Raw genomic sequence first — 256310 nt, 5'->3', positions numbered from 1 at the left:
GGCGAAAAGCTTACAAATCAAACTGCGGAATGGAGAGGGTATCTACGTGTTGGTGAGTGCCACGTGAGTGTGCGTTTGGTAGAGCTAGATTTGATCGCGCTGAATAGGCGATTCAGCGGTTCGGGTTTTATCGGTTTGAAGGGCGTCAGGCACGGTCAGGGGGAGATCCTGATTGATGAGGAATTCTGTGAGAGTGATCTAGTTGTTAAAAACAAGGTGATTCAATGCGAGATGTAACTGAGATGGGTTCGCCGCACTTGTTGTTTTAAAAGTAGGGCAGAGAAAGAGATGAAGATAAGAAATACCGAAAGGGGTACATCAGAGAAATGTGAAATTTTGCAAAGAAATCGGTATAAGATAGTGTTCACTGTACGTATGGTGGAAACCAAGATGTGTATGATATGTAGTGGATAATTACTTATAATTGATTAGATTTTATTTTACTATGAACGAAGAACAATAGAAACGTGAAAGCATATAGTTATTGAAAGGTTAGTTGCTGTTTCAATTTACATGGAATTTCTTCGAAAACATTAACATATTTCATGCGGCTTTTCAAAGTATTATTTTGTTCTCAACAAATTAGGGATAATAAATTAACCGTTGAACCCGATGTTCACAACATTTCTGGAACATTATCTGTAAGGTGAGGCACAAATATCCCAAATGGAGAATAATTTTGTACAATACGTTGTTCGCCTGTTCTACACAAATCAGCGTGATGCTGAAGGAATTCAAAGATAAGTCCTAAAACAATTGATGGAGGATACCCTCGAGGGAATTTCTAAAGAAATACCTTGACAAATTTTTGAAATAATCCCTGAAGGACTTTTTGAATCCTCAAACACCCCTGGAAAAACTCCCTGAGGAATCCTAGAGGATCTCTTGAAGAAATCCATGGATAAGGTTTTGAAGGAATTTTTTGGAGAAAAAATATCTCTGGATATATTCCGGATAGAATCGCAAACGAATTTCTGAAGGAATTCCTTCGCTGGGGATGCAGGAATTCATGGATCGATTCCTGAATAATTCCGTGGTTGAACTCACTAAGGATCTCTGGGAAACTGGGGAAAAAAATTCTGGATGACTTTTTTGAGATTTCCCTGCTTCATGTATGCATAGCTGTATTATTATCTTAGAGATCTCCAATATAAATTGCTGGAGTAATGCCTTTAGAATCTTTGAAGTTACTCAAAAAGTCTTCAGGAGTTTTGGAGGCATCCATGAAGAGTTCTTGGGTGCATCCCTGCAAAGATGATGGAAGCATTTTTGAAATTTTTCATGGAACCTCTGAATACTGTTACGAATATATCCCAAGAAGAGCCGGGGCCCGTGGCGTAGTTGGTCATACGTACGCTTCATATGCGGATGGTCATGGGTTTGATGTCAATTGAAATCGCTTACGTAGTACCCTAGTGCACAATGGAGCTGTAATTAGGTTAAGTGGTTAAGAAATAAAAAAAAAATCCCAAGAAGAATTTCTGAAGGAATCACAAGAGGAATTCCTAGTAATCCCTGGAAGAATCTCTGGAGAAATCTCGGCAGGAATTCCTGGAGGAGTCCTGGAAGAATCTCAGATGCAATCCATGGAAGAATACCTGGAGACATTTCTGGACAAATTCCCTGCGGAAACCTTGGAGGAACCCATGGAAGAATTCCTGGAGGAATCCTTGGATGAATTGCTAGGGAAATACGTGGAGAAATTCTCGGATGAATCTCCGGAAGAATTTCTAGATAAAGCCGTGATGTAATTCCAAGAAGAATCCCTGGAGAAATTCATCGAGGAAGCTCTGAATGAATTCCTAGAGAAGTCCCTGTATGTTTCCTGCAGAAATCCCCAGAGTAATTCCTGGAGGCATCCATGGAGGAATTTTCGGAGAAATCCCTCGAGAAATTCTTGGAGGAATTCCTGAAGGAATGCTTGGAGGAGTTTTCGGAGGCATTATTTGAAGAATCTACCAGGAGGAATTCCTAGAGAAACCTTTGAAAGAATTTCTGGAGAAATTATTTAATGAATTTCTGGAAAAATTCTTGAAGAAGCTCCTAGTGCAATTTCTAGACCAATTCCTGAATGAATCCCTGGAAGAATTTGTCGATGAAATCCTGGAGAAATTACACTAGTTTACAAAATAAAACGAAAGTCGTGAACTTCCGTCAAAGACCAAAATTTTTGAAGCATAATTTAGCGCTGATTTCAAAACCGTGCTTCAAAAAATTTAAAGTAGAACAGTTTTTGAGTATTAGCTCAATATCGAGTTTTACAACTTTTTAAAATATGGAATTTAATAAAATTCAAAAATCTTTCGTTTTGTTCAACCAAGAATATAATACAATTCGATCATCTGAATGCAGGTTTTGCGTCAGGCTGATGAAATTCAAGATATTGGCGAGTTTTGGGGATGATCTCCTTAAATTTTAGCAAATTTTCCAAAAATATATGAAGAAATGTATTTTTTTAAATAGGAAAAAAACAATTTAAAAATTCTTTCTCAACGTTTATTTGACATATCATATGTAGGCGAGTTACAGTAAAAAATTCAGCTCAATCGGAGCATTGATTACGGAGAATGAGATGTGTGAAGTGAGCGACTTTGCTTAAAAATAGAACAAAAATCGATTTCAAATCATCAACCTTGTATGGAAAGTCGAAAAAATTTCCGCTCTACTGTAATTTTTTTCCTTCGCGTTTCCGAACTCAGGGCATGATTCTACACCAAAAACGATCATCAGCTTACCGAGTTCAAAAATGCTGTAAACTAGTGTTATTGGACGCATCCGTGGAGGAATCTCTAGAAAATTTCTTGGATGAATCCCCGAAGAAATTTCTGAAGAAATCCGTGGTAAAACTCCCACAGGAGAAATTTCTGGAATAATTGCTCGAGGAATCTCTTGAAGAATTCCTAGATAAATCCCTGGAAGTACTCCAGCAGAAATTCCTGGAGAAATTCCTGAACTAATTTCTGGAAGAATTCCTGGAGGAATATCTGAAGACATCCCTGGAGAAATCCCTGAGGAATCCTTGGAGGAGTCCCTGGAGCAATCCCTGGAAGAATTATATGAGGAATCTCCGAAGGAATTCCAGGTGGAATCTCTAGAAGAATTCTTAGAGGAATCACTGGACCTAAGCAACATGTTCCTGGAAAAGCTTTGACTGAGAATTGAATAAATCCGGCGGTGATATCCGTGCGACTGATGAGAATCTGGCCAGGGTTGGTATTATGTATGAACAGCACAATTTGTCTCGTCATTTCTTCCGAGGATCGTCTCCCAAGATTTCTCCTCTAATTTCTTCCGGTTTTTTACTCATGATTCTATCTGGGATTCCTTTGAGAATTCTTCTCTTTAGGGATCAGGAATCCACTCCGAGATTCATTCACAGATTCCTTCCGGTATACTCTAAGGGTTTCTCCCGGGATTGCTTCAGTGGTACTTCTCGAGATATCTTTTAGGGATTCTTCCCGGGATTCTTCCCGGGATTCTGACACGGATTCTCCTTCATGGATTTCTCCAGGATTCTTTCAGGGTTTTGTTTTCGAATTCCTGTTAATCCCAGGATATTTTTCAAGAATTCCATCCGAGATTCCTTCCATGGTTCTATCATCGATTCCTTCCAGGATTTCTTTAGGGATTTCTCCTGGATTTCCTTTTAAGATTCTTTCAGTGACACCATCCAAGATTCCTTCAATAATGCCTCCCGAGATTCCTTTGGGTATTTCTTTCGAGATTCTTTCAGGATGTTTACCTGGAATTCATTCAAAAATTCATCACAGAATTACATCAGGGGTATTTTGGAGTCTCCTGGGATTTCTCCTGGGATCCATCTTAAGATTCTCCCCGATACATTGACTTCTCATGAGTTTCCTTCAGGAAATTTCCATCAGGATGCCCTTCAGAGATTCTTATCGCAATTCTTCCATTGATTCATCCTCAGATTTTTTTTTTGTGATTTCTTCTGGTGATTCTTCAATTTCTTACGGGAATTCTTCTAGAATTCCTCCTGGTCTTTCTCCCAGGATTCCTTCAACAATTCCCTTCGCGTTTCCTTTAGGATTTCCTCTAGGATTTTTTGTGTGATTCTTTCAATCTACCCTGTTGTGATTCTTCGTTTACCGTTTTTTTTGGGATTTCTTCTGGGATTTTTTTGGGACTCCCCCAGATATTCCTCAAAGTATCCTATAATTCCTCCAGGATTCTTCCTGAAATGCTATTTGAGATTCTTTCAGGGATTCCCTCCGGGATTCCTTTTGGGGCTCCTTCATCGATTCCTCCCGTGAGCTCATTCGGTATTTCTCCTAAAATTCCATTTTCCCATTCTTGCGAGTAATATTCCAAAGAAGGCAAAATGCAGTCTTTATTAAAGTGTCATTATAGATCAAATAAATGGTCGCAGTGGTATCATGTCCCCAACACAGGAAAAAAAAGTGTCATTACACTATGGTCCGTGGGCCGTATTTAAAAAATTAATAACACCTAAATTATTAGTTTCAGCTATATGCTGTGTTCGGGAAAGTTTCTTCATATTTTTTTAACATTTTTTTCATTAATGTGCAATTCGGGTGGTCCAAATTGTTCTCAAGATCAAAATGTCAACTTTTTGATGTTACCATATAGAGCAACAGAGTGTTCTACAAAGTTGAAAAACACTTGCAGGAGGAGTTTTCGGGGTCTTCTGAGCCTCACACACCGGGTCTTAGGCGGAGATATGCTAAAAGCTGTATATGTATTTGTTAGCAATATGTATCATTAATTGTCAATAAACTTACATTAGTCACCCTATTCTCCATGAAATGTTCTGTTCATCAAATCCTTCCAATGTTGCGGGAGTCCCTATGAACTATAATAATTGCGAGCTAGATATTCAATGCCAAGATTCTAGTACTTCATAGTTCCTCACGTATTGACGAACCTCAACCATCGTCATCTAACGGCAATCAGTGTTGCCAGTCGCCTTACACCGCACGATCTAAAACACCGCAACAACACTTAAGTCTGCGATAACTGACACTGAGGAAGATTACAAGTGGTAGTCGAAATACGCGTATCTGTCAAAGGATAAGCAATTAGAGCGGAATTAAAAGGCACGAAACTGATTACACTCATTCGAAGAGGGTATTCTGCTTAGAGGGTTCGAAAAGTATAAAAAGAGTCCAGAACAAAGTATTCCGAAAAAATCAACCAATCAGAACATGTCGGAAGGTAACCGTTTCTTCTAGGAACTAAAATCGCTTAGAAGAAATCCCGAGCAGAAGGGAATAACAACAGCATAAGAAAATGTGTTATTTTGGCAAAATAACTGAGTTATAAAATAAGTTATTTTCATGTTATTAACATAACAAATTATGTTATAAACTTGGCTGTCATAAGCGGCAAAATAACAAAAATCATAACAAAAAATTGTTCTTGGAAGACCAATTCAATAACATGTTTTGTTAGTTCGATAACAACATAATAACAATGAATTGGGGAAATATTTCAATAACAAATGTTGTTATTTTAAAGTTATTGATAACAATCCGAAAGCAAAATTAGTTATGATATCGAACTAATAACAAAGTTAATAATAATGCTAGGGACTTTTACCATTTGGGCAGATGTACCTATTTTTGACACTTGCCGCTGTAACTAAATCAATTTTATACCTAATTGGCACACGTTGAGTTACGTACAGTATCTAACCCTCAACAAAAATTCAAACCAATTGGTTTTAAATTGACTTAGTTATAGCATCAAGTTCCCAAAATAGGTACACCTGCACAAATGGTTCAAGGCCCTATATGAATAACAAAACAAGCGTTTAGAGCACATAAAAAATCATTGCTAGTTATTATATAAAATCAATTGAAAATTACACAACGAAAAATACAAGATGAAAAAATTTTTAATAATGTAAGATGTACAAAGCATGGCTTGCTCACAAAATCATCAAGTAAGACAACATCCTGATGTCCAATATATCGAATTTACAAGGAATAGCTACGAATATACGTAAATAAATACTAAAAAAGGATCATAAAATAGGTCATCGAAGTGTTTATAAAATAATAAACCAAAAAGGAACTAATTAGATCATACACACGGTATGCTGTAATCAAAATCTCGAATGATGTAGTTTCAATTTCCAAACTTGTTATTGTTGTGCTATTGTTTACTAAATATTTATACTCTCTCAATAGTATAATAATTACTGAATTTGTTCCATAACAAAAAATATGATTAACATATTATTCTATGGGTGTACATCAATAGCTTGATCATAACAAAATAAGATTGTCAAACAAAACATGTTATGAAAAACTAATGCCTTGATAAGTTAATAACAACAAAACAAGATATAAAAACAAATTATGTGATTTGATAGTTATTAGTTTGATATTCCCCTCTGCTCGGGATATGTTTCAGCGATTGTGACACTTCGAGAAAGTTGTTTGTTTTGACAAAATTAACAACTCTTTCATAGACGTCGTAATTCCATGGAGTGCTGTTTTCGGGTTATTATAAGAAAAGCAATATTTATATAGCACTATTTAAGAGACCATCTTTCTATAAGGTCATGGTCAAAAGTTGGACGATGGCCCAACCTTTAACTAATATTATTACAACAGAGCAAATATCAAAAACACCAAAATATGCCTCTTCAAATGTTTGACAGTATGTTTGTGGTGTCAGGCCATTCGGCCGAAGGTCATTAGGCCGAATGGTCATTGTGTCCTCTTCTTGCCGTTACGTCCCCAATGAGACAAAGCCTGCTTCTCAGCTTAGTGTTCTATGAACACTTCCACAGTTATAAACTGAGAGTTTCTTCTGCAAATGACCATTTTGAATGTGTGTATCGTGTGACAGGCACGAAGATACTTTATTGATGCTGAATCTACTGATATTTTACCCATGAAATATAGGCTGTTCTTTCTAGTGTCATTGCTAAAATAGTTTTTGGCGCTGAAACTGCTGATCAATTCATAAATTTTTCCTTCTTTAAAACATAGGCTATTCTTTCTAGTTTCATTGTTAAACTAGTTTCTGGAAAAAAAATGGTTGGACAAGGTAAAAACAACGGCTAAGTTTCAATTCGTCCTGATGACCATTCGGCCTAATGACCCAGCATCTTATAATTTGAAAATAACACCATTTTTCAGTTTTTATATTTTTCTTCGATTTTCAATGTTCAAAAGAAATTTCTGCCCGAAAGTTATTATATGACACATCTGCGTCAGAAAGTTCTATTTATTGGACGCAGTAGTTATAACTCCCCAACAAAAAAAAAAACAATAAATATTGAAAAAAAAAAAATCCAAAAAATCGTGTAATTTTCTTATTCCTCCTCTTCTTGGCGTAACGTCCTCACTGGGACAAAGCCTGCTTCTCAGCTTAGTGTTCTATGAGCACTTCCACAGTTATTAACTGAGAGCTTCCTCTGCCAATGACCATTTTGCATGTGTATATCGTGTGGCAGGCACGAAGATACTCTATGCCCAAGGAAGTCAAGGAAATTTCCTTTACGAAAAGATCCTGGACCGACCGGGAATCGAACCCGTCACCCTCAGTATGGTCATGCTGAATACCCGTGCGTTTACCGCCTCGGCTATATGGGCCCTTAATTTTTTCTTATTATAATATCTCACTAAGCGCAAAAAATCGTAACCTGAAATTTTCAGTCAATACATACACATCAATACTAGACAAACATACTGTCACACATTTGGAGAGGTATATTTTTGTGTTTTTAATATTTGATTTGTTGTAATTGTAGGAAATTCAAAATGTGATGATAAAATAATGAGTAGATGATTTGCTTCGGTGTTCCGAGACATGTGCTCGCTGTTAGGGGCAACGAGAAGAAACGGTCATAGTAGTCGGGAACCATCTAGGAAGGAGAATTTGGCTGAGACGTGGTGATGTGAAGACGCTGTTTCAGAGCGCAAGTAATTGAAGAATTAGACTTTCTGTTGATCATCTGATCGTGGTTTATTGAATCCAAGATTGAATCTTACTTTGTATTCGAGCTAGACCCTACAACCTGGCGACAAAGTTGGAGCTAGCTGAAAAGTGATGAAAAATGAAAAAAAAAATCAGAAAAAAACGTGCCTGGGCTGGGAGTTGAAGAAGTTGCTTAAATGCGTTATAATAACTGAAAAGGTTCAGTAAACCCCGGACCGGGAGGGTACACTTGGAGGAAATGCTTAAATGCGGTTACCGAACTGAAGGAATTAAGTTAATCCCGGACCGGGAGGGTCCACTATGTGAGAAAATGATCAAATGCGATACCATAACTGATAGAGGCAGTGCACCCCGGACCGGGGGGGTTCACTAAAATTTAAAAAAATTGCATGTTGGTAGCGCCTGGGCTGGGAGAGTTCACTTACTTGAGGGCTGAAAGAAAACGAACCGGGAGGATCCGCTGATTTGGTGCTTGTTGGCAGAGCCTAAATTGTTTACTTTAAATAGTTGTTGTATTGAATTTTGTTGAATTTGAAGCATGATTGTCCAGAACTGTTAGAGTTAAAAGAAAAAAAAATATAATTGAAGAAAACTTTTGTTTGCAAAAGTGTCTTGTTTTGAAAATTGAAGTGGTAAAGTATGTTGCCTAGGATCACCAGGGTGCTAGGACGCCATCTTTAAGAATCCAACATGTTGTATGTAAACATTTGTGTATCCACAAAGGATTCCATTGTGGATACACGATAGATGTTGGCTCCTGTCAGATGCACTAGGTAGGATTAGGGCTGCCACATACGTGCCTAGGATACACCATTGTACTAGGGTATCGCGCCACTTGGGCGGTGGCTTCTATATTCGTCTGTTTCCCACTATAACTCAGTCAATTTTGAACCAATTGACTTGAAATGTTGTACACGGGTAGATACTATACCTATCTCACCGCATTCCAAAAAATGTGCCAATTGGTTCAAATTTAACTGAGTTATAGCGGAAAACAGACGAAAATAGAAGCCATCGCCCAAGTGGCGCGATTCTCTACGTGCCTACTGTGATGGAATTCAAAGCTCAAATTTAAATGTGATCTAATGCGCTGTAGGTATAGAGGCTTGCAGCAAAAACCTAACCTCGTCGAATTCTCATTTGATTTTTAAACATTGCCCTCAATTTTTTTTGAGGGCAAGGATGGCTTTATGGACCGACGACGAAGGAAAGAAAGAGAAGGAGACAATGTTGACGTCACTGTGCAAGCGCTCATTTATGAGTGATTCTGGAATATGCAGACTATTATTGGTTGGTAATATTAAGTTAGTCAGCATTCGTGGGTTGTTGCTCGCGATTCGCGCAAATGGGAAAGATATGAATTTTAATTTTAATTATTATAGCATCCAAGGGCTATATGCAATCTTCACATTTTCACAACATATGGATTCCAGAATGAGCTGAAACAATCATCCATATCAGCCAGCTTACAGAAAAGTGGTAAGATGACAGAGCTGAACATTCTACCGTAGAGTTCTGCTTACAATAGCTTAAACATCGGAGGCTGGACTGAAGTATTACAATTTCATTCGAAAAAAAAACTGTATGTAGCAGTGAAAAAAAAGAAAAGCAATTCGAGGAACACTGTGATTAAAACGAAAGTGGAAATGGAATGATTAACACCCAAAAGGCCAAGGTCATTTTCGCAACAAATTTTCAACTTGAAAAATTCATAACTCTGTTGATTTTTATCCAATCCTAATGAAAATTTGAGACAATATCCAGTTTTTATTCTAGTTTTGATAAAATGGGACAGGAAGTCTAAAACCCGGATGGTTCCGGAGTTATTCCGGATTCCCGTGGGGTACCAACGTTATGGCATTTGGGGTATTTCTATCAGAACTATTTTTTTCTCTATGGAACAACTTTAAAACATTGGCAATAATTGAAACTTTATCGAAGCTGATTGTTTTAGTACAGTTTCTGAACACCTGGAGTCCTTCCGGATGTTTCTGGATCCCCTGGAACGCCTCCGGGGGAACCGGTGCCAGGGGACATTTTCATTTTTACTCCAAAACATACCGTGCGACAGCTCATTCTTCATGATTTTCCGTCAGTAGGATAATTTTAGCTGTAAAAATGGGCATTGACCGTTTTGGCTACTTCGGGAACTTCCGGGGTGCCCTGGCGGAACCTGTAGTAGAGGACACTTGTATTTTTACTCCAAAATATACCGTTAGGCAGCTCGTTCTTCATGATTTTCCGTCAGTAGGATTATTTTAACTGTAAAAATGGTCATTGACCGTTTTGGCCACTTCGGGAACATCCGGGGTGCCCTGGCGGAACCTGTAAAAAGGATACTTCCACACTTATTCCAGAACATACTGTGTGGCAGCTCAATCTTCATGATCTTCCAAGAACAGGATTCCTATAGCTATGATAATTGTCAATCATAATTATGGCCATTTCCTTCATTTGTGGGGTTCCCTAGTGGTGACTGTAGTAAAAGACCTTGCACTTTGCCTCCACAATGGACAACTTAGAGGGGGGAGGGGGTTTGAGAAATGTCCATGCTTGTCCATGGGGAGGGGGGTAGGGGTCTGCCAAATGTCCACGTGGGCAGCAATCATTCAAGAAATAAAAAGGATTCATCAACGAAAGATATTTTGCTGTATTATTGACTTGATTTTCCTTTAAAACAGTTCCCTATTAGATTTTTTTAAAAACTTTTCTTGTTTTAGTTGGCAACGGCTATTACAAAAATGAAGTCACATACCAATTTTTATTTACGGTAGCAAAATTTATTGGAAAATTATCAGAATTACGAATTACCTACTTAAAATACTAAGCAAAATTTTGGAGTTTCAAAAATGTAGATCTTAGCAGTGTTTTTATTTGAGCTTTTGTTAATATTAGAATGAATTCTTCGACGCTTCATACCAATTTTAAAAAGTACTTCGAAGGTTTATAATATATATTTATATTATATAAAAAGATGGATATAGTTATTTATGTAACTAGTTGCAAAAAGTTGATTTTTTCAGCACGAGTCGTACATTTATCCAACGAGGCTTGCCGAGTTGGATAAATACGAAGAGTGCTGAAAAAATCGAGTTTTGCAACGAGTTCCATACAAAATTTCATGCAATGATTTTTTTCATAGTGCAACTCATTTGAGTTGCATAATATTCATAATGCAACTCAAATCAGTGAAAAGTCCACGCTTGTCCACGGGGAGGGGGGAGGTGGCCAAAAACCACGATTTTTCTGTCCACGTGGTATATGGACGGCCCCTAATGTCCTAGACCATAATGTCCTAAGAATTTATGGCGCATTTTTCCGTGAAATAACTGTAATAACAAACAAAAAAAAATTGGAACCTTATAAATGCATATTTTATTTTCCGTACGTGCCCCACGTTTGGGAACTAAGATACGAAAAACAAAATGGAACATTACAAATGCACAAAACACAAACATGCAACACGTAACATAAATTGTGCCCAGTTATCCAAATAGATAACTAAGTCCGAACCCAGGATGCCGAGGTTTCATGTTTATTCTTGGTCCATCAGTCAATCCTGTAATCGTATTTCTTCTGACGGATTGCCTTTTGTTTGCAGCGTTACTTGCTTACATAGCTTGTTTTGGTCTAGGAATTTCTAATCCTAAGGGGGCATCCTGATTTGGGCAACAACACAAGACCGTCTACAATTTGATGTCCGTGTTAGGGGACGGCTTGCGTGTTTTGTGCTGGTTCGCTCCTGAAATGTTTGGAGCGCTACAAATGCACATTAAAATTTAGGGGCAAATGAACAAATCACAGTACAAAACAGAAAATTAACTGACAAAATGTTCACAACTATTTACAAACGTAACACACTCCATGCAACAATCGAAGAATTTTCCAAGAATTGCATTGTCCAAATCATGGAAAATCCTTAAAACTACTTTACATACGTCACAACTAATTTACAAACGTAACAATGCAGCTACGTCATAAGGTCCAAGGAGAGAAGGTACATAGGAGTTTATGACACATCAAATCTTTTGGACGTTATTTCTTATAAAAATCTGCCATGGGAACCGACACATTATTGCCCGCATGTTATGGTCAGGCTCCGATTTTTCTATGGCTATAGAAATTCTCAAGGACCATTCCATGACCAGCCGCTGGATGCCAGAACAGAGCATCCTCTTGACAAAAATCCTAAGGAAAGAGTTGCCACACTGTATGTTCTGGAGTAAAAGTGTCCTCTAATACAAGTTCCGCCAGGGCACCCCGGATGTTCAGAAAGTTGCCAAAACGGCCAATGACCATTTTTACAGCTAACATAATCCTACTGATGGAAAATCATGAATAATGAGCTGCATCACGACATGTTTTGGAATAAATATGTAATCGTCCTCTACTACAGGTTCTGCCAGGGCACTCCGGACGTTCTGGGAGTGACCACGATAGTCGATGATCATTTTCATAGCTACAAGAATCCTATTGACGAATAAACATGAAGAATGAACTGCCACACGGTATATTATGGAGAAAAAGTTCAGGTGTCCTCTACTACAGGTTCCGCCAGGGCATCTTGTACGTTCCAGAAGTGGCCACGATGATCAATGATTATTTTCATAGCCTAAATTAAGCCTTTTGGCGAATAAACATGAATGAATTGCCGCTTAGTCCCAGTGGACGTTACGCCAAGAAAAGGACAGGAGAGGAATGAAAATCGCACATGACAGATAAAAATTATGATATTTACACGTCGTGTAAACTTCATTTTAGTCATGTAAACTTATTGTTTTGATGGTTTACATGACATATCATGTAAATTTGTGTTATATGTTATGTAAACACTCAGAGTCATGCTGATTTACAATGGAAGTTTACATGACATTTTATGACTTTTACATGATATGTCATGTAAACTTCTGTGATATCCCACGCTCCAATCATGTGCATCATATGTCACAGAATTTTACACTCTTTTTTCGATCTGTGTGTATAGAAAAGATGTGATATTTCGAAATAAAAAACAATAGGTCTTATGTAATTATATCATCATTATTATATTCGATCGTTTGCATTTCTGTTTGCTTTTATCTAGTTTAACTACATTAAATAACGCTAAACGTAAAATAACCATTATCTCGTTACATCTTATACGAAACTAAATATAATAAGTGTGTGTTTATTTTCTCTCATCGTTAATTCATCATAGATACAAATCTGATCACGAGTTGTCTCAATTATCGATTAGCACTAAAAGTTCATTTTTATCTAAAAAACGGACAAACAATCACATCTTCAAAAAGCATTCCTCTTCAAGCTACAAAACTCATTCATTCAATCGCCACTTCTCGAAGCGCCAAACAGATTTCACAATTAAAACTTTTTTTTTAAACCCATCGCATCGTTTTTCGTGTACCAATGACGGGATTTGTTTCGTTCCGGTTCCTACGCCGGCCGTAGGTATGCACAGGATTAAATAGCCTAGCCTAGAGAAGGGGGATTTTCATTCGCTAAAAGGAAAGAATCAAGCGAACAGCTCTTTTGACATTTGGAATATTGGTTGATTGTACACTTGGTAGTAAATTAAGTGCACACTCCATGTGGGTAGCAACTTGCAGACACATAAATTGATGATTTCGCTATGGTAGCAGGGGATGTTATACATTTTCTTCTTCTAATAAAATGGTTTTTCATTTCCTACTTTCTCCGCTCGATCGACGATTTTTTGTATAACATCAGTTTACCTATATCGAAACGTAGCAACGATCACACACACAAAGATATTGAAAGTTGATTGGGAGTAAATATCGGATTTCGAAATTCGTACTACACTTGTGATCAAACGTTACCATTTTGGATATTGTTTCCATTTGCTTCGTCGTACTGAGATTTTCTATCTTTGTTGGTTACAGTTCAACTAGTGTGTGTGGGTCTACCAGGAGTTATAAGTTATATATTATCAGTTTATTATAAGTTGTTTTTTTACTGTGTTCTTCTTTTTTTTGTTTCTTTTAATGTTTGAATACTTCGACAAATCTGGCTTTACCAGTACATTACAGAGTGTTTGCATTACAGTGTCGTGTTTGCTGTATTGTGTGTGTTTACTAGCCAACTACTACTCGTAATTCGAATCACTTTTTAAATATCACAATTCAGTTAACATTTATATCTTGCATTCATCTCTCTGTTATATGGGTTTAAGTGTGTTGTTTATCATTATCTAAGGTTTTTTGTTTATTGTTTTCGAAATTTGAAACTGACTTCAATTCAGAACGCTGTTGATTAGTAGGTTTCGTTTGTTGCTGAGCAGGTTGACAAATGAATATTAGTTTTGGATCAGAATTTGCATTATAAAGAAATTAAAAATTGTTTTCAGCATAGTATATTCAACAGATATTGGTAATGAAGGACGATATTCATTGAGATGTGTACGGAATATTTAACTTTTTGAGCAACAAGTTTGTATCATGAAATATCGAGCTTGTTAGGCTGTCTGAGATTGTCAAAATTGAGACTACGTAGTTTATGGACAGCGCCTACTACAAATTTAATTTTGAATTCTTGTCTTTTCAAAGGGGGTGTTTTAATTCATATTTGTCAAAATAACGGGTCTTCCAAAACTTTCTTAATGAATCCGCCAGTTTTTTTTGGTTATTTTTTTTTTAAATAATTATTTTATTTACACTCCTTTCCTCTACCAGACGAAGAACAGTAGGACAAAAGGTGAGATAAATATTTGTAACGACCCTAGTCTAGTCTAGTCTACACATACACAGCCATCTCTTGGAAGAATCCTGGAAAATGATAAAATCGACTACTTTTATCATTTTTCTTGTCATTATCAACCAAGCATTGAAGCGGCCAGGCCTACTGTGCAGCGTCATTGATTACATTTGTAATTAAACATGGAAGGGCGACATCTCGTCTGCCAGCCCAGTCGACACACGACCGCATATGATGTTGAATAGGATGCTAATGCTAAAGTGGAGGCGATATGCGTACACTTAAGAAGATACATCAGAGAGTACAAATATGGCTGCCACAATGGCCGACTTGGACCCCTACTCACGTTTTCAAGAGCACCAATCTCAAAAATTTGTAAACAAATGCAATCGATTTGGAAAAGCTGCCTCTTTTTGCAAGTGAGCATAGCCAGGATAAACATGTGCGGCTTGGTTCAATGCTTCGTTCGTCAGATTTGTGCCTCTAAAGTTTGTATGCAAAATTGCAATGGGATTTCTTGATGTTTCACCTTAACACGTGGAAAACTGGAAGCAGGTACGCACATGGCCTCCACTTTAGCATCCAACTTTAGCAACATCAAATGCGACTTCGTGTTAACTGGGTAGTATGTAGTATGAATTCGAAGAAAAAAAACGTTCGGAGTGACGTTGCTAAGAAAGTTAATGTCACTCCGTAGAAGCACTTCCTCCTGGGATGAGATAAATATTTGTAACGACCCTGTACAAAAATCTCACTGCATATTATCTGTAATGTTTTCTTCATAAGTTCGTGAAGCATGTTATGAGCAATTCAATACACACATATACACCAATAAACATGGACAGATTCAATCGAATCGTGTTGTTATTCCAGGAATGATCTCACAAAGAATCTGTCAAAATTATTTGCAATTCATTCAAGATCTTATAAAAATGCAATTAGAAGTATGTAGAAAATTATGTAGAGAATTATTTCACCAAAGAATACACCAAACTACCCTGAATTAGATACCTAGACAAGAAAATTTAAAGGTTGAAAAGTGCTGTCATAAAAAAATCAGAAATGGTTACTCAAGGTTTCCAAATTTCAGCGCCCTGCTGGAAATCTTTTTACGAATTTTCCAAGAATTTTTCTTAAAATTCCAAGAAAGCTCTCCAGGATTACCTTCAGAAACAAAGCCAGAAATTCTTTAAGGATTTATCAAAAAGATTCTGAAATGTTTACAGAAAGAAGATTATCGCAGGATTTCTTAGAATGACTCTTCAGCAAGATTTCCTCCAACTCTCCTTGTGCATTACCCATACTACGTCAGCGAGCTGTTCCCAGCGTTAGGAAGGTTAAATATTCTTCTAAGTATCCCTTCAAAATACAGTCATGTCCATGGATTTCTTTGAAAATTTCAGGAGTTTTCCTTGGCACTTCTTCAGGAGGATCTCAACAAATTTTTCAAAAAATCAAACTTGAAATTTGTCCATGCAATTCCTCAGAAATTTCCACCGAAATTCCTCCAAGAATTTATTAAGGGATTATATAGAAAATTCCTGCAACTTTGTATTCCTTTCAGTTTTTTTTTCAAAAATTTCTGTAATATTTCTGTAATAATTCCAGTAATATTGCCAGATTTTTTTCAAGCAGTTTTTCTTTGGGATTTCTTTGAAATTTCTTCTAAAAATCCCTCAAAGATTCGAAAATTTCTTTGACAAATACCTTCAGGACTTTCCTTTAGAAAATTCACAAATTCCCAGAAACATTTTTAATACATTGCTTGTCATACTTTTCAAAACCCCCTCCCCCCTCTAAGCGTGACGTACTTTATGGATGCCCCCGTATTACAGCATTTGTTCAGGGATTTTCTCGGGCATTTATTTGGAAATTCTTCTAGAAAATTCTCAAGATATTTTTCGGGAAGTTTCTTCAATAGTTCCTTCAATAGTTCCTTCAGGTATTCATACAGACATTTTTTTTTTTTGAATTTATTCAGGGATACTTTCAGATTTTTTCGAGCATTCACTCTACAATTCATGTAGAAATTACGCCAGAATTTTTGAAGAAATGCTTTTACGATAACCTGCAGAGGGTTCTCCAGCTCTTTTAGGAATTAGTAAAAAAAAAAACAAAAATTCATTCAATTTTCAGTGGTTCTCTAATGAATTCCTCCAGGATTTTTGTTTATTGTTTCTGCAGGATTTCCTTCAGAAATTTCTCCAGATAGTAGATAGGGGATTTTTGTGTACAAATCCCTTTAGAAATTGCATGAGATTTTTTTTCTAAGAATTCCTCCAGGAGTTCTTCAAGAAACCCTTCAGAAAATCTTCCAGGGATCCCTCAGAAGTTTACTGAAGGATTTCTTCAAGACTTCCACCGGTACTTTTGTCTGCGGTTTCTTCAGAAATGCCCCACCGGATTTTTTGCAGCAAAACATTCAGAAGTTTTTAAAGCATTTTTTTCTTTGAATTACTTGTAGTGTTCTTTCATACGTCTCTCATGATTGATTTGTGAGAATTAAGGGGGTATCGTAAAACTTCTCTTCAGGTATTCTCCTAGGTATTATCTTAGGCTAGAGATAACTTCAGAAATTGCTTCAGGATTTCCTCCCTCCTAAACATTTTCAAAAATTCCATTTAGGAATTCCCAAAGGTATCTGCAGGAGCTTTTAAGAATTTGTTTTTGAGAAAATCCTCCAGGAGTTTCTTAGAAATCCCTTCAGAAATTCCTTAATTTTTTCAGTAGTTTTTTTGCAATTCATGGAAGAACTGTTGAAAACTCCGTGGAGGAATATCTGAATAAATGCTGAAGGAATCTGTTCAGAAATCTCAGGGAATATTAATGATGGCACAAGCAATTTCAAAAAAAAAAATCCTCGTAGGAATTTCTGCAGAAAAGTACCGAAGGAATTCCTAAAAGAACTCTTGAAGAAGCCTTGGGAAGAATTTTTCGAATTACTGTAAGTTTTGTGAAGATTTTTTTTAGAAAAGTTGTTGAAAAAATATATGAAAGAACTTTTAAAGAAACTCCTTGCTGAAATTCCTGAATAATTTCTTGAAATTCTGATGAATACTCTGGTATTTCAGAAGGAAATTCTAAATACTGTTTTTACTTAGCTCAATATTATTTTACATAAATTATTATTTCAGTTTTGTTCCTCCAGGTTTTCCTCCAAAAATTTTTCCAGGGATTCACCCGGGATTTTTTTTTTGTGTTTCTTCCAGAAACAACTCCAGGGATTATTTAGAAAATTCCACCAAGGATTTCTCCAGGAACTCTTTTAGGAATTCATTCAGGAATTCCTCTTGGAAATCCTTCAGGAACTCTTCCAGGAATTTATCCAGTACTTCCTCCAGGAACTGTTCAGGGATTCCGTTTAGAATGACTCTTGGAAATGCTTCAAGGATTCCACCTAGGGTTTCTTCAGGAGCTGCCACGGAGATTCTTCAAGGAGTTCGTCCACGAACTCTTCTTAGGATTCCTTCAGGATTTCTCCAAGAATTCCATCTGCAATTTCTTCAGGAATCATTCCTGGGATTTCTCCAGGAATTCCTTAAAAGAGTTCTCCACGAATTTCTTCAGGGATTCCTCCAGGAGTTTCTCTAGTGATAACCTCAAGAGATTCCTCCAAAAAATCCGCCAGTAATTTCTCTCGGCCTTTCTATAGACATTTCTCTAAGATATCCTCCAGGAAACCCTCCAAGAATAGCTACAGGATTTTTTTCAGCGATTCCTCCATGCATTTCTTCAGGACTTCCTCTAGGCATTCCGCCAGAGATTTCTCAAGCAGATGCTTCAGGGATTCCTCCAAGAATTTCACCAGGAATTCCCCTAAAAATTCCTACAGGCTTCCTCCAAGGATTTTTCCAGAGACTCCTGCAGGACTTCTTCCAAATATTTTTCCAGGGCTTCAGGGATTCCTCCAAGAAGTCCACCAGGAACTCTCCTAGGCTTTCTTCCAGGAATTCCTCCTTGGATTCTTGAAGAGTTTTCTCCAGGAATTCTTTCATCAAATCCTCCAGGAATTCTTCCAGATTTACCTTCAGGAATTCTCCAGCAGTTCATCCAGGAGTTTCTCCTGGGATTGCTTCAGGAATTCATCCTGGGATTCATCCAGGATTTCATCCAGGAATTTCTCCAAGGTCTCCTTAAGGAATTTCTTCAGACATTATCCCAGGAATTTTTTCATGGATTCCTCCAGGAATTTCACCAGGAATTATTCTGCGCATTCCTTCATAAATTCTGTCAGCAATTCATCCAGGAATTTCTCTAGGAAATCCTTCAGGGATTCCTTCAGAAACTATTCCAGGATTTTCTCTAGGAATACCTCATGGAATTTTTCCTGGAGATTCCTCTAGGAATTCTTTCAGATTTTCCTTTAGGAATTGCTGCAGAGATTCCTCCAGGAATTCTACCAGGAACTCCTCTAAGAATTCCTCCATGAACTTCTTCAGGGATTTTTCCAGGGATTTCTTCATGAATTTCTCCATGAATTTCCCCAGGGATTTCATCTGAAATTATAACGAAGGTTTCTCCAGGAATTCCTCCAGAAACTCCTCTATAAATTTCTCACGGGCAGGGCCCATATAGCCGAGGCGGTAAACGCACGGGTATTCAGCATGACCATGCTGAGGGTGACGGGTTCGATTCCCGGTCGGTCCAGGATCTTTTCGTAAAGGAAATTTCCTTGACTTCCTTGGGCATAGAGTATCTTTGTGCCTGCCACACGATATACACATGCAAAATGGTCATTGGCAGAGGAAGCTCTCAGTTAAAAACTGTGGAAGTGCTCATTGAACACTAAGCTGAGAAGCAGGCTTTGTCCCAGTGAGGACGTTACGCCAAGAAGAGAGAGAGAGGGATTGTTTTTCAGAAATTCCTCCCTGAGTTCCTCTAGAGATTTCTCCAGGAATTCATACAGTAATTGTTTCAAGAATTTCTCTAGAGATGCCACTAGGATTTTTTTTCAGGGATTCCTACAGCAATTCCCACAGGAATAACTCCATGAATCCCTCTAGGCATTCCTCCAGGATTTTATCCAGGGTTTTCTCCAGGAATTGCTTCTGGACATCCTTCAGAATTAATGTCAGAAATTTCTCCAGGAATATCTCCTGGAAATCCTCTTAAGGATTTTTTCAGGGATTCCTCCTGGCATTTCTCCACGAATTTCTCCAGGGATTTTTCCAGGGATTCATCCAGGAAATCCTTCGAAGATTTCTCCAGGAAATCATGCAAAAATTCCTCAGAAGATTCTTCCAGGAAATCCTCCAGGGATTTCTTCAGAAATTCTTCCAGAAAATTTTCCAGGAATTCCTCCAGAAATTCCCTAGAGTTTTCTCCAGAAATTCCTCCAGGTATTCCCACAGGAACACATGTAGGAATTCCTCCCGGCATTGCTCCAGGAATTTATCCAGGAATTTCTCTAGGAATTGCTCCAGGGATTCCTCCAAGAAATCCTTCGAAGATTCCTCCAGGAAACCCTCCAGAAATTCTTCCAAGGATTCTTCCAAGAAATCCTCCTGGAACTTCTCAAGGATTTTTTTCAGAAATTTCCCCAGGAATGTCTCCTGGAAATCCTCCCAAGGATTTTTTTTAGGGATTCCTCCTGGCATTACTCCAAAAACTTCTTCAGGGATTTTTCCTCCAGGAAATCCTTCGAAGATTTCTCCAGAAAATCATGCAGAAATTCCTCCAAAGAATCTTCCTAGAAATGCTCTAGGGATTTCTTCAGAATTTCTTCCAGGAAATTCTCCAGGAATTCCTCCAGAAATATCTGAAGATATTTTTTTCCAAAATAGACAAATAATAGAAATAGATATAAAAATCTCTCCGAATTCCTCTAGAGATTCCTCTACAAATTCATCCAGTAATTATTTCAAGAATTTCTCTAGAATTTTCTCCAGGAAATCCTTTAAGGGTTCCACCAGCAATAAATAAATCTATGAATTCCTCCAAGTTTTCCTACAGGCTTTCCTCCAGGAATTACTCTGAGAACTCCTCCAGGGATTCCTCCAGGAATTACACCAAGAATTTCTTCAGGAATTGCTCCTGAACATTCTTCAGAAATTGTAGCAGCAATTCCTCCAGGAATTTCTCCAGGAAATCCTCAACTAATTTTTCCTGGAAATCCTCTAGGGATTTCTTCAGAAATTCTTCCAGGCAATTCCCCTGGAATACCTTCAGGAATTTTTCAGGGATTCCTCCAGGCATTTCTCCAAGAATTTCTCCAGAGATCCATTCACTGATTGCTCCAGGGATTTCTCCACGAATTTCTCCAGGGATTTTCCCAGGAATTTCTACAGGAAATCCTTCGAAGATTCCTCCAGGAAATCCTGGAGAAATTCATCCAAAGATTCTTCCAGGAATGCCTTCAGGATTTTTTTAGGCATTTCTCCAGATATTCCTCCGGGAATTGCTTCAGAGATTTCTCCAGGTTTTTTTTCACAAATTTCTCTAAGGATTCCCCCCAGCGATGCAGGAATTAATTCAAGGTTTCCTCCAGGAATTTCTCTCGAGAATCCTCTAGAAATTATTCCGGGAATTTTCTCATGGGATTTTTTCAGAAATAGAAAAACAATTAAAATAGAAATAAAAATTCATCAGAATTCCTTTAGAGATTACTCCAGAAATTCATCCAGTAATTCATTCAAGAATTTCTTTCAGGAGTTTCTCTAGGTATTCCCACAGGAATACATCTAGGAATTCCTCCAGGAATACCTCCAGGAATTACCCCAGGCATTTCTTTAGGAATTCCTCCAGGAATGTTCCCTGGAAATACTCTTGGACATTCTTCAGAGATTATGTTAGAAATTCCTCCGGGAAATCCTCTTTCAGGGAATTCTCCAGGAAATCCTCCAGATATTCCTCCAGGAATTGCTCTAGGGATTCCCCGAGGGATTCCTCCACAGATTCCTCCAAGAAATCTTTCGAAGATTCCTCCAGGAAATCGTCCAGAAATTCTACCAAGGATTATTCCAAGAAATCCTCCTGGAACTTCTCAAGGATTTTTTTCAGAAATTTCTTCAGGAATTCCTCCCAGAATTCTCACGGAGATTTCTTCAGGAACTCTCCAGAATTTCTTCCAGGAATTGCTCCAAGAACTCATCCAGGAATTACACCACGAACTTGTTCAGAAGTTCTTCCAGGATTCTCTCTAAAGATTTTTCTAGGAATTGCTTTCAGGGGTTCCTCCAAGAATCCCTTCAAGGATACCTTCAGAAATTTTTCAAAGATTTCCTCTAGGAATTCCTCAAGAGATTTCCTCAGAAAATTTTCTAGAGATTTCTTCCAGAATTCCTCCAGAAATTTTTCCAGAAATTTATCAAGGATTTCTTCTAGGAATTCCTCAAGAGATTTCTTCAAAAAATTCTCTAGGGACTCCTCCCAGAATTTATCCAGGTATACTTTCAGAAATTCCTCCAGGGATTGCTTCGGGAATTTCTGAAGTGATTATTTCAGAATTCCTCTTAGTTTCTCTTCAAAAATTCATGCAGGAGTTTCATTAGAAATTTCAGAAATCCTTCAATAAAGATTACTTTCTCCAGGATTACCTGATATTTTTTTAATTATTTTAAGAATTTCTGGAGGATTATTCCAGCGAATAGTATTGGAAGATAATATAAAAATAACACATACATAAACAAAGAACTTATCCAGAGGCTCTTCAGGAACTCTCCAGCAGTTTCCTCAGAAGTTTACTCCGGAATTCCATTTTCTTACAATAAGCGAAAAAACGCACGAGTTAATAAAAATCCAAAATCTTCCTGAAATTGGCCATCGCTACACCACGTTAATTTGTGTAGAACAGGCGAGTTTTTTCCCAACGTATCGTACAAAATACAACAGCTAACTGCTGAAGGGTGAAATAATGCAATTAGGATATAATTTTTTTTTTCTCTATCTGTATTTACGAGATTTTTAGCCCTAGGCTAGTTCATCTCGGGACCCACGCTTTTATTTCCCTTCCGAAAGAAGAACTCGCATTTTGCGTGTTTGTCGGGAGTGGGATTCGATCCCAGGTCCTCGGAGTGATAGTCAAGTGCTCTAACCATCACACCAGGTCCGCTCCACAAGGATATAATGTTATTATATTTAATTTCATCGTGTTGCGTTTAATTATAAATGAGGGGGTCATAAGCAAAGGGGTGTACTGCCCGAGCAGAGTCTAACAACAAAATGATAGCAAATCGAAAACTCGATTTGTATTCAGCAGCAAATTGATATCACATTTTGATATCAGTCTGTCTTGACTAAATTTGATTTCAAATTTAGATTTCGTTTTGCTGTAATAGTAAGAAATCAAAGCTTGTTTTTCTCAGAGATGGCGCCACCACATTAAAAGTAAAATCATTTTTCTTGTATGAACAAATCGCTGGCTTGCACTTGTTCCGCATCGCAACGATTTGTACCCTGGGGCAAAAAGTTGCAAATTAGAAACAAAATCGTTATACCTATGCGTTTCTTCCGGATTCATTACAGTAACAGAGAATTTATTACGCCACCATACAAATTTCAAGCTGTTTACTTCTTTTTTTCTGACTGGCATTTTTCACCCTTGCTGCGCATGATGTTTCTGAGTGGATAGGTGCAGGCGGCGACGCTGTATATGTGAAAAACACGTGGAACACTAGCGCCATCTACGAATCCGTAGCGGAACTATCGCTCATGATTTACACTGTTATCACGTTTACCGCATTTATCAGAAAAGCGCCTCTATCGACACTTTAGCAAAAAGGCAGCTGCTTGCTTACTATTCCAAACTATTATAAAAAATAAGTTTTTAAGTTATTTTTAAATTTTAAGATCATATCATTAGTGTAATTATCTTATGGCATTCAGAATTTCATATCAATCGAAAAACCCCTATATTTAACGATTTTTCCATTTTTTCGTACTGATAGCAAAAAACAGTTATCAATTTGCTATCACTGATAGCAGAAATTGTTTTAACTTGATGTTACGGGAACATTTTTCTGTTCTCATTTTTGATGTTTTAACCGTTAAAACGACCAAAACGATAACAACCTGAGTTATCATAATTTGCAATATCACAACATCAAAATTTGTTTTCAATTTGCTGTCAGACTTTACTCGGGTGCCGTGAATCGCATATCTGTCCCATTTGTATAGGAAATCCAGCAAAGATGGGACTGATATGCGATTCACGGCAGTGTAAGTGACCAAAACCTACTTTCGAGTAAATGAGGCCTAAAGTTTTTCGTCAAATTTTCATCCCATACAAAATGTATGGAGTTTCAAAATCATCCCAAATTTCGCCGATTTATTGTAATTTTTCTAATCATCGTAGAAACTAACTTAAAAAGTTCCTAAAAGCTTGAAAACTGAAGAATTTGTCGATATACTCAGCTCAAAATCGACAAAAAGGTCACTTACACCCCTTTGCATCTGGACCCCTCAAATAGTAGAAGGTGAAAATTTGATAAGGGCGCCTGCCCCCCCCCCCCCCCCTCTTCCTGTCCGAAAAGCTGGCTACGCCCATGTTTGTAGGGATTTCTAAAGAAATCCCTGGAGGAAGTCTCAACATCACAGAATTTGTTTATTGTCAAAAGGCCATAAAGCAAATCTGCATGAGATCTCCCCAATTGAGAGAATGCAAGAAGATGAAATCGAATTCTGAAACAGAATCGAGTTGGATTGTCCTTAGGACAGATAGAGGCTTGGACATCACAACTTCAAAGGTTCGATGCGACACAGTGTGAAACAAAAAAAAAATATACAAATGAAATGTTTGTCTTAAAATACATTACATTTTACCAAGTCAGACTACGTAACAAAAGCATGACTACCCAGGTAACCAATAAGCATTTGAATAAGCCGTATTTCTGTTTTATATCTGCAGTTGACCTGCTTACTGCCGTATGATAGCAGTTCGACTGCTAAACTGCTCTCTATTAGCAATTGAAATGCTACTTAAAATCTGACATCAGTTATGTAGCATTTCAGATGCACGGTTTGTTTTGATCAACTAGCAGTATAATTGCTACATTATTGCTATAAAACTGCTAGGTGGGATGAGTGATGCTAAACCCACAACACATTTTCACTTTTTAATTTACGTGCCCCGGCTGTAGATGCCATTATCATTCACTTGTCCTGTCATTTATAGAGTAGCAACTGAAAAAACATGCTTTGGCAAATATATTTCATGGTTTTGGCTATTTGCAATTATCAGCACATGCCGGGAACATCTCATATCTGACGAAGCCACTGGCCGATGTAATGTTCAAGCTTTAAATTGATCAAAAACCCAACGCACATTATTTAACCATCTATAGCTTACATCGTAGCGCGATTCAGCACTGTCGTCAACCCGAGGATCGAGAGATCAAATCCCAATTTCACCGCAATCAGCCAAAAAACAACAACAACATTTCAAAGTGTGCCCCCAAGCCTCAACAGTTGCACAGGAGAGTGAGGATAAAAATAGAAGAGAAAGGGAAGCCGTAAAATGGGCAGGGGGAAATATTTTGTTTTTATTTTTGACAATCTGGGGGATAGGAAAATTAAGCATTTAATCAGCCGTATATTGGGCCAAAACCTGCATTTAAGTAGCACGTATGGCGCATATACGGCAAATTAGCATTTAATGACCTGCTGTAAAGGCGTATATAGTGCAGAATTAATGCCATTTTAACTGCTTATTGGTTACCTGGGTAATGTTAATCAAATCCACATTGTTTGTACTTCATCTCCAAACGACGTTCTACATTTTCAACAGCATTATTATCGTCAGGAAGTCATAAAGTGAAATGAATAGAAGTTCAAAGAAAAAAAACTTATTTCTACAATCAGTGTGTGTGAGTTGGGCAGAACCCCCGCCTTATCGTTGAGTCGGCAGTGCAGTCGCTGCGTCGTCATAGTCCACCTCGGTTTCCTCGAGTTTGGCAGCACCACTGCAGATGCGACACTTGCAGCACACGATACAGGGTGCCGCCAGGAGCAGCAGCGGCGAGGCCACCAACAACAAAATTCCAAACCCGGCAAAGATCCCGATAACCTGCGCCCGGTGCCACACCACGGAAGCCCGCGAGTGACCGAGCTTGTTCTTGCAGGGACCCTTGTCGTAGTGTCGTAGCAAAAAGTCGTCCTAAAATAAGGAAGAAACAGATTAGCTTAACAGGATTACAGTCAGATCCAGAACCGGACTCACGTCTAAACTAGCCAAACAGTACCAGCAGAAGACGTGCTTGCACCGTTTGCACATCATCTGCGCACAGCCTTCGTCCTTCTCGATGGGCACGGCGCACATCGGACAGCACTTGATGAGATCATTGTCGAAGGGAATGCCGAGGGCGTCCGTTTGGCCGTCGGCCGCCAGCCGGCGGGTGTTCTCCTCGCAGGACATCGTTGGGTGCCACTGAAATGATTCAGAAAATTGAATTAGCTAATCTCACGGTGTGATGGTTGTTGAACACTTACGGCCTTCTTGCAACCGGAGCAGAAGTCCTCCCGGCAGGTCGGACAGTGCACTGCGCAGGGCGATGGCAGACCCGACGAGGATGTCGGCAGCTGCAATATTCTATCGGAAGACGCGTTACTGTTCGGTTGTTGGTGGGCGTGGTTCGGTTGCTGCGTCGTCGCCGCATGGTTCTGCCCGCCGACTTGGCAGATCGTTTCGCAGCCCGCCCGCGGGCACCAGGTGCGGAACTTATCCAGTTCTACTTCTGCAAGGATGGAAAGAGAAAGAAAAATGAGATTTTAGAGATGTATTGGAGTCATTAAGTTAAAAAATGCCCTTATCAGTCTCACTTCCTATGTCATGCGGCAAAGATATCGATAATATATTAACCCTTTCCTTCCCACGACTTTGAACGACTATATCTATGCCAAAAAAGCGTTTCCGAAAAAAGTGGTAGAACAAAAGTTATTGCAAACTGGTTAAATTTTTCGAAATCAATGAAAAAAATTTTGGTTCTATATCAACAGGTTTTTGATTGTTTATCAATAGTTCAACTATTGAAACAAGTAGTCAGTAGATGGGTTAACCTTATGAGGTTATAACCATATTCTAAAAATTATTGCGCCATATTTATCTAATTTCGGTTGTCCGGAGTTCGTCGAAAATCGATGGTGCTCTAGAGCAACCATGGGAAGTAGAGGGTTAATCAAGACCGAAGCTTTTCCACAGCTTTATTGAGCTTGATCGATCGCCCGAGGTAGATGATACTCCAGTATCGCCAGATCAAATGTACCCACACAAGGAATCAATAAGGTAGCTGATTTGGGACTAACAGGCATCTTCAGTGGATGAGTGTTGGTAAATCTTATATTTTTAGACGACAATGGTGCCTGCCACGTCAGGTTATAGGCCAATGTAGGGAAGAGTAGGAAAGTGAAGGTCGCAATCTCTTGCCCACTTCAGGCCGTTAAGTCCTCTGCGTCTGCACGAGGTCTTGAGGATGTCGGAACGTTGTTGGAAAATGGTTATTTTTGACAAAGGGTTCTCGCATTGGTGGGTGGATACTGTGAAGATGATGCAGCACAGTTCGCTTGGTTGCATAACTTGTAGGCGTTATACGATAGATTGTTAATGTGCTGTGGAAGTTTGAAGAAAGGAAAACGGGTTTTTTAATCTAGTTCTAGCAATGGCTATGAACATAAGAATATACATAAGATGTATATGAAAAAAACCCAGATTAATCCACCTAGTGGTGATCTCGTGGCCTTTCTCGTCGACGTTAGCCAAAATGATCCTGAATCCTGAAACACTTTATATATAAAAGCAACAATTTTAACCCTAAAAGGGATACCTTCATGGCCTCAGTTTCGTCACCTCGCTGAGTGTGTTCCATAAAAGACAAGCTCTGAAAGGCGCCTGGGGTCCAGTGGACCCCAGGTATCCCTTTTAGGGTTAACAAAGCCATCATCGATTTTCGAAACTAATTGATGATACATATTCCGATGTTATGTGCAACCAGGGTTCCTGATTTCCACTTTTCATCTTCTTCCACACTCGAATACAGTCAGCAGCGAACGGTTGTCGCTTTAGTTTGTGTGTTTGCTTGTCAGCGACGACAGCAAACACCGGCGAACGGTGGGAAGCCATACAAGGAATTTAAACATTCGTCCACATTCGCATCGCAAGCGATGGAGAGGCGATGCGATTCGTGAGTGATATTGCGTGTACGAATATTTGAAGTTTTCAAAAAATGTTTATTATTTTCTTAGCTAATCTAGCATTTCAACAACAATACACTAAAAACGTATGCATTACATGCAGAAATTCTTTTCTAGTTATGATAATAGCCACTTCGATCGCTCACCAGCATTCGTCACCATTCGCCATTCATTCATTCGCTTGCGATCCAAACTTCAACGATCGGCCACGAATATCCATGTCAACCAGCTTGCGCATCGCTTTCCACTGGTGATGGGGTTGCGTGTTTGATCACGACTATACGTTTGCTGCATCTTTCTCGATTCGCTTCAGCAAAGAGGAGTGAATATGAATGGAGTGAGGCGAATTTACCGATCCTTGTGTGCAACAGCAAAACAGAGCTGAAAAATACCAGACCTCTCAGTTGACTGCTTGACCACCTTAATCCTAGTCGTGTATTGAGGTCATTATGACCCCATTTCATTCAGCTAATGCATGAAGAAGGTTAACTTTATTCACAATCACAGATCACTTTGTGATCTTCGGCAGTGTTTATTTGAGCACACTTTAGGCTAAATTTAAGGTGAAGGTTGCTAGAGATCATAACAATAAGCCTGTTTCTCACTCAAATCACCCTCTTAACCACCCACTCAAACAAAACAAACTACACGGCGCACAGTGCATTCTAACTTGGTCAAAGAAACAAACAAAAATTTGCAAACTAAACCATACTAAGTTAGTAGTCGATTGTTTTTGCACTCATTTGAGTTTTTCAGCTTACCGGCGAAACTTATTTTTAAAATACATTTGAAAACTTAATTTAATTTCATGTTTTGTCCAGTATTTCCCATATTTATCCCATTGTGCGTCGTTTTATTTACATTTTTTGACAACTCTCACCTCTCTGCTCTCCACTTTTCGTCTCTCTAACCGTAGAAAAGTACCGTAGTGTGGCGTAGAATTGATTAGTGCTATTACACTTCATTAACAGCGAAAAATTGTCCTGTTACATATTGTTATCACAAAGGCAATATGATTTTCAGAAAAGCTGCCATGAATGGCAGAGAAATAGCCTTGCTCGATGGCAAACGTGAACAGCGAGTTGTTCAATTTTATCATGCGTTGTATAATAACACTCAGTTCAACGGTAGGCTTATTCGTTCGCGCAAGCCGAAATTGAAATTAAATCGGTTTTTTCACCACGAATGCGAAAATCGCGTAGTTTTTTGGCGATTAATGGTTGACGAGGCGAAAGAGGGAAATATTTCCAACAGTCCATCAACTTTTCCCAGTGCTCGGATAATTTTGAAGGCAAACTGGAGTGATTTTAAAAAAGTGACCGGTGCTCGAGGCGAAGAAAAAAGTGCAGTGAGTGCTACATTTTGGCACGAAATCAATGAAATATTGTGAAAAGTTATTAGAGGTATCTCTGTACGGGCGTGAAACATAGTTTCCTACTACAAGTAGCAATCTTAGTGTATTTTAAGCAGGTAAGCTAGTTTAATTTGAAGAATTTGTTCGCGTACTTCTGTGTCAGTTGATCATTGCGGTGAGGGGAGGGAGGAGTAAGGGGGCAAGTGACTGCCATACTGGCTGCCATTTTGGAGCTCCTGCAACTATGTCCTTAATTATCGTTGGTAACACGATTCATGTAAAATTTGACCTTTCTAAGAGAAAAATTCAGAAAATGTAAATTGTGAGCAGTAATTTTAGAAGCATAAGGAGATTGAAGGTTGAAAAACTGTATAAGGTGTTGATGCGATTAAATTATGTTTTGCCTTTCTCGTGCATCAAGGTGTACCGAAAGGCTATATGTTCACTCCAAAAACGAAAATTTGATAGAGCCTCCGGAAGGGTTAAGTCTTATATACCAATCGATTCAGCTCGACGAATTAAGGTGATGTCTGTGTGTGTATGTATGTTTGTGTGTGTGTGTGTGTGTGTGTGTGTGTGTGTGTGTGTGTGTGTGTGTGTGTGTGTGTGTGTGTGTGTGTGTGTGTGTGTGTGTGTGTGTGTGTGTGTGTGTGTGTGTGTGTGTGTGTGTGTGTGTGTGTGTGTGTGTGTGTGTGTGTGTGTGTGTGTGTGTGTGTGTGTGTGTGTGTGTGTGTGTGTGTGTGTGTGTGTGTGTGTGTGTGTGTGTGTGTGTGTGTGTGTGTGTGTGTGTGTGTGTGTGTGTGTGTGTGTGTGTGTGTGTGTGTGTGTGTGTGTGTGTGTGTGTGTGTGTGTGTGTGTGTGTGTGTGTGTGTGTGTGTGTGTGTGTGTATGTGTGTATGTGTACAAAAAACTCACATCACTTTTTGGCAGTGAACCTCAACCGATTTTAATGACCGACGGTTCATTCGGCGCGGAATCTGGTCCCATTGTTTCCTATTGAAAATGGTTCAGATCGGTTCAGCCGTTCCGGAGTTCTGGCCATTTAGGTGTTCCGGACCGGTACCCCAGGAAGGGGCCAGATTTGAAAACGCTACAAACCCATCCATGCGGCACATCAAACTACGGCATTTTCGATAACTTGATGAATGGTAAGCAGAAAAATAGTCTCAGACCATGTCTGAACCGGTAGTGTCCCGGAACCGGTTCCAGGTATCCTGCCGGAAGTGGCCAAACACAAAAGTGAACTAAACCCATGCATGCGCCATATCAAACCACGGCGTTTTCGATAACGCGATGAACAGTAAGCAGGAAAACTTTCTCAGACCATGTTGGAACCGGTAGTGTTCCGGAACCGGTTCCAAATGTCCCGCCGGAGGTGGCCAAGTATAATAGTTAACCAAACCCATGCATGCGACATATCAAATAGTGGCTTTTTTGATATCCTGATGTACAGTAAGCAGGATAATATTCTCAGACCATATCTGAACCGGCTATGTTCCGGAACCGGTTCCGGGTGTCTTGTTGGAAGTGGCCAATATAAAATCGAACTAAAACCATGCATGCGACATATCAAACCGCAGCTTTTTCGGTAACCTGATAAACAGTAAGCAGGAAAGCATTCTCAGATCATATCGGAACAGGTTCTAGATGTCCCGCCGGAGGTAGCAAAGTATAAAAGTTAACCAAGCCCATCCATGCGACATATCAAATAGTGACTTTTTTGTTATCCTGATGAACAGTAAGCAGGGAAATATTTTCAGAACATATCTGAATCGGTAGTGATTCGGAACCGGTTCCGGATGTCCCGCCGGAAATGGCCAAATATAAAAGTGACCGAAACCCATGCAAGCGACATATCAAATCGCGGATTTTTGGGTATTTTGATTTACGGTTGTGATTTTAGTTTTGTTCAGATTGTATGATTTGTTTTTGAACACAAATGTGGTAGTACGTATTGATAGCTTGTTCATTTTACGATTGTTGGCTTCCGATGTTCACTGCGGTTGATCACCAAACGGATCAGGTGTCGGAGAGCACAAAATTTGAACTTTCGGAAGTAGCAGCTGTACGAGGAGCCGCTGCGGGTGTGAGTAACACCACAATATCGGATCATTCGTATTTATAATGTATTACACTGTGACATTTGAACATTTTTAAATTCAACAAATTAAAACGTGTCGTATTAAAGAGTGATGAAAACGCGGGGTTTGGCAGTACATCAAATAGCAGCTTTTGTGATAATTTCTTCTTTTTTATGGCTTGACGTTCACATTGGAACTTGGCCTGTCTCTCTTCAACTTAGTGTTCTTTAGAGCACTTCCACAGTTATTAATTGAAGGGGTTTCTTTGCCTGCTATTGCATGAATTTGTATATTGTGAGGCAAGTACAATAATACACTATGCTTAGAAAGTCCAGAAAATTTTCCCGACCGGAACGGGAATCGAACCCGCCGTTTCCGGATTGGCGATCCATAGCCTTAACCACTAGGCCCACTGGAGACCTTTTTTTGATAACACGATGATCGATTAGTAAGAACATAGCTTTAGACCATATTTTAGATAACCGGTAGTGTCCCGAAACCAGTTCTGGGTGTCCCACTGGAAGTGGTCAAATGTAAAAGTAATCTGTACCCATGCATAAGATAAATCAAATCGTGTTTTTTAGGTAACCTAATGAACGTTAGCAAAGAAATAGTCTCAGACTATATTTGGTAGACCCGGTGGTGCTCCGGAACCTGTTTCAGTACCGCATCGAAAGTAACCAAATGTTCCATGCGACACATCACATCACGCCTTTTTAGTAACCTGAGGAACGGTTAACTAGAAAATAGGCACATACCACATCAGAGACTACCGATAGGGTTTCACAACCAGTGTTTGGTGCGTCGCCGGAACTACGAAAGTAAATAAAATCAATGCAAGCGATGAATATGTGTAAGAGAACAAAATCTTGACAAATTAAACCCACATACAAACAAACGTCTCACTATACTCACTACGTTCTTGTTTTCAATGGTCAATCAAATATAACCTAGAATGTGCAGAAAAAACTTTATCGAAGACCGCAAAGTGAACTGTGATTGTGTAAAAATTATATCACAGACAAGCAGACGTATCACTTGGGACAAATTCCGATAAAAATCATCGTCACGAAAACATAATCGCCCAATGCTAATCAGGCTGTGTTACGCAAACCACTCAGTAGGTGGCGGTAGTGAGCAAACGTCAAACAGAAGCAAAAACGATGCGAGCGCCGTGACCGAGCGATTTGCGAACTACAAAATATTTAAACTAACCGTTAAAAAGGGTGACGATGAGAAGTGAGTAGAGTGAGACGTCTGTTTGTCTGTGATTATATCTTAGCTTGTTAGTATCGTGTTGATATTGATCAGCAGGTGTTAATGAAGGTGCTCAAGCAGTCAACTGAGAAATCTGATATTTTTCAGCTCTGCTTATACGTTGAACATAACGTCGGACTATGTGCCATCAATAGGTTTTAAGTCATTTCAATGATGGCTTTGATAAAATGCTTACTATTCTTAAAAAATATCAGGATTCAGGAACACTTTGACTTACGTCGACGGAAAGGTCGTGAGAACATATACGACGAGAAAGGCACTATCACCACTAGGTGGATTAATTTAGGTTTTTTTATAAAACGTTGATCCATCCTACTATGCATTTACACCGCAGGAATCTAAAATGGTGTGATTTGAAGAGATCCCCAAGTAACACACTTATCACAGGAGAGTCACGGCGGCGCAGGTTTTTGTTACGCAGAAGTCACTGTGACTTATTTCTAGCTAGTAAATGTTTGTTTGTTGGATGTAAGTCACAGTGACTTCTGCGCAACAAAAACTTGCGCCGCGGTGACTCTTCTGTGACAAGTGTGTTAATATTTGGGTCGCTTTGGTCACAATTTTGTTCTCTTGCGTATATGAAGACTTTGTCCATTTCTTCACTTATAATCTTACCGAACGTTTACATAATATCAAAAAAAAAGCCACAAGCGATAAATCACTTTGACATTTATTTTGTTCACTTTTATAATTCCGCTATTTGATGTGCAGCTTGCATGGGTTTTGTTAAATTTTACGCTTGGCCACTTCCGGCGGGACACCGGGAACCGATTCCGGTTGTCTCAAATGTGGTCTGAGGCTAGGTTTTTGTCAACTGTTCATCGGGTTACCTGAAAAGCCGAAAATTCTTGCTAACCGTTCGGCAAATTTTTGAAAGCCGCGATTTTCTTTATCGCATCGCATTATGGTTCACTTTTATTAAATCACTTCCGATGGAACACCCGCAACCGATTCCGAAATATTATTAGAAGTTCTAGATGTAGCCTGAGACTATTTTCTTGTTGACCGTTTATCAGATTATCAAAAACGCCGCTATGGTTTAGTACCCTTCTATATTTTACCACTTCCTACGCGTTACTCGTCTTGTCACCAGTTTTGGAACACTACCGGTTCTTCCAAATATGGTCTGAGATTATTTGTTGATTAACCGCCCAAGTAACACACTTGTCACAGAAGAGTCACGGCGGCGCAGGTTTCTGTTGCGCAGAAGTCACTGTGACTTACTTCTAGCAAGTAAGTGTTTATTTGTTAGAAGTAAGTCACAGTGACTTCTGCGCAACTAAAATCTGCGCCGCCGTGACTCTTCGGTGACAAGTGTGTTACTTGGGCGTTTATCTTGTTACTGAATAAGTCATTGATATGTATTGGTTCTCTTTGACTTCCGGCCCGGAACCGGTTGCGGAGTCTCTTAAATAGTCTGAGCCTATTTGCTTGCTAAAGTTTATTAGGTTATCAAAAAAGCCATGGGTTTGGTTCAATTTTATATTTAGCCGCTTTCGGAGGGAAACCCGGAACTAGTTTCGGCACTACTGACAGTCCATATGTAGTCTTAGCCAACTTCCTCAATAACCTCAAGTTGTCGAAAAAGCCGTGATTTGATGTGCCGCATGCAAAAGTTTTGTCAACTTTTATATACTGCCACTTCCGGCGGAACACCCGGAACCGGTTCCGAAACATTACCGGTTCAGATATGGTCTGAGACTGTTTTCTTGCTAACTGTTCATCAGGTTATTCAAAATGCCGCAGTTTGATATGTCGCATGTATGTGTTTGTTACATTTTTATGTATGGCCCCTTCCAAGGGTACTGGTCCGGAACACGAAAATGGCCATAACTTCGGAACGGCTGGACCGATTCGAATCATTTTCAATAGGAAACAATGGGACCAGATTCCGCGTCGAATGAACCGTCGGTCATTAAAATCGGTTGAGGTTTACTGCCAAAAAGTGATGTGAGTTTTTTTGTACACATACACACATACACACACACATACACACACAGACATCACCTCAATTCATCGAGCTGAGTTGATTGGTATATGTGACTTGATCCTCCGGGCCTTCTATCAAAAAGTCATTTTTGGAGTGAACATATAGCCTTTCCAGTACACTCAGTGTACGAGAAAGGCAAAACATTAATGTCTATGATGTAGGGTAATGCGCCAATTGTTGAACGGTTAGTACTGGCATTTTTGTTTTCGTTTGTTTTTCCGTGCATAATTCCACTTAAGTTGAAAAATATCCAGTGAACGTCAAGATCCACTCATTATACTTCACATTTAATTTGTATTCTCTTAAATTCTATTTTAGAAGAGAAACAGAAAATAGAACATTTGTATGGGAAGTCTGTAATCCAAATGTTGAACGCTTCCATAAGCTAGCTCATCCTAATGTTGGACGATTCTCGCCTCGCCAATTGTTGAACGGTTCAAGCTTTGCTCGTAATTGATGACGTATAATCCGACATTAACCTATCATTGACCTGTTTTTATTTTGGCCACCAAACCCAACATAGACCCAACAGTTATCCGATGTGAGCCCAACAGTGGTCCAACATTTGATAAAATTTGATTCGACTTTGACCCGACATCCGATAATTTTTCACTCTGGTGGAATTTTTCCGGTTTTTCCGTGTTTTGTGCCCAGTTTGTCATTTGAGTGACAATTTATTGTGTTTGTCATTCATTGAGAGAGCTTCCATGAATTACGTCACGCAAAAATTGTCCATTTTATACCCCCTCCCCCTATGTCACACTTGTTGTATGAGCCCTCTGAATTTGTTGTATGGGTCGTCACACTTTGGTGGACCCCCCCTTTACTCCCCCCCTCGAAACGTCACGCTTAGATTTATGGACGTTCCCAAGGATTCACTTCCCATTTGAACAAAGCTCTAGTGGACTGAAATCGTTTTAAACATAACTAAATGCAAAAAATGGCTGGAAAGATTTGACTACAAGCGAAAACGACTGAAGAAAAAACGCATTTGAAAGCCCCTGAAACACACATGGAAATCCATGGGACCCACTCAACCCCCTGGAACGACCCTGAAATCCTGTGAAACCCGTGAATCGCTCCTGAACTCCCCTGGAGCGCCATGAAATACTCCTGGGGCCGCCTTATCATTCAGAATTCCTCTGGAACGCGCTTGAAATCCATTGAAACCCCTTGAAACCTTCCTGAAGCCCTCTGGAACACCCCTGGAACATTTCTGGAACGCCTTTGAGACCCCATGAAATGCATGGTTAGGTAAATTAAAAAAAAATCTGGCAGTCATGCCAACATCATAGGTTATGCCAGTGTTCAACAATTGGATCCTAGGTGCATAATGATAGTGTGACAAGAAAAATATTTTTTTCAATTGAAATTACAATGAAAATGTGATTATAAACAATGTTAAAATGTTAAGAACATCTTTTCAGTTCTTGTAACTATGGTGTCACTTTGATATTTGTGGTCGATTTGCCAGCAAAGCTTATTTCGTAACAGCAATTTCTTAAAATTTTCGTGTTATCAGCGGTACAAAATTTTCAATCGAAATTTTTGACGTAAAATATGTATAATTTTCTAACTTTATTGGAGCAATATCATGACACACATGTATACGCATCTACGTCATACGTTTGCGTTGATGGAAAATTAATTAAGTTAAATTTATAATAACATTTTTAGAAACTGTTCAAGATTTGGGTAGCGTTCAACAATTGGCGAATTACCCTAGCTCCACAAAAAAGTCTTCAATGTAGGTCCTCAACATCCGGAAACTGTCTCAAGTTTTTCAACACAACTTCAAACAATCGTTATATTCTGATCCGTATAGATACAATACAAATCCGAAAGTGAAAGGCAGGGCCGTACATTTTCAATTTCAATTCAAATTTTCAGATGAAAAACAAGAACAAAAAAAACAACAAAAAAACAAGAAAAAACAAGATGCCGTCGTCGTTGCCTAGTAAGACTGTCATCACAGAACAGATGTGTATCTTCGAACAAATTTGAAGTTTCGAGGTGGAAGTCGTAAAATTTTCACTTGGAGAACTAGATTGGAATGAATTTCCTTGGAGAAATAAATAATCATCAAAGCATGCCTCGCTCCCGTCCTATGCTCGCTGTACAAAAAAGCTTGCTTTCCACCACCAGGTTCGCTAGTGTCCAGCAATCAAACGAGCGGCTGTTTTCGTGATGAAGATTCACCCCCGTGCTGTCATCGTCACCGATGAACAGACGGTGCTGCGTCGTCGCAGATGCCACTTTGTTTAGGGAAGATTCAAATATTACGTCCATCGTTTTTCGGGATTTCTAGACCCCCCCTCCCCCCTCTGTCACGCAATTTTCCTATACTCAATACACGTACTGTCACACTTTTCTATACCCCACCCCCCTCCCTCCCCCAAATGTTGGACGTAATTTTTGAACGTTCCCTTAGTACACACATGCTCACGCACACCCGCTCGACATCAAATGAATTTCTCTGTTATAACTCAATTAATGAGTGTAACAGCCGGCTAATATGTTCAATGCTAATGTGTGCTATGCATATTTTTCTGAATTGGTCCATTACCCATAAAAAAATTGAGCAAACATACATTTTAGGCAATTTGAACATTTCAATTGAAACCCCGTCGGTGTGAAAATGACCCGCTACCCATCGTTGCGTCGAAGAAAGCGGCAAGAAGGACAGTGATGAAGCGATGCGCTTGGATGTTGTTTTGAATATAGGCCTTAACGGCGCCGCAGTGCTGCCGCCTGGCGGGAGTCGTATAACAAACGTGAGAAAAAACGAGACAAAACTCGTTTGTTTATACTTCTTCACGCACACGATGACAGATACCTACAAATGGAATTTCTCATTAGTGCCATTTACACTTATCAATAAATTGATTCAACCAAGAAGTTCAATTCTTCCTTCAACTTCATCAAGAAACACAAATTGATAGAAATATTGCTAAATGTATTGCTTGCATTTTTATTGCGAAGAAGATGGATGATAATGTTGAATCTTGATATAAATACTGACCAACCTGCAAAAGCGAGATTGAGGTTGGTGTTTATATCTTCAATAATTTCCCCTCCGAAAGATTGATCCAACCACCGCTATCATCCAGTTTGACCAAACCATCAAGATCATCCAAGTCCGTCAAACTTTCCCCTTGAGTTGTTTTATTCGATCAATCCAGCAGGGTAAAAGAGTCAGCAGATTGAGCGAAGACCATCCCATCAGTGAGGAAGAGATAGCAATTCACCAACATTCAGCGCGTGGTTCACGGCGTTGATGGTGGCCAGCTCAATTGAATTTTATGGAATGCTTTGAAAGCAAATTTTTAGAAATAAAGTGTCACGTTTTTGCATTGTAAATAAAATAAAGACTTGATAATTAGAAAAGTGCAAATTTCTATATTTCACTTGCTTATTCAATTCCATTAATGATTATGAAAAAAAAATAATGTTTTGATAATTCTGGTTATTTACCACGCCATATTCGATTTTTTGTAAGCATTCATAAACTCTTATTTATTGAACCCAATCTCTCGGATGAGTATGATGAATTGGTAAATAGTGGATCTATTTATTAATTCATCATGCTATTTTTCCTAATGTCTTGAGATGGTTAATGTTTTTTTTAATTTCTAACACAAGTTATGAAATTCTACCGGTGAACCAAAATATTTCATACAAAATGGAGCTTAAACAATAAGTATGAACAGTTAGGATCGAACTTCAACATGTAAATTTGGAAATCACTCTAAGGGGCTTTTCCCTCTTACAAAATTTAAAGTTAAAAATAAATAAATAATTAAATAATAGTTAGGTTCGAACAAGTTTTGATTTTTGCTAATGTCATAGTCATGGTAAATATGTGAAGCAGTAGAGGTTTGGAAAACAAAGGCTGATATGAGGTTATTGCCATATTGATTTGGTTGTTTCGGCTATAATTGAAAATGTTTGCTTTATCCGTTATTAACAGGTTTATCTATAGCTAGATTGATTACTGAACGATGATTAAATTATATGCCTTGAGAGTGACTTTGAGTATTATTGGCAGTGTTTCTCTCTTTGCCATAAGAGTTTTTTGTCGTCCAAATAGCTTGAAACTTAGTTGTAAACAGTTTGATTGGCAAAAATGTGACGCCAACTTTCAGTTTATCAGACTTTAGATAACACCCCATGACGAAGAGAACAAAGCTGTCGAAAATATACTGAGTTTTGTAGCATTTTATACTAAAGGCACTAGAAAATCGCATATGCGTTAGTGGAAATTAAAGATGTGATATAAAACATGATGAACCAATGTTAAATATTAAACATTATTCCTAAATAATCTAATGAAAATTTACGATGCGCAACATGTGCTTGAAAATGTTTATTTGGCAGCGCTTTCTTGTTTCCTTTATTCCACCATTCCATCAAGTATTTCTTTCTCAAGGATTATTGATGAAATCACGAGGATCAAACCAAGTATCAATCCAATATCTTTCACGAGAGATAGATCAAGCCGAGGCTCGAGCAGAGAGAAAATCTCCCGGCAGTATGAGAGAAGTTAATGCATAAAGAGAAAAAAAAAACAAGTGTCCGTGCATGCTTATCATACGTGCACAGCTAGCAAAGCAAAGCCTTTAGGCTGTGACCATAGTGGGTAAGGTGAGATGCGATCGGATGCGATAAGTTATGAGATGAGAAGAGGGATGTTTGATAGGCCATAGTGCATGAGGTTTTCAATGAGGGTGCGCATGTTGTTTTCACATCCTTTTTCGCCTATTTCATGCGCATCAACGACTCGCGTGATTTGATCGATGAAGTCGCTTGTATGTTGGAGCGCTTCTTTGGATGTGGGTAGTGAAATGATCGTTTCATCTATAAGAGCGGAAAGATAAAATGCACCCGCTTTTTGTTTTGCGCGGGTCGTTTTTTTTTGCTATAACTCAGTAGTTTTGATCCTGTTGCAATAGCAAAAACCGACCAGTTCAGAAAAAAATCTGGTGTAACTGTACAAGATTGAGATTATTGAATTAATTATTTGTGAAAAGAATGTATATTGTATCCGTGTGAGCGATGTCCTTATGTATACACATATTTTTACTTTCCGGACTGGGCTATCTGAGTGTTGATTCCAATTTAAACTGTTATACTGATTTTCGGCATTACAACATTACTTGATTGTGCTGACCTCGGCAAAAAGAAACAAAAATTCGGCAAGTATGTATTATTGAAGGGTAGGGGTAGGCGGGGCATAATGAGCAGCTTAAGCATTTTGCCACCAAATCCAGTAAATTAAGTGCAACCAATGTGTAATTTTAACGTTCAATCCTCATTTGAACCTTAACTGACAAAAGCTAATCGTTGAAATTCCGAATAAAGTTATAAATGTTGTAGAATTTTATGTTTTTAAAAACGTATAAAATCGCGAGTTGCGTTTTGGGGGTGGGGCATAATGAGCACCCTAGGTGGGGCAGGATGATCAATATCAGTTTTGTACAGAATCAAATGCTAATTGACTATTCTTGTCAATGATAAAGCATACCGGCAACAATCAATGAGAATTTGAAGGGATTACGGGGTTTAATTTGTAGGGAACTGTGGGGTTCCAATGAGTCTTCTATTGAGGAATTTTTAAACGGTGATAATATACAGATACTGAGATTTTAAAGCTAATAAATTGAAAGTTACAGACAAAACCTTACTATATGCATCAAAACAGAGAAAACCAAAATTAAAATTTGTTTGTTGAAGATGTTTACCATTTTCATTATTTTTTCACTAGTTGCTCATTCTGCCCCACCCTACTACCAACTCTTTGAAGCATATTTTTCAACAAAATAATTATACAAATAGTTCAAAAGTGTTACAAATACATTTCATTGGCCTAGGGAATATCAAGAAAATCGATAGATGCCCACTAAGTTGTGATTTCGATACCCAAAACCTTATTTTAGGTCACCTGATTCTTATAATATTTTCCCAGTATATGGCCACTTTACGCATTTTGATTAATTTTTCAAGGTAAATGGATTTTTTGACTAATATTTTGTTGTCAACTCATTGGATTTTAGATAATAAGGCTACAATCAAGCAAATTGTTTTGTTAAATTGAAGACTTACAGTGAAAATACAAGGTGCTCATTATGCCCCACCTGCTCATTATGCCCCGCCTACCCCTATAGTTTTTTTTATTACAAAATTTTCGGCAATATCTACGAGAAAAGATGTCTAATAAATACACAATATTCATCATATATTATAGGTAAAAGAGTACCAATCGAAATCGATGTCACACTTTTTTCGTTAAGGGATCTAGTTTTGCCTGACATAGAAAAAAGCAGAACCATTCAATCAGAATCCTTTTAGCAATTAAGTTGAATACCATAAAACCTTAAACTTTCTAACTTGTACATGGATAACATGCACTGAACAAACGGCCATATCAAACATTGTTGATTTAAATCCCGAATAGAGAAAATAAAATGTTTTCTTATACACATATAATAACAAAATTATACTGTAAAAAACTTTAACGATTTGATGGAATACTATTTTATATTCAATGAAATATGTTATTTTACATGGCGATCGATAGACAGTATGATAAATTTTTATTACGTCTGGTCCATCAAAATTCAAGTCATGTGAAAAAGCATTGAGTTATGTTTAAAAACAACAACTTATTAACGCATTTTATATTACCTACTAGCATTCCCAAAACATTAAATCCGCATTCCTTTACATACACAACGAGCGCAATCATAAAATCTATACCCGACAAGCGTTTTCTTGCGTTCTCTTGCGTTCACATGCGTCGAAGCAGCTCCATCGCATCTTCGCACTCATCGCAGCTCATCTTCTATGTACGGTTCATGCGTTTTGCATATAGTTTCCACAGAGTGTGCTTCGACGCTTATCCGATCTCTTTTCTCTTTGCATCGCACCTTACCCACTATGTGCTCAACGTTATGGAATCAATGCGTCGTCGGTGGGTGTGCGGTTGATTTTCAGTCCTACCGATCCCAATGCCCAATGTATACAATGCATTTCTGTCACATTTTTATTTATGTTTTTAATGAATTTTCTATTCACATTAATTCTTCTAAGCTTTACCATTTTTACATATGTAATCAAACATTTTACATATTTTTTTATTACGAAAAGTTTTTGGACAGCCCATGGGATGGGACTCGAAACACCATCAGTGCCGTCTTGCTGAATTGGGTTCTTTAGGGGTATTCCGATTTTATCATAATCTGATTCTCCGCCCAAAAATTTGCCGAAATCCAAAATTTCATAATTTTTGGAGTCCGGGAACTATTTTTAAAATGCATTTAAAGTTTGTATGGGGAAATTTTTTTATTCGGGTCGAACTGTCACTTTATCGATTGAACTGTCATTCTATCCACGAAAATTAAAACTGTTTTGTTAATTTAACCATCAAAACAAAGGTATTGGAATCCAATAAAATCACGTTATACTCAGAAAAATGAGCTCTTTCGATTAGGCTATAGAAAATAGCAATATTTCCTTCACTAAACAACCCAATTACCTTTATATTTCGACATTACACAAAATTACTACAGAAGGGTGTTCTTTGTCAGAAGGGGGTATTTCTAATTTATAGGCAACGCAGCTAAGCATGTTACCACCCTAATGTGCAAATTATTAATTAACTGGTGTTGGAAACCGCCAGTGCACCAGTAATTTTTAGCAAAGTTCGGTGGGACACCAACCGAGTTATAAGATTACACAAAAAATGTTGTGAACTGTTTATTGCTGACTGCACCCCAAGTTGGACTGACACAATAGTGTGCACACACCTTCAAAGTGTGATTGCAGCGCAGGGATACGTCGGATCGAATTGAGGTCTTCGGTGCACTTATTCCTTGTAAATGGAGGAATAAGTGCACCGAAGACGTCGAGACGATCCGAGGCAAATGTGCACTTTTATCACACTTTTTAGGCGTACCAAAAAAGTGTGATAGTCCAATTTGAGATGTAGTCTGCAATATTATCACTAATGCATTGTAATCGTTGGGTTCATTACATTTACCTCTGCATAAACTTATATAAACTTTGCATAAATTTACTACATTACTTCTGCATAAATTGTTTTTTTTTGTTCGATGATTTATTACATCTGAATTCAGTTTTTTTGTATAATATATTTAGCTATTGAAATTTATTTAAATTTAAATTGAAATTTTATATTTAAAAAAATACGGCAACACGGCAGAATGCACTGCAATGATGACGCTCTCGTTCACGCGCTGCTGCATTGAAAGAATGATAGGTTGATCTGGAGGGAAAATATTGAACCAATCAATTGATCCATGGAACAACCTTCGAGAGGATTGATGTAACAATTTTGAAGGTGGGGAAATATTGTAGAGAAAATTGAAGAAAAATGCGCTATGGAGGGGAAATATTGCTGTGTGGTTGATCAAACGGAAGATAGGGGAAAAGTTGAATGATTGATGTCAATCTATTTTTGAACAATATTATACATTCAATGTTTCCATAAAACGGCCAACTATCAATATATGCACCGTGTGACTGGCGCTATTGGAGTGAGTGCATTTGGGCTGCCGTCAGTGCCAATTTCCTTCGTCAGCGTCCCTACGATGCTGATAGGTGCTCGCTTTCAGCGTCATGTTTTGGTTTCGACGATGTAGGCCCCTGGTGAAAGGATGATTCAAAAAGAATAGAAAAATGACTGTCTGCAAAAATGGGCTTACAACAGAAATGTCTACCTCCTGTTTTTCTCTTACGTTTCCACTCTAGTTTGATCTAATTCAAAAGTATTAAGTCTATGAGACCAGTGCCTGGGTTCGATTTTAGCTCGGTCCAAAATGCATGATATCAAAAGAGGGAAAAGTGTACCATGTAAGGGTATGCGGTATGGGATTTTTTCAAAGCGATACGAAACGAAACGGTATCTGAATTTTTTGATGCAATGCGGTACGAAACGAAACGAAATTCAAAAATGTTTCGTGAGATCGATACGAAATCAGAATTCACTCGGTATTTTTCGAAACGAAACGAAATTTCCGTAAAAATTCCGCGGAATTTTGCAGTTACATAAAATTTGTGCAAATTTGCATTTTTTTCCTACCGGTGGCGTGAATTATGTTCCCCTAGACTTCATTTGCCACAGTTGGGTGTTGGACCATTTGGACAGGGGGACCAGTATACTTGAAATTTTGTACGTGACTACATAATGTACACATCACTGCAATCACTGCATACGAACAGTCAATTGGTGCAAAGTTGACTGTGTTAGCGCGCAACGTGTCCTTACTAGTCCTCCTTCCCTTATCCCAGATACTGTTTTTAACCATTTTCAACCAAATATTGAAATTTTGAACAATTAGATGAATAATCTAACAAGATTGCTCCAACGACCTAATAAATACGTTGCATCATTGCGATGATGTTATAAAATGCTCTAACTACAAACGAGTCAACATCTTCAAATGTGGAGCGGACCTGGTGTGGTGGTTAGAACACTTGACTGTCACGCCGAGGACCTGGGATCGAATCCCACTCTCGACAATACTCGCAAAATGTGGGTTCTATGGGGAGAAGTATTGTACATATTGATTTATTTTAGATCGAAGTCGATATGTGAAATCAAATATACCCAACAAAAGTTCGCCGAAGTAAAAACTTCGGCATTCTAATTGAAGCATCGCCGACACAGGCAATTCTTATGCGTCAGCGATCCCAAAATTAGAACGCCGACGCCGAACTTCACCAAAGTTTTGACTTCCGTAGTTCAAACTTTCTCTCGCATGATCAATAAAACGTGGGTCCCGAGATGAATTAGCCTAGGGTTGAAAATCTCGTTAATACAGACAAAAAAAACCGTCTTCAAACCAAACGGTTCCTCTACTAGAGGTGTAGTTCAAAGAAATCAATTGCTTCTTTAAGTGAAATTAAGAAAAACCGCTGCGTTTCTCTTAATGTTCAAATATCCAATGTTTAGTAGTTCAGACACCGATAGTTCTATATAGCACCCCAAACGAATAACGGTTAGTTTATCCCCTGAAGGAGACTCTAATACGAGAAATGTTGGGAAAATCTAAAATTTCCGTTTCAATTCTCCAAACATGTACCATCGGAATCGAAAGCTCCATACGATGCTCTAATGCCGATTTTTCATCGTCATTTTGAAGCAAATCATAAGAAACATAAACTAGACGTTTACCATCAAGCTCTGTGGATAGCGTAACTTCTAAAGAATGCTTATAATCTAAAATCTTCAAAAAAGTTGATAGATGCTTGAATTTATCAGAAAATCCCAGTACAACCAGTGTCCCGCATAGAAATTTACAATTCGTGCTATCACTCATATCATAAGACGTCCATTCGTAGAATGATTATTACAAAACTAGTAATCGTTTTATGATTCAATGATAGGAATTGAAAAATTGACATTATTCAATATTATGTGGGTATCATACCATTTATGATAACGATACAATCAATCATACATGAATCATTTCTAATAATATCGTTCTGATAAGTTTTCGAGTTTTGTGGACCTTTTTTAGTAAAAGCAATGCAATGGCATAGAATTACTATAGCATGCGTTACTGTTTTGTCATCAGTGATAAAATCACACACCTATAAGCTCGTCTTTAGGTACTTCCGAGCATCAAAAACAACACTGCAGTGAATGCACTATTTTGTTCATGCGACTGCAAGGAAAATTTTGCCACCAAAATCTGCCACACTAAAAAACTGTTTTCATGCCAGCAGCTGCCGTTCCCTAGCTTTGCAAACACTTGAAAGTTTTGTGAAAGCAGGTGATAGCTTACCTTTACCGACTACAATAGCATCATAGCTTGCTGAAGTGGATTATTTTAAATGTTCCTTTTCACGCAGAATTCTTGCATCACAGCTCCCCCGAAGCTGATGATTTTCACTAATTGCTATTTCCTCGGCTATTTCACTTTCACATCACCGAGTTCCAACCTACCGCGATCACCGATTCAATTTGGCGTACTGCGTAAATACCGCGAAAAGAGTTAGCAAAGGTCGTCTTACACGGTTCGATTCCCGGACAAAACAATAAAAAACGCCGGAGATGTAAACAACGATTCACACATTCGTAGAAATAATTGACAGTGTCCGAGAAGTGCCCACAGGGGTGTGCTTTTTTTTCTATCGTTAAAACAGATTTGGTGAAATATTTCCGTTTTGTTTTTATTATTCACCGAATCATAAAGTTGATGATAAAGTGATTATAAGATGAACGATCGCGTGAAATTTTTGTTCGAGAAATTTGGCGTTTTTTAATGGTAACGATACTTAACAACCCATTCGGTCTATCATTGATATTCTCAAAATGATAACTGCTATCACCAATATGATATGTTGTATCATCGATTTATAATCCTGTTTATGATAACATGAATAATGGGAAAATCATACACTGTACAATTGATGTATGATACCGTTTTATTCGGGTTGTTTTCGAAATTTTTTAGACATTCCGCGGAATTCCGTTTAATTTCGTCAAATAATCTTTTTTGAAGGCGAAATTTTTAGAATTTGACGAAACGAAACGAAATTCAAAATCATAAATTTCGCCTAGTTCAGGCCAAACATGTCTAAAGGTCCTATCTGCAGAAGAGATGCTCTCTTTGGTTTCCCTCTCTTTCGTTAATATCTCAGCCGTTTATTTGTATTCTGCTTATCTCCTTGCATTGAACGATGATCAAAACAATCGTCTTTTGATTTGTGTTGCAAAAATAGTTGGAAAGCGTACCATTACTTTGCAATAATTGCAAGAGAAAATGAACAAAGAGAGCCTCTCAAATGCAGATAGGACCTATTGAAATGTTTGGCCTGAGTTGAATTCCGCGGAATTTCGTTTCGAGGTGTATTTGGCGAAACATTTCGGTATACCGCATACCTTTAGTACCATGGAGCTTTAGGAGATGTGTCAACATTACACGAAGATCCGTCAAACCAACAACCAACAATGTTTTACAGTTGCAGATTTAACCTCTCCGTTTAGCGTCAGGGCGCCGGGCGTCAGTTCGATATAGTAGAATCAGTGAATCAAAATTCAACCATCGCGCAACAATAACGACAATGTCGTAACCTAAATTTGTTGCGACATTCTACCCAATGCGACATAGGTATGTCCCAACTTGATGGGCTGTTCATAAGCCACGTAGACTTTTTGGGAAGAGGGGGGGGGGTCTGACCAAAGTCTACGCTCCATACAAATTTCAATTTTTTTGTATGGACAAAAGTCTACGAGGGGGGAGGGGGGGGGGGGTCTGAGATGGCCAAATTTTGGTCTACGTGGTTTATGAACAGCCCCTGAACAGAAGAGGACAAAGATCGTACACCACGAGTTTAGAGATTTTTGAGGCTTGCATTGTGATTTTCGAGCGGTAACTTCGAGTCGGTAAACACTGCAACGCTGCTGAGACGTATCATCAAAAAAGTTCGATTTAGGATTGGTAATAATTGATTATTCACGAGTTGAAAAGTACGCAACAAATTCAGCTTCCGTTTTGTCTGCAACAAAAATTTTCGAGATCATGTCATTATCTGTTACCAGTTGGGATAAAGAGTAATCGCCGCGTCTTCTTTGTTGCTTGTTTTGTGCCTCTTTTGTCTGACAATTCTCTTCACTGAGTAGAATAGAATAGGTACATTCAGGCGCTGCAGTAAGTATAAGTGCACCTCGAAATTATACGATTTTCCAAAATTTCAGAAGGGAGAGGGTCCAAACTTCAGATTTATAAGTTTGTAGTCGGAAGCAATCACAAAAGGTGAAATTTAGAGCTGGGCAGAACAGAAGTTGATTTTTTGTTAGACCGTGTTATTAAATGAATCTTAGAAGAGTTCCATAGAAATCCTTAAACAATACTAATGGAGTCCATGGAAGAATTCCTGAAAGAATCTCGGGAAAAACCCATGAAGGAAATCCGCGAAGAATCAATAAATAAAACCGAGAGTGCTCAATAAAGCATTTCTACGAGTGGTTATCGAATGAATTTCGAAAAGAATCCGCACGAATGCCATAGGAATCCCTGGAAACATTATGTAAAATCCCTGATGGAATCCTAGCAGATATTATTCAAGGAATCTTGGAGTAATCTCTGGAAGAATATCGAATGGAGTCCTTTTGAAAATACTGGAGGAACCCCTGACAACCCCTGGAGATATCTGTGAAAGAATTCTGAAGGAATCCTTGGTGTAATCCAAGAAGAAATTCCCGAAGCAATAAGCTAACTAATCCCAGGAGAAACCCCTGAGGGAGCTGCGAAAGGAATTCCTGAAAAAAAAAAACTGTCAGGAGTCGTGGGTAGAGATGATGAAGTATTAAAATCAGAGTAAAAAAAAGATATGGCAATGAAGGATTAGGCTAGGAACTAGGAGGAGGACGAGATCTGTAGTGTGATAACAAAAATTGAACGTAGTTAAAGATTATTGGATTTGTTGGGTTCTTGTTCAGTTTTGTACGCAATATCTTTTGAGCTTTCCAAAGCTGTTCGAAGGCTTCTCTCTGCCCCTCCCCTCGATAGTCGCATCCAACAAATCCCTGAAAGAATCCCGGAAGCAAATACCAAGAGAAGCCCCTGAGAGAATCCTGGAGGAATACCTGGAAGAAAACCCTGAAAGAATTCCGGGAGAAATCTAGGAAGCAATCTTGAGAGGAAATGAAGGGATTCTAAAAGGAGTCGTGGAAGGGAAACCCTAAATGGAACCGGGGAGGAATTGCCAGGGACTCCTAAAAAAAATGTGAGGTCTATTCGATAATTTCCCTCACAATTTTTTTGAGGGGTTCTTTCACAAAATCTCCCATAAATTCAACTTATAATTTCTGCGGAAATATCTCCAGATTTTTCTTCAGCGATGTCTTACAAATTCATGTAATATATCGTCACATCGTTATATTTGAATACATGGTCATAATATGAGGAACAAGTATACCTCTCAGAACAGCAGTAATTAATAACATTCCATTATTGTACAGAGTTGGTCGTTCAAATAATTCTCCACGAGCAACGGACCCGCACAAAGAAAAATAATAATTATAGCCTTTTTCACGCTTGGCTTCAAACATAACGGCACCATTATCGCCATCATCAATGGTTAACATTTCAAAAGGGGAAGTGTTGCATAAAAATTCAATTAAAAATCCCTCCTCCGCCACTGTCACTACATGCATATTCCAGATTCCCATTTCTACAGAATGATGTTTCACCACAGGCATGAAAATAAATCAGAATCACGTTGGGGTCTGCGACATCCTTCTCGGTATCGTAACGCTGGATGTTATGAACCGTTTGGCAGGCTTGTCCGCACTCAGCGCATGAAAATTCTGCTCTTTTGATTTACACTACCAAAACCATCGTATCAATGCAATCTTCCTACCTTATCTGATAGAAGGATGTTGAAATATCCTAAATGTCATTTGGAACTGTCAAAAAATTGCACCGCAGTGCCACACTGTGCGCGCAAAGAGAATTTCACCCGGGTGAATTCACCCCAGTGATTTTCTCTTTGCACGCTCAGCGCGGCACTGCGGTGCGATTTTTTGACAGTTTGAAATGACATTTTGGATATTCAAACATCCTTCTATCAAGTAAGATAGAAAGATTACATAAATACAATGGTTTTGGTGGTGTAAATCATAAGAGCAGAATTTTCATGCGCTCAGTGCGGACAAGCCTGCCGTTTGGAACTGGTTGATGAGGAAGGGACAAAGGAGGCAACAAGCACATTGGAAAGTATCATGCCACAAGTTTTCCAAAAAAATCTTTCTGGAAATTACCTAAAGAAATTAAAAAGTGGAAGTAGCACGTTAGCAAACACTGGAATGTTTGGATATGAAAATGGTGCATACTGAAACGCTGTCCCCAACCAACGAAAAAGGATGCAGCGTCAATGAAAAAGTGTTACGAATAGCAAACCTCGTCTGTCGTTTGCTACCGGAGTCGTCCTGAAACCACACACCATGGTGTGGTTCGCTGCCTCCAAGATCGAAGACCTCTAATTATGAAAAAAGAACCGTTGATGATGACGATAATGACGTGATGACGGCGATGGTTATGGTCGTCGTGGGTACGTTATGTGGCGTGTGCTTGAAATGCAAGTTCAAAGCTAAAGAACTTTATAGCTGAGGCGAACTTTCAGCAGAAGAGTTCATAATTGATGATTGCGTTGGTACGTAATTAGGTAATAAATACTAGGTAGGTGAAAGACATCTACCTAGTTGTGACGTACTTAAAGTGCAGTTACCAAGATAAACCCTTTTGTCGTTTCTTGGAACCGATCCAAGCAGATGGGAATAAAATGCAAACTTTGAAAGGACCTACTCAAGGTTGCTCTCAAGTTGTTACCGACAGACCGTTACGGTGACCTTTCGCCATGAATTAAACGCTGAAATATATTATTGGCGCGTGTCCCATTTTTTCCAGGAGGGTCCATCCATCCACGTTGCTTATGTAAATAGGCGCGCAAAAGACGATCCGCTTATATTTTATTCATACCGCCTGACCAAGTAGGGATGGCGTGACTAACAAGGAAAAACAAGAGGAAGAACAGTGGACAAACAGGAGCGCTTGTCTTCCCATTTGTGGGACATGTGCCGGTTGGTGTTGGTATATCATTAAGCTTTTCCCTCTGGGGAAACAGTCATTTGCTTCCGTGGATGGGACACGATGTTGAAATGAGACACTGTTTTTCAATTTAGACAGGATGGTTGAAAAAGAAGTCCTATTTTTCGAAACGAAGTCTAAACGTTACCCAGAACTCACGATGAGGAAAATATTCGAAAAGTCATAAACAGACGAGGATTCCACATAACGAATTGGTAAAAAGCGATGGCACTCAGCAAGCCTGTCCTATACATGTCTAGATTCAAATTCCCTTTGTGGTCTTGGATCTTTTCGTAATGGAAGTTTCTTATGTTGCTTTCACTGGCACTCGATCTACGAAAGTAGATCGTGTAAAAATAATCAACTGTCGAGCTTAGTATCATACGAGCGTGTCTACAATAATCGATTTCTCTTCATCGATTATCTCTTTGGTTAATAACTTTACAGACAAATCATTTCCGGAAAACTTCATGGAATCCAAACACTGATTGTATTTTCCGGAAAAATCTTAAGAGAAAATGATCATTATAGATACGCCTGTATGATACTAAACGCGAGAATTGGCGAAGAAAGCTCTACTTAAGTTGATAAATACGGAAGTACATCAAGCTAGAACACAGACAGAAGAAGTAACCCAGGTAACAATTTGATGTTGATTAAGCGCTTCTCTAACTTATGCTAATCAGCTTTAATTTGAACAAAAGCAGTGCAAAAGAACTGTAAACCCATAAGTTGATTTGAGCTCTCCATGAAGCTGGATTAAGGTTGAAGAAGCGCTTATATCCGAGCGAAGAATGCTTTTCAGCCTTTAATCAGCAATTATTCAGCAAATGGGAATGATTTATGATTCTATTTATAGAATAGACAAGGATCAGGTGAAGCTTCACAGTCGCTAAATCATCTTTAGTTCAGCAATTAATCATCACTTATGCAGCACTACCGAAAAAAAAAATCAGAATTAGTCAGAATTTAAGCCAGAATTGCCAGGACTCTTGGTCTAGATGTACCCACTTCCCATCGTTTCCCTTTTTAACGGACTATTCAAATATTCTGTAGTTCGCAAATCTCTCCCTCATGGCGCTCGAATCATTTTTGCTCCTGTTTGACGTTTGCTCACTACGCCATCCACTCAGTGGGGTTGCGAAGCTCAGCGTAATTAGCATTGGGCGATTATGCTTTTTTGAGGATGATTTTAATCGCACTTTGCTCCAAATGATACGTCTGTGTGGCTGTGCTTCAGCTATTTCACCCTAAATCGCTCCAGAGATTTGTTCTGCGATTTCTACGTGGATTTTTCAGAGAATCCTTGGGGAATTCTTGAGTTTTCTTCGAGAAGTCCTTCAGTGATTGCTTCAGAAGTTCCTCCAGAGATTCCTTCGGCAACTTTAACGGGGATTCTGGAATTTTTTCACTGGTTCCTTTGTGAATTCATTCCGGGCTCGATCTTCCAGGGTTTTCTGCAGGAATTAATCCAGGGGTTATTTCAGAAAGTTCTACAGGGATGCTTCTGGGATACACATTCCTGCAGATAACATTGCTGAGATTGCTACCGGAATTCTTCCTGGAATTCGTGAAGTCCTGTAGCGATTGTTTTAAAAATTTCTGCAAATATTCAATCGGAAGGTGCCGTGGCCCGTGGCACAGTTTGTCGCACGTTGGAGTGGACATCTCATAATTTATTATTCTTGATGATCAACTCTGTTTTAAAAATTTGAAAATATATCTTGAGGAATTCCTAAGAAAATCGCCTTAGGAAGAACTTCACGAGATGCTCCTCATCAAAACCACTGAGAGGAATCCTTGTAGATACATTTGTAGGTTTTTTTTAATAACCGGTGGAAATATACTTGATGGAATCCCTGTATTTTACTTGAAAAAAGCAGGAGGAGTAACAGCTTGAAAAAATCCTCAGGCCTGCCTCGCTTCAACTAACTGTTCTTTGAGCACTTCCACAGTAATTAATTGGAAGGCTTGTTTTGCCTGTCATTTCATGAATTTGTATATTGTGTGGCAAGTATAATGATACACTATGCCCAGGGAGTCGAGAAAATTTCTCCGACCGGAACGGGAATCGAATCCGCCATCTCCGGAATAACTGGAGACCCTGAATATAGAGAGTCGTATATTTTAATACAAGCTGCTCTAAAAAGGCCTGATTTTGAAAATCCTAATAAAACTATGCTTTGTATTGAATATTTGAGTGATTTCTAGTGGGATTCAGGGGGTGGCCAAAATGTTTGGGATAGGCAACTTTTTTTTTTTCTCACACAAAAAAGTTCAACATACTATAACTTTTCATAGAGTGCATCCAAAAATCTCAAATTTTGACTGTTTGTCAACCTATTATATGTGCATTATTGGTACAAATTTGGGCTCGATTGATCAATGTTTCGCAAAGTTAGAACCGTTCGGGTAAAACACTAATTTTAAGACAACTCATTTTTATCTGTTATATCTCGGAAACCAGTGAACCGAATTGAATGAAATTTTGAACATACACTTACAATATGTAAATGCTTCACAAACTATTAAAACAGAGGTACTTTTTAAACGTTGAACAAAGTTATTATGGATTGACACTTTCTGGATTTTTCTCAAAAAAATGTAATTTTTTACATTAATGTCAATAAATTTTAGTGTTAATATTCAATGTTTTTCTTCTTCTATTCTCAAGTTATCTATAATCAGATATATTAGAGCCAATTTAGATTGAAGGAAGAATACATTTAGCAATTTTTTCTGTGGTATTGTAAATTTTACTTATTTTCCTCTATATAGGTAAAAATTTCAACCCGGTATAACTTAATTCGCCTTGAGAAAGTATAACATTTTATATTGTCGTATTGAGTATCAATATATTGTTGATAAACGTTAAAAATTCATTCAATTCGATTCACTGGTTTCCGAGATATGACAGATCAATAATTAGTTGTCTAAATAATAGTGTTTTACCCGAACAATTCTTACTTCGCGAAAAATCAATCAATCGAGCCCAAATTGGTATCAATGATGCATATATAATAGGTTGACAAACAGTCAAAATTGGAGATTTTTTGATGCACTCTTAACCCTAAAAGGGATACCTTCATGGCCTCAGTTTCGTCACCTCGCTGAGTGTGTTCCATCAAAGACGAGCTCTGAAATGCGCCTGGGGTCCAATGGACCCCAGGTATCCCTTTTAGCGTTAAAAAGTTACAGCATGTTGATTTTTTTTGTGGGAGAAAAAAAGTTGCCTATCGCAAACATTTTGGCCATCCCCTGTATATAGTTTATAAAGTTTTATATGGACTCAAAATATAATCAAATTAAAAAAACAGGGTATCTATTTTAGGCACGTTTTTGGTGTATGAGATACGTATAGTATCCAGCCGAGAACAAAAATTCAAGTCGGTCGGTTTGATATTGACGGAGTTGTAGCGGAAAGAAAATGCTAAACATCCACTGCCGAAGTTTATCGGTGCCCTACCTGAATGAATCTCGGGATCAATTTATGAGAAAGTTCTGGAATGATTGCTGAAAGAATCTTAAACAAATCCTTCAAAAATCTGAAGAATCCCGAAAGGAATCAAAGAAGAAATTTGGGAAGGAATCCCTGAAGAAATTCCGACATCATTTCTGGAAAAATCAAAAACCTCGAAGATTCGCGGGAGAAATTTCTAAGCAAATCTGGGAACGAATAATGAAGTGGGAAAAATGTCTGAAGGAATCCTTGAAAAAAATCCAGTAGAAATCCCTCAATGAATTACGAGATAAAAAAAAGATCCCTGAGAGAGTTATTGTTGAAAAAGAAACATGGAAAAGTCATCTATAAACTCAAAACTACTAATAAGTGTAAAAGTGTGGAAGGGCTCACAAGTTGAGAAATAGGGTTTGTCCCAGTTGAAACGTTACGCCAAGCAGAAGAAGACGAAGAAGCAGGAAACTTTGAGGAAAACCTGGGAAAATCAATTAAGGAATTTTGCGAGGAATCAACCCAGGAGTCTTGGAAAAAGTCGTGGAGGAATTCCGAAAGGAAACCATAAACAATCCTGGGAGAAAGCCCAGAAAGAATCCTGGGAGAATCCCTGATGCAATCATGGGAATAATCCGTGAAAGAATTCTGGCAGTTACTCCGGGAGAAATCCCTAAGGGAATTCTCAACGGAATTCCGGAATGAAATGTGGACGATTCCTTTGCAGAATCCTGGAGGAATTCTTAAAGGGAACTCATGATTAATTCCTAAAAAATAAGAATTTTGAGAAAATCGCAAAAGGAATTCCGGGGGAATTCCTAATAAAAAGCCAGAATCAGTTAAAGCATATTGACCCATTTTTTTTCAATCTTTTGGAGCAGGATTGTCTCGCCGCTGCTGTAGCAGTCTCGCAGGCCTCGAAAACGTTTGGTATGTCTGTTTTCATCATTGGCGTCATAAACAGGGGGTGGCCAAAATGTTTGGGATAGGCAACTTTTTATCTCTCACAAAAAAAAATCAACATAGATATTTTGATGCACTTTATGAAAAGTTACAGCATGTTAAACTTTTTGTGAGAGAAAAAAAAATTGCCTATCCCAAACATTTTGGCCACCCCCTGTACATATAACCCCTTCGACCCCAAAGGGTTAAGAATATCTACCCTATTTCTCCCAATCACTTACAAACGAGTGCAGATATCGCTATTTGGATCTATTTTGGGATCCTTGGAGATATCCTGAGATCATTTCCTGGAGGAATTCCTGAAGGAGTTTCTAGATTCTTGAGAAATCTCATGAGGATTTTCTGAAGGAATCCTTGGATAAAATTTCTGGTGGAGTCCATAAAGAAATCCCTACAGAAATAACTTGAAGAACTTCAAGAAAAATCACTAAAGCATTTCATGGAAGAACTACAGCACGACTTAATGTTGGAATCGCTAGTGAAGAGAGGAATACATAGGATTTTTTTTTAAGAAATCACAGGAGAAGCAATTCCAAAAAAAAAATCCTGTAATTTCTGAACGTATTGCAAGAGGAATGAAGTCTAATTTCTAAAGAAATTCTTGGAGAAATACCTGGAGAAAACCCTAGAGGATTACCTAGACAAAACCTTGGAGGAATCAATAGAGATGTTTCTGGAGAAATCCAGGGAAAAATCTCTTGAGGAATTTCCTGTGAAACCCATAGAAGAATTCCTGTAACTATTCTAGGGGAAATTCTGAAAAAAACTTTCGAAGAGTTTATGGAAAAATCTCTTCAGAAATCCCAAGATGAATTCTTGAACTAATCACAGAAGGAATTTCTGGAGGAATTCTAGGAGGAACCCCAACAGGAATTCATTGAAGAATACCAAGAGGAAACCCAAGAGGAACCCCTGGATGAAATCTTGGAGAGATTCCTAGAGAAACCCTGGCAGGAACCGCCTGAAGGATTCCAGCAAGAATTCCTGACGAAATCTCAGCAGGAATATCTGGAGATGGTATCTGATACGATATGGGTTTAACCCTTCTGGCCGCGCGCCGTTGTAAAAAGTACAACCCTACCCAAAAACCTCGCTCGTCGTGTACAGCGCGTGCGCGGTGCAGTTTCAGCTGCTTGATGGCGCGCGTCCTGAAGGGTTAAAAGCGTGGATCGATAAAGATAAGAAATAAACTAGTTTTCAAAAGTTTTTTCAAATTTTTTTCGAATATATCACGATTTGTTGGTTGAGTTGTTACAGGAACATTTCTCTGCACTCATTCTTGATGTTCTAACCGTTAAAATGACCAACATTATGTACCAAATTGACAACATCTTGAGTTATCATTAGTTGTAATATCACAATTTGTTTTATTTATTTTTTCTCAGACTTTGCTCGGGTAAATACGTATTTAGCGTAATTCGTAATTAGCAATAGTTTACATTCACACTAGTTAAAATAATGAAATAATAATAATAATAATAACAATCAATTCATGCCGAACAGTTAATATTCTTGAACCAAAAGAAGTGCTAATGAGACTGTGTTGCCATGTTACTATAAAATTATCCCCCTTAGTTGTTATACTCGTACTGCCTGCATCCATATACATACCTCTATTCAGTCGATAACGGTGGTGTTTATCCACCAGCGAGGGCGATGCCAGCGTCGTTATCTCGCCGATCGTGATGATACCCTGGGCGGGACACATCGCATCCGGACAGGACACCTCGTAAGCACCTTCGGAGATCTCGAACTCGATGTACGCCGTCATACACTGGGGAATAAATGGAGAATGAAAAAGAAGGACTCGTTAGTCAACCGATTAATGATGATGATGTCAAACTAGTTGGTTGTTGTATATGGTCTTCAGATGATATGTCTTATTTTTTATCTCTGTTTCACATACAACGTAATTAGCAAGTTCGATCAATGACCTTTGCTGGAATGCTGGATTATCCCTTGATTATGGAATTGAGAACAAACAAAGAATCCGTAATTACGAAACGTGTTGGATTGATCCCTTGTTGCGAACAACGTGAATTGTTCGCCAATGCACCTCACTAAACAATCAACTGTAGATCGATTTACATGCAAATTCCAGCACCAAAGAGCCGTGCGCTGCACTCAGGTAAAAATAATGATGACTCAAATGCGTTCGCGCGCCAAGCCAAAACGGTGCAAGGGTGATGGTTGTTTTCAGAATATCTGTGCAAATATGGTCCGGAACGATTTCAAGTATCATCCAGCCCTAGAGGGACCCGCTGAATTAAGATTCATCAGCTGTCCGCCTTTCTTTAACGGAGATAAATTAAAACTGCAATTGCATCCCAACGAACGCCGCCGCCGTCACCCGGTGCTTTCTATGTCTGGGACATACCGCGCAATAACGCAATAAAAACAAAACCTGCTTGAGACGCCGATCGCCCTGGCTGCTGCACCACCCCGCCACCGTACCTGGTACCAGCAGACCTAACTTGCTGACGCTGCGGCCACAGTAGTGTACGATCATCGGCGCGAGAAGACCGCAAACCGGTTTCAATACTATTCATACTACGTACCTACCTACCTACAGAGAGTCACTCACTCAGCCAAGCGCCGGAGGAATAACTGCACTTCACCGAGTAACCGGCTCATCCATACCGGACAGGGGGTGTCACAGTTTGAACCCAAGTCACCCGACCGCGCCGGAATCGGTAAGTGCCAGCACACGCTACGATCAGAGGCAGGCTTGGGGGAGGGCGACGAGGGGTGATATAGAAATTCGATGTTGCGCTGTTCTCAAACTACGTAGACTCTTGTTGGATATCTCAGACCCCCTCTCCCCTCTTAGTGACCGTAGACTTTGAACAGACCACCATCAATTGAGCAGCACGGACAGGGGACGCTTAACGAAACCCCTCCCTTCTGCGAGTCAGGTGGGACCCTATGATTCTTTCAAAGCGAATCATATCCACACACCAGTGTGAACTTACCGCTTTTGGCACCGGAAGGTGACCGAGCACCGGGGCATACGAACTGCTCAAGTGAAATAAGCCTAAGTGTGGCTCTGCTGGGCCTCTTCACACTTCCGGAAGCAACTCGGTACAAACGACATGGCACCGCTTCCAAAGTGTAGCAGCTCAGAAAGCAGTATCTCGGGCACATCAGGAACGACGCCAGTAAGCTTCTGGCATGCTTTGTAATTGGTAACTGAGATGGTACACGCTTGGGTAATTATGCACAAGTGTGCTGGTAGTGACGGCATTCTATCCTCTAATGTGACGTGGCCTTAAAGTACGTTCCGGACCTGTGCCCAGCTTAGGCAACTAATTGGGTGGAAGTAGGTTCAGATGAACACTTCTGGTCCTGATTAACACTGATCCGGCTCTGAGCTCAATCCCCATAAGGGCCTGGTCCAAAACTCGGATGGCCTCTCTGCTTGCACAGATAATCACCAGAATCATGTGATTGAGAGTGGAGAGGCAGAGTGAACGCCGTTTAACCCGTTCACGCGAGGAAGACTGGCGAGATCGCCGCTACGAGGAGCTGTTGTACCCACCAGCGAGCAGGCGGCAGGAGGTTCAACGGGCGCAGCACCGGCCGAGGAAGCGCAGATGACCGCCACGAACCTCACACGGGCGCTGAACCGCAACTGGAGCGGACTACCAAAGATGTTGGTAGTTGCCGAACAGCTGGACGAGCTGTTCGGCTACACGAGCGGGCGGTGTACCATCAGCATGGACCTGGAACAGGGCCTGCTGAAGCTCCGCAAATTGCTGGCTCTGGTCAAGAAGGAGTATGATCTCCTAGTCGAAGAGCGGAGTGCGACTGACGGGAGCAGGGAGGAGCAGTTCAGACAAACAGACCGGACAGCTTCCTCGAAACCATGAAGCTCGCCAGAGCTATTGTGGAGCGGTCAAACAGCTCTACGGCTCAAGCTGCATGGTCGAGACCTGCTGATGATACGCGGCCCAAGAAGCGTCCGGCAGATGCGGACGAAAAGCCAAAGAAGAAGAAAGGGACGGCCAGCGCAAGTAACCAGGCTGCCAAAGTCGGTTACGAAACGCACAAGGGGCAGGGAAACCAAGTCCCAAGAGGCCAATCCTAAGAAGAACGATGGCCAACCGGGTTAAGGAAAGGAGAATCCTTGGATTACGGTTGGAAAGAAGAATGTAGTAATAAAAGCGAATTCAGCCCGTAAACGCGAACCGAGCGACGCGCTGGTCTTCAAAACCGAGGCAGACACGTATGTACGCCGAGGTGCGGAAGGCCATTCATGTTGAGCTAAATCATCAAATTCATGATAACACTGAATCAACAATTTGCCATCATAATACTCGATTTGCAGCTGCAGCTCTCCAACGTCGATCACGGCCAACGCTCGCCAGATCACGCTCCACCTGGTCCGCCCATCGTGCTCTCTGCGCTCCACGCCTTCTTGTGCCAACCCGATCAGTTGCAAACACCAGCTTTGCAGGGTTGTTGTCCGGCATTCTTGCAATATGCCCTGCTCACCGTATCCTTCCGGCATTGGCCACCTTCTGGATGCTGGGTTCGCTGTAAAGTGCAGCGAGCTCGTGGTTCATCCTTCTCCGCCACACACCGTTCTCCTGCACACCGCCGAAGATCGTCCATGTCTCGTGTCCGTAGAGAACCACCGCACCGGTCTTATTAGCGTTTTGTACATGGTGCATTCGTGTGATGCGGCTCCATACAAAAGGTGGCAAAAAGTCTTAACATGCATGATATTCGTTCTAAGCTTATAAAAACTTTATTATTTATTAGAATAAGTTAACTAGAAGTGATGTTGACTTCCTATGGGCCACATTGGCCACTTTCAGGACCGTTCCGGAATCCTGGTTCCCCTGGGGAAGTGGAAAATTTGGATTTTTTTTAAACCTATCTTGCGATACATCGTTTGTCATAATTTTGCAAATAGGACCACTAAAAGTCAATTCAGAACTTTTGGACCAGGTTGGCCACTTTCAGGACCGTTCCGGAATCCTGGTTCCCCTGGGGAAGCTGACAATTTGGGAATGTTTTTTACCCTCCAACGTCCAAAAGGGAACCAATGGAGATAACAATTTTTTTTGAGTGAGAAGCGAATACATAGTACAATAGAAATGTTCATTTTGCCGAACCGGTTCAATTTACCGATTCATTTTTGAACCGGTAAAAAATATTTTATAATTTCGATTAGAAATCGTTAATTTTTTTATAATTTATTTTCATGGGAAATTAAACATGAATAAAATGTATTATTTTGCGAACCGGTTTGCTCAACCGGTTCACTTTTGAACCGATAAAATCAAGGATTTCGTCCAACTCGTATTATGCTGATGTTCTATACATTATGATGATAAACAAGTGGAGAATGCATTATTTGTTGAACCGTTTTGTTTAACCGATCTGTTTTTAACCGGTAAAATAATTACAGTATATCTCTTGAGGATAGTTGTTTTATAATAACTTCTTATAGTTAACTTTCCACAAAAAATAAAATAAGTGAATTGGAAAACCGGTTTATTTTCGAACCGGTAAAATCAAGAAATTCATCCCACTAATAAATGGATGCCCATTCGACAAAAAAAAAAGATAATTTTGAGACCCGGTTAATCAAAAACAATAATTTATGAACCGGTTAATTAATTTTGCTGTCCAACTTGATAATTGTTAATTTATTTTTATGAACGATTAAACATAGGACCAAAATAAGTGATAAGGAAAGCCGGTTCACTAATCCGATAGACTTTTGAAAAGAATAAAAAAGTTCCGCCTGTGCAGTGTCAGTGTAATAATATTATTATTTTTAAAGAATGACAGATCAACGAAGCTAAATAATTTTGCAAACTGGCTAAAACCAACTTAGTTATGAACCGGTTAAAATAAATTATTGTTCAGTTTAAGAAACGTTGAAGTTCTCCTATATGAAGTTCTCCTAAATGATCAGAAGAACCAGTTCGTTTGGCCGTTACACTTTTGAAACAACTAAAACAATTTCGTACCAGTACTTAGTTTTGTATTTATTTATATTTTCCATAAATTTCTAATTTTCATGAACATAAAAAAATGTTGAATCAATACTAAAAAAAATGTAAAGAAATATTTTTCGAACAGCTACCGGTAAAATCAGCCAGAGCATAGAGTTATTGGTTAATGCTTGTGGAAGTGGCGAAAATTAGGATCTATCTGAATTAGGCAAAATAGAAAAACAAAAATTACTAAGACAGAACAAAAAAAAGTTTACCAGAAGTGTGTAATGCAAACAATTACAAAACCTGATATATTTAACATGGATTAATAAGTTCCAGTTTTTTTTTTCATTTTAGGTACGTGAGTTTACAATTTCTATAAAAACAACTTCCTTCTATTTATTGGCGTAACGTCCCAGCTTCAACAAAATCTGCTCATCAGCTTCAATTAAAGTTTTTTAAAGATTTCCGTAGTTATTTACTGAAAATTGTCTATGTCAATTTGCCTTTTTTTGCGTTTGACATATTCCACGCGTTACGTTTTGCGTGAATATCAAACTTTTGCTTGTTGATAAATTCAAGCCAACCAACTTATCAATAGATCGGATTTGAATATTAGGGTCATTTCATGCTTTTTAATTAAAATTGGTCCTTTTTACTTCGAGAAAATCAAGAAACAGGGCCCAAAGGGACACCATCGCAATTGAAATTTTAAATACGAAAATATTCTGGAACGGTCATAAATCCAGACTACAATAACTAAAATTCTTTTCACACATAAAAATGTTAACATTCTACAACAAACATCGGCTCTGTTATGCGCTATGGTAGCTGAACCGATTCAAATGAATAGGAACTTCTTCAATGTAGATTTTGAGAAAATGTTGGAAATAATTTAGATATAAAGATGTTTTCCCATTGACCTCTCGTCTATGTATGAGTTGCTTGCATGGCTCCGTAAAGCTTCATGACGTCTGAGCCTTGAAAATAAAAAGTGGAATGATAAAAGATAAGAAATGGAAGCAATACAATCGTAACAATTTGAAAATATGCATGTATCTCCTTTTATTCTCAAAACAAGTAAAGCAATACGCTAACTATAAGCAGGAGATCAAATGTCATTCAACATAAGGGCTTTCTAGTTGTTTCTTTGCCGAAAAACATATGTTGCGCAAGTTTGCGCAAAATAACCCCTAGGTTTTCTGAAAGCTGACAAAAAAATCTTCAAAATGAATATAACGTCAAATGTGTACAAATGTGTGCTCATATTTGAAAACTTAGAGGAAGTTTGTTTTTGTTTTTTCATACATTTTGTATGGGAGCTAAAATTTTAAGTATGATTTACACCCACTTTAAAGCTCTGGAAAAAAATCAATTTTCGTTCAATCAGCACCAAATTTTGAAAATAGACTATTCAAATGTCGAAAAAAAATGAAAAAATACATTTGAATCAAAATACGTAAGTTGATTTTTCGACTTTTTTCCGCCCTCGCATCACTGTGCACCGGTCTTATTAGCGTTTTGTACATGGTGCATTCGTGCGTGGGTGAATCTTCTTCGACCGCAGTTTCTTCTGGAGCCCGTAGTAGGCCCGACTTCCGCTGATGATGCGCCTCCGAATTTCACGGCTTGCGTTGTTGTCAGCCGTCAGTAAGAATCCGAGGTAGACGAATTCCTCCACCACCTCGAAAGTATCCCCGTCTATCGTAACATTATTACCCAGACGGATCCGGTCGTGTTCGGTTCCGCCTACCAGCATGTACTTTGTTTGTAAGGTATTCACCACTAGCCCGACCCTTGCTGCTTCGCGTTTCAGGCGGGTGTACAGCTCTTCCACCGTTCCAAATGTTCTGGCGATAATGTCTATGTCGTCCGCACACTAATTGACCGGATTTGTGAAAATCGTTCCCCGGCTGTTGAGCCCGGCTCGTCCCATCACACCTTCCAGAGCGATGTTGAAGAGTGGGCATGAGATTCTATCACTTTGTAGCAGTCCCCGGCGAGATTCGAATGAACTGGATGGTTCACCCGAAACCCTTACGCACTTTTGCACACCGTCCATCGTTGCTTTAATCATTCTAGTCAGCTTCCCAGGAAAGACGTTTTCGTCCATGATTTTCCATAGCTCTGCGCGGTCGATACTGCCGTATGCCGCTTTGAAGTCGGTGAACAGGTGATGCGTTGAGACCTGGTATTCACGGTATTCTGGAGGATTTTCCGTACGGTGAAGATCTGGTCCGTTGTCGACCGGCCGTCGATGAAGCCGGCTTGATAACTTCCCACGAACTCATTCGTTTTAGGTGGCAGACGACGGAAGATGATCCGGGGTAGTACTTTATAAGCAGCTTCCAAAATAGTGATCGCCCTGAAGTTCTCACATTCCAAATGGTCGCCTCGCTTGTGAATGGGACAGATTACCCCTTCCTTCCACTCCTCCGGTAGCTGTTCGGTTTCCCAGATCCTGACTATCAGCCGATGCAGACAGGTGGCCTACTTTTCTGAGCCCATCTTGATGAATTCAGCTGCGATACCATCCTTACCAGCTGCTTTGTTGGTTTTGAGCTGGTGAATGGCATCCTTAACTTCCCATAGCGTTGGAGTTGGTTCATTTCCGTCCTCCGCTGCACTGGTGTCGTCTTTTTCTCCGTTGTCGTGGGCTCCCGTGCCTGCGTTCTCCACGCCATTCAGGTGCTGATCGAAGTGTTGCTTCCACCTTTCTATTACCTCACGTCCGTCCGTCAAGAGACCTCCGTCTTTATCCCTGCATATTTCGGCTCGCGGCACGAAGCCGTTGCGGGATACGTTGAGCTTCTGATAGAACTTCCGTGTTTCTTGGAAACGGCATAGCAGTTCCATTTCTCTGCACTCCGCTTTTTCCAGGCGGCGCTTTTCTCCCGAAAGAGGCGGGTCTGCTGTTTCCGCTTTTGTTTGTAACGTTCCACGTTCTGTCGGGTCCCTTGCTGCAGCATTAGCGCCCTCGCTGCGTTCTTCTCCTCCAAAACCGTTCTGCACTCTTCGCCGAACCATTCGTTCAATCGATTCCGTTCCACGTACCCGATGGTGCTCTCGGCTGCGTCGTTGATGGCTGCTTTCACTGTACTCCAGCAGTCCTCTAGAGGGGCCTCATCGAGCTCGCCCTCGTTTGGCAACGCGGCCTCGAGGTTCTGCACATATGCTGAGGCGACATCCGGTTGTTTCAGTCGCTTTAGGTTGTACTGTGGCGGCCGCCGGTACCGTACATTGTTGATGACGGAGAGTTTTGGGCGCAGTTTGACCATCACCAGATAGTGGTAGGAGTTGATGCTGGCGCTACGATAGGTCCTGACGGCGATAATGTCGGAGAAGTGCCGTCCCGTCAATCAAAACGTGGTCGATTTGAGATTCCGTCTGCTGTGGTGATCTCCAGGTGTAACGATAAGGGAGGCTGTGTTGGAAAAAGGTGCTACGTATGGCCATACATATTTTTTGAGGCGGCGAAATCAATGAGTCGTAGGCCGTTTTCGTACGTCTGCTGGTGGGTGCTGAACTTACCAATCGTCGGTCTGAATGTCTCCTCCTGGCCTACCTGAGCGTTTAAATCTCCTATAATGATCTTGACGTCGTGACTTGGGCAGCTATGGTACTCGCGTTCCAGCTGCGTGTAGAATGCGTCCTTGTCATTATGGGTGCTTCCGGAGTGTGGGCTGTGCATGTTTTTTATGCTGAAGTTGAAGAATCGACCCTTGATCCTCAACCTGCATCATGACCTGCACATTCTTTTGTCGACCGGCCACCAACCAATCACGCGCCTCTGCATATCACCCATCATGATAACAGCTGTTCCCAGCTCGCGTGTGTTGCCGCAGCTCTTGTATATGGTATGATAACCTCTAAACTCTAAACGTTCGCACCATGGATCCTGTCCAACACACCTCCTGCAGCGCTACGATGCCGAACCCGCGGTCCTTCAATAGATCGGCGAGTATGCGGGTGCTTCCGATGAAGTTAAGAGATCGGCAGTTCCACGTACCGAGTGTCCAATCCCAAGTCCTTTTTGTTCGCTGGGATCGTTGCCGTTGGACTCGGTTCATATTATTCTGTTGCTGATTATCCGTTACAATATTTTTTATACGGCTGGCTCGTAGGGCCTGACACCAACCCCCTACTTTCCGGAGGACCATAGTGCACAGTTGTGCTTAGAGTCCTTCCCTGGCACTCGGACGTTGATCAGCCGCCCCTAACATGGGGATCAGACGCTGTTTTGAGCCGCTCCTCCTGGAGAACAGACGCTCAGGTTTGCCGAAGCAAACGCTCGAGACGTACCTCCTCAATCTAGCTGATGTCAGAAGGATACCAGTGCCCAGGCTGCACTATCAGTTAACCCTCTAATACCCAAATTTTTGATTTTGATCTAAATATCATTTTTCGTAATCTAAAATCGATTTAAGCATGTTTTGGAAGATGATTCTTTTTAATTCTCGATTTTGTAAATTTCTGTTTTTGATTTTTCTAATTTTTATTTTTGAACATCCCCCTACTTTTATATTTTTCCTGGAAGCCTGTTTGGGATGCGGATTTTTTTAGATGAAAACATTTAAAGATTTTATGACAATTGTTGAAATATTAATATTATAATTTTTTTTCATTGATAATTTTATTTTCCGTGTAATTTTAGGGAAAATAATTTTAGAGTGTATTCGACTCCCTTAAACTATTTATCTGTGATAGAATGATTTGGGAAAAATTTAAAATATGTGATTTGTAACGATTCAATACGAAATAAACAATGACTTTTAAAAGGTGACTAAAACATAAATTTTTCAATTAATTAAAAAAAATGTAAATACGCTTTAAAAGACACCAAAAACCATTTTGAGATATACAGAACAGTCCTAAATGTCAGCCAAAAATATAAAAATTTTGATTGTCCACGAAACAAAAATTACAAAAATGCTCAAACTATACCCCGTCTAAAGGCGGGGTTGGGTATTAGAGGGTTAAACACACAACTCGTAGCTGGCGGTCTCTGTCATCCAACAAACACTTCAGCTGTACAGGAGTGGAACAAACCACTCTTAAGCAAACTTTAGCTTAAGAAACTGCTATTCAACTAGTTCTGTTACTTGGGATCGCTTGACACGTGGAAGCATGAGGTAGGAACTTGTGAGGACCAGAGCTATGTTTGACCCTCTCCTTTTCGACTCACCGTTTTGCAGCCCCCTAGAGGTATCCTTAGGGAACGTTCATAAATTACGTCACGCAAAAATTGGTCATTTTCAACCCCCCCTCCCCCCTATGTCACACTTTTTGTATCGAACCACTGAAAGTTTTGTATGGGTCGTCACACTTTGATGAACCCCCCCTCCCCCTTAAAGTGTGACGTAATTTATGGACGCTCCCTTAGAGAAAAATCTGAAGGAATTTCCTAGAAGAATGTCCGAGGTGAAAGAATAGTTTTTAAACATATTCTCAAAGAAATATCCGAACGAATCCCTGGAATAATTTCTATAATAATCCCCGGAGACTTTGAGAGTTGTTACGAGAAGGGTGGGAAAAATCCGCGCGAAAAACATTCCAGAAATTTGAGAAAAAATCGTTGAAATAAAGATAATGAATCGGGGAGACGTTCTTGAAGTATTTCTGAATATTTGAAGAGACGGTACCTGATACCAAATTTTGGAAGAATTATTAAAAGTAGAAATAAATTGAGAAGGATACTCATGAGGAATTCACTTTGACAAATTTTTGAGCAATGCCTCAGTAGTTCTTGAAAGAATCTCTGGAGAGGAATTTTAATAATTCCAAGAAAGTGTCCCTTAAATGAGTATCTCCTGAGAAAATCCTAGGAGGACAATGCTTAAAATTTTCAAAATTTTACCTGCTGGAACCCTACAAGGTTTTTCTGGATTTTTAGGTGTTTCTCCGAAAGTTCCTACAGTAATTTATCTAATCCCCAGTTTTTTTTGCCAAAGTATTCACTAACAATGCTTGCAATGATTTATATGCCTTTTTTATGAGTTTCTTCTAGGATTACCCTCAATAGATTTTTCTCGAAATAATATAGGTATTTATCTAGAAAGCTCTTTTAAAAATATATGGCAAGTGACTTTCAAAATTCTACCGATTTTTCGGGCAGATTATTATATGAACTCCTCTAATGGCTTCTGATAAATGGAATTTCTGTATACAAATTAGAGTTTTTTTGAGAATCTTTGATTTTTTTGAGAAAGGTTGAATAAAGGTACACATCATGCCTGCAATGTAAATATGGGAGGAATTGTTGCAAACCTTTTTCAGACAAATATTTTGAAAAGTTTCCATCAGTTTTTCATTGGAATTTTACAAAAAAAACTAAAGATTTGTTAGAAACTCTTTTGAGATTTTTTTTCTGCAGCAATTTCTTTCAATGTTCTACAGGAATGTTTCATAAATTAATTTAGGTTCCGGGGATGTATCATTAATACCTCAAGATTAAGATTTCTTTGGATTTTCAAGGGATTTCAGAAAACTGTTAGGTGTAGAGGCAGAACTGCAGTTCATTCCTATTCGTCTCAGTTGTTAATGTAATGTAAATTTTTGCTAGGCTAAATAACTTCATATTTAAATATAGAGCTTATCTGGACCAGGTTTTTAGATGAATTTTATATTGAATTATAACTGAAATCAATGTTTTCCAAAGTCCCAAAGGCCTTAGGCTTCATTCCTATGGCTTTAAAAAATGTGTAAAATGGGTCAATTATACTGTGTAATATTTTCACATGCAAAATTCACGGAATGAAATACGAACGAAGTGATTTGTCAATCGTTGATAAATAAAAAAGTAGACAATCCCATACGAAATAACGCTGATAAAAATAGTAGAAAATCTATTCCGCACCAAAACCGCGCGAGGGCCTAATTTAATGGGTAAATCCGCAAAAATCGCGAAATCCGAGCTGCTGTAACAACGCTGGAATTTTTCAAAGGTATTCCTGGGGTTATTTTTGGGGAAGAAATTTCTAATTGTTTTAAAGAAAACCTTGGTCAAATTTCTGAAATAACTTCAGGTAATATTTCTGAAACAATCCATGCAAGATTTTCCAACTCAAATCCTCGAGACATTTCAGGAGGAATACCAAAGCCCTCTGTGAAGATATTCTAATTTTTTTGGAAGAATCCGTGTGAATTTGCTTGGGATTTACTGGAGAATTGGAATTGGAAAGAAAGCCTTAGGAATTGCAGAAGGGATTTTTGAAGGAATTTTCGTAAGGTTTGTCAAATTTTTTTTTTATAAAACGCCAGAATTGTATCTGAAGACATTGTTGAAGGAATTTCTCAAAATTTTCGAGAGGAACTACTTGTAAAACTTTCAAAGTAATTCCCAAGGAAATTGTCCGGATGAATCTTTGTATGATTTTTTGAATGAATCCATGAAGGAATTTCTCTGGGAATTTCTGTCAGGATCCTGAGGTAAATTTCCGAAGTGATCCCTGAACGAACTTCTGACTGAATCTATGAGGAAATGTCTGAAACCATCTCTGAAGAAATTTTTGAAAAAAAATAATATAATGGAATTTACGAAGCAATCTAAGCAAGATTTTCTTATAAAATAATATGCAAAAATTCTAGAAAAAATCTCAGAGGAGTTTCTGAAGGAAATTCTGGACGCATGTCTTAAGCAACCCTTAAAGAATGTTTCTAAAAAAATCAATAACATAAAAGAATTCTTGTCGGGGCCCGTGGCGCAGTGGTCCACACGTTCGCTTCATAAGCGGATGGTCATGGGTTCGAACCCAGCCCCGGCACTTGCAATTTTTCGTCAGTTGCTCTTCCCCCCGAGAGCAGCTGGCACCTGACCCTCTTCGGAGCATATAGCTCTAACGGACCCGGAATTTGGATATCGGCGAACCGCAACTCATAATGGACCCCCAATCGGACTGGAAAAGTAACAGCAGCCACACATCAGCATCATCGTGCTCATCATTCTACCATGGACAGGGTAGAAAAGTTGAAGCAGAACAAGACACCAGTTCGATACAGTTGAATTAGAATAGAATACATGTAGGCGCTGTACAAAATGTAAGTGCAGCGTCCAATTGGAATCGCTCACGTAGTGCCCTAGTGGACAAAAGAGCTGTAAATTAGGTTAAGTGAGTAAGAATAAAAAAAAAAGAATTCTTGGGGAAATTTTAAAAGAAATCTCAAGGTTGAATTTCTGAAAGACTAGTTTAATTAAGAATTTCCAGCATGGACTTTTAAACGAATCTCTACAGACATTTCGTGCAAAATCATGGAAGAATTTCTGAGGCAATTCATTATATATTCAAAAAAAAAATAATTGCAAAGTTTCTAGATGAATCCCTAGTGAAGTTACTGAAGGAATTACTTGAGGTGTTCCTAAATCCTAAAAAAGAATCCGAATGAATCCTGTGGATATTCTGGAGAAACCTTTGAAGATGATTTGGATCCTCTTTTTTACACCCTAATATCTATTTTGGAGAATCATAATTTTCATGATTAATGGAAACATCAGAACACCGGTCCATTTTCGTCCAACCCAATGGTTATTTTGAACCACCCTTATTGCGATTTTGAATCCCAAATATTCATTCTGGACAACTATTATCTTCATTAAGGACATCTTTCATGCCTAATTTTGAATCATCCTATATGCATTATTAAAATGTTGCTAAATGATGATGAGAAATCCAGCATTTGCATAAAAAAATAAGTTATGGGTTCAGTTATTAGGGAACGTCCATTAATTACGTCACGCTTTGAGGGGAAACGGGGGTGGGTTCAGCAAAGTCTGATGACCCATACTAAAACTTCAGATGTCCCAAACAAAAAGTGTGACATAGGGGGAAGGGAGGTTGAAAATGGTCAATTTTAGCGTGACGTAACTTATGGACGTCCCCTTACAGTTTTTTAATAGTTAAAATTTTGTCGAATATCCATTGTTTCTATAGGACGAAAATCTTTGAAAGATGTCTGCTTGTTTTAAACCATTGTCAAGATAAATGATCGATTAATTCTTATTAAAAGCCTACAGTATTTTCTTGACTCTCAGATTTGAAAGTTTTGAAATGGTACCTATTTCGAGAAAGGCATAGTCCTACGTCAAAAAGCAGACCTACAAGCTAGCAAGCTTTTTGGTCCATAATCAAGATTTGGCTTTGTTATGAACGAACGCCGTTTGAGCCTTTATTATAAGTTATGATAATACCTTTGTAAATGTTTTTCGAAAAGATTATCGAGTAAGCTGCAAATTGGGATTGATACTCAACTCAAGCTGACTCTAAAACTCTGGTTTCTGATTCACCCCAGCACAAAATGAATTCTGCGCAAAATGATAATGGTGTCGATGCCTCCTCTACGGTCATGATATCTGGACCATGCTCAAGACAAACTTGCTAGTACTCGGAGTTTTCGTGCGACGTGTGTTAAGGACACGTGTTAAGAAAAGTGCGGGGCAACAGAGGATGAATCATGTGCCCGCTACAATCTACGGCGAACCCAGCATCCAGAAGGTGGCCAAAGCCGAAAGGATATGGTAGGTAGGGCATGTTACCAGAATGCTGGACAACAATCCTGCAAATTTGGTGTTTGCTACTGATCAGGGACGGCCGAGGAGGATCAACGGCAGCCGCAAACCGAGTATTGAAAGTACTATTGTTATTCATGTCGTATACTAAATGTTATGCTGATCAAATAAATGTATGTATGCATGTAGATGTGAAATTCAGCAGAAGTAGCCCTTGTATGTTGCAGTGTTCGACCCCCTAGCTACACCTATGCGCCAGCCTCACCAGTCACCGGTACGGTGCTGCCGCAGCGATATTGGGAAACACGATCGCGAAAACTTTTGCAACCGATTGCAAGTGCAAGTGCACTTTCGCGGGACCGCTATACAGAGCCATCGCCGACTTGCTAGCAGTAGCGGTCGCCCAAACACAACTGCGCATTTTCGCCGTGAACTCCTGGCTGCTGATGGGCCCTGCGACCGTAAGGCGCGGAAATGGGACGACGCGCGCACGGCGCGGTCGGAATATCGAATTTTACCATCTATCTCTCGTCGCCGTCGGTATGACTCATTTCGGAACATGGGCACATTGCAACGCCCATCGCCATGCACAAGGCAATTAGTAGTAAAGTGAATGTGCTAGTGCAGCTTGCATGCAGCCAGCAGCTGCTTGGGATCTCTTAATCTGAGAATCTCAAGCGCTGTTGTAGCGACGACGTTCTAAAACGGTGCCATATAGCGAGCGTCATGCCAGTCAGTGTGCCCCCTGCGCTGCTGGAGGCCATGAATGGGTGAACAAGAACTTTGACCCAAATTCGGTTGGATTGGGTTGGTGGAGATTCAAGATTGTGGGGATTTTGGTGCTGAGTGGTTAATGGCGGTACAGAGCTTGAAACAGGGTTATCTCTGTTCATATTGGATCTAGAATTTAGCTTGCCGAAAGGAATAATTAAGAGTTAGTACCGTTTAAAGAATAATCTGATTTTAAAAAATATGTTAAAGACGTAAGTGGTTTTGCACTGGCATACAAAGTAGAAATACTATACAAGTTTTTCTGTGTAATATCCCAACCGGGACCAAGCTTGTATCTCAGCGTGCTCTTTGAACAACCACACTCCCACCTCCCAGTGAATCCTGAATGAAATACATCGTGACAAGCATTGAGCGCATGTATTTTCATGACAATGCTATTTCATGTATTTTTTTTCTAGTTGCACTTCTGATTTCACCATATTGGTAATATTGGAAACGCGCTCTGCCCTGTTGACTCCATTAGCTCACCGCTAAAGATAACCATCAGATCTTCGATCAACCGAACCCCCTGAACCGCCTGCGAGCACCAACGCGGCGCTCTTCAACAGAAGTCATTATGCGTTAGCCGGTTGGTATTCTGCCTTATTGGTGATTAGATGACCATTCAAACTTTCTTGAGCAGCAAGCAAAAAATAAACAATCCATTCTCGGAATTGAGCAGTAACCATTGCGAGCACAAATGCTTTTTTTCTGGATGCTTGCACGTTTCGGCTAGATCTTCTTCTTCTTCTTGGAAAATGAGCGCCGCTCTTTTGGCTCGTGTCAGAATTGCTTTATTTCGCAATCTACGAAATCATTACCACCAAATGGGAATAATGAGTTTACAATGGGGTATTTGGGAATCGTTAGAAAATATTTGTGTTTCGATTTATGAATGATTGCAAATGTTTTATTGCATTACACTATGTTCAAAATTGTGACGTGCTCTATCTGAGCCCAGATTTAGATTTAGCGGTAATTTTTTTTATCTGTATTAACGAGATTTTTAGCCCTAGGCTAGTTCATCTCGGGACCCTTCCCTTCCGAAGGAAGAACTCACATTTAGTGAGTTTGTCGGGAGTGAGATTCGATCCCAGGTCCTCGGCGTGATAGTCACGTGTTCTAACCATCCAACCAGGTCCGCTCCACTTCCCACGTTATTCGTTAATGTTGTTGGTCCATCAGTCAATCCTGAAATCGTATTTTCTCTGGCAGGTAGCCCTTTGTTCGCAGCATTAGTTGCTTTCATAGTTTTAGTTTTGTCTAGGAGTTTCTAATCCTAAGCGGGCATCCTGAATCAGGTTTTAACGTGAGACGTCTACACTTTGATGTTCCTGTCAGGGAAGGGTCTACACATGTCTTCCAGTTATTAATTGCCCGAAATTACCAAAATGTGGGCCATCAAAATGATATCAATGATTTCTCATGGTGCCCTATCACTTCAGAGCACTATAAATGTGCATCAAACTTGGTTAAAAGTTTACAAGTTATAAACGTACGTGTAACACAATAAATAACTTGTAATAACCGGCGCCGGCCAAGTTATTACAGTCAGTTGGGAAGGGAAAGGAATGGGGGAGTATGGTGGTTGTTGCAACTAGAGACCGAGAGCACTCTGCGTCCCCACAACCAGCACGGATGCGTGCTATCAGGTATCAGGTATCAGTAGGTCGGCTCTAGAGGCACGTTCTCCTCCATTTGGGAAATTTGTGCCATCGCCATGAACACGAGCCTATTCATCATTTACCTGACGGAGAAGGGAAGGAAAAAGGATAGGAGATGGGAAAGGACAGGTAAGGGAATAGGATCGTCATACTCGCAAAAGCGTACCACAATGGGTTCACATAGCGTCCTGAGAAGGACACTGTAATAACGCATAAGCGTGCCACAATGGGTTCGAACAGCGCCCTGAGAAGGGCACTGTGATAATGCAGAGAGCCTATAGCTCTTTACCACAGCGGGTCAAGAACAACAGAACGTCCTGAAGATTCAGGTTTCTGAAGTTAGTTTCACTTAATAAGTGTTTCCCGAGTACTCGGAAACGCAATTGCGCAAAAGCTGGACAGTTACATATTAAATGATACGAAGTTCCATAATCGGATTCACAGCTATCACATGCAAATGAATCAGCTTGCTGAATATTCGCCATGTGATAACTGAGTCGGCAGTGGCCAGTCAATGCTTTGACCAGCATGCTGCAATTCTGCTTTGACAGATTTGTTAGATACTTCGCCACCCCTAGAGATGGCTCAGTACAATACAATTTTGTTTGACGACATGACTCCAAACTATTCCAGTATTGTTTGTGCTGAGTGGCAGCCCAGGTGTCAATCTGAAGCTTCACCCAACACTTGGATACCGGAATAGCTGGCTCAGGGCCAATGAAGTCATGTGATGCTCCAGTGCGAGCTAACTCATCAGCCAATTCATTTCCAGCGATGGAGGAATGGCCAGGTACCCATACAAGGTGAACAGCGTTTGCTGAATTCAGCTCCTCAATTTGAGTTCGACAAGCGATAACTATCTTCGACCTGGAGTTGGCCGAAGCAAGTGCTTTAATAGCAGCCTGGCTATCTGAACAGAAGTATATTACTTTGCCCATTACGTGCTGCTGAAGTGCTGATTGCACTCCGCACATAAGAGCAAAGATTTCGGCCTGAAAAACGGTGCAGTGTCTGCCAAGTGAATAAGACTGATACAGCCTTAGCTCACGAGAATAAACACCAGCACCTGCTCGACCTTCTAGAAGGGAGCCATCAGTGAAACATACGATGCCGTCTGAAATACTTCTCTCCAGATAACCAGATGTCCACTCTTCCCGGGAAGGGAATTTCGTGGAAAATGTCCTATATGGAAAATTACAAGCAATTGTAAGATCACTTGGAGCAAGGACAACTTTGTCCCAATTCACCAAAAGTGGAAACAACGAGGTGTGTGTTGAACTGCGGTTCACAGGAGTTTCCTCTAGTAAACCGAGTACCCATAGACGGTAAGTGCAAGAAAGTGCTTCTTGTTTGAGATGAATGTGTAGTGGGACAACGTCAAAGAGAACTTCGAGCGCTGCCGTGGGAGTTGAAGAGAACGCTCCAGACATCGCCATCAAGCACATCCTTTGGAGATGGCCTAACTTTGATTGGACCGTTCTCACTTCGCCCTTTTGCCACCACACAAGACATCCATAGGCCAATATTGGCCGAACAACAGTTGTGTAGATCCATTTGATATACTTGGGTTTTAGACCCCAAGTTGTACCAAAGGTTCGCCGGCATTGCCCGAAGGCCATACAAGCTTTCTTGATTCTGAACTCAACATGAGGTGTCCAGGAAAGCTTGGAATCAAGAATGACTCCAACGTACTTTACCTGTTCAGTCACATTGATTTCAGAATCAAAGAGACGTAAAGTTCGAACACCATTACGGTTTCGCTTTTCCGTGAAAAGAACAATAGATGTTTTACTCGGATTTACCGAAAGGCCATATTGGCGACACCAACCCTCAACTACCTGAAGAGCGTTTTGCATCAGGTCGAAAAGGAAAGGAAGGGTCTACACATGTCTTCCAGTTATTAATTGCCCGAAATTACCAAAATGTGGGCCATCAAAATGATATCAATGATTTCTCATGGTGCCCTATCACTTCAGAGCACTATAAATGTGCATCAAACTTGGTTAAAAGTTTACAAGTTATAAACGTACGTGTAACACAATAAATAACTTGTAATAACCGGCGCCGGCCAAGTTATTACAGTCAGTTGGGAAGGGAAAGGAATGGGGGAGTATGGTGGTTGTTGCAACTAGAGACCGAGAGCACTCTGCGTCCCCACAACCAGCACGGATGCGTGCTATGGATAGGGGATATATTTTGATGGTAGACTGTGTGTTGGCAGTTCGTTTGGTAGGCGTTATATGATAGACTGACACTGTCAAAGTTGGTGGGATAATAAACGACTTTTTCAACCCGTTTCTCTTGAATTTATGAGTATACACGAGTTGTATATGTAGAGAAGAGACAGAGATAAAGTAGATAGAAAGATTAGGAGAAAAGGGACGGGCCAGGGATTGAACCTAGAACCTTCTGCATACGAATCAGAAGCGAAGCGTGGAATGGACTACTCCCGACAAACTCACAGATTGTGAGTTCTTCCTTCGCAAGGAAAGTGAAGCGTGGGTCCCGAGATGAAAAAGCCTATTTAGAGATAAGACTCTAGTTAATACAGATAACAGCAAAAAAAAAAAAAACAAAAAAAAACCTAGAAACAACTACCAGAGAAAGAGAGGAGAGATCTCTAGTAGAAATCACGCGATGAAATCGAATGGAAAAAATACACAGCGCAACATTTTTTTGTCTCAAGAGCAAACTTATGTGTCTCCGAAGGATTTTGGGCCGCTGAATCCGAATCCGGGTTCAGATTTGCTCCAACACGTCACAATTTCAAGCTTTACCTCAATTTATAGGGCAAAATATGCGATTTTGGACTTTTTTGACTGTAAGCCATTAAGCAAGGAAATATTTTTTTTTAAGCAATCAAAAGGTTAATTGGTCAATTAACATCTAAATTAACGACTCATGCAAAATATTTCGTTTTACCTAATCAAATTTTGATCGATTTCCCGAATCCCGGAAATTTGACCGAATCCCGGATTCGGATTCAGCGGCCCAAAATCTTTCGGAGACACATAAGTTTGCTCTTGAGACAGACAAACAGTTAGTTTTTGTTACGCTGTGATAGCAATAGCTTCTGAAAAAAATCTTTACAGGAATTTCGAAAAAAATAGGCTAAAGTTCAGAATAAAGCCTGAAAAACTCCGAATGACAACCCGGGAGAAAGTTCTCCGAGAAACTCCGAGAGACATGTTAGGTTAAGATGTTAAATGTCGAAGAGAAATATTCCGGGAGAAACTCATGTAGAAATTTCAGAAGAAAATCTAGATGAAAGCTCACGGAAAGTTCTTGACGAAATTACGGGAGGTGTTTTGGAAGACATCCCTAGAGGGACTCTGTGAGTCCCTCTAGCAATAAGTGTTTTTTTAATGTTCTAGGCGAAAAACTCAGACAGAAAAGTCTATGTGGAGAAGCAGTCCTCTTGTTTTTCCTCAAGCACGTTTACCCAGATTCCTTTACTTTTCGAATAATCATCGACAGGAATCTTCAACTCTTTCACGGAATCACAAGCTTCCAGTAAAAACTTTCTGCATTATGACCAAGAAAAAATGTTGTGTTGCCAATTCTGCACTATACAGTTGTTCGAAAGAAGTAAACAAAACATCAAAAAGTTTTACCTTTTTCGAACACTAATTATACGAGAGAGGCTATATGTTCAGTTCACTCCACGGAATTTCCGATAACCCGATGAACGGTAAGCAGGAAAGTTGTTTGAGACCATATCTGAACCAATAGTGTTCCAGGGCCGGTTTCGGGTGTCCCGCCGGAAATGGCCAAATATAATAGTGAACCAAACCCATGTATGCGACACATCAAATAACGGCTTTTTAGGTAATCTGATGACCGGCAGGCAGGAAAAAAGTCTCAAACCATATCTGAACCGGTAGTGATCCGGAACCGTTTCCGGGTGTCCCGCCGGAAGTGGTCAAATGTGAAAAGGAACCAAACTTATGTATGTGACACATTAGCTTTTTCGATAACCTTATTAACGGTTAGTAAGAAAATGGTTTAAGGTCATATTTGGGACAACAGGTAGTGTTACGAAATCAGCTCCGAGTGTCCCACCATAAGTGGTCAAAATACAAGTGAATCAAATCCATGCACTTATAATCAAACTTGCTAATTGATTTGCTACTTCCACATTTGAAACTAACAGCAAAAGTCTTCTCGTCTAGGTCGTAGGCTGCCACCATGTCCAGTTCTTGCAAGCAGCTCTAACATTCACTAGAAAATACGTTTTAACCTGAAACAGCTTGCGATAGTTTAATTTAAGGATTAATATTCAACAGATGCATAGCAAAGCAATATACCAAAATAGAATTCAAAGAATGAATTGGAAAGATCTAACCAAGTTTTGTCTCGTTGATAGATTGCTCCTAATGCTTGGTTGCTTTCCTTTTCCGCACCAAACAATGCACTACTCGTAGCAATGAATCATTTTCTGCTAATCACTCGCCACATTTTCATCACTTCTCTCTCATAATTGAGTATTTGCGCAGAACAACATAGGGTATTTTAGCCAATCGTCGATCCCCTGCAATTACACTAGTTTACAGCATTTTTGAACTCGGTAAGCTGATGATCGTTTTTGGTATAGAATCATGCCCTGAGTTCGAAAACGCGAAGGAAAAAAAACTACAGTAGAGCGGAAATGTTTTCGACTTTCCATACAAGGTTGATGATTTGAAATCGATTTTTGTTCTATTTTTAAGCAAAGTCGCTCACTTCACACATCTCATTCTCCGTAATTAAAGCTCCGATTGAGCTGAATTTTTTACTGTAACTCGCTTACATATGATACGCCAATCAAACGTTGAGAAAGAATTTTTAAATTGTTTTTCTCTTATTGAAAAAAAAATACATTTCTTCATATAGGGGTAGGCGGGGCAATATGGACACCCTAAGGTTTTTGCCAACTTTACCTGGCAAGATGTCAAAAAAGTTTAGTTTTTTGATTCATGTATCCTTTTGAAGTCTATTTAGCATCTATTGCACAAGAATGCTCACGAAGAAAAATGATTTATCCACTTCAAAAAATGTTTTGAAAAATGTTAGTTTTTCATGACCGTCTTCAAGCATACGGGGCAGAATGGACACCCCCATGGGGCAATATGGACACCATGAGACTTTTACGAATTTCGTACATTATTTACACCTATTAAGTCATTTCATTATAAAACAACTATTATGGATGAATAATACGCCGAAGTAGTTCATTTTTGTTCAGTTAATTTAAATTCAGGCTGTTTTGGATAAAGCTTCGTTTTTGTCGGCATGTACAGCTTTGCCTAGAACAACTATTTTCCACTTCTGTCGTTTTTTGACCAATTTGTTTCACCCTATGTCTACTATAGTGAACATTTAACCGAAAATATACTGAAATCGAAGAATTTGGTTGGTTTGTGATTTAGGTTATATTTTTCCCTTGCCGCTTCTTTCAAAAAGGTGAGTGTCCATTTTGCCCCGGCAGCAGAAGATATTTCCAAACTTGATTTTTGATATAATAAAGAAGAAAATATAAACATGTTAAGCATGTAGATAAAGCAAAACTACTTGCATGTGTTCTACAAATATCAGGTTTTAATCGACTTGCAATAAATTAATCACTAAATCTTATTTTAGATGGTGTGAAAATTATAATTTCCATGCACAAAAACGGAGGAAGCAACTTTTTCGTGTAAAATCAAGTATAATTTTAATTTCGAATGTTTCTTTCCTGAAATTACGGTTTAGATAAATGGACTATATTCTCCATTCATTAAAAGTTCAAAAAAGTTCGCATATTTCAAAATATTGAGGGTGTCCATTCTGCCCCGGGTGTCCATATTGCCCCGCCTACCCCTATTTTTGGAAAATTTGCTAAAATTTGAGGAGATCGTCCCCAAAACTCGCCAATATCATGAATTTCATCAATCTGACGTAAAACCTGCCTTCAGATCATCGAATGGTATTATATTCAGCTTTTAATTTATGGAAAAAAATTTAAAATTGTTTGAACAAAACGCAAGATATTTGAATATTATTAAATTCCATATTTTAAAAAGTTGTAAAACTCGATATTGAGCTAAAACTCAAAAACTGTTCTACTTCAAATTTTTTGAAGCATGGTTTAAAAATCAGCGCTAAATTATGCTTCAAAAATTTTGGTCGTTGACAAAAGTTCACGACTTTCGTTTTATTTTGTAAACCAGTGTTATCCTTAAGTTTGATGTTCAAATCTATTTCTACCGGTGAACTTCCACCAAGAGACAATGGCTCACGTTTTTATATTAAACTATTTATGCGATTATTCGAACAAATACTACTGTGTAAATGCAAACACGACTGGAGGACAACTATCTACTGAATAAATTTGGAGTCACTTATGTCACCGATTCATTAAACACCATTGATTGAATACTATAAATCAGCGGTTTTCAGATCGTGCACCGCGGTGCACTTGGTGCATCGCGAAGCAATGACAAGTGCACCGCAGCACTTCAGGAAAGTCTTGCGTATTTAAATTTATATTCATTAAACATTTCATGAAAAATTATTCGAGTTTGTTAGAACAACTGAATTATTGGAAGGCGCTCCAAGGGATTGAGAGCAAAATTTCCATTATTTCCAGCCGGTGTGTCAACCTTGAATCCAGCAAACACCGTTTCAGATATTCGCGAAGAATCATGAAACAAGTCTGCCAAAACTTTTCTAATAAATGTTATATTTTTTCTAGAACTCGTAATGGAAGGCATTCTCAGAAGAAATCTTACTAATTTCTGTGGCTTTGCTTAATACTAGAGAAGGAATCAATCGAAATCAGGTCACCAGGAATTCTACTGTTTCCATGCTTATAATTTTCATCGAAATTTCCTTTCGAATTGACTAGAGTGCCTGGAAGAAATTTATGAAAAATATTGTCAATATGTATATGCCAAGTTTCTGAAAATAAACCTTCCAAGTCTCTTCCTAGAAATTTTTAAGAAATTCAGTACAAGTCTTGGAAAACGTCAATTAAAAAACCACACTAGAAATAATACAGTAGTTTTCGAAGGACTTAACTGAGGTTCTTGAAAACAAAATAGCACTAATTCGGCTTTCATTCAGCATTTATTTATAAAGATCTTGTCTGAAATTTTCCAAAAACATTCTGCGCAAGAAATATTCCGAGTCGAATAACTATGTCACATCATAGTCATAGACACTCCGATAGTAAGGAAAAAACGTAAGACAGTGGTGAAAAAAAAATAATGACGAGTACATACGTCCCTTGGAATTGCTATGAAAAATACGACAGTTTTTTTTTTTGACGAATTTGAAAATTTGAAACAATAATGAACATGTGCACCGTGGAGCAATTTATTTCCAAAAAGTGCACCGCGAGCCGAAATGCCTGAAAACCCCTGCTATAAATCCTTTAGTTGATCCCAGCAGGGTGTAGGCCAATTTGTGCCAGATTGCAATTGATTATTTTATGAGAAAGATAATAGTTATTTTTGATTATGTAACGAGAAAAAAAAGAGTTTTGCAAAGAGCTCCATATAAATGCAATGATTTTTTCATCATACAACTCATTTAAGTTGTATAATGTTCATAATGCAACTCAAATGAGTTGCACTATGAACATTATGCAACTAGTTTTCATTATGCAACTCATTTCAGTTGCAAAATGATCCAGTACGAAAAATTAGGCCATTATGATACAGAAATGAGTAGTATAAAATAGAAATTATGACACTGACATAAATGTTTTTATACAGTTTTTTGGCGTGCAATGTCTAGGAAAAAGTGTTATTGTCAAAGACAATCCAATTCGGATATCATGCTGCTGAAGGTTTCACTGTTGGTTAATTTTCCAAAACCCTTATTTATCAATTGTTATTCATAACTCCAAGTCACAACTAACAGTTCCCGAACCTCATCTTTCGAAATGCTCTCCAGCACAGAATACAATTTTTCACTCAAATGGTTCTCTCTCGACCTTGGTAACAATCACGCCGAGGGACACACCCCTTGGGAATGCCTCTCGCCAGTATCAGCGTCAATCCACACTTTTCCCAGAAAAGCTCCCCTTCGACGAACGGAGCTTCAAGCCGCCGTAGAAGGGATTTAAATTGAATTAAATGTAGTGGAAAAGTTGCCGCAATGATATGGAGAATGTGGGAACAATTCCGCAACGTACATACACCACTGGATACCGTACCTACCACGAGAACACAACTTGTCGGCCACCATGTCAACGCTGTCAACGTCACCATATTCTTTGGAGATGATGAAGAAGGATTCACTAGCTTGAGAAGAATAGATCTCATCATGGGAAAGGCTTTCAAATGGAAGACATTGAAACCAAGGATGATTAAAGTTTGTTTTGCACTTCCACACTTCCCATATAAAGCATTGTCCAGTTAGAATCCGGACGCAAAGGATAATTTATTGTGACGCTCTCAATGATCATAATCATATTTTTTTACAGCAGTCTGATCATAAACAAGTCCTCTATTGATGGTGAAAATTTCATCGATTTTCTTGCTACGAGTGAAAAGTAATTTCAGATTGAAGACAAGTGATGGAAAAAAATCTTGCACAAACACGCTGAAAATTAAGCGTTGTCAGGTACGACAGTCGCAAAAAATGTTAATGTCTCCATAACCATTATGTGTGATGTGCACAGATGTTGTTAACCATGCCATGAGGAAGTGCCCAAGGAAGATTGAAGTTTATGTTCATGGATAAATCTGCTAGGAATTCCAAGATTTGCCAGGAAGTTCGAGCTCTGGACATCGTTTTTTCACATCACGATTTTGACACCAAATGTGTACAAAGATGATAACCTCAAGAATCGCGTGCTGCTTTTCAAAAATGCACACAAGGGATCTGTAGAGGTTTGAGCAAATTTGGTGAGCTATCACGACAGCCTGAGATGTGTAGTGGTGTCATCACTGTTGGATAGTGTTTATTAACGAAAAAACACTCAAATTTCGCTTCTTTGGAATTCACTGAATAGCCCTTAATTTCGCAAGAAGAGAAATATTTGGCAAAGTTTCTGTGGAATCCTAATCAGATTGGTAGAGGGTCTCAGGACACTACAGAGATGACCTGATTGTTAAACAAATCCGCCGAAGGGGCTGATGTTTAAATATACTACCATTGTGCAGATTTTTAAGGAAGTAATCACGGAAAAAATGAGAAAATGTATTAAAAGTTAAATTAAATAATTTTAATGATATTTTTCCATGAAACTACAGGAAATTATCTTTGATTTGAGGGCTTCACCTTTTCTGTTTGTTATTCCACCTCTGAGATATAAGTGATTATCTGCGTCCGGATTCTAACTGGACAATGCTTTACATAACAGCAATTATGGGTGTCATTATGACCCCGCTGGATCATAATGATCCTTATGCATGGTTAGGGTTAAGATTTTGAAATAAAGAGCCATACAGGCGAAAGTTTGAATTTCATAAACGTAAAACATCCATGGAGATTAATGAATTGCAGCACCTTTATTCTACTAAGTGACCATTCTCATCTCAATGATTTCAATAATTAGGTGAATAATGCACTTTTGCCCTCCAAACGTGATGCAAAGGGCAACATTTTTCAACGATCCCAAAAAAAATCTACATTGTAATCACATTATTCCCATTTAGTGTGGTAATGATTTCGCATTTATTGAAACGAGTCGAACCTGAACCGAGCCCTTTCCCCGAGATGTTGATCGAGCAGACAAAAAAAAAAAGCCCATGCAATGGTTACCAGCACTCAATTCGAAGGAATGGATTGTTTATTTTTTGCCCGCTGCTTGGAAAAGTTTGAACGATCATCTAATCGCCAATAAAGCGGAATAAGTATCACTATTGACTGATTCAATGGTTGAGGGAGTAACGCATAACGAGTTCCTCCAAAGTGTGTGTCAGTACAATTCGGAGAATCGGGAAGATGGTATGGCTATCTTTGGTAGTGAGCTAATGAATCTGTAGCTCGAAGTTTTACTTGTAATGATGATTTTATTATATGATATTTTTGTATTTTAAGGCGCCAGACACTGTTAAACTTTTATTGATTGATTGGAGTTTTTGGCGTAACTTGTAACGTCTGATAGATATGACAGCAAGCTGTGCGCGCGGAGTGACGTTCAAAATTTTTGGTCGCGGATTTTCTCGTGTTTACGAAATTTCAATTCGGCCGATGATTTTTATTCCTTCTGGTGTAGTGTAGAAGCTGAATATTCAAAGCATTTATAGTGAAGTGAACATGAAAATAAACCACCGAAAATTTACGATCAGGAACAGTACCGGTCTGGTCGGTCATATGATGGGTTTGAAACCGCTTGAGGGCCCAAAACGCCATGCGTTCAAGATTTTTTATAATGTGCTTCTGTGTAACTATGCGGAAAGTGAAGTGTGCTAGCAAGATTATTTGATGAACCAAATAGTCGAATTTCAGCTCTCGAAGACCGGTTATCAGCTGAGAAGCAAAAGCACGCCGATGACGACGCCGATTTAAAGGATTTGATTAAAGCTATCAGAAGAAATATTTTAATTTGGTGAGATCTACCCATTTTGCTCATACTTGAATAATTTTTCTTTTCAGGTTAATTAAAAAGTAATGAAAGTTTTAATATCCTAAAATATTTCCAAATATCTGTTTTGATTCCATATTTATTGAAAATTCGCCATTATCATACTGAATTCCTGACCATTCCTGTACCAAAATCCTATTTCCTTTCTATTTTCGAGGGCGTCGGTGAGTCGCTGGCATCTCGATAAATAGTTATCGCTTTCCTACTATCCCTTGCCATCCACATAACGTGTTTCTTATCGTTTCAGAGAGCGAGCAATGGCGCTTAAGCCTAGGCTTGTTAGCCAGGACACAGTGTAAATGCCTGTGCCCCATCCCGGAATCAAAAAGGCCCATGGAGTGACAAAATTTCTTAGCTATGTCACTCCCAACGTTTCACTAAAACACTTTCACTCCAACACATCTACATGAATTACTCAAATACACTTACACAATCTGAATCTTGTCGCATCACTCCCCCGGTAGAGGTAAAATACTGACGATCAAAACATGATGTTGGTTTGATTGATATAAGAGATAAAAGATCTGAAAATAATATCTGAAAAATGTTCCTGGAACATCTGAACAATATTAAAATTTGATATTTCAAGATCATACGAATAGCTCGCTGCTATTGGTTAGATCTTACAAAATCTAAATATGATTTGATGATGATGTTCCAGGAGTAAATTTTTGATTTTATTTTTAGATCTTTTATCTCTTATATCAATCAAATCCATATCACTTTCTGATCTCCATATCAAAATATGCTATTATTGAGCTCTTTTCCTCTACTCGGGTCGCTTATAGTGATTCCCAAATCACCCATTCCAAATATCCAACTCCTTGACACCTATGGGAGTGTCGGTGAGTCGCTGACCTCTTGTAAAGTAGGTGTCATATCATCACATCCTTTCCTATCCTCGTAACGGAGAAGATGGGCGTGGCCGGCAATGGAAGTTCTCATGTCTTTTTTACTTCGACTTCTGGTTGGATAGCTGTTCCTTCCCAAATAGCATTCCATAAGTAATTAGAATAGGAGTATTAAAGTTTTAACATGACAGCTTTCAGTATGCAATCTACGAATTACTCCGTTACCACGCAACGCAACGCAACGCAACGCAACTTGTAACGTCTGATAGATATTGGGAAGAAAGAATTAATGATTTATGTCGAGACATTGCAGCCACGGGCGGCATAAATGATGTTTACCATTCCCAAGTCACTCTTAATTTAATTTGTATTCCTGATAAAAATCATGGATAAATACGCAAATTGCTGATAAATTTATTAGAGGAATAAATGAGGGTACACTTTGTAAAGGTATCTATTTTCTGGAAAATCTTTCTTCTTTGTGGCAATTACCATCCATGCTGTTTTTTAAGGAATTTTTGGAGTTGTCTAAAATATAGGAGGAACTCTTGCATGCTTGGAAAAATTAATGCAACAATTTCCAGCAAAGTTCATGGTGGATTTTTGACAAAAATATCCAGAAAATATTCTGACAATTCGAATAAACAAATTTCAACATGTATAATGTAATTATCAATATATATTCCGAAAAAAAGAGAAAGTGCTAAAAAGAATGGTTATTTCAACTTTTCCTGAACCATCGCTGTAGAAATCCGTAAACATATTGATGACACCTTACGGAGAAATGATAAATGCACAATTACTTGAATTGTTATGACTGATTTTAACCCATCTTTGGCATTAGGGTCATTTTTTGACCCAAAACGTACACTACTTCGGCAAGCTGCTGCCAACGTGATGCAAAAGGAAGGTTAAGGTATTTTTAACGGCACGCCCAATTAAAAAAAACCCAGATTAATCCACCTAGTGGTGATAGTGCCTTTCTCGTCGAATATGTACTCAACATTTTTTCCGGCCATAAGCCGAAGTGTTCCTGAATCCTGAGAATACTCTAGAACGGAATAAATCTCATTTTCTTCTTTTGTCACTGTGCTCGTTGACTCGTCAATGGTGGTCAATGGGTGGAGTTGATAAATCGACAATGATTTTTCATAAGGGCTTAACTGACTTGTCTCTTCGTCGACTCTCTCTTTCGCTAATACTTGACCAAAACAAACCAAATCATTATTCTTTTTGTTTCTATAGCAAGATGTAGTCGTCTCCTTCGCATTTCAACTACAAAAAGTTGGGAAAACTCAATACACAGTCTGCAATAACACAAAGAGAGGATCGATGAAGAGAAACCGAAAATGTCAGTTAGGCCCAAATCAGTGTCGAAATAATAAATGTATTTATCTAATAAAATTCTTAAAAAAATTAGCAAAACCGCTTGACTCATCGGTTTTGATAAAAAAAACTTCTGGAAGACTCTAATTTCACTTTAAAATTGAGAAATTTATTGGTTTATTTATTTATGCCCTTCTTCAAAATGTTGAATTCCAACCAAAATTTCCAAGGGAGGACCCCTCTGGACTTAAGAGAAAATCGAAATTTGTGTCAGCCTTATTCAGAAAAGCAAGACTTTTATCAAAGCCATAATTGAATTTGGAAACTTTTTGATGGCTCATATTCCGACGCTATGTTAAACGTATAGGCCGAGCTGAAAAATATCAAATCTCTCAGTTGACTGCTTGACCACCTTCACTAGCACTGGATGCCGATCATTATGAAGACATTTCGGCAATTTTTTTTTCTGCGCACTTAAGCCTATATTTTATTATCATTAGTTATAAGATTTATGTAAAATTTGACAAAAAAAAGTGCAAGCAAGCAAAATTTCCCATATTAAAACCCATTCAAATTTCAACCGTGTTACAGAGCGCGTGGGCTCAACCAGTTGCATCTAAATTGTTCGCAGTAATTTTAGACGCAAAAGGGGATGGTGCTATAAAATATAAATATTTCCATACAACGTTGATCCTCAGGAATCTAAAATGGTGTAATTTGACAAGATCGCTTAAATGTTTATCAAGATTTTGTTCTTTTACACATATCAATCGCTTGCATATCGATTTTGTTCACCTGCGTAATTCCAGTAATGGATCCAATCCTGATTCTGCAACACTGCCGATAATCTTAAGTGTGGTCAGAGACTATTTTCTTGCTGCCCGTTTATCTGGTTCTCAAACATTTTTGATGATTTGATGTTTCGCATGCATGGGTTCGGTTTAGTTTTTTGATTGGTCACTTCCGACGGGACACCTGGAACCGGTTCCGGAACACAACCGGTTTAAATACGGTATGAAACTATTTTCCTGCTTACCGTTCATTTGGTTATCGAAAAAGCCGCTCTTCGATGTGTCACATGCCTGAGTTTGGTGCACTTTTTTGATTGGCCACTTCCGGCAGGAAATCCGGAACCGGTTCCGGAATACAATTAGTTCAGATATGGTCTGAAACTATTTTCTTGCTTACCGTTCATCTGGTTATCGAAAAAGCTGCTCTTTGATGTGTCGCATGCATGGGTTTTGTTCACTTTTTTAATTGACCACTTCCAGCGGGACAGCTGGAACCGGTTCCGGAACACAACCGGTTCAGATATATGTAGTCTGAAACTATTTTCCTGCTAACGGTTCATCTGATTATCGAAAAAGCCGCTTTTTGATGTGTCGCATGCCTAGGTTTGGTACACTTTTTTATTTGGCCACTTCCGGCAGGACATCCGGAACCGGTTCCGGAACACAACTGGATCAAACATGGTCTGAAACTATATTCCTGCTTACCATTCAACTGGTTATCGAAAAAGCCGCTATTTGACGTGTCGCATGCATGGGTTATGTTCACTTTCTTATTTGGCCACTTCCGGCGGGACACCCGGAACCGGTTCCGGAACACTACCGGTTCAAACATGGTCTGAAACTATTTTCCTGCTTACCATTCAACTGGTTATCGAAAAAGCCGCTATTTGACGTGTCGCATGCATGGGTTATGTTCACTTTCTTATTTGGCCACTTCCGGCGGGACACCCGGAACCGGTTCCGGAACACTACCGGTTCAGATATAGTCAGAGACTCTTTTCCTACTTCCCGTTCATCAGATAATCGAAAACGCCGTGGTTTGAGAGGTCGCATGCATGGGTTTGTTGCACTTTCATATCTGGCCCCTTCCTGGGGTACCGGTCCGGAACACCTAAATGGCCATAACTCCGGAACGGCTGGACCGATCTGAACCATTTTCAATAGGAAATAATGGGACAATGTACCCCGTCGAATGAACCATCGGTCGATGAAATCGGTTCATATTTACTATCTAAAAATGAGGTGACCTTTTTGTACACATACACACACACACATACATACACACACACACACATACATACACACAGACATCATCTGAACTCGTCGAGCTGAGTCGATTGGTATATAACACTTGACCCCTCTGGGGGCTCTATCAAATTTTCGTTTTTGGAGTGAACATATAGCCTTTCGGTACACCTTGGTGTACGAGAAAGGCAAAAAGAAACTCCAAATTATGAAATATCAAGATAATTTATCATTGCGTTGAATTGCATTTCAATCCAATTTATTACATATTTTCCGAAGGTATTCATATCCGAGTGAAGGCTTTTCTGGAAGTATTCCTGTAAGAATTATTGAAGAAATACATAAAGTGCTTCTTGGAGATACTAACGGAAGAATTCCTGAAGAAAATGATGGAGCACTTTGAAGTAAAGTTTCTGACCGTATTCCTTGAAAATTATGGACAAGACAATGGAAAGAGAACATTTTGAAATAAGTTATAATGATAGTTAAAAAAACCTGTTAGGGGAACTCAAGTATTTTCGGCAGTTTTATTCTCTATGCCTGTGTTTTTTTTAAGTAGGGGTGGAAGCAATAATAAACTACAAAATGTTCATGAACAAATCAAAAAGTGCATAAATATATCAAAATTTCCCATAAATAATCAATTTTCGAGCAATATAAACTGTCCGAATTTCCACGAATAATTAAATAATTGCAATAAATAATTTAATTTTTTTAACCAAAAAAGATTATTTTTTTCATAAATAAATCCGTTTTTTGCATAATTAAAAAAATCCCAATAGGATGCAATCAGTGAAGTACTTGATTGAAAATAGTAAGTTGGATTTTTGTATGGTGAGATGATCAATTCTCCATTACTTTTAAAAGTCCGACGAGTGTTTGCGAGTTCGGACAGCAAGCTAATGTCTGTTAAATTGCATGCATAGATTCAGTCTTTCTATCATAGTTTTATAATGTGGTAGGTTCGAAATTTTTGTTAGAAAAAATATAGTTTTTTATTTTCTATTGTTGATTTATTGGTGGAAATTCTGACGTTTTTTATTACTCGAAAATCAATTATTTATGGGTGATTCTGATTTATTTATGCACTCTTTGATTTGTTTATGAACTTTTATAGTTTATCATTGCTTCCACCCCTATTTATTTCTTGGCAATTTCTTGAAATATTTATGGATTTTTTTAATTAATTTATCATGGGGCGTTTAATTGGCTGCCACTCTATAATATCTTCCTATTTTTTTTTCTAAAATTTCTCGCATTTTAAGTGGATTTTCTGAAACAACTTGTCACAGTTGTTCACAAAATTCTAATTGATTGAAGGATGTTAATCTCGTCCAAAAAATGTAAAATCGGTAATACCGAAAGAAAAAACAAAAACTATAAATAATTGTCTAAGAAATTTTTATGAAGAATTTAAAGAGTTACGTTATGGTTTTTTTTCTGGAACTCAACATACCTAAAACTCTGCTCTGAGTTTCGTAAAAATATTATTAAAGAGGCTCTCAGCCAGACGTTGGTCGCCATGCTTCCTAGAAAAATTTGGAGTAGAGTAGAAGCATCAGTTATGGCCAGTCGGGTGTTTTGGCCATAGTGCGTAATTTAGCGTGTTGTGATCTAAATCAGCATACATTTATGTTTTACGACAAGATCCTAATATAATATGATGCTGTGGAAACCATAGATTTACAGTTCAAATGCAAGAAAAAAAATTGGTTTCTTAAAAATCAGCTCCCATATGTCTATTTTGGCCAGGGCGCTTCTAATTTGGCCACTCCCATAAAAAATACACGTGGTTGGCCGAAATAGAAACCAAAGTTAAAAGTATGGTCAGTGCCACTGTTAATACAAAAAAAAAAACAGGTATTGGCTTCATTTCTGCATTTTTCCAACAAAATATAGATTGAAACGTTTCATTTGACACATTGGAAGTAATCATAGGATTTTTGATTATTTTTATAAAAATGATTTCCCTTAGACTGGCCCACGGTGTCAAAATCTCGATTATTATCGAACTTCCATGTACCTCGGATTTTTCTTCAAATCTGATTAGCATTTGGGCTATATTTTCATAATCGGAAGACTAGAAAATATTTCATTGGCGAAAAATTTCCCACACATTTTGTATGGGAGGTTTTTAGGCTTAAACAGTATTTATTAAATTTCAGTATGGAAAATATCCAAAAACTCATCTGAAACAGAATTTCCCCGATGGAATATTTTCAAACTTTCCATTTATGCAAAATAGCCAAAATACTGACATTCTGTGAAGAAAAATCCGAGGTACATAAAAGTTCGATAATAAATGAAATTTTGACACCGTGTGGCCAAAGCCACTGCTCGCACCCTGGAGACTTTTCGAAGGAGTTTTCAAGTTCTCAAGACATATGAAATATTGTCGGGTAGGGTAATTGTTTGCTTCGTTGCGGTAGTGTCATTTGAGCACTTTTTTGACTGAAATGTTATTAAAAGGCATTTTTAATAGATGTGTTATGCTTCAATTATGAGATTGCACTATTAGTGCTCATAAGATTTGTCCAAAAAACTACTTAAAAAAATATTATCCTTAATATTTTCGATGTTGTGTTCCTATTGTTGCGGTAGTGTTCCTATCCTCAAAAATCCCATATGAATTCAATGGGATACCGCAGCAATAGGAACAATAGGAAAATTAAATATTACCTCCATAATGGGAACTATTGTCGATGCAAGCGATTTATTATCGAAAATAGTGAAAAACGATAGTTTTCATATTTTTCCAAGCAAATTTGGATAGAAAACTACCAACTAACGTTTTGAAACCCTTCATTAGGTGGCCCGATATTTTTTTTTTAGAAATTAATTTACACTAATACCGCAACGATGGGCACACTTACCCTGCCGTTGAAAACTGGGAATATTCTCGATAAATGTTGTTTCTACGAATGTTTGAACAATTCTGGATACAGTTTTGTATGAAAAGTTTGTGAGAGTAATTTCTACTTCAAAATTAAGTTTGTCAGTATAGAAAAAAAAAATCAAATAGCTTCTGCTATTGAATAGAAAATCAGGTAGAATTTTAAAGAAGTCTTATCATTCTCATTGCGAAATGTACTTGTGCGGAGATGTCCCTTATGCATCAATTTGGTACAAATTTTATTAGATTCCTTACAATAATGTTTAATAACGTACTTTGGAATTCTAGAATGAGTTGAGAAAGGTTTAGTGTCCAGAAGACAACTTAGCAATACTTGTCAAGCCAACTGTTTATAAGTCACTGTTGAAAATCCTTTGACATCCATGTGCGCAACAGAACATGTGCCCGATAAACAAATTGAGGTTTGCATTGTGAAAAGAAATCCACGTACTCCGGTGAGACTCGAACTCACAACTCCCAATTTGCTAGGACGGGCGCTTCTTTTGCTTCATGCCACGGAGTCACTCGACTATCCCCGTCGCTAGTAGGCGTAGAACTGATACTCCCGCTTTGATATACAGTGTATCAAAGAATTGTCCATACAGCATTTTTTTGGTCAAAATAATTTTTCATTCAATGATCATAACTTTTTTATTCGTCAATCAAAAACGCTGAAATTTTGATCAATCATGAATCATAGATTAAAGCTCCATTGCTTTGAGCGATTAAGTTATAGGACTTTTAGAAAAATGTATAAGACTTAGCATAGCATAGCATAGCATGAATACTTGCACAAATCTTGGATGGAGTCGCAAAGTTGAATATATCCATTAACATTGCTGATGACGCTACTATCTACAATGTCATAGACCCACTCAGCTCCACACACCTGGCCAAGTCCTTGCAAGCATTTATAAATCCCTTCATCAACTTAGAAAGAGCCCAGAACTGAAGCAGCTTCCAATAGATGAAAGGATATTGAAAATAGCGAATTTTCAATTTATATGTATATAACTACAATATAGGGCACAAAGAGTGTAATCAGAAAGATCTCACCTCGATCATAACGCGCTCGTCGCGACCGCACTCGATCCACTTCCACTGGGGCCCGGTTCGGCACGTCGGCAGGGTCACACTTACTGTACTTTCTGCAATGATGGTTCCGGAGGTCTGCCGAAATCAATAAATTGCTGTTGCTGCTGAATTGATGCTGCTCCATAAGCCTCTTCCTCTGAGATGCACTTATTTAGTTCGATGATTCGATGAAAATCGAGTGAGTTTACTACAAGTTGGAACAAACTTCACACTTCCCTTTCAATTATGGTAAATCATTGTCTCACTAGCGGATGGCATAGAACCAGGCCATTTCACTCCATCAGATTTAAAAATTTCAAAAATTTCACGGAAACGAAAAGACGCGTGACAGAAAGTTAAAAGCAGCCGCTCACGCACGTGGCTTGCTGCGATCTTAGAAAAATGTATAAGACTTTTGAACAAATTTTTAAAACATTATATCTCAGTATGTACTCGATGAAACTTTTTCAATTTTTTGTGTGTTACAGCTGATATCTAAGATTTTCATATGCAGCTACTTTTGAGGTGTTATATTCACAACGAAAAATATGAAAAATGTGCTTATGTAGTTGACGATGTTTAAAAAATGACCTTATTTTGCACAAATAATCTGCCAAACGTTTTCCACCAATAAAAGTGCATTAACTGAACAAAAAATACATAGGACCTACTCTTTATATGTAGTTTAGTAGGTCCTGTATAAAAACATTACATTAAGAGAGTTTAAGGGCCCATATAGCCGAGGCGGTAAACGCACGGGTATTCAGCATGACCATGCTGAGGGTGACGGGTTCGATTCCCGGTCGGTCCAGGATCTTTTCGTAAAGGAAATTTCCTTGACTTCCTTGGGCATAGAGTATCTTCGTGCCTGCCACACGATATACACATGCAAAATGGTCATTGGCAGAGGAAGCTCTCAGTTAATAACTGTGGAAGTGCTCATAGAACACTAAGCTGAGAAGCAGGCTTTGTCCCAGTGAGGACGTTACGCCAAGAAGAAGAAGAAGAATTAAGAGAGTTTGAAAACGTTGAAATCACTTGGCACTTTTATTGATCAAAATATGATAATTTCCCAAATGACACTCTGAACATGTACAGATTTTTCATATTTCTTGTAGTGAAAAACCTCAAACGTAGCTGCATATGAATGCCTTAGGTGTAAGCTGTATCACAAAAAAAGGAAAAAGTTTCATCGAGTACATATTGAGATATAATGTTTTAAAAATGTGTTCAAAAATCTTATAACTTTTATATAACATTCGGAAAACTTATTCGATCTCGCTCAAAATTATACCAATGGAGCTTTAATATATGCTTTATGATTGATCAAAATTTCTGCGTATTTGATTGATGTATAAAAACAGTTATGATCATTTGAATGAAAAATTATTTTGACCAAAAAATTGCTGTACGGACATTTGTCTGATACACTGTACATACAGGGGATAGACAAAATGATCGGGACAGGCAAAAATTTCACTTTTCAAAAAAATGTTCAATTAGCTGTAACTTTTCGAAAAGTTTATCAAATATTTTCAAATTTTTACTGTAAGTTCCTCAACTAGTTGTGTATCAGTGGACAAAATTTGGAAAAGATCGGACAATTCTTCACGAAGTTATAAAGATTTTTGAAAAAGGTAAAATTATCCGATAGCCAACTTTGAGCTGTTATATCTCCGGATTCAATGAACCGAATGCTATAAAATTTTGTCCATTTATGACTTATATAATGAGCTATGAAAAACCATTGACTTAACTTAATATTCTTAACATGGAAGAAAGTTATAACGATTAGATTATTTTTATAAAAAACACCAAATTATTCAAAATATCATCATCGTTTCAAAATTCAAGTTGCAAATTATAGTTCATTTAGTTTTCCTCTAATTGACTTATATATAAATGCGTTTTGAAGGAAAGTAACAACATAGCCGCCAATAAATTGAAAAATTAATGGGATGCATATTAAAATTAATAGACCAATTTACTAAAAAATCGTGGAAAAAATAAAATCGCTATAACTTTTTCGCTCGTTAAAAATTTCAAGTTAAGTTAAATGTTTTCCAGAGTTCATTATATAAGTCATGAATGGTCAAAATTTCATTGCAATCGGTTCATTGAATCCGGAGATATAACAGCTCAAATTTGGCTATCGGATAATTTTATCTTTTTCAAAAATCTTTATAACTTCGTGAAGAGTTGTCCGACCTTTTCCAAATTTTGTTCACTGATACACAACTAGTTGAAGAACTTACAGTAAAAATTTGAGAATATTTGATGCACTTTTCGAAAAGTTACAGCTAGTTGAACATTTTTTGGAAAGTGAAAATTTTGCCTGTCCCGATCATTTTGTCTATCCCCTGTATGCCCAGCAGTGTATGTGTTAGATGTTCATCTAATCCCATCCGAAGAAGATTTGGATTGTGAAAAGAAGCAAACCGTTACAGATGAGCCAGCCTCGGGCTGAAAATCTCTCTAATAAAGATACCTAACCTAACCTAAGAAGCAAACCATGTGCGGCTGTGGAATCGAGTTCTGTTCTACGCCTACTGGCGTCGGCGATGTTCGAGTGACTCCGTAGCATGAAAGAATAGAAGTGCCCGTCTAGCGAATTGGGAGTCGTGAGTTCGAGTCTCACTGGAGTACTTGTTTTTTTTTCATAATTCAAATCTCAATTTGGTCATCTAGCACATCGAGCACTTGTTTCTGTTGTGCACCTGGATGTCAAAGCATTTTCAACAGTGTAATTTCAACATGGCTTGGTCAGCCAAAGCAAAATCAAGAAATTGACATTTGTTTTTAAATGTTTGTAAAAAAAAAAACCATTAGAGATGTGTTGGAAGTATTCCAATCAACATTTCAATTTCACAGTTGTTTTTATATATTACAAACAAGGATGGGAACACTCACTTGCAAAGAGTTACACTCACTTGCAGTTTTCTCAGCTCAGAAGCGCGCAATCAAAAAACGATTCATGGACGACTTTTGCCTTGTGATTTTATCTGAAAGTTTGCCGAATAGAGTAGGGGTCGCACATGCATACCGAATCCATGAGTGAGCTGCGAAAGCAATTCTCCACGAGATGAATGTAATTTACACTCACCTCGTGGAGAGTCGCTTTCACAGCTCTGTCACGATTATGGGATTCGTGAGCGACCCCTACTCTATTCGACAAAGTTTGAGACAAAACCACAAAGCAAAAGTCGTTCATACATCGTTTCTTGATTGCACGCTTCTGAGCTGAATAAATAGCAGGGGAGTGTAATTCTTTGAAATTGAGTGTTCCCATCCCTGATTACAAAGCTTATTTTATGAATAATAATTCTTACATATGTGACCACATACTTTTGATCAGGAGTGTATATGTTACATAAATAGTTGAATTTAATAAATTTAATAATCAAAAGGACACCTTCTGAAAAGTGACAAACCGATAGCGCTGGAAAAACTTCATGCGGAAACAGCACAAGCAACCACATCAACCGTCCATCGACGTCAGTTAGCAGGCATTAAGGGAGAAGCCGCAAAAAACGGCAATCGACTATGGTTATCTCGAGTGGTACTTGACTGCTCAAATAGGTGTATAACGAGCGAGCCGGTTTTGATCGATTCAAAAACCTGACACTACACTACTGGCACTGACTGCTGTTGCTACAGTAAGGTAAACATTTCCTTAGTCACATGTACACCGGTAGGTGTAACCAGCAGGCAGCATCATACAAACGAGCGAATGAGAAAAATCTCGATGCTGCTCATGGTGGGGGCGGAGCAGGGTGGGTGAAAGAGTCAATAGAGGTCATCCATCGGTACCATATCGGAGGGTGAGGGTGAGGGTGGATGAACAGAACCTACTTTGTAAGTAAGTCTTCCAACATTGCGCTAGGGCTATATCCGTAGTGTAAGACAGTCTTGGCATGGCCATAGCCATATTGCTGCCAAAACGGTAGGCCAGGTGTATAAGTTGCTATGAGTGTGTACACAAGTTTACCATAGCTGAACCGGAAAGTGCCGCTTAAGAGGGTTTATCGTTCACTTGGTAACCGGCTCCGTTCTTTAAACGTTCAAGAAAGCGGAAATTTCTCTACGAATCGAAATAGGTCCAAAGTCGTTATGCCCAGGTGGGCGTATATAATCCAAATTGGAGAAATTTGTCACGTTGGTAAGGGATCGATTCCGGGTTTATTGAGATCTATGGACGTAATTCCAGATGGAAACTGTGTCATCCGTTCTGTTCTGCAGATGTGGTAGGCCATCCTCATCGTCACGGTTCGTGCAGTGGAAGCAGCTGCAAAAGGTTCGCATTGATAAGCAGCTGAATCAGGCACGAGCATACGAAACGGAGGAGGTCGCTTACTATACCAGTCTAAGTGGAAAATGAAAATGACTAGTCCATAAAGAAGCGAAAATTGCCAGCAGCACGCATTTCCATTTCAACTATTTGCTGCTGCTGCTGCTGCTGCTGCTGCAGCCCAGCGAAGAACGGTGACGCCGTCGTAACACATGTGCCCCCGTATAAAAAAGTATGCATCGTTGTCGTCTGATATGGTTACACGCTACGTGAATGGTTGTTTGACGATGCACAACCGCACCGCGAGTACCACTCGACTCCTCCCGGTGTGTTGTGGTGCATTGGCATTACCTAGGTACCTACTAGTTATACGATGGTTCCTGTCTGCCTTCAAACTCGCATACACCATCCACACCGACAGTGTTTCCCAGTCAATGTTTATCTAATCTTTTAACTGTAGATGTCATCTATAACTAGCAACATGCCAAATATCTTGTTCAACATTTAACTATTTTTACAGTAAAATAAATATTTTTTTTACTGATTTGGTTGCTGTACACAAACAGAAGAAATTTTGTGCATAAATCATGTCAGGGCAAATGTCTTGAAATCCCTTCTCAATATTGCACCAGAACTTCAGATGCAAAAATCTCAAGAATTGAACGTCCAACAATAGTATAATTTTTATTTTGTTCTTGCTGGTTTGATTTCCAATGAGATTTGTGCCTTCTAAATCGTGAGTAGGTGAAGAAGTCGGCCAGAATTCCAAGATAGCCGCCACTATCTTGGAATTCTAACGAATTTGTTCTTAATGAGGAAGCTTAGTTCGCGAAAACAGGTCTTGCTCGTGGTAGTTTAAGTTGGGGAGTTTTCTGGAAGTTCCCAGAGAGCTCAAAGGAGCGGGTTATAAATGGGCTTCAGGGGAATTTCAGAGGGTTTCAGGGACCCTTACAGGCGTTCCGATAGAGACCTCATAAAGCACCCTTGAGACCCCCTGGTACCCCCTGAATCCCTTGAAAGGCTCATGAGACCTCCTGGTGCCCGCTGAGTCTCCTGAAAAGCCTCCGAGATCCAGGTACCCCTCTGGAACCCCCTGGAACCCACTGAAACGCTATTGAGACCTTCAGGCACCCCCTGAAACCTCTTGGAAGCCCTTGAAACGCTCTTGTGCCACTGAGATCCTCCGAAACGCTCCTGAGACCCCTTGAAGGGCCCTAAAGTTTCTCTGGAATACCCATGATAACCTCATGAAACACCCCTGAGAGACCTAAAACCACTTTGAGATCACCAGGAACGTCTCTGAGACCCAGGGATGCCATATATACAGATTTATCTGTATTATGCAGATTTTTGAGCATCCATACAGATTTCGTTTTATATGAAATACAGAGCTAGGGGGGGGGGCATTTTATTTTTGTAAGGGATACGGATTTTTCCCCAAAAGTTTGTATGGGATTCAGATTTTTTAAAGGAGTGATACAGATTTTTCAAAAAATTATCTGGCATCCCTGCTGAGACCCCATGAAGCGAAGTTTCAATATAACCGAAATTTCCAGCTGAAATTGAGATAGGAAACCACTCATTTTTCTATTTACTATCGGGGTATCAATTGACTGGCCATTGACACCAACGTCGGCACCAGTCAAGTCTCTCTAACGACTGATTCTATGATTCTATGAACCTTTTCTATTCTATCTAATTAAAACATGTTACTTGCAATATTATCCAATAGGGTGTCCGGCCATTTGGCCGAATGCCGTTTGGATGAACACCATTTTGCCGAATGCCATTTGGGCGAAAGGGTCGTTTGGCCGAATGCCGTATGGCCGAATTATCATATAAATCTGGAGGCGTGGGCAAACTCTGAATAACATTCTAGCTGCCAATATGATCATCAGAAATATTTTCTTCTTTTATTCATAGGCTATTCTTTCCAGTTTTACCATCAAGGGATTAGTTAGCGTTGAAACTAGGAATATTTTCGTCAGTGATTTATCCTTCTTTGAATCAAAGGCTGTTCTTTCGAGTTATACTGACATAGGAAACAGTGGCGAGATCACTTAAGTTCATCGTCCTTGTTCGGCCAAACGGCATTCGGCCAAATGGCGTTCGGCCAAATGCCCCGGAACCATCCAATAGGGCCCCAGCCAGCAAGCATAAATGGTGGTGTCACAAGTTTAAAGCTTGGTTTCAGAGGTCTTAAGGTAATTTCAGGTAGTTTTAGGTGCGTTTCAGAGGCATTTCTGGAGTTCCAGAGAAGTTTTGAGGATACAGGCAAGTATTAGCGTTTTTCAAAGGGTGTCAAGGGTGTCCAGAGAATGTCAGACTGATTTCAGATTTGTTTAAAATTGATTTCAGGAGAGTTTCAAATGTGATTTTCAAATAACCGTACCTATGTACAGATGGGTAAATTATCGATTAAATTGAAAAAAAAACACAGCTCAGGTGAGATTTGAACAGCGATGCCAGATGGTTTTCTGTATCACTTGTTCAAAAATCTGTATCCCATACAAAATTTGGGTAAAAAATCTGTATTCCATACAAATGTATTTCATAAAAACGCAATCTGTACAGATGTTCAAAAATCTGTATAATACAGATAAATATGTATACATGGCTTCCCTGGATTTGAACCCACGACCCTTATTCGTGAGACAAGTGCTTCACCAACTACATAAGCTACCGAGCCAATTAATGACCCGGCATTTAAGTAGTCATAAGGTAGTTTGATAAGAATAAATGAATGAATATATAAATCCTTGAAATAATCTAAGAGAAATCTCCCAAGCAATCCGTAAATGAATCTGAAGAGAACGTCTGAAAAAAATAGCGGGAAAGAACCCCAGAAAAAATATATCCCTTTCGTGACGAATCAGCACAATTGTGCTGTTGAGCGGTAACAGGTTTGCATCTTTTTTTCATCTGTTTAGACTTTGTTTTAAGTGGTGTAAACTGTTTCCATAATTCAGCAATTACTAATACTTGTACGTGTGTAAACAAACTTTTGTTTACGTTGCCCGTGGGATTTACCACACCAAGGTAAACAAAAAGTGGACAAAAACCGTAAAACATGAAAAAGTTTTATCTGTCGCATATCTTTTATTTCCGATTTATCTACGTAGTCAAAGCGAGAAATCGAAAGATAAAGAATAGTTCTTTCAAATGAGGAAAAATAATTGTAGTTTTGTTGGGACATCTAAAAGTTCTGGAGAGCCAAAGTTTAGTGCTCCGTCCCGAAAGGGATTTAAATCTCTAAACGAATCCCGGGGAATCCTCCCAATTAACAGAACTAGTTGAATAACATTTTCTTAAGCTAAAGTTTGCTTATGAGTAGTTTGTTCCACTTAAGTACAACTAAAATGTTAGTTGGGCTTGGCTGAATTCAGGGAACCTCACTGCAAGAATCCAGGGTGGAATTATGCAACTCCGGGAGAAAACCCAGAATGAATTCTGAAAAAATCCTCGATAACGGCCCGGTAGAAATCTCTGAATGAATCCCCATGGGAGCATCCATATGTAACGTAGCATATTGTCCAATTTTTGACACTTCGGAAGGGAAGTAAAGCGTTGGTCCGGAGATAAACTGGCTGAAAATCTCGTTGATACAGATAAAAAAAATCCCTGGACGAATCCCGAAAGGAATACCTGAAAGAATTCTGTAATGAAAACCAGAAGAAATTTCAGGAGGTATGCCTGAAGGAATTCCAAGAGAAATCCCGGGAAAAGTCTGAAAAAATCCAGGAAAATGCATAAGAAAATCCGATAAAATTCCTGAAAGAATATCAAGAGAAATCTCGAAGGAATACCAGCATAAATTTCAAAAGGAAACCCATAAAGAATATATGAAGGAATCACGAGATAAATTTTTGCCAAATTTTTTTTCTAATTTCCATTTATTTATGAATTTCAACTTAATGATAATTCATTACAATGAAAGGATCTCTGAATGAATCTTGGGATGAATCTCTAACGAAACCCTGGGATAAATCGTATAGAAATCCCGGGAGAAATCAATGTACAAATCCTAGCAGAAATTTTTGAAGGAATCATGGATGGAAGCTTGGAAGGAAGCCCAGGAGAGATCACTATATAGGAAAGCCGGGACAAAACCCAGGAAGTATCCAGGAGCAGTCCTAGACGCAATCTTGGGAATAATCCGGAGGAAATTCCGGGAAAAATACGTAAAGGAATCCCAGGAGGGATCAATGGAGGAATCCTAAAAGGAATTTCTGATGGAATGTCGGAAATTATCACTGAATTAACTTTGGAAGAATTCTATGAAGGAATCTCGGGAGGTATCAATGAGGGAATTCCGGGAGAAGTGCCAACCAGAACTTCAGAAAGAATCCTGGAGGATTCTTGAATAAGTCCCAAAAGAAATCTCTGCAGAAAGCCCGGGAAGCATCAAAAAAGGAAAACCGGAAACCCGAAGGGAAACACGGGGAACATCGCAGGAGGAATCTCGGGAAAACTTCCGAAAAAATCCATAAAGAAAGTCAGTGGAAATCCATGAATAAAATCCGGCAGGAATCCAGGGCGGAATTCCTGGTGGAAACCGTAGAAGAATCTTTGACGAAATCTAAAGAAATCTCGAGGAAAATCCCTAAAGGACATCGTTAGAAACCAATGCACCAATCTCGGGAGAAACCCATAAATAAATTAGTAGGAATTCCATAATGAATCCCTAAATTTATCTCGGCAGGAATACCTGCAATAATATCGAGAGCAATCACGAGATAAATAAACGGAGAAAGCAATCAAGGATGGCTGAAAGAACCCTGGCAGATATCTTTACAGGAATCCCGGGAAGCATCCTTGAAAGAATCCCTGGAAAACATGACTTTCTAATGAAAGCCCAGGAAAAATCGATGAAGCAAATCTGCGGGAGATGTCGAAGAAAGAATACCTGAAGAAATCCCGAATGATAACCTAGAAATAATCCTGAAGGAATTCCTGGTGTAATCTCTGTAATTATCCGTGCAAGAACCTAACAGAAATCCCTTTAGGAATCAGTAAAACAATTCTGGGGAATCTCTGATGTAATACTGGAAAATATTGCTAAAGGAATTCCGGGAGAAATCAATGAACGAATCCTGGGAAGAATTCCCGGAGGAGTTCCTAGAAGAACACTTGTAAAATGCTTGAGGAATTCTCGGAAGTTTTACCGGAACGAATTCCGGGAGAAATCCTTGGAGGAATCCCGAGAAGAATCAATCAAAGAGTAGTTCCTGGAGATGCCCTCAGAAGAATACTTGAAGATTGCTGGGCGGTATATGTCTGACAATGATCATCTCTCAGTATGTTTAGAGTCTTGTCCCTCAATATGTTAACAGACAGTTGATAACGCACGTGCACATTGCCCACCCGCGGTAACGCCTACGCTGTCATCTGATAGCTGCTGACGAGATCACGGCCACGGCTCTACCTTTTTCTTCGGTCAGCGTTCGACCACGTCGGACGTGCTGCAGTGCATCGGGTCGATGCGCTGGGCGATTCTCATCGAGAACCATAAGCCAAATTCCCACAATTGCTTGAAGAATTCTCTGAAGGAATCCCGGACGAGTCCCGGTAGAAATTCCTAAAGGAATCCTGAGAGGAATCAACGACCGAATCTCGAAAGGAATTTTCAATAGAGTACCAGAAACAAATCTTGGAAGAAGCTTTGACAGAATACTGTAGAAAACTCAGGAGAAATTCCTTAAAAAAAACCCCGGGAAGGATCAATGAAAAAATCTCATAACAAATCCGGGGAAATCACCGAAGAAATATCGAAAAAAAAATGTCGAAAGTATTCTCTGAAAATAGCTCGGGAAAAAGCAATGAAAAAATCCCGGGAGGAATCTCTGAAGGAAACCCGCGAAGATGTCTGATTCCCAGAAGGAATCTTTGCCAAAAACTCTGGATTTTTTAAATTGCGAGAGAAAATCTTGAAGGAATTCAGTGAGAAATCTCTGAAAGAATTCTGAAGGCGAAAGTAGAGCCGATATACGCATACTTTACACGCGGTCAAATGGAAGCATGTGCGCATATGGCCTCCACTTTAGCATCCTATTCAACATCATATAAGACTTTGTGTTTGCTGGGTAAGCAAATTCTGAAGTTTTCTCTATGTACGAAGTATAGATCTTATCAAAAAAAATCTCTGAAAGCGGTATGCTGACATATTGTGTAATTCTTAAGATATTCATATTAAGATAAGTACTATCCTAAAAATGGGACGCTGGACAAATATGGGTCAAGCTCCCTGACAACCTCGGATACTCTCCTGAAAACCTGCTGGAACCCTGAGATCTCTGAAACACCCCTAGAACTACTAAAAACCCCTTGAGATTACCTGAAACGCCCCTAAATATTCCTGATGTCCCCTGAAACTTTGCCTGAATTCCCTCAAGATACCCCTGGGACACCCATGGAAACCGCCACCTGGAACGCCCCCAAAACCACCTGAGACGCTTGAGACATCCCTTGAGCCCACCCAAACAACCAGTAATCGTATAAAATGTGGCATAAAATGATTTAATGGAGGCCATATGCGTGCATGCCTAGGCGCATGTAAAATGTACGCATATCGCCTCCACTTTAACATGTTATGCCACATCATATACGATCACTGCTTGACTGGGCACTGGAACACCCCTGAAACGTTGCAGGAAAATCCCTGATTACCCTAAACCTCTCTGGAACGGCCCTGGAAACCCTTTCAATCCCCTGATTCGCACTGGAAACTATGGAAATCTTATAACCTGGGTGGAAATATGTGTTCATACTTCAAGGTTAAGCTCCAATCCATTTTTTTTATGCTGCTATTGTTTTGAACAGAAGTATCATTTTTTTTTTCTATGTGCTTCGGAGATTTTTAAATTTCTAACAAAATTAATCATATTCGAAGTTCACCACCAAATTTTCAGCTCGATCAATCATAAGAGAACATAATTACAAGACGTCAAAGTTATCCATTTTGTATGGAAATTTGCTTTCACTGCGGCTATATTTGGGGCCGCCATAATTTGGCACTAATGGGAACTGTAGTCGTAGGCTGACGGGAAAGTGTCTCCGTAGATTTCATTGCCTCCAAATCATGACGATACGTAGTACTTTTTTTACATACAGCCTCCCTTATCGTTACACCTGAAGATCATCTACAATGTACGGTATTGGCGACCGACACACGTTACAACCCAAGAGCAACAAAAGTTACCGGATGTCGCCTTAGAATACGCGCATAATCTGGAGGCAGCGTGTCCAGACGTGAGCGAGCTCAATGCAATGTGGTAGCTCGAGACAGCTGGAGTACAGTAGAAGCAGCCGTCGACGAAGCAGGCGAGAGTACCATCGGGTACATGTTAAGAGTCGATGGGATGAATAGGTTTACAAGGAATGCAGAGCGAATTAAGAGGAGGGAAAGAACGTAGCGTAGACGGTTATGCTGCAGCATGAAACCCGGCAGAACATGGAACGATACAAACAAATGGAACAACTGTGCCGCTCTCAAGAAAGACAAAAGTGCTACCAGAAGTTCAACGCATCACGCAACGTAACGGGAGTCGAATTGTGCATAGATAAGGACGAGAAAATGTAGGCACAGGCGACCGGAAAGGCGATGATTTAGAATGTGGGAACTTTAGAGCGATAACCATTTTGAATGCCGCTTAAAATGAACTCGTGAGAAGTTATCAAGCCGGCTTCATCGACGGCCGGTTGACAGTGGACCAAATTTTGATCACGAAATTTCTCCAGAAATGCCGGGAATACCAGGGGTTTGTGTGTTTTACGGACAAACCTGTGCACTCTCCTGAACGCGAAGCAGCAAAGGTCGGATTGGTGGTAAGTGCGTCATAAACGAAGTACATGTTAGTAGGTGGAACCGAGGTAGTTCAGGAACTCGTCTACTTCGGATCCTTGCTGACGGCTGATGTGAGTACAGGTACAAAATGCTTACAAGACCGGTAGTCCTCCACGGACACGAGACATTAACCAGTCTTGATGAGGACCTGTAAGCACTCGAAGTTTTCAAGCGACGCGTACGATCTTTAGCAGTATGCAGGAAAATGGCGTGTGGCGACGAAGGCTGAACCATGAGTCCGCTGCTTTCTACAGCGAACCCAGCATCCAGAAGGTGGTGAAAGCCGGAAGAAGATGGTACGTAGGAAGTGTAGCATGTGAGCCGGACAACAACCCTGTAAAATTGGTGTTCGCCGCAGATCCAATTGGTACAAGAAGGCGAAGGGCGCTGCGGCCAAGATTTTTGAAGCAGGTAGAGCGTGATCTCGCGAGCATAGTTTGCAAACTACTGCTGTCATAGTAATACCGAACACGGATCGTTAGTCATGTGTACAAGCAAGGGATGTGTTCAACTGTTTGGATGCTCACCGCCTCACCTCCACCGCATCGTTCTCGTCGTCATCGCCGTCGTCAAAGTCGTCAGCAAAATGCGGAACTGATTTTGCCGCCGCGTGTCATGTTATGAGCAGCGGCATATGTGTTGATTTTCTACTTTTTTATCGTGTGTACCGCTGCGGCTACCAACCGTTGCTGCCGCTGTTGCTACTGCGAGCACTAGTAATACAAACAACAGTAGGTAAGCTGGTAGTAGGCAGCTCAGTGTATAATGCACTACTAAATCAACTCGCTGCTACCTCAGTTTGTGGGCAAATGCAAGCTCCCACTCCACAGTTCACACCCCTCCTGCAGCAGAAGGGGTTCAACGTCTTTCATTAGCAATGATTATAATTAGTGGCGAATGTATGCACAGGTACACGACGGCACGGCGGCGTAAACCCGGGTCGTCGTTTGGTGATATCCCCGGTGTTGTTTTTAATTAAATACACTTTCTTGGAGCCATTCAGTGGCAAACACGGCGTGATATATGGCAAGAATTAATTTCCCGTAACGAGAATCTTGCAAAGTGCAGGGATGAGATTGCTCATAACTAGTGTCACTTTGAATCAGGAAGATGGTGCATTGCATTCTCTGCAATGATGAATTCAATGCTTTGTGGGTTGAATAGGATAACTTTGTAGGGTTTCCTCATTTAAACATACGAAACGAACATTTCTTGCAAGCTTGTTATCGGACGTGGAATCATAAATACACCAAGAGCACATTGAGATAGAGGTCACTATGTCTAGTGTGACATTTGAAAAGGCCATGCTGCTTTTTTGTAAACAACCATGTTTTTGTTTCTATATTAAGTTCATCTGTCTTCACCCACAAATACTCCATTTTTGTGGAAATCCCTCTAAGAGTACCACTGAGAAGTCCTCAGCTGAAAATTTCTCTACGAGTTACACCGAGAGTTTACTTTGGAGTTCTAACGGATATTCGTTGATAAATTTAACTGGGAATTTTTTCAGGAGTTTCGTCGAGAATTTGTCAGGTAGTCGCAAGAATTCCTCTAGCAGTTTCATGATCAATTTCTCTAGGTATTTCATCGAGAATTCCTCCGGTAATTTCTTCAGGAGTTTAAACGGTATTTTCTCTAGATGTTTCACCGGCAATTCCTCTAGGAGCTTCAAGAAGAATTCGGGAGATCCACCGAAAATTCCTCTGAGAGTTTCATCCCCAAGTAACCATAGTAGTTGTATAACGGCTTATTCGGGTTAAATTTTTAAAATTAAGCTTAAGCGCTGTTTATTCATCCATTGTAAAGCGATAATGTTTGTTGAGTTGGAAATTTCTCTAGGAGTCTGCCGAGAATTCCTCTAAGAAATGCATCGGAGATTGTTCTGGAAAAACCACCGAAAATTTTCCGAAATTTCTTAAGAAGTTTCTTCTGGAACTCCTCTAGGTTTTCCACTGGTAATTTGTATAGGACTTCCGCCAAGATTTCCTGCACGAGCCCCGGTGGGAATCCTTAACAAGTTCCTCCGGGAATCGTTGAATAAATAGCTACAGAAATTCTTCAAGAAAAAAAATCTTCGGGATTTTCCATCCGAAAATTGTTTCACTCCAATTGTTGTTAAGTACTTCAGTTCCAATTGCTTTGAGAATACTTCCGGAATTTCCTCCGTGAAATCTTGCTCTCTAGAAACTCCATTGAAAATTTCTCCGGAAATTTTTGTGAGAGATCCTCTTGGAGTTCTTTAATCAGTACCTCCGTGTTATCTGCAAGAAGTTTATTCGGAAATTTATTCGAAAACTATCCCTGGGTGTCCATTAAGCATTTTCTTCCGGAAAATTCTACAGGCGCCTTCTAATAATTATTCCGAGAGGTCGTCCGGAGATTCTCCTGGAGGTTTTTCCGAGAATCCTAGCAGGATTTTTTTTCCAGTATTTCTTTCAACATTTTTACCAGTAATTCTTCTGATGTTTCTTCCGGGAACTCTCCCAAAAGTTCCACTATACATTTTGGTTATACAGGCTTCTAGAATTATCTCATTTAGTTTTTTTTCAGGAATTCTGCAGATAATTCTTCCAGGAAGTTACTCAGAAAGTTACCAGGAGTTTCTCAAATTTTTCAAGATTTTCCTCTGGGATTTCTTCCACCCTTTCATCTGGAAAATCTTACTTCGGTATCTCTACCGAATTTTTTTTTGATGAATAGAATGTCTAAGAAATCAAGAATACCTATATTAGGAAAAAATCCTGGTCCGACCTGGAATGGAACGTGTCATACTCAGCATGATTTTGCGGAATATCTGCACGGGGTAAACTTATACAGCTATATGGACCTTCTCCAAGAAATGTTCCCAACAGTTTCAATGGGAATTTTTCCAGTAATTTATTTCAGAATATTTCCAGAAGTTTCTCCGATGGTCACTTCAATTGTTCTTCTGATGTAGTTATTCTAGGAATTCCTTCAGTTCAGGACTTCTTTTATGAGTTCCTTTGAGAATTTTTCAGGATGTTCCCTCATATATTCTGGTGGAAATTTTTTCGAGTTTTCCTCCGGACGAACGTCTGATAACCTGGATTATCTGAAGTTCATCTGGATATTATTCATTTATCAAGAGTTTTCCGCACTTTTTCCAAAATTTCCTTCTGGATTTTTTAGGGCTTCCGGGAATTTGTCCAAAAACTACTATAGAACTATACAAAACAATTGTTGACCAAAATTCAATTTTGGAAATCTTCATCACATTATGTGTTATGAAAAATTGCTCCCGAAAAAAAAACATTAAAAAAAAATTCTCACAGGAGTTCATTCCAGAAATCATCAGGAATCCCGGAATTAAACCCGGTATTATCGTAGAGATTTCTTCCCGACTTCATCAAAGAATTCCTCTGTTTTTTTTTCTAAGATTCCTCCGTTTTTCTAGAGATATCTTTTAGAATTCTTCCAGAGATTCCTTTTAAAATATTTGAAAGCATTTTTCACAGAATTCTTGTAAAGATTCAACCAAAAATTTTCCTGTAGTTTTTTTTTTTATCAATTCTTCCAGAGATTAATTTAAAAACTCTCTCAAAGTGATTTCAATCGGAATTCAACCTGGAATTCATCCGAAATTATTCCACAGATTTCTACCAGAGCACTTCCCAGGCTTCATCCTTTAATTCCTTCAAGTACATGTTACGGCTTTTTACATGGCATTCATCTTTCCAGAAATTTTATTCGGAAAATGTGCAAGGAATTTTTCTAAGGTATTCTTCCAAAAATTCCCTCAAGAAATCCTGCAGGAATTACCATGAGGAAATAAACTATGCATTCCTTCAGGGTTTCATCTAGGAATCCCTGCAGGAATTCCTCTACGAATTTCTCAAGCAATTCCTCCAGGATTTTTTTTTCTAGAAATGCTTCCAGAAAATTCTCAAGGAATCCTTTCAGGAATTTCTCTAGGATTTCTTGCAAGAATTTCTCTAGAAATTTTTCAAGGAATTTGTCTTCTATATGTTGCATGAAGTTCACTAGGAATTCTCTAAGAAATTTATCTAGGAATTCCTCCAGGATTTTTTCTAGGAATTCCTCCAGGAAGTCCCCTGAGAATTCCTACAAGAATTCCCCTGAGAATTCCTTCAGGAATTCTTCTTAATTCTAATTCCTTGAGGAACTCCTCTATGAATTTCTCCAGGAAATTCTCCAGGAAATTCTCTAGGAATTTCTCAAGAAATTTCTTTAGGTATTCTCCAGGGATAACTTCAGAAATTCCTCCAGTAATGACTTCAGGATTTCATCCAGAAATTCCTTTAGAAATTCATCGTAGTTCCTTCAAGATTCCCCCGAGGGATTTCTCCAGCAACTGAACTAGGAAATCATCCATGAATTGTGTTCCACGAATTCCTTTAAGAATACCTCCAGGAATTACCCAAGGAATTCCTCTATGAGTTCCTCTAGAAATTCTTTCACGAATTCCCCTAAAAATTCCCCTACGAAATCCTCTAACAATTCCTGTACAAATTCTATGGGTATTTGTATGTTCCCTAGGAATTCTTCCAGAAATTTATCTAGGAATTCCTCCAGAAATTTCCCTAGAAATTTCTATAAAAAGTCCTCCAGGGATTGCTCTAGGATTACCACCTGTCATTTCTCTAGGAATTCCTTAAGGATTTTTTTTCTAGGAATTTCATAGATTTTTTTCTAAGAAATTTTCCAGAACTTTCTCAAAGATTTTCTCCAGGTTTTCTTGCAAGAATTTTTCTAGAAATTTCTCCAGGTTTGTTTTTCATCCTCCTTCAGTAAATTCTCTAGGAATTTCTCCAGGTTTTTTTCTAGGAATTCTTCTAGGAATTTCTCTGAGAGCTCCAGGAATTCCTTCAGGAATTCTTCCAGGAATTGCTACAGAAATTCTTCCAGTAATGACATCAGGATTTCCTCCAGGAATTCTTCAGCAATTTATCTAAGAATGCCTTCAGGAATTCCTCTTGAAATTGCTCCAGGAACCCCCTAGGAATCCAAAAAATAATGTGGAAATTCCTCGACGAAATTATCCAACAGTTCCTCTATAGCATCTCTGGGAATTCCTCTAGGAATAATTCTAGAAATTCTTCTAGGAATCAATCCATTAATATTTGAAGGTTTTTTATTAAATTCCTCTGGAAATTTCTGTAAAAAGTCCTCCAGAAATTTCTCTAAGAATTACTACAGGAATTTTCCTAAGAATACCTCCAAGAATTTCTCTAGGAATTCCTCCAGGAATAACTGTAGAAATTACTCTTCAAATTCCCCAAGAAATTCCAGCTGAAATTCCTCTACGAAATCCTCCAACAATTCCTATAGATATTCTTCTAGGAATGTCCCTAGGAATTCCTCTAGCAATTGTTCTAGAAATTCATTCAGGAATATTTAAAGGATTTTTTCCTGGATTTTTTTTTTTCATTTTTCTTGAAATTTCTGCTGAAAGTCCTTCAGGAATTGCTCTAGGATTACCTCCAATATTTTCTCTTGGAATTTTTCTTCTATCCTTCCCAGAAATTTCTCAAGGAAATCCTCCAGGAATTTCTCTATGAATTCCTTCACTAAATTATCCAGGTATTCCGAAAGAATTCTTCTAGGACTTTCTCCAGGAATTCTTTTAGAAATTCTTTCAGGCATAACATCAGAAATTCCGCCAGTAATGACTTCAGGATTTCCTCCAGGAATTCCTTCAGCAATTTATCTATGAATGCCTTCAGGAATTTCTCTAGGAATTCCACCATAAATCCAATTAGAAATTCCCCCAGGAACTACACTAGGAATTTATCCAGGAATTACTCTCTAAGAGTTCCTCTAGGAGTTCCTCTAAGAATTGCTCTAGGATTACCTCCAGTAATTTCTTCAGGAATTCCTCCAGGAGATTCTCTAGGAATTCATTCGGGAATTTCTCAAGAAAATCCTACAAAAATTCCTTTAGAAATTCTTCCAAGAATAACTAGAAATTGCATCTTTAATGACTTCAGGATTCCCTCCAGGAATTCCTTAGCAATTCATCTAAGAGTACCTTCAGGAATTCCTCTAGGAATTTCCCCAGGAATCTTCCTAGGAATTTCTCCAGGAATTCATCCAAGTATAGCCAGCCAGGAATATCTATTAGAATTACTTCAAGAATTCATCTAAGCATACCTCCGGGAATTCTCCTAGGAATTTCTCCAGGAATTTCTTTAGAAATTACTCTATGAATTCTCCTAGGAATTCCTGCAAAAAATCCCCAACGAAATCCACAAACAATTCCTCTAGAAATTCTCTGTGAATTCATCTAGAAATTCTTCTAGGATTTCATCCAAGAATAAGTCATGGATTTTTTGATTCCTCTAGAAATTTCCTCCAGAAAGCCATCAAAGAATTGCTTTAGGATTTCTTCCAGTAATTTTTCTAGGAATTTCTCTAGTCATTCCTCTAGCCATTTTTCTAGGAATTCCAAAGAAATTTTTTTAAAGAAATCTTCCTGAAATTTCTCAAGGAATTCTTCCATGAATTTCTCTAGGATTTCTTGCAAGAATTTCTCTAGAAATTTCTTCTGGAATTTTTCTTCTATCATCGTCCAGAAATTTCGCTTCGAGTTACTCCACAAATTTCTCTAGGATATTTCTTAGAATTCCTCTAGAAATTCCTCTGAGAATTCCTTCAGAGATTTCTCCAGGTGTTCTAGGAATTTCTCTAGGGTTTTTTTTTATAGAAATTCTTCCAGGAATTTCTCTAGAAAATCCTACAGGAATTCCTCTAGGACTTTTTCAGAAAGTCATCTAGGATTTTCTACAGGAATTCCTCCGGGAATTCTTCTTATTCTAATTCCTCAAGATATTCCTCTATGAGTTCCTCCAGGAATTCTTCTACGAATTCCACCAGGAATTCCTTCAGAAATTCCTTCAATAGTTCTTCCAGGAGAAATCTAGAAATGACTTCTAATAATTCCTTCAGGAATTCATCCAGGAATGGCCAATCAGGAATTTCTCTAGAAATTACTCTACGAATTCCCTTGGAAATTCTTGCAGAAATTCCCCCACGAAATTCTCCAACAATTCCTCTAGAAATTCTCTGGGAATTCCTCTAGGAATGCCTCTAGGAATCCTCTAGAAATTCTTCTAGGAATTCATTCAGGAATGTTTCATGGATTTTTTCCAGGATTTTTGTTAATTCTTCTAGAAATTTCTGTAGAAAGTCGTCCAAGAACTGCTCTAGGATTAGCTCCAGTAATTTCTCTAGGAATTTCTTTAGTAATTCCTCGAGTACTTTAAGTAAGTAATCTTCCTCAAGTATCTCTATGATCTCATTAGACAGCTTCTCTAGGAATTTTTCAAGATTTCCCCTAAAAAATCTTTCAGGAATTCCTCCAAGGTTTCCTAAAATAATTATTTCAGCAATCCTTCAGGAATTACTCTAGAAATTGCTCCAATAGTTTCGCTAATAATTCGTCCAGGGGTTCCTGTAGTTGTGGAAGTGTCAATCAAACTTAAGATAAAGCATGAGTCTCATCATAAAGCAAAATTATGTGAGGTTGCACCACCATGAGCATGAATAAATATCTCTTTAAATAGCCACACCCATCTGGCATCGTTAACTCTGCCCAGCCTCCAACGATCCGCACCCCGAGATGCGTCGGCCTTCCGATAATATACGATATTTTAACGAGCCAATTTGTCGCCAACAATGACTTCGGCAAGCCGGCCAGATCATCGGTAATTAAATCGTGTCTTCACTGCAATAACTTGTCATTCACCGCCGACACTAAATAACTATAACTATAAATGCGAAAAATATTGTCAAGCTCGTAACAAGGTACACGGTTTGACCTCATCCCGGGCCACACGTTAAGTAGGGGGGAGATTGCAACCGATCCCTCAGCTGTGCGACTTTTAATAGCCTGTCCATCAGCAGCTCGCCACATCAGTTAGTGTGAACAATAAACCATGACCTACACCATCGAATGAGGCGTGCCGGCATAATGGGATGAATCTCCAGTTACCGAACGATTAAGGAATGGGTTATTTTCTTCCGAAATCGTGGGCATTTGTGAAAGGCCCAAAAGACGACATACGACTCGATGCAGATGACGGTGGTTATACGATTCTGACGACAGAGTGTGGGCGGCGCTGCCGTTGTCGTTGGCCCACACGACTTGCGCCAGCCGGCCGACTGACAGCCTCATTAGGGTTTTTGACGTGGATGACATTTACGTGACTCTTTAAGTTGCTGTCACCACGCTCCGCACGTAAACAACGTCCGTTGTTGCAATCGTTGTCGTTGTTTGTTGGTTAAGGATATCCCATTCGATGCACGCGATTTCACGTTTTGCAATTAGTTATGAACGTCCCATACGAAGATGCAATTTGATTGTTGCGATAGTGTCGTAAATCTATCAGATTTATTGCATTCGAGTGTTTTGATTGATTGGATTGCTTGAAAGTCAGGAATCCAATTACACTTTTCAAGATTCAATTGACCTGACACAGATTTTTTTCAGTAATTCTTTTGGAAATTTTCTTGGCAATTTCTTCCATTTCTCATAATATGTTAGGAAATTTATTTAAGAAATTTCCCCTATAACATTTTTGAGAAATACCTCAGAAACTCCGTTGGAAATTTAAGTGGCTATGGAATTGGAAATTTCTTTGACAATATTTGGATTTTTTTTTGTCGAACGACATACTTTAAAAATTCCATCGGTTATCATTTTGGAAACTGCTTCGACAATTCCTTAAGGACTTAACATGGTATTTTTTTTTAAGCAATTCCATCAGCAAACCTATCGAAAGTAATTACGGTAGTTTGCCAGTCTTTTGGGAATTCCAGAAGCATTTTTATTTCGTTTACTTGAGAAATTCTTTTGATAATTTTCTTTGCAATTCATTTGGCCATTTTATTTTTTTGGAATTTATCCAGCAACCCCTCCAACAATTCCTATGAGAACTCCTTCGATAATGCCAGCAGTAATTAATTTGGCAATGCAGCTGGGAATATCTTCGCAAATTTCTTTGGAAAGTTCCGCAATTCCTTTTGCAATTTTCCTTAGCATTTTTTCGGGCATATTTTCTGTAAATTTCTTGAGAATTCCTACATAAATGTTTTTCGGAATTTCATCAGCAGTTTCTTTGGGAAATCGTTCGGTGATCATTAAAGAAGGAATTTAAAACATTCTTTTGAGAAATACTTCTGCAATTACTAAAAAATATTTACACAATGTTTTCTTGGATTTTCAGTTACAATTTTGGACAATCCTATGGTAATTTATTTGAGAATTACTTCGACAATTCTTTTGGAACTTACTTCAAGTTTTTTTTAGGAATTTCACTGACATTTCTTTTTGAAATTTCACAGGCGAATACCTTTCAGCTTTTTATCGGAATTTTATTTGCGAAACTCTCCAGTGATTGTTTCAGAATTCCTTTAGCAATTCCTTGGCAAACAACATTGAAAATTCCTTCGCCAATTCCCTTCAAAATTCCTTTAAGAATTTCTTCAGTAAATGCTTTAGCAGTTTCTCTGCGAATTTCTCTGGCATTATTTTCGATAAACCGTTCGGAAATTTCTTTAATATTTTTCGAGTGACTCTTTTGCGAGTCCCTTCCGAATTTCTTGCAGCATAGTTTTTGAGGGATCTTTCAGAAATCCATTTATGAATTCTTGCGAAAATGTATATTCAAATTCCTTTGACAATTCCGTTGGAAACTTTTTCCGAAATTCCATTGGAAATTCTTTTGGGAATTTCTCAAGCATTTTGATATTTGCTTCAGCAGTTCTTTTGATAATTTAATTTGAAATTTTTTTGACCGTTTTGTTTTTTTTAGAAATAATCCAGCAATCTCTTTGTGAATTCCTTCGGTAATGCCTTCAATGCTGCTGGAAATTTCTTCGTAAATTTCATTGGAAATCAATTCGGCAATTCCTTTGGAATTTTTTTTAGCAATTTCATCATCAAACCTATCGAAAGTTATTACAAGAACTTTTTTGCCAGTCATTTTGGGAATTGGTATTTTTTTATTCGCTTCATCAATTTTTATGACAATTTCCTTTACAATTGATTTGACCATTTTAATTTTTGAGAATTTAGCCAGCAATCATAGACTTCCCTAGGCAAACCCTTTAAGAAAGCACTCGGTAATGCAATCAGTTATTAATTCATCAATGCAGCTAGGAATTTCTTCGCCAATTTATTTGGAAATTTCGTCGGCAATTTCTTTGGAATATTCCACAATTCGTTTTGCAATTTTCCTCTGCATTTTCGGGCATATTTTCTGTAAATCCCTTGAGAATTCCTACATCAATGCATTTAGGAATTTCGTCGTTAGTTTCTTTAGGAAATTTTTCGGTAATCCCTATAAAAAAATCATTGCAGAAGGAATTTAAAACATTATTTTGAGAAATACAATATCTAAAAATTCTTTACGCAACGTTTTCTTGGATCTTCAGTTACAATTTTGGACAATTCTGCGGTAATTTGCTTCATGATTTTTTTAGGGATTTCACCAACCATTCCTTTAAAAATTACGTAAGCAAATACCTTTCAGCTATATAGCGGAATTTTCTTCGGGATTGTTTCAGATTTGCTTTAGTAATTCCTTGGAAAACAACTTTGAAAATTCCTTCGCCAATTCCTTTCAACATTCTTTTGGCAATTCCTTTAGTAAATCCATTAGCAATTCCTTTATGAATTTCTCTGGCATTATTTTAAATGAACCGTTCTGAATTTCTTTCATATTCCTCCTGCAATTATTTTGTGAATCCCTTTTTCAATTCCTTCAGCATAGTTTTTGAGAGGTCCTTCAGAAATTCATCTGTGTATTCTTGCGAAAATTTTTATTGAAATTTCTTCAAAAATTCCATTTCGAAATTCCATCAGGAATTCTTTGGAGAATTCCTCAAGCCTTCTTTATTAGCTTCAGCGGTTCTTTTCATAGTTTTCTCTACAATTGTTTTGGCCTTTTTATTTTTTGAATTAATTTATCTCTTTGTGAATTCCTGCGGAAATTAATTCGGCAATGCTTCTAGCATATTCTTCGTAATTCTTTTTTGGAAATTCGGCAATTTCTTTGGAATTTTCCTTACCATTTTTTTCTGATATATTATCTGTAAATCCTTTGGGAATTCCTATATCAATGCTTTTTGGAATTCTTTCTGAATTTCTAAATTCTTTAGAAAATGTCTTCTTGGTATCTTCAGTGATACTTTTGGACAATTTTACGGCATTTTCTTTGAGAATGACTTCGGCAATTTTTTTGGAACTTGCTTCAAGTCTTTTTTTTTGGAGTTTCATCGACAACTCCTTTGAAAATTTAGCAGGCGAATAACTGTGAGGTTTTTCGGGAGTGTATTCGAAAAGTTCTTTGGCAATTCTTTTCCACTTTACTGCTTTTTTATTTGTGCATTTTTAGAAAATCCTTCGAAAACCCTTCTAAAAATTCCTTGCAAAAGAAATTTTAAAAATTCTTTTCTGAATTTCTTTTGTAATTCCAATAAAATATTTAGACAATGCCTTCTTGAAAATTTCAGTGATGCTATTGGAAATTTGTGATGCAGTTTCTTAAAGACTTCGGCATTGTTTTGAAACTTGCTTCAAGACTTTTTTGAGGATATTATAGACAATTCCTTTCACAATTTCGCAGGCGATTTCTTACGTTTTTCGGGAATTACTTTGAAATATTCTTCGCAATTGCTTCAGAATTTCTTTAGAAATTCCTTCGAAAAAACTTCGGAAGTTCCTTGGTCAGTTCCTTTCAAAATTCCTTCGGGAGTTCCTTCAATAAACCCTTTAGAAATTCTTCTAGCACTTTCTCAGACATTATCTTCAAAAACGGTTTGAGAATTTCTTTTAAATTTCCCGAGCAATCACTTTGTGAATCCCTTCCGAAATTTCTTCATCTTGGTTTTTGTGAGGTCCTTCAGAAATTTCTTTGTGAATTCTAGCGATTTTTTTACAATTCCATTGGAATATTTTTCCGAAATTCCATTAGGAACTCTTTTGGTAATTCTCACAGGTATTTTATTTTTCGGAAATTTCCAAGAAAGTTCTCCGGAAACTTCTCTGGAAATTTCCTCGGGAATTGCATTTGCAATTTCATTCTGTAATAGTTCTTATAAAAAATCTTTTGGTAATTGATTTGGCGATTCAATTTGAAGATCAAGATACCTCCGACCATTCTTTAGGAAATCGCAATTCTTTTGTGAATTCCTTCTGAAATGAAATCCTTCAGAACTATCAATGAATTTGTGAATTTCCAAAGGAATTGTATGAAAAAATTCCTAAGGAATAGCCAAAGGAATTCACAAAGAAGTTGCCGAAGGAATTCTCAAATATTGGTCCAAGGAATTCCTGACGTAATTGCCTGAGATATTTCCAAATGGATGACGGATAGAATTTTTAGTCAAGTTGCCGTAGAAGCTCTTTGCTACTAAAAGAGATACCGAAGCAGTTTTCGGAGAGGGTGAAGAAATAACAAACGTTAAAATACACGTAAATGAAAATTAAAAAAAAAGTTTTCCGAGTTTATTCCTCCGAACAAAAAACATTAAAATAAAATACAATTGCCGAAAGAATCTCAAGCAAATTGCCTAAAAATTCTCAATGGAGATTGAAAAGAGATGGAATTCCTAAAAAAATCTCAAACTCCAATTATTTTACCAAATAAATTGGTACCCATTTCTGTGCCGAAAGAATTTTCAAACAATCGCCGGAACAATGTCCACAGGAATCACCAATTCAATTTTCAAATAATTTGACGAAGACGCTTCGAAGAAATAGCCAACAAAATTTCTTAATGTATTTTAGAAGAATTCCTAAAGATATTGACGATGAAATTTTAATTGCATTACTGTAAAAATTCACGAACGAATGATTTAGGGAACTTTTGACGGATTTCACGCTAATTCGAACAAATGTTGGCAGCCCATTCTAATATTACAATGAAACTGCCTAGGTCTGTAGACCTTGCCACTTTGCGTAACTATTTTTTTCCAATTTTTTTCTAGGCCATCTTTTGAAAATGACTAAACTTGTTTGAACTCTTTTGAATATGTAACACCCTAAGCTAACCAACATATGTTCCACAAGAGAATCTCTCTTTGATTATCTTTGTCCCTATCAACCCGAGTACAGCAGTTGTAGGTACACAGGAGAAACTGTATAGCAATAAAAGTTAGTTATCCACAGATCGCCCGTGCGCGTGCACCTACCGTTCTACCGCGATCGTTTTGAAGAACGAATAAATTGAATTCGGTTGTACCGGGCCGGTTTTTTATTAGCACACAATAAAGTGTTTTTAATTACCTAATCAGTGTCAAGTTCAGTGCCGTATCCGAAATCCGGTCGAAGTTTGATCCTGTCGGAACAAAACTTTTTTACCATTTTTTTTTTCAAATGCGTTTAATAAAAAAATTACTTCTCTTACAAAAAAAATGTTGTATGGGCAAATATCACATGAAAGTCAAATTTCAAGAAAAAAAAGATATTGAAAAAAAAAATCCAAATTGAGTCCTACACTGAAAAAAAAATCATTTAAAAACTAAAAGTTGATTTAAAATACATTTTTGATTTCGATGAAATTTTGTCTCAAGATAGGTAAATATGTTCCCTATCAATCGTCCAATCATCACAAATCAATCACAAAACTAACAAAAAAGTGTTTTTTTTTTAAATTTACTTTGTTTTTTTCAGTGTAGGGCTCAATTTGGATATTATTGAATTTTGTTTCTTGAAACTTGACTTATTTTGTGATAATCACCCAAACATTTTTTTTTTCTGTAGAAGTAGTAATTTTTCTGTTAAATGCATAAAAAAAATAATCAGTTAAAAAGATTTTGCCCTTTTCAAAAGACAATCTAGATTACTGAGAGGATTCTGCCAACTACGAATACGATTTGAGGCGAAATTCATCTATAGCAAGTTGAAATTCTCACTTTTTGGAAGACGTGGTAGTGGGATTGTTAACGTTACCTCACTGATACACAGCCAGCATCATAGTGTTCAACGTGCACTTCTCCAGTTATGACCGGATACACACTAAGATTCAGATGTTCCAGCTCAGTAATTTTTTCACTGAGTTCAGTATTTTTTGCATCTTTTTACTGAGTTTTCAACAGCAGATTTATCTCGGTACACTCGGTAATCATATTTACCGTTCACAAGTAACGATTTTTACCGTGCATCAGTAACTTTTGACAGTTTATTATCTGAACTCGGTAACTCATTTATAGGATATCCGCAAAAGAAACAACCGAGCGTACCGAGTAAAATCTGCTGTTGAGAACTTAGTAAAAAAAATGAGAAAAATACCTAGCTGATCTTAGTGTGTAACTTTCCCCAATGGTGTTCCAATCTTTGAAGGCCTTTCTTTGGAATACTTGAACATTGAACTCAAACGGGGAAGTCGTGACTTATTCTCATTACCGCGTAGAAAATTCAATTGTATAACCAAGTGGCATTTAATTAAATCATTGATTAAGTACCAATGAACGCAAAAAAAAAGAAAATTACTCAACCAGTACCACCGCCAGTTCCAAGTCCGTCTTATTCTCCATTAAAAGCCAACTACCGATACTCACGACTTTTCTTCTGCAGCCGACTTTGGTTTCGGTTCGATGTCCAAGTGTTGCATAATCCATACCAGCAAGAGCGACCACAGAGCGAAGAGCTTCCAGTTTCTTCCGCACGACTGGAGAAAGTAGCTGGCTGCGTCGTCGTCGTCGTCATCGTCATCGACGCCATCAACCAACCGTAACGCAAATAATAAGCCAGTTCGTTGGTAGTTGGTAGAGTCTCGTTCCAACCGACAACGAGGACCACTAACTGACCATGTCGATGAGAGGCTCTTGCTCTGGCTCAGCCCAGTCTGACTCAGTGCATATTATGAGGTGAATAATTCGATTGGATATGGTTGGTGAAGTGCGTTCAAGTGCAAACATTGCATTGGCTGCTGCTGCCGCCTCTCAGACTAGCGGTATGGTAGTAACCAACCGATAATGGTATAACCCAACTAATATGTAATGTGTACTTAAGCAGCAGTTGGGATTTGCTTTAGGCGGCTTAGCTTATGTAAGTCGAATATTTGAATTTGAACACATAATCTAGTTGTATGTCCAGTCAATGTCCTTAAAGTGGAAGTGACTTTGGTAAGCTGTAAGAATTTGGCCATAAAATAAATAAAGCCAGAACATGGCTGGTTATCGTGTAGCTGTCGGATTAGTCCAAACAGGGTAACCCTAAAGGTATTGGGCGACCCGTGCCAAGGAATGAATGATCGAAGAGGCGGAAAAGCATCTCAATCGTTAACTGAGCTTGTGGGACACCTGGACACCGTTACAGTAATGTTCCCCTTTAAAATTAGCTGCCAGCGTGGCAACCGCATTTCTATTCCTTGTCAAGTGAGATAATGGGCGGAGTGTGGTTGATTAGGGCTACAAATAAGAATAGGTATGGGCTCTCTCTAGGTGGCTGAGCAGCAGCTTGGCAAGATCATCGACTTTGCGTCCACGAAGTCCAACATTAGTAAGGATCTGAAAACGGCACTGTTGCCACTTCGTAAGTCGATGGACGATGTCAAGCAGGATCACGTGAGACTTGTGAAGACTGCAACAGCGGCGGAACCGGTGAAAGTTAAGGATACGAAGTCTACCCAGACGGAGGCCTTCGCTTTCGCAGAAAGTGCAAAAGGTGATGCGGATGCGACTGCTTTAGATAAGCACTCGCAGAAGCGGGTGAGGCAGCCGTCAGGTGAGGAGCTGTCTGGCGGTGCCCGCAAGGCCAAGATACTAACCCCGAAGGTCGACAGAAATGGGCAGAAAAACGGTGCGTCGATAAGGAGAGCGTTCAACATAGCTCTGGTCCTCACAAGGTACTACCTCATGCTTCCACGCACGGGTCAAGCGATGACAAAGACCGCCAGCTAAGAGTTGTGTGCTTAGCTGGTAGTGTAGTCTGGGTGGTGCGGCTCAAACAGCGTCTGTTCTGGCATCCAGCGGCTGAGTAAGAAACGCTGCACCACGCCCGGCTAGATCCAAGGTGGTAGCCCCATCACGATGGCCCTCCGGCGAGACAGGAGTGTTGGCACCCGTAAAAATCCCCATTGCGAATAACATAGGAGAAAATACGAGTCGATACAATCAACAAAGACCCACGCGACGAAATAAGGACTACGATTGGAAACTTAAAACATGGAATTGCAAGTCCCTTGGTTTCGCAGGATGTCACAGGATACGACGAACCACATCCCCGCAACTTCGATATCGTGGCGTTGCAGGAACTTTGTTGGACTGGACAGAAAGTGTGGAAAAGCGGGCATCGAGCGGCTACCTTCTACCAAACCTGTGACCCCACCAATGAGCTGGGAACAGGAATTATAGTGTTGGGCAAGATGCGACAATGTGGGATCGGGTGGTAGCCGATCAACGCAAGGATGTGCATGTTGAGAGTTAAGGGCCGTTTCTTAAACTACAGCATCATCAACGTCCTCTGCCCACACGAAGGGAGACCTGATGACGAGAAAGAGGCGTTCTACGCGCATTTAGAGCAAACATACGATGGTTGCTCGCCGCGTGACGTGAAAATCGTTGTCGGTGACATGAACGCGCAGGTAGGAAGGGAGGAAATGTACAGACCGGGAATGATAACGGCCAGCGATGCGAAAACTTTGCAGCCTCCCGTGGTATGGTAGTCCGAAGCACCTTCTTCCCCCGAAAAGATATCCAAAAATCCACCTGGAGATCACCCGACCATCAAACAGAAAATCAAATCGACCACGTTCTAATCGACGGTAAATTCTTCTCGGATATAACCAATGTCCGCACATACCGCAGTGCGAATATAGATTCGGATCACTACTTAGTCGCTGTATGCATGCGCTCAAAACTTTCGACAGTTATCACCACGCGTCGAAGTCGAACGCCGCGGCTCAACATCGAGCAGCGGCGTAACGTAGAAGTGGCTCAAGACTACGCGCAGCAGTTAGCAGTGGCCCTACCAACGGAAGAGCAGCTTGGCGCAGCTACACTTGAAGATGGCTGGAGGGACATCCAATCCGCCATAGGTAATACCTCGGCTACAGCACTAGGCTTCGCGATTCGGAATCACAGAAACGACTGGTACGACGACGAATGTGAACAGTTGAAAAACGAGAAGAATGCAGCATGGGCGAGAATGCTGCAACACCGTACGAGAGCGAATGAGGCACGTTACAAACAGGGGCGGGACAGGCAGAACTCACTCTTCCGGATGAAGAAGCGCCAGCAGGAAGAACGAGATCGCGAAGCGATGGAAGAGCTGTACCGCGCCAAGGACACACGAAAGTTCTAAGAGAAGCTGAACCGCTCCACACTGGAGTAACAGGGTCAATTTCATGGCCAAAAAGTTTTAACACGTTTTCATGGTGTATTATGTATGTACTAGCGATAAAATTGTGAATTTAGATATTGAGGAAGCATTTTGGATTATAAATAGCCATATTAATCCACTTAAAGGCTAGACATGATTTCTTATAATCTCTCTATGGACAACGTTAATTTTCACCCCCAAAAATCGCTTGAAGCGTCGAACATTTTTATTTGACATCAGAGAACTGAAAAATAATTATATTTCCATGAAAAATATTGTTTGGAAACAAGGGCCACCTCGTTTCATAGAAATTATCCTAGAAGTGTGAGAGAAATTCAATTCTTTTATAAGTGTAGATAACGTGTTTATGTCTTCAGCAAAGTTGTAAGGAGTGTCATAATTGGGAAACTTGCTGAACAATTGTTCTATCTTCACAATTTTTGAGAATATGGGCCGTTATTTTTGAACGGCCTCTTAAACTCAGTGCAAATGTTGTACCTTTTTCTAGATATTTTGGGAATCACATTTTCATTTTGGGGTAACTTTTATAGTGCCCTGGAAAACACATCAAAACTCAAAAATTAATCATGGATTGAAATTTTAGGAGTTTAAACATGATGATAGAAGCCGTGTGGAATATATCAGTTTGAATTTTTCTATTAAAACATGGCATTTTAACACAACTTTATACATAAAAGTAAGTTCGTGGACTACTGAGTGAAAAACTCAATGAGTTTAGCTATAAAAAACAATATTTATCTGAAAATATTTTCTAAATGATGCATCAACATATGATTACATGCTACAAATAGTGAGCTCTTTATTTGAGTTGTTTTTGATTGTTATAAAAAAAAAATTGAACACAACAGTTCTAGCTACATTAGATTACTATTGCATTGCATACATTTAGGCGTTTATGTTGTGTGGAGATTTCTGCCTAAATTTACTAAATTAATTCCATTTGTCACATTTAGTTAAGAGATAGAAGACCAGATTTGTATTCTGCTATGATCTATCTACCGAGAATAAGTGGCCATTCATTGAAAAAGTAGTCGAAACGAAGTTGCTTTAAGAAATTAAACCTAAATTGTTACTAAAAATAAAGAAAAAAAAAGGTGTAAATTTCAAAATGTTTTATTGTTTCGTCTGGTACTTTCTGGTACCCGTTCTCTTGCGATTCACAAAGGATATGCCTTATATTTTTTGTAATTTTATCCAGATCGCGGAATGCTGCAGAATCTGAAAACTTTTTGAATGCTGAAAATGATTCAAAATTGACAAAAAAAAAACATGATTTTGAAAACTCTTCTGTAAGAGAGCAAAATAAATGAAACCAGGTGAAGTTTTTTGTTTAAATGATACACCCTTATGAGGAGAACTGTGTAACATACTGTCAATATTTCGATAATTGAAGTTCTTCCGATGAGTTATGATGCAAATGAAAAAAAAGTAGAAAAAATCGTCAAATTTCGGCATTTATTCTTTAAAAATATGCATCCCAAAGTATTTTATTGATTGCCACATAATGAAGCATTACTTCATGTATCTCTAAAAAATATTAGACTCTGGAAAACCCTGAAATAAAATTTTCGACTTATGACCAGGAATTTGGCCCATTTACGCCTGTGTGCGCTCGCGCAAAAGCTCGTGCCACAAGCCGACATGTGTCGAGACAATCACGGGAATATTCTCACGAGCGAGCGTGAAGTGGTCGAGAGGTGGCGGCAGCATTACGATGAGCACTTCGATGGCAACGTTGCAAGCACCGTAGGTGGCGTGGTAATAGATCTAGGAGTATGTGCACAGGACGAAAGACTTCCGGCCTCCTGACCTCCAAGAGATTGAGGAGGAGGTTGGCCGATTGAAAAACAACAAAGCCGCTGGAGCAGTTCAACTACCAAGCGAGCTTCTAAAATACGATGGAGAAGCACTGGTGAGAGCACTACACCGGGTCATTACCAAGATTTGGGAGGAGGAAGCATTACCGGAGGAATGGGTGGAAGGTACCGTATGTCCCATCTACAAAAAGAACGATAAGTTGGATTGCGGGAACGATCGCAGGATCACACTACTGAGCGCTGCCTACATGATACTCTCTCAAAATTTATGTCGTCGCCTATCACCGATTGCAAGAGAGTTCGTGGGCAATATCAGGCTGGATTCATGGGTGAACGCGCTACAACGGACCAGATGTTCGCCATCCGCCAGGTGTTGCAGAAATGTCGCGAATACAACGTGCCCACACATCATTTGTTCATCGATTTCAAATCGGCGTGTGTTCAATTTGTCTTATCGTTCGCTTGGGTATCTATCCACCGTATTCTTTCATTACTTTCCTTACTCCCTCTTACTTCGAGTAGTATTAATATCACCGAAAAAAGCCAATTAAAGTTAATAATCGATCGAGACCAGCTATGGCAGATTATGCGCGAGTACGGCTTCCCGGATAAACTGATACGATTTATCAAGGCGACGATGAATCGAGTGATCAGCAACGATTTTCACGAAGTCCGTTCAGCTGCTTGGTTTCACTGAAGATGTTGATATTATAGCTCGTAAATTTGAGACGATGGCGGAAACGTACATCCGACTAAAGTGTGAAACCAGGCGAATCCGCCACCCCGAGTATATATCGACGGTGATGAAATCGAGGCGGTTGAAGAATTCGTGTACTTGGGCTCACTGGTGACCGCCGACTACAGCAGAGAAGTTCAGAGGCGCATTGTAGCAGGAAGTCGAGCTTACTTTCGAATCAGCAGAACTCTACGATCGAATAGAATTCGCCGTAATACGAAGTTAACTATCTTCAAAACGCTGATAAGACCGGTCGTTCTCTATGGGCACAAAACATGGAACCTACGTTCAGAGGACCAATGCGCCCTTGGAGTTTTCAAAAGGAAGGTGTTGCGTACCATCTACAGCGGAGTGCAGATGGAAGACGGGACTTGGAGAAAGCGAATGAACCACGAGCTGGATCAGCTTCTGAAAGAACCAACCATCATCCACACCGCGAAAATCGGGCGGCTACGGTGGGCGGGTCACGTCATCAGGATGTCGGATAGCAACCCGCTAGAATGGTTCTCGAGAGTCATCCGACCTGTACAAGAAGACGTGGTACGCAGCGAGCTAGATGGGCCGATCAGGTGGAGAACGATCAGCGGACCCTTCGCAGAGTGCGGAACTGGAGACACAAAGCCATGGACAGAGTGGAATAGAGACGGCTTCTATGTACAGCAGAGCCCAAGTAACAATTTCAATTCCTTTTAGATTTGATTATTTTTATGGGAGCTTTATCACAGCATGACCAATTCATGGAACATTTATAGTTGTTTTTATCAAGAGAAAACAATCTTCGTTCGTTTGCGGTTTTTAAGTTGTCTTCAAGTTAATTTTGAAATTCGCGCATAAAACAACTGAATTTACAAGAGCATTACATCTTATAATAAGTTTTAAGGCGTATTTGAAGTTATTTTCAATACATAACATCAACATATTTTATTAAAAGTTTATGCTTCGTTTATTCAAGTGCATTTCATCTGGCAATCCTCCTTTAAAAGCTTCTTGAAGCCTTCTATTCTTGAGCTAGAGCCATTACTCTGGAACAAGAACTATGCGAAATAATGATAAGACAACAAACTATTTTTCAATCCAAATAATGAATGTAACAAATTGGTTGAAAAACCGCTTTCTCATGCAAATATAAACACATAAACATGTTTGCTCACTGATAATTTAGCCATTCTTGTGCTAAAAAGCAATCATGTCAACGAAATAATGATTTTACGGCCAATCAAAAATGCGAGTAGCTGGCTGCTGTCGTCCTGTATTCAACCAGTTTCTCACACAGGCCATAGCTATGCGAATCGAAAATGAAATGGGTACTTACTGTGACTCTGCTCAAGCTCATGCCAAATAGTGTAATTGTAGAAAGTTGCACTTCATTATTAATAGCAATAATAAAGGGAAACAAAATAGAATTGGCACATCTCGACGCGAAACACCGCGAAATGTACAGAGAGAACTTTCTAGCATCGAAAACGTAAACAAACAATTGTCAAAGGCTGTTACTCTTGTATAAAACGAATAAGTTTCATTTAAGACGAACAAATCTGCCTCAAGATCATAACTAGTAAAAACAATCTTCAATAAAGGCTGCAGCGTTCATGCAAGGTGACTTGGTTCCATCATTGTTTTGAGGGGGTTTGGATTAAAGGTAATAACAATTGATGGCAGCTGCATGAGTTTTGTTCGCTTGGAACGGCAGCCATGCTTAGAAAGAATTGAAAAAGTGGCGTAGCCTTTTGTTTTTAAAGGAAATTTATGTTTTCGTATATTAATGATTGATATTATTTTTTAGGCGCTTTGTAATTTTCGTATGTTTTGGGTGGCATATCAACGAAAAAGTGGGTATGGCACGGAAAATTTCGGATCCCTGTCATCAATGATCTGCCAGGCAATTTAAATGTTTTAGCCATTTCAATTTGATGAAAATTAATTCGCAGTTCAATTAATATTTCATCCATGAAACAAAACTTGTTTGCATCTGCATAATGCTTAGGTAAAAGATTTCATTTATTATGCACTGTTGACACTTTTGAGAAAGACAGCTAAAAGATCAACATGCCTCAAGATATTCTTGTTAAAGTTTCATGGAGTTCTTATAATCAATCATCAGCGCATGTACATAAATACAACTACATAGTTTCAAAGCAGTCTTCAAAAGCAGCTTTGAAGATCTCCTGAAGAGTGGGCCAGATTAGTCTTATGGATGTTTTATACCTATTTTATCTCAGATTTGCAGAACAAAGAGCTTTATTGCTAAGTTTTATGATTCTATCTTAGAAATTACTTCAGGGTTGTCACAAAAGTATAATTGTTACTTGGGAGGCCACTCAGGCCTCAGTCTGACCGGTAAGGTAAGGAAAGTAAGCCAATGTTGGCCATTGTGGCAGCCTTTTTGGGATTCTAACAAGTATGTACTTCAGGTGCGCAAGCGGAAGTGTTTCAATAACTTTTGCTAGGCAGCTTACTCGACCCCGTGGGTGATGTTTAGAGGGGAGTCATGGCCAAAATAAAAGACGTTTTGGCTACCACATCAACTCATCTGTTCTACCTGTTAAGCAGACTAAGACCAATTGAGGAGCAAATACCAGACATTGATTTTCGGGCCGATCAACGGCTGTTCAAATGTTCAACCTGCGGATGATTCTAGTATAACTTTCTCACTCACCATCTACCCATAGATTCTAGAGAAACGTACGATTCTGTGAAAAAGCAAATGAACTTTGGCAGATAATAACAGAACATGGTTTTCCGGCGAAACTAGTTAGGCTGATACGCACAACGCTGGATGGCTCAAAATTAAGTGTTCAAATAGCAGACGAAGTATACCTATCTCGTTTGTCGCCTTGAATGGATTGAAGCAGGGTGGTGCTGTTTCAAATTTACTGAAAAGGGAGACAGCGAGGATAGGCTTGACGATTAAATAGTGATTTTAAAGTAAGTTTGCAGTTGTTGAAGAACTTGTTTCCATTGAAACACATGACGTTTTCTGTGAAGTAAAAATGCGTATTACAGCTATGAATGGGGCCTTTTACGGATTGCGTTATACGCTTAGGTCCCATAACTTGCAAACGCAAACAAAATTTGCTGTGTATAAAATGTTGATTATTCTGGTAGAGCATTGCGGTCATGAGGTATGGACATTGCGCAAAGTGCAAATGCTAACATTTGGCAGAGTTCAGTGGGAAATTTCGGAAGAAACGGTAGCGAAAACAGAATACAGTAGGGAAATTAGTTACAGGGCGGCCACGTACGCGCTGACTCCACGTCGTTGAAAAAGGCCTGGGAACTCTACACTTTTGGGAAAACTGGAAAAACATTGCCCAAGCCCAATGAAGATAATGTCTACTACACGTTCGGCACTGAAGTAAAGTTACTTTGTAGCCAATAAGGTATCACCACTAAACTGATGCACCGAGTATTCTGATGATTCTAAATCTCCATGCAAAAAAGAAACAAAACCCAGGTTGAGCAATCTATCGTGCGAATAAGATATTTCAAGGGAAAGTTAAGGGCCCATATAGCCGAGGCGGTAAACGCACGGGTATTTAGCATGACCATGCTGAGGGTGACGGGTTCGATTCCCGGTCGGTCCAGGATCTTTTCGTAAAGGAAATTTCCTTGACTTCCTTGGGCATAGAGTATCTTCGTGCCTGCCACACGATATACACATGCAAAATGGTCATTGGCAGAGGAAGCTCTCAGTTAATAACTGTGGAAGTGCTCATAGAACACTAAGCTGAGAAGTAGGCTTTGTCCCAATGAGGACGTTACGCCAACAAGAGAGAGAGAAGGGAAAGTTAAGTCATGAAAATACCCAAGGTAATTCGAACTCCCCTCTCATATGAAGGAACGTGTTTCCCCGCATTTAAAGAGGCAACCTTAGTGCCATTTTGTAACGTAGATACCTATATGTGTGACAGTTAACCGCTGCCATTACCCATGAGAACAATTTTTCCAAGAAAACCCACCAATCAAGAGTCTTGTCGGCCGGTGCATCTCCCTGCTTTACGGCGGCCGGGGTATCCACAACGGCATATTATCAGCGCGCAAGTGCTCTCCTCTCATGCCTAAAATGTATCGCGTGCAACAATTTATACGGGGCACAGGAAAGTACTGAATATTTTATCACCAGTAGCTGTAGCAGCAGAAGCAGCAGCATCGAGAGCCATTCCAAGGCCATAAACCGAGTGCTCTATCTGACTTCGATACAGCCAGCGTCCCTACCAGAAATTGATGAAAAATGAGAAATACATTTGCAATTTGGTCCAGCGGGTTTACAAATTTTATTTTTTTAAATACATATAATAACGAATTGTGCCATTTTAATTTTGTTGAAAAACTACTTTTGAACACAATTTCGTTATAACATTCTGATCGGGATAGGTTACCACGACTGTCAGGAGGGCATAACTCGTTCGCGGTCGTGAGAAATGGAATTTCCTCGACGACACCAACGTTCGCTTGGACCATCGGAAAAACTGCTCTGCGTCGTCGCTGCCGCCTGTATATCGAAGAAGATAAGCCGGCACAAATTAATCTTTCATGACCCGCAAAAGTATTCGGCTGCAGGAAAGTCGTCGTCCGGAAGCGGAATGTGAGTGCGGAGTGTAGTGCACAGTGGGTGAAATTAACACTTCATCCCATTTGCTGGTCCACAGGCCAGGGTTTCTTTCCAATTCCCAAGTTGTTTCCACGCCATTTTCTTCGACGACCGGAGGAGTGGACTATGTTGGTAATCGCACGATAGACCTACCCCTATCAGAAGCCGTTGCAACATAAGTAGGTAGGTTCGGTTCGGTACCCACCACTAACGGGCAGAAATAACTGCGATAGAAATATTTATGGCTTGGTTATTCGTTGCTCTTTGGGGTCGGGCTTTCAGAGACGACGAAGACGACGACGACAATGACGGCTACGGTGAAAGCAAGATTTATGGAACCCGCGCGCGAGAAAGCTTCTTCCCAAACAACAGCAGCAGGGCAGCAGTAATGGGAGTGAAATGCATTTTGAGAGAGAACATTGTTTTTCGTTTCGTAGGTTTATTGCTGCAAAGAGGATTGGGAAATGAAGTATGCATCCAGCGAGTACGTGCAATACGTCTTCTTATAAAAGATGGCCTGGGAACTCCTTTGGAATGAACAATGTTAGCGTTTTAACTGGACCGTGCTTGCCATAACATAGTATTTTACTTTCGATTAGCGTTTTTCTACACTCTTTCACAGTGTTTAACTTCAGATTATTTGGGTCTGGATATAGAAGAGCAAGCATGTATTTTTTGATGCAGAATACGAAATATCTTCAAATGTATTTAGATCAGTGCTGTCATGGTACAATCAGAGCAGTTATCAGGTATCAGTAGGTCGGCTCCAGAGGCACGTTCTTCTCCATTTGGGAAATTTATGCCATCGCCATGAATACGAGCCTATTCATCATTTACCTGAGGGAGAGGGAAGGGAGGAATAAGGGATGGGATAGGGAAAGGGAAGATAAGGGAATAGGGTCGACATAATCGCATAAGCGTACCACAACGGGTTCAAACAGCGCCCTGAAAAGGGCACCGTAAAAAAACGCATGAAGCCTATAGCTACTTACCACAACGGGTTCAGAAATACAGAACATCCCGAAGATTCAGACTTCTTAGGTCAATTTCACTTATTCAAGTATTTACCGAGTACATCTCGTCCTTTTTTTACGTCCATGCATGGCTAAGCGACAAGAAAATCTACCGCCAAGACAATGAGCAAACTCAACATTTTTATATTTTTGAAAACATCTCCTTGATTAGGAGAAGTGTACAAAAATATAAAAATGTCTATTTTAATTATTATTTTGGCATTAGAATTTTATTTCGCTAAGTCAATAGTGGACGTAAAATGAGGTTTGGGTGTACTCGGAAACGCAGTTGACTGGGTAGCTATGTACATATCAAATGAATCAAAGTTCCACAGTCGGATTTTCAGCTAAGATTTACAAATGAAGTAGCCTGTTGAGGCTTGTGATGGATTGTGTGACATCATAAGTAGGAAAACCACATTAAGTAATCTCAATTGCGTTTCTGATACGAGATTCCTCATTCCTCAAAAGTGGTGGCAAGACTCCCGCATGGGGGCATCCACAAACACTCAATTTCCTAATTGCTGCTTGACGTAATGGCGAGAAGAGATGTTGGTTTTTGATCATTTGGTAAATCCAATTGGAAATCATTGAAAGATAAATGTGTAGGACAATCCGTGCGGCTTCCAATATGGAATCGAAACGTACGTGTTCAAAAGTATCCTGGAAATCCAAGAAAATACCCAAACAAAATTGTTGTTAAAAGAATGCTTTTCCGATATCGTAAACAACATTGTGCAAATAAATCACAGTGGATTTCCCATTTTGGTAAGCATGTTGGTTCCCATGGAAAGGTATGTCTGCCAGAAAAAACATCACGGGTGTGATGCTGGACAAAACGTTCTAATCATTTCAGAAGAAAGAGGTCAAATTGATAGGTCTGATCTTCATAAGATGCATTATCCACTTCCGGAATAAACTTGACAGTAAAATCCTACCAAGATTTGGGAATAGCAAGGCTGCAAACAAACAGTTTTATCAAAACATTTTGGGGCTCGAGGCATGACACGCGAGATTGCCATTTCAATTTTACTGAAAGTAGCAAACATCGGGTCAAACGCAAAATGCGGAACGGTGATAATTAAAGCATTACACCTACATAGAAATCCCCCTACGAAAGTAAGGTTCTTGGATCAAAGCTGTTCTTTAATGCTAAATATTGATCTGAGCTATCATAACCATAGCCACTACCCAAACTAGGCACGATCAAACTCTTACAACCACAACACAAGAAAAAAGGGCAGCGATAAAAACCAATTCGGTATCGATTGAAGAACGCCAGAGACGAAGATACACAGAGGACACTGTGAAGAACGCATAATGCGAAGAGCCATATAGGCTATAATTAAAGCTAATAAACAACATATCAATAATCCCAATCTTATTGAGCCTCGCATTTGAGGCTTAAGAAGGATAGCAGATTATCTCGGAGAAACACAAGGTCAACTGCACCATTGCTCCGGTAAGGGCATAATACTGTGGAGGGCGCCCTAGTACTTTACAGGCTCTGTTTGCGTTTAGGTTTTTATTATACCCCTCTAGCCATTCATTCCTAGACACGGTAAGCATATAGCCGCATCACACCATGAAATGAATTAGGGGTCACCTGTTTATTGGACTCTTACCACCGGAACAGGCAGTCCGTAGTGTTATTCTTAGCCAATTGTGACAAGCACTACCGACACTACACAGCCATCTAGGCTGATCGATATAAGAAGTTAATATTGATGATCAAATTTTTGATGCAGAATACGAAATATCTTCAAATGTATTTAGATCAGTGCTGTCATGGTAAAATCAGAGCTGGTAACTCAAGACTTCCAAATCTCAGCGCCCCCATACTGATAAACCCCCATGGAAATGACTTCAAATGACTGAAATTTGAGCTCAGCAATAACTCTTCTAAATATTTCTCCAAAAAGTATTTTAGAGTTAAGAATTTATTCCTGCCCTCGTACTGCTCCATGTTTACCTCCAGGGATATCGCCAAAAACATAATTGGGGATTCTTTCAGGATACATCGAAATTTTTAAGAAGATTCTCGCAGGATTTCCTAAAATGATTCCAGCAAGGTTCGTTCAGAAATTTTTCCTAGTATTCCTTCAGCGATCATTTAGGAAATTCTTTCAAGGATTTCTACGGAATTTTGTACATATATTCTTTAATGTGTTTCTTCAAACATTTCTACAAGAAATTCCCATCTAAATTCTTCTGAAAATCTCTCAAGAATTCAAGGAATGTCTCTAAGGATTATCACAGAGTTCTTCCAAAGATTTTTTTCAAATGATGCAACTCCAGGGAAAAAATAGTTCTGGAGATTATTGCAATTTCTCATTCAAAATCTCCTCTATCGGTTCCCTTTGAAAATGCCGTTTTTCCTTGAACTTTTTCACAAACTATAGTTGAAATTTGTCCAGAATTTCCTTAAGCCTTGTTTCATATATTCAGAGATTCCCTCAGGCATTTATTTACAATTTTCACCACAAAGTTTTGAAGAAGTTTCTCCAGAATTTCCTCCAGATACTCCTCCATAGATTGCTTAAGGACAAACGTCTTGAAATCCCGCTTCAAGAGTGCATGAGAGCTTAAAACGCACACATCTCAAGAAGCAGGCTTCAAACAACAGTGCATTTTATTATTCTGTTCTTGCTCACTTGCAATAAGCCTAAAATAAGAAGATCAAATGCGCTGGTTTTGTTTACGAAGAGATTTGTGCCCTCGAAATCGTAAGTAGGTGCCTAAGTCGGCCATCGTGGCGGCCATCTTGGGATTCTAACAAGTCTGTCCTTAAGGCTTATTGAGATCTTACTTCAGGCATTCTTTCATATTGTTTGTCCGGTGATGCTTGAGAAATTCATCCAGAATTTATTCCTTGGAATTTTTCACAGAATGCATCATTTAATACTTCTTTTTGTACCTGCAGAGGGTTCTTCTGTTTTTCCAGTTATTTTTTATAATATCCTTAAAAAAAAAATCATTAAAAAAAGAAAGTATTGCAGGTTCTCTCTCAGAAATATCTCAAGCATTTTATCCTTGAAATAACTTGAAATAAGCTCCTTAAGAAGTTTTTCATGTTTTTTTTTTCTAGGAATTAAGGAGGTGTCTTAAGGAGGTTGTTGAAGAACTTTCCCAGGAATCTTTGTCCAGGAATCGCTACGGAAAATTTTCAAGAATTTCTTTTTGGAATCTTCAAAGATAAAATAAGAAGGGATTATTTCAAACAAGCATCCAGGGATTTTTTCAGAATTTCTAAAGAAATTCTTTCTAGAATTCTTCCAGGCAATTTTATGCTGTTTCAGTCACAGGAGCAATTTCCAAATTAAAATCGTGTTGGAACTTCAGCAGAAATCCTAGAAGGATTTTCTCATGGAGTTCTTGGTGAACCCCATGGAAGTGTTTTTAAATGAATTGATTTTTTTTATGTGAAGCGGACCTGGTGTGATGGTTAGAACACTTGACTATCACGCCGAGGACCTGGGATTGAATCCCTCTCCCGACAAACTTGCAAAATGTGAATTCTTCCTTCGGAAGGGAAGTAAAGCATGTGCCCCGAGGTGAACTAGCCTAGAGCTAAAAATCTCGTTGATACAGATAAAAAAAAATTATGAATTTGTGTAAAACTCCATGAAAGAACTATTGAAAAAATCCCGCATTGAAATTCTTAAAGAAACCCCTTAATTCTGAGGATTTTTAAATGAGCTCCTGATGAAATATCAGAAGAAATCCGAGTAGCAATTTCTGAAATTCCTTCAGATATTTTTGAAGAAATATCCAGTGAAATTTCTTTAAAATCTCAGGGAAACCTATCGAATGAATCTCCAGGGGGTTATCTGCACAAAAAAACACTGTGAAATTCTTGAAGAAGTTCCAGCAGGGAGTTTCGAAAAACTTGGGAAATTCCCAGGAAAAGCCTTGAGAGAGATTCCCAGAAAAGCTGATAAAGTAATATTTAAGAAAATTCTTGAAGAAATTCTTTAATAAATTCGTTAACAAGTCTGTGGTATATTTTTTTTTTTTTTCAGAATACCTTAGAGAAATTTCTGGAGCGATTTGTGGACTCATTTCTAAATCGATTCCTGTAGGAATACTAAAAAAACGCCTAGATAAACTTCTGTAAAGATCCTTTGAAAATACTCGAGATATTCCTTGAAGGATTCCTGTTGAATTTATAAGAAAATATTGCTGAATAAACTCTTCTTCACAGAGAAATTCTTAGAGTTATTTTTTAAGCAAATTTCTGAGGAACTTAAAGGAAAAACATGGAGAAATATCTGCAGGAAATCCTAAATGAAACTATGTATGAACTCCTGGAAGAATTACTGCAGGATTTTCTTGTTTTATCTCTGTAAAAGTTCCTGGACAGATTCGGGCGGGAATTTCCAATGGATTTCTTAGAGCAATTCCTGAAAAAGATATCTGGTGGACTTTCTGAACGAATTTCTTTTTGAATCTCTGGAAGATTTTTCGAAGAAACCTCTGGAAGAATTTATGAAAGAATCTGTAGAGAAATCCCTGCAAGGGTTTGGTAAACGAATCATCAGAAAACAAAATCTGAAATAAACCCTGGCAGAGTTTCAGAAGAAACATTAAAATTGACATAAAAGTAGTCCTGGATAAATTTGTGGAAAAATTCTCAATGGATTTACTAACGTATACCTTCTGAAAACATCCATGGAGCAATTTTAAAGACAATCCATAGATGATTTCTTGATCATTGGACAGATTAATGAAGGTATCTCAAAGGATTTTCTGGAGAAATGTCCAGGGAATTTTTTTAAAGAACCCCTGGACGAATTTCTGAAGAAAACTTTGGTAAAGTTCCTAAAGAAGTCTGTGAAAGATTTTCTAGAGAAATCCTAGGAGAAATTTATGGAGGAATTTTGATTCTCTGACGGAATCGCTGAAAGGATTGCTGAAGATAACCGAAGATTATTTCTTGAAAGAGTTCTTGTACGGAATTTATAAAGAATTGATGAAGGAATTTCTGTGAAAAATCATGAAAGATTCTCTAGAGGAGTTCTCGGAGATATTTTTGGAGAATGCTCAAGAGGTAACTCCAAATGAAATTCGTGAACAATTTCTGAAAAAAAACCATAGCAGGTCCTAAAAAAACTTTTAAAAGGATTTTTTTTTAGATTTTCTAAAGGCTTCCAGAGGAGAAATTCCAGGAGGAATCCAAGAAGATTCCAAGACATTCCAGACAAAATTTTTAATAAATTCTTTGGAAAATGTTCTGAAGAAATTGTTTTGGGAATTTCTGATGGATTTGAACAGGAATTCAGGGAGCAATGTCTGAAAATATCAATAATTGTTTTACGAATGCATCCTTTGATTAATTTCTGGATGAATCTCTCAGAGAATTCCTGAAAAAAAGGTACCAAAAGAGTTCTTAAGGTTCAATTGAGATTGGAAAATATTTCAGAAAAGCACTTTTTCCCAAAATGATCCGCAAATCGAAGAAAATAAGAATGTCCGATTGTTTATTTAGTCAATTGTGAAAATCGGACACGCTGGGTTTTTTTGCTTTTCATCATTGTGGAGAAAGGTGAATTTTTAGTTTTGGATTATATGCGATTCTCGTTCGAACCTTAAGAAATTCATGAAATTTCGTAGAAATAGCTAATGAAAAATCGGAATAAATCCTTCTGAAAAAAAAACATCGAATACCAAAGCAGTCTCTGGAGATATTTCATAGGTTATGCTTAAGAATTTTTAAAAGCAATCTCTGGAGAAATTTCAGAAGAAACTGAAAATGGATCTCTGACGGAATATCTGCAAAAATCGAAAGTCGAATTCCTGTAGTAAGCATTGGGAAAATCCATGAAATAATTACTGGACGGTTTCGAAAGGGATTCATGGATGAATTTCTGAAAGAATCCCTGAATAAAACTCTGCAGAAATCCCTGAAGAAATTTCTGCCGGATTTATTCAAATAAATCATGCAATAATTTCTGGAGTAATTCCCGAAAACATTTTTGAAGGAATTCCTGGAGAAACTATAAAAGGAAACCCTGAAGAATTTTCCAAAATAGTTCCAGAGGATTTTTAGCAAATTAAATCTTGGAGGATTGAAGGAGTTCCTCTATGATTTTTTGGAAAAATTTTAGAAGGATGAATTAGGAAGTATTTTTGGAAGATTTTCTGAAAATCTCCCGGAAGAAACTCCGAACGTATGAATGAGTGATTTTCTTAAGCAACTGCTGGAGATATTTCTGAATAAATATCTGGAAGTATTTCTGATGGGATCCCGCCCGGAGGAATTTCTAAAAGAAACCACGCAAGATTTTTTCTCAAGATTTTTTGTGTTCATGCTCAATTTCTAGTTGAATCTCTGAAAGAATTGCAGGAGGTGTTTTTACAGCAATTGCTTAAGAAAATGTCCAAATGAATCCTTAGAAGATTTTTGAAAAAAAAATCCATCACAGAATTCCTGGGGGTATCACGAAAGGCATATCTACGGCAATTTCTGAATAATATTTCCAAATGAGGCCTTGGAAGATTTTTGGAAAGAATCCATAAAAGAATGTCTGGGGAAGTTGTGAGAGATTCTGCGTAGAAAACTTCAAAACGAAATAATAAATTTCTAAAAAGAGGATTTTTTTCTGAAAAACTTCCACAGGAATTTCTGACGGAATCTCAGAGGGTTTTGTGTATAAATTTGTGAATATTCGGCGTAACTTTTGGAAGAATCTGTTGATGAATTTCTTAAAACACCCCTAAAGGGACACAATCTATGCAAGATTTTCTTAAAGAATTTGCAAAATTTCAGAAAGAGAATTTTCTTATGCGATATCCATCGAATGTTTCAAATAAAATTTTCTTAGAAATCCCATAATGAATATCTTCAGGAATTTTTAAAATAATTTGCGAGACACCGATAAAAAATTCTAGGTTTTCTTCAGGAATCCATAGAGAATTTCCAAAAATATCCCAGAAGTATTTGTTTTTGTTGCATGATAATTTTCTAAAGAAATCATTGAAAGATGAGCAAACTTTAATTATTTATAGTGTAATTTAAGTTTGTTACTGATCAATATTTATTTTTCTGCAATTCAGTATTATAATTTTTATTTTATTTAACCCATTTCAGTATCATAATAATCAAGCTTTCCGTTCTGGTCCATTATGCAACTGAAATGAGTAGCATAATGAAAAAATCATAAAATCTTTCGTTAGTTCGTGAGTGAAGAAGTGCGAATATATTCTGGTCTCTGTTGTTCATGAGTAGGTTTGCTTTGCGTTTGTGTTTGCTCAGCTGCAATCCTCACTATTTTCCATCTCTGGTTTCTAATACTTAAGAGCCAGTTCGCGAGAGCCGCAACCCCTTCTTGTATCGATGTGCTCCGATTGAGCTGAAATTTTCAGGGTATGGTTTTTCATATAAAAGATGATATCTGGCCGATTTTCAGATTTTTCCGTTAGGGGGAAGTGGGGTAAAATAGCCCTCAAAGATTTCATGTCTAAAAATAGGTAAAATCACTAAAATCGCAATAACTTCCGCAAAAGTTAACGGATTCAGCTGAAATTTTTCATGGATACTCTACTCCTATGGCACTTTCATTTAAGCCAAGCGTTGGATATTCTTTGATATTTAATTTGAAGAAATAAATTATTTTCATAATTTTTTTGACGATTTTCAGGGCGCCTGTTTTCGTACCAACAGAACTAGGATGAAAAACTGAGTACTACGTTTTGAAGGATTACCCAAGAGCTTTCATTTGACATGTGACCCAGATGCGCCAACTTAAAAACTTTCGAAAAAAAATTTTTTTTCTCGGGGTATGCATTTTACCCCATATTTTTAGCTGTCTAAAAAGAAGTATTGTTATCGCAAATTATGACAACGTTATTTAGCTTTCAAGGGGTTTTCTTCAATAATAATTCAACAGAAAAATGATGACTAAGAAATGCAATTATTGGATTTTTTCATTTGGGGAAAGTAGGGTAAAACGGACTAACTCAACCTCCTTTCGAAATAACGTTGCTACGATGTTCACTGATCGGACTTGAATTTTTAGAGTTCTTTATTCTACTCAAGAAAAGATGCTCTATCGCATATTTTTTTTTCTTGAGAGGAAAACGGGTAAAACAATTCTCAGAAAAAAATGTTGAAAATAATCAAAATTTCAAGTGTAGGTTTTGGTAAATGCTTTGGTAAAACTTGGCGAAATTTTATGAACATAGAAAAAGAAAATCCTAATTTTTATTGCTTATTCAAATGAGCAAGTCTGACAACATTTTGACGTCGAGAAATGTCACAGATTAGCACGTGGTGTGTGATTCACCGGATTCTTTCTAGATTTTTCTTTTGACATGCATCTCCGGTTCATTTTCTCTCTTTTTTTCAAGTGAAAATTGCAGCAGTGCACAATGGTCCACGAAAAAGATTTACGAGGAAAGATGCATTCTGCGCCTTTAAATGGTTTTTTGGACAAATATGGTCTTCTACAAAGATATTCCCAAAAATAAAACTCTCTTTTCAATGTACATAAAAGTTCGGGTGGTCCATATTTTCAAAGAAATTGGGAACCAATCTTTTTTGTTTGCTAGAATAAGATCTATCAATTTTGAGCAAGTTTCCAGAAGACACTTTTTATGTAGCTTTGAAATTGACCGATCTAGAGATGTTTTTTTCTGAATAAGCTTAGGGTGGTTCAAGAAAAACCGGTTTTCTGGCGTTAACTTTTTCAGTTTCGATTTTTCATCAAAGTCGCCCAAGAAACACTTGTAGAGAATAGTTTTTTGAAAACATATGATGGGTTGGGACAATCATAAAAATTATCTTTTGCCCGCATTCAAAAGAAGAAACGTTGTTATAAAACATATCTAAAAATTAGACGGGTGTTTTTTTTTATAAATCAAGTGAAAAATACTAGAAAAGTGCCTTTTTTTTCTAGATGATCATCAATAACTTTTGAAATTGCTTCGTCATTTCCCAGCGCACGAAAATGTGCGTTATTTTTGAATTCTAAAAATGGTTCTTAGCCAACTTTGATGTGAAATTTGAAACAAAAAATATAAAGATAAAGGGTGACGCTAGAACAAATCGTTTTATTGCTTTATCTTTTTTGTTTCAAATTTGAGCTTGAGCTTGATTGACCGCCCGCAGTTGCTACTCCAATATCGCCAGATCAGCTACACTCACACAAGGAACCAATGAGATAGCTGCTTGCGACTAACAGGCGTCTTCAGTGTGTGAGCGTTGGTGGTCTTGTATTTTTAGGCGACAATGGCGCCTGCTGCGTCAGATTGCAGGTCAATGGGGAAGGGGAGGGAAGTAATGATTGCAATCGCTTGCCCACGTCAGGCCGTTGAATCCTCTGCGCCTGCACAAGGTCATGCGGATGTTGGTGTGTTGGTGGGAAATGTTTATTTTTGGCACATGGATCATGCATTGGTGCAAGGGTGCCAGGCGTAAAACTATAGATTGTGTGAAGATTTCTGTGAAGCGGCACAGTCCACTTGGTTGCATAACTGGTAGGCGTTATATGATAGATTGATACTGTGCTATGATGAAAGTTGGAAGGAGGGAAACGGCTTTTTTTAATCCGTTTCTGGTTCTAGCGATCGCTACGAACGTACGAATATACATTATATGTATATTTAGGAGATAGAGAGTGAGAGAGAAAATAGATAGAAAGATACAAAGTGGGAGGAAAGGGACGAGCCAGGGATTGAACCCAGGACCTTCTGCATATGAATCAGAAGCGGTAGCCACTAGACCACCAAGCTCATCTCATCTTTTTTGTTTAAAATTTCTCGTCTAAGTCGCGTAAGCGCATTTTCGTTCGCTGAGAATGTTGCTACGTCATTCCGTTCAAAAGTTATTGATGATTATCTAGAAAGAATAGGCACTTTTCAAGTATTTTCACTTGAGTTACAAAATAGATATGTTTTATAACAACGTTTCTTCTTTTTAATGCGGGCAAAAGATAATTTTTATGATTGCCCCAACCCGTCATACCACCTTTTCAAAAAACTATTCTCTACAAGTGTTTATTGGGCGTCTTTGATGAAAAATCGAAACTGAAACAGTTAACGCCAGAAAACCGATTTTTCTTGGACCACCCTAAGCTTATTCAGAAAAATATTTCTAGATCGTTCAATTTTAAAGCTACATAAAGTGTCTTCAGGAAACTTGCTCAAAAGTGATAGATCTACAACTTTCCCGAAGAATGTATACAGTTATTCTTGCAAATAAAAAAATTTAGTTCCCAATTTCTTTGAATATATGGACCACCCTAATTTTTATGTACATTGAAAAGAGTCTTATTTTTGGGAATATCTTTGTAGAAGACCATATTTGCCCAAAAAACCATTTAAAGGCGCAGAATGCATCTTTCCTCGTAAATCTTTTTCGTGGACCATTGTGCACTGCTGCAATTTTCACGAGAAAAAAAGAGAGAAAATGAACCAGAGATGCATGTCAAAAAAAAAATCTAGAAAGAATCCGGTGAATCACACACCACGTGCTAATCTGTGACATTTCTCGACGTCAAAATGTTGTCAGACTTGCTCATTTGAATAAGCAGTAAAAATTAGGATTTTCTTTTTCTATTTTCATAAAATTTCGCCAAGTTTTACCAAAGCATTTACCAAAACCTACATTTGAAATTTTGATTATTTTCAACATTTTTTTCTGAGAATTGTTTACCCCGTTTTCCTCTCAAGAAAAAAAAATAATATGCGATAAAGCATCTATTCTTGAGTAGAATAAAGAACTCTGAAAATTCAAGTCCGATCAGTGAACATCGTAGCAACGTTATTTCGAAAGGAGGTTGAGTTAGTCTGTTTTACCCTACTTTCCCCAAATGAGAAAAATCCAATAATTGCATTTCTTAGTCATCATTTTTCTGTTGAATTATTATTGAAGAAAACCCCTTGAAAGTTAAATAACGTTGTCATAATTTGCGATAACAGTACTTCTTTTTAGACAGCTAAAAATATGGGGTAAAATGCATACCCCGAGAAAAAAATTTTTTTTTCGGAAGTTTTTAAGTTGGCGCATCTGGGTCACATATCAAATGAAAGCTCTTGGGTAATCCTTCAAAACGTAGTACTCAGTTTTTCATCCTAGTTCTGTTGGTACGAAAACAGGCGCCCTGAAAATCGTCAAAAAAATTATGAAAATAATTTATTTCTTTAAAATAAATATCAAAGAATATCCAACGCTGGGCTTAAATGGAAGTGCCATAGGAGTAGAGTATCCATGAAAAATTTCAGCTGAATCCGTTAACTTTTGCGGAAGTTATTGCGATTTTAGTGATTTTACCTATTTTTAGACATGAAATCTTTGAGGGCTATTTTACCCCACTTCCCCCTAACGGAAAAATCTGAAAATCGGCCAGATATCATCTTTTATATGGAAAACCATACCCTGAAAATTTCAGCTCAATCGGAGCACATCGATTCCACTTCCTTTGGAAAGGGGGTCGCGGTTCTCGCGAACTGGCTCTTAATACATCGCCTTTCATACATGAGAACTTCCCCTCCAAGTGTGAAGTACTTTATGGATGCCACCTTCAGTGTATTTTTTTCCGTGGTCGCAATTTTCAATAATCCTATCAGCGTAGGTAACAACTTTTAAATGTTAATGCAAAAAAAAATCCAAAAGAAATCATATGAAGATCTATTTACAAACTTTTGCCATGGAAGATCAGAACCTAGACCATACAATATAAATAGTTCCAAACCTTATCAATCTTTCTACTCACCTCCGTACAGAACGAGCAGCCACACTGCGATATCCGGGTGAGGTTCTCGGCGCTATACTCGCCGAGGCACAGTTTACACGTAAATTTCACGATCGGACTGAGGGCAGGCAGCGCACCGCCGCTGGCGGTCACAATCGTAGGACTTGGCGGTGCCACCAGCATGGCCGCTTTCGACGTTACCGACGCCCGGCTGCTGCTGTTCGACAACGAGGAGGACGAGGATCCCGACGGTGATGAGGAGCACGAGGATGAGGAGGACGACGAGGTTCCCGACGAGGTTTTCGTAAGTCGCAGTAGACTGCCCACGTGTTTGCCGGCTGTTCCTCCGGCAGGCTGCGAGTTGGTGCCGCCGCCGCCGCCACCAACGGCCACAAAGCCACCATTGGACAGGTTGAGGGAGTACCGCGATCCGGCCGCTGCGAGAGATAGGAGACTAGAACAACGGGAGCACGTGGCCACCGAAGCACAATTACGTAATCGATTCTGCGGTTTGATGGGTTCGACCGATTGGGCGGCATTGGTCAAAGCGAGGACTGTTTCGCACTTCCGTAGGCCGCCTTTCGGCTGCGACCCCAGCAGAGGCACGGACTTCGGCGGTGCCAAACTAGTGCAGCTGACGTCTTTCTTCAGCAGAGGAACCACCGACCACAGCTTTTGATGTACGGAGCTGAGCGAAGTCGTTGAAATGTTAAGTCTACTTCGCGTCATCTCGACCAGGTTGTGCTCGGAGGGGCTCTTGCTTATCTTAATCTCAGGCGACGCCAGAAGGGGTACGTTGGTTGCTATCGATTGAGGAGGAGCTGGCGGAGGGGGCGGTGCTGGCGGGGGTTCCTTCGAAGGCCTCCTACCAACCAGGCTTTTGAGAAATGCTTCCAGTCTACGTTTCCGAGGCACCGGAGCCCCTAGGGAAACCGGATGACTCCCGTCGTTGGCCATCGATGGCACTACCGGTGAGGATGGATTGCAACCAACTGGGGATCGACGATTGGCTTGCAGGTTTCCTGCTGCTCCTCCTCCTCCTGTACTCCCGGAAACGACCAACGGCCGAGGGCCACTAAATTGTGGTGAATGTGGCTCCAGCAGCGATGCGGACTCGTGGGAACCGCCATTGGCGAGTGCGCTCCGTAAACCAGCCAGGTTGTGCACGATGGATGCAAAGTCCTGAAAAAAAGAAAAGAAAAAAAAAAACAAAATAATTGTCATTTAATTTGCCATAATCGATTACACAGCACGACAGCAGCGGCCAAACCGACCGAAAGAGCCTATATCGGTTCGACGGAAATAGCATCATGACACGGGGAAATGAAAATAATCAATCTGATATCCGGCTGGCGCGGCACACTGAATGTCAGGTTCGTGGTAACCCTGAGGGAAAATGCAAAATCGATACGAACAGAAAGTTCAGTTGCGCCATTCGTTCCAAACATAGAACGATTTTTTTTTCATGTTCTCTAGAGCAGCTGCTCTGAGTGGGTGACACGAAAGGATTTGCAAGAACAACCCGCTTGAGATTGAATTGGCGATAATTGTTTTTCCTGGAAAAATTTCGCAAATAAATTGATACTGAAAAGTATATTCAAGAAGATATAATACCAAGGTTGGCAGGAGTTGTGAAACTCCGCCAGTTTGTGTCCGATTTCAAAACCCAAGATATCATTCAAAAGATAATTAGTCAAAGAAACTATGAACATGATTTAAATGATTTTTTTTCGAAAATGTTTGTATGTAAACTTAAGCTAATGTTGCCAAACTGATGTCATCGACCAAAAGTTTAGGGTCACTATCGTAAAACATGGAAAAGTGATATGTCGATAACTTTGTGATCCTTCATTCAATTTTAATTCTTCTTGGCTTATTTGAAACATAATGAATGGTACTTATTGCATAGACAATGAACCACACATGTTTGTTAAAAGTTACAAACTAAAACTAAAATACAAACTAAACGTAAAATTGCCTCATTTTTTGAAATGTGATGAAGTGTGTTAACTTTACATAACATATTTATATATAAAAATTGTTGAATACGTTAAATGAAAAACATCAAACGTAAATTTAGTAAATTATCTTTGAAATGAGCCAAAAAGAATTAAAATTGAACCATAGATGACGAAGGTATCACCAAATCACTTTTCCATGTTTTACGACAGTGACCCCAAAGTTTTTTTTAGCCAAGTTCCGTAAAAAGCAGTTTAAAGCTAATAGAGAACAGGATATATTACCGCTCTAATCTTAAAATTTGGTCGACTCAATTTCCAGCAAGATGATAGGGCAGGATCGTGGCTTCCGGCTGGGATTGGGGTCACACACGGGCGGAACACTACCGGGGCCGGTCTATATCGGCGGAACTGGGCACCACAAGATTCACCACACAAAAAACTACTAGTTTTACACTTCTGGATTCACTTTATTAGGCGTTTTGGAAAAGAACTTTATTTCTCGATGGTTCGATTCTTCGGCAGTGTCCGTAAGTTTATATTCATTTTTTTTAGAAAATTTGGCAACTTTGGGTTAAGTTTACATACAAATATTGTTGTAAAAGTTTCACCTAAATCATGTTCAAAGTTACGTTGACTTATTATCTTTTGAATGAGACCTAGGGTTTTGAAATCGGGCGCAAATTGGTGGAGATATGGGACTAAAAATAACATATTTTTGAGGGAGTGAACCCAAACTTTTGATCGGGAGTGTATATGCAACTCACGGTTGGAATTTTTGCGAATTTTTGATCTACGTATAAAACATTTGTCAACATTTGAATACAACAAAAATATGGCGAAAAAATCACTGGGTGGATGATTGTTTGATTCACTGTAGGTGAAAAGTATCTCTTTTTAAATGCATACGTTAAGCCGTAATTCATATAAAAATTCCATAAACTTTTTTTTGTGAGTTTTTCAGTAATACGAATACCTTTAGAAATTAGTACTCTTAAACTTGCTTCGAACATTTCATCAGCAATTCAATTGAAAATTTCCTAGGCAACTCCTTTGAAAAACTCTTCATTTATTACTTTAGGAACCTTGGTTTTTATTTTTTAGTTAAATCTTTATGAAATAATTCGTCATAAGGCACAAATCCCGTCTACTTTAAAAGTTTAAACATATACACCGTGTCCAATAAGTTCTCATACAAAATACAAATTTAGAAATTATAATTTTATTTTACATCTGTTAGGCCGATGCAAATATTATTTTTCTTTTATGTCCGAGACCTCTCATCAGGTACGAGGGGGGGGACAAAAATAAATAAGGAACAAACAAAAAAAAAAACTATTGAAAAATTACCAACTATTGAAAAAATATTTTTTAAATATTGAAAAATAGATGCTTGTAAAAAAAAATCTATTGAAAATGGAGCCATTTTTTTTTCGCCCCTTCAATATTTTGGGATTTTTGAAGGGGGGGGGGGGGGTGACATAAAACAAATTAAATATTTGCATCGGCCTTATTCATATTTTCAAAATGGATGCATGTATTGGAGGGCCACATAATACTGATTCAATAAAGCATACGGTTTAGAAAAACGTTATTTTTTATTTGTTTTTAGAAACTCAGTAGTACACTTCCGTTTTCTGAAATCCGTTTGCTCCGGCACGCAAAAAAAAATGTTCGAAAAGTTTTTCATTCTACGGAAGCTAAATAAAATCCATAAGGTTAAATTTTGAGTTTTTATCCCAAGTATTGTTCCAAATGGATATACTAATGTTAAATTTAAGCAATTTTAGTGATGATATGGTAAGAAATGTCCAAATAAGCTCAACTTGGGCTATTTTCCTTGAAAATGACCGTTACATTAAAGATAAACATCATTAAACGCAAATTTTAACAAAATTTACCACAATAGGGACACAAGCATGTTTTAGAGGTAAAAATAATGTGAATCAACAAGATAACATGCAGCCATGCTTCCTTAACACAACAAATTTCATTAGAACAGGTAAATGGACATTTTTGATCAATTTACGTTTTATTTTGTACAACATAAAACGGCTTCGTACTTCACTAATACAGTATCTAATATTTTTTCTCTTCTGGTCATAGTTGCTACTAGCAATGGTGAGGACAGAAACCAGATTTGTTTCAACTTAAAACCTTTATTCGGTAAAATGAGACGAAATACCATTGAAATGGCGTGCGTGCCAGCTGAAATGGACTTACGACACATAAGCGATCAGCAGAGAAGGATAAAGGACAATGAATTCCAAAACATATGCTGTATTTGATCAGTGTTAGTTGGCCTTTCAATAAATAAATTTACATTGAAAATCCTAATTACAGATGTGAAATGAATTCAATTTGATTTTGTATGAGGACTTATTGGACACGGTGTACATATATTGCAAAGGTAAAATTTTTTACTGATTTTGGCAATACACATTTTTGACTAAAAAAATACCGATATATAGTCTTAAAAAAATATTTTAGACATACTTTTCTTAAAAAATCAGCTTTTTACCTGATTTAGTTAACTTTTTTTGAAGTAGAAAAATAAAAGTGTTTCTCATACAATTTTTCAATCAATATTATTTCAGTTGATGTCTTTGGGCGTTACATAAAAATTACGCAATGAACAAAGTTCGTGTAACTTTTGAAAAGGCCAAACTTACACATTAATGCACCTAACCCTAGCCAATGTTTTAAACCAATATCGTTTTAAATTGCTGAAATATTCCCGCTCTCTCTCACCTTGGCGTAACGTTCCAACTGGGACACTCCTCAGCTTAGTGTTTTATGAGAACTTTCACAATTATTAACTAAGATTCCCCATTGTCAATGATTATGTTGCATTTGTATGTAGTGTGGTAGTCATGAAGTTAAGGAAATGTCGATTATGAAACGATTCTGGACCAATTGGGAATCGAACCCGCCACCCTCAGTATGGTTTTGCTTATTGCACGTGCGCTTACCACATCGGTTATATGGGCTTGAAGACTATTCTTCTTAATTTCCTCTGGAACAGAACGAAAAATGAACGCTGCCTTTTGTTGTGAATACAAGTTAACCAATTTACTTCTTCTTTCCGGCATCTCTGCGATTCCTCCAAGGTTACTTGTAAGGATTGCTCCAGATTTTTTTCATGAGGTTATTGTTGTAGACTTCCTGCTTGGATTCTTCGAGAATTTTTGCTTCGTTTCTTGTAAGTATTTTTGCTGATGTTTGTTCAAGGATTACGCCGGAAGTTCTTAAAGGAATTCTTTTGGGGATTCTATAACGATTCAATCTGCTGTTTCTCTTTAAATTTTTTCCAGGCAATCGTCCTGTGATTCCTCCAGAAGCTTTTTTTGAGATTCGTTCAGGAACTCCTGCTAGGAATCCTTCAAAAATTCTTGCTGGTATTTTTGCAGGACTTTTTCCAAAAATGTCGACATGAACTCCTACAGCGATATATCCACGTGTTTCTCCAAGGATTTCTCCAATTATTCCTCCTCCAATTGCTACGTGGATTTATCCAGGGATTTTCATAGAGATTCTTTCAAGAAATTCTGCTGGAATTTCTCAATACATATCTGCTTTGATAGTCCAGGAACTTCTGCTGGAGTTTCTCCAAGAATTTTTCTGGAAATTTCTATAAGAACACTTTCAGATATTTCCCTATGAATTGTTCATGTATTCTTCCTATGATACTCCCAGGGATTTCTTAAGGAACTCCGGCTGAGATTCCTCCAGAAATTCTTGTTGGTGTTCCTATAGGACTTCATCCAGGAACTTCTCCAGTGATGAATTCAGATTTCTGTGGATATTTCTACAATAATTCCTATATTCCTATATCCTTCCGTGCATTAGCCCATGAAAAAATCTACGGATTACACAAACTTCCCGAATGTAAGAGAACGTGCCCCTGGAGTCAACCTACTGATGAATAAATTTAGCGATTTTCCAAGGGATTTTTTCAAGCATTCCTCTTAGGATACCTTCAGGGATCTTTCTAGGAATTGCTTAAAATGTTCCTTAATGCTTAATGCTTAAAATGTCGCCTTCAGTCATTACTCATATAAGCAATCCTCTAGAGTTTTCACTATGATTCCTTTATTAGATTTCCCAAATGGGCATCCTCTATGGATTGAATCATTGCTTCTGAAATTCCTTTAGAAAATTGTGTTGGCTATTCTGGAATTCATGCTAGAAATTATCAATCCATTTCTGCTAAGATTCCTCCTTAAACTATTCCAGATATTTCCCCAGTAGTTTTTTCGGGAATTTCTCCATGGTTTTCTCAAGGAGATTTCTTCGAAGATTGCAATAGGGATCCTTTCAATGATTTTTCAGGAAAAGCTCCAGGAATTCCTCCAGGGGTGCTTCTAGGGATTTCAACGGAGATTGCAGTAATGATTCATTCAGAAATTATTTAAGGGATTTATTCTGAGCTCCTGTTAAGTTCACCGGGGCAAGTTGAAACGGGTGGGGTAAGATGAAACAGCAGGTTAGCAGGTTATGTTATCAAATCATAATGGACAGTTGCAACACATTGTTTTTGAATCAAACAATCTGTTTATATAGGAAAATTTTCGAAATTGTATTGAAAGCTTTTTCAAAACTTTGTGATTCATCTTGCCCCACCTGTTTCAACCTGCCCGGTGAACCTTACAGGAGCTCCGAATAAATCCTTCGTCATTTTTGAAAGAATCCGTACTGCAATCTCTTAATGGTTTTTGCAGAAACTACTTACGGGATTCCTTCAGGAATGCCTTAAGGGTTACATTCCGTAATTCCTCGGGTAATTTCTCCAGAGATTCCCCCAAAAATTTTCACAAAGATTTCTGGAAGTTCTGGAAGTTCTGGAAATTAAAGTGGAAAGGCAGCGGAAACGTAGTCAATTCGGCAGTATGTGTGTTTATTTACTTGTCAATCAAATGTTTATTCATTTGCATTCGAAGTTATGATTTAGGCTGCGCTAACCAGTTCTGCTACCGCTAAGTCAACTGTCTTCTCTCTCTCTCTCTCTTCTTGGCGTAACGTCCTCATTGGGACAAAGCCTGCTTCTCAGCTTAGTGTTCTATGAGCACTTCCACAGTTATTAACTGAGAGCTTCCTCTGCCAATGACCATTTTGCATGTGTATATCGTGTGGCAGGCACGAAGATACTCTATGCCCAAGGAAGTCAAGGAAATTTCCTTTACGAAAAGATCCTGGACCGACCGGGAATCGAACCCGTCACCCTCAGCATGGTCATGCTGAATACCCGTACGTTTACCGCCTCGGCTATATGGGCCCAACTGTCTTCTATGGACCACAATTGCTATACGCTGGGGGAAGGCTGTGCTTCAGTGAGATTGTCATGCCAAAGCACTGAATATCAACTTTAAAATCCCATTTTTTCTGTGCTCTCAACACCCATTCGATTCGTTGTTACGTTTAGTTTTCGTGATTGTTCTATTATATGGTAAAAATCAAATAAATGTAAATTCAAACTCTGTATGATCAAAAATCCAAATAATTTACCACGCTGCACACCTCGTTTGGGAACCACTCGCTAAATCTGGCACCCTGCTGAGCTCTTCATGCTTTTCGCCGATCGTTCTACAACATTTGTCTCCACGCACACTCGCTCACCGCGAGGCGACGATGACTATCCAGCGCAATGATGAGAGCCATGATGGAGAATAATGCCTGGTTTAGACTGTTCAATTGAAACGAGCATGTGAGTTGCAAACTTCTCAAACATGTTCAATCCAATGGAATGGCGTGTTAAGACTGAGCAAATGACTTGGGTGTCCACTTGCATGCTCTTGAATGCATCTCAATTGAAGCAAGTGTTTACATTGTTCAACACGTGCGGTGCGTAAACAAACTGAATTGAATTCAGCTCATTTGACAGATGACTTGATTTCAACTCACATGAATCGCGTGTTCATACGGGGCAAGTGAGATGATTTCGTTTGACTTGAACAAAAAAGTTGAACATGTTCAACTTTCGTTCAAGTCAAGTCAGTTGCTCAACTGAGATGAACGGTGGTGTTTACACGTTCAATTCGCATTCAATTGGGCATTTTCCATTGACTTGAATCAAGTCACTTGCTCCATGTAAACCAGGCATAAAGCAGGCCAACGAATAAACGAATCTCAGGTGGCCCAACACGACGGTCTTCACAGAGAGATCGGCTGATAGGCATCATAGTAAATAGGTGTGAGAGACGTGGGAATAATATCATACCTGCTCTCTCAGACTAACACGCCACGATCGCCCTCAGGTCGAGGGAGAAGCGATCGCTCAAGTGACGAGCAGTTTTTGCTAGATCACCGATCGGATCAGACGTGCTCGATATCGTCGTGAGACCGTGCCCAGAATTGAAGAGCTAGTGGTTGTGGATCGCGTCGGGATACCATTCGGTCAGCGATCGCGATGGAGGATCGCGCTGGAACGGGTGGCCTGGTGATGAAGAGTGGTCTTCTTCTGGAAGATCTCGTCAACCGGACAAGCGGACGTCGAAGTAATCACGATGGAACGGATCCGATCACAGCCAGACGTCACTGGTGGAGGGCGGATAGAATCGAAGCTGCGGAAGCACGTGCAGTAGGATCGGTGGCGGTATGCTTTAGGAGCAGAAGGAAGCGAGGTTTTTGGAGGAGACAGCTGGAACCGTGGGTGCGTATCACGAGTGAACGATTGTCAGGACGACTATAAAATGTATAAGAAAACGTTCTCTAAAGATCAGGTTCTAGCGTAGGGCAGCGTAGGTTAATTGCCTAATACATGGCCTCTCAAACAAAATATTTCTTTTATTATCACGACAACGAAAGAAGAGATGACAAAAAGTCGTAACATCGTTTATCACAAAAGGTTCGTAAAATATTACGTAACTCTAAATTTGGCAATTTTAGACCCCCTTCCTCTCCCGCATAACTATTTTTGTAAGGGAAATATTGAAATTTTGTGTGAGGCGTACGTGATATTTGAACGAAGCCAAAGTAGACCCTTCCATCTTCGTAACCCCTCACTTGCTACTGTTTCTGACGAGCTCAAAACAATTTTTCATGAATGATTTTAAAAAATGTCCCGATTTTGTCTGCCTAAAATGCTACCAGGGGCATTTTGCGGGTCCTTACTGTATTTAAAGTTTCCCAAAAACGACAATTTAAAAAATCATGGCGTAATTCGTGAACGTCCCCTATGGGGAGCATTTTATGACTTGTGAATGGTCCATATTTAGAATATATACCAAAATAACGCATAAAAGTTGAAAATAAATCACAAAAAATATTACCAATTTTGTCACCACCACCACTAACTCACCTCGTGTTGCCAAAATCGGACTGTACAGGGGATGGCCAAAATGTGTGGGATAGGCAACTTTTTTTTCTCTCACAAAAGCGCATCAAAAAATCTCAAATTTTGACTGTTTGTCAACCTATTCCATGTGCATCATTGGTACAAATTTGGGCTCGATTGATTAATATTTCGCAAAGTTAGAACCGTTTGGGTAAATCACTATTTTTTAGACAACTCATTTTTGAGCTATCATATCTCGGAAACCAGTGTACCGAATTGAATGAAATTTTGAACGTACACTAACAATACGTAAATACTTCACAAACTATTAAAACATAGTTACTTTTTAAACGTTGAAAAAAGTTATCATGGATTGACACTTTTTGGATTTTTCTCGAAAAAATGTAATTTTTTCACATCAATGTCAATAAATTTTAGTGTTGATATCCAAAGATTTTCCACTTCTGTTCTCAAGTTATCTCTAATCAGATATATTAGAGCCTATTTAGATTGAAGGAAGAACACATTTAGTAATTGTTGTGTGGTATTGTAAATTTGACTTATTTTCCTCTATATGGGTAAAAATTTTAACCCGGTATAACTTAATTGGCCGTGTAGGAATATTACATTTTATAACATCGTATTAAGTACCAATATATTGTTGGTAAACGATAAAATAATTCATTCAATTCGGTTCACTGGTTTCCGAAATATGTAAGTTCAAAAATGAGCTGTTTAAATAATAGTGTTTTACTCGAACGGTTCTTACCTCGCGAAAAAATAATCAATCGAGCCCAAATTTGTACCAATGGTGAACATATAATGGGTTGACAATCGGTCAAAATTTGAGATTTTTTATGCACTCTATGAAAAGTTACAGCATGATGATTTTTTTTGTGGGAGAAAAAAAGTTGCCTATCCCAAACATTTTGGCCATCCCCTGTACATAATGAAGGCTTAAAAGGTATTATTTAAGGACTGATTTGATAATTCATTTGGAAATTTCTTGAGCAATGTCTGTGGAAATTCCGCATTTGTTTTGGAAATTACCTCGGCAATGTATTTGAGGATTCCTTTGGGATTTTTTTGCATTGTCTTATGAAAATCGTTTGGTTATTTCTTTTGCAAATTCCTAAAATAATGCTTTTAATATTTTCACGCGGCATATCAAATATTACCAATGGAATTGGTCGAATTTACTCCTAGAAAAATATCGAAGTAAATGCCAAAGGAATCACTAATGAAATTAACACAAAGAAGTTCGAGGAGTTATCAGACCTCGAATTTTTTGTGTAAATTTTATTAGCATTTTATTGGCATCCCTCAATAATAACCGAAGAAGTTACCATAAGAATTGCCTGATAAATTTCCGGTAAAATACTTAATGTAATTGCCAAATCAATTCCCGGAGTAATTATCGAATAAGCTTTCAAAGTAATTTCCGGCGAAGCTTTTTTTTTATTTATTTATTTATTTATTCCGTCAAACAATGTAGACATGTGAACATTACATAAAAACAAAATTCTTAAATTAGCTTAAATTTAATTTGTTTTGGTTTCGGATTGACTTTAAGTGTTGTTTTAGTTTTTTCCGAGACATTGTAAAGTCAATAGTTTCACAGTAGTGGCGATTATAAAATGCTATCATTCGGTTGAAAGGACCATATTTCGCATAATTTGTTTGGCAGGGGTTGGTTGAAAATATATTTCGAGTTCGTAATGCCGTCTAGGCATGTAAAAATTAAATTTTGATAAAATTTCAGTCGAGTTAATTCTTTCAAAGGATATAAGCCATTCGTATTTGTTTCTATGATCTGATTTATTGTAAACCGGTATTCGTTCGATCAATAAATACAATTACAATTATGAAGAAACTGCGGAATGGTTTTAAAAAGATCCTGGAAGTTTCATAAATTTTGAGAAATAGGCGAATCTAAAAAAATAAAAATCTATGCGGAAATCTCAACGAAAAAAAAATGTTTATAGAATTCTTTCAGACATCTATGAAATGCGACATCAGACAGGAAACAAAATTTATTGTTCTTACAACGTTAAGAAGGATATACAAATATCTATTGGAGTCGACCGGTTACGGGCTCATTGTTGCCCATCAACAGAACAACGAACGACATGTTTGTCCAATGTACACGTTGCCTTTTCGATACAGTATTAGGTAAATTCCGAATTGTTGTCTGCTAGGACTCTGCCTTCCGAATTGCACAACGCATGCTTTGAAGTTTCAGTTTTGTTGCTCCACCACCTGGAATTCATGATGGTTAAAAACTTTTTGGAGAGAAAATTTCCCGACTGGAACGAGAAACGAACCCGCCGTCTTCGGATTGGCGATCCATAGTCTTAACCACTAGACTAACTGGAGACCCGGGAAATTTGTGGTATTACTGAATATTTTCATAGATACATACAAGGCTCTCGCTATCTATGATATTTTCATAGATAGCTAGAGCCTTGTATGTAGACCAAGCTATCCGTGATATAGTGTGTTTATTTTAAATGGAAATCTTTTCCATGACTTTCATATACTTGATAGATTGTGTTGGAGACCGCACCTTTATATCCCTTCATCGAGTCCAGATACTAACAGCATTAAGAAAACAAATTTTCTTTACATTTGAAATTAGAATCATAGACCATAGGCCATTTGTTAGCTGTGCAGCAACATGTACGCCACCTAGTGAGCCAATTGTGTATTGTTCATTGTGGGCTTCGTGGCCATGCGGTTAGGTGCGCCAGTGATCTGTCCGTTTTGTAAACCTCGGAGTGTGGGTTCGATTCTCGCTCCAGCTGGTGAAAACTTTTCGTGAAACGGAAAATTCTTCACTGAACCTATGGGTGTTTCGTGTGTTGTCCGTTGTCTCATTTGTGATTGTTCAGTTTGTGCAACCGGTTCTATACTATTTCCCGGAAAGACATTTCCCGGAAATCATTTCCCGGATACCCCATTTCCCGGAAAGACATTTTCCGGAATAACCCATTTCCCGGAAAGACATTTTCCGGAATAACCCATTTCCCGGAAAACCATTTTCCGGAATGCTCCATTTTCCGGAAAGGCAATTCAGAGACCTCAGAAGATATTTTAGGATCATTGAACATCTTATTACAACTAATTTTATCAGTAGATGAGGGCTGTTCATAAACCACGTGGACTTTTTGGGGGAAGGGGGGGGGTCTCGACAAAGGCTACGCTCCATACAAATTTTAAAATTTTTGTATGAACAAAAGTCTACGAGGGGGGAGGGGGTTGGGTCTGAGATGACCAAAATTGGGTCTACGTGGTTTCTGAACGTACCCTGTTCAATTTCCAGAAAATCGAGCCTTAAAACAAAAAAAAAATAAGATTGTAGAACTTGATTAATGAATGGAACTCAAATTCTCGTTTCAGTTCACTTAACAAAGTAGAGCCAACATCGTTGAGCCGAAAGGACATATTTTGACTGGCTTTTCATCAACAAATTGATTTTCCTTTTTGTCAAAGGCTGTTCTAGGTGCATTTATATAGTTGAACACTGCCAACTGCGTAAGAGATTTTCCCTTCTTCAATTTACAGGCTGTTCTTTCTAACGATGTAACGTTACAGAATTGGTTCGCACCCAATTTATTTATTCCATCTGTTGTTTATCCTTCTTAAAAAATAGGTTGTTCTTTCGACCTGAAAGAACAACACATTTTTAAGAGAAGGAAAAATAGCGAATAGAGTTAATAGTTTGGGCGCCAATCAAATACGCAATGTTGTAACTAGAAAGAACAGCCTTTTAAATAAAAAGGACAAATCTCCTATATAGAAAGCAACACGTGCCAATAAAACACATGATAACCAACATGTGTTTTATTGGTACTTGCTGCTTTCTATATAGGAGATTTGCCTTTCTTTATTTAATAGGCTGTTCTTTCTAGATACAACAATGCGTATTTGTTTGGCGGCCAAACTATTAACTATATCTGATATTTTTCCTACTCTTGAAAATGTGTTGTTCTTTCAAGTTAGATTGTTACAGAGTTGTTCAATTGCCAAACTATCAATTGCGCCTTTTCAGATTTTCCCTTCTTCTAGTAAAAGGGCTGTTCTTCCGAGGCCTGTTCTTCGATCGCTTTTGTTTCAATCTAGCCTAATGACCATTTGGCGTAGTAATAATGTGGCCAAATGTATTTTGGGTTTTTTAAGCTACACCATTACCTCAGATGTCATTTGAAAGGCCCTTACTTTGTTTTGTGTTTAGGCTATTCTTTTGAATGTTATCTTTTGGAATTATAGCTGCCAGAATTGTCATTGAAAATTTTCCTTCATTAACCTTCCGTAACTCGCGCGGTTGGCCACCACCGTCAGCACCACGCTAATGCTATACAAAAAGCGAGATATTTTCAACGTGTTGTACAAAATACAACAGCGCGATCGCTCGAAGGTTAAACAATGGATGTTCATTCAAATTGTAGTAATAAAACTGTTGGCATCATAACTGCTAATATTTTTTTAAATGTTTTCTCGAAGATTTGGAAATAACGCTGAAAGCCCTGCTGAGTGTAGAATTAGCAACTAGTTAAAATACACAGAAATAAAAACAAAAAAAAAATGAAAGCCCTGCTTAAATTCTTCATTTTATTCCAACCAAAATTAGTCAATTATTGTGCATTTCATAAAAAGGTTGAAATTTAATGAGTCTGGGAACAGCGATAACAGTTTTCGGGGAAATTCTCCATTCCGGAAAATGGGTTTCCGGGAAATGGGACATTCCGGAAAATGGGTTTCCGGGAAATGGGTTATTCCGGGAAATGTTTTCCGGGAAATGTCTTTCCGGAAAATGATTTTCCGGGAAATGTCATAGAATCTGTGCAACCCTATGTAATCGGCTGAGCTATTGGTGCTCCTGCTTATCTTTATTTAGAATGAAATTATTCCAACGTGCCTACATCTGGTTATGACAGCAACAGTGATTGATTTTTCGGCTGTTCTATTTCAGCCTAATTTTCCCGGCAATTTCGTACACAAATCTTTCCCCCAATCAATCCCAAACCTACTCACCTTCCTCGAATCCGCACTCCGATTCTCCTCCAGCAGCAAATCGTACCCCGGAGCGTTCCACGAGTGTCGAAAATGGGTTTTTCGCCTACGTTCCTCCCCTACTCCGCCGTCGTCCACCGACTGACCGTCCTCGTCGTCGATAATCGTTGACTCTTCCGCAGTTTCCGCTTCCGCTGACACCGCCTCACTTCCCCACCCACCCGGTCCCAATCCCAAAGGCCACTGCAGGCTTCTTCGCTTGTAACGCTCTTCTTCTACCGCCTCCAGCGTGGGACCAACAACGACCCTGCCCGCCGCCACCGGATGCTGAATCCTTCGGCGAAACTTGACACCCACACTGTCACAATTGGGAACTTTTGACCCTCCCAGCACTTCTCCGTTGCCCGTGGATCCCACTTCCCAAGTAGGCTTTTTATTTGCTAACAGAGGCACACTTTCACTTTCATTCGTCGAGGAAACAAATTGATCGAACTGATTCACTATGATGCCCTTCCGTGGGACAATCGATTCCGCGGGCAATTCTTGGACACTTATTTCGACACGTTTGAACTTGGCCTGCGGAGGTGGATTGATGCTATGCTGCTGACCGGGCACATCCACCCCGCCGGGATGATAAATCTTCGTATAACCACTAATGCTACTGCTATCACTGGACACACGTTTCAGCTTAATCAGCTTATTCACCGAACTGAACGTATCGCACAGCGAGTTTCGGTTCGCCTGCTTGCTTCGGGTGATTAAACCTAAACTATCACTACTGTAGTGGCGGTCATCGCCGCCTCCTCCAACGCTGGATTCGTCCCTCAAAGGGTCTTCCACTACAACCGTTCCACAGAAACCCTCACTGTTGCGCTTCAAGCTGAGATTTTTCACTAGCAGTTCGCTCAGATCGTTGGAGAGGTTCTTCAGCGTTCGGGTGTTGTCCGCGGAGTCCTTCGCGAGGGGGAGTACCCGAACCACCGCCGTAGATCCCGCCGGAGCCGCCGGGTGGTGTTCAACAACGACCGGTACCTTCGCCGAATGCAACACTACGACTGGCGCGGGGGTTGGCGGCAATTGCGGCGGGGATGCTGAGGGAGGCCCCGACGAAGGGGGTGGCACGGCTTTCGTTGACATTGCTGCTTGCTGGGGTGAAGGCTGACGACGAGCAGAAGGGGTTGTTACAGTAGCGGGTGGGATTCAGTGGCACGGAAAATGAGCAACCGTCGACATCGCTTTGTCTAGCCTGGAAATAGAGGGAAACAAATTGGGCGGTCATTAATTAGCGTTCGGGAAAGGCGGCTCGGTTATAGAACAATGGTTGAACTATTTTCGGTTCGGTTTGGTTTGGATTTGATTTATCTCCAAACTAGTGTCGTGTATGTTGAAGGAGGAGTCTGCGGTGGTGGTGTTGGAGGATAAATCGATTGTTAAAGAGACCATTCATCCGGATGACTTGTGCCGGTATGGAAGAATGGCTTTTGGAGCCATGTGAGCATCGAAGCGAAATCAAGCTGTGAGGCAAAATGAATGGTCATTTATCATGGCTTCTGATGAGAATGCGACTGACAGTTTTATGTGCAGTTGCCAAGTTCAAGGGAGTAATATACCAAATTGATAGATATGTACCTATGTTTTAATATGAATGATTTAGAAATGTTACGATCAAGTTCTTTATTTCATCGGTTATACAGTTGATGAAAAATTCTAGTCCCTTATGAGAAAAATGCAAAAAAGTAAGTTTTCCCATACTAAACCCATACAAATTTCAATTGCAAACAATCACAACCACATTTTGCACAGTTGTTTTGGGCGCTAATATGATCAAAACGATCAATCAACGATCAAATCTGACTATACATGTCAATGGTTGCTACTCCGTTATTGATCTGAGCTGGTACCAATTGCACTGAGATCCAAATGAATAAGGGCTGGGACACCACTTATTCTCAAAGTGCAATTCTAGCAGCTCATACATTTTTGGATCAATACCGGCGCCGGCCACGTCCTTATAGTCAGTTGGGAAGGGAAAGGAATTTTAGAGAGTGCTGGTTGTTGCTACTAAAGACCGAGATCACCTCTGCATCCCCACATCCAGCACGGACTGGGGTATTTGTTAGACGGAAAGGATGGGAGATCTGGGAGTCACCGTTGGGTCGGTGATGCGATCCATGGATAGGGGGTTATTTATAGAGTTCGTAAGGTGATAGATTGTGTGGTGAATGAGGTGAATAAGGTCAAGTGGCACAGCACGCTTTGGTTGCATAACTTGTAGGCGTTATATACACTGTGCTGTGAGTGGAAATTGGAAGGGAGGGAAACGACTTTTTTCCAATTCGTTTCTGGTTCTAGCGATGGCTATGAACATATGAATATACATAAGTTGTATATGTAGAGAAGAGAGAGAGATGGAGAGAGAGAGAGAGAGATAATGTGGATAGAAAGGTACAAAGTAGGATGAAAAGGGACGGGCCAGGGATTGAACCCATGACCTTCTGCATACGAATCAGAAGCGGTAGCCACTAGACCACCAAGCCCGTCGAGTTGTTTTGGGCGCTAATATGATCCAAAAAAGATTTGTTAGATTTCGATGCGATCAAAATTTAACTTTCCCATACAACGATGACCCACTCTAATAACTAATAACAAGTGTAGGACTAGCTGATTACAACGATTAGCAATCAGCTTCTTCAAGGCGGCATCTGTTCTCCAAAAAGTTGCGGGTCTGCCGTTCTACGTTCTGTCGGGTTCCTTGCTGCAGCATTACCGCCCGTGCTGCGTCGCGCAATTCGTTTCGCCTGTAGGCTGTTCGAGCCCGTATGAAGTTGATCATCAATATTAACTTCTTTTCTCGATCGCTGTGTAGTGCCGGTAGCGATTGTCTCAATGGTCTACTGCACGAATTTATGCAGGCTTGCCAACTCTCACAGAAAATTTTACGTTTGAGCGGTGCCGACACCACTCAAACGTCAAATTTCGTGTCAGAGTAAGCAAGCCAGTATATTTTCGTGCAGTTATCCATTGGCTAAGAATCCACCAACAGGTGAACCCTAATTCATGGTGTGATCCGGCTTTATGCTTACCGTGCCTAGGAATAAATGGCAAGGGAGGTCTAATAAAAACCTAACCGCAAACGGAGCCTATGGAGTACGAGGGCGCCCTCAACAGTATGTTGCCCTTACTGCGCTAACCGGAGCAATTGGTGCGGTGTTTGCTACTTTGAGTAAACATAAAATGGCAAACTCGCGTGTCATGCCTCGAGCCTGCGTGCTTGTCAACAACGCAAAGGTTGCTACACTCATCTCTGAACTAATCACCAGAGATGTATGTGCTATCACAAATGATGTACTTGTTGGAAACCTCAACAGGAAATATGTCTATTGTTCGGTTTCTTTACGGCATGCCAAACCATCCCCTACGGATGCTTTTAAACATGTCATCGCATATTGTACTTCAAAAGGCCTTCCGCTAATTGTTAATAGTGATGCTAATGCCCACCATATCATCCGGGGTCAGCTCAGACATTAACTTGAGAGGATGCAGTTTGATGGAGTACTGCAGTACAGATCTTAAATTACTTAACATAGGCAACCGCCCAACCTTCATGGTATTTGCCATAGAGGAAGTGTTAGATATAACGCTTTGCTCTTGTAGAATTAGTCACGAGCTGAGTTGGCATGTGTCAGATGAAGAATCTTTATCTGACCATCGCTACATCTTTTTTGAACATTTAGATTTAGATGTTACTTCGCAACATTGCGTTTCAGGAATCCTCGGTCAACAAACTGGGATCTTTTTACTGATTTGGTTGAGCCGAATTTCATGGATACTCACCATCCATTGACACTCCAAGAGATTTAGGTTATGCCGTGTATACTACCACGACCTTCATCATGGAAGCTTTTGAAGAAGCATGCCCTCTACGGTCTGTGAAGATCACAAGAGGAACCCCTTGGTGGAACTCTGATGCGGCGAAACTCAGGAAACAATGTAGAAAGAGTTGGAACAGACGACATTCGGCTGGTTCGGAGGCTTTCAGGTCGGTTCACAAGGCCTACAGGAAAGCTCTCCGGTCTGCTGAACGATCCGGCTGAAACCTTTCTACAACCCAAGCAACACAGAAAACATCTTTGGACCATCAGTATTTCCAAAGATGTTTTTTAAGTGAACTATAAGCGATTCAGAAAACATCTTGTGTTAATATCCAGCTGTAATTATGCTGATCGAAAACAAACAACACCAAACATGTTATTGTCTATATCACGTATGAAATATGTTTATATAACTATTATATAACAGAAACATCAAGTTGCTAATTCAATCATAAAAGCAAACGCGACAGAACAACAGAAAGAAGATGAAGATAAAAATAAACCAAAATGCAAACATTGTATGCATTGATTTTAATCATTCCTAGCAGGCTCTAGTCGATGGGGGAGAGTGAGTGATCAAGGGAATTGACCTAAAGTAACAGTGAAGTTTCTGAAAAAAAAAATCAATCAGCACTTCTCAGTCGATGGGGTTACAATTGATGTTCCAGTTCCCCATACCGTTTGCCGGTTACCATATCCTTCCTTACGAACGTTCCCACGCTAATTAGGATCACCATACACAAATTTGGCCAACATCCTCAAGGCGAAAATGTACAGGCTGCTGATCTACCAACTGGTCTGTCGAATACCATCCAGAAACACCGCGTAACTTGTATTCCGGCCTATGTGAAAGAATCAGCATCCAATAGTCGGTGCTATTCCAACCTAGCGTGAATTCCGGCACTCAAACTTCACCTCTAGCACACATGAATTTCACCGGAACCTTTTCTCAGTGCTCCAATGCACTGCGTCGTCATTCTTCCTGCTACCGCTGGGATTATACGGAACACTGAATGGTCGGATAAATCATCGACCACCTATAATTCCACGGGAAACACAAAACTCCGTCGGACCATCAGCAGCGCAATTATTTACTATTGACAATTAGTTTGACATTTTGACAGGTATAGCCCCGCTAAAAGTATAGCTATAAATATGTTATTTTGGCGTAGTCTAAATGTTAAGAAAACAGAGAGTGAGGGTATGTTGAAATGATGTTATTTAGACGTATTATAAATGCTTTTTCCGTTATTGATTGCGAAGTTGCTCTCGGGGTGCAAATTTAACGTATTTTGAACTTGTTTCAAAAAGCTTGACGTGTAAAGATTGGTTGTTCTTATTTAAGAAACGTCATGTAGATTACAGTGCCGAACAGATATATTAATACACAAATTAAAAAAAATGGAACAAAACCCACGCTTTCATTGCTCGTTCGAAATTATTAAGGAATCTACTTCCTCAGTTTAAAAATACTCGAACTTTACTTGAGTAATAATCAGTAGTTAGCCAGAGGTTCAGTTATTTAAAAAAAGTAAATATTGATTGCAACATTTTACACTGTAAGCCAATTGGAAAAGCTGCCATATTGCTCTCACCGTAATTTGTAAAAAATAGAAAATTTAGAAAAAAAAATGCACCATTTGATTGATTCAAGCTGAATATTTCAACGCAATTCAGGGGCGGTTGAATTTTAGATAGGTAAAATCATATGTTCCACCATAAATCTTTAATCGCAATCAAAAAACACTACCCTTCCTGAAAATAAACCAATGCGTAAGTTGTCAATAATTTGTTGTAGAAAATATGGTCTTTGTCTTCATCACCAGAGAACATTTTGTCGCGTTGTTGGAGTCATAATATTATATGTAATATATTTTTTTCTGTCAGTCGCTACGTAGTCTATATCTTCATTATGAGATGATATTTATATTATTATGTAGTTCGTTATATACAAGGCTCTCGCAAGTTATATCACTATCAATTTTTCCAATTTGAACCCATGCATGTGGTATGTTATATAATAGTATTTTACAAATAGTATTACTAAGAAGCAGCTTAGTTTCAACCAATGAATATATTTGTATTATTAAGGTATTTTCCAAGTATCCATTGCCGAAAAATAACTTTGTTAATGCATGGAAGCTAAATGGAAAGCAATTATTAGTACTATAAGAGTATTGGGATACATCTTATATAACCTTTAAGATGTTTTATAAGCCGCCATTTTTTGCGCTGTTTTGAATATATAAGTATCCCATACGACGTTAAAAATGCAAGAATAATACAATCGAGCTAGTTCGAAACTTGAATTTTAAACTCTTATATAACAAGCTGTGTTACTTGGGAAATGTTTCCAGTTTGAGTGAAGCCAGTCGCTTAAACAAAATCCTTGCGAAATCTAAGGATTTCCGAGTGAACGAACTTCGTTTACAAAGTGGCGATCTGACTTCCTCTGATTAGGAAGTTCTGAAATGCTTGTTCATCACACACTTCCCTGGATGTGCGGATATTACATATTCGGATGAACCTGATGTCTTTTCTTGTAGTTATGATTCCCTGGCCTCAGCTCGGAGTATTGTAACTATAGAATCGATTGAGTGGGCACTTAATAGCTTTGCTCCTTTCAAATCTCCTGGGGCAGATGGGGTTTATCCTATTTTGCTTCAGAAGGGATTTGATTATTTCAAACATGTTTTGAAAAAAAAAAAACTTGTTTTCAGTTTTGCTACAGGGTATATTCCCAAATCTTGGTGGGATATTACTGTAAAGTTCATTCCTTGATTCATTCCGAATCTGAATCGTGCGTCGTAAAAATAAATTTAAGCGGATACTCCTCCAGAAATTTTACCAAGCATTCTTCCACTGATTCCTCCAAAAATTCAACCGGTCATTCCTCTAGGAACTTTTTCGGAATATTCCCAGAAATTCATGTGGAGATTCCTCCATAGATTCCTTGTGGAATTGCACGAGAGATTTATTCAAGGGATTTTTCAGGCACTTTTCAAGAAATTGTGGTAGGAATATCTTTAGACATTTACTGGCGATTTCTTTAAGGATACCACGAACTTATCCAGGGATTCCTCTGGGTATTCCTTCGAGGATTCTTCTAGGAAATCCAGCAGGAACTTTCCCGGGGATTCCTTCAGGTATTAAGCTTGAGTAAGCAATTCTTAATTTGAGGATTCACTCTAAAGTTTTTCAACATGGCTCACCAAGGCATACATTCCCTGAATAAAGAGGTTAAAGCGCTAGTACGAACAACTGTCTTCAGAACATTTTTTCTAGAGCCGTGTAAAACAAAACTTTAAGTCGCTCAAGATGGTGGCTCCGAAGAGGACCCATTATAAAACAAACTATTTCTTAATGCAGAATAACTGAATCAGTTATAATCGGGTTATTGTGAATAAAATAAGATATTTGTATAAAGCTCATCATAATTATAAATTTTGACGTTATGTTTAGAGGAACTGTGATTTTGGTTCCTATTTTGATCCTTTGATCTAGACAAATTTAGTTATTGTTTGATTGTTTTTCGGAGCATCATCAGTTTTTGTTCCTATTTCCTTGATCCCAACAAACTAATAATAGAATTAAGAATTAACCTAACCTACATCTGATCTTGTTATGGTCTTTTTCTTACCCAGACAAAAAAAAAACAAAAAAAAAGTTATGATTTCATGACATGTCATTGGGATGTTATTCTACTTTTGCAATACAGATAATTCGAAAAAGGAAAAATAATATAAAGCTTGATCGATGAGATTTGAATCTCCTTGTTGGGCACGCCACGGTTGCTAAGGATTATTTGTCTGAATCTTGGACGTTTCATGGCTTTGTTTGTCTACGATTCGAGCTAAGAAAAAAAATCGTTGGCACCGCTTGGGTGGTTGATTGAGTTCAAAATGTGTTTCTAGAAATTCTTACCTAGATTCCTTCAAGAGTTTCTTCTAGGATTTCTCTAGAAATTCCTTTCAAGAATACCGCTGGATTTTTTTTCCTATAAATCCTTCAGAAATTTCTGTCATGATTTATCCATAAATTTATTCCATCTATTTCTCTAGAATAGAGATTCTTCTTGGGGTTCCTTCAGAAGTCCCCTCTGCTAGACTTCCAAGATTCCTTCTGAGATTTCTTCCGGGATTTTTTCAAATGCTTGGGTGTTTTGGGAATCCGCCAGGAGTTATAACAAAGATGATCCTTTTGTTTTTTTGGAATGAAGTTTTTTTTTCTGGGATTTTTAATAGAAGTTCCTGTAAAATGGGATCACGTAAGGAGATTATTGAAGAAGCGCAGAAGGAACTCCAGGGAGAATTCCTCACAAAGCAAATTGAAGAATTTATTTTAAAAATGTTGGATTAATTTGTCAACGAACTACCGAAGGAGCTTCATAAGCAACTAATTCAATAATTCCATATAGAATACCACAAAAAAGACTCCCGAAAGCTTTCCATACCATGAACATCTGTAAAAAAATCTAGAAAGAACTTCCGAAGAAATTTCAGAAGAATCAGCAGGTATTTTAGCAGGAAACCAGAAAAGAGTGCATAGAAGAATCCATAATAGGGTTCCCGAAAGAATTCCCGGAAAAAGTTCTTGGGGGAATGAATTCATTCTAAATTTTTCCCGAGTTTTTTGTATTGTATTCTTTATGGAGCTACTCCACGAATTCCAAATGGATTTCTTCCATGAGTTACTAATGTAATTCCTAAAGAATTCCTTCAGTAGTTTTACAAGGAATCTCTCTGGGAATCTTTAGAATTCACATTGCATGCACTTCTACACCGCGGTTTTCGGACTTCATTGAATGATGATTATGTGCTTCTGCGATGGAATTCGATTCATTTGCACAAAAACGAAGAAAATTAAAACTGTTACGAGTAAGTAGCACATTTCTTGGCGGTTAGTCAAAATTTATCATTTTGAATCATTATGCTCGGTTTTTTAAGAAGAAAGAACTAATTTCCCAATAGATACAACACTATGAATTGAGTCTCCTATTCAAATCTGATCGTATGATATGCTGGTGAACATGTATTCAACAATATAACCGATTTTGGAGACAAAAGTTTGATTTCCGCGCAACACGTAACGCGTGGAATGTGTCAGAAGCTCCTTCTGGGTTTATATTTTTGGAATTCTGTTTGGGATATCAAAAGATAACACAATCCGAAAACATTACGAAAGGAACTGGAGGGATATCTTGAAAAACTCTTAAAGAAGCTTCTGAAGAAATTTCAGGAACCGCGGAGGTAATTTCTGAAAGAATCTCGGTGGAGGAAGCGCAGTACAAATTCCTGGGTAATTTCAGAAGATATTCCTGGAGTAATCATAGAAGGAATTCTTGAAGACCTCCTCAGAAATCTCCTAGAAAACTCATAGAAGAATCCAAAAGGGAATTTCTGAAGAATCCTTTCGAAGTTCCCTTTCAAGTTTTTCATAAATTCCAGCATAAGCCCAACCGGATTCTTGCCAGAATTCCCACGGTATTCAATCAAAATTTGTTTTACATTTTATTAGAAATAAAGTTTTCCTAAATGTTATATCGCAACTTTTATGCAATTATATTTAGCAATTTGGGTTTCATCTTATTGGTTAAAGTTTATCTTAATAAAAATGCGTTAGGAACTCCGTATTGCCATATAGATGAATGAAAGATGGCTCTTTAGGGTGGCAATTCGGACTTATCTGGGGTTACATTATTTACAGAACTTGATCATTTGCTGGCGTACCCATGTCTTCACAGTATTACGATAGAATCTGTAAAGAGGATCCTCCTCATTACTCTCATTCAATTTGTTTCGGCCAATTTCCTGTCTTAGTCGGACCGGTAAGGTAAGTAAGTCAAATACGATGATGGTTTGAAGGCTTCCATGAGCGGACTCCACTTGGTTGATGACTGTCGCGAACGATGGATCCTCCCACAGACGCGGATTGTCTAGAACAGTCTCTCGCTGGTTTGTGATTGTCGCATCACACAATGACATTACGTGCGACAGGTTAAAGTTTTTACCCTGAGCGATTTACACGTATCTCGTTTTTTTTTGCAGTAGGATCTGGCAGATCACCTCTGCACGGCATGGAATGCTTCCAGTGAGCGGACTCTGATTCCCACGCTCTTGACATGGACTTGGTGGTTACGTGAAACGTAGTTTGTCAGCTGCATCGCAGACGGCCAATTTGGCTTTCTCGGGGTGGAGGCAGAGCCTACGACGAATGTCACAGTGTGAACTGGACAGGCCAAACAGCTTCTTTTGAGCATGCTCTGGGTACGTGGATCCCTTACGTGATGTAATGGTTTCACGTTGAACCAGTCAGAGGGATCCTCCTTAGCAATCTCTAACCACTGACTATATTGGAAGCTTTCCGAAACAAGGAGCTCACTCTCGCTGAGTTGTTACTTAATCCAAGAGATGACAATCCAGATGGTGGCTCCAGAGAGGACCTCAGCACATCATTCATGTTCACGGGTGAGGGAATGTCACGATGATGGGGATGCTTCACCATTTCACCAGGCTGACACTACTGCTTATTCATCAACATCAAAACTTTTCTACTAAACTGGGATGTTATCAAATTAGGTGGTTATTTTAAGACACAACAATAACTGACCATGACATTAAAAGTGGAGTATTTCAGATCCGAAATTTTTAAAATACACCTAAACCTTATTTTACGTCCACTATTGGCTTGTACAAATAAAACTCTACTGCCAATATAATAATCAAAATAGACATTTTTATATTTTTGTACACTTCTCCTAAACACGGAGATGCTTAAAAAAATATAAAAATGTTGAGCTTGCTCATTGTCTTGGCGGTAGAATTTTTTGTCGCTTAGCCAAGCATGGGCGTAAAAAGAGGACGAGGTGTATACATACTCGAGCAGTAACGAATACAACAGTTACGTATTACTTCAGCTTACAAACGTCTATTTAGTATCAAACCAAAATAAGTTATAAGTCGATTATCTAGGTATTAAAAATAGCGTACTGTGGTATTGTGCTCCCCGAATGAGAAAAATATGAGGAAAACCACAACTCAAGCCTAACTTTACCAATCATTATATATCATTATATAATCCAAGACAAAATCATTATATAACAAAATCTACGAACGGAAAAAATTGAAGGGGAACTTCGCTGTTCCCATAGCAACTCATACAGTGAGCATTTCAGAAACGTGAAAAATCCGGGTATTTTCTCACAAATCATCCCCAAAGGTGAGTTATAAAAGTAGTCCTTAATAAAATTCAGCACCTCTTTTTTGTTTACATATGTTACATACGGTGTTTGGCAAAGTTAAGCTTGAACTAATAGAAGAGATTTTAATTTTTTAAAATCTGCAACTGTCTGCCAAAACATAATGAATTTCTTATAGGGTAAATGTGCCCATCATTGAGGTAATAGTGTAAATTAATTTAAAAAAAATGATCGTATCACATAATAAAGGGTTTCAAAACCTTAGTCGATAAAAACTGGACTCGAAAACAGTGAGACATACATAATAATGTTAAACTTTTGATTGCGTGCACAAAAGCAACTGATTTTTAATCAGGAATTGCATATTCTGTGTAGTTTTTTTTTTGTTCTTTATTAAAGAGGCTTTCAGCTAGACGCTGGTTCACCTTTCATTCTGTGTAGTTAATAGCATTAACAATTAATCAAAATTAACTTACCATTTTGCCAACGATTCTCCACTAACGGAAGTCGCACCCACATACAAGGAAATCTGAAATGAAAAGATGAAGAACGTTGATAAGTCTGGGATATTGGCTCTGGGTCACAGAATGAAATAATTCCATTCGCATCATTTCCGTTCACCACAGAAAGCATGCTGCTCGGTTATACATTGCTCCAACTATTCCCGCAGGACCCTTCCAAGGTCATCAAATATTTATCACTCGAACCAGATGGTGTCACTTGCTGCTTCTTAAGTATCAAACATCCCAATCCACTTAAGGATCCAGCTCGACGCAAAAGCAATTGCCAACCGGATGTTAAATTAATACCACAACGAGAGTATCTTCGATAAACATTATTTATACGATGGCAAACTCTTGGCAGGTATCATCATCATCGTCATACCATAAGGTCGATTGGCCGGCCAGCTGTGAAGATAAGATAAATAACTGGAGCTCCCATCGCATCAACCGGTTGGTTCCAGTTACTTTGTGAAACGCAAATTCATCCATCACTGTCAGTCATCGTCGTGGGGACAACGTAAGGTGACAGGATCCACCCGGGACATACACACGCACACATGAACAACACCACAGACATTGTACCAAATGGACGATTCAGGGTTATGCTCCTGCTGCCGGGTTTAGCGCGCAAATGACATTACTCATCTTCCGGAAACCGGCGAAACCGACCCGAGTTAAGTTATCTCAGCTCGCCGGAAAGACTTAATTTTGCCACCGCATCTCCTGGAAGTCAACCACCCACCCATCGGCCTTCCAGGGAGCGAAAATTCAATCTCAAACACGTGCACCTGGTCGAGACGACCTGTTGTAAGGTTGACTTGAAACGTTCGTTGGAGAATCTGAGAAGCCAAGTGCTGGCGCACCCCGGACTTGGTGGAAATAAGATCATTTTAAAGTCAAATGAAGATGAAGTGAGTTGCCGTCGTCGTGGCCGAGCTGCTGGTAATAAATATTTCATGATGATGTTTGGTGGAGATTGTGCCGCAGCCGCCGTCGTAGGTAGGTGCCATACGAAACGTGACAAAATTCAATCCCCGAGAGACAAGATGTATCGCTTGCCGGAGTGGAAATTAAAATTAATTTTAATTTGTGTACCTTGGTAATGCAGCTTTTTGCACACTGTCACTCTCAATTGGCTGAGGCTACCGGGTTGACCTTGGCCACCCTGGTTACTGGTCAATCAATAGTCAATAGTCATCAAAATCTACTGTGACCCAAAGTGGTCTGTCATACTTTGACAAACAACATGGTTGCAATTAAATAAGCAAATCCTTTTTTCACTTCCATCTTCTCAGTACTCACAATTCTTCATTGCACGAAGGAAAATTTTGACATATCTCAGGTCATTCTTATAGACAACGCATAAGTGAGAAAATGACAAACATATGGCTGTTTATGTTCAACTGATGCAGGAAATGTCGACTTTACACTTGGCTTTACATGAGTTCTGTCGAACCATGTAATAGAGAATGCTGAAAGCAAATAATGTCTTAGAAAATGAACACCAAATAATGTCAGATAGAAGCGGTGGAGAAATTTCCGGAGGCAGTCTCGAACGATCGAACTAGTAAGAATTAAACTGCTTGTGATTTTCGGGAAATACTAACGGAGTTTGTAGATTAATTTATTTAGTTCAATATCAAATTCATGATAACACTGAATCAACAATTTGCCGCCATAATACTTGATTTGCAGCTGCACCTCTCCAACGTCGGTTACGCCCAACGCTCGCCAGTTCACGCTCCACCTTGTCCGCCCATCGTGCTCTCTGCGCTCCACGCCTGCTTGTACTAACCGGATGGTTAGCAAACATCAACTTTGCAGGGTTGTTGTCCGGCATTCTTACAACATGCCCGTCTCACCGTATCTTTCCAGCATTAACCACTTTCAGGATGTTGGGTTCACCGTAGAGTGCAGTGAGCTCGTGGTTCACCCTTCGCCGCCACGCACCGTTCTCCTGCATGCCGCAGAAGATCGTCCTTAGCACATGTCGCTCGAAAACTCCGAGTGCTTGTAGGTTCTCCTCGAGCGTCGTCCATGTCTCGTGTCCGTAGAGGATCATCGATCTTATTAGCGCCTTGTATATGGTACAGTTGGTGCGGGGGTGAATGGTTTTTTTTTACCACAGTTTCTGCTGGAGCCCGTAGTAGGCACGACTTCCACAGATGATGCGCCGTTGTATTTCACGGCGCACGTTATTGTCAGCCGTTAGCAAGGAACCGAGATAGACGAATCTCGAAAGTATCCCCGTCTATCATAACATTGCTGCCAAGGCTTGTCCTGCCTCGCTCAGTCCCACCTACCAGCATGTACTTTGTCTTAGCCGCATTCACCAAAGTCTGGCCTTTGCTGTGAAGCAAAGCGTGAAGCGTTTCAGGCAAGTGAAGCAAACGTGAAGCGTTTCAGGCGGGTGTATGATTTTGCCATCGTTCCAAATATTCTAGCAATAATATCCATGTCAACCGCCAAACAGGCAAATCGGCCGGATTTCGTGAAAAATGTGCCCCGTCTGTTGAGCCCGGCTTGTCGCATAACATCTTCCAGGGCGATGTTGAATAATAGGCAGCAAAGTTCATCAACTTGTCGCAGTTCCCGTAGAGATTTAAATCGTTACCATCGTTGCTCTTATTAGTCTGGCAAGCTTTCCGGGAAGCTGTTCTCGTCCATGATTTTCCATAGTTGTGTGCGGTCGATACTGTCGTATGTCGCCTTGAAGTCGATGAACAGGTGGTGCGTTGGGACCTGGTATTCACAGCATTTCTGGAGCATTTGCCGTACGGTGAAGATCTGGTCCGTTGTTGATTGGCCGTCGATGAAGCCGGCTTGGTAACTTCCCACGAAATCATTTACTTTAGGTGAAAGACGACGGCAGATGATCTGGGATAGCACTTTATAGGCGGCATTCAAAATGGAGTTCGCTTGAAAGTTCTCACACTTTAACTTGTCGCCTTTCTTGTTGATGGGACAGATTATCCCTTCCTTTCTTTCTTCCCTCCGGTAGCTGTTCGGTTTCCCAGATCTTAACTACTAACCGGTGCAGACTGGTGACCAACTTACCTGGGCCCATATTGATGAGTTCTGCTGCGATACCGTCCTTACCGGCCGCTTTGTTGTTTTTGAGCTGTCCTCTGCTGCACCAACATAGCCATTTCCTCCGTTGCCTTGATCGCCCGTGCCTACATTCTCTCCAACATTCAGGTGCTCGTCGAAGTGCTGCTTCCACATTTCGATCACCTCACGTTTGTCCGTCAGGAGGCTCCCGTCCTTATCTCTCTCTGCAGATTTCGGCTTGCGGCACGAAGCCTTCGCGTATTGCGTTGAGCTTCTGGTTCGTTGAGCCGCGTTCGTTTATATCGCTCCATATTCTACCAGGACATGTGCTGCAGAATGACCGCCCTCGCTGTGTACTTTTCTTTAAAAATCTCTCTACACAAATCGTCGAACCAATCGTTGGTCTCCGCTACGTTTTTGATGGCTGCTTTTATCGTACCTACTCCAGCAGTCCTCTAGAGAGAGTTCATTGAGCTCGTCCTCGTCCGACAACGCTGCCTCGAGATTCTGCGCGTATGCGGTAGCGACATCCGGTGGTAGCTCCAGATTATAATGAGGCAGCCGTCGGTACCGTACGTTGTTGATCACGGAGAGTTTTTAACGCATTTTCACCATCACCAGGTAATGGCCAGAGTTGATTTTAGCACCACGATATGTCCTGACGTCGATAATTAAGGTTAGCTATGCACACCACGACGCTATGACATACTGCAGCTTGGGGGCAAACGAAACTGCTTAAAAATGTCCGAAAAGTCACGCAACTGAACGCATGGAAATCTGTGTAGGGTATCTTATTCTCATCATACTAAGCACCGACCAATAATAATCGAGTTTATTCTTGCATCTTGCCCAATGCAATGCCTCATGGCTAGTTGGGTTTCAAAAATTTGCTTTCACGTTATGTAAAACAAATGCCATTTTCTAAAAATAATAAGAATGAAAATTTTTCCCTCGAATTTTGTTTCCATCTAATCCACGTCTATTTTAGGAAAAACCTGAATTCAATTCCTGGCACACTTTCTACGTTCTGATTTTACCGTGGGTGTTTTACCTTTAAAAATCAGTCAAATTCTTCGCAATCCAAGGCAGCAAATTTTAAATTGAGTAGGATGTAGCTTTAGGATAAAGACCAAAATATTTCAATTAATATGTTTGCCCACCAGTTCATTACACGCTACCACAGTTCAACGAAAAAATATTTCTCTGTGCTTTTGAAATACGATGCTTCCTATGCAGAAAATACACGCACACGTTTGCTAGCTCCCTCCCTATACGAAGACAACTGTAAACGAACATTTTACCGACGGGAAACAGTGACTTATTTGATTATTTGGACAGCTTTTGATGCATTATGCAGCAGTGAAATCCAGGTTTGAAGGTTTGTACAACAAGTCAATCTGGCAAAGTGACAATTGAATGGCGATGAAGAACAAGTCGGCTAGCTGCTACTTTGGTGCAATTCTATTCGTCGTAAGCAAAATAAGAAAAGCTGTCAACTCGTTAGTGGAGTGAAATTGAAACGTGAAGTTTTGCATAACTATTCGATTTCCAGTACTATAAGGGCTGGTTATTGATAGTCTGTATGGTTTTGCTTCTTTCAGATGAGCCATAGGCAAAATTAAATTGAAATATTCTTGATTCTTGGCTATTTTCCATCTGATATGATGATATGACCACTTGACCAAGCTGATGAATCAGTAAAATACAAAGCTTTACGGCGAATACTGCGTACATTCAGATTGTAGTACTAGTTATCTTCGTAGTCAGTCGGATACCGTTCTGTTGTTTATGGGCAAAAAAGAGTCCGAAACCGGTCGACTCAAAAAGGTAATTTTATCTCGCGGGAAGAATTTTGTGGGAAACTGCGAAAGAATTTAAATTAAAATTGAATTTGAACATGGTGAGCAATTCTTCATCTTGCCGTATCTTTATGAAATTCTGGTAAAATAATTGATGCAGCGGCTGCTTCCGCGCTTCACAAATTCGACCGCGATCTCGTCCTGCTCAGCAGCCTGTTGGTTTCATCTTGTTCAGGGCCTTATTAACTTCATCCAGTATTTGTTGCTCCACCTTTTGACCGGCATGTTAATCCTGCTTCTGGTTGTACCTGCATTATTACCATTCAACAAATCTCCAAAGTACATCTTCAAACCGACTGTTACCACTTTTTTGTCTGTCAGCAAATCTTATTCTCAGACATTGCACAAAGCGGGAACTGGCGCAGTCTTGTGACGCGCAGCATTGACAGTTGCATAAATCCTCAATATATCGTTCTTATTCAGACTTTCCTGCACTTCAGAAATCTCACTCCTCAAAATCTGAGAATATTTTGCCATGAATTCTGGATTCATAAACTAAACTAAGCTAAGCTAAACTAAAAATAAATGTGAAATAGGTATTTAGGCCTGCTTAAAATGTTTGCTTATTAACAGATAGATACGAATGCATTTTTTTTCTGCAAACAATCTTTTAGCATACATCAACATGTTCAGCCCAAATCGCCGATCGCGTGAACTCAGTGTTCTATTTTTGTCAATAAATGACACCGATCGCCTAATCCCACTGCCTCAAACGCGAAATCGCATTCAGTATTCAGTGTATCTCTAGATATAGGTACAATATACAAATCTAATGGACTCGCCGGTCGCGCTCGTTCACTGCCAAGATCAAACTTCTTGACCATTTTCACGGTCTAGGTCTCGGCGCGTGGGGTAGCATGTGCTATGCAGTCGTGTCGTGACTATCTAAATAGCCTCCAACAGATAGCCAAACGAACTGCACTCACTGAATTGTCTTCCCAACTCGAGAACTTATTTATCACCCTTCGTTGGATATAGATGGATGGCTGATTAGCGGGTGACGATGACGACGTCCGCAGTCCGCTGGACGTTGGTTAATTTGCGCACGACGCACTAATCCGATGCTAATGGCGCTGTTGCTCAAAGTCTCCCCCGTCGTACCTCTATACTATACTTGCACCTGAATGCGTTTTACAACGACACGCAGCTGCAGCGCGCGCAATACAAATTGATAGATTCCCTCCGTTCGACTGTTGATTCAAACTTGATGGGGGAGCGATGACGTCGATCGAATCTTCGCAAAGAGCCAGTTGACGACGACGATGCGATGATGCATGAGCGCAAAAAGTGCGGCCGCCAACCTTATCCGCAGCAAAACCAATTATTCCTTGAAAGTGGCGCTTTTGGGCAAATATTTATCGGCAAATTGATTTTCTGCCGAGGCCTTCACGCTGCTGCTGTTGTCGTTTCTAAGTGGGGCTGTACGTATGTACACGTATACACTTACTTAAGTGCACCAGGCAGGAAGCATTACAAGGCAGAAACGGTCTTGACAAAGTGCTGCCTGCAAATAGACTTACGGGAGCCACGGGGATTGAAATAATTGAATTACACTACTTATGAAGGGCGAAGCAAAACACTTTCCGAATGAATGGATGATGGATATTATTTAGATACTGTGCACGATGGGGAAATACTGCCCTAAAAGGTCGTATTAAGTTTTTCACGGAACCATACATCAGTTCCAGAAATTTCAAACACCGTGAATTGGCAGGGGTAATTATCCTAGAAGAGAAAATTGACGCATAAGCGTAACAAAGTACTCACAGCCCATAGCCGACAGCGGCTTTAATCAGTAAACAGAAAGGTCACTGTAAGAAGCCGGGTTTGGGCCGAAGGGTCTCAGATTTTCATGAAACTTTTTCCACAGGCAGGGCTCATGGATGTATGCCCAAAACACAATTGGAAAAAATCAGGGTCGTCTGTTTTCCCGGAAAACTCAGGTGGATTTTTTTTTGTTTTCCCCTGACACTACTTACTTTGAAAAATCATAAATCTAAAACGAAGCATCATAGAAACAAAGTTTTTTTTTATAAAATGAAAGCAAATTTTCTCAGAAATCCAAAAAAATATGAACTGGACAAAGTTTTCCACAAAATTTTCCACAGTTGAGAAAATTCGTAAAGAAAAGCCAAAAAAACTATGCCCGAACTCGTGGAAAATTTTCAAAACAAAATATTTTTGAGAAGGTCATTTTAGAAGCTTTAATCGCTGAAATATTGGGAATGCACTTTTGATTCATTTTTGAGCTATGCCCAATTTTGTGAAAAATGACCATATAATATAGGCTTACTTTCAAGTGATTTCAGATTCTGAGTACTTAAAGATGACCTCAAAACTTTCTCCATCCTGAATGGGCGGAGATCTTTCTAATTAATTTTGTTATTTTTTTTTTCATTAACTTATTGGATATTTGAAAAATGTAAGGGTTGTATGAGGGGAGATCTGCAATGCTATTTTATTTTCGTTTCAGAGAGCGAGTAATGGCACTTAAGAATCGCGAGGCAGCGTTGCTAAACGAGGACGAGCTCAATGTTGCCCCTCTAGAGGACTGCTAGAGTACGATAAAAGCAGCCATCACCAACGTAGCGGAGACCAACGTTGGATATGTGAAACGGAGCCGAAGGAACGATTGGTTCGAAGATGAGTGTAGTGAGATTTTGGAAGAAAAGTACGCAACGTGGGCGGTCATGCTGCAGCACGGGACCCGGCAGAACATGGAGCGATATAAAAGGACGTGGAAACAGCAAACCCGTCTTCTCCGGGAGAAAAAGCGCCGCCTGAAGAAGTGAAATGTGAACAAATTAAACTGTTGTGCCGTTCACAAGAAATACAGAAGCTCTACCAGAAACTCAACACATCCCCCAAAGGCTTAGTGCCACGAGCCGAAATGTGCAGGGATAAAGACGGAAGCACCTTGACTGGCAGACGTGAGGCGATCGAAAGGTCGATGTAGCACTACGACGAACACCTGAATGGTGCGGAGAACGCAGATAGGGAGGATCAAGGCAGCGGGAGAAATGACTACGTTAGTACAGGAGCAACAACAAGAGAAAACCCACTTGGGGGAAGTTAAACTGCCCATGATTGCATAGTTGACGTAACCACCATTGACAATCACAGCATTCACAAGCTAGTATCTACCACATGTGTATTATTGTGACCAGTTTAATTCAATAAAGCACAAGATCTAATCACTAACTAGATGTCATCGTGAAAAAAATCTTGAACTTCTCATTATTCATACCCGAGCAGAGGAGAATAGCAAATTAATAACTACGAAATGACATAACCTGTTTTTATATCTTGTTTTGTTATTATTAAATTATCAAGGCATAGCTTTTCCATAACAAGTTTTGCTGGACAATCACATTTTGTTATAATCAAGCTATTGATATACATTCACTCAATTGCATTTCAATAACATGTTTTGTTGCACTACAAGTTTTGTTATTGTTTTACGCTTGGATGTTCTGGAGAAACCCTTAGATAAATACCTGGAGAAGTCTTCAAAAGAACTCCTGTCGCAATCTTCTTAGAAATTCCAAAAGTAATTGTTCTGAGCAATTATTTGAATTCTTGACATTTTTTTTCAAACACTTGGAGAATTCTTCGTAAAAACTTTTTTTTAATGAAATCTTAACATGAAATTCGGAACAAATGATCACAGGGAATTCCGAAGAAATCCTTGAAGGGAATCTGTGCAGAATTCTTGAGGAATTTCTAGAGGAGCCTTTCAAAATCAGTGAAAGAATCCGTGGGAGATCTCTTGGAGAAAATTGTTAAAGATTTTCGGAGATATTTATGGAAAAGTTTATGACGAAATCTTTCGTCGAATTTTTGAAAGAATTATAGAACAAATTCCTGAAAAAAAATCTTTAAAGAAGTCCCTAGAAGGAGTTTCTAACGGAATTCTTAGAGAAATCGAAGAAGGAACTTTAGGAAAAATCTTGCAGAAAATTCTGGTGAAATTTCTGTAGGAATCATCAGAGGAAGTTCAGGAGAAATTCCAGTAACATTTTTGGAGGAAGCTTTGTAGAATTCAGGACATAATTCTTGAATCCAGGGAAAAATCGATGCAATTAAAACAAAGTTTCCAGAAAAAAAAATTCTGTGAAGTATTTCCAGAATCCCAAAAATGTGTTGATTTCAAAACCGTGCTCCGAAAACAATTAAAGTAGAACAGTTTATAAATAACAGGTGGAAGTCGAAGCTCGTATTATTTGAAAATATAGAAATAACAAAAGTTCAATTATATTGCGTTGTAGTAAACCAACTTAAAATCTCTTAGAATTAAATAAAAACTGGATATAGTATTTTTCGATAATTTGAAAATATTGTTACTCATGTTATTGACGGATTTGTGGGGCAAAGTGAATAATTTTATGTAATAAGTATTACTTACCAGCAACGAGTTTGATAATATAACAAATTTTGCTCTCCGATTATTATCAATAACATATTAATATCAAAATTTGTTATTGAAATATTTTCCGAATTCACTGTTATTAAGCTGTTACTACTGTAAAACTAACAAAACAAGTTATTAAAATGGTTTTCCAGGAACATTTTTTTGTTATGATATTTGTTATTTTGCCGCTTATGACAGACAAGTTTATAACAAGATATGTTATGTTAATAACTTAAAAATTATCGATTCTACTATTCAGTTATTTTACTCAAATAACACAATTCCTTATGCTGTTGTTATTCCCTTCTGCTCGGGTAAAGAAGCTATCCAGCAGCTCAAGAACAATCAGTTAGCTGGTAAGGATGGTATCGGAGCTGAACTCATCAAGATGGGCCCGAAAAAGTTGGCCACCTGCCTGCACCGGCCAATAGTCCGGATTTGGGAGACCAAACAGCTACCGGAGGAGTGGAAGGAAGAGGGGTCATTTGCCCCATCTACAAGGAAGGTTACAAGTTAGAGTGCGAGAACTTCTGAGCGATCACAATTCTGATTGCCGCCTACGAAGTGCAATCCCAGATCGTCTTCCGTCGTTTTCCACCCAAAGTTAATTAGTTTGTGGGAAGTTATCAAACCGGCTTCGTCGTTGGCCGCTCGACAACGGACCAAATCTTCACGTGAAATGCCGCGAATACCAGGTCCCAACGCATCACCTGTTCATCGATTTCAAGTACGACAATATCGATCGCAGAGAGCTATGGAAAATCATGGACGAGGACGGCTTCCCCGGGAAGCTAGACTGATCAAAGCGACGATGGACGGTGCGTAAGGGTTTCGGGCGATCAGTCTAGTTCGTTCGAATCTCACCGGGGACTACGACAAGATGATGGACTCTCTTGCCTGCTGTAAAACAGCCCTGGAAGGTATTATGTGACGAGCCGGGATCAACAGCCGAGGCACGATTTTCACGAAATCCGGCCAATTTGTCTGTTTTGCTGATGACATAGATATTATTGCTAGAACATTTGGAACGGTGGCAGAGCTGTACACCCGCCTGAAACGCGATAAGCAACAAAGGTTCGTCGGCTCACGGTGAACGCGTCGAAAACGAAGTACATGCTGGCAGGCGGAACCACGAATGACTGGGCAAGCCTAGGCAGCAGTGTTACGATAGACGGGGATACTTTCAACGTCTACATCGGGTCCTTATTAACGACAGACAACAACGTTAGCCGCGAAATACGAAGTCGCATCATCAGTGTAAGTCAGGCCTACCGCCTACTATGGGCTCCACAAGAATCTGCGGTCGAAAAAGATTCACCCTTGCACCAAGTGCACCCTGTACAGACCGGTGGTTCTCTATGGGCACGAGAACTGAACTATGTTCGAGGAAGACATGCAAGCACTCGAAGTATTCGAGAGGTGGATGCTTAGGACCATCTTTGGCGGTATGCACGAGAACGGTGTGTGGCGGTGAAGGATGACTCACGTGGAAAAGTAAAAACTTGTTCTGTATCGGAAAGTATACTTTGTAGCCAACAAGGTAGGTATTAGTCAAACAAGCTTCAATTTTGATAATCGAAACTGTATGAAATCTGCCAAATAATTCTGCATACATTTTTCTGCAAAATCAATCATCAGAATTCAATTTGTCAAAAAAATAAAAGCTTTTGTGGCAATTGATCCGTATAACTTACAAAAGTGTTGTTCAAATCTGTACGTACAAAGAAAATGTTATCTCTCTGAATGATTGTGTTTAACGCCCTTTGCTGTTCAACATGAATATTCCTACTTATAATATCAAAGTTCATACACAAAACAATAAATCAAAGCGAATTGCTCAGTGATAACGACATGTTTAATTCCGGCACTTTTGGCAAACAGTGAAACAAATATCTCCAACTATGTATATATTTATATTCACATAACGACAGTTTACGACTCATTATCTAGCAGTGGGCAAACATCACATTCTTTTCCGTTCCCAAAGCAAATGCACCCAAGTCATAAACCACACAACTTACATTTCCCATGGCGATGCCTCGCTCACTCGGTTCCTCTTATCAGACTACGAACGACGTATTCCGAACCAAAGTGCACTGTTTGTGCTCATAAAAGCCTTTTGCAAATATCAACCGCCAACTCTCGTAGCACAACGCACCAACAATCAAAACGAAATGGCGTGCGAAATCGCTTCTTACTCGATAACGAAGCCTACGGCGACGGCGACGACGACGACTACGACGATGACGGACGCATCACACTATTTAAGACAAAACTGGATCGAAACCGCACCGAACTCAGCGCTCCAGTTTTAGAGCATGACCCTGAACTTCAACAACAGTCTAGAGGCGGACGGGCGCACGCGCGAATCTGACTGCCCTCGAATGCCAACCGAACCGAACTGCGGCCAGCAGCCCAACTTCGAAGACCTAGGCACTACTTGAACGGGAAGAAGCACCAACACCAGCCTGCCTAGCTAGTGGGTATCGCCGAACCAATTGATGAGGGTGGCCGGGAGATGCTCGTTATCACCTGGTACCTAACCAACACAGAACGACCGGAACCGACACCAGGTAATGGCGATTCACGTGTCACGGCCCTTGTCGCGTCGCCGTCGTTGTCGTATCGGAGTCAACACTTTCATTATCACCTCGTCTGTCTGTCGACGAGATGCCTCCTCCGGGGCAGGGATGCCAGATATTTAGATTTTGAAGACAACTGATATACTGTTGACATACTGGATTCTGTGCAAAATCTGGCATTGTTCACCTGAAAATCCAGGAGGTCCCAGGTTATCCCAGAAGGAATGGGTTAAGCTACCAGGGAGGTAATCTTATGGACAATTTCTGAAAAATGCCAAGAGAAGTTGTCGTGTGAATCTTAAAAAAGAAATGTTTGACGTATACTGGGAAATAAAAGAATTCATAGAGAAGTTTTTAAAGAATTTCTAGAAGAATTCATAATGAAATCACTAGATGAGTCTCTTAAGGAATTACTGAAAGTTTTCATGAAGGAATTCCTGAGGAAAACCGTAGATGAATTTTGGAAGAATTTCTGCAGAAATTCTTAACCCTTCAGGACGCGCGCCGTTGTAAAAAGTACAACACTACCAAAAAACCTCGCTCGTCGTATACAGTGTGAGCGTGGTGCAGTTTCGGCTGCTTGATGGCGCGCGTCCTGAAAGGTTAAGGAATCTTTAGAGGAATTATTGGAAAAGTTTTAAACAAGTTCTGAAACATTTCCTAAAAGAAACCTGGAAAAACTCTTGCAAAAAAATCATTGGAGGAACTCCAAGAGAACTCGCTATGGGACCCATTGGCAAGCTCCTGGAAAATTCCGTAGAATAATTTCAAGATTACCTGGAGCAACTCCAAGAGAAAACTTTGAAGAATCTTCTGTTGTAGACACAATGAAGGTTGGGAGATTGTCTATGTAAAATAACACAAAATAGTGGTAACCTTAAGTAGTTCATAAAACGAGGTCAACCTGAAATAATGTTTTTTTCTTCTTATAAACCATGGGGGGTGGGGGAGGTGGTGTGGCGGAAGCTCAACAGACGGAAGTTCCAGGTAGTGTGGGGTTAAGGACCGTCTTCTACCAAAACAAAAAGTGAAAGCTAGGACTACTCTTTCCGCGACCCACTAAACCCATGGTCGCCAAACACTTCGTCTCTCCAGAACCACCAAGAAGGCATTGCGTCAAAGAGGGACTAGTGCACATCGCACCCTCAAGTTTAGCTGCGTAGCCTGCAGCAACGAACATTGATGATTCGCTTTCGAGAGTCCCCCAAGATAGCACGCTGGCGCTTAGCCAGTTTCCCAAGTGATCCTTACCATTTCTTTTGTCCTCGGAAGGCAAGCAGGGTCAACACCACGCCTGCTTCCAACTGCACAGCAAGTATCAAGAACTGATGCCGCGGGCACAACGATTCGGTCTTCCCGCAAGTAAGGCCATATCAGCTAGCACACAGAAGGACGTGACGATATTGGGCCTCTATCTGCCCCGACCTTGCCGAGAACCCCTTTTCCACCACGGGCTCGGGTCCAACCTAGTAGACCGACGCCACGATAGCAACGCTACCAGCATGTTCTTCCCGCGGTTACTTAATCGCTGTAAGGGCCGATTTCGACCTCAGGGCACCGGTGTGATCTACGTAGCCGCCTTCGAACCCTTGGACCACCTCTTTTACAGCGTTTGGACTAGTCATTTCCCGAGTCCACGCGCCACCTCCTCTGTAGCTCCCAGACGATATGGGTGATAGCCGTTCAAACGGCGTTCCAGCCAAACTCACCCCTACACATCCACATCCACATCCACAAGATTGTCCGGAGTTTTGTCTTCCCCGCATATGGCAAGCATGCGGCCACGAACACGAACTCGGGCACACGAACAAAACGTTTCCCGTAGTTTCCTCTGAACCAGCACAAACAGGATATTCGGGAGAGACCGCACCAACCGAAACGGTGTAGATACTGTCGGAAGCAACCATGGTTCGAAAGGACCTGTGTGAGGTGGAATGTTACTTCCCCGTGGCGCCTATTAATCTACCCTCGGTATCAACCTATGGGTTCACCTTCCTTTGGTGGAACTGTCCCACGCGCATTGCCATTTGACCATGGAGTCCTGCGTATGCCTGTTGTGCCGCGCATTTCGAAGCACTCTATGTCTTACCTGATAAGGATACCGATAGGCACCATACCAGTGATGACGCAGAGTTCATCGTGTGACACGGTATGGTACGCGCTCGCAACCATCAGGCACATTAGCCTATAACTACTTTCTAACTCACCACGGTAACTTTTGGTCCTTAGCACCGTGCCCCAAGCCGAGCCGTCATACCTTAGTTTGGACGAGGCGACACTAATCGGAAGCTTTCGCTTACTGGCATACACCGCAGAGCTATTGGACATCATTCGGGACAGTGCCGCTATAGTTGTGGAGGCTCTCTTGCAGGCATAATCAACATTGCTACCGAAGGTAAGCTTATCTTCGAAATGATAGTGCAGTCGCCTACACTGATCACCACGTGCTGCTCCGACTTCCGGTTGTTCACAATCATCACCTATGCACGGCGTGTGTATGGGAAAAGTTTATAACAAAAAAATAGGCATCGTCAAATTTTTCGCTATTCAAAAATAGAGGCTTTCAGTTTTCATTTGCAGGGTCCCTCAAAAAAATCCACCGAGGGATCCCGAACAACTTTTTCAGAATACTGTTTTTCCCCATACAAAATGCACGGTTCCAAATTAATCCCTATTTCTACTTAACAAACATACCCAATTTTTGTATGAAAAAGTTCCCCCGATGGAATATTTCGATGTTGGGCTTGAATGAAAGCTGGTAGCGTCAACTTTCACGTAGTGTAAAAATTAGCGATGCCCATTTTTTTGTAATAAATTTGTTCTACCAGACACACCGTGCTATGTATACCCAGACGAAAGAAGAGCGATTGAGTCCAGCCTGGCTGGTTTGCAAGGATCCAAAATATTGGGTGAAGTATTGTTCCGTGTTCACCAAGAAGCCTCTGAAAGAACGCTGGAAGCTAACCCACCAGTTTGATATTTGCTTGATCTGCTTGGGAATCCATGAGAGACGACCTTGCAGGTTTCAAGGAACATGTGATATCGACGGATGCCAGCTGCGAAAATAAAGCGTAGGCTGACTCGAAGGCGGAAGGATCAAGTTCGATAACCAACCAGTATTCAGCGGACAGGGCGGTACTTTTCCGAATCGTTCCCGTAATGCTACATGGCAATAATCGGACGGTGTGGTCCCGTATGCCTTCCTCGGCGATGGATTGGCTAGGACCGATGCACGAGGAGATCGCAAAGGAGTTGGGTGTAACTAGGCAACTACTTCCAACGCGAAATGCGTCGAACGTGAAATGTGTCGATGCGGATTCTCAACAAGAAGCCTTGGAGATTTCTGGAGAGGAGAGCCACTGTAAATTTGCGTTGTAGAACGTGCGCGTAGTACGCAAACTGGACCTATCACGACAATCGCTGCGATATGCATCTGAAGGGGTTTCCGATTCGAGGGTACGAAAAGGATAAGCTTCCGCGGATACTTATCGGCAATGATAATGCGCAAGTCACAGCGATGTTGAAGATGCGGGAAGGTTGGCCCGGAGAACTTATTACGGCCAAGTCTCGACTGGGGTGGGCGGTGTATGGATTGCGGAATAATAGCTTCCATATTTGAGAATGCAAAGACGACCACGCTATTCACGCTCTAATGAAACAATTCTTTTCTGTGGAAAGCTTGGGTGTTGACGTCGCGCCATGCCCGGAATCGACGGGAGTGCAAAGAGCAAAGCTTATTTTGGAGTATACCATTAAACGCATTAGACAACGTTTCAAGACAGGGCTTCTGTGGAAATATGATTGTTTTGAATTTTCGGATAGTTACCCGATGGCAGTTTGGCGTTTGAAATGCTTGGAGAGGCGTATACGGAAGAACCCAGTAGTAAACGAGATTGTCGTGAGGCAGTGGATGAAGGACTACCTTCATAAAGCAACCCCGGACGAGCTCAGAGCGGCTGATCCGAAGCGTGCGTTGTATCTTGGGCGTTATCAACCCGAAGATGCCATCAAAGATCCTTATTTTCTGCGATGCAGCGGTGAAAGTCAACGGTATCTCCATGAACACGATGCTTCTAAAGGGGCTGGATCTTTTTTTTTTCAATTCAATTCATTTATTTATTCATATTTTATACATTAGTTTACATGCTTACAACTATATATGTACATAATCTTCTGAACACATTGCTCGATGTGCTTTTCGGATTCCGTTAGCAGCAAGTCGCACTCTGCGCCGATTTGAAGGAGATGTTTCATCAAATTCAGATTCGGCGAGAGGATCAACATGCGCAATGTCTGGTGTGGCGTGATGAACTAGCCCAAGTTCCAGACGTCTATTTTATGGATATCGCCACGTGTGGATCAACCTGTTTGCCGTGTTCGGCACAGTTGGTTAAAAATAGAGCCACCAAGGAGCACTCGTCGGAGTATCCGCTGGAAGCAGCTGAGGCCATCGTGCGTAAGCACCACGTGGATGACTATCTTGACAGCGCAGACAATGCTGAGGCAACGCTGAAGATAATAGCTTTGGACGTAAAACATGCACATTCATTCGGCGGGTTCCACCTGCGAAAGTTCTTGTACGAATCGGTGAAACCGATACGGCAGCTGAGAAGAATCTCCAGATGGACAAGGGCAACTCAGCAGAACGTGTACTGAGGATGTTCTGGATACCGGAAGAAAATGTGTTCACCTTTTCGACAACGACAAGCGTTACGTGACGTGGGTTCGGTCCTGTCGGGTTGTTATGCTGTGGAGGTCGAAAACTGATTGGGATCAGCGGATACCGGAGCAGTTGAAGGAGCTGTGGATGCACTGGACAAGCAGGTTTGAGCAGCTGGACGAAGTACGTGACCCGCGTTGCTATTTTCCTCTCCTAACGCAAAACGACATCATCAACCTTTAACTGCATGTCTTTGTCGACGTCAGTAAAGAATCGTACGCCTGCGTTGCATATTTTCGAGCGAAGTTCGCAGACACGGTGGAGGTAGCAGTGGTCGAAAACAAATCGAAAGTAGCACCGTTAAAAGCGATGTCAATTCCAAGATTGGAGCTGATGATGGCGGTGACAGGAGTTCGTCTACTGAAAAACTATTCGCAATAGGCATTCGCTGAAGATCGACAAAACGGTAATGTGGAGCGACTCAAGAACAGTGTTAGCCTGGATGAATTCGGATCATCGGAGATATCGGCAGTTCGTCGCATGCCGCGTCGGTGAAATTGTTTCGAAGTCGGATGCTGCGCAATGGCGATGGGTGCCAACCAAGGAAAACCCATCAGATTTGGCAATTAGATGGGGAAAAGATCCATGCTTTCCGTCGACAAGTTCGTGGTTTAGAGGACCAGAATTTCTCCGTTTCTTTGAAAATGAGCGACCGCTCGGAGAAGAAACAAATGATGAAAAAACCATCCAGGAAATTAGAATTTGTCTTCGTGTAGTCGAGTGGCAATCCAATTTGATGGATTCTTTTGCAGCGTTCAGTGACATATGCTCTCCGAGTGTCCATAAGTGACGTAGCATTTTTTGGCCGATTTTTAACTCCCCCTCGTAGCATATTTTCTCATACTTATTACTATTACAGAGGATAGACAAATGATCGGGATAGGCAAAATTCTCACTTTTCAAAAAATGTTCAAATAGCTGTAACTTTTTGAAATATGCATCGAAAAATGCCTCACTACACGTGCCGTTCATCTCGAGGTTGTTCATAGTGGAGCTTCGCAGTGACCGAGGCACAAACCTCTTAGGTGCTAACAATGAACTGTAAAAGGCAATGAAGGGCGAAGGCGATGGATGATCACTTAGCAGAAACATTAACATAGGTACACTGTGGTGAATAATTGATCGAACAAACGCCGATTTTCATACAAAATGGCCAAGTTTGAGATGCTGTAACTATGGTTTGCTTCGATGGATCGAGCTGTACTAAGGCTACCTGTGTCCAACCTTGCTATTTTGTGAAAACATAGGCGAGTAGCCTTGAGTCGTTGTCAACAGCGAGCGGAAAGTCTCTTTCCACCGCAGCACCGGCGCTACCGCCCGAACGAATAGCACACGATTGGGTTCGACACCGATCAGCGATGTTGGTAATTATCTTTCGCCGCTGAGCGAACGCCTTGCAGTCTAGTCGTGCTTTTCATCGTAAAATATGTTCATCGCGAGACATAGCTGACTTGGTATGCGTGCATGTTTGTATCGGTATATTCGAATGCTTTATCTGTGTGCACCGCAAGCGTTCGGACCGAACCGTGTCTATCCAATCCATTCGGTATGGCCGAGCCGAACAAACGAGCGCGCTGCGACACAAGCATATGCTCACACAGTCGTTTGCGCTTTTCATTTTGGTTTTCTTTCCATATCTTTGTTCCTGCTCATCGTTGATCAGAGCACGGCATTATCGCGCGTGATTAAAATACAAATGATGAGTTTTGATGAGCAAATGATCGGGGAGAAATAGCAACATTGCCTGTGTCCCTGCCGGGCCCTTCCGTAGCCGAACGGCCACTTTCATCTCGAACTATTGTCACAGTGCCGTGATGTTCTCTTCCGTTTCGGTGATCTCGTCTAGATTCCTCGCCTTCAGAATCACCTCCGCTGTTAGTGCCCTCACCTAGACCCCTTCGCCAAGGACTTCTTCCGCTAGACTTTTGCAGGCCGCGCTCTTGCACTCCTTGTCGCACTTGAGCTCGAGGATCATTTCACCCGTATTCTTAGTCGACGACTACGCGGCTAACGCGCAAGTGGAGGGAAGGGGGTTCGTCAGGCCCCTGGACTGTAATCCCTGCGGCCTCGAATATAGGGTATGAGTACTCTTATTTAGCCTATACACAGATACAAATTTTCGTGTATCTTTACACTAGAAATCATGCACATAACGGGAATGCTCACTTTCGCTTAAGTTTATGCGTGCTTTAATTTTTACATGCTCAGTTTGTCGGTTGATGTAAATTTCAATCATCACACAATTCCTCGATTTCCAATTGGAACCTGCATACAATAATTCTCCAACGCACAAAACAGGGACAAGGAACAAGGTGGAAAACACGAGCGGAGCATTTTTACCATCACAGAAGACTAGGATTTCCGGAATGAGAAGTTCAGTAGAGTAAAACATAATTCCGAATTTTCAAAAAATACAACATAAACTTTATTCACGCATTCATTGCCCGACTGCCGCCGCACAATAAATTATTATGCTTCACATTCTAACCGACTTTTCGGGTATCACATTCACGAAGAACCGATGCTGCAGGTTTCTTCCTCTTGCTTGCCGCATCCTCAGCTTGGTGAAGCCACTGAATCACAGCTTCCAGAATCTCACTTATTTATAAATCTAATCCAGCACTTATTTGGTCAAGAGATCGAAATCAATTCACAATCACCACCGATACGAGTTTACAATATGGCTGCTGCGGCAGCTGAGCTGCTGTCATCAGCGTCGACGGCGGACCGGAGGTGTAAGCGAGAATAGACGAGCGCAACGATAAACTGAATTCATCGCGGTTCAAGAATTTTGACACTAGAGCGGGGCCGCTTCCAATCAGAAGTGAACTCTCTAGTGTCAAAATTCTCGGACCGCGATGAATTCAGTTAATCGGTGCACTCGTCTATCGTGTAAATTGCGATAAAAACGGATAAATTCTAATAGCTCTCACGTAACATTGAACGTTTATAAGCATTCTCCGCATGTGTATGATGTTCGGCAGAAATTTGTGAGGGAGCAGAGATACGAAGCTTTTTCCAACGAAATTTTGCTTTATGCTGGAGTTAATATTCATTTTTTCTGTGTACCTCTATTGCTCTAGCTGACCAAGCCATGTGAAAATTACACAGATCTAAAATGCTTTGGCATCCGTGTACACAACAGAAACATGTGCTTGATGAACAAATTGAGATTTGAATCATGAAAAGAAATGCACGTACCCCGGTGAGACTCGAACTCAAGACTCCCAATTCGCTAGACGGGCGCTTCTATTCCTTCATGCTACGGAGTCAATCGGCTATCTCCATCACAAATCTCAATTCAGGAACCTTGTTCGGTTTATGTTACTAAGCTGGCAGCAAACAACTCCGCTTTGGGGATTATTTCCAGCATGCCCGCTGACCATTTCTTCATCTTCTCGGATAGTCTTACTTTTATTGAGGCACTCCGATCGATAAAACCTGTAAAACATTCATCTGACTTTCTTACAAAAATAAGGTAGCAGATGGGTGCACTGGTCGAAAGATCATACTAGATTACCTTTGTATGGGTCTCCTCACATTGCTCAATTTATGGCAATGAGAAGGCGGACTCTCTCGCAAAGGTGGGCGCCGGCGCACAAGAAGGTGAGATCAATGATAGAAGAATTTCACATGATGATTTTTTCCATTTTGTTCGCCAGAGTTCCCTTCAAAGGCAAAATGATTGGCGATATGGCCAGATGGGATGGTGGTTACATTCCATTATTTCTAATGTTTCCCTGCGAGTGTGGTGGTATGGATTGGGTGTAAGTCGAAATTTCATTCGCGTGATGTGTCAAGGCTTATGTCCAACCATTACTTGCAGATGCGCATTTACACAGGATTAACCTCGCGCTGAGCAATGTTTGTGCGGTTCCGGTTATGATGACATCGACGACCACGTAGTTTGGCAGTACCCGGATAATGACGCCTTCAGCACTACTTGTGGATACCGTTGTGCAGTACTCTGCACGAAAATGCCCTGTACTTTGCTTCAATGAGGTCGATGATTCTCAGGGAGAGCCTTGCGCCGAAGGGCTTCTCATATGTTTTCGTGATTGAGACGGTCAAAAGCTTTTTCGTTAACAATAGAATTCATTGATTTGCTCCAGAATGATACGGAGCGTGGCAATATGGTCCACACAGGATCGTCCGGCACGGAATCCTGCTTATCCTGTAATCCTGTATCCGGTTAAGGATCAATTTGCATCCAGTTGGTTTGTATCCAGTCGGCCGGAAATTTCGCGGTTTCTCATATGTTGCGGAATAATTGATGCAGTAGTTATGCGGATACTACGGGGTTAGCTTTGAGCATCTCAGCTGATATGCGATCGACCCCTGGGGATCTATTCGATTTCATGCTACGGATGACTGTTTCTATCTCCTGCACTGATGGAGCTTTGGTGTTGACACGGGTAATGCGTCGAACCCTTGGCGGATCATGCTGAGGTGTTGATAGCATGGCCGACACTTGAAAAAGATTTCTAATGTGCTCGAACCAGCGTTTCAACTGGTCAGCCGGGTTGGTCAGTAACTGTCCAGACGTGTCTTTCACAGGCATCGTAGCATTCATCTTGGTCCCACTAAGGCTATATGAGAAATCGTAGAGGAGACGGATGTCGCCGGGAGTGCGGGAAACGCAATAATTGAATGAATTTTCTTGGAGAAGACTACAGAATAAATCATCTGGCATCTCTGTTTCCATCCACCGGGGTACAATGCGATGATGGCGGAAAATGTCGCACTTTAAAAGAATCCTCAAGTCCATTGCATAGGTGTTGGTTTGATCTTGAGATGTTACCAATAGACAAGCTATCTGTATCATTCTCGGCAGTCAACGATTAGTAATTGATATATGTATGTACAAGCCAGTGAGTGAGTGAGTAGCAGCAAGATATCGAACGTCAATCTCACTAATGTGCTAACGACCAATCAAGGAAGAAGATGAGGTTTCGACGGAATTGACTTTTCGAAAGGTCAACCTCTGCCATTGCACTGGACTAATAGTTCGGGGAAGTCTGAGATTATATGTATAGCGGAAGACAAAATTGTGGGAAAGCTCAAGCTTTCGCTTCTTACATCACTGTGCCGTAGAGGAAAACTCAGGGAAATTTTTACTAATAATCGTGCGTTTACTGCTTCTGAATCCTCGGAAACGTTAAGATTGAACTCAATACAAATTTTAAAAATCAAGCTTCAGACGGTCATCCACCTTTGTTTCAATTTCAACGCCTCTCTCTCTCTGCGAACCTATCGCAACGATTTTTCGTAGCAACCAGTCAGTCTGTGCGCAGTGCCCCTGTGTACGGCTCATTAGGAAGACATTAATCAAGAAATTATCACCATTTTTGCACTATCTGAGCGTCTGTCTACTACACACTTATGAGAGTACGACGCGACGCCGTTACCGACTCCGTACGAGCAGGTTTTCACACATCATAGGAAGAAAACAGGCATCAAGGCGTTTGGAGGAAGTAAACATATAGTCAAACCAAACGGTCGTCGTCGTCGTTGGTTTCAGAGAGTGCTTGTACGTGTTTCGTTATTTTTTTTTCCGCAATGTTTACCTTAACATCAATCGGTACACAAGATTTGATGGGCGGTACTTGTTTGTGGTGTGACGAGAATGTCGTTGATGATTGCAGAAACGAAGAGCTACAAATAGGCAGGAATCGTGAAATGCTGCTGCTGAAGTTGTAAATTTTCTTTGCATTTACTTGCGTTTCACTTAATTTTCTACTAGTGTGGAATCAGCTTTAAGTTACAATACATATAAATAAAAATTAAAAAAAAAAAACTTTATTTTTGGAGCAGAAAAAATGCTGAGAAGTACCTAAGTTGAATACTGCCTTTCAGCCTTGTAAAATGCGAATTTCCGGTTACTTTGAGTGGGATTCGATCCCAGATCCTCGGCACGATATTCACGTGCTTTAACCCGTAAACGTTTCAGGAAATTCCTGAAAAATTCCTTCACAAATTATTACATGAATTCGTACAGAAAGTACTACAGGAAATTCTCCACGGTTTTCTCCAGATATTTTTTCCTGGAGGTATTCTTGTAGGAATTATTGGAGGAATTCCTTGAAAAATCCTCCAAGGAATTCCTGGAGATTTCCCTAGAGAGATTCTTGGAGGAATTCTAAAAATAATTCTTGGAGGTATTCCTGAAGGAATTTATGAATGGGAATGTCGAAGGAATTCATGGAGGATGTCTTGGAAGAATTCTTGGAGGAATTCGTGGAGGATTTTCTTGAAGAATTCCTTTGAGAAGTTCCGGGGGGTATTTCTGTAGGCATTCCTGGAGGTATTCCTGAAGGCATTTATTAAAAATCCCTGGAGGTATTCCTAGAGGAATGTATGAAGGAATTCCTGGAAGGATTCTTAGTGGAATTTTGGACAGAAGCATTGAAGCAGGTCTTGGAGAAATTCTTAATAGAGTTCCTGTCGGAATTCTTGAAAGAATTTCTGGAGAAATACCTGGACGGATTCTTGGAGGAATATCTGGATAAATTTTTGAAGAAAATTTTGGAGGAATTCTTGGAGTAATTCCTTGAGAAATTCTTGGAGGAAATCTTGAGAGAAGTCTCGAAGCAGTTCCTGGAGAAATCTGTGCAGGAATTCTCGGAGGAATCCCTGCTGTTGTCCCAGGAGTATTTTCTCAAATAATTTCTAGAGGTTTCATGAAGAATTTTGGATGAATTCTTGAAGATATTTCTTGAAAATATCCCTGAAGGTATTTATGGCGAAATTCATAAAAAGAAGTTTTAGAAGGATCTCTGGTGAAATTCTTGAGAAAGGTCCTGTAGCATGTTTTGGAATTCCTGGAGAAATTCTAGGAGGATGTCTTGGAGGAATTCTTGGAAGAATTCTTGGAGAAATTCCTTGAGGATTTTTTTGGAATTCCTGACGGAATTCTTGGGGGAATTCCTGAAGATATCATAAGAAAAATTCCTGGAACACTTCCTGGAGGATTTTCCGGAATTATTTCTGGAGGAATTTCTGGCGAATTTCCTGGAGGAGTTCCAAGAAGAATTTATGAGGGATTCCTAAAGGAGTTCATAGAATCATTTCGGGAGGATTTTTTGGCGTAATTTCTTGATTTTTTTTTTTGAGAAATTTCTGAGGAAATCCCGGACGGAATTCGCGGACGAATTCTAAGAGTAATCCCATGAGTATTTTCTTAAGGTTTCCTGAAGGATCCTAGAGGTATTTATGGAGGAATTTCTGGAATCATTAAAAAAAAACTTAAAAAATTCCTGGAAGAAATTCCTGAAAGAATTCTTCGAGGAATTCCTGAAGAAGTTCCTGGAGGATTTCCTGAAGTAATATCCATAGAAATTCCATGAAAATTTTCTTCACGATATCCTGGAGGAGTTTTTGAAGAAATGCTCTAAAGTAATCTCGGGAAACTCGTGAATAATTTCATGGGAAGTCCTGAAGGCATTTTCTAGGAACTCGCAGAGGTGTTCTCAGAGAACATCACGATGAATATCTGAGGGACTCCTGGAAGAATTTCCTAAGAAGGCCTGGGTGAATTCTTGGGTAATTTCCGACATTTCAAAATACCATAAATAACATTTGTATGTCAATGGATGCACGACACGAAGAAATACTCAAAACATTATTGAGATATTCGTGAAATCGTAAAAGAACTACATCGATAAAGAAAAGAGATACAAGAGTAGAGCTTGCAGAGCTTGAAGGTCCCAAGTCCACATTAGTTTGGATGCCCTAGGTCACCAGGTGAATGTTGCTAAGTTATCAGAATTGTACAATGAGGCTATAAGAGTAGCGTAGATCATATGCCGCGAGCATTCGCTACGATTAAAATATCCTAAGATTTACAAATATTGCGACCCATACTTCAAAATACGTCCATTTGTATGTATTTGTAGTGGACACCCAAATAGCAACACATAGAGATACTCGTAATATAATGAGGTGCACCAGATACAATCGTGAAAAATTATGCCGATAGAGTGAAGAGAAACAAGAGTAGAGCCTATAGACCTTGAAGGTCCTAATTCCAGAATAATTTGGAAAGCCTGGAATATCCCATGAGTGTACCAAACGCATTATAACTGTGAACTGAGGCTCCATTAGCAGTATAGACAACATTCCACGAATATTTTTGTACACTCAAATCTCCATTTAAATCGAATCCATTAAAGTAAATTCTATTAAAGTCCCTCCGTTTAAGTAACGCAACTTAAATGGAATTTGACTGTTATTCACAGCAAAACGAATGTAAATATGCTACGGTTTCGAAAACATCTGTTCTTCGAAAAGGTCATTGGGCTGAACGGCCGAATTGGGAACTTTTCGGGACACCGAATAGGTCATTAGGCTAAATACGTCATTGGGCTGCAAAATTCGTTTAGGCCGAAAAGGTCTTTACGCCGAAAAGGCCTTTAGGCCGAAAAGGCCGTTAGGCTGGAAAGGTATTTAGGCCAAAAAGGTCTTTAGGCCGAAAAGGTCATTAGGCCCAACAGCTCATAAGGCCGAAAACGTCTTGAGGCCGAAAAGGTCTTTAAGCCGAAAAGGTCTAAATACAACGAGCAAGGTTTCTTGTACATACTTTTTGATTACCCATTCGGCCTAATGACCTATTCGGCCTTATGAGCTATTCGGCCTAATGACCTATTCGGCCTAATAAACTATTCGGCATAATGACCTATTCGGCCAAATAAACACTTTGATGTAGCAATATTTTTCGGCCACACGACCTTTAATCGACCAAACAATATATCGGCCTGATGACCTCTTCGACCTAATAACTTTTTCGGCCAAATGACCCTTTCTACCTAAGTACGTTTTCGGCCTAACGGTCTATTGGGTTATTTCGATAATACCGTAAATATTTTGACAAAACTGCAATGGAAGAGCATGAACTCTATTTAATTCAAAAAAAAATAATCCATTTACGTAATGAATCCATTTACGTAATGCATCCATTTAAGTATCCCCGACTCATTACTTAAATGGAGGTTTGAGTGTACAACTAGAGCGTGATACAGTATGTAGATATCGTATCCCAAACTTCAAAGTGTATTGGAGGCCATTTGTATTTCACAGAATGTCCAACTACCACAATAACAAGCTGCTCGTAACATTGCGAGGTCTAATGGACATCAACGTGACAAAATTTCTTGAACAGAGTGAACACAAACGATGGTAGATGTTGTAGATCTCAACAAAATGAATTCCAGAGTAGTTTGGATGACCTTCATCACTCAATTTATGTACCATGAATTTCCTAGGGGTACTTTGAGGCTTTTTAAGTACCGTAGACCATGTTCTGTGATCATTCATCGTGTATAGAATTTGGTTGAGAATGATGGATTTGTGTCACAAACTTCTGAGTACTTTGGAGGCCTTAGAATAGCTCTGGGTTCAAAACGTCAATAGACTATGATGGGTAGTAATACATTGCATGTCAAGGATCAGTGAAAACTATTGATGATTAGCGAAGCTCGTCCCGGGTGTTTACGGGTTAATCATCACACCAGGTCCGCTCCGTATCTTGTTTTAACAATCTCACGATTTATTCTAAAATTCGTCGAAAAGCTCCTCATGGAATGCCTCTAGAAACTCTGCCAGAGGATTGTTCATTCCTTGACCCCGTGAGATCGTGTCAGTTATAGTTGGCCTACATACTGTACGGAGCGTTGAATATATCCCGGCTATCCGGTACCGGTCTTAGTTTTACGTTGTCATTATTCACTTATAACATGTCAGCAGCACTTTCAAAAGCTGTAATTCATGTCTTCTGATACCTGCCTCCATTTTATTATACAAATCAATTACCACTAGGTCACCTCTTATTTTCTCTTCGGGGTGTAAATATCTTGGTTCTGCAATAGCCATTACCAGAGTTTCAATTTGTCTAACAACTATAATTATCCCATATAGTTTGTTGTTTTTTCTTCGTACGTGAATAATTGTCTTCCGGCTTTTGTTAGAAATCAATTCTGTTGCCCATAGGACGCAACATGTTCTATTGGACACGCGGTATTTCAAACCGTTCGCCATTGTCGATTACTTAGATACAGGTTCATACGCTTACGCAATGTGTCGCTAGAACCTACAATGACGACGATGCATGCCGCCAAGCAAGGGTCCATCGAGAGGTTCAGCGAGATCGCACGGAATTTGCATGGAAATCGTTTAACATTCTAATTGGCCTCCGCCCACCTCGACGTGCAAGCAAAGCAAATGCGCCCTCTGTATGCAGATCGAGGAGACACATTATCAGGCGGGGGTGCCATGCCAAGAATGACCCAAAGGCGAAGTATTATCGCACCCTTTTTATGGAGAAGTAGATTCTAGTGATCTAGGTGGACAATGCAGTGCACTGAACGAGATGATCGGATCTCGGTTAGAACTCCATAAATTTGCAAACGAGACTAATTGACATATACGACACTCCACCACAATCAAAATGCAAAACTGTGCTTCGTCGGTTACACTTCGCGAGATTAATTGCTAGGTTCCGCGTGGGTCATCGACGGCGATTGGATAACAAAGGTGAGATAATGGAAAATTTGTCTAAGATCAGATTGAGATTGAGAAAAGTTCATATTGCTTTTTCTCTCTTACTGAATTGGCTGCTAAATACTTGAACATCCATACTCACTTACTATTACATCAGCATATGGCAAAGTTTAATCAACAATGCATCGACAGCACTTCTTCAAGCTTTAATTACGACAACCCAACCAATAATCTTCCATAAGACTATATAAGAAGGCCCACACTAGAGACAGTCTTGAAAAGTAGATTACAAGAATATTACAAGACTACTTCGTTTAGTTACTAGAGAAGAGATACCAGGTTTATTATAACATCAATATCCAATCCACAGCAAGATGCTGCACAGTAGGCTTGCACAGCCGCTTGACCGCTTCAATTATTGTATTGCATCCCCGATGTGCTGCAAGCAGTGATTATGACAAAAAGAAATGATTGAAGAAGTCGATTAAATCATTTTCCAGAATGAATGGCTGTGTATAGACTTAATTTTTTTTTTGAAGATTTCATCAGCGAATGTTCCTGGATTCCTTCGGAGATTCCCCTCGGGATTTATTCGTTGATTTCTCTTGCAATTCATAAAAAGATTTCTTCTGGTATTTTTGTAATAAACCATAAGGCCGATGCAAATATTTAATTTGTTTTATGTCACCCCCCCCTTCAAAAATCTCAAAATATTGAAGGGGCGAAAAAAAACATGGCGTCTCATGACTCCATTTTCAATAGACAATTTTTTTACAAGCAACTATTTTTCAATAGTTGAAAAATATTTTTTCAATAGTTGGTAAAAATTCCAATTTTTCAATAGTTTTTTTTTTTCGTTTGTTCCTTATTTATTTTTGTCCCCCCCCTCGTACCTGATGAGAGGTCTCGGACATAAAAGAAAAATAATATTTGCATCGGCCTAATTTGTATCAAAAAACTCAAAAGCAGTTTTTTTACTCAAATTTCAACCAATTGTAAAACAAATTTATCACTGAACGCAGTTTATCATCTTGATAACAGTGAAATAATTTACAGTAGTGGATTCGTGAATTTGAGTGATTGATGAGTGAATTTGATGATTGAATGATGATTATTTGAGCCTTAACACAATCAAAGTTCGAATGAGTGTAATCAGTTTTGTACCTTTCAATTCCGCCCTATGTTGCTTTTCCTTTGACATATACGCGAATTTCGACTACCACTTGTAATCAAACCCGGGAGCGTCTTGACAACTGCCGAACAACGTCAGCGTAACTAAACATTTTGGTACGGGTGACACTGTCGGATTCAAAGCAGCAAGCCCTACTTTTAAAAAGAAGGAAATCCAAGAATAACACACCGCACAAAACATGTTAAAGCAATAAACAGGAACCTTAACGTATTATTTTCACTTCTCTGGTGTAGGAGAAAGCAAATTAAGTTCGGCATGATGAATTTGCTTACAAGAGTCGAAAATTATATCTATAAAACGGATATAGACAAAATAGTCGAGTTTCATAAAAATAATTCGAAATCCATGTTTTCTTCTCGTGCGATTATTTAATAAGCATCTCCAAGTAATTAATTGTTACTAATGCCAGGCCCGTGCACAAAAGTGTCGCTAAGGGAGGGCGCTCAGAATGCTGAGAGGATTTTCAGATTACTGAGAGGATTCTTTTCAGAATCCTGAGAGAATTCATTTCAGAATCCTGAGAGGATTCTTTTCAGAATCCTAAGCATAAACTCTTCAGAATCCTGAGAGGATTATTTTCAGAATCCTGAGAGGATTCTTTTCAGAGTCCTAAGCGTATTCTTTTCAGGATTTTTGCCAGAATCCTGAGAGGATTCTTTTCAGAGTCCTGAGCGGATTCTTTTCAGGATTCTCTTCAGAATCCTGAGAGAATTTTCTTCAGAATCCTGAAAGGATTTTCTTCAGAATCCTGAGAGGATTTTTTTCAGATTCCTGAGAGGATTCTTTTCAGAATCCTGAGAGGATTCCTTTCAGAATCCTGAGCGAATACTCTTCAGAATCCTGAGAGGATTCTTTTCAGAATCCTGAGAGAATTCTCTTCAGAATCCTGAGAGGATTCTTTTCAGAATCCTGAGCGAATACTCTTCAGAATCCTGAGAGGATTCTTTTCAGAATCCTGAGAGAATTCTTTTCAGAATCCTGAGAGGATTCTTTTCAGAATCCTAAGCATATACTCTTCAGAATCCTGAGAGGATTATTTTCAGAATCCTGAGAGGATTCTTTTCAGAGTCCTAAGCGTATTCTTTTCAGGATTTTTGCCAGAATCCTGAGAAGATTCTTTTCAGAGTCCTGAGCGGATTCTTTTCAGGATTCTCTTCAGAATCCTGAGAGAATTTTCTTCAGAATCCTGAAAGGATTTTCTTCAGAATCCTGAGAGGATTCTCTTCAGAATCCTGAGAGGATTCTCTTCAGAATCCTAAGAGGATTCTCTTCAGAATCCTGAGAGGATTCTCATCAGAATCCTGAGAGGATTCTCATCAGAATCCTGAGAGGATTCTCATCAGAATCCCGAGAGGATTCTCATCAGAATCCCGAGAGGATTCTCATCAGAATCCTGAGAGGATTCTCATCAGAATCCTGAGAGGATTCTCTTCAGAATCCTGAGAGGATTCTCTTCAGAATCCTGAGAGGATTCTCTTCAGAATCCTGAGAGGATTCTCTTCAGAATCCTGAGAGGATTCTCATCAGAATCCTGAGAGGATTCTCTTCAGAATCCTGAGAGGATTCTCTTCAAAATCCTGAGAGGATTTTTTTCAGAATCCTGAGAGGATTCTTTTCAGAATCCTGAGAGGATTCTTTTCAGAATCCTGAGAGGATTCTTTTCAGAATCCTGAGAGGATTCTCTTCAGAATCCTGAGAGGATTCTTTTCAGAATCCTGAGAGGATTCTTTTCAGAATCCTGAGAGGATTCTTTTCAGAATCCTGAGAGGATTCTTTTCAGAATCCTGAGAGGATTCTTTTCAGAATCCTGAGAGGATTCTTTTCAGAATCCTGAGAGGATTCTTTTCAGAATCCTGAGAGGATTCTTTTCAGAATCCTGAGAGGATTCTTTTCAGAATCCTGAGAGGATTCTTTTCAGAATCCTGAGAAGATTCTTTTCAGAATCCTGAGAGGATTCTTTTCAGAATCCTGAGAGGATTCTTTTCAGAATCCTGAGAGGATTCTTTTCAGAATCCTGAGAGGATTCTTTTCAGAATCCTGAGAGGATTCTTTTCAGAATCCTGAGAGGATTCTTTTCAGAATCCTGAGAGGCTTTTTTTCAGAATCCTGAGAGGATTCTTTTCTGAATCCTGAGAGGATATTTTTCAGAATCCTAAGAGGATTCTTATCAAAATCCTAAGAGGATTCATTTCAGAATCCTAAGAGGATTCTTTTCAGAATCCTAAGAGGATTCTTTTCAGAATCCTGAGAGGATTCTTTTCAGAATCCTGAGAGGATTCTTTTCAGAATCCTGAGAGGATTCTTTTCAGAATCCTGAGAGGATTCTTTTCAGAATCCTGAGAGGATTCTTTTCAGAATCCTGAGAGGATTCTTTTCAGAATCCTGAGAGGATTCTTTTCAGAATCCTGAGAGGATTCTTTTCAGAATCCTGAGAGGATTCTTTTCAGAATCCTGAGAGGATTCTTTTCAGAATCCTGAGAGGATTCTTTTCAGAATCCTGAGAGGATTCTCTTCAGAATCCTGAGAGGATTCTCTTCAGAATCCTGAGAGGATTCTCTTCAGAATCCTGAGAGGATTCTCTTCAGAATCCTGAGAGGATTCTCTTCAGAATCCTGAGAGGATTCTCTTCAGAATCCTGAGAGGATTCTCTTCAGAATCCTGAGAGGATTCTCTTTAGAATCCTGAGAGGATTCTCTTCAGAATCCTGAGAGGATTCTCTTCAGAATCCTGAGAGGATTCTCTTTAGAATCCTGAGAGGATTCTCTTCAGAATCCTGAGAGGATTCTCTTCAGAATCCTGAGAGGATTCTCTTCAGAATCCTGAGAGGATTCTCTTCAGAATCCTGAGAGGATTCTCTTCAGAATCCTGAGAGGATTCTCTTCAGAATCCTGAGAGGAGTTTCTTCAGAATCCTGAGAGGATTCTCTTCAGAATCCTGAGAGAATTCTCTTCAGAATCCTGAGAGGATTCTCTTCAGAATCCTGAGAGGATTCTCTTCAGAATCCTGAGAGGATTCTCTTCAGAATCCTGAGAGGATTCTCTTCAGAATCCTGAGAGGATTCTCTTCAGAATCCTGAGAGGATTCTCTTCAGAATCCTGAGAGGATTCTCTTCAGAATCCTGAGAGGATTCTCTTCAGAATCCTGAGAGGATTCTCTTCAGAATCCTGAGAGGATTCTCTTCAGAATCCTGAGAGGATTTTTTCAGAATCCTGAGAGGATTTTTTCAGAATCCTGAGAGAATTTTTTCAGAATCCTGAGAGGATTCTTTTCAGAATCCTGAGAGGATTCTTTTCAGAATCCTGAGAGGATTCTTTTCAGAATCCTGAGAGGATTCTTTTCAGAATCCTGAGAGGATTCTTTTCAGAATCCTGAGAGGATTCTTTTCAGAATCCTGAAAGGATTCTTTTCACAATCCTGAAAGGATTCTTTTCAGAATCCTGACTGGGTCTCTTCAGAATCCTGACAGGATTCTCTTCAGAATCCTGAGAGGATTCTCTTCAGAATCCTGAGAGGATTTTTTCAGAATCCTGAGAGGATTTTTTCAGAATCCTGAGAGAATTTTTTCAGAATCCTGAGAGGATTCTTTTCAGAATCCTGAGAGGATTCTTTTCAGAATCCTGAGAGGATTCTTTTCAGAATCCTGAGAGGATTCTTTTCAGAATCCTGAGAGGATTCTTTTCAGAATCCTGAAAGGATTCTTTTCACAATCCTGAAAGGATTCTTTTCAGAATCCTGACTGGGTCTCTTCAGAATCCTGACAGGATTCTCTTCGGAATCCCGAGAGGATTCTCTTCAGAATCCTGAGAGGATCCTCTTCAGAATGCTCGGAGAATTCTTTTCAGAATCCTCTCAGGATTCTGAAGAAAATCCTCTCAGGATTCTGAAGAGAATCCTCTTAGGATTCTGGAGAGAATAACTTTAAAAACATAGATTTTGCGTGCAGTGACTGTAAAAGTATAACATTATAATTGGGTTGCGTTATTTTCGTTACTAAATTAAGAAATAACTGCATTTTAAGTGATTTATTTATAGTTTTGTGAAGATTTGGCTCCGGAAATGCAATTTGAAAGTAAGATTGGTGAATAAACAGGGATAATACTTCAGCAAAAATATTGAAAAAATGAGGGAATTAGTGGTTCTAGCGATCGGAAAGCAAAAGGCCAACGTTGTGTCCACTAGGCAGCATGCATTTATTACGTGTGTGTGTGTGTGTGTGTGATCCAACTAACCCCCACTGTCCGGCAGTGATATTATGGAAAAAAGATTTCTGCAATACCATATTGATGCTACTGCAAAAGGCTTTAGTCCGGGAGTTAGAAGGTGATAGCTCTATTGCAGATTCAGAGACCCATTTCAGAATGGCTGGAGAGACACGTCCATTCAGAAGTCACTTTCACTTACAATAAGCCCCGCATGTGTGCATTACCGTTATCAAATGGATAATGATACTGCAAACACACTTCCTGATTCAAAGATAATCTTCGAAACTGGCACGTATTTAGTTCAATTTGTTGTACAATCAATGATCAGAACAATCTCACCGAAAACCATCCAAGGTAGCGCTGCCATCACCATGGTAACGTATTCACGCCGCAGTCAGGCTTACTCCTCCTCTCGCACAGTCAGGTCACTCCTCGTCTCACTATCTTCGCGCACGTAATCAGTCATCATTAGAACACACGTCACTATCTCTTTCAAAATTATGGGCATGAGGCTACAATATTTGATTCTAGAACTCTCTAAACACTGATGGCGTGGTGTATTAGCCGAAACCGTATAAAACCCCGAAAAAAAACAGAATAAACACTCCAAACATAAAAAGCTGTCGGTTGGTAAAAGGCGGAATTTAGGCTAATATTTCGACACTCCCGATAGGAATTCCGGCACCGCGTGCGTTATCCGACCTGCTAGCAGCGGCATGCAATCACACACAAGACAATAAAACGCCTCCGGATGGCGTAGCGCTACCAATCATATCACGATTTGTCGGTCAAATGCTTCAGCAACATGGAATTAATTTTGAAAATATGTCTTCATAATTCTTCACAATTCTTCCCAAAACCACGAATCACTGTACAACTCACCACACAACACAAAAACTCTTTCACACGCGAATACGGATGGCGTAGCACCGGCCAAACCGTCAGCATAATCGCGAAGAAAAAAACGAACGAGCGGACGCGAAAGAATTTGTGACGAGCAGCTCTAAACACGTCTGCACGCGGCAACGCCTACTGCGCTTCTCCCGGCAGCATGCATTTATTACGTAACGCTAAAATCGTCATTTTTTGCCCCCCTCTTCCCCTCCGTAACGCTTTTTTGTATGAAACCCCTAAAATTTTTGTATGGACCGTAACGCACGGCTTTACTCTCCCCCTCCTCCTAGAGCGTGAGTTATTTGTGGACGGCGCCTAATAGGTCAATTGTTGTACCACAGATCAACATTGCATACCATCGCATCGAATATTTTCAACGTAATTAAGCAAGTTCTTGAATGTTTGCGTTAGTTTACTTCCAAGTGGTGAAACATGCATTGCCTAGAGTGCGTGATAGGATCAACATATCATTTCTAGTGCTATTAACTCACGAGTTATGGTCAACATTGTCAAAGCGACTTGCATATTAGGCCAAGGTATGGTACATATACCCTAGACTGGGTAAACCAAGTCGATTTTTCGGAACAAAGCTTTTTCGATTCCTTTTAGCGTCCAAAACAAGTGTGCAAAATTTGTGAGCGATCGGTTGTTTCCCCGTATTCCGCATTGCGATTGAAAATTGTATGGAATTTAGTATGGGAAAACTTTTTGCATTTTTCTCATAAATTGAAATTTTTCGTCTAAAACGATCAAACTAATGACGTTGAAGTATAGCCTAGGATATGCAAAAAAAACTTTGCCGAAGACCGCAAAGTGATCTGACACTTGTGAAAAAAGTTACAAGGTACAGATAGCCCGGTGGTGCTTAACATTTAACATGTAAAGGAATAATATAATAATAATAATAATAAAATCTCAATTTTTCGCCTAAGTTACCAGGCGAAAAACTTTTTTTACAAGCGTCGGATCACTTTGCGGTCTTCGGCAAACTTTTTCATCATATCCTAGGCTATACTTTGACGTCATTAGTTACATTGTATTGTACAATAGAATTCAACATATGAGTAAAATGCGAAAAAGTACGTTTTCCCATACTAACTTCCATACAAATTTCAATCGCAATGCGGAATACGGGGACGCAACCAATTTCTCCCAAATTTTGCACAGTGGTTCTGGACGCTAATATAGATTGAAAAAGCTTTGTTCCGGGATGATGCGATTAAATTTAAAGTTTTTCCATACAACGTTGACCCACTCTAATATACCCTTTCAACGCATTTCTTTGAACGGTTTCCCACATCCTCATAAGCCCCCATTATGGAGGCGTAAAGATTTCATTCCGTCATACGACACAGAAGAATGCCTGCCTAAGCCAGTGCGAACTCGAATTCATACGTCGATAGGCACATTGTAGAGACATTCAACACAAAGCTTAGCTCACATCCCAAAGCGGTGGATGCGCATGACCAAGCCGCTAGAATGTGCAAACATGCCATACGACGACGACGATGATGACTCTGCTGGCTGCCGAGAGGGAGCAAACACAAGCTGTTTTGTTGATGCAGCTTTTTTTTCTTTAGACTGACGATGTGCCGTGCCAAAGCCGAGAATGATTCATGACGGACCCGGTAAACAGCTGTTCTTCATCACGTGTAGCCTAAACACGCGTTTCAGTACGGGATCTAAATAGTGCGCGATTTTTTTTTCTCTCTTATAAGCAGAGACTAGAGGATCTCCGATTCACGTATGTGCTCTAAACAACAAACATCGCCGTTTCGTTTGAGTTTGAGCTCAAGCTAGGCAAGTAGGTATGTTCGTATTTAGATAGATATGTGCATCTTCAATCTCCGTACAATCCGCGAACGCATGCGAGGCAAAGTGATTTCGCTAGATAACTAGCTGTTTACTGCAAAATGTGAACGTTTTCGGTTCCGGATGACGACGACGGCGATGCTGAGGGAAGAGCACTAAGTAGTCAGTCGGGCATGTGAGCATCTACTTTGTTCGATATCGAACTGGAACAAGATGAGAGAGCTGCTCAGTTTATAGGAAAATTCCGCCAGGAATGCGAACGCCAATTATTACCCGTTTGCATGATACGTTTTATCTGGTTCCATCAGCATGCAAACCGGGAGTGGAAAATTGTCAAACTTGGGCATCCATCACGCGTTGGATTAACTGAAATATTCACAAGCTATTTCATCGGCACGCCTGATAAACAATCTTCCTCGAGTGTTGTAAACTCAGCTGATTGGATGTGGACGAACGGTGATGGACACGTGGAATCAAAAGCTAAATTGTGTCTTGTTTACTTGGGTTGAACTTAATTGGTGCGTTGCGTGTGCGGCGCGGCGGAAGAATGGAGTTGGACATGCCTCTATACCTACATTCAAGTCATTCAAGCTGAAATAGTGGGTTTTGTGCTCATCCATTTGGGCCCCGCAAGTCAACATGTTTTTATTGGGTAGGTTCCGAAATTGACTTCCGGGACGGTTTAATTCGGGTCGATGATGGTAATAAAATATGAATGTATTCTTTGAGTCACTACGATTTATTACGTATCTATTAAAAAAAACACTGTGTGATGGTGGTTCTTGTTATAGATGGCTGAATGAGTTGTTTGTTTCATAACAAAGTAGAGGCTTTCCACGGACCAGCACGAATCCATTTTAATCGATGTTTTTTAATCTAGGGTAAGTGTACCAATTATGGCTATAGTACCATTTATTCGCCATAGTTGATTTTCACCCTTTAATGATATATATCAACAATAAAAAAATGTGAACAATAGATCACGTTCACAAAAGATGGTTGCATTCATTTAAAGTCCACATTTTGCTCAAATTATGGTGGAAATAAATCAAAAGAAAATCGGGTTAAGTACGGTTCCTTTGAATTCCACTAAGAATTTGCATCCTTTGAAAGATACGTATTTCGACCTCAACTGTAAGGTCGTCTTCAGTGTCTTGTACTTGACTCGACTCGAGTCAAGTACAAGACACTGAAGACGACCTTACAGTTGAGGTCGAAATACGTATCTGTCAAAGGATGCAAATTCTTAGTGGAATTCAAAGGAACCGTACTTAACCCGATTTTCTTTTATTTACAGATATTCCCCTAACAAGCCCAGGTTAATCATCATCGGAAATAAATCATTTTCCTTAAAATTTCGGCTTCCTTGAACCCTTTTTCGCCATAGTGTACCAATTATGGCAAATCCCATAAGAAATGCACGCAAATAGTGCGAAAAGGAACCGAAGTTAAAAAATGTAGCCATAACTGGGACAGGGTTCCTATCATTGGCACACGCCGTAATAAATACTAAAAGTAGTTTTGGCTATGGTAGTAGTATGGAAACTAAACTATCTTTTAACATATTGGTGACATTCGTTGGTCTCCTCGTTATTTTTGTACAAATAGGTTTCGTTAGGTAGTGCCATAATTGGTACAGGCACCCTACTTGATATTTTTGTATACTATTCCTTTTTATGCGAGAAACCATTTTTTCATATCAAAAGTTCATATTTTGTGTCGACTAACTTTCAATTAGGGCCTATGAAAAAATGGAACACAAGCAAATAAAAAATATAACACGGAAACGGCTCGTTCGATGGGAAAGGTATCTTCAGCAAAGTTGTAGAATAATATATTGCGGCTCACAGAAAAATACACATTGAAAAAATTATTTAGTTTTTCTTCTGAAAAAACTGAATTTTGTAACAAAAATCAAATATCTCAAAAAGCTATTTTTTTTACCTTTGTGTTTTTTTGTGAGAATAAAGTTCATTCTGTTAGCTATCATCTCTAAAATTTTTATAGTAATAAAAAATGTACAAAAAAGTTATGGCACTTTGATCATTTTTCGTTACGTGTTTTTTTAGAATGCATGACGAATTTCCCGCAAACTAGATTTTGGGGTATGCAGCACCCTCTCAGATTTCAATGGAATTGTGTAGGTATGAAGGCTATGTACTTTAAAACAACGTTGCATACTTTTGTTGTTTTTGCCTTTCTCGTACACTAAGTGTACTGGATAGGCTATATGTTCACTCCAAAAATGACTTTTTGATAGAAGGCCCGGAGGGTCGAGTCACATATATCAATCGACTCAGCTCGACGAATTGAGGTGATGTCTGTGTGTATGTGTGTGTACAAAAAACTCACATCACTTTTTGGCAGTAAACCTCAACCGATTTTAATGACCGACGGTTCATTCAACGCGGCATATAGTCCCATTGTTTCCTATTGAAAATGGTTCGGATCGGTCCAGTCGTTTCGGAGTTATGGCCATTTAGGTGTTCCAGATCGGTACCTCTGGGAGAGACCAGACATGAAAATGCAACAAACCCATGCATGCGACATATCAAACCACGGCATTTTCGATCATCTGATAAATGGAAAGCAGGAAAATAGTCTCAGACCATATCTGAACCGGTAGTGTGCCGGAACCGGTTCCGGATGTCCTGCCGGAAGTGGCCAAATATAAAAGAAATCCAAACCCATGCATGCGACACATCAAACCACGGCATTTTCGATAATCTGATGAACGGTAAGCAGGAGAATAGTCTCAGACCATATCAGAACCGGTAGTGTTCCAGAACCGGTTCCGGATGCCTCGCCGGAAGTTGCCAATAAAAGAGCACTAAACCCATGCACGTGACACATCGAACAGCGGCATTTTCGGTAACCTGATGAAAAGCTAGCAGGAAAATAGTATCAGATCATATCTGAACCAGTAGTGTTCCGGAACCGGTTTCAGATGTCCCACCGGAAGTGGCCAAATATAAAAGAGAACCAAACCCATGCATGCGACACATCAAACCGTGGCATTTTCGATAACCTGATGATCGGTAAGCAGGAAAATAGTCTCAGACCATATCTGAACCGGTTGTGTTCCGGAACCGGTTACAGATGTCCTGCCGGAAGTGGCCATACACAAAAGAGAACCATACCCATGCATGCGACACATTAAACCACAGCATTTTCGATAATCTGATGAACGGTAAGCAGGAAAATAGTCTCAGACCATATCAGAACCGGTAGTGTTCCGGAACCGGTTCCGGATGTACCGCCGGAAGTGGTCAAATATAAAAGAGAACCAAACCCATGCATGCGACAGCGGCATTTTTCATAACGTGATGAACGGTTAGCAGGAAAACAGTATCAGATCATATATGAACTGGTAGTGTTCCGGAACCGGTTTGGGTGTTCTGCCGGAAGTGACCACATATAAAATTGAACATAACTCATTCATGCGACACAACAAACAGCGGCATTTTCGATAACCTGATGAACGGTTAGCAGAAAAACACTATCAATCCATATCTGAACCGGTAGTGTTCCGGAACCGGTTCCGGGGGGTCCCGAAGGGTGAATGCAAACTTTTTAAGGAGTGATGTGTACGCCAGGGATGGGAACAATCATTTGCGACGAGTTACATTCACTTGCTATTTTTTCAGCTCAGGAGCGTGCAATCAAGAAGCGATGTATGGGCGACTTTTGCGTTGTGATTTCGTCTAAAATTTTGCCGAATAGAGTAGGGGTCGCACATGAATTCCAAGGTCACGACAGAGCTGTGAAAGTGACTCTCCACGTGGTGAGTGTAATTTACATTCATCTCGTGGAGCGTTGCCTTCGCAGATCCCTCACGACTTCGGTATGCGTGTGCGACACCTACTCTATTCGGCAAAGTTTTAGACGAAATCACAAGGTAAAAGTCGTCCATACATTGTTTCTTGATTGCACGCTTCTGAGTTGAGAAAACTGCAAGTGAGTGTAACTCCTTCCAAGTGAGTGTTCCCATCCTTGGTGTACGCATATGGTCAAATCTCAACCGTTACATAGTAATTAACTTTAGATGTTTTTGACTTTGCTTGTCTCAAACTGGCTATAACTTGAAAAAGGTCAAATTTATCGCAGCTTTTAACCCTCATTCGAAAGTTTATTTAATTTTCTATCAAAAACAGATCTTTTAATCTAATGGTTTAGTTAAATATCTTAGTTTTCTACAGAATTTAAGCTCGAAAATATTGATTTGCCTTTCTCGTGCACCGAAGTGTACTAAAAGACTATATGTTCACTATATGGCTATATGGCGTCTCAAAATTCAACATGGCGGCAAAAACTTCAAGACGGCAGCTGTTTAATGGAGGTTTACGCTCTAAAACCATTCAATATGGGTGTATCTGATATGGGGAAGAAGTCTAGAGTCCAAAAATAGCGACCAGAATTTCCAAGCTGCTGGACATAAATCCTAAATGGCGGCTCAAAATTCAAGATTGCGGCTGTTGTTTGAGAGTTCAAGGCTCAAAAATCAAAAACCGGATAAATGATATGATCTCTGATGCCATGAAATGGATTTCTGTTAAACGTATGAAAGTACGATATTCATCAACATGTCACTTCAGTTGTGTTGAAATGTGTTTTCGAAGGCACGAGAAAGGCACCATCACCGCTAGGTGGATTAATTAGGGTTTTCTTTAATTTATCTACACTAATATTTGAAAAGGGCTTAAGTTTTTGACCATTTTTTATACCAATGTAACTTAAAAATAACATGACCTACAAAAAAGTGTGGTATGTGTGACTTTAAGGAATTTGTGTGAACTTTCAAGTAAAAAATTGAAATATTGAAAAAACGATTACGCTAAAAAAAGTTAAAAAATAAATTGAAGTCAATTTGGAATACATGCCCATTTGCGAAATTAAATTAATCCTATTTCGGAGAACCAAACCCCACACCAACCGTTAAGAATAGAATTCAAAATGGTTCAAAGTAATTAAATTGCTATTGTCTGAATCCAACCCAACACAAAATGTTTTTTTTTTTGAGTCAACCCAATTTTTGGGTATTTTTATTCGTGGATTTTCACATATTAATATTGAACATAGTCTTATTTGTTTCAATTATAAATCTATCCAATACAAAGAATATAATTTAGGATTCTCTTTTGAACCAGAACACCAGATCTGTTACACAGAAATTCAGAATATCAACCAGAAGTCGAATTTCAACTTAAAAGTTTCCTTATTCATAGGAGAATAAAATAAATACTTTGCATTAGATAGACTTGTGAATCAAACATATGGAGCTATGTTTAATTTAATATATGAAAATATCTGTAAAAAACGCCCTGGATAAAAACATTTTTTTTTCTACCGGAGAGAAACACGCAAAATGATGACATGAAGTATTTGTTGTTAGGAACCGTCCATTAAAGATGTAGCATTTTAGGGGAACTTATGATATTGCTAGGAGCCTTTTATTAGGTATGGGAGAATATACTTTAAGAGGGGAGGAGCTGTCAAAAATTTTCCACTTATGCTACCGTGATTTCGAATGCAGCGATATGGTCAAACTCAAACATTACAGAATCTTTGAAAAATTTCCAATAAGGACCGAAACGTCGACTTAAGAAAACATATAGTTGTTTTTGATTGACCAAATTAGACTGGAATGCCAATTAAAGATATCATCCAACGTACAGTCGATCACCCAAAGAAAGTCAAACTCAAAGCAATAAAACAAGTACGACCACGATTCTCATCAGTCAACGAGTTTGAAACTTTTACTACAAATCATTTTATTGCAATAGGTAAATATCATTTAAAATAAAAAATCAATAATTTTGCTTTCGGGATGAAATTGATCAGTAAATGATATACCTTTGCATGTGCCAAAAATATGTTTTCCACCTGAATTAACCACCCCAGAATGCGAAATGCTACGCAAAACTTTTACGAGTTTTCTCAATTTTTAATTATTCAAGTTTTAAATTGAGTAAATTTTATGAAAACGCCTTAAAGTATGCACTTTTCATACTGAAAAAGTGATTACTTCCGGAAAAGTGCAATTTTATGTATAAATTCGAATATTTTTAAAATGTTTGGTGATGAAATCGTGTTTAGCAAATACTTGGCAACTAAAAGCATCCATTTGAATATTCATTACATGTGCAATACAGCCACGGTAACAAAAGTTTGAAAGGGTGCCAAACACGCAATTACGGAAAATATTTAATTTAATACAGAAATATGTGACTAATTGATTGTAAAACATGTAACTCATCATTCAATAATCCTTTAGCCAGATGATGGTCATTTTATACAAATTGTTTTAAGTTTAAAGCAATATTTTTAACAAATGAAAATGACCCTCACGTTGATCAATTTCACTCCACTGATCAACTTCACCCGAAATTACGGTACCTCAGAAATGCTTTTCTTCAAAAGTGCCCATCTTGCGATATATGGCAAAATTTTCAATAATAACAAAAATGTCATGTTTTGCAAATTGAAATAATTTTTCTTATTTGACTTTTAATTTTTTTGACTTTTAAAGCTTATGTTATAAAAGTTCACATGATTATCTAAAAGTCACCCATACATAACTTTATTGTAGGTAATGTTTGCGTGAATTCGTCATACACTCTAAAAAACACACAACCGAAAATGTTCAAAGTGCCATAACTTTTTTGTACATTTTTTTACCATTATGAAATTTCTACAGATGGTAGCTAACAGAATGAACTTTATTCTCACAAAATATCACGAAGGTAAAAAAATAGCTTTTTGAGGTATTTAATTTTTAGTAACAAATTTCAGTTTTTTCGGAAGAAAAACTAAATAAATTTTTCAATGTGTATTTTTCTGAGAGCCACCATTTATTAATCTACAACTTTACCGAAGACAATTTTCCGATCAAACAAGCAGTTTCAGAGATATGGTTTTTCATTCGCATGTGTTCCATTATTTCATAGGCCCTATTTGAAAGTTAGTCGAGACTCCATAAAAAGTTTTAATATGAAAAAAATGTTATTTATATTGATCAGAACAGCTGTGCAAAATTATATGCAAATCAAAAATGCAAAATTAAAAAAGTGGTTTTTTTCGTGCTACTTCGTGGAAAGCCTTCCCTTCTTTTTTTTACTTATTCGTTTATTTGGAAGGCTCGGGCGCCACATGGGCATAACTGAGTCGAAATCTTTTGTTTTTATATTGATTTTACATTTTACAATTTATTACTGCCTTAAGACTATGTTAGTTTGGGAAGCCGAAGTACTCGCGGCTGTTTCGAGGTTAAGGATTGAAAAAAAAATAAAATAAAATAAAATTGGGACCCGTCCTTCCTTAGGGGTTTAAAACTAAATTATTTGCTAACTTATACTAAAAACATTGATGGGACAAATTATCCATATCTGTAACGGAACCAAAAAGAAAGGACTTTATTGGTAGACAACGACAAGAAGAGGACAAACGGAAGGGGGCGACGACAGACAGGGTCGAACAACAAAACCAAAAGGCAGACAACGAAAACAAGGAACGTACTACATCAAACTCTGACATCAACACGTTTCAAAAACTGGTAAATCAGGTTCATGTATTCCAAATCAAGTCCTGCCAACACTTCTCTAACGGGTTTCTGTTGTTTTCCTCGGACCCGGAGTATTTCATGCAGCTCAGATCTGACCTCACGATACTCATTGCATCCCCACACGACATGTTCGATATCCTGGTAAGCTACGCCACAGACACAGAGATTGCTTTCTGAGAGCCCAATACGGAAGGTATGTGCATTCAACAAGTGGTTGGACATCAGCCGACACATTAGACGAATGAAATCGCGGCCTAAATCCAACCCTTTGAACCATGGCTTCTTCGTCACCTGTGGAATGATGGAGTGCAACCATCTACCCATCTCTCCATCTCTCCATTTGTGTTGCCAGCTGATCAAGGTCTCCTGACGGGCCAATGCAAAAAATTCATCGAAGGCGATTTGACGCTCGTAAATATCGCCTTCGCTAGCGCAAAACTTAGCCAGAGAGTCCGCTTTCTCATTGCCCGGAATTGAGCAATGTGAAGGGACCCAAGCTATGGTGATGATGTATGAGCGTTTGGACAAAGCACTCAAGACTTGGCGTATTCCATTCAGGAAGTACGCTGAGTGCTTCATCGGTTTCATTGACCGAACAGCCTCCAGGGAGCTAAGACTGTCGGTAAAAATGAAGTAGTGCTCAGGTGGAAGAGTGCGAATGTACTCTAAGGTGTAGTATATAGCCGCTAGCTCAGCAATGTATACCGAACATGGCTTTTGAAGCATGTAGGTGGCGCTATGAAATTCGTTGTAGACACCGAAACCACTCGAATCATCGGTTTTCGAACCGTCTGTGAAGAACTGTCTGTCCCCGCTAACATGCCCGAATTTACTTGTAAAAATTTGTGGAATACACACGGAACGAAAAGATTCTGGTATTCCGGTGATCTCATCCTTCATGGACAGATCAAGATCTACAGAGCAACTGTCGAAGTTTGAGAAGTTGTCACGATTGGTGTTAACGGGAGATGGGCTTACCTCCAGCGCCATGTACCAGTAGTACACACTCATAAAACGAGTTTGAGGAATCTGTTCGAGCAGCTTTTCGAAATTTTCTATGACCAATGGATTCACAACCTCGCATCGGATGAGGAACCGGAACGATAACTCCGCAAAGCGGTCTGTCAGAGGCTGTACACCAGCGAGTACCTCTAAACTCATAGTGTGAGTTGAGTTCATGCAACCTAACGCGATCCGAAGACAACGGTACTGAACCCGTTGAAGCTTCAGCAAGTGTGTTTTCGCCGCGGATTGAAAACAGAAGCTACCGTATTCTAAAACCGACAGAATGGTTGTTTGGTACAGCCTGATCAGATCTTCCGGATGTGCTCCCCACCATGTTCCGGTAATAGTTCGCATAAAGTTGATTCGCTTTTGGCATTTCTGTATCAGATACACAATGTGCTTCCCCCAGGTGCATTTGGAGTCGAACCAGACGCCGAGATATTGAGAAGGCATGCTATGAGTGATTGTCTTACCCATCAGATGGAGCGGAAACTTTGCCGGTTTGTGTTTTTTTAAAAAAGACAACCATCTCAGTTTTCTCCGGAGAGAATTCGATACCCAGCTTGAGAGCCCAAGTAAACAAATTGTCCAAAGTATCCTGTAGTGGTCCTTGCAGATCAACTGCTATTGATCCCGTTATAGAAACAACATAGTCATCCGCAAGCTGTCTTAACGTGCAATTTTCCATGAGACAATCATCTATGTCTCTAACATAAAAATTGTAAAGAAGAGGGCTTAGACATGAACCCTGGGGGAGACCCATGTAGCTAATTCGTGAAACTGTCAAGTCGCCATGAGCAAAACTCATCTGCTTCTCAAACAGCAAATTATATATAGCAAAGTTGTTCAAAATTGGTGAAAGGCCACTTCCGTGTAGTTTGTCGGAGAGAACATCGACACAAACTGAATCAAAAGCTCCCTTAATATCCAAAAACACTGAGCCCATTTGCTGCTTTTGAGCAAAGGCAAGCTGAATTTCTGAAGTAAGCAACGCAAGACAGTCGTTCGTTCCTTTGCCTCTGCGAAAACCAAATTGTGTATCAGACAAAATGCCATTCGATTCAACCCATTTGTCCAGTCGAAAGAGAATCATCTTCTCCAACAACTTCCGTAGACAAGACAACATCGCGATTGGACGGTACGAATTATGATCCGACGCGGGTTTCCCGGGTTTTTGAATAGCTATCACTCTCACTTGTCTCCAATCATCCGGAATGATGTTGTTATCCAGGAACTGATTGAACAAGTTCAACAAGCGCCTCTTAGCGACGTCGGGGAGGTTTTTAAGCAAGTTCAACTTAATTCGATCCATTCCTGGAGCGGAATTGTTACATGAAAGAAGAGCAAGTGAGAATTCAACCATCCAAAACGGCCTATCCATGTCGTCCCTATCCTCGGAAACATCACGAATTATTCGCTCCACGGGTACGGAATCTGGACAAATTTTATTTGCGAACTTGAGGATCCATCGAGGAGAGCTTTCTCGATCCTCGTTTACCGACGACGCGTTACGCATTCTTCTCCCGACGTTCCAAAGAGTTCTCATTGATGTCTCGCGCGATAAACCCTCGACGAACCGACGCCAGTAATAGCTTTTCTTCGCCTTGATCAAGTTCTTGAGCTTGCTTTCAAGGGAAACGTACCGCTTAAAGTTTTCGACCGAACCGCGTTTCCGAAACTCTTTGAACGCAGCGGACTTCTCGCGATAGCCTCCCCTTCTATATTTTGAGATTTTTGAAGGCATCCCCCCAGGGATCTTATCACAATTTCAGCGTGAGCATCACCTACACCCGTTAACCTACGAAAATCAAAGACAGTACCGGTAAAGGAATGGAAGCAGGTACCTTGCCTAAGTTGCTGAGCATCCTATTTCATTGCCCTCAATAAAAAACGAGCAAATAGAAGATTTAACAAAGCTGTCGTCGTTTTGTCCAATTGTTTTGGCCTTGAAAACCTTAGGGGAAACATTCGCTGATTCCATCACACTTTTCCACAGAAGGTGTCAGGTACCGTCATCTTCGTTGTTTGTCATGTGTCAATATTTTGACCGAAAAATCGTCTTCATTGATCCCCTTCCTAGGTACTGTGTGAGTGTACCGCACTGCGTCGACGTCGTCACCGGTCACAATTTCACAAGAAGCAATATTGGTACCACAGACAAACAGATGTGTCATTGTGTTTAAATCATCGTCACGAAAACATAATCACCCAACGCTAGTCTCGCTATGTTTTGCGAAGCGCTTACTAGGAAATGGTGATGATAGCTTCTTCTTTTTCTTTTTAATGGCTCTACGTCCCCACTGTGACTTGGCCTGCCTCGCTTCAACTTAGTGTTCATTGAGCACTTCCACAGTTATTAATTGAAGGGCTTTCTTTGCCTGCCATTGCATGAATTTGTATATTGTGAGGCAAGGACAATGATACACTATGCCCAGGGAGTCGAGAAAATTTTCCCGACCGGAACGGGAATCGAACTCACCGTCTCCGGATTGGTGATCCATAGCCTTAACCGCTAGGCTAACTGGATACCCCTGGTGAACTGATGATGGTAGCTAGCAAAAATCAAACGGGAGCACAAACGACGACGGGTGAGTGACTAAAGTGTGTTTAAATCAACCGTTAGAAAGATGAACGATGGAAAGTAAGTAGAATGAAACGTCTGCTTATCTTTGGGCATAATCTAAATGCGTACATGTATCCAATACCGGGGGAGACCTTGAAGATTTGCGAAAAACAACACTCCGCACAGTCGGTCCCCTCCCCTTGCTGTTTCCATCTAATGGGCAAACATTTACCCACAGTTTCATATGAACGGAAAATGTTTTGTACGTTACGTATGTGCGTTTGCTCTGTCGTTGAATTCACGTGAAAGAGATTGAGTTTTCCGATGCGGTGGAAATCAGATTTTGGACTACGTGTGTCGTTGCGATACCGCAAGAGGATTAAGCAATAAGCATGCTGCAGCAAAAGTTCGAATGCGGTTTTATCTGAGATAAGCCGCAGCAATTCAGAATAAAGTTTTGATATTGTACAAATATTCATGAGAAGAAGACTCACTGACTGACTGCCATTGGAAATTGACCGAGTTGTGGAGGTTCGCTGATTCTCCAAATTACCTGTGAACGAAAAACGAAGAGAAAGAAAAATCATTAATTTTCACATTGGTCATTGGTGGAAACTTATGGGACGTTTTAAGGATCTTATAGGGATTATTCTTTTTAAGAAACGTGTTCAAAATCATTTAAGGATTTTTTTATCTGTATTAACGAGACTTTTAGCCCTAGGCTAGTTCATCTCGGGACCCACGCTTTACTTCCCTTCCGAAGGAAGAACCCACATTTTGTGAGTTTGTCGGGAGTGGGATTCGATCCCAGGTCCTCGGCGTTATAGTCAAGTGTTCTAACCATCACACCAGGTCCGCTCCACATTTAAGGATTTATTTGAAACTCCTTTGTGAGTTTTTTCTACTTAATTGGAATCGTTATATATCAAAATCAAACCAAATCCATTAAACCACCACCGCTGAATTGTTTCCTCAATCGTTGCATTCATCAGTTTTATTGTATCCACTCAGTAGCATCACACTTTTCGACCTACTCCCGGTAATGGAAAAACTTTTTCTCGGAATAACACAAAACTGACCAAACAAACTCACCTCCTCCCCACCCCTCTGCACCTGTCAGCAAGAACCAGAAGCAACAACAACGGCACTCTCCTACATCAAGCGCTCGCTCTAATCTCGGTTCACCGGGTAAAAGCAAACACTAACAACCCGATGCGCGCACGCGGTCGGTGTTTTCTGCTGCCACAGTACAGTAGGGCAAGTGCAAGTGCATCAACTAATTTGCATATTCGCCTCGCGCTATCTGACGTTGGGTATCAACAACGCGGTACCTAACATAACTTCACCTAATACACCGCTCGGGATGAAAGCAAACGGGCTGCAATTTAGCGTTCTCTGAATATACTAAATGGAGGAAGAGGAATCACTCCCTGACGTCTGCCACTAACAGCAAAAGACAATTGAAAAGCGTGCCCAAGTAACACAGAAAACATCTTTCAAAATTAAAGCTTCAAAAGATGTTTTATAACTGTAATATAAGTGTATCAGGAAGCACATTATGTTATTATTAGGCTTTTATAATGTCAGCCGATTACAAACAGCAAAAAAAAATATCACAGATCACACCAAGTATATTTTACTAATATATAACAATACTGGAGCATCATGCAACTCACTAATGAAAGCCACAATGTTTTTATTTTACAACAGCAGCTCATTTGGGTTTGCCGAGTTTTCCAAACTGCAAAATTCAACACAGATTAAAGCTTCATGAACCATATTTTGGTCGGAAATGGTCTGAAAGATCTCCGACGATGACGATGATGTCGAGAAAGATTTACGAAAGCTGTCTAGTTTACACAAGGTCTCGAGAAAAGTTTTATCTGAACAAGTTGTTATTGAATTTTAGGACGCAACTCGCAATTTGAATAGTGGCTGCTCACACACCGTTTAGCTTATCACCAAGCACCATCCAAAGTCCTCTCGACAGCAGCTGATGTTATTCCAAATCAGATTGCGAATAATCTAAATCTCAAATTTCCAAAAACTAGTGGTCAGATATTGAACAAAAACGTATCAGAATCTGCACCAACAGCAGAGTGAAGGGAACAATTACAATGCAATGTTTACGTTTACATTTTGACAGATTCAACTAGGTATGCTGAAACTTAGTTGTAGTGTAGTTATTTCGGAGTTTAAATTTTGACCGCAAAACATAATTATAGCTTAATAAAACGTTTGTTGTATGATTGTTTTGATTATGTATTATAAACGTATTTTTAACGCAAGATCTTCATATATAGCGTCTCTTCCATAGCAAACCATCCAAATTACAGTACCTGTCAAAAATATACATGCACAAATAAAAATATGGAAATCAATTGCATATGTTTTTACCTTCAAATCACTATAAATTCTTCAAACAAAACTATTTATAAATTTTACATTACTCTTATCCCCACGTGTGCCCAAAACAGTGGTACATTTTAGGCTGAAAAACCATTATTATTAAGATTTGCATAGTTGTTTACATGTTTTGTACGGCACTGTGAGTATGATAGAAAATCAGCCATATTGAACTGATAGAACAGCCCAATTTGGATGGCTTATTTTTAATGGTTATGGTTGGCATTTCTAATTGAACCTAGAGCGCTTGAAATCTGGATGAGCAAAATCGAATGTTTCACCATAACTTTTGAATTGCATGTAAAATAGCGCTACCATTATTGAGCATAAACCGTGACTTAATTGGCTTTCCAAATAATTCACAAATAATTGACCCCATACCATTTTCCAAATTCCATGTTCATGTGGTTGAACAAGCCAAATATGTTTATAACAAAATTTATTTTGTTTTTCTGTGTTCTGTCAATTTCTTATGCCAGATATACTGTTGGACATATTTATTTTTGTAGCATAAAGGCTTTCTATTAGTTATATAACATTTGAATAGCTCAATTCGAACCTGTGCAAATGATATGTAGTATAAATGTTTTTTACAAGTTATATTACTAGCAAAATGTGTTATAAGAACTCGTGTATGTAATTGTTCTATATGTGTATTTTGCAAGTGATATTGCTGATAAATGTATCAAAACATTTTTGGGAGTTGGATGATATGTCCTATATCATATTTTTTGCGATATTAATGTGTTGAGATACATCTTATATCACATGTAAGATGTTTTATAAGCCGCCATTTTTTGCGCTGTTTTGATTATACAAGTGTTCAAAATTAAGTAAATAATACAAGAAAAATACACTACGTTATGTATGAATAGTGAAATCTAAACTCTTATAGAGCATGTTGTGTTACTTGGGTGGATTTTCGAAAGCTGTCGTAAGTTTTGTGCAATTTTTGGATTAAGTGACTAAAATGGATGGTGATGAATCTTCAGAATCCTTTCAGGATTCTCGTCAGAAACCTCTCAGGATTCTCGTTAGTAATTTTTGAAAGATTTCTCTTCAAAATCCTAGTAGGATTCTCTTCAGAACCCTGGAAGCAGTCCTGCAAAATATCAGTCTCAGTGCCAGTTTTTCAGCCGAAAATGAATGACTGCGGCGGTCGTTTTCAGTTCCTCGATGTGAGAACTGACAGAGTCCGAGAGCTCCAGTCGTGAGCGACCCTACAAGATCAATTCCCAATCATCCACACACTACTCATGCTGAAAGACCATTCGTCTCAAGCGGTGGCTTGTGAGAGTGAGTGCCCTATATGCTACCACGGGTGAAAACACTCAACTACAGAAAATTGAATGGAAATTTAGCCCTGTCAGCTCTCGCTTACAGCACGCTGCGTGCGAGTGCGAGTACCTATTTCATATCGCTCCCGTGTTGCTGATCGGAAAGCAACATTGACAGGAAACCCAAAACAGAGAAAATGAAAAAAAAGCAAAATATCGCCATCATAAAGGTCTGTCGAAAAATTGCAGCACTGCCTGGAAGGATTCTCTTCAGAATCCTAGAAGGATTCTCCTCAGAATCCTGGAGGAATTCTCTTCAGAATCCTGGAGGGAATCTCTTCAGAATCCTGAAGGGATTCTCTTCAGATTTCTCTCTTCAGGCACTCTTCGCAATTCTTTAGTAATTTTTGGAAGAAATCCTGGAAGAATTCTCTTCAGAATCCTGGAAGAATTCTCTTCAGAACCCTGGCAGGATTCTCTTCAGAATCCTGGAAGGATTCTCCTCGGAATCCTGGATGGATTCTCCGCGGAATCCTGGAAGGTTTCTCCTCGGAATCCTGGAAGGATTCTCCTCGGAATCCTGGATAGATTCTCCTCGGAATCCTGGAAGGATTCTCCTTGGAATCCTGGAAGGATTCTCCTTGGAATCCTGGAAGGATTCTCCTCGGAATCCTGGAAGGATTCTCCTCGGAATCCTGGAAGGATTCTCCTCGGAATCCTGGAAGGATTCTCCTCGGAATCCTGGAAGGATTCTCCTCGGAATCCTGGAAGGATTCTCCTCGGAATCCTGGAAGGATTCTCCTCGGAATCCTGGAAGGATTCTCCTCGGAATCCTGGAAGGATTCTCCTCGGAATCCTGGAAGGATTCTCCTCGGAATCCTGGAAGGATTCTCCTCGGAATCCTGGAAGGATTCTCCTCGGAATCCTGGAAGGATTCTCCTCGGAATCCTGGAAGGATTCTCCTCGGAATCCTGGAAGGATTCTCCTCGGAATCCTGGAAGGATTCTCCTCGGAATCCTGGAAGGATTCTCCTCGGAATCCTGGAAGGATTCTCCTCGGAATCCTGGAAGGATTCTCCTCGGAATCCTGGAAGGATTCTCCTCGGAATCCTGGAAGGATTCTCCTCGGAATCCTGGAAGGATTCTCCTCGGAATCCTGGAAGGATTCTCCTCGGAATCCTGGAAGGATTCTCCTCGGAATCCTGGAAGGATTCTCCTCGGAATCCTGGAAGGATTCTCCTCGGAATCCTGGAAGGATTCTCCTCGGAATCCTGGAAGGATTCTCCTCGGAATCCTGGAAGGATTCTCCTCGGAATCCTGGAAGGATTCTCCTCGGAATCCTGGAAGGATTCTCCTCGGAATCCTGGAAGGATTCTCCTCGGAATCCTGGAAGGATTCTCCTCGGAATCCTGGAAGGATTCTCCTCGGAATCCTGGAAGGATTCTCCTCGGAATCCTGGAAGGATTCTCCTCGGAATCCTGGAAGGATTCTCCTCGGAATCCTGGAAGGATTCTCCTCGGAATCCTGGAAGGATTCTCCTCGGAATCCTGGAAGGATTCTCCTCGGAATCCTGGAAGGATTCTCCTCGGAATCCTGGAAGGATTCTCCTCGGAATCCTGGAAGGATTCTCCTCGGAATCCTGGAAGGATTCTCCTCGGAATCCTGGAAGGATTCTCCTCGGAATCCTGGAAGGATTCTCCTCGGAATCCTGGAAGGATTCTCCTCGGAATCCTGGAAGGATTCTCCTCGGAATCCTGGAAGGATTCTCCTCGGAATCCTGGAAGGATTCTCCTCGGAATCCTGGAAGGATTCTCCTCGGAATCCTGGAAGGATTCTCCTCGGAATCCTGGAAGGATTCTCCTCGGAATCCTGGAAGGATTCTCCTCGGAATCCTGGAAGGATTCTCCTCGGAATCCTGGAAGGATTCTCCTCGGAATCCTGGAAGGATTCTCCTCGGAATCCTGGAAGGATTCTCCTCGGAATCCTGGAAGGATTCTCCTCGGAATCCTGGAAGGATTCTCCTCGGAATCCTGGAAGGATTCTCCTCGGAATCCTGGAAGGATTCTCCTCGGAATCCTGGAAGGATTCTCCTCGGAATCCTGGAAGGATTCTCCTCGGAATCCTGGAAGGATTCTCCTCGGAATCCTGGAAGGATTCTCCTCGGAATCCTGGAAGGATTCTCCTCGGAATCCTGGAAGGATTCTCCTCGGAATCCTGGAAGGATTCTCCTCGGAATCCTGGAAGGATTCTCCTCGGAATCCTGGAAGGATTCTCCTCGGAATCCTGGAAGGATTCTCCTCGGAATCCTGGAAGGATTCTCCTCGGAATCCTGGAAGGATTCTCCTCGGAATCCTGGAAGGATTCTCCTCGGAATCCTGGAAGGATTCTCCTCGGAATCCTGGAAGGATTCTCCTCGGAATCCTGGAAGGATTCTCCTCGGAATCCTGGAAGGATTCTCCTCGGAATCCTGGAAGGATTCTCCTCGGAATCCTGGAAGGATTCTCCTCGGAATCCTGGAAGGATTCTCCTCGGAATCCTGGAAGGATTCTCCTCGGAATCCTGGAAGGATTCTCCTCGGAATCCTGGAAGGATTCTCCTCGGAATCCTGGAAGGATTCTCCTCGGAATCCTGGAAGGATTCTCCTCGGAATCCTGGAAGGATTCTCCTCGGAATCCTGGAAGGATTCTCCTCGGAATCCTGGAAGGATTCTCCTCGGAATCCTGGAAGGATTCTCCTCGGAATCCTGGAAGGATTCTCCTCGGAATCCTGGAAGGATTCTCCTCGGAATCCTGGAAGGATTCTCCTCGGAATCCTGGAAGGATTCTCCTCGGAATCCTGGAAGGATTCTCCTCGGAATCCTGGAAGGATTCTCCTCGGAATCCTGGAAGGATTCTCCTCGGAATCCTGGAAGGATTCTCCTCGGAATCCTGGAAGGATTCTCCTCGGAATCCTGGAAGGATTCTCCTCGGAATCCTGGAAGGATTCTCCTCGGAATCCTGGAAGGATTCTCCTCGGAATCCTGGAAGGATTCTCCTCGGAATCCTGGAAGGATTCTCCTCGGAATCCTGGAAGGATTCTCCTCGGAATCCTGGAAGGATTCTCCTCGGAATCCTGGAAGGATTCTCCTCGGAATCCTGGAAGGATTCTCCTCGGAATCCTGGAAGGATTCTCCTCGGAATCCTGGAAGGATTCTCCTCGGAATCCTGGAAGGATTCTCCTCGGAATCCTGGAAGGATTCTCCTCGGAATCCTGGAAGGATTCTCCTCGGAATCCTGGAAGGATTCTCCTCGGAATCCTGGAAGGATTCTCCTCGGAATCCTGGAAGGATTCTCCTCGGAATCCTGGAAGGATTCTCCTCGGAATCCTGGAAGGATTCTCCTCGGAATCCTGGAAGGATTCTCCTCGGAATCCTGGAAGGATTCTCCTCGGAATCCTGGAAGGATTCTCCTCGGAATCCTGGAAGGATTCTCCTCGGAATCCTGGAAGGATTCTCCTCGGAATCCTGGAAGGATTCTCCTCGGAATCCTGGAAGGATTCTCCTCGGAATCCTGGAAGGATTCTCCTCGGAATCCTGGAAGGATTCTCCTCGGAATCCTGGAAGGATTCTCCTCGGAATCCTGGAAGGATTCTCCTCGGAATCCTGGAAGGATTCTCCTCGGAATCCTGGAAGGATTCTCCTCGGAATCCTGGAAGGATTCTCCTCGGAATCCTGGAAGGATTCTCCTCGGAATCCTGGAAGGATTCTCCTCGGAATCCTGGAAGGATTCTCCTCGGAATCCTGGAAGGATTCTCCTCGGAATCCTGGAAGGATTCTCCTCGGAATCCTGGAAGGATTCTCCTCGGAATCCTGGAAGGATTCTCCTCGGAATCCTGGAAGGATTCTCCTCGGAATCCTGGAAGGATTCTCCTCGGAATCCTGGAAGGATTCTCCTCGGAATCCTGGAAGGATTCTCCTCGGAATCCTGGAAGGATTCTCCTCGGAATCCTGGAAGGATTCTCCTCGGAATCCTGGAAGGATTCTCCTCGGAATCCTGGAAGGATTCTCCTCGGAATCCTGGAAGGATTCTCCTCGGAATCCTGGAAGGATTCTCCTCGGAATCCTGGAAGGATTCTCCTCGGAATCCTGGAAGGATTCTCCTCGGAATCCTGGAAGGATTCTCCTCGGAATCCTGGAAGGATTCTCCTCGGAATCCTGGAAGGATTCTCCTCGGAATCCTGGAAGGATTCTCCTCGGAATCCTGGAAGGATTCTCCTCGGAATCCTGGAAGGATTCTCCTCGGAATCCTGGAAGGATTCTCCTCGGAATCCTGGAAGGATTCTCCTCGGAATCCTGGAAGGATTCTCCTCGGAATCCTGGAAGGATTCTCCTCGGAATCCTGGAAGGATTCTCCTCGGAATCCTGGAAGGATTCTCCTCGGAATCCTGGAAGGATTCTCCTCGGAATCCTGGAAGGATTCTCCTCGGAATCCTGGAAGGATTCTCCTCGGAATCCTGGAAGGATTCTCCTCGGAATCCTGGAAGGATTCTCCTCGGAATCCTGGAAGGATTCTCCTCGGAATCCTGGAAGGATTCTCCTCGGAATCCTGGAAGGATTCTCCTCGGAATCCTGGAAGGATTCTCCTCGGAATCCTGGAAGGATTCTCCTCGGAATCCTGGAAGGATTCTCCTCGGAATCCTGGAAGGATTCTCCTCGGAATCCTGGAAGGATTCTCCTCGGAATCCTGGAAGGATTCTCCTCGGAATCCTGGAAGGATTCTCCTCGGAATCCTGGAAGGATTCTCCTCGGAATCCTGGAAGGATTCTCCTCGGAATCCTGGAAGGATTCTCCTCGGAATCCTGGAAGGATTCTCCTCGGAATCCTGGAAGGATTCTCCTCGGAATCCTGGAAGGATTCTCCTCGGAATCCTGGAAGGATTCTCCTCGGAATCCTGGAAGGATTCTCCTCGGAATCCTGGAAGGATTCTCCTCGGAATCCTGGAAGGATTCTCCTCGGAATCCTGGAAGGATTCTCCTCGGAATCCTGGAAGGATTCTCCTCGGAATCCTGGAAGGATTCTCCTCGGAATCCTGGAAGGATTCTCCTCGGAATCCTGGAAGGATTCTCCTCGGAATCCTGGAAGGATTCTCCTCGGAATCCTGGAAGGATTCTCCTCGGAATCCTGGAAGGATTCTCCTCGGAATCCTGGAAGGATTCTCCTCGGAATCCTGGAAGGATTCTCCTCGGAATCCTGGAAGGATTCTCCTCGGAATCCTGGAAGGATTCTCCTCGGAATCCTGGAAGGATTCTCCTCGGAATCCTGGAAGGATTCTCCTCGGAATCCTGGAAGGATTCTCCTCGGAATCCTGGAAGGATTCTCCTCGGAATCCTGGAAGGATTCTCCTCGGAATCCTGGAAGGATTCTCCTCGGAATCCTGGAAGGATTCTCCTCGGAATCCTGGAAGGATTCTCCTCGGAATCCTGGAAGGATTCTCCTCGGAATCCTGGAAGGATTCTCCTCGGAATCCTGGAAGGATTCTCCTCGGAATCCTGGAAGGATTCTCCTCGGAATCCTGGAAGGATTCTCCTCGGAATCCTGGAAGGATTCTCCTCGGAATCCTGGAAGGATTCTCCTCGGAATCCTGGAAGGATTCTCCTCGGAATCCTGGAAGGATTCTCCTCGGAATCCTGGAAGGATTCTCCTCGGAATCCTGGAAGGATTCTCCTCGGAATCCTGGAAGGATTCTCCTCGGAATCCTGGAAGGATTCTCCTCGGAATCCTGGAAGGATTCTCCTCGGAATCCTGGAAGGATTCTCCTCGGAATCCTGGAAGGATTCTCCTCGGAATCCTGGAAGGATTCTCCTCGGAATCCTGGAAGGATTCTCCTCGGAATCCTGGAAGGATTCTCCTCGGAATCCTGGAAGGATTCTCCTCGGAATCCTGGAAGGATTCTCCTCAGAATCCTGGAAGGATTCTCCTCAGAATCCTGGAAGGATTCTCCTCGGAATCCTGGAAGGATTCTCCTCGGAATCCTGGAAGGATTCTCCTCGGAATCCTGGAAGGATTCTCCTCGGAATCCTGGAAGGATTCTCCTCGGAATCCTGGAAGGATTCTCCTCGAAATCCTGGAAGGATTCTCCTCGGAATCCTGGAAGGATTCTCCTCGGAATCCTGGAAGGATTCTTCTCGGAATCCTGGAAGGATTCTTCTCGGAATCCTGGAAGGATTCTTCTCGGAATCCTGGAACGATTCTCCTCAGAATCCTGGAAGGATTCTCCTCAGAATCCTGGAAGGATTCTCCTCAGAATCCTGGAAGGATTCTCCTCAGAATCCTGGAAGGATTCTCCTCAGAATCCTGGAAGGATTCTCCTCAGAATCCTGGAAGGATTCTCCTCAGAATCCTGGAAGGATTCTCCTCAGAATCCTGGAAGGATTCTCCTCAGAATCCTGGAAGGATTCTCCTCAGAATCCTGGAAGGATTCTCCTCAGAATCCTGGAAGGATTCTCCTCAGAATCCTGGAAGGATTCTCCTCAGAATCCTGGAAGGATTCTCCTCAGAATCCTGGAAGGATTCTCCTCAGAATCCTGGAAGGATTCTCCTCAGAATCCTGGAAGGATTCTCCTCAGAATTCCGGAAGGATTCTGTCCTGCATTTTGGAAGGATGCTCGTCAGAATTCTGGAAGGATTTTTTTCAGAATCCTGGGAGGATTTGCTTCTGGAAGAATATTCGTTAAAATCACATGAGAATTCTCGTCAGAATCCTGCGAGGATTCTCGTAAAAATCCTGCAAGGATTCTCGTAAAAATCGTGCGAAAATTTTTGGTCAAAATCCTGTGACGATTATCGACAAAATCCTAGATTCTTGTCAAAATCCTTTGCGGGTTCTTTTCAGAAGTTTACGTGGATTTTTGTCCAAATTCTCTAAGTATTCTCATCAGAATGCTTCTAGGTTTCTTGTCAAAATCCTTCCGGGATTGTCAGCAGACTTCTTCGAAGTTTTCGTCAGAGTTTTTCGATAATACTCGTCAGTACCCTTCAGAGTTTTCCGCAGATTTGGTTATTAAATTAAAAATAAAGCAAAAACATTGCGTGGATGAGTACACGTTTTTGCGAGATAATTTATGAAAACAACCCGCTTCAATGATTCACTGCTCACTAGCAGGCATTCTTACTTATTGCACTCTTCTCCAGCAAATTGAGAAATCAAATCGTTTTGCTATTCAGCAACAGCTAGAAAACGGTTCATTATTCACTTAACGTGCACATTTTTCATGTGTGTCACCCAGCCTGAAAGGTCTCCTCGATTGATGGAGGGCGGTGGTGGTGCAACCAAGCCATTCAATACCGTATAGGCATGCGATGATAGCAGGTGTCGCTCGTTGCAGGCCTTTTCCGTTGATAAACTACACAACAATAGGAATCGTGGGATTGCGTGAATGGAACGTGGCCCGAATAGCTGAACAAAAGCGTTACGTAAGACGTGCGACGATGAATGTCATGTGTAGAGAATGGAGTGCTCGTTTTGGGTAACACTACTAATGCATTGTGTGATAACAGAAATGCATTTGTCACATGTGACAACATAACATCTACGGCGAGGCGTCAAGGTTATCTTCCGTATTTTAATAGAGCTTGTTACTTTTGTATAACCTTTCTGATTATAGTTTTCCAAATCAGAATCAGGTTCAAGCTCTGAATCGTGAGAGGATTCTCTTCAGAATCCTGAGAGGATTCTCCACAGAATACCGAGAGAATTCTCCACAGAATACCGAGAGAATTCTCCACAGAATCCTGAGAGGATTCTCCACATAATCTCGACAGGATTCTCCACAGAATACAAAATACCGAGAGGATTCTCCACAGAATCCCGAGAGGATTCTCCACAGAATCCCGAGAAGATTCTCCACAGAATCCCGAGAGAATTCTACACAGAACCCTGAGAGGATTCTCCACAGAATCTCGACAGGATTCTTCACAGAATACAGAATACCGAGAGGATTCTCCAAAGAATCCCGAGAGGATTCTCCACAGAATCCCGAGAGGGTCCTCCACAGAATACCGAGAGAATTCTCCACAGAATCGCGAGAGGATTATCCACAGAATCCCGAGAGGATGCTCCACAGAATCCTGAGAGGATTCTCCACAGAATCCCGAGGAATTCTCCACAGAATCCCGAGAGGATTCTCCACAGAATCCCGAGAGGATTCTCCACAGAATCCCGAGAGGATTCTCCACAGAATCCCGAGAGGATTCTCCACAGAATCCCGAGAGGATTCTCCACAGAATCCCGAGAGGATTCTCCACAGAATCCCGAGAGGAATCTCCACAGAATCCCGAGAGGAATCTCCACAGAATCCCGAGAGGAATCTCCACAGAATCCCGAGAGGATTTTCCACAGAATCCCGAGAGGATTTTCCACAGAACCCCGAGAGGATTCTCCACAGAATCCCGAGAGGATTCTCCATAGAATCCCGAGAGGATTCTCCACAGAATCCCGAGAGGATTCTCCACAGAATCCCGAGAGGATTCTCCACAGAATCCCGCGAGGATTCTCCACAGAATCCCGAGAGGATTCTCCACAGAATCCCGAGAGGATTCTCCACAGAATCCCGAGAGGATTCTCCACAGAATCCCGAGAGGATTCTCCACAGAATCCCGAGAGGATTCTCCACAGAATCCCGAGAGGATTCTCCACAGAATCCCGCGAGGATTCTCCACAGAATCCCGAGAGGATTCTCCACAGAATCCCGAGAGGATTCTCCACAGAATCCCGAGAGGATTCTCCACAGAATCCCGAGAGGATTCTCCACAGAATCCCGAGAGGATTCTCCACAGAATCTCGAGAGGATTCTCCACAGAATCCCGAGAGGATTCTCCACAGAATCCCGAGAGGATTCTCCACAGAATCCCGAGAGGATTCTCCACAGAATCCCGAGAGGATTCTCCACAGAATCCCGAGAGGATTCTCCACAGAATCCCGAGAGGATTCTCCACAGAATCCCGAGAGGATTCTCCACAGAATCCCGAGAGGATTCTCCACAGAATCCCGAGAGGATTCTCCACAGAATCCCGAGAGGATTCTCCACAGAATCCCGAGAGGATTCTCCACAGAATCCCGAGAGGATTCTCCACAGAATCCCGAGAGGATTCTCCACAGAATCCCGAGAGGATTCTCCACAGAATCCCGAGAGGATTCTCCACAGAATCCCGAGAGGATTCTCCACAGAATCCCGAGAGGATTCTCCACAGAATCCCGAGAGGATTCTCCACAGAATCCCGAGAGGATTCTCCACAGAATCCCGAGAGGATTCTCCACAGAATCCCGAGAGGATTCTCCACAGAATCCCGAGAGGATTCTCCACAGAATCCCGAGAGGATTCTCCACAGAATCCCGAGAGGATTCTCCACAGAATCCCGAGAGGATTCTCCACAGAATCCCGAGAGGATTCTCCACAGAATCCCGAGAGGATTCTCCACAGAATCCCGAGAGGATTCTCCACAGAATCCCGAGAGGATTCTCCACAGAATCCCGAGAGGATTCTCCACAGAATCCCGAGAGGATTCTCCACAGAATCCCGAGAGGATTCTCCACAGAATCCCGAGAGGATTCTCCACAGAATCCCGAGAGGATTCTCCACAGAATTCCAAGAGGCTTCTCCACAGAATCCCGAGAGGATTCTCCACAGAATCCCGAGAGGATTCTCCACAGAATCCCGAGAGGTTCTCCACAGAATCCCGAGAGGATTCTCCACAGAATCCCGAGAGGATTCTCCACAGAATCCCGAGAGGATTCTCCACAGAATCCCGAGAGGATTTTCCACAGAATCCCGAGAGGATTTTCCACAGAACCCCGAGAGGATTCTCCACAGAATCCTGAGAGGCTTCTCCACAGAATCCAGAGAGAATTCTCCACAGAATCCCGAGAGGATTCTCCACAGAATCCCGAGAGGATTCTCCACAGAATCCCGAGAGGATTCTCCACAGAATCCCGAGAGGATTCTCCACAGAATCCCGAGAGGATTCTCCACAGAATTCCAAGAGGCTTCTCCACAGAATCCCGAGAGGATTCTCCACAGAATCCCGAGAGGATTCTCCACAGAATCCCGAGAGGTTCTCCACAGAATCCCGAGAGGATTCTCCACAGAATCCCGAGAGGATTCTCCACAGAATCCCGAGAGGATTCTCCACAGAATCCCGAGAGGATTTTCCACAGAATCCCGAGAGGATTTTCCACAGAACCCCGAGAGGATTCTCCACAGAATCCTGAGAGGCTTCTCCACAGAATCCAGAGAGAATTCTCCACAGAATCCCGAGAGGATTCTCCACAGAATCCCGAGAGGATTCTCCACAGAATTCTGAGAGAATTCTCCACATAATTCTGAGAGAATTCTCCACATAATCCTGAGAGAATTCTCCACAGAATCCTGAGAGTATTCTCTTTAGAATCCCGAGAGGATTCTCCACAGAATCCCGAGAGGATTCTCTACAGAATCCCGAGTGGATTCTCCACAGATGTATAATGTATACTATTTAGTACAAAAAAGATCTCCGGCTACGCAAAGCGTTATTCGCGATTGAGCCCCAAATAAATGAGCTAGATAAGAAGATTCTCCACAGAATCCCGAGAGGATTCTCAACAGAATCCAGAGAGAATTCTCCACAGAATCTCAAGAGGATTCTCCACAGAATCCCGAGAGGATTCTCCACAGAATCCCGAGAGGATTCTCCACAGAATCCCAAGAGGATTCTCCACAGAACCCCGAGAGGATTCTCCACAGAATCCCGAGAGGATTCTCCACAGAATCCCGAGAGGATTCTCCACAGAATCCCGAGAGGATTCTCCACAGAATCCCGAGAGGATTCTCCACAGAATCCCGAGAGGATTCTCCACAGAATCCCGAGAGGATTCTCCACAGAATCCCGAGAGGATTCTCCACAGAATCCCGAGAGGATTCTCCACAGAATCCCGAGAGGATTCTCCACAGAATCCCGAGAGGATTCTCCACAGAATCCCGAGAGGATTCTCCACAGAATCCCGAGAGGATTCTCCACAGAATCCCGAGAGGATTCTCCACAGAATCCCGAGAGGATTCTCCACAGAATCCCGACAGGATTCTCCACAGAATCCCGACAGGATTCTCCACAGAATCCCGACAGGATTCTCCACAGAATCCCGAGAGGATTCTCCACAGAATCCCGAGAGGATTCTCCACAGAATCCCGAGAGGAATCTCCACAGAATCCCGAGAGGAATCTCCACAGAATCCCGAGAGGAATCTCCACAGAATCCCGAGAGGATTCTCCACAGAATCCCGAGAGGATTCTCCACAGAATCCCGAGAGGATTCTCCACAGAATCCCGAGAGGATTCTCCACAGAATCCCGAGAGGATTCTCCACAGAATCCCGAGAGGATTCTCCACAGAATCCCGAGAGGATTCTCCACAGAATCCCGAGAGGATTCTCCACAGAATCCCGAGAGGATTCTCCACAGAATCCCGAGAGGATTCTCCACAGAAACTCGAGAGGATTCTCCACAGAATCTTGAGAGGATTCTCCACAGAATCCTGAGAGGATTTTCCACAGAATCCTGAGAGGATTCTCCACAGAATCCCGAGAGGATTCTCCACAGAATCCCGAGAGGATTCTCCACAGAATCCCGAGAGGATTCTCCACAGAATCCCGAGAGGATTCTCCACAGAATCCCGAAAGGATTCTCCACAGAATCCCGAGAGGATTCGCCACAGAATCCCGAGAGGATTCTCCACAGAATCCCGAGAGGATTCTCCACAGAATCCCGAAAGGATTCTCCACAGAATCCCGAAAGGATTCTCCACAGAATCCCGAGAGGATTCTCCACAGAATCCCGAGAGGATTCTCCACAGAATCCCGAGAGGATTCTCCACAGAATCCCGAGAGGATTCTCCACAGAATCCCGAGAGGATTCTCCACAGAATCCCGAGAGGATTCTCCACAGAATCCCGAGAGGATTCTCCACAGAATCCCGAGAGGATTCTCCACAGAATCCAGTGAGGATTCTCCACAGAATCCCGAGAGGATTCTCCACAGAATCCCAAGAGGATTCTCCACAGAATCCCGAGAGGATTCTCCACAGAATCCAGTGAGGATTCTCCACAGAATCCCGACAGGATTCTCCACAGAATCCCAAGAGGAATCTCCACAGAATCCCGAGAGGATTCTCCACAGAATCCCGAGAGGGTTCTCCACAGAATCCCGAGAGGATTCTCCACAGAATCCCGAGAGGATTCTCCACAGAATCCCGAGAGGATTCTCCACAGAATCCCGAGAGGATTCTCCACAGAATCCCGAGAGGATTCTCCACAGAATCCCGAGAGGATTCTCCACAGAATCCCGAGAGGATTCTCCACAGAATCCCGAGAGGATTCTCCACAGAATCCCGAGAGGATTCTCCACAGAATCCCGAGAGGACTCTCCACAGAATCCCGAGAGGATTCTCCACAGAAACCCGAGAGGATTCTCCACAGAATCCCGAGAGGATTCTCCACAGAATCCCGAGAGGATTCTCCACAGAATCCCGAGAGGAATCTCCACAGAATCCCGAGAGGATTCTCCACAGAATCCCGAGAGGATTCTCCACAGAATCCCGAGAGGATTCTCCACAGAATCCCGAGAGGATTCTCCACAGAATCCCGAGAGGATTCTCCACAGAATCCCGAGAGGATTCTCCACAGAATCCCGAGAGGAATCTCCACAGAATCCCGAGAGGAATCTCCACAGAATCCCGAGAGGATTCTCCACAGAATCCCGAGAGGATTCTCCACAGAATCCCGAGAGGAATCTCCACAGAATCCCGAGAGGAATCTCCACAGAATCCCGAGAGGATTCTCCACAGAATCCCGAGAGGATTCTCCACAGAATCCCGAGAGGATTCTCCACAGAATCCCGAGAGGATTCTCCACAGAATCCCGAGAGGATTCTCCACAGAATCCCGAGAGGATTCTCCACAGAATCCCGAGAGGATTCTCCACAGAATCCCGAGAGGATTCTCCACAGAATCTCGAGAGGATTCTCCACAGAATCCTGAGAGGATTCTCCACAGATTCCTGAGAGGATTCTCCACAGAATCCTGAGAGGATTTTCCACAGAATCCTGAGAGGATTCTCCACAGAATCCCGAGAGGATTATCCACAGAATTTCGAGAGGATTCTCTGCAAAACCCCGAGAGAATTCTGCTTAAGATCCTGAGACGATTCTTCTCAGAATCCTGACAGAATTCTTTGTAATTCTACTTAAACGGATTGGAAAATTCGTATTATAAAACCATTCATCACACAATCAGCACTCAATCTAGTTTCGTGCCCTTTTACAAATCCACTCCATACCAGATACGTGCCCTTCTCTCTGATCGTGACAATTCCAGCAGTGTGATGGTCACCTCGCATCGTCGGAGGAGATTTCGATTGCCACCACAACGACAACAGAGCGAGCGCGAGTCAAACAATCCCAACGCTAATTGAAATCCAACCACATTGTTGTTTCGTCATTAGCATCCACCCCGCCCACCACCCGCCGGTCGATCGATCGGTCGGTCGCCTGTGTTGGGGTCGAACCGCTGAAACTAAAACCCGTAAGGGGGTGTCCATTAATTACGTAAGGGTTTATGGGGGGAGGGGGGGTTTGGAAAATCTTACGCGTCATACAAAAATATTTGGAGTTTCATACAAAAAATCTTACAAAGGGGGGGTGGGGGTGTCGAAAAATTGGAAAAATTGCCTTACGTAATAAATGGACAGCCCCTAATTAGTCGCGCCCGGATAGATCGCTGCTCCGCTCGCTGGTTGCTCGTTAGCTTAGTCGGATCTCGGAATCAACACAGCAGCGCTCAGTCAGTGATACCGACTTGTCCTTGCTTCCGTCTTACTAGTTAACAAGAGCTCCAAATTACTTTTTGTGGTCAGTTTGACCTTGAGTCATGCGGTTGGTTGGAAACCCAGGCAACTGTGACAATAAAACTTTGAATAAGTGTTTTCCGTGGATCTAGGCAATGAGCCGGCTGACCGACGACGACGACGACGGACAAGGTGGTCACAGCTCACGTCCCACTTGGCGCGCGGTGATTTGATTCGAGATATTGTTTCATATGAGGCACCGCAATCAATGGTCGTCTTTGTCTATTCGGCGGACGGGGCTACGGAACGATATAGGGTAAAAGGGTATAATACGCCCCACCGGAGCAAAACGCCCCCCTTCATTTTCTAGCGACTCAAGCGCTTTTCGCATGCGTGATCGATTAGAGATCTTAAATATTGAAGAATAATTGCCATCAAGCTGGTCCGTTAGTTGATTGGTACAGAAAAGCAATAAAAATATCAAAAAGTTTGAAATCGAGGCTTTTGGCGTAATAATTTACCTTTTGTAAACTGACTTCTTTGTAAACGAAGCTAGTTCTGTTCGCTTGTGTTATTTTGCAACTTTTATGCAGTTGAACACTTGTTAAAAGACCCTCCTAGGAAAAGCATGTGGTGGAATTAATCCTTGGTACAGTTTTATCACGGGGCTGGACGTTTTTCTTTTGATGGGGCGTATTGCCCCGTTTGTTTTGATAAGGTTAATTTTGGAACGTTTTCGAAAAACGTTTCAAAGCATCCAGGTCCTCCACAGGCAAAGTTCTCATGCAACACTTCACTGACTTTAGGAACGACGATTTCAGGGTTGTTAACGTTAATCAACGATTAACGCCGTTGACGTTAATTTTCGTTGAAATCAACGTCAACGGCGTTGCGTTAATTTTTGTGGTAATTAACGTTAACGTCAACGGGATGCGTTAAATCAACGTTAACGAATTGCGTTAATCCAACCGTTAATTACTCACTGTGATATGAAAAAGAAACGATAGTGTTGGCTGGCAGTGCTTCCTAAAGGTGCTAGGATAAATCTTGTTGTAAAGATTTTTGTGCAGTCATCTGGCCTGGCCGGCGATTTCGATCTGTGTAGTTTGGATCGGAACGCGTAGTTCGTTCTGAGTTTCTCTGGCCTGATCACTTCCAGCCCCGGTATAGATAGACCTGGCGTAATAATTAAATAACATACTTTCCACGGCTAAGGGGCCTGGGAATCCTTTTGGTGGTAAACTCACTCTGCTGACGGTAGATATCGGTTCACTGTTTAGCTAGGCACGCTGCATCTTTGAGATGAGAGCTTTTTCTTATTTTGTATTTACTATGAAATAAGTAGGGTATCGGGATGCTTCGTTGGCATAGTCCCCTCGTTCGGCCTATCTTAACGTTAACCAAAAACTCAAACAAACATGCCGAACTGGATATCGGAAAAGCTTTGCGCCAAACAACTGTAACATTTCGTTTCAATTTTAGCTCTTTAGAGTATTAAAACTGTATGAAAATGTCACTTTGTTTAGCTTTTGTGGACGCCATGATTCTTCGGCTTAGTGGGTAGTCTATACACATGATCATAAATGGAATGATTCTGGAATATTTCGAATTGCCTTTTCAATAACTGAACATTTGATGCGACGGTCAAAGATGCTAGTTTGAATTTGTATGTTTGTTTTTAACGAATAATAACTATTTTACAATTTACATGTGGGCCGAATATTGAGGACATTTTTTTCACTATGTCCATCAGTATCACCATCAGTAAAGTGACGTCAAAAACACCGATAAAGTGACGCCAACAACATTGCTTGCGTAAGAACCAGAAAGAACGAACAGAAAAATAGATTTTGTGTGTGGTGACTGTAAAAATATAACACAATAATCGGGTTGCATTGTTTTTGTTACTAAAAAAGAAAGAACTTTAGTTTAAGTGATTTATTTATAGTTTTTTGAAAATTTGGCTCCGAAAATGTAATTTGAAAGTATGATTGGTGAACAAACAGAGATAATACCTCAGCAGAAATATTGAAAAAATGAGATAATAAGTGGTTCTAGTGCATGGAAAGCAATAGGCCAACGTTGTATCCACTAATAGGCCCATTTTTGTACCATAGACCAACGTTGCATACCATCACATCGAATCTTTTCAACTTAGTTAAGTAAATTCTTGAATATTAACGTTAGTTTACTTCCAATTGGTGAAACATGCATTGCCTAGAGTGCGTAATAGGGTCAACATATTATTTCTAGTGCTATTAATTCATGAGTTATGGTCAAAATTGTCAAGGCGGTTTGCAAATTAGGCCAAGGAATGATCCATATACCCTATTTCATTTATTTATGTGCTAACGAAGGGGGTTGATTCGAGCTTGATGCACTGTTTTTTTTTCTATCGCAGTAGACATGTCAAAAATACAATTTTTTTCACTGACTTTTGGTAACTCAATCGCGTTTCTCAAAAACAAAGTTTGGTTTGTGAAGTGGACATGTCTCAGGTGGACATCAAACTAAACTAGAAATTCGAGCGGATCAAGTTTGTTGAAATGCAAGATTCAAAATGAAGAAACCCGTTTCTCCACAAATTCAAGAGTGAATAGGACCATTATTGGAACGATTGGGACTTCGAAGAAAAAACATACATCGGTGGGAGTTTTGTTTCAACCCCAATATCCTAATATTTAGAAAAAATGATGGAGTACAAAGTGAGTAGTCATGTTACCTACCATGGAAATGATGACCATTGAGTATTTTTTATCGGTAAAGCCTTCAGTAAACGCTTTGCCAAGTGTGCAAACTTTTCCGCACGCATCAACCAACATCAAATCAAACGCTTGACATTTCGATGTTTTGTTGCGACCGCTGTTGGCCTGCTGGGTTATGCGTGCGGAAAAATTTGCACACTTGGCAAAGCGTGTACTGCAGGCTTAAGTACTTAAAGAGGTCATTCTCTATAGTTTGTGTTTATTGCAGTTGTTTCACATTACGCCCATCAATTATGCTTTTAAACTGACCAGGCACGCTGTAATATCGTCAACCGACTCGTTACGCATTAGATAGCGCCCACATTAGTGGACAAATAACTCTTCGCGCACTAGGCAAAGTTCCAAAGAGTCGCTTAAAGAGTTGCCACATATAATGTTGGGTTAGCAATAATGGTGCACGGGAGCTTATGACTGGCCAAATAAATGCATAATTTGACGTTGCTTACTGTGACTACTAGAAATAAACACAATTTGAAGAATTCTTAAACTTAACCTAGACAGCAAATATTTACGAAATTCCTTGTGAATGTCAATGTCATGATTTTTAGAGACAAAAATAGATACCAACAGTGCTAGCAAATTCTAAAGAAATTAGCCCACATTTTTTCCGATTTCATCATGCTCTCTAGGAATGTTTAACAACAATATTTTTGCTTTTCAAGAATGCAGTTGAAATTGAAACATCTCCAAACATTTCCGGTGAGTCCAGGAAATTTTCGTAAAGGAAATTTCCTTGACCTCGAGAGAAGCTTTGTACCTGTCAGTATCGGTCAAATTACACAATTAACGTAAAATTCAACGGAGTCGTTAACGTTAATTCAACGCTCAGCGTTAACGTTAACGTTGATCAACGGCCCTGAAAAATCAACGCAAAAAACGTTAATCGTTACAATTAACATTAACGAGTTAACGTAACGGCGTTAATCGTTGATTAACGTTAACAACCCTGGACGATTTGCAGTGGACAATAGATGGAATTAGGCGTCAATTTTGGATATACATATGCATTGCCATTTCTGCTTAAGGGGGGCATATTATACCTGTTTACCCTAGGGTTAGTGTGGTCGGCGATTTTGATTTATTTTGCAAGCCACGGGTTGTGTGTTTGTCAATCTTAATGAGGCAATTGTTTTCAAGTTCGAGGATGTAGCGGTCGTATTCGAATAAAGTTGTTGGAAACGCTCATAAATGGGATTCATTAGGTATGAATCGCTGTGATTTTGCATTTGACAATGTTGTCAATAAGGAAGAATCGTTGTTGTTGAATAGAATTCAAACAAAATACAAATAAATTGATACAATCTTAAGCAGATTTTGAAGAAGATGCCCTGAAAACCCCATGCAAAGGATTCCAGTTAAAACCTCCTAAAAACCTCTCACAATTCTTTTTAGGATCTCATAAAAATCTTTTCTGCTTATGATTCAAAATCTCCAGAAGATTCTGTACATAATCCTCTCGAAATTCCTCATGGAATTCACTACGTAATCTCTATAAAGTATTCAATGAATTCTCTTAACAATAATATCAGGACTATCTTCAGATTTTTGAGGGACCTTTTCAAAATCTTTTGCCGGATTCGAAAGAAATCAGGAATTTTCTGCAAATCCATCTATGACATTTTTCAGGATACTACTACTACTACTACTGTTGACATATTAGGGGATAAGACTCTAAACACACTGAGAGATGCTTATTGTCAGACATATACAGGGGATGGCCAAAATGTTTGGGATAGGCAACTTTTTTTTCTCTTACAAAAAAGTTCAACATGCTATAACTTTTTATAGAGCGCATCAAAAAATCTCAAATTTTGACTGTTTGTCAACCTACTATATGTGCATCATTGGTACAAATTTGGGCTCGATTGATTAATATTTCGCAAAGTTAGAACCGTTTGGGTAAAACACTATTTTTCAGACAACTCATTTTTGAGCTGTCATATCTCGGAAACCAGTGAACCAAATTGAATGAAAATTTGAACGTAAACTATCAATATGTAAATGCTTTACGAACTATTAAAACTTAGTTACTTTTTAAACGATGAAAAAAGTTATCATGGATTGACACTTTTTGGATTTTTCTCGAAAAAATGTAATTTTTTTACATCAATGTCAATAAATTTTCGTGATGATATCCAAAGATTTTCCACTTCTGTTCTCAAATTATTTCTAATCAGATATATTAGAGCCTATTTAGATTGATGGAAGAACACATTTAATAATTTTTGTGTGGTATTGTAAATATGACTTATTTTCCTCTATATGGGTAAAAATTTCAACTCGGTATAACTTAGTTCGTCGTGAGAAAATATTACATTTTATAACGTCGTATTAAGTATCATTATATTGTTGATAAACGTTACAATTAATTAAATCCAAAGAGGATTCTTCACATTATCCTCAAACTAAACAGTATTTTTCTCAGTATCCTGAAAAGATTCTCCTCAGAATCCTGACAGGATTATCCTCAGAATCCTGACACCATTCTACTCAGAATCCTGACACGATTTTCCTCAGAATCCTGACAGGATTCTCCTCAGAATCCTGACAGGATTCTCCTCAGAATCGTGAAAAAATTCTCCTCAGAATCCTGAAAGGATTTTCCTCAGAATCCTGAAGGGAATCTACTCAGAATCCTGAAAGGATTCTTCTCAGAACCCTGAAAGGATTCTTCTCAGAATCCTGAAAGGATTTTTCTCAGAATCCTGAAAGGATTCTTCTCAGAATCCTGAAAGGATTCTCCTCGGAATCCTGAAAGGATTCTCCTCAGAATCCTGAAAGAATTCTTCTCAGAATCCTGAAAGAATTCTTCTCAGAATCCTGAAAGAATTCTTCTCAGAATCCTGAAAGAATTCTTCTCAGAATCCTGAAAGGATTCTCCTCAGAATCCTGAAAGGATTCTCCTCAGAATCCTGAAAGGATTCTCCTCACAAGGGAAGGTTACGATGGTGTCCCCCGGGGATTTCAACCGGACTATTTTTGTTGCATTCTACATATGGAAATATGAATAAATCCAAAGCCTTTCGGGTGATGGGCTAGTGGTGTAGTCAGGAGGGGCCCTCAAAGGGAAAAATTAGGCAAAATATAACATAATTGAAAATGCTCAAACGTCATCAAAATGTAAATTTCACAATGTATTGAAGTAGAAACAGGCAGAATATGCTTGAATACATGATTTCGTATCAAATTTAATTTACCATAGTCTTTGCCAGGGTAAGAACCAGTTGAAGTTATTTTGATAAAAATGTATCACCTTCCTCATCATCCATCCCACCCTGGCAACGCCTATGGTAAAATAAATTTATTATGAAATCATGTATTCATGCATACTCTGCCTGTTTCTACTTCAATACATTGTGAAATTTGCACTTTAATGACGTTTGGGCATTTCCTATTATGTTATATTTTGCCTAATTTGCCCCTTTGAGGGCCCCTCCTGACTACACCACTGGCCCATCACCCGAAAGGCTTTGGATTTATTCATATTTCCACATGTAGAATGCAACAAAAATAGTCCGGTTGAAATCCCCGGGGGACACCATCGTAACCTTCCCTTGTCAGAATCCTGAAAGGATTCTCCTCAGAATCCTGAAAGGATTCTCCTCAGAATCCTGAAAGGATTCTCCTCAGAATCCTGAAAGGATTCTCCTCAGAATCCTGAAAGGATTCTCCTCAGAATCCTGAAAGGATTCTCCTCAGAATCCTGAAAGGATTCTCCTCAGAATCCTGAAAGGATTCTCCTCAGAATCCTGAAAGGATTCTCCTCAGAATCCTGAAAGGATTCTCCTCAGAATCCTGAAAGGATTCTCCTCAGAATCCTGAAAGGATTCTCCTCAGAATCCTGAAAGGATTCTCCTCAGAATCCTAAAAGGATTCTCCTCAGAATCCTGAAAGGATTCTCCTCAGAATCCTGAAAGGATTCTCCTCAGAATCCTGAAAGGATTCTCCTCAAAATCCTGAAAGGATTCTCCTCAGAATCCTGAAAGGATTCTACTCAGAATCCTGAAAGGATTCTACTCAGAATCCTGAAAGGATTCACCTCAGAATCCTGAAAGGATTTTCCACAGAATCCTGAAAGGATTTTCCACAGAATCCTGAAAGGATTCTCCACAGAATCCTGAAAGGATTCTCCACAGAATCCTGAAAGGATTCTCCTCAGAATCCTGAAAGGATTCTCCTCAGAATCCTGAAAGGATTCTCCTCAGAATCCTGAAAGGATTCTCCTCAGAATCCTGAAAGGATTCTCCTCAGAATCCTGAAAGGATTCTCCTCAGAATCCTGAAAGGATTCTCCTCAGAATCCTGAAAGGATTCTCCTGAGAATCCTGAAAGGATTCTCCTCAGAATCCTGAAAGGATTCTCCTCAGAATCCTGAAAGGATTCTCCTCAGAATCCTGAAAGGATTCTCCTCAGAATCCTGAAAGGATTCTCCTCAGAATCCTGAAAGGATTCTCCTCAGAATCCTGAAAGGATTCTCCTCAGAATCCTGAAAGGATTCTCCTCAGAATCCTGAAAGGATTCTCCTCAGAATCCTGAAAGGATTCTCCTCAGAATCCTGAAAGGATTCTCCTCAGAATCCTGAAAGGATTCTCCTCAGAATCCTGAAAGGATTCTCCTCAGAATCCTGAAAGGATTCTCCTCAGAATCCTGAAAGGATTCTCCTCAGAATCCTGAAAGGATTCTCCTCAGAATCCTGAAAGGATTCTCCTCAGAATCCTGAAAGGATTCTCCTCAGAATCCTGAAAGGATTCTCCTCAGAATCCTGAAAGGATTCTCCTCAGAATCCTGAAAGGATTCTCCTCAGAATCCTGAAAGGATTCTCCTCAGAATCCTGAAAGGATTCTCCTCAGAATCCTGAAAGGATTCTCCTCAGAATCCTGAAAGGATTCTCCTCAGAATCCTGAAAGGATTCTCCTCAGAATCCTGAAAGGATTCTCCTCAGAATCCTGAAAGGATTCTCCTCAGAATCCTGAAAGGATTCTCCTCAGAATCCTGAAAGGATTCTCCTCAGAATCCTGAAAGGATTCTCCTCAGAATCCTGAAAGGATTCTCCTCAGAATCCTGAAAGGATTCTCCTCAGAATCCTGAAAGGATTCTCCTCAGAATCCTGAAAGGATTCTCCTCAGAATCCTGAAAGGATTCTCCTCAGAATCCTGAAAGGATTCTCCTCAGAATCCTGAAAGGATTCCCCTCAGAATCCTGAAAGGATTCTCCTCAGAATCCTGAAAGGATTCTCCTCAGAATCCTGAAAGGATTCTCCTCAGAATCCTGAAAGGATTCTCCTCAGAATCCTGAAAGGATTCTCCTCAGAATCCTGAAAAGATTCTCCTCAGAATCCTGAAAGGATTCTCCTCAGAATCCTGAAAGGATTCCCCTCAGAATCCTGAAAGGATTCTCCTCAGAATCCTGAAAGGATTCCCCTCAGAATCCTGAAAGGATTCCCCACAGAATCCTGAAATGATTCTCCTCAGAATCCTGAAAGGATTCCCCTCAGAATCCTGAAAGGATTCCCCTCAGAATCCTGAAAAGATTCCCCTCAGAATCCTGAAAGGATTCCCCTCAGAATCCTGAAAGGATTCCCCTCAGAATCCTGAAAGGATTCTCCTCAGAATCCTGAAAGGATTCTCCTCAAAATCCTGAAAGGATTCTCCTCAAAATCCTGAAAGGATTCTCCTCAGAATCCTGAAAGGATTCTCCTCAAAATCCTGAAAGGATTCTCCTCAGAATCCTGAAAGGATTCTCCTCAGAATCCTGAAAGGATTCTCCTCAGAATCCTGAAAGGATTCTCCTCAGAATCCTGAAAGGATTCTCCTCAGAATCCTGAAAGGATTCTCCTCAGAATCCTGAAAGGATTCTCCTCAGAATCCTGAAAGGATTCTCCTCAGAATCCTGAAAGGATTCTCCTCAGAATCCTGAAAGGATTCTCCTCAGAATCCTGAAAGGATTCTCCTCAGAATCCTGAAAGGATTCTCCTCAGAATCCTGAAAGGATTCTCCTCAGAATCCTGAAAGGATTCTCCTCAGAATCCTGAAAGGATTCTCCTCAGAATCCTGAAAGGATTCTCCTCAGAATCCTGAAAGGATTCTCCTCAGAATCCTGAAAGGATTCTCCTCAGAATCCTGAAAGGATTCTCCTCAGAATCCTGAAAGGATTCTCCTCAGAATCCTGAAAGGATTCTCCTCAGAATCCTGAAAGGATTCTCCTCAGAATCCTGAAAGGATTCTCCTCAGAATCCTGAAAGGATTCTCCTCAGAATCCTGAAAGGATTCTCCTCAGAATCCTGAAAGGATTCTCCTCAGAATCCTGAAAGGATTCTCCTCAGAATCCTGAAAGGATTCTCCTCAGAATCCTGAAAGGATTCTCCTCAGAATCCTGAAAGGATTCTCCTCAGAATCCTGAAAGGATTCTCCTCAGAATCCTGAAAGGATTCTCCTCAGAATCCTGAAAGGATTCTCCTCAGAATCCTGAAAGGATTCTCCTCAGAATCCTGAAAGGATTCTCCTCAGAATCCTGAAAGGATTCTCCTCAGAATCCTGAAAGGATTCTCCTCAGAATCCTGAAAGGATTCTCCTCAGAATCCTGAAAGGATTCTCCTCAGAATCCTGAAAGGATTCTCCTCAGAATCCTGAAAGGATTCTCCTCAGAATCCTGAAAGGATTCTCCTCAGAATCCTGAAAGGATTCTCCTCAGAATCCTGAAAGGATTCACCTCAGAATCCTGAAAGGATTCTCCTCAGAATCCTGAAAGGATTCTCCTCAGAATCCTGAAAGGATTCTCCTCAGAATCCTGAAAGGATTCTCCTCAGAATCCTGAAAGGATTCTCCTCAGAATCCTGAAAGGATTCTCCTCAGAATCCTGAAAGGATTCTCCTCAGAATCCTGAAAGGATTCTCCTCAGAATCCTGAAAGGATTCTCCTCAGAATCCTGAAAGGATTCTCCTCAGAATCCTGAAAGGATTCTCCTCAGAATCCTGAAAGGTTCTCCTCAGAATCCTGAAAGGATTCTCCTCAGAATCCTGAAAGGATTCCCCTCAGAATCCTGAAAGGATTCCCCACAGATTCCTGAAAGGATTCCCCTCAGAATCCTGAAAGGATTCCCCTCAGAATCCTGAAAGGATTCTCCTCAGAATCCTGAAAAGATTCCCCTCAGAATCCTGAAAGGATTCCCCTCAGAATCCTTAAAGGATTCCCCTCAGAATCCTGAAAGGATTCCCCTCAGAATCCAGTCAGAGATTCTTGATATGGTGTATCCTTCGAGGAATCTTCCAAGAATACTTCGAGGATGTTCGCCAAAGACTTCTCAGTAATCTTGGAGAATTGAATGCCGAATCCTTCGAAGAATCTTTTTTTGAGGACTTACCACAGAATCATGATAGAATTTTTGACACAGAACCATTGCAAATTTAGCTTCAGAAGACACTAGGTTATATCTGTAGAATTGTATTAGGCTTTTTTGAAGAATCGTCATGAGTTTCTCTGGAGAATCTTTTAGTAATACTGCAGAATAGTTTTTATATTGTTTACAGATTCCTACCAGTATTAACTACAGAATCTCCTCTATATTCTCTATGATATTAAATGAACATTTTATTCAACCTTGATCCATGGGTATTAATCTTTATTATGAGGTTATTGTCAAATAATTGTTCTCTTTTCTAAATGAAGTGATCACATGGCTCCCTGTGTCGTTCAATCTGTCAGACCCATAATTGCCCGATAAAGTTATATCCATGGATGCATCTTCGAATAGCGTTCATTATTCAATCCGGGTAAGATTTCGACTCCGTCATATTCACGACGACTATCTAATTTCCTCTCAAATGAGCCCTAACCTCAATCGAACACAGCCTAGGCGCACCTCATCCATCCAACCGTCTATCAATCAGTCTGACCGCTCCGCACTTTTAAATGATGTGAAAACTGTTGAATAGTCGTCGTTGTTATTACCGCGCTCTGATAGTGCTCTGATATACGTACAGCATCACTCCCAAGTCTCGACAACTTGTTGGATGACGGCGACGATAGTTGACGCGCACTCTCACATTCCGTCCCTACTGATTGCTGCTAGGTCTCGCCCGCCACCGCTACGCTCGCGCTGTATGCAAATTGTGTTCATACGATTTTAATTAGCCATTTTGAATATTTCTCACGCGTCATCCGTTTATGCGTCGCCTGGCAGTAAAGCCATGGTCGTCGCTCATCGTCGTCGGATTACAGCGTGATAATGTTGAGCCTACTCTCAGCGCTACTTCATCATCATCACCAATGCAATGATGGACTTTGGAACCATATAGCCTCCAACTCAAGTGGAACCCACCTAATGAGGAAAACTGCTGTAAAAGCTGCTTGTGATGTACCCTTTCACCCTTGTGTTATCCGGTGATATATTGTGAAGAATTGCACAGTGGACCAGAAGTTATTATTTGACAACAAATGTCAAACAAACTTATTTCCAAAACGGTATATGCGCGGCTATTCAGCAGGTCCAGGATTTTTTCGTGACGGACATATTCTTGACTTCGTTGGACATCGTAATGCATAAAAGTTTTCTGTAAACATATGTATTTAGGTATTTTGGTTTTATGTCTTATATGACCTCCCCGGCCCAAAAGGTTTAACGTGAATTTCACCACAAAACTTTTAATTCCTGACCTACAGTGTGGCATTAGTGTACCTCCACTCTACCGGCTGTAACTTGTAAAATGACGTCCCAGGCACGTTTTGCATGGAAGTTGTCGGATCAATTCCAAGCCCAGAGTCGAATGGGTGCACGTGCAAAAACAGCCGACCTGCCTGCCTGCCTGACAGTAGGCTCCAGCCAAAGCATCAGGTCCGGTATTTGCATTTTACTGCGATGACGATGACGGCGACGACGAAGGCCCAGCTGATGTCAACGTCGTCAGTCACGTACCTAGTGCGAGGTAGTGGCGGACATGTACTTGCGGTGCTTCGGAGGTGAAATAAGTGAAAAGGGCTGCCTCCGGTAGCTTACATATTTGCCGGCGGGCATCGATTTCCAGGGATTCGGTTTGCTCACCACGATGGTTCGTGATTCCCCGGTGTGGAGTTATTTGCCATAGATACGCGTGCCTCTTCGGAATTGGATGTTCGGAAAAGTTTCTGATGTTGTCATGCGCCAAAGGATTGCAATATTTTCACAGGATTCTTGGAAAAGCGCGTTTTAAAGAAATTGCAATCCGTTAGGAGAAGCCTCTCAGGATTCGCAGAAAAATCCTTACAAGATTAAGGATTCTGAGAAAAAATCTTTAAGGATTATAAGAAGATTCCTTTCAGGATTCTGAGGAGAATCCCTTCAGGATTCTGAGGAGAATCCTTTCAGGATTCTGAGGAGAATCCTTTCAGGATTCTGAGGAGAATCCTTTCAGGATTCTGACAAGAATCCTTTCAGGATTCTGACAAGAATCCTTTCAGGATTCTGACGAGAATCCTTTCAGGATTCTGACGAGAATCCTTTCAGGATTCTGACGAGAATCCTTTCAGGATTCTGACGAGAATCCTTTCAGGATTCTGACGAGCATCCTTTCAGGATTCTGACGAGAATCCTTTCAGGATTCTGACGAGAATCCTTTCAGGATTCTGACGAGAATCCTTTCAGGATTCTGACGAGAATCCTTTCAGGATTCTGACGAGAATCCTTTCAGGATTCTGACGAGAATCCTTTCAGGATTCTGACGAGAATCCTTTCAGGATTCTGACGAGAATCCTTTCGGGATTTTGACGAGAATCCTTTCAGGATTCTGAGGGGAATCCTTTCAGGATTCTGAGGAGAATCCTTTCAGGATTCTGAGGGGAATCCTTTCAGGATTCTGAGGGGAATCCTTTCAAGATTCTGAGCGGAATCCTTTCAGGATTCTGAGGGGAATCCTTTCAGGATTCTGAGGGGAATCCTATCAGGATTCTGAGGGGAATCCTTTCAGGATTCTGAGGGGAATCCTTTCAAAATTCTGAGGGGAATCCTTTCAGGATTCTGAGGGGAATCCTTTCAGGATTCTGAGGGGAATCCTTTCAGGATTCTGAGGGGAATCCTTTCAGGATTCTGAGGGGAATCCTTTCAGGATTCTGAGGGGAATCCTTTCAGGATTCTGAGGGGAATCCTTTCAGGATTCTGAGGGGAATCCTTTCAGGATTCTGAGGGGAATCCTTTCAGGATTCTGAGGGGAATCCTTTCAGGATTCTGAGGGGAATCCTTTCAGGATTCTGAGGGGAATCCTTTCAGGATTCTGAGGGGAATCCTTTCAGGATTCTGAGGGGAATCCTTTCAGGATTCTGAGGGGAATCCTTTCAGGATTCTGAGCGGAATCCTTTCAGGATTCTGAGCGGAATCCTTTCAGGATTCTGAGGGGAATCCTTTCAGGATTATGAGGGGAATCCTTTCAAGATTCTGAGGGGAATCCTTTCAGGATTCTGAGCGGAATCCTTTCAGGATTTTGAGCGGAATCCTTTCAGGATTCTGAGGGGAATCCTTTCAGGATTCTGAGGGGAATCCTTTCAGGATTCTGAGGGGAATCCTTTCAGGATTCTGAGGGGAATCCTTTCAGGATTCTGAGGGGAATCCTTTCAGGATTCTGAGAGGAATCCTTTCAGGATTCTGAGAGGAATCCTTTCAGGATTCTGAGGGGAATCCTTTCAGGATTCTGAGGGGAATCCTTTCAGGATTCTGAGGGGAATCCTTTCAGGATTCTGAGGGGAATCCTTTCAGGATTCTGAGGGGAATCCTTTCAGGATTCTGAGGGGAATCCTTTCAGGATTCTGAGGGGAATCCTTTCAGGATTCTGAGGGGAATCCTTTCAGGATTCTGAGGGGAATCCTTTCAGGATTCTGGGGAGAATCCTTTCAGGATTCTGGGGAGAATCCTTTCAGGGTTCTGGGGAGAATCCTTTCAGGATTCTGGGGAGAATCCTTTCAGGATTCTGGGGAGAATCCTTTCAGGCTTCTGGGGAAAATCCTATCAGGATTCTGGGGAGAATCCTTTCAGGATTCTGGGGAGAATCCTTTCAGGATTCTGGGGAGAATCCTTTCAGGATTCTGGGGAGAATCCTTTCAGGATTCTGGGGAGAATCCTTTCAGGATTCTGGGGAGAATCCTTTCAGGATTCTGGGGAGAATCCTTTCAGCATTCTGGGGAGAATCCTTTCAGGATTCTGGGGAGAATCCTTTCAGGGTTCTGGGGAGAATCCTTTCAGGATTCTGAGGAGAATCCTTTCAGGCTTCTGGGGAGAAACCTTTCAGGATTCTGGGGAGAAACCTTTCAGGATTCTGGGGAGAATCCTTTCAGGATTCTGGGGAGAATCCTTTCAGGATCCTGAGGAGAATCCTTTCAGGATTCTGAGGAGAATCCTTTCAGGATTCTGGGCAGAATCCTTTCAGGATTCTGGGCAGAATCCTTTCAGGATTCTGGGGAGAATCCTTTCAGGATTCTGGGGAGAATCCTTTCAGGATGCTGTGGATAATCCTCTCAGGATTCTGAGGAAAATCTCAGGATTCTGAGGAGAATTTTCTCAGGATTCTGAGAAAAATCCTCTCAGAATTGTGAGGAGAATCCTTTCAGGATTCTGAGGAAATTTAATTCACGATTCTAAGGAGAATCCTCTGAGGATTCTGAGGAGAATGCTGTCATGATTCTGAGGATATTCCCTTCAGTATTCTGAGGAGAATCCTCTTAGGAGTCTGAGGAGAATGCTCTCGGTTTCTGATTAGAATTTTCTCAGGATTCTGAGAAAAACCCTCTCAGAATTATGAGAAGAATCCTCTCAGGATTCTGAAGAGAATACTCTCAGGATTCTGACGAGAATGCTTTCAGGATTCTGACGAGAGTTCTCTCAGGGTTCTGACGAGAATTTCCTCTGGATTCTGGCGAAAATCCTCTCAGAATTCTGACGAGAATCCTCTCAGGATTCTGACGAGAATTCTTTAAGATTCTAAGGGGAATATTCTCAGGATTCTGACGAGATATTTTTGAGGATTTTGAATAAAATGGCTCAGGATTCTGATGAAAACATTTTATGATTGTGAGAAGAATCCTCTCAAAGATTCTGGTGAGAATCCTCTCAGGATTCTAAGGAGAGTCCGCTCAGGATTCTAAGGAGAATCTTCACAGAATTCTTACGAAAGTTATGCTAATGCACCGGTTCAACTCTGGATTAGCAACGGTTTGCTAAGGAATTGCCAACATTTAGAGTAAAGATTTATCCTTCCTTTGCTCGGGTAGCGAACCACTGCACTGTTGTTGTTTGAAGATGTTCAACTGTTGGGCGTGTCACCGAAGAAAATTGACATACTCACGAATTTTTTATTAAGCGTAATGTGTAGCTCTTTTATACCTGCAAGGAAAAAAGAATAAGAAGTTCATTAGAATCAATGTTTAGTTCTATTATTATTCAAATAGAGTTCCTTTTCAGCAAATCAAAGATTAAGTCTAGAATAACAAATCAAATCTAAATGGTAATCATTTGCACTAATATAACATATGCAGTTATCATTAAAACAGCCATAAACCGCACACAATCAAGCGCTGACGTTGACTTCCTGACGGTCAATCTGGTTTTGCAAATCTCCTCCCCGCATAGGGACGTAGCATGTTAGTCGCATTTCCATACCAGATATTCAGATAAAAATTCCTAATACAAACTACCGCTACCAACAACTGCTGATTCTGTTTGTTGGTGGCGCTGAGTGTCAGTCAGCCGGGGCAAGCTCAACTTGTCAACGGTAATGATGACAGCAGCCAGCCAGCCAGCAAGCGTAGCGGTATGGACGAGGAGCCAAATAAACACCCGCCAGCATACCATTTCCCGACAGTTTATCTTCACGGTGCGCTGTAGCAATCGGTGAAGCGATGAGGTGGGGGTGGGGTAAAGCGTATCACAGCCATACAGGTTCGAGAAACATGCTCCATAAAGTAGATCTGTTCCGAGGTACTCTAAAATTGTGCTTGAAAGTCAAAAATTCTCATATGTGAAATCTGCGCTGCTGTACGCCAGTGAAACGTGGGGCGTATCAGTGCTGAATAATCAACGACTGCAGATCTACATCAGCAGAAGGTTCTTGTGTCTAATTTAATGAGGAAGCCACACTGAGTTAGCATGCATTCAATATGTCTAGCAATAATTTGAAGTGTTCTCAGTATTGAAATGGATCCAAAAACCATCATAAAACCTAATGTTTTATTATTTGGTTTTATGATGGTTTTACCAACCTCCTTAAGTTAATTTTTCCTCAATTTTTTTCTTGAGGTTTGAAGCATGCAATTCTTCCGAATGTAACCTATTTCACAAGCCGGTGGGCGTATTTATACTTAAAACGATGATGGTTCATGCTTAGAGCGCCATCTGTTGACGAAATTCTGAAGTTCAACCACTTCTGCAAACAAGTGTCTTTATTTCACGAACAAACTATCAGCTTGTTTCAAAACTTTTGGACCTAATCATTTTTTTGTTCAAACTATTTGTTCAAAATAACAATTTTAGAGCTAACGCAATGAATTTCTCAGATTTAAATTCTCTAATACATAGATGAGCCACCCCATAGTACACTTTGACCCAATATCCTTCACTCAAGTCGCGTTTTACGACTCACCCGCACCCCGATCGTCATCCAAGATCTAGGCACAAGTGTAGAAGTCTAAAACACGAGAGGGAGAGGATGCCATCAAGTCACAGGCAAATTGTTTATCGCGCAGTCAATTAACAGTTCATGAGTGACGACCGACCCGGACCGGGTTAAATTTATACTAGTTTGATCGATCTCACACGTACTCTGGTTCCTGCTGTGAATGTGACCTGAGTCACGTCTATCGACATCTGGGTTCGAATTTTGCGTAAATACCTGTACCAACCCGATGATGCCTAGGGCGGCATCCTGCGCATAAATGTAATCAAATCGTATAGAGATTTTGATCACTTCCTGTAGATTTGCCCATTGCGCGAACTTAGACTCTCCGAGCTGGGTAATGACGACCGGTTGCCACTGACTTGACTGGGACCAGTAGACACAAATTGACTTTCGTTTTCTGCTGCATGAGTTATGGGGTACAATATGCGGAAACTGTGGCGCCGCGGCGCTACGGAACGCATGCGAGCCATCAATCAGTTTTCAGTTTTTTTTTTTGTGGGAAGTAGTCTGAGGAGGCAATGTTCAGACCTTACGTTAACTCATCCTTGTTGACTGCCCTGTGAACAGATAGATTAATGACATTGCCTTCGAAGATCGTGTTATTTTGTAGATTGTTTCAGAGATTCTGCAAGAATTACTTTATAGATGTCTTCAGATTTTTTCCAAGAATTCTTTCAAAAAATCTTGCTGGAAATACTCAAGAGCTTTTCAGATATTCCTTCATATATTATTCTGGGATACCAGAAGGAATTGCTCTAGAGATTACCCCAGACATTATTTTCCAAAATCCCTCCACGAACTATTTCTTGGAATTAATTCACAAGAGATTCTTCTAGAAGTTCCTCCAGAGATTTCTCCAAAACAATATCCAGGAGTTCCTCCTAAGACTGCTTTGTACACTCATTTTAGGATTTATTTGCACCTTTCTTCAGGAATTCTTTCAGACATTATAACAGTAATTCTTCATGAGTTTCTTGGCATTTCTCAAGAATACTTTCAAGAAATAATTCTTGAAATAATTACCTTGAGAGGGTTCTTCAGTTCTTCTAATAATTGTTTAGAAGATTCCTTCAAAAACCCAAAAGCTCATTCAGGGATTGTTTAAAAAATACACCAAGTATCCCTTCAGACTATCTTCGAATGTGTCCGTTAGAAATCTCTTAAGGAATATCATCGGAAACTACTTCAGAAATTTCCCAAGAAACTTCTTCAGAAACTCATCTTGAAGTTTTCCTTGGCATTATTTCCAGAATTCGAATTTTTGGAATTCCTTCGGGTGGTATTCTCCCTAGGATTCTTCCGGGAATTTCTACAGAGATTTTTTCACAAATTGCTTCATGGATGTTGGTCCAATAATCCTTGCAGAAAGTTTTTATTTTTATTTTTTTCTAGGAATCTCCACAGGAACATTTTTAAGGTACTTCAAAAGTTACTTCGGAAAATCTTTAAAGGATTCAAATTTGAAAAATGCACCAGTAATATTTTGTGCAAGTTGCTGAAAAAATCTTTGCAAGAATCTTAGAATAAATCCCAGGAGATATTTCTGACGGTCTTCGGCGGTGTGCAGGAGAACGGTGTGTGGCGGAGAAGAATGAATCACGAGCTCGCTGCACTTTACGGCGAACCCAGCATCCAGAAGGTGGCCAAAGCCGGAAGGATACGGTGGGCAGGGCATGTTGCAAGAGTGCCGGATAACAACGTGGAAAAGCTGGTGTTTGCAAATGATCCGGTTGGCACAAGAAGGCGTGGAGAACAGAGAGCACGATGGGCGGACCAAGTGGAGCGTGACTTGGCGAGCATCGGGCGCGACCGAGAATGGAGAGCGGCGGCCACGAACCGTGTATTATGGAGAAATATTGTTGATTCAGTTATATCTTGAATTTGATGTAATACTAAATAAATTAATGAATATTTCTGAGGGAATCTCAGAAGCAATTTAAAAAAAGAAAATTTGCCGTAATTTCAGCATGTATCCCTAAAGGTATTTTTGTAAGAAATTCTTTTAGAAGCTCTTCAAGGGATTTTTCCAAAAGTTCCTCTAGGTATACCTCCAAGGAGGAATCCTTTAAAATATGTTACCGGTGATTCTTCAGGAGTTTTGATTTTATTGTTAGCTTTATTTCTTGACATTTCTCAAGGACGTTATCAAGAAATAATTCTAGAAATACCTGGAGAGGGTTCTTCAGTTCTTCCAATATTCCTTTTGATATTCCATAAAAAAATCCTTTCCATCGGATATTACCTAAGTGATCCTTTGAAAAAAATCCTCGAGGACTTTGGTTTTCAAAAATTTCAGCAGGACTTCCTCTCATACCTTGAGAAATCGAACAAAAAAATCATCGATGCATTTCTCCTGAAGTATCTCCAGAAGTTTTTATTTACAAATGCACCAGGGATTTCCTAGGAAATTACTTCAGAAATTTCTTTAAAAAATATCTCAAGATTATTTTTTTAAGAAGTTTTTTCAGAAGATTTCCTTGCAATTATTTACAGAATACCTCCAGAAGATACACATTTAATTATTTTAGGAACTCTTTCAGAGATGTTTCTGGAATTCTTCCAGAGATTTCTTCTAAATTGCTTCATGGATTTTAGTCCAGCAATCCTTCCAGAAATTTTTTCGAGGAATCTTCACAGGTTTTTTTCTGGAATTCTTTCAGGAACTCTTTCAGCAAATCCTTAAGGGATTTCTTCAAAAATTCAAAATCCTCCAGTCATTTTGTGTGCCATTCCTGGTAGACCTGCTGAAAAAATCTTTGGAAATCGCAGAAGTAGTTTCAAAAAGAGACTTTGTAGGAATTGCTTTGCTGAATTCAGAACTCAGTAAAATGCTATAAGAGACCCTGGAGATATTAAAAAAAACAAAAGTTCCAAAGAGTATTCTTAAGGAATCACTGAGAAAGATCAGTTCAATTCAATTCATTTTATTTATGAGACTTTCAGCCGTTGGCTGATTCGTCTCAACACTGAGAAGGGATTTTTTAAGAAGCTCTAAAGAAATACCTGGAATACCTGAAGAACCCACTCCAGGTACATCTAGGATTATTTCTTGAAAATATCCTTGAGAGATTCCAAGGAAAAAGGTAATAATAGAGAAAAACTTCTGAAAGAGCACCGGTAACAAGTCTGAAAGAATTCGTGAAGAAAAGCCTGAGTAAAACCTTGCAGAAACATCTGGGGAACTTCTAGGGAAATCCCTGAAAACTTCTACAAATATCTCTTGAATTTTTTAGAATATTTTTTAGAGGAATGCCAAGGAATAATTCGTAGAGGAGTTTTAGAAAAACTCCCTGCAGAAATCTCAAAAGAAATCCATGGACCAAAAAAGAATCTCCGAAGGAATTATTGAAAAAATCTCCAGTATAGTAGAAGGGATATCAGAGAAAATTCTAAAAGAAACTCTAAAGGAATAGCAGTTGATACTTCTTACGATACGCTTGATAGTATTTCAAGAGAATTTATTGTGAAACTTGAAAAGAGTTCCTGGAGGATTCCGTCAATATTCGAAGGAATTGTTATGGATACTCCTAGGAAATATTTCTGGAGAAATTAATGAATTCTAGGAAAAATGTAGATCTTGCAGAGGATGCTGGAGCAATACCTGAGGAATACTACTAGAAATACTGAAAGATTTTTTATAGAAATTTCTGCAAGAAACTCTGGAGGAATTCCTGACAGTAATAATGCAAGAATATTTGGAGGCATCCGTGCTGAATTTTGTGGATGTATCTCTAAAGTAGTTCCTGGAGGCATTCCTGCGCATATTTCCAATGGAATCCCTGAAAAAATCCCCGGGAAAATGTATGGAGGAGTCTGTGAAGAAATAAATGTACGAATTTCAGAAGAAACAGAATAATTTCTAAAAAAAAATCGCTGGCGGAAAGAATATCTGAAATTCTCCTTTATAAAGAAGTATATGGATCTCTGGAGAAAATTATGAAGGAATCCCTGGAAATACTTCTGATTCCTTCAGAAGAATTTTCCTAACGACACCCTAGAAGAATTTCTGAAGCAATTCCTGAGGAATTCATGGAATACTTCGCAAACGAATGCTTGGTGAAATTTTTGAAGAGAGTATTTCTGAAGGAAACCTAAGGAAAATTTCTCCAGATCCCCAACAATAGGATCCCTTTTAAAATGGGATCCTTGAGTTCCTTGCAACTTTGAAAGGAATCCATAGAAGATGTTCTAAAGGAATATCTGGAATCTTCTGAATATATCGGTTGAAGTACTTCTAAAGGAAATTTTGGCGAAATTGTTTATGAATTCCTGGATGAATATCCTTAATAGAGTAAAGTGGGGCAAAAGTTCGAGTGGGGCAAGAGTTTCTTTTGAAGTTTTTGAGCTCAATTCAAATTATTTCTTTCGGGTGTCAAGGTTTTTCGAACCCTTTTTGAAAAAGAGTCTTTCACTCCAAAAATTATGAAAATTGATCAATATTTCGAGAAGTTATGACATAATGTTGGTTTTTGATCAAAAAATTGTAACATGCGATGGCCCTTCCAACGCATGGAATGAAATTTTAATGAAATGGAATTCGATATTTTATTTTGGGGCATAACTAGGTATATTTTGAAGATGCTCTAGCATGTATAACTTTTTGCAAAAAAGATTTGGAAATCGTATTTTACACATAGTGGGGCAAAAGTTCGAATTGTGGGGCAAAAGTTCGAGTCATGTGGCAACTTTTGGTAGAAACCTAAAGTTCTGCAAAATGTGCATATTATCTCTAAGAGTGATGGAATTGGTGAGAAAAGTCGATTAAAGTTTAAAAAAAATGTTGTTTTATCTGAATTTGGCGGAAAACCACTAATTTTTGGTGTAGTAAATTTAACCCTGATTTGGGTAATTTTAAAGTGTATTCCAGTTCTAACATCAAATATTAAGTGGTTTCAGGTATTCCTATTACCAAAGTGTCAAAATAGTGTGCTACGGTTAGCGAAATTCCACAAACACTAGATTCGAACTTTTGCCCCAGTGGTGGGGCAAGAGTTCGAATAAAACACACACATACAAAAAGTGTTGTAACTCAAAATTGAAAAGACATTTGGCGTAACTTTGTTCAGCAAAATTTTAGCTCATGGATGGTAGAATCACCACACGGTATTTATTTATTTTTATCTGCTTCGATTTTTTGAAATAGGTTCAATTATCAACTAAGGTCGAACTATTGCCCCACCTTACTCTATTCCTTAAAACAATTTTTGAAAGAAAAGAAGGAGAAAGTTTTAAATTCTTTACGAAATTTCTGAAAAAACAGTATTTTTGATTTTTTGGAAAAAAAAATCACGGAAATTATTTTCTTAAACAATCTCAGGTGCGATTTCTGAGGAAACTCAGGGAGCAATTTCACAAAAGAATTCTGGAGAAATTTCTGGAAAGATCTGTAGAAGGTTTTCTGAAAGAGAACCCTGGAGGATATTCTAAAGGAATATACGGAACAATTTCGGAAGGAATTCATAAAAAATATAAAAAAAGTTCATTTTTTAGATTTTTAATTTCTTTGAACTATTCTATAATTTGTGAAGAAGTTTTTGAAATAATTCTCAATGGAATTCACAAAGAAATCACAGAAGGAATCCCTGGCAAAATTGCAGAGTTTCCTAAAGGTTTTATGGAATCACTGGAGGAATTTTGGAAGAAGTTCCTGAAGAGTTTTCTAAAGAATTCTATGATGGAATTTTTGTAGACATCTATGAAAGTTTTCTAAATTATTCCTTCAAGAAATTGCTAGATGAATCTTTCGAAGAATTACTGCAGGATTCTGATGAAATTCATGGATGAATTTCTAAGGCAATCCTGCAAAATTCTATGAAATGAAATTTTCAGATTATTTTTTGGGTGAATGTTTATTGGAATTTCTGAAGAAAATTTTAGAATGGTTTCTTGATAGGTTTTTTGAAAAAAAAAGTGGAATTCCTGAGTAAAGCCTTACATAAATTTTCAAAGAAATCCTTCCAATTATTTGAAAAAAAAAACTTTGATAGCGAAGGACGAATTTCTGAAAGAATCCTTGGAAAATACCTATTACTCTGAGGAATTTCTTATGGAATTCCTGTTAGTAGTCGCAATATCACATACACATTTTGCATGATGTTTGTGTGAGGGCGCAGAAAAGTAATTTAATTTTTAATCAGGAGGGCGGAATAAAAATTGTCTTCATACTGGAAGAGTAGATTCTACTTACAAAACACACTGTTTCCAAAGGCCTCCTTTCATGAACGAAAATATTTTGGGCATTAAAAATTGAATTTAGAAATCTAGTGTTTCCGAAGAAGTAGTTTGATGTATCAGAATTCTTCTTTTGAAACTATCACTTTTGTGAATAATCTATCCAGAATTAAGTTATTTATGGTTTTACACATAGGTGAAGATAACTGTTTATGTATTCAGCGATATCATTATATCATTATTAGAAAATTTGCAGAACAAACTTTGATTCTTTTGGCTAAATTTGTGAACGTTTCGTTAAAATCAGTTTATTTGTTTTAACTTTTTCCAGACATTTTTGAGAATTTTCATATGTTCTACAAAGTTATTTTATATGACAACATACGTGTTTCTTCCGAAGACGGCAACATTGCAGTTTTGATTAGTTTTTTTTAATATTAAGAAATTTTATTTAAACTGTAGCTTTTATCTTGTCAAAGTTGACAGAGGCAAGATTTTTCAATTGAATATGAAAGAACTTTATGATAGGTGTAACATTTTTTTTGCAACTCATGATGGGCATCAGTTTCTTTGGCTTTTAAATCGGGATCTAAAATGTGTTAGTTCGTAACTGAAATTTTACGAAAACTTGAAAAGTATTGAAGAAGCAGCTTTGTTGTCTTTGAATAAAACGTGTATTTTGTCGTATACAATAACTTTGTACACTAATTGCTTCACGATGAGAACATATCCCTCTCTGCGCTCCCGAGTTCAACGCATTCAAAAATGAAAGTTTCATTTCTGTTGCTTTACTCGTTTTTCACATATGTTTATTATTTTCCAGTGCGCTTCGTCAGTTTCAAATCACTAATGGCTCGTATGAAAACAGCACATCGGCATCAAACACTCTCATAATGTATCGAAAAACAGTAATCAACGATCGTTTCTCTTGAGGCAGCCACTAATTACTTCCAAGTTGTAGGTAGTTGTAGATCATTCCGCTCGTCAACAGTTGTTGGTATTCTCTCTCTCTAGCTCTCGTGCATTCGTTGTCAAGCGTTGATTACTATCCGATTTAAGCGATATGAATCGCGGCCTGCGGATCAGTTGGTCGGCCAATGAACTTTCCATGAGTAAAGACGTAATATTAGGTGCACTGCATATTACGTTTGTTTTGAACAGTGACCAAATTGGATTCATAACACATGAGTGGTTGGCGATGCTGGAAGAATGAAGGTGTTTCGTCGATCACCGGGGTGTTTGTTAAAAACCGATTGATGAAGGCATTCAATTAAGCGCTATGACTTGCAGATACCTTACGCCCAAAGTACTTTGAATTGACGTAAATAGGTATGAGAGCAATTGGGCGCGTGAACAACGGAAGGACGGATTGTGCACATTATCGCAAGATTAACGATTTACGCAATCTTGATGTCAGTTTATGCATACATCCTCCTCCTCTTCTTGGCGTAACGTCCTCACTGGGACAAAGCCTGCTTCTCAGCTTAGTGTTCTATGAGCACTTCCACAGTTATTAACTGAGAGCTTTCTCTGCCAATGACCATTTTGCATGTGTATATCGTGTGGCAGGCACGAAGATACTCTATGCCTAAGGAAGTCAAGGAAATTTCCTTTACGAAAAGATCCTGGACCGACCGGGAATCGAACCCGTCACCCTCAGCATGGTCATGCTGAATACCCGTGCGTTTACCGCCTCGGCTATATGGGCCCTGCATACATACATTCATTTATTTGCTCAGCATCACATAATCAACAATAGTACACCACAATACTCGGTTTGTGGCTGCCCAAGTAACAATGAATGCTGAACAGTGAAAGTATTAGCTGAACAATGGCTGGTTAATGGTGTCAATGGCTGAACACAATGACAACTAAATATTGGTCTGAATACAATACAATAGATGACTGAATATCAAGTTGAATAGAATATTATACATCTGGGTAACCTGCTTATGTTCTTGACAATTCAGACCAATAAGTATTGCTCTTGTTTTCGAAGATATGTATACAATTGTGTGTGGTGTAGGTGCTACGGTGAGTGACTATAAATCAGGAGCTCCGAACTCAACTCCCAGTTTTCCTTCAGATTAATCTATACATGTTGGGCAGCAAACTGAGCATCTCTAGATGAACTAATATTATCACCTTTTGTATGTGGATCAAAATGAATTGTGTGTAGTTTTAGGGAGTTGTGATCGATACGTACAGCAGAGCAGTTGTCTGTTGCTACGATTAAACAATTGGATTGTGAGATGTTCGCTTTTTCAATGCTATATCCGAAAGCAAAGTCCTGGCTAATATGGTTTTAATTAGCCGGAATACGACAAATGGGGGCTCGTCCGGGAAACCACATGCCATGGCTTTCGGTGAGGTAGCTTGCAATTGCGATACGGAGCAGAAAAGTGAAAAAGTTAGTGTGATGGATGCGGCAAGCACCAAATGGGATGAACTTAGTGCGCAATGGGCTCCACACGACTATACTGCAGTGATTGAACATTTGATTAGGAACAATATGGAAATATTAAGAGTGTCTAATGAAATTCTTACCGAGATTGATGCAAAACGCTGTTATTCGACAGATTCACGAGCAAGGACACTTTTCAACAAGAAAAATGAGTGAGCTTATTATGAGAGAATACTGGATTGATGATTTGTCAGCCAAATTGGATAGGTTCGTGAAAAGTTGTGTTTCCTGTATTTTAGCAAGCCGCAAAGCAGGAAAAAAGGAAGGGTTTTTGTATCCAATTCCCAAAGATGACATTCCACTTACAACTTATCATATCGATCATTTGGGTCCTTTAACTGCGTCGAACAAACAATATCGCTACATATTCACTGTCATAGATGCTTTTAGTAAATTTGGATTTACCCAGTAAAATCAACAACAGCAGATGAAGTCTTGAAGAAACTCGATTTACAAAAAAGTGTTTTTGGTAGTCCAAAGAGAATTATATCTGACAGAGGTGCAGCTTTTACTTCAACAGTTTTTGAGTCGTATTGTGAAACAGAAGGAATTGATCATTTACTAATAACAACGGGAGTACCGTCAAACGGGGTTACTTGCAACAGCGGTGTAACTTGCAACACGATGACATACACTAAATGTGAAGCATTTTCTAATAATAATGAAAACTAGTATGCCCTACTATTTCGGTTATAGAGATTATGTGTATCAAAGATCGATTTAGTATAAAAATTGGCTTTGTTTATATGTTTATGGTTTAGCTACACTATTAAAACGGATTGCTCATTTTATGCCATGAAAACAAGTATGAAAATCGTGCTTGACCTCTCCCTTATGGTAAGTGCGATAAGTCTGATGACCTTGCTTGCAATTAGGGTACCTAATAGTTAGCTTAGCTAAACGATAAAGGTTTGATAAACTTATCGACTAAGTAATGCAACAAATCATTATTATATTCGACAACCACTATGGGGTAACTTGCAACAGTTGAATTTGACGAAACCTTCTATTATTTATCTTCATTTCACAATATATTTGACAGAAATATCCGAAATGGATCATTTATTGATTACGTAACGCGTTCATTTTCAAATGACAATTAATTTTACATTTTTTTGCACGAGACCTTCAAACATAGTTAGGAAATACCACA

At 40.0% G+C, this 256310-nt stretch overlaps 1 protein-coding gene across 1 annotated transcript; it reads right to left on the bottom strand.

Annotated features, from left to right (window-relative positions):
* Positions 1-12954: 12954 nt before the first annotated feature.
* LOC109426839 (uncharacterized) lies at positions 12955-178247 on the bottom strand. The gene is made up of 8 exons (XM_062853459.1): positions 177598-178247; positions 166229-166281; positions 154704-155928; positions 140460-141620; positions 56114-56276; positions 26071-26315; positions 25802-26008; positions 12955-25738 (listed from the first exon to the last, which is right to left on the bottom strand). Exons 3-8 carry the CDS (start codon positions 155817-155819, stop codon positions 25472-25474), a joined length of 3159 nt encoding a protein of 1052 aa, XP_062709443.1. The 5' UTR covers positions 155820-155928; positions 166229-166281; positions 177598-178247; the 3' UTR covers positions 12955-25471.
* Between the last annotated feature and the right edge of the window lie 78063 nt (positions 178248-256310).

Source organism: Aedes albopictus, chromosome 2 (assembly GCF_035046485.1).
Source record: "Aedes albopictus strain Foshan chromosome 2, AalbF5, whole genome shotgun sequence".
Taxonomy (NCBI): domain Eukaryota; kingdom Metazoa; phylum Arthropoda; class Insecta; order Diptera; family Culicidae; genus Aedes; species Aedes albopictus.
Note: the sequence above shows the minus strand (reverse complement) of the source record. Positions and strands in the feature narration are given on the sequence as shown.

Coding starts and splice junctions, on each gene's coding strand:
- LOC109426839 (XM_062853459.1), bottom strand. CDS start 155,819: ATGTCAACGAAAGCCGTGCCACCCCCTTCGTCGGGGCCTCCCTCAGCA. Junction 26,009..26,070: donor GCTCCGGTTGCAAGAAGGCC/GTAAGTGTTCAA, acceptor GAATCATTTCAG/TGGCACCCAACGATGTCCTG. Junction 25,739..25,801: donor ACTGTTTGGCTAGTTTAGAC/GTGAGTCCGGTT, acceptor TCCTTATTTTAG/GACGACTTTTTGCTACGACA.